This window comes from Lycium barbarum, chromosome 10 (assembly GCF_019175385.1).
Source record: "Lycium barbarum isolate Lr01 chromosome 10, ASM1917538v2, whole genome shotgun sequence".
In the NCBI taxonomy this organism is placed as follows: domain Eukaryota; kingdom Viridiplantae; phylum Streptophyta; class Magnoliopsida; order Solanales; family Solanaceae; genus Lycium; species Lycium barbarum.
In genome coordinates this window covers 6822969-7111326 of record NC_083346.1, presented here as the reverse complement: position 1 = coordinate 7111326, position 288358 = coordinate 6822969, and the positions used below count along the sequence as shown (strand labels likewise).

The 288358-nt window shown below is 34.3% G+C and overlaps 16 protein-coding genes and 2 long non-coding RNA genes across 55 annotated transcripts; 10 read left to right on the top strand and 8 right to left on the bottom strand.

The window, feature by feature from the left end:
* Positions 1-17137: 17137 nt before the first annotated feature.
* On the bottom strand, positions 17138-18585 carry LOC132614751 (uncharacterized). Of its 2 annotated transcripts, XR_009572434.1 has the most exons (4): positions 18424-18585; positions 17816-17881; positions 17619-17728; positions 17138-17534 (listed from the first exon to the last, which is right to left on the bottom strand). It is a non-coding gene; the product is annotated as an uncharacterized LOC132614751 (long non-coding RNA). The 2 variants fall into 2 exon arrangements; XR_009572433.1 differs by lacking the exons at positions 17619-17728; positions 17816-17881.
* A 16162-nt stretch (positions 18586-34747) lies between these two features.
* LOC132615667 (protein VERNALIZATION 3-like) lies at positions 34748-38645 on the bottom strand. The gene is made up of 4 exons (XM_060330279.1): positions 38320-38645; positions 37505-37566; positions 37024-37064; positions 34748-35225 (listed from the first exon to the last, which is right to left on the bottom strand). The coding sequence occupies exons 1-4, from the start codon at positions 38515-38517 to the stop codon at positions 35002-35004; spliced, it is 525 nt and encodes a 174-aa protein (XP_060186262.1). The 5' UTR covers positions 38518-38645; the 3' UTR covers positions 34748-35001.
* A 23558-nt stretch (positions 38646-62203) lies between these two features.
* On the top strand, positions 62204-71443 carry LOC132614020 (chromatin assembly factor 1 subunit FAS1). Its single transcript, XM_060328353.1, has 12 exons — positions 62204-62948; positions 64550-64649; positions 65987-66134; positions 66222-66345; positions 66580-66944; positions 67033-67347; positions 67940-68021; positions 68089-68220; positions 69201-69614; positions 69732-69869; positions 70669-70714; positions 70910-71443. Exons 1-12 carry the CDS (start codon positions 62469-62471, stop codon positions 71062-71064), a joined length of 2499 nt encoding a protein of 832 aa, XP_060184336.1. The 5' UTR covers positions 62204-62468; the 3' UTR covers positions 71065-71443.
* A 5146-nt stretch (positions 71444-76589) lies between these two features.
* LOC132614118 (stearoyl-[acyl-carrier-protein] 9-desaturase, chloroplastic) lies at positions 76590-81900 on the top strand. 3 transcript variants are annotated; one of them, XM_060328483.1, is made up of 3 exons: positions 76590-76788; positions 79716-80220; positions 81137-81900. In XM_060328483.1, the coding sequence occupies exons 1-3, from the start codon at positions 76667-76669 to the stop codon at positions 81695-81697; spliced, it is 1188 nt and encodes a 395-aa protein (XP_060184466.1). In that variant the 5' UTR covers positions 76590-76666; the 3' UTR covers positions 81698-81900. The 3 variants fall into 3 exon arrangements, with proteins under 3 accessions (XP_060184466.1, XP_060184468.1, XP_060184467.1); XM_060328485.1 differs by lacking the exon at positions 76590-76788 and adding an exon at positions 78129-78403; XM_060328484.1 differs by lacking the exon at positions 76590-76788 and adding an exon at positions 78998-79272.
* A 687-nt stretch (positions 81901-82587) lies between these two features.
* On the bottom strand, positions 82588-83491 carry LOC132614148 (uncharacterized). Its single transcript, XM_060328522.1, has one exon. It carries the CDS (start codon positions 83399-83401, stop codon positions 82832-82834), a length of 570 nt encoding a protein of 189 aa, XP_060184505.1. The 5' UTR covers positions 83402-83491; the 3' UTR covers positions 82588-82831.
* Positions 83492-84701: 1210 nt separating this feature from the next.
* On the bottom strand, positions 84702-95111 carry LOC132613656 (splicing factor U2AF-associated protein 2). Of its 5 annotated transcripts, none has more exons than XM_060327780.1 (14): positions 94874-95105; positions 93353-93466; positions 92869-93009; positions 92585-92775; positions 92057-92275; positions 91711-91803; positions 91542-91580; positions 90596-90685; positions 90374-90476; positions 90138-90218; positions 87900-87976; positions 87435-87515; positions 86156-86247; positions 84702-85293 (listed from the first exon to the last, which is right to left on the bottom strand). In XM_060327780.1, the coding sequence occupies exons 1-14, from the start codon at positions 94935-94937 to the stop codon at positions 85167-85169; spliced, it is 1512 nt and encodes a 503-aa protein (XP_060183763.1). In that variant the 5' UTR covers positions 94938-95105; the 3' UTR covers positions 84702-85166. The 5 variants fall into 5 exon arrangements, 3 of the variants coding, with proteins under 3 accessions (XP_060183763.1, XP_060183764.1, XP_060183765.1); XM_060327781.1 differs by having other exon boundaries at positions 92875-93009; XM_060327782.1 differs by having other exon boundaries at positions 92887-93009.
* A 1913-nt stretch (positions 95112-97024) lies between these two features.
* LOC132613856 (uncharacterized) lies at positions 97025-105069 on the top strand. Of its 2 annotated transcripts, none has more exons than XM_060328138.1 (9): positions 97025-97630; positions 101007-101530; positions 103236-103286; positions 103376-103483; positions 103653-103748; positions 104106-104204; positions 104296-104355; positions 104443-104562; positions 104816-105069. In XM_060328138.1, the coding sequence occupies exons 1-8, from the start codon at positions 97138-97140 to the stop codon at positions 104506-104508; spliced, it is 1497 nt and encodes a 498-aa protein (XP_060184121.1). In that variant the 5' UTR covers positions 97025-97137; the 3' UTR covers positions 104509-104562; positions 104816-105069. The 2 variants fall into 2 exon arrangements, with proteins under 2 accessions (XP_060184121.1, XP_060184122.1); XM_060328139.1 differs by lacking the exon at positions 97025-97630 and adding an exon at positions 97848-98055.
* Positions 105070-108226: 3157 nt separating this feature from the next.
* On the top strand, positions 108227-108673 carry LOC132612664 (extensin-like). Its single transcript, XM_060326779.1, has one exon. The coding sequence runs from the start codon at positions 108227-108229 to the stop codon at positions 108671-108673; it is 447 nt and encodes a 148-aa protein (XP_060182762.1).
* Positions 108674-120220: 11547 nt separating this feature from the next.
* Positions 120221-120865, bottom strand: LOC132612663 (E3 ubiquitin-protein ligase RING1-like). Its single transcript, XM_060326777.1, has one exon. It carries the CDS (start codon positions 120863-120865, stop codon positions 120221-120223), a length of 645 nt encoding a protein of 214 aa, XP_060182760.1.
* Positions 120866-125558: 4693 nt separating this feature from the next.
* Positions 125559-125906, bottom strand: LOC132612662 (E3 ubiquitin-protein ligase SGR9, amyloplastic-like). The gene has a single exon (XM_060326776.1). The coding sequence runs from the start codon at positions 125904-125906 to the stop codon at positions 125559-125561; it is 348 nt and encodes a 115-aa protein (XP_060182759.1).
* Positions 125907-141734: 15828 nt separating this feature from the next.
* Positions 141735-151538, top strand: LOC132614564 (beta-glucosidase 42). 2 transcript variants are annotated; one of them, XM_060329030.1, is made up of 13 exons: positions 141735-141996; positions 142691-142757; positions 142806-142879; positions 143555-143630; positions 145609-145683; positions 145876-145963; positions 146629-146854; positions 147599-147714; positions 148558-148772; positions 148878-148912; positions 148994-149096; positions 150382-150490; positions 151124-151538. In XM_060329030.1, the coding sequence occupies exons 1-13, from the start codon at positions 141832-141834 to the stop codon at positions 151317-151319; spliced, it is 1545 nt and encodes a 514-aa protein (XP_060185013.1). In that variant the 5' UTR covers positions 141735-141831; the 3' UTR covers positions 151320-151538. The 2 variants fall into 2 exon arrangements, with proteins under 2 accessions (XP_060185013.1, XP_060185014.1); XM_060329031.1 differs by having other exon boundaries at positions 141737-141996; positions 142821-142879.
* Positions 151539-159489: 7951 nt separating this feature from the next.
* Positions 159490-167673, top strand: LOC132614136 (U11/U12 small nuclear ribonucleoprotein 25 kDa protein). 7 transcript variants are annotated; one of them, XM_060328507.1, is made up of 9 exons: positions 159490-159658; positions 161019-161301; positions 161913-161941; positions 163366-163432; positions 163627-163684; positions 164792-165004; positions 165105-165210; positions 166078-166177; positions 167112-167673. In XM_060328507.1, exons 2-9 carry the CDS (start codon positions 161056-161058, stop codon positions 167217-167219), a joined length of 927 nt encoding a protein of 308 aa, XP_060184490.1. In that variant the 5' UTR covers positions 159490-159658; positions 161019-161055; the 3' UTR covers positions 167220-167673. The 7 variants fall into 7 exon arrangements, with proteins under 7 accessions (XP_060184490.1, XP_060184486.1, XP_060184487.1 ...); XM_060328503.1 differs by having other exon boundaries at positions 159496-159658; positions 164789-165004; XM_060328504.1 differs by having other exon boundaries at positions 159497-159658; positions 161022-161301; positions 164789-165004.
* Positions 167674-169069: 1396 nt separating this feature from the next.
* Positions 169070-189378, bottom strand: LOC132613815 (sister chromatid cohesion 1 protein 4). 4 transcript variants are annotated; one of them, XM_060328071.1, is made up of 16 exons: positions 189122-189378; positions 188565-188824; positions 182853-183114; positions 182444-182541; positions 182320-182363; positions 180595-180641; positions 179632-179719; positions 178440-179499; positions 177908-178333; positions 177458-177602; positions 176011-176147; positions 173747-174909; positions 173006-173039; positions 172297-172408; positions 169528-169657; positions 169070-169424 (listed from the first exon to the last, which is right to left on the bottom strand). In XM_060328071.1, exons 2-16 carry the CDS (start codon positions 188686-188688, stop codon positions 169326-169328), a joined length of 3969 nt encoding a protein of 1322 aa, XP_060184054.1. In that variant the 5' UTR covers positions 188689-188824; positions 189122-189378; the 3' UTR covers positions 169070-169325. The 4 variants fall into 4 exon arrangements, with proteins under 4 accessions (XP_060184054.1, XP_060184053.1, XP_060184055.1 ...); XM_060328070.1 differs by having other exon boundaries at positions 188565-189378; XM_060328072.1 differs by having other exon boundaries at positions 177908-178330; positions 188565-189378.
* An 11636-nt stretch (positions 189379-201014) lies between these two features.
* LOC132615929 (anaphase-promoting complex subunit 11) lies at positions 201015-201816 on the top strand. The gene has a single exon (XM_060330525.1). The coding sequence runs from the start codon at positions 201218-201220 to the stop codon at positions 201470-201472; it is 255 nt and encodes an 84-aa protein (XP_060186508.1). The 5' UTR covers positions 201015-201217; the 3' UTR covers positions 201473-201816.
* A 7518-nt stretch (positions 201817-209334) lies between these two features.
* LOC132613718 (pentatricopeptide repeat-containing protein At4g01570) lies at positions 209335-214124 on the bottom strand. Its single transcript, XM_060327913.1, has 3 exons — positions 213758-214124; positions 210899-213101; positions 209335-210262 (listed from the first exon to the last, which is right to left on the bottom strand). Exons 1-2 carry the CDS (start codon positions 214027-214029, stop codon positions 210941-210943), a joined length of 2433 nt encoding a protein of 810 aa, XP_060183896.1. The 5' UTR covers positions 214030-214124; the 3' UTR covers positions 209335-210262; positions 210899-210940.
* A 31779-nt stretch (positions 214125-245903) lies between these two features.
* LOC132616128 (uncharacterized) lies at positions 245904-258071 on the top strand. 18 transcript variants are annotated; one of them, XR_009573005.1, is made up of 15 exons: positions 245904-246638; positions 251747-251889; positions 251997-252181; positions 252625-252702; positions 252842-253833; positions 253926-254045; positions 254153-254325; positions 254469-254675; positions 255535-255604; positions 255802-255880; positions 256093-256127; positions 256259-256423; positions 256538-256663; positions 256747-256859; positions 257355-257748. It is a non-coding gene; the product is annotated as an uncharacterized LOC132616128 (long non-coding RNA). The 18 variants fall into 18 exon arrangements; XR_009573006.1 differs by lacking the exon at positions 245904-246638 and adding an exon at positions 246670-247434; XR_009573009.1 differs by lacking the exon at positions 245904-246638 and having other exon boundaries at positions 250622-251889; positions 252842-252915; positions 253590-253833; positions 257355-257723.
* Positions 258072-276443: 18372 nt separating this feature from the next.
* LOC132612661 (uncharacterized) lies at positions 276444-280365 on the top strand. Its single transcript, XM_060326775.1, has 4 exons — positions 276444-276789; positions 276998-277312; positions 277743-279072; positions 279423-280365. The coding sequence occupies exons 1-4, from the start codon at positions 276444-276446 to the stop codon at positions 280363-280365; spliced, it is 2934 nt and encodes a 977-aa protein (XP_060182758.1).
* Positions 280366-283152: 2787 nt separating this feature from the next.
* LOC132616188 (F-box/kelch-repeat protein At1g30090) lies at positions 283153-285996 on the top strand. Of its 3 annotated transcripts, none has more exons than XM_060330800.1 (2): positions 283153-283251; positions 284357-285996. In XM_060330800.1, exon 2 carries the CDS (start codon positions 284416-284418, stop codon positions 285601-285603), a length of 1188 nt encoding a protein of 395 aa, XP_060186783.1. In that variant the 5' UTR covers positions 283153-283251; positions 284357-284415; the 3' UTR covers positions 285604-285996. The 3 variants fall into 3 exon arrangements, with proteins under 3 accessions (XP_060186783.1, XP_060186782.1, XP_060186784.1); XM_060330799.1 differs by lacking the exon at positions 283153-283251 and adding an exon at positions 283334-283519; XM_060330801.1 differs by lacking the exon at positions 283153-283251 and adding an exon at positions 283582-283733.
* Positions 285997-288358: the final 2362 nt, after the last annotated feature.

Sequence of the window (288358 nt, the reverse complement as noted above, 5' to 3'; positions counted from 1 at the left end):
GTAACAGGTGGAACTACAATATTAGATATGAGTTCGAACAAATTAAGTAACTTTTGTTTAGATCTTGTATTTTATTAGAGCTCTCTCTCTCTCTCTCTCTCTCTCTCTCTCTCTCTCTCATATATATATATATATATATATATATATATATATATATATGTATGTATAAATTTTGAGGACGAAGAAAGGAGAGTACAATATGTTGTAAGTGCTTAGGACACCATTGTAATGTAGGTTCGATTCTATGGAAAGTGGAAAAAAGTTTATAATGGTCCTATGGAACATGACTTAGAAAAAGAAAATGACAAGAGAGAGAGAACATAAAGATGCTGGAAGTAAAGATAGTAAAGGGTGGAACTATAATATTAGATATGAGTTCGAACAACTCTATATATATATATATAATTGTGAACCCAATAACTGAAAGGGGTTATTAATTCAATGGCAAATTTTAAACATTTTAAATTTCAAATTTTGGCTCCGACTCTGAAGACAGTGAATTGGTGATGTTAAAATCACACTCATTTTTCAAGATTCCTTCACTAATTATACAATTAAGATTCCTTCACTAATTTAAGGGAGAAAGAGGTTCGTCCTAAACCCATAGATGGGTTAATTAAGGGGCCTTCTTGCCAATTACCAAATGATCAAAAAATTAAAGTTTGAACCTAGAGAAGGGTGTGTCATTTGCACTTTGTCCCTATTTTGGGTTGTTCTTTATTTTTTACCCCTCAAATGGAACTTAGGATAGTGGGACATAAATTCTTGAAGTTGTTGTCGGATCCCTTTAAGAACATATGTCGCGCTGGCATAAGTTACATTTGAGGGGTAAAATTAAAGACCAGCCCATTTGAAGGACAAACCGTGCAATCCTTCTTGGTCCTCTGGAACATATTTCACTCACTTGGAATTCTCTCAATTCTCCATTTTCAATCCTTAGGCAGAAGGCCCAAATTGTAATCCAATTCTCTTGAGTTGGGTCACTTCTAACATGTTTGTTTTTTGGTAAAATTAACAAAATGACTACCTTTGGTAGTTTCCTATCATTTATAGCTACCTTTTAAAAATTACCATTTGTAGCTATGTTTTTCCAAATTAAGGTATTTTTTCGGATGTATTTGATGCTTATAAATATATAGTAGCACAGTAAAATATAAAACATATCCCTTGATTTAAGGCCATAACGGTGGGATCAACTAATTAGCTATTAATTGGTATTTTTTACCATACCCTTCCACAAAATCAGATGTTAGATTACCTTTCCATAACCATTTTCTATTCCTCCATCCAATCTTCAACATTCAAACATAAAAATCAAAATTCAAAATTTGAAAACATTCAACAGTCAATATATTTGAAGTTTTCAATATTGATTTCGTTCTTGATTTACCCATGTATTTGATAGCATAACCAATGTATTTGAAGTTTCCAATCAAACCCCATGTATTTTATATTAAATCTCATGTATTTGTGTGAGTAACAATTTGCATCACCAATGTATTTTAGCGGTAATGTATTTGAAGTTTTCAATATTGATTTCGTTTTGATTTACACATGTATTGATAGCATAACCAATGTATTTGAAGTTACCAATCAAACCCCATGTATTTTTATATTAAATCTCATGTATTTGTGTGAGTAACAATTTGCATCACACATGTATTTGATGGATTAATTTGAACAAAATACACAAATATATAGAAAACTTACAATGTATTTTCGTCACTCATGTATTTGAAACTAGATGAACTGATGGAATTAATTTGAACAAAATACACAAAAACATAGAAAAACTTACATAAATACACCACCAACCACAATAATTGGTAGCTATATCATAGAACATACACAAATACATATATTTCATCTTCTCAAAACCCTAAAAAATCCTAGACCACCAAAAAAACCCTAGCCACAGATCAAATGCAACTCGGTCTAAATTTATGGGCACTGGTCCACAGCCCAAAAGTCTTAGCATTTACAGCTACAACTTGCCCACAATGGGAGATAAGCCCACAAACATAATGAATGATCATTCTAGTTAGAACATCATTCGCATAACAAAGAAAATGGAAAGGTTAATTGTCTTCTAAATCATAAATTATGATACATAATAATCTATAAAATGGCATTTACTAGCCACTTTTTGACCTTGTCTTTAAAAAACGCTATTGTTATGGAGTTTCAAACTCCACAAGTAAAATACATTGGCCGAAAAGTGACTATTTGTGAATTTCACCCTAATAATCATGTATAGTCTTGCAACTAGTTATATTGCTCTATAGTTTCTTGTCTCTTGATTTCTGTGAGTATCTGTTGGTTTATAATGGCTTATTTACTTTCATTGTTTTCATTTTCATAACTACTTTGATTTGTTTGTCCGTATCTGACCTTTCTTATGCTTTTTCTTGAGCCGAGGGTCTTCCGGAAACAGTCTCCCTATCTAAGGTGGGGGTAAGGTCTGCGTACACTCTGCCCTCCCCAGACCCCACGTTGTGGGATTCATTGGGTATGTTGTTGTAGTCTTGCAACTAGTTCTAACTAAATGTTAGGTTATACTTCCACTTTTCAATTAAAAAAAATTGAGTGTTTGGGGTGTGTTTAGGGTTTGATTTACATAAATGTCCCCTTTTTAGGTCACTATTTTGATATTATCTCTATTTTTAAAAGTTGTGCAAATATAACCCTTGAAAATTAATCCGGAAAACGTTAGACTCGGGTCTGATGTTTGCTCATATATTTTTCAACTTTATAGATAAAACATTAGACTGTTGTCTAACGTTTGTAAAGATTTTACAAAATTTTAAACCGTGGTCTAACTTTTTCTTATAAGATTTTTCAGTTTGCTGAAAATGAATCTTTAGACCATGATCTAAAAGATCCATAAAATGCAAGAAAAAATAAAAAGAGGGTCATTTACTAAATAACTATCCCAAAAAGGACAATTGGTGAAAATTTATGATGTTTAGGAGATGGCATAAGGACGGTAAAAAGGGTCTTGGCACTATAACATAGGCACGTCTACAACTTGCAAGACTTGTGAACAATTTAAAAAAATAGGAAAATGAAGTTGTACTAAAGTTATGGCTCGTCCAACATAACTTTTGAAAAATGAATCCAGGCAAGTTATGTCAATCCGACAAAACTTGTGAATACTTTTAACAAAAATAGGAAATGAAGGATATTGCACGAAAATTACGACAAACCCATATAAATTGTGAACAATTAAACACATGCTAAGTTCTACCAATCTAGCAAGATTTGTGAATAATTTGACAAAATAGGAGAATGGAGATGGAGATTGTACTAATGCGCGAGGGAGACTGTACTAATGCGCATGTCATAACTTGTTGAATCGTGATTATTTTGGCACAAATTCCTCAAACGAAGATAAAAGTTAAATAATGAATATTAAATGAACCAAATTCCGCAAATCACCTGTCTAGGCGTAATGACGACAACATTGACAACACAAATAAATTAGTAAGTTCCATTGAAACCATTTAATTTTTTGGTTTTGAGAAATAATATCATTCACCATTTTAAATGAGATAGAGAACCATTGAACTTTAAAATTATGGCTAAAATAATACTTATTTGAACAAGTGAATCCTTAGATGAATTTAAATACAAAAACATGATCGTCAATTAGGATTCACGATTCCAACTTGTTTGATTGAAATGTGATTATTATCGTAGATATCTTTTTTTATATATAAGAAAGATATAAATTTTCGAACAACTTCTAAATCTCTTTGCAAGTTCATAACTTATTGAATCGTGATTGTTTCGCACAAATTCCTTAAACGAAGATAAAAGTTAAATAGTGAATATTAAATGAACCTATTTCCACAAATCACCCCTTCTAGGCGTAATGATGACAACGTTGACAACGCAAACAAATTTGTAAGTTCCACTGCAAGCATTTAACTTTTTGATTTTAACAAATAATATCATTCAACATTTTAAATGAGATAGAGAACCACTGAACTTTAAAACGACGGCTGAAATAATACTTATTTGGACAAGTGGATCCTGAGATTAATTTCTACTATTAAGAAGAGCGGTTGGGCTCACTTTCACGTTGATCGTTCCAATTTAATTAAAAAAAAATTGTGGGCCTCCATATATATTAAACATCAATTAATATTAAAAAAAAAATTGTGAGCCCCATGATTCTAATATATATATATATATATATCTGTTCCAATTTAATAAAAAAAAATAGTGCAAATTAATAACAACAACAACAACCCAGTGAAATCCCACATCGTGGGGTCTGGGAGGGTAGAGTGTACGCAGAACTTACTCCTACCAAGGTAGGACGGCTGTTTCCGAAAGACCCTCGGCTCAATAAAAGCATAAAAAGAAGTCAGATAAGGTTAAGAGATTCAAAGCGATATGAAATGAAATAATGCAAGTGACACAAATAACACAGGATAATCAAAGCGCAGGAAATAACAGATAATAGCAGAAATCTGAGCACAAGAAATTATATTGCGATAATGCGACTACTAATAAGAACGGAAAACGAGACTATCTACTAGCCTTCTAACCTAATTTGGGTCCTCCAAACCCTCCTATCTAAGGTCATGTCCTCGGTAAGCTGTAATTGCGCCATGTCGTGTCTAATTACCTCTCCCCAATACTTTTTCGGCCTACCCCTACCTCGTCTGAAACCATCCATGGCCAACCTCTCACACCTCCGCACTGGGGCATCTGTGTCTCTCCTCTTCACATGCCCAAACCATCTCAATCTCGCTTCTCGCATCTTGTCTTCCACCGAGGCCACCCCCACCTTATCCCGAATATGCTCATTCCCAATCCTGTCACTCCTGGTGTGGTCACACATCCATCTCAACATTCTCATCTAGGCAACTTTCATCTTTTGGACGTGAGAGATCTTAACTGGCCAACACTCCGCCCCATACAACATAGTCGGTCTAACCACCACTTTGTAGAACTTGCCCTTAAGTTTTGGTGGCACCTTCTTGTCACACAGCACTCCGGAAGCAAGCCTCCATTTCATCCACCCTGCCCCAATACGATGTGTGATATCATCGTCAATCTCCCCGCTGCCTTGCACAATAGACCCAAGGTACTTGAAACTACTTTTCTTCTGGATGGCCTGGGTACCAAGCCTCACTTCCAAGCCAGCCTCCTAAGGTGCTTTACTGAACTTACACTCCAAGTACTCTGTCTTGGTCCTACTCAGCTTAAACCCTTTAGACTCCAGAGTATGTCTCCAACCCTCCAGCTTAGCGTTAACTCCGCTACGAGTCTCGTCGATCAGGACTATGTCGCCCGCGAAAAGCATACACCATGGCACCTCACCTTGAATTTGCCGTGTCAGTCCATCCATCACCAAGGCAAATAAAAACGGACTAAGAACTGATCCTTGATGCAACCCCATCACAACTGGAAAGTGCTCTGAGTCTCCTCCTACTGTCCTTACCCTGGTTTTGGCTCCCTCATACATGTCCTTGATCACCCTAATGTACGCCACAGGTAAACTTTTAGCCTCCAAGCATTTCCATAGGATCTGTCTTGGAACTTTGTCATAAGCCTTTTCTAGGTCGATGAATACCATGTGTAAGTCCCTCTCCTCACCCTAATAATGTCTAAAAAAAAAGTGCACCCCATATTAAAAAATCAAACAATATTCATGTAATTTTCAAAGTATCTCATTGAGTCAATAATAATGAATTTATTGCCACGTGCGTATTCGTAGCAAACACTAATATAATAAAGTTTTAAATACGGAGCACAAACTACAATGTTATATTAATCGTGTTTTGAACATAGTATAAAAAAATTGTGGGCCCCATATATATTAAACATCAACTAATATTAAAAAAAATTGCGGGCCCCATAATTCTAATATATATATATATATATTCGTTCCAATTTAATAAAAATAAAATTATGGGCCCCATATATATTAAACAACAACTAATATTAAAAAAATAGTGCAAATTAATAATGTCTAAAAAAAAGTGCACCCCATATTAAAAAATCAAACAATATTCATGTAATTTCCAAAGTATCTCATTAAGTCAATAATAATGAATTTATGGCCACGTGCGTATTCGTAGCAAACACTAATATAATAAAGTTTTAAATACGAAGCACAAACTACAATGTTATATTAACCGTGTTTTGAACATAGTATCCCGTATTGACAAAATCAAGCAATATATAAAAAATAAAAAAGTGAATCCCATATTAAAAAAACAAATAATGTCAAAAAAAAAGGTGCAAAAAAAATTGTGGTCCCCATAATTCTAATATATATATATATATAGTGCAAATTAATAATGTCCAAATAAAAAAGTGCACCCCGTATTAAAAAAATCAAACAATATTTATGTAATTTCTAAAGTATCTCATTAAGTCAATAATGATGGATTCATTGCCACGTGAGTATTCGTAACAAACACTAATATAATAAAATTTTAAATACAGAGCACAAACTACAATATTATATTAATCGTGTTTTGAACATAGTATCCCATATTGACAAAATCAAGCAATATATATATAAAAAAAAAAAAAGTGAATCCCATATTAAAAAAATAAACAATGTCAAAAAAAAAAAAGTGCAGACTTTGTATTTGTAGCAAACACTAATATAATAAAGTTTTAGATACGGAGCACAAATTACAATGTTATATGAATCGTGTTTTGAACATAGTATATATATATATATATATATATATATATATATATATATATATATATATATATATATATATATATATATATATATATATATATATTATGCATAAAAATAGTGCAAACTAATAATGTCCAAAAGGGTGGACCCATGCTAAACAACACCAACCAATATAAAAAACGTCGTCCGTTAAGCATTAAAAAAAAGTGTGGTCCCCATATTAAACACCAACCAATATTAAAAAATAAAAAAAAACACCAACCAATATTAAAAAAAAAATGTAAAAAAAGTGGAACCCACCATCTCCAAACTCACGGGAAAAAAAAGTGGACCCCATATTAACAAAATCAAGCAATATGAAAAAAAAAGTGAAACCCATATTAAAAAAACAAACAATGTCAAAGAAAAAGTGCAGACTTTGTATTAGTAGCAAACACTAATATAATAAAGTTTTAAATACGGAGCACAAACTACAATGTTATATTAATCGTGTTTTGAACATAGTATCCCATATTGACAAAATCAAGCAATATATATATATAAAAAAGTGAATCCCATATTAAAAAAACAAACAATGTCAAAAAAAAAAAAAGTGCAGACTTTGTATTCGTAGCAAACACTAATATAATAAAGTTTTAGATACGGAGCACAAACTACAATATTATATTCATTATGTTTCGAACATAATGTATATATATTATATGCATAAAAATAGTGCAAACTAATAATGTCCAAAAGGGTGTGCCCCATACTAAACAACACCAAGCAATATAAAAAAAAAAAACTATATAAAGCATGGGTTCAGACCCATGCTTCGTCGTCCGTTGTCCCTTAAAAAATAAAAATAAAAGGGGTGGGCCCCATACTAAATAACACCGAGCAATAAAAAAAAAGGAAGAAAAAAAAGTGGAACTCACTATCTCCAAACTCATGGGAAACAAAAAAGTGGACCCCATATTATCAAAATCAAGCAATATAAAAAAAAAGTAAACCCCATATTAAAAAAAATATAATGTTAAAAAAAAAAGTGCTGACTTTGTATTCGTAGCAAACACTAATATAATAAAGTTTTAGATACGGAGCACAAATTATAATGTTATATTAATCGTGTTTTGAACATAATATATGTATATATATTATATGCATAAAAATAGTACAGCTAATAATGTCCAAAAAAACCAAAAAAAAAAAAGTGCACCTCATAAAGGGTGGACCTCATACTAAACAACATCAAGCAATATAAAAAAAAAACAAAAAAAGGTGGAACCCACCATCTCCAAACTCACGGTAAAAAAAGTGGACCCCATATTGACAAAATCAAGCAATATAAAAAAAAAAAAAAGTGAACCCCATATTAAAAAAAATAATGTAAAAAAAAAAGTGCAGACTTTATATTCGTAGTAAACACAAATATAATAAAGTTTTAGATACGGAGTACAAACTACAATGTTATATTAATCGTGTTTTGAACATAGTATATATATATATAATATATATATATATATATATATATATATATATATATATATGCGAAAAAATAGTGCAAATTAATAATGTCAAAAAAAAAGTGCACTCCATATTAAAAAATCAAACAATATTCATGTAATTTCTAAAGTATCTCATTAAGTCAATAATGATGGATTCATTGCCACGTGCGTATCAATCCATTAGTGGGAGCAAATGAAATTGTTTTTCTTCAAAATGTTAAGTAGTCAAACCATACAATTTTCTTTCTTTTTTTATATTAGCCTGAGATCTAATCTAGTTATTACACTGTTGTATTTGCTATTCCGCCCTGTCATTTATTTGTTATGTTTACTAAAATAAATATACTTAAAATATTTATATTTTAAAATAAGATAGAATTTAATTACTTTTTTATTTTTATTCTTACTCGAATAAATGTGAAAAGAGATTAATGTCGTAAAAAAAATATATCAAATGGAGATCAAATAATGAATAAGGTAAATTAGTCAAATTATAATTCTAATCGATGTTTTCTTAAAAAAACCATGCAAAAGACAACATGACAAGTAAAATGAGCTAAACCGAGAATATTTACTAAAAATTAAAAAATAGTATTTCTTCGTTTAAATAGAAAATCAATTTCTACTTTGTTTCGTTTTAAACATGTAAAATTAATTTAATAATTTGAATTAGAATTATCCAAATCAAAATTTGATAAAAAATAATAAGTATTTTACACCTTTAAATTAATTGAATTAAAATTGAAAGTATCAACTGATGCTTAAATATTGCTATTGTTTTATCTCAAAGAGAGGAAAACAGTTTCCTTTTAAACAAGTCTTCTCTTTTAAAAAATATTAATAAATTTGCTGACTTTGTATTCGTAGTAAACACTAATATAATAAAGTTTTAGATACGGAGAACAAACTACAATGTTATATTAATCGTGTTTTGAAATATATATATATAATCACTATTCAAAGATAATTACATACACATAGATGCACTATAATCTAAAGTGTTGGGCCTGGCGCAGCACGGGCATAGGCCGTCTAGGCATTAGATAAAACCAATTTAAAAGAACAACGAAAGGCATAATGCAGGAGGAGAATAAAAGCAAGAAGTGGCCGTGTTAAACAAAGAGAACATTGGAAAGCTATATGATAGCTACTATACCAAAAGGGATAACCAAAATATAAGAGGAAAAAAAGAATTTTCATTCTTTGGCTAAAAGAAGAAAGAAAAAGATAAAAGAAGAGAATCTAAACAGTTGGATGAGAGAATAGAACTATAAAAACATAGAGAGGTACAACCATAGTTGCAAGTTGTATAATTATTGGTACTCAACGAATATATAACAAGTCATAGAGACCAGATGCAGCATATAATAAAAATAGTTCATAAAGGAAAAACAAATTGACCTAACTTTTTAATTAGAAAATTAGTTTAAATATTGTTGATTACTAGAGATAAAGGAAGGAATCGTCTAACTGGTTCCAATTAATTAAAGAAAATTTGGTTTGAGATATGAGGTTTAGTCTCAAGATACTCGAATCCACAACAATTGATCATTAAGACGATTGGTATAACATTATATGCTTCGAGTTTGATGTTTTTTGGGAATTAGTGAAGTGGGGACTACCGAGGGCATGTTTGGACAGGTTTCAAATCATATTTTGAAATCAGATTGATGTGAAGTTGAAATTTTATTTGGACATGCAATTTAGATTTCTTGAGTTATATTTTTTTTTCATAAACATGAAAATCCCACAATTTGTGAAAAATATCAAAACTTCCCCAACTCTTATATAATCTTACCAAATGAACAAATCATAGTTCATAAATAAGGTATCTGGATATCCTAAGGCGCTACATTAATAAATTACATATCTCCATATTCTTTTTATAAATAAATGTTCGCGATTACATTCTATTATCAAACTTTCAAATACACATGATTTTACAAAGATCCACTGGTTCAAAAACTCAACAGTAGTAGTAACTAGCTTAGCATTTTTTAATATAGTCCTTCCACGTGATACAAACAATCTCTTCACGTCAAACATGATTTTTTATTTTTTTGTTGCAAAATCTTAAATAATGGGTCATTTTTTTTTTTAACAAAATATGAACTTTTGAGTCAAGTTTTTACATCTTTAAAAATTGAAATCACAAACAAATGTTGATTTAAAATGAACTTTAGTGCACATTTCATAAAGAAATGTTTATTTAAAATTAAAATATGAAATCAGACTCCTAGATCACGTGGGCTATGCTGAATTAATGTCCTTGTTTATATTAGGCTGTACTGGATGTTGCTAAAATGTTGATAGACAGAGACGACTCCACTAATCTGAAGCTCAAACAAGTGACTGGAAGTACCATAAAGATTATTGAACAAACCAAGCAATATCACTATCACTCACTATTTCACGGAAGCTATCAACTGGCTGACTGACAGAATATGATTCTCTACACATTTCAGTAGCTGCCCAGAAATGCTAAGGGACCATATCGACTAGACAAAACGCAAATGACTACTATTAGAATAAGGTATCACAAAGTTAACTATTTTGTTAGTTAAGATTGGTTTACCATAGGAGTAGAGATAGAAGGTATCTTACGGTTCCGCTGAACCCAGTATTTCGGTAGATTTATCTTAAATTTTGTATTTGTGTTATGAAATTCAACAAATACGTTTAAATTTCAAATTTAGAACTTAATTATTAACACGTGAAACAATTATTGTAGAATTCAAAACTCATAAATTTCAAATCGTGGATCCGCTTCAGTGTTGTAACTTGAGGTAAGGTATATATAGTCCCCTCTTTGTGCCGTAATGTTAAAACAATACCACCCAGAAACTACTTCTGGATAACTTTACTATTTAATAAAATTAAATTAAAAAGGAAGCAGCATTTATGTAATTTTGGCTATTTATGGCTTATATATATCCGTTCCAATTTAATAAAAAAAAATTGTGGACCCCATATATATTAAACAACAACTAATATTAAAAAAAATAGTGCAAATTAATAATGTCTAAAAAAAAGTGCACCCCATATTAAAAAATCAAACAATATTCATGTAATTTCCAAAGTATCTCATTAAGTCAATAATGATGGATTCATTGCCACGTGCGTATTCGTAGCAAACACTAATATAATAAAGTTTTAAATACGGAGCACAAACTACAATGTTATATTAACCGTGTTTTGAACATAGTATCTCATATTGACAAAATCAAGCAATATATATAAAAAATAAAAAAAAGTGAATCCCATATTAAAAAAACAAACAATGTGGAAAAAAAAAGTGCAAAAAAAAAATTGTGGGCCCCATAATTCTAATATATATATATATATATATGCATAAAAATAGTGCAAATTAATAATGTAAAAAAAAAAGTGCACCCCATATATATATATATATATATATATATATATATATATATATATATATATATATATATATATATATAGTGCAAATTAATAATGTCCAAATAAAAAAGTGCATCCCGTATTAAAAAATCAAACAATATTCATGTAATTTTCAAAGTATCTCATTAAGTCAATAATGATGGATTCATTGCCACGTGCGTATTCGTAGCAAACACTAATATAATAAAGTTTTAAATACAGAGCACAAACTACAATATTATATTAATCGTGTTTTGAACATAGTATCCCATATTGACAAAATCAAGCAATATATATATATATATATATATATATATATATAAAAAGTGAATCCCATATTAAAAAAATAAAAAATGTCAAAAAAAAAGTGCAGACTTTGTATTCGTAGCAAACACTAATATAATAAAGTTTTAGATACGGAGCACAAATTACAATGTTATATCAATCGTGTTTTGAACATAGTATATATATATATATATATATATATATATTATATGCATAAAAATAGTGCAAACTAGTAATGTCCAAAAGGGTTGGCCCCATACTAAACAACACCAAGCAATATAAAAATAAAAATAATAAAAAAAAATAATAAAAAAAAAAAAAACTATATAAAGCATGGGTTTAGACCACCAAAAAAAAATATCACTTTGGCTTTATACGGTTTAACACTTAATTTCCATCTTATCATCATTTAAAGTTGTGACATAAATTGATACAACATCCAACTTACCTTGGATAGACTTACTAAAGCTTACTCCTGTGGTTGCTGGGATATCAGTGACCAACCTAGTAAAGTTAATTAAAGCAGCATGTTAAATTTGTGTTATTTTATATTTCAATAATTTTAGAAGTTACATAATTTCTTGTTAAAGCTGTATAAAAAGATGCTGCAAATTAAATGAATCTAAAAAGATTCCCGGACATTTTGAAAGGATATATTTAAGTTATATATAATAATGTAAAAGATTTTACTATCAATGGATTTTAATCGTGATAGCGTGTTAGTTACTATTTTTTAAGATTAACAATTAATGTTTATCTAGAAATTTATTGATAAGTACATAAAGAGTGTAAAAACAAGTCTTAAGTTTTGATGTCTTTCGCCTATAGGTTTTTTATTTCCCGTCTAGATATGATAGACTTTAAAGAAAGAGTTTAATTTCTTTATATTAAAAATATATTATTGTTTATACCATCATGTTAAAAAAAACATACGAGTACTAAGTTTTAAAAAAAAAACATAATAAACCAACGGATTAAAATAAATTTAATAATAAATGACTAACCAATGTAGATACTCCCTCAAGTTTGGGTTGCTCGGACTAGGAGCATCAGGATCCACCATAATCTTCAAAATAAAAAAGACAGAAAAATCACACGTTTTAAAGAACATTCCAAGGTTAAGAAACTTAAACTAAAAGGCAAAATCCTCTTTATCAAATCTTCTATATATAGTGACTCTCATACTACATGTAAGAAATGTATCTATGATCGTAGAAGAGATTTTAAGAATTAAGATACAATAAAAACATGAATATAATCTTGAATTAAAATTAAACGACTGTAATGTTTAAGTACTACACTTTTTAAATGTGTAAGCATAATCAGCGATTAAGCCTGCGATCAACTTTTACAATCACTAGTTACCATGTTTTCTCAATGACGGGAAAACTTACAGAGATGGATCGTCAATAACCTTTTTTCTCATGTATTCAGGGAAACCACTAGAGGTATTCTTATGATCGATAACTAGAAAAAGGGGGTTAACGTGTATATATCTATAGAGAGGTCTACCCATGAGGCATGAGTCCATCACAGGTCGATATCAGGGCCGGCTTTAGCTTAAAGCGGCTAAAGCACAGGCGTTAGGCCCCTCAATTGTGAAGGCCTCTACTTTTAGTAGCAATGAATTACTCTTTTTCTAAAAAAAATACTTCGAATGGAAAAGTACTACAAAACTACTATATAAACAATATTGTCTTAATGATGATTTCAACAATTGACTATTATTTTTGGAAATCGGATCCTATTAATAGTCTTTTGGATGCAAAAAAAAAAAAGTAGGTTTTAAAAATCGAATATGAAGAAAAAAATTCAAGGAGTACAAAAAAAACTACTCGATATAAACCCTAGATTATTTTACACATTATATGGTTGTCTTAATTTGAATTTGATACATTGTGACATGAGTAATTCTTGTACGAAAGTTATGTCATTCTTTGGAGTGGTACTATGTATATATTCATTGTTTTCTTCTTCTACTAAGCGTCGTAGAGTTTTAAAAGAAAGCATATCTAGTTTATCTCTTAAATAATCGTCATAATTATAAGCACGTCCGAAAGATCGTATTTAAAGTATTAAAATAATTAATTAATTGTATAAGCTTCAAAAAATATATCTGCAATTTTTTTAAGAAAATATCTCTTAAGGCTTCTTTTTAAAGTTTGGCTTTAGGCCACAAAGATCCTTGAGCCGCCCCTGATCGATATAGTTAATAGATCTTACATATCTCATACATAATCAGAGTAATATCTTTATTTATCCTCAAATAATCATATTAGGATATATATAAGGCGAATTCAGGATTTCAAGAGGATGGGTTCACCATTATTGCTTTTAAGATAAGATATAGAATTTTATAGTAACATCAACTTGGCAAGCAAAAGATAGTAAATTATTTTATAATCACAACGGCATCAAAGAAATGCATAATTAAAAGCTGCTTTAAAAAAAATTAAAAAATGCAAAAGTGCAGCAAGTAGATTTCGACCCCTCAACCTTGAAGATTTAGACTTGGCACTTAACCAGTGCTCCACTCAATCTCAACTGACCATGGGTTCCTTCAGTTAATATTAGATATATTTTAAAAATTATACACATAATATACCAAGTTTAGTCGGAGGACCATGTGTTCACGTGACCCATTTTTTCAACCTAAATTCGCCACTATATATATAGATAGATAGATAGATATCCTTTATATTTTATTTATAACTCGGATCAAACCACTGTTTTTTTTTTCAAGCTATAAACCAATTACACAAGTCCAAATTCCAACATAAGCCACTTTATGTTGTGATGGGATGGTTGTGATCGATTCGTCCACCTTTAATCAAAGGTGTAAGTTTGAGCTTTGGGAATGGCGGACCTTCTGGCAGAAAGTGCATTACTTTGATCTCCTAGTACTGTATCGTACGAATTCAAATTAATCGGACCGAAAGAATTCGAATACTATACCAAATGCATAATCCAAAGGAAAATTAAAAAAAAAATGATGGAGAGTATAGTATGCGATTTAACAGAGTGTAAAAAGTGGAAAGATCATCTCCACCAATATCAACCCTAGGTTGGTTGGTAACTTGAGAAGGCTTCAAATTACAGCCACTTAAAACCTCCCTATTGTTGTAAACAACACTTAGGCTAATAGACCTTGTGAATGGATCCAACACATCACTTATCACTCCACCAAGTTCTAAAGTGTTTCTTTCTCTTGACATGAGGAGATAGAAACTATATATTATATTCAGCTCAATTCACAAGTCACAACACTAGTGAGCTATGGCTATGTGTACGACAATTGTTGTCGTGTTATTGGGTATTCATTCTTTTTTGCCTTTTTGTGACTTCCATCCCAAGAATCTAAACAACACGTTTTTTGCTCCAATTAGAAAACATTCTATTCGTAGTTAAATGCTATAGTTGTCACACCCATCTTTTTAACCCCGTGAAGAACGCACAAGTTTTTATTGTTAAGAGTTTTTCCATTTGAAATGATGATTTTGAAAAGGGATTACTTTATTTACAGAGTCGTCACTTATAATTGAATTTTGGTGCTCCAAGTCACCTTATGAATTTCTAATCAAACAGAAATGACTCTTTTATTATTGGGTCGGGAAAATAAAAGATTGGGTAAGGAATTCTATTGACCGGGGAGAAGGTAGTAGACATTCTCCGAATCCCGTGGTTCTAGCACAGTCGCTTTATCGACTTATACTTAACTTAAACTATTTCTTGGATAAATTGTGTTGCAAGCCTTGATTTGCTCGTGCTTTTTATTATTGAACTTTTACTAATCTTAACCCAGATACGTAACCGCATTCTGGATCTTGACATACATGGGCTTAGAAGCGTAACCGCTTTCTTCGCTCGTATGTATCGCACCTAAATTGTCTCTGTCTACACGTCTTGATTTGAATTAATGAAATTTAATTATTAGAATACTGCATCCTTGAATTTTTTTTAAGCGTCTCAAGATAAGATGCACAAATTCTTGATCGAAACAAAATTAATTATTCAAAAAAAATGAATTGGCTAAGTTGTGTAACCGCATCCTTGAATTGTTTAAGCGTCTCAAAATAAGATGCGTAACCGCATTTTTAATCGAGATGGACATTTTAAAACGTTCCTAAAGCTCGCCTAACGTTAAAAGCATTTATTTGTCTCTAAAATCCAAGACTTATTATTATTTGGTTAATTTTCATTCTTTTGACAACGAGTTTTGAAACGCGTTTGCAACCCATCTCACACTAGTAACTAGTTAAATGGGCCTTAAATATTGGTCTAGGCCCAAAGTCCATTTTCCCCGAAGAGTTCATTTAAAATCATAACTCAAACCAGCGTTTCTTTTAACCCCAACTCACATCGACAAGTTTTCAGAATCTGAGAGACGCGCCGTCTCATGGGGACTCCAGATAACCCGAAACCGGCGCGTCTCACAGAGAAAACAACTCTTCTCAAAGACCCAACCTCATCTGGGGTAGAAATTCCACAAACTATCAATTATGCTAAGGCAATTCAAACAGTTGTAACTCCGAACACCAATACTAAGAATCGATTAGGGAATCCATCTGTGGAATCTCGAATTGCTTCACATAAAAATCACTTTCACTACTAAAAAAAACAGAGATTTTCGACCAAAAATTTCGACCACATCAGGTTGAAAAAGCCTTTATTTCGACCAATTTTTCGATCACACGCGTAGGTCGATAACAGCTTGGTCGAAAAAAAATTTCGACCACGTGTGGTCGAAATCACATTCTGCCGAAATTAAGGGAAAATTTGTTTTCGTCGAAAAAATTATTTTTATATTAAATTATATTTAACTTTTTCGACTACGTGTGGTCGAAAACATTATTTATATTTAAATATAAAAGAAAATAAAAATTCAATTCCGACCACATGATGTCGAAATTGTATTTTTCTGGGTACAATTTCGACCTCATGTGGTCGAAATTGTGAAATATCTGGGCTGATTTTCGACCACAATCTGGAATATTTTTTCCAGCATTTGCCTGCTTTTGACAGCCCACCTGCCAATTTCCAAATAGTCAAATTCATCAACCAAAACAGCCATCCAATTCATTAACAATGCAACACAACAACCATAAACAATGTTCAAACACTTGAACACTTAAACATTGTCCATTCAAACATTTATAAACAATCAAATTCAACCTCAAAGTACTTAAAATTAAAACTACATTCAAACACTTAAACATCATAAACTACATTCAAACACTTAAACATCATAAACATCATTCAAACACTCAAAACATTATAAACTTAAAAGTACTTCTAATTCGAACTAAAACTACATTCAAACCCTTAAAGATAATATACATATCCATTTAAACATATCCATCATAAACTATTAATTTGGGCTTGCATACCCAACATCCTAGCCTCCGAGGAATTAAGTGTTCTTGTTAGCTGAGCAACTTGATGCTTCATAGCTTCATACTCCTTAGGATCAACTGCGCCATCATCATTGATCAAGAATGAAAATAATCTATTAACGGGAAAAAAGAAAGGATGTGATAAGTGACTACAAGATGAATATGGAATTTCTTTTCCAGATACTTATTATAAATTATCCAAAGAAGAAGGCGTCTAATTTGAAGTCTCTTAATGCCAGTAATCTTCTGAGACACTATATCACTGACCGCTGACAAAAATGCAACTGTTATCGCCTGCAATTATAAATAGTAAAATTTAGAAACTACAAAATTAAAACCGTTGTACCAATCAAGCTAAAAGCTTTAAACACAACACACCCGCATCAACTTGGATCAACTACTTCTCAGTCCCCAACTAGTTAAAGTCAACTAAAGAAATTGATTCTCCACGAAGATGCGGAGTATCAATAAATAGCCAATAAAACTCCCTGGAATTAAATTATAAAAAAGAAAAAGTAAATTTGCAGCTATAGTGAACTTTAATGAGCAAATTGACGGTTTAGAGACAACTTTACCCATCTTCAATCATAGAAGGCATCTTCAACAGGGATATGAAGATTTCTTCACTCATCCACTTGCAACTTGCAAGGAAAATTAGAACTTTAAATTCATTTTTTCTTTTTCCACCTTTACATTAACATCAAGAATATAAGAAATACAACATAAATAAATAATCAAACAAACAAATTAAACCAGATAAAAAACAGAGGAGAATCTTGATGTAATCATCATTGCTATTCCAAAATATTACAATTGTGATTGATGGAGTGGCTGGTCTGCACCAATATTGTTTTTTTGCACAGAAAATCAACCTCTATGTTTTTTTTTTCTTTTTAAAAAAAATAAAATTAATCCTACTACATCCAACAATGCCTTAAAAATACATTATTACAGCCCAACTTTCATAGATCTACACTTGCCCTTTCCACCCTTCTCTGATTTTCTTATTTTTAAATATAAAATTATATTCCTATACTAAAAATAACATAAAATAAACCCTAAAACAAATATTAAACACTAAATAAAGTTATCAAATCTACTAAATATAGAAGGTAATGTAGCTAATAACATGAGATTATTATGCATTGGTAAGTGTTCATGACATTAAAAAAAAAAAAAGTACCTGCGTTGCCGACGGTGGATTGGCGGTGGTCGTAAGGTGGTGGGTTAAGGGTCTGGGCTGGTGGGGCGGTGGGCTGGTGGTGTGGGTAGAGAGAGGAGAGGGAGAGAGGTGGTGTGTGTGGGTAGAGAGAGGAAAGAGAGAGAAATAAAAAATACAAATGTGGTCAAGTGTGGAGTGTGCGTGAACAGATCTGTTCCAAATGTGTATATACAAATGTGGTCCAATTTCGACCACATGTGATCGAAAATTGGTTTTTTTTTTAATTTAAACGTTTTCCATTTATTATTTATACAAAATTTAATTTCGACCACACGTGATCGAAATTATATTTTCATTTTAAAAAATCGACTCCGTGTGGTCGAAATCCTACTGAAAATTAAAAAAAAAAATTGACCAAAAATGTGATTGAAATTTTTTGGTCGAAAACGCCCTTTTTTTTTTTTTTTTAGTAGTGTTTGGCCAGATGTATAAAAATCCCACTTAAAAATCCATCCTACTTTGCGCCGGTTATCACAAAAATCACTTTGGCCAGATGTTATAAAAATCCCACTTAAAAAGTGATGTGACATCCTTAATTAGTGCATTTGCTTAATTTGATAGGTTAATGTATTAAACCTTTTTATCCGGATTAAAATGTATGAGTTCTATTATCGTTATTAACTTAATTCGCCAAAACCAAAAAAAAAAAAAAAAAACTTAATTCTCTGATTCTTTTCCTTCTTAGTTCCTATTGTACTCATTCTTCTATTTAACCTTTAATTTTCTTCCTTTTATTTGTCTCAATACCAAATAAACTGCCTCTCAAGCCTATGATTATATATAATGCTAAATATTGAAGAGCTCAGGTCGAATACCAGAAGTCTTCTTACTCTCAAATCTCAAGAGACGTATGGAATATTTTTAAAGAAAGGTATTGTTATGAAATAATAATAATAATAATAATAATAATAATAATAATAATAATAAAAATAAAAGTACAAGACAATAAGAGATATAGTCAAAGAAATTGGGGGCCGAGGGGGGGAGGGGGGAGATAGATATTTAATTTCTGTTCAATCTGATGTACAAAAGAACTAAACTGACTTCTTATTTATAGAAGAACTGAATTTGCTTTGTACGCTATTTCAAATAAGTTGTTGTGTAAGCTACTTGAAATCAAGCTTATCCTATTGCAAGCTTATCCAATTGCAAGCTTATCCAATAAATAGTTTATGTAAATAGACATCTACAATATGGTGTATTTATAACACTCTCCCTTGAATATTCATTAATAGATAATGTGACTCGTTAAAATCTTAATAGTGAAAAAAATCCAAGTGAAGGAAAAAGAATAAACGTATCTAGTAATACGCATTACAAGTTGCCTCAGTAAAAATCTTATCAGGAAAACCCAAAGGAACAAAATCTATTAAGGGAAAAAGAGTACAACGCGTATTTTACTCCCCCTTATTAAAGCATCACTTAATTCTTGAAGATCATGTATTCCAATCTTGTATACAACTTATCATACGTGGAGGTTGGCAGTACCTTTGTGATCAGATTGAGGGGTGGGCATGGTATGGTAGATACCGATTACCATACCGAAATCAAAAAAAAATTATACCGCAGTTTCGGTATTATAGTATTTGGTACGGTATTTGGTATGCATTTTTAAAAGGCTTGATATTCGGTACGGTATTCGATATTCATAAAGAAAATACTGAATACCATACTGAAGTATATAATTACGTATACAATTCATATATCTTAGTATAATAATACTAGCAAATATATAAACTAGTATTATTAGAAAACTAGTTGTTTAAATGTTGGAACTTTGACTACTCTATCTTGATTTAAATGTCTTTTTTGTGTAATTGATTTACGAAGGGGATTGCTTGTACTTTCTTTTGAATATTTTTACGTGTGTAAGGTGTTTAGTCCATAATAATTGAAACGTTTCTTGAGTAGCGGAAGTCATAATTCTCCACGATATGAGTATATGTAAGTCGAAGTTGGACAAACTATGGTACCTATTTACCGTACCGTAAAATACCGAACCATACCGAATTAATTTGGTACGGTAATGGTATAGTATTTTTAGAAACCGAAAATCAAAATTATCATACCGAAGTTTCAAATACCATACCATGTTCACCCCTAAATTCAGATCTGTCAAATTATCATTTGATGAAATGGTTAATCATCGGTGCTCCATTTCTTCTATGATTTGACTATCATGTAAAAAAAAAAAAGGTAGAACAGTAATCCCTCATGGAAATAGATAACACATCTGGATCGAACACTTATGTCGATCAGATGAATGTCCTATTTATTCAAAAAAATTGACAATATCTGTTAAGATAAACACATTTATATGAAAGCTTTCATTTGCAATATGCAATTTATCTTATTTCAATATGTCAGGAGAGAAATTATACTATGCATTTGCAGTATGCAGCTGATCTTATTCAATATCTCTTTGTTGGAAAGAAATTATATCATGCTTATAGTTATAGCAAGATAAATAAATGCATCATTTGCACAAATATATGATACTTCAGGATGAATCTAATTTTGCAAGTTTCGCATTTACATTTTGTCAAGTAAGCCATATAGGATGTGAGAACATCCATCGGTATAAATGGTGTGACATTTTCTGATGTTTGGACTGCAGGTTCGACAAACTTTACCCTTACTAAGATGCATCATTTTACTTGGTAATTATTTCTACGTCAGCATGCTTTAAGAGACGTAGAATTCATATCCTCACATTCTTATACAACATTGTGTGCTATATTGTATTGAAGATATCGTCGATGAGATATCATTTTATATCGGTTCGCAATTCGACATAACTTACTGAGATCTTATCACCTCATTGTTTTCAGGTACCTAAACCTCTCGTAAGGTTTCATGAAGTGTTATGTCGTAGGCTCTTCAAGAGCACATTGCCTCCTTATTATAATCATTTTAATCACTTGCTCCCCTCTTTTTTCAAGAATTATTACATATGGAACTGATTCGTCAACCAAGCTTCATGCATATTGTACACTTTGTCCTTCAAGAACATTCAATAGGAGCATTTTGCAGCTAAATTTTGAGACTAGTTGGTCAGCAAATGCTTCCAACATTTGGCTTGAATTATCTTTTGAATGAGGATCATACTGGCGATAATTCACAAAATATTTCTTAGCTGCTTATTCTCTCCCTCTTATGCTAGAAACAATAACATATATCCTGATCTTCTTTAGGGAATCAATATGTGTGCATCGTGGTAGATCCATTAATCGTATTCCGCAAATCAAAAGCTATTAGATGGAAATATGTGGTTCTTAATCCTGAACCAATTCTGATACGAGAATTTATCGATTATCATAATTTATTAGTCTGAAGCATACAAGTATTGTTTTATGCAATACATCATATCTCAGACCAGCACTCGTAGCTTTATTCTCTCAAGCATTGGTTTAGCTATATACGGGAGGCATTCAACGCCAAACCAACTTTGATATAAACCAGCATTATCAAGATAAATTAGCTTGAGTACATAATCTGAAAATTGTGCTCGCAACTCAATTATTTTGAGCAAGCAACTTTGTAAATGTCAAATTGCGGGTTGACAATAAACACACATATGGCCGTCTTATAGATGCATCTGTTTAAGACACTAAATCATAGGTGAACGGGCCTATATCCACCTTTTATATTTTTCAGAATTTAGAAAATTCATCTCAACATTAGCTAGTATAATCAACTTTTCATAAGAATAAGCAACAAAAAATAAATCTGGAAGAATCTTCTAGGTCTTCAATATATTTCTGAATACTCAATTAGAACAACATATTTATATCAGAATAATATAGAAAATTTTACTCCATATCTTTCAGAGTATATCTGATTTCAAAGCAATTGATGCTTGCAATTGATGCTTTAGGAGCTAATATGAAGCAGCGTAAAATTTAACCACTTTTTTGTAATTGATGTTCGGCCTAAAATACATATATTTACTCATTGTTTGCCTCACATTTTAGTAATTTTTAATCGTCTTTTGAGTATTAATTATAATGAATTGTGCTTAATATTATATTTTTACTATCTAAGAATAAAGCAGTGTGAAGATAAAAAAATTTGAAGCAAAATTGAATAAAAAGTGTAAGAGAAAAGTAAAAGAGGACAAGGACGTGAATTTGAAAATTAAAAGGAGAAAAAGAATGGAGACAAGTGGCAGACATCATGATTGCCTAATCATTATCTATTTATGGTGCAATGTTGGCAAATTTTTTCTTCACCGCAAAAGTGATTGCGGGAAGTTACGCACTGAACAAATTTCGGACCGAAAAAACTCTCCCAAAGTTATGAAATATATTATGAATGTCCAATACACAAATATAATGCTTCTCCTTTATCATCTTAATTGTTCCTCCATTTTCTTTCACCATCTTAATGGTTCCTCCATTTTCTCATATATTGAATGCATATGTAGCACTATAAATAGAGGCATAAGTTTTCATATGAAATACACTTGTAACACATTTTGGAAGAATAGTAAAAATCTCTCCTCTTTTGCCATTCTATTTCTATGGTTTTCATCCTTTAATATTATGACTCTTTTAGCTTCATTTTATAACACGTTATCAGCACGAGACTCTGCCGTTCCGAGCAAATACTTTAAAGCCTCGAAGGTATTGATTTTCTATTTTTCTTTACTAATGGCAAATCTTACCAAATGTGAATTTGTAGCTTTAAATATATCCGGCAATACCTATATGTCTTGGATTCTTGACGCCGAAATTCACCTTAATGCGATGGGTCTGGCAGACACCATCAAAGATAAAAATGAGGCATCAAACCAAGACTGTGCCAAGGCTATGATATTCCTCCGCCATCACCTTGATGAGGACTTGAAAATGGAATATCTCACTGTTAAAGATCCTCTTACTCTGTGGAATAATTTAAAAGATAGATATGACCACCTCAAGATGATCATACTTCCACAAGCACGTTTTGATTGGCTCCATTTAAGGCTACAAGATTTTAAATCTATTAAGGCATATAATTCCACCATGTTTAAAATTATTTCTCAGTTAAAATTATGTGGTGAAAATATTACTGATCATGATATGCTGGAGAAAACATTCTCCACTTTTCCTGCCTCGAGTATGCTCCTGCAGCAGCAATACCGAGAGATGAAATTCAAGAAATATTCTGATTTAATATCACATCTTTTAGTGGCTGAACAACATAATGAATTATTAATAAAAAATCATGAAAGCCGACCCACTGGTACTGCCCCATTCCCTGAAGTGAATGAGGAAAATTTTCGTCATTCTAGGCGTGAAAGAGGTTGTGGCCCCAGTCGTGGTCATGATCGTGGTCGAGGAAGGAATTTTAATCATGATTTTCGTCTTGCACCAAATAATATCCTTCACCACCAGCAGTGTAAAAGGAAGGATGAAAAGCATAAAGCTGTGCAAAAGAAAAATTCAGAAAATAAATGCTTCCGATGTGGAGAAAAGGGGCACTGGTCACGTACCTGTCGTACGCCAAAGCACCTAGTTGATTTGTATCAAGCCTCTCTCAAAAGGGCAGAAAAGGATGCCGAAGCAAATTTTATTTCTGAAGATAATGTTGAGCCCATGCATCTAGATGTGACAGATTTCTTTGAACTCCCTGAAGGGAAAATAGATCATTTGATCGGCGATGGATCTGTAAAAACTTAGATATTTCATACGTGTCGTTTGTATGTGATTATGTTTCCATGTTTATATAATAAAATGTGTGTAATGCTTTGTCTAATCATAATATCTACTTCGATATTCACTTATCTATTATTTCATTTTGAAGAATCTATGGAAATTCCTCAAATTTTATTTGGATCAATGACCAATCATGAAGATATTTGTGTGATTGATAGTGGAACAACGCATGCCATATTCAAAGATGAGAAATACTTTTCTCACTTGCGTAGAAAAAGGGGAAATATTAATACAATTTCTGGCAATTCGAAATTGATTGAAGGCTCCGGAAGAGCTACTATATTTCTGACTAAGGGGACGAAACTTGTTATAGAAGATGCATTATTCTCTTCTAAATCCCCAAGAAACTTGTTAAGTTTCAAAGATATCCGTCGTAATGGATATCACGGTGAGACATTAAACGAAATAAATGATGAATATCTTGCCCTTACAAAGAATGTCTCCGGCCAGAAATATGTTTTAGAGAAATTGCCAACTTTGTCTTCTGGTCTGTATTATGCAAAAATTAGTACAATTGAAGCACACTCGATCGTAAACCAGAAGTTTAATGATTCAAGTACTTTTATGCTTTGGCATGACCGAATAGGTCACCCTGGATCAATAATGATGAGACGAATTATTGAAAATTCAAATGGGCATCCACTTAAGAACCTGAAGATTCTTGAAAGTGGTGAATTTTCATGTGCTGCTTGTTATCAAGGTAAATTGATAGCTAAGTCATCACCAATGAAAGTTGACATTGAATCTCCTACTTTTCTAGAACGTATACATGGGGATATATGTTGACCTATTCATTCACCTTGTGGGTCATTCAGATATTTTATGGTCCTAATAGACGCATCTTCAAGATGGTCTCATGTGTGCCTCTTATCTTCTCGCAACCTGGCGTTTGCAAAATTATTGGCACAAATAATACGCTTAAGGGCACAGTGTCCAGATTATCCCATTAAGGTTATACGCCTCGATAATGCTGGAGAATTTACATCTCAATCTTTTGATGATTATTGTTTATCAGTTGGGATAAAAGTTGAACATCCTGTAGCACATGTTCATACCCAAAATGGCCTTGCTGAGTCATTTATTAAACGACTACAATTGATAGCAAGACCACTGCTTATGAAAACACGGTTGCCCACTACCGTCTGGGATATGCTATCTTACATGCAGCATCTCTTATTCGTCTCAGGCCGACTCATTATAATAAATACTCCCCGTCACAATTAGTATTTGGTCATGAACCAAATATTGCTCATCTCCGAATCTTTGGCTGTGTTGTATATGTGCCTGTAGCACCACCACAGCGTACTAAGATGGGCCCCCAAAGAAGGTTAGGGATATATGTTGGGTTTGAATCACCCTCTATTATTCGCTATCTTGAGCCATTGACGGGAGATTTATTCACTGCCCGATTTGCAGATTGTCGATTTGATGAAACAAATTTCCCACAATTAGGGGGAGAGAAAAAAGAAATCAAAAGAGAAATTGCGTGGAAAGTTCCATCGCTATCTCATTTTGATCCACGTGCCCCCATATGTGAACAGGAAATCCAGAAGATCGTTCACTTGCAAAAAATAGCAAATCAAATGCCAGACGCATTTACTGATTTGAAAAGGATAACTAAATCACATATCCCTGCAGAGAATGTGCCTATCCGAATTGATGTCCCAAAGGGACAATCTACTAGTGTCATAGCCTCTGAATCTCATACACGCCTGAAGCGTGGTAGGCCATTGGGTTCTAAGGATAAAAATCCTAAAAAAAGAAACACGAAAAATGATCAAAATGACACTACGAAAGAATATCATGAAGATATTCAAGGTCTGACTAATCCTGATACTCCTGAAGATATTAGGGAACTCGAGACTCAAGGAAATAAAGAACTATCATTGAGTTCTTCTGGTGATGAGATAAATTTGAATCGATCGAAGATTATGGTGGATAATGTTTTTGCATATAATGTTGCCCTAAATATTATGAAAGACATTGACGATGAGGAACCCCAATCTGTCGAAGAATGTCAACGAAGATATGATTGGCCAAAATGGCAAGAGGCAGTTCAATCAGAATTGAATTCACTTGCCAAACGTGAGGTTTTTGGACCTGTAGTCCAAACGCCTAATGGTGTAAAACCAATTGGCCATAAATGGGTTTTTGTGCGAAAAAGGAATGAGAGAAATGAAATTGTGAGATACAAGGCACGCCTTGTTGCACAAGGATTCTCTCAACGACCCGGTATCGACTATGAAGAAACATATTCACCAGTTATGGATGGCATAACATTTCGATATCTCATCAGTTTAGCTGTACATGAAAACCTTGAAATACATCTGATGGATGTGGTTACAGCTTACCTTTATGGCTCACTTGATAATGAAGTCTATATGAAAATTCCTGAAGGATTTAAAATGCCTGAAGCAATTAACTCAAAGTCTCGGGAGATGTATTCAATCAGATTACAAAGATCGTTGTATGGTCTAAAACAATCAGGGCGCATGTGGTACAATCGCCTCAGTGAGTACTTGGTAAAAGAAGGTTATATAAATGATGCCATTTGTCCATGTGTTTTTATTAAGAAAGCAAAATCAGAGTTCGTTATAATCGTTGTTTATGTTGATGACATAAACCTAATTGGAACTCCAGAAGAGCTCCAAAAGGCGATTGAATATTTAAAGAAAGAATTTGAGATGAAAGATCTGGGAAAAGCAAAACTTTGTCTTGGTTTGCAGATTGAACATTTGACAAATGGGATCCTTATCCATCAATCTGCTTATACCGAAAAGGTTTTAAAAAGATTTTACATGGACAATGTGCATCCTTTAAGTACTCCAATGGTTGTTCGCTCACTTGAAGTGAGTAAAGATCCGTTCCGACCTCAAGAAGAAAATGAAGAGCTTCTTGGTCCTGAAGTACAATATCTTAGTGCAATTGGTGCACTTATGTATCTTGCTAACGCTACAAGACCTGACATAGCGTTCTCTGTTAATTTGCTAGCAAGATATAGCTCTTCTCCTACACGAAGACATTGGAACGGAGTTAAGCATATATTGCGATATCTGAAGGGAACTAGCGATATGGGTCTGTTTAATACTAACAAAGGTAGTACAGATCTTGTTGGTTATGCAGATGCAGGTTATTTATCTGATCCACATAAAACTCGATCTCAAACAGGCTATATGTTTACATGCGGAAGTACTGCTATATCATGGCGATCCACAAAGCAATCCATTGTTGCTACTTCTTCGAATCATGCTGAGATAATAGCTATTCATGAAGCAAGTAGAGAATGTGTGTGGTTGAGATCAGTGATACATTTCATCAGAGAAAGATGTGGCTTGAAGTGTGATATAAAAATACCCACAGTATTATATGAAGATAATGTTGCATGCATAGCTCAATTAAAAGGAGGATTTATAAAAGGAGATAGAACGAAGCACATTTCACCAAAGTTATTTTTCACACATGATCTCCAGAAGAAAGGTGATATTGATGTGCAACAAATTCGTTCATATGACAATCCTGCAGATTTGTTCACCAAATCTTTGCCAACTTCAACTCTTGAGAAGATGATATTCAAGATTGGAATGCGAAGACTCCGACATCTGAATATTGGTCTTCGTCAGGGGGAGTGAAATACGCGTTGTACTCTTTTTTCCTTAACCAAGTTTTGTCCCATTGGGTTTTCTTGGTAAGGTTTTTAATAAGGCAACTCTCAAAGCGTATTACTAGATATGTGTACTCTTTTTCCTTCATTGAGGCTTTTTCCCACAGGGTTTTTCCCAATAAGGTTTTTAACGATGCACATCATCTATGCACATCCAAGGGGGAGTGTTATGAAATATATTATGAATGTCCAATACACAAATATAATACTTCTCCTCCACCATCTTAATGGTTCCTCCATTTTCCTCCACCATCTTAATGGTTCCTCCATTTTCTTCCACCATCTTAATGGTTCCTCCATTTTCTCATATATTGAATGCATATGTAGCACTATAAATAGAGGCATAAGTTTTCATATGAAATACACTTGTAACACATTTTGGAAGAATAGTAAAAATCTCTCCTCTTTTGTCATTCTATTTCTATGGTTTTCATCCTTTAATATTGTGACTCTTTTAGCTTCATTTTATAACACCCAATTCTTTTTTGACTCAATTATTTTATCCGGCTTTTTTTCTATACCTATAAATATTTCATAAGTCATAATTTTTACACAATTTTGGATAATTTGAAATCCGAAGTTTAGAACTTTGGATCTAGAGAGAGCTTGAATCCGTCGTGGAGGCCGTAGTTACAAGATTTTACCTTCTCTTCTCTGCAGTACTAGTTTGTACGTTTTTGTATTCGGATAATTTGTTATTTTTCCTCCATATCTATGTGGAGCTAAACTATTTAGTTCTAGAATTTTGACCACTAACAATCCAGTTGAGTCTTCCAATTGCTATACCTATTTTATTTCAAGGTTATTGATGCATAGGCTTGCCCATTATGTACATTTCCACTAATTAAGCGTGCTCGAATAGAATCAAATAGGACTTTAACGGGTTGTATTGTTGGCTAGGGGATGGGTGGGAAAACTATATAATAGTGACTTACACTTCCCTAAGCACTTGCACTTTTAGACTTCATCACCCATAATTTTCATCTTCTTCACTTTATTTTTCTGCCCTCTCTTCATCAATTATTTCACAAGTATTTCCCTTATATCAAGAACGTTTTGAATTTTTTTTTCAAGCACAGATTTTTTTTTTCATTTTTTTTTCATGTCACATTCTTTCTAAGAGGGCCTTTTCATCACTTTGCAGCTATCATTGGTCACCATTTTTCACTTGACCATCCCTTTTCTTTAGATTTAACAATTATATCACAGTCTATGTTACAGTGCTTAAGGAAGCAGGGTGCAAAAACTAGGGATTCAATAAAAAGGATCAAGGCAAAATACGGCTAACAACGAAAGGCTACATGCTCAAAGGTCTAACCAGTGGTACAATAACTGACGAGGTTAAAATACACGAGACATATCAAAGAAAGCCTATAATCATCTCTGAAATAGAGCAACACTTTTTATTTCACTTCAATAACATGCAGGGCAAGTTCTAGTTTAAGATGCAAAAAATGGAATAAATATACAAAATCTTCACCACACATGACACAAGTATCAATCAAGATGGATCAATTCTACTCTAGGATAGATAGCGTCATGACGAACTACAAAAATAAGAATAAGCTATATAGAGAGTCACAACCCTGAGTGTAGATGTCAGAAAGTCCGCTATTTTTTTCATTACTTAAGCATTCTCAGGAAAGTATTACTCAAGCTCAGGCCCAAATATGCTAGTATCAAACAAATCAAAAGAGTCTTTCTTCTCTCTCCTTTACTACTCCTAAAAAAAATTAATCCTAAAAACACAAAATTACCCAGTTCAAAGGCCCCCCTCGGGAAAAACCGAGGCCACAAGAAAACTGAAGGGGTGGATGATCTATGCCCCTAATGAGGGAAAAAAGAAGCTATAAAAAAATAAAAGAAGAACAAAGTAAAATCTTTTTGTGAATTTTTATTTTTTTTTATATCTGTTTTTTTTTTTAATATATATAAGGCTAAGAACTTTAAAAAATAAATCCTATGGCATAATCATCCTTGACCTAAAAGTATCGGAAGTAACCCATGCCACACTTAAAAATATGTGTTGTCCTCAATGCATACATAATAGAGAAAAAATTAAAGTAAGGGTAAGAAATACTCCCTGAGACCCTCGAGGGTCTAACTAGCAGCATAATCCTCAACATTGGATTGGTACGATCTTACACTTCATTCCAAACATGCTCCTCAACTTTCAACTTCAGGTACTCAGACTTCCCCTAATCTGCAAAATAAGAACAAAATAAAACGTAACACTATAAAAATAAAAATCTAAAACTATTACACATTGGGTTGCCTCTCAATAATCGCCTTAGTTAACGTCGCGGCACGACGTGAATCAACTTTTTCCTTCACCTAGAACTTATGAATTGTACCCCCAATTTTGCATCAAATTTACTATCACGCTTCTGGGCCGGTGGTGTGAAAATAAAGGTTCCAAGCAATAGGTGCCGCACGTTGTACTTCTTGGACCTTAAGTGATGGATATCATTTTGTCTTTTTGGTGTGGCAAATTTCAAGTTGTAAGGCTCTTGTTCCTCATCTATACACTTCTTCATCGGCGTGGAGGGCTCGATTTCCATGTTGCCAACCAAACATAATGTCGAAAAATGTTTAGAATGAGGACCAACATACCCCAACTCTAAAACTGCATTATTTTTTACATCATCACTAATGTATACTTCCTCAACCTCGGCATCATCAATAAAGATCTGATCGAATGGTTGAAATTTCTTTATCTACTCCACATGCTGGCTACTATCCAAGATAATATGTAATTGGGCAATATGTAATTGAGCATCAGACGCCTCAACCTTTTTATTCAATTGAGCCTGCAGGTCATGGATATTTGAGACAAATTGGTCTATCTCTTGTCTGAGCTCAGTTCTACCTTCTATCAGTTGTGTTGCCATGTTTATAAGTCCATCACAGAGAAACCCATGAACTTTCATTTGTTGAGCTTGTTCCGTTAGCCAAGGTTGACTCACTATCTCTGCTTCTTCAAAGCTATCTCCTTGCAGGAAGTCACTCTCTTCTTATGTTGAGGTTCGTCTTAGGTATTGACTAAGCCTGTAACTTGCAGATCATTACAAGTTTCAGAATCGACCTGCATCTCTGTGAGTTTGGCATGAATCCTTTCTATGGCCTTCCCTAGTTCTTCGGTTTGCTCTCTTATTAATGTGTTGTGCTCCAAAATTTGTTTCATCATATCTCTAACCCAAGCAAGACTTTCGGCATCCTCCACTTCATTACTCCTGTCAACATTACAAACAACAAGAGAATTATAATAGGGGCTCGGGGATTGGGAATAAGACTTAGGACAACCATTCCAATGGCCATCTTGACCACCACATATACTACAAACATTCCACTCAAATGATTGGATAGGTGCGCACAACTTATTCCCGAAAATATTATGACAGTGTTTCCACAGGTGGGGTCCTCCACAAATCAGACAAGAATCACCAAAATAGGAACAACAACGAATATTCGACCAATTTTTATTCCAAGATTCCATGTCAAGAAAGATAACCAAAATATTAAATTAAAAATAAAAATAAAATAAAATAACTTGAATAGACAAAAGAAAAGTCTAATCTAGATAAACGGTTAATTTTTAAGTCCCGGCAACAGCACCAAAAACTTATTGCTCCCAAACGCACACGCAAGTATACGCAGCCGTACAAGTAATATAGGAATAAAGTCCAGATATCATACCCACTGGGACTTATGATTAACTATTTACTAAACTAAACTAATGCTAATTATCCAAACAAGAAATAAAATTCAAAGTTATATTTATAAACTAACTAAAAATAAAAGAAATCAAATAATGAACTTCAACCAAGAAAGATCAGATTTTTTATCGGAGAAAAAATAGATCTAGGGTTATGACTACTAACAATCCAGTTGAGTCTTCCAATTGTTATACCTATTTTATTTCCTGGGTAACTAGTTGACGGGTTAATGTTAACTTTACGATATTCTTTCGAACCACTCACAAGCCTATTGATGCTACTCTTAACGCCTATATTTCTTTGATCACAAGAAGTAACAAGACGCATTTATATCTCCATATTCAACTAAGTAGGGCTAAAGGGTATATTTCTATCCTCAGTAGCGAAACAATTAAATCGAACAAACTCTATTTATTCTTATTATGCACATGAATTTCCTTTTCAAGTCCAACTCACGCACCACAGATAGTGTCTAATTAGTGATCAAGTAATCAAACAATTAAGTACAAGAATAAATAAGCAACCCAAAAGATGGAAATTCAATAGATAATATACAATAATCAAAAGTCAACTTTCATATTTGTGTCAAAACCCTAGAACTAAATAGTTTATCTCCACATAGACATGGAGGAAAACCAACAAATGATCTGAATAACAAAACGTAAAAATTAATACTACAGAGAAGAGAAGGTAAAACCCTGTAACTAGTGATTATAGACGTAAATGAATTTAATCAACGAGATTTATGAAATATAACGAGTGTAAATTCATACTTGGATTTGGTGAAGCTACGCAACAGGAAAGCTTTGGATCATCGGTTAGCAAACATATGCTATTTATTACTACTATCCATGCTCCGTCGTCAGTCATCATTAAAAAAAAAATCAGGTGGGCCCCATACTAAAAACACCAAGAATATTAAAAAAAAAGTGAACCCCATCATCTCCAAACTCATGTAAAAAAAACAGACCCTATATTAAAAGAATAAGCAATATTTAAAAAAAAAAAAAAGTGGACCCCATATTAAAATAACAAGCAATGTCAAAAAAAAAAGTGCACCCCATATTAAAAAATCAAACAATATTCATGTAATTCCCAGAGTATCCCCATTAAGTCAATAATGGTGGATTCATTGCCACATGCGTATCAACCCATTAGTGGGAGCAAATGAAATTATTATACAGCAAAGCATATGGACTCCATATTATTGCTTTTCTTCAAAAGGTTAAGCAGCCAAACCATACAATTTCTTTCTTTTCTTATATTAGCCTGAGATCTAATCTAGATATTTAACTGTTGTATTTGCTATTTCGCCATGTCATTTATTTGTTATGTTTACTAAATAAATATACTTACTCTAATAAATGTGAAAAGAGTTAGTGTCATAAAAGAAAAAATAATATTAAATGGAGATCAAATAATTAATAAGGTAAATTAGTCAAATTATAATTCTAATTGACGTTTCCTTAAAAAAACCATGCAAAAGACAACATGACAAGTAAAATGAGCTAAATCAAGAATATTACCAAAAATTAAAAAATAGTAGTTCTTCATTTAAATAGAAAATCAAATTTCTACTTTGTTTCGTTTTAAACATGTAAAATTAATTTAATAATTTGAATTAGAATTATCCAAATCAAAATTTGATAAAAAATAATAAGTATTGTTTAGGTCCAATCTACATACATTAACAATAGAATATTTTACATCTTTAAATTAATCGAATTAAAATTCAAAGTATCAACTAATGCTTAAATATTGTTATTATTTTATCTCAAAGAGAGGAAAATAGTTTCCTTCTAAACAAGTCTTCTCTTTTAAAAAGTATTAATAAATTTTTGCCAACTTTGTATTCGTAGCAAACACTAATATAATAAAGTTTTGGATACGAAGCACAGACTACAATGTTATATTAATCGTGTTTTGAACATAGTGTGTGTATATATATATATATGCATAAAAACAGTGCAAACTTATGTATGTTTATTAGCAATATAATATATATATATATATTATCACTATCCAAATACAACTACATACACATAGATACATTATAATTCAAAGTGTTGCGCCCGTGCTGCCGTCTAGTATATAAACAAAATTGACATAGAATCCTGAATTTTATGTAAAATGGTACGGTATAGCAGTAAAGCAACATACGCTTGTGGCTTCAACCTTATATGTAATATACTCTCCTCGTTCTAATTTAATTGTCTTAGTTTGATTGGACACAAAGTTTAAGGAATAAAAATGAGACTTTTGAATTTTGTGGTCCTAAATTAAAGATGTGCGTAATGTACTAAAATATCTTTGAATCTTGTGATTTTAAATTTGTCACGTAAGATATTTAAAATATCAATTTACTAAATATGAAAAGAGACATTTTTCTTGCGATAGACCAAAAAAAAAAGTAAGATAATTAAATTGGGACGGAGAAAGTAATATACATGGTTGTATAGATTATAGACAAGGACATTAGACGAGAAAAATTCCACTCAACCTCCCCTTCACTAAGATCGAGATAAGCATAGCCTTTTACACAACAAATATAATACTAACCATTTTTATTTTTTTGTTCAAATCAAAATTGTTCCTTCAAGTCCTTGGAGGTGTAAATGTAATCGGTTAACCGAAAGCTCATAGACAGATCTTTAAAGTACTTATCTAAAATGGTTGAATCTCGTGCTGATAACGTATTATGAAATAAAAGTAAAAGTACAAGACAATAAGAAATATAGCCAAATAAATCCGGAGGATAGCTCTTCAAATTGATATACAAATGAATTGAATTAATTTAATATTTATAGAAAAACGAAGCTGCTCTATAAGTTGTAAGCTACTTGCAATTAAGCTTATCCAAGAAATTGTATATTCAAAATGGACATTGACAGTACGGTGTATTTATAATAGGTATTTTATGTTGCAGAATATTCAGCAGCTATTCTCATCACCTGCACTTGATATTTCTTAATTCAACATCCTTTGTTTATTCTTTTTATTTCTTCTCTTTCTTTTTAATCTTAGTAAACGGTATCCATATAAAATCCAGATAAGCATAGTAATTGTATAAGTCACCCGTTTTTATCTTTTGTTTCAAATCAGGATAGCATACAATGTTTTAATTTCATTCATCAGCCTGTACTCGGCAATGTATAAATATATTAAAAAAAAAAAAAAAAAAGCTTAAGTCGCACTTTAAAGATAAAATATCTACTTAACTGGATCGTGTATTTACTGTGGGTCAAGACATAGGTTCATATATTAACCTTAATCAACACCAAGCATTAATTAAGGCTGCCACAGACACTCCTGCCAAAGTGATTATTGTGATAACCGAAGCAAAATAGTTTTATTTAATAAATGAAAGAAAGAAAAAGTGATTTTTGTGTAATAAAATCAAAACTGGATGAGCACCATGAAATTTACTCCACATTTGCATCCTATGGCAATTGTACATGCCATATTATACGCGACGGCCACCAGTACCATTTTCCCTATGGCAATTGAAGTAAATAGCAGCAACAGGTAAGCCAAGATTGTAGAGTTCTGCAAATTCTCTTGTATTGAAATTTTGCCGCCAGTTTGGTGCATAAACAGTTTCTCTGCCCAATTGACGAAACAGGGAGAAAACAATGCGATGTATTCCCATTGAAGGCATTGGCCTCTCATAGCATATAACTTCTTTGCCTATAATACAATGAACAGTCAAATAAAGAAAAACATAAATAGTACGAAATAATCATGTATAGTTTTGCAACCAGTTTTAACTAAGAATGTGTTTGCCATGAAGAAAAATATTTTTCAGAAAATAGGTAGTTTTCTTAATTATGTTCTAGTGTTTGGTAACTAAGCAAAAAATATTATCGTAAAATCATTTATTTATTATTTCGCCATACGCTAGGAGGCGGGGGCTATAGGGGGTGAGGGCAGGGGCTATGGGAGTGGGGTGGAATGGGGCTATGGGAGTGAGGATGGAATGGGGTGTGCTGGAGGATGGAGAGAAGTACAATGATACTCATGAAACTTGTTTTTCGTATTTTAAGCAGAGAAGTCGTTTTCTTCATTTCTAAAACATTTGTTTTGCTAAAAGTTTAAAAACCAATCAAATTTCAAAAAAAAAAAAAAAAACTTTTTTCTCTCCATACCGAACACTCCCTAAATGTTAGATTATCATTTTTCACTTCTGGCCTTTGAAGAAAAAAATTTGAGTTAAAGAAAAGAATTTGAGTATTTGGGGGGTGCTTAGGAGCCAATAGATGGCATATGGCTAGTAGGCCCATTGGCCGAAGATTTGCACAAATTTGATCCACTCTCGTGGGACGTTATTTAACTTTTGTGCCCATTTATAAATTTGGGAAAAGATGATCTTGACGCTGCAACACATCACATCTTGTTAACCTGCTAGATTTCAAAATAAGAAAATTGAGATTGGACTAATTTTGCCAATTCAGCAAGACTTGTTACGTGGTCGTTTGGTAGGTAGCTAAAATTATCTCAGGATTATAATTCTGAGACTAATTTATTCCATCTCTTGGGATTATTTTATCTCATCTATTAGAAGATGGGATAAAATAATCCCAAGATTATTGGGATAAGAAGGGTTATCCCATCTTTTAAGTTGGAATGCATTTTGTACCATATTTGGTACAAGGTATAAATTTATCCCAGAATAAATTTATACCTTCTACCAAACATGATACAAAAAATTAGTGCTGGGATATCTCAGCTTATACCATGCACTAAAGTTATGGCTTGTTCGACATAACTTATAGTAGTAAACAATTGAATACAATTAAGTTCGTCAATCCGGCAAGATTTGTGCAACATTTAACAAAATATAAGAATGAAGATTGTACTAGAGTTATGGCGCGCCCGTCATGACCAATAAAATCTATAATAATTGAGGGTTCTTTTTTATTTTTTAAAAATTCCGTTGATGACTAGTTTACTTTGGTTGTGATTTTAAGAAGAATTTTATATACTCCGCTCAAAAGGTGGAAGAGGTATTATTTCCAAACCTAAAAAAACAACAAAGTTAATTGAAAGTTACCTAACATGAGTAACAAGTAAGTAGGTCGAGAATCCTAAGATAAATTTAAACATAAAAACATGACTATTATTAAAGATAATCGACTTCAATTTATTTACTTGACATGAGTTGAGTTGGGTTATTTATAATCATTTGGTAGCAGAAATCTTATTAGCCTTGACTTTTTTGGGGCCATGCTGCGTAAGACTCAGAGAGTATAACATTCCCCTTAGAAGTCTTTCTATTTCAGAGCTCGAACTCGAGACCTAAAATTTGTGATGAAGGAATTGATCTCCATCACACCCCTTAGCGGTGACGGGGAAGTATTTCATTGTATTTTAAAGTTGAATCACATTTACGGCAACAAACATTGTTAGTGCAACTTAACATACTCTAATTTTTACGAGACGAAATATATAAATATTGCATGATTATAAATATGAATAATAGACTTACCAAAGCTTACTCCTGTTGTTGCTGGGATATCAGTGACGATCCTAGCAAAATTAATCAGAGCACCATGTTAAATTTGTGTTAATTTTTACTTCTTTAATTTTGGAATTTACATAAAGCTATAGAAAAAAGATTCTGCAACTTATCAAAAAATGTATATAATTACCTAAAAAGTGATCTGATAGTGTAAAAGCAAGTGTAAATTTTAAATGGTTTTCTTCAATAGGATTTTTCTAATCTCCCTTCTGAGTACAACAAACTTCAAAGAAAGAGTTTAACTTCTCCACATGGAAAATATACTGTCTTTTATATTATCAGGTTTATATAATGACATATGACGTAGTACTATGGTGAAAATAACATACTACCCCAGCTAACTCTCTATAATAGTCCTAATTCGATAATTTAAAATGCAGTGGAATGCCTGTTTTAACTAATTAAAATACATTGATAATGTAAAAGAAAAATCTAATGAATGACTGACCAGTGTAGGTACTCCCTCAAATTTGGATTGCTCGGACTCGGAGCATCAGGATCCACCATAATCTTCACGATTAAAAACAGAAAAGTCAAACGTCTTGAAGAACATTCCAAGGTTAAGAAAATTAAACAATTAGCAAAAGCTAAAAAAAGGCATAAAATTTGGGACACATGTTTATCAGACGATCTTCTATATATTGTGAGTCTGGGTTAGGATTAAACAAACATACTGTTTAAGTACTACATGATTCAATTGGTGACAATTAAGCCTGAGACCAATTTTCACAACCCCTAGCAGACATAGTTACCACGTTTTCTTATAGATAAATTAGCAATATATAAGCCTTTTCCCACGTATTCAAGGAAACAAATTAATTATTCTAGGACTATTCTTATGATTTATAACTAGAGACCGCTTCTGCTTCTATGTATTTATTTATAGAGAAGTTCACCTATCACATGTCACTAGTTAATGGATAGTACTTATCCCACCCATAATCAAAGTAAGATCTTTATTTGTCCTGCATAAAATCATATTAGGATATCCTTTATATTTTATTCATAACTTGGGTCAATAAGCCACTATGCATGAGTCCAAAATTCAACATAAACCACTTAATGGTGTGATAATGGTTGGGCGATTCATCCATCCCTATCAGAAGTTAATGTTGTGTAATGGAGAACCTCTTGATAGGGAGCTCATTACTCTCCTGGCTAGTACGTCTATTCAACACAAATTTGAATTAGTCAGACCATAAATTACCGCATAATTAATGCAAAGAAAAAAGATGATGATGGAGAATATAGTATAAGAGTTACCAGAGTGTAAAAAGTGGAAAGATCATTCCCTCCAATTTCAACCCTAGGTTGGTTGGTAACTTGAGATGGCTTCAAATTACAGCCACTGATAACCTCCCTAGTGTTGTAAACAACACTTAGGCTAGTAGAGCTTGTGAATGGGTCCAATACATCACTTATCACTCCACCAAGTTCTAGAGTGTTTCTTCCTCTTGACATGAGGAGATAGAAAATATATACTATTAAATTAAGCTCACAACTCACAACACTGGTGAGCTTCCCATATCTTCCTACTAAATAGCTTCTAGCATGGTATGTCTATTTGTACGAGAATTGTTGATTCGTCATACTCCCTCTACCTCTGTTCCAATTTATTTGATTCTTCTCGCTTTTTTATAATAAAATTTCTTAATTTTGACCATGTGTTTGAACATAGAATTTTTAAATTTTTTCAAATAAAATTTACATATTTGGAAATTACGTAAAAAGTACTATAAGTCACCATAATTGATAATTTAAAATATTTGAAAGACATATGAAAAAATTAGGATAAAAAAATAACTCGTTTGACTCTCGAAAAACGAAATGTGTCAAACAAATTGGGACGGAGGAAGTATGTGTTATTGAGTATATCATCCACAATTTTGAGCTTTTATTTCGATTTTTTATTCTGTATGCGGTATTCATATTAATCTTTGAACCCGATCGAGACCTCTTATTAAGCATTGTTTTAGTGAAAATACATATGAAATTCAATTTATTAATATTATCAAACAACTTTGACAAATGTTTCTTTTTCCAAAATAATATTCTCCAATAATCAAAAGCCACATCATGGGCTGATTTATTTTGTTGTAGGGGCCATCCTACCAAGACATGCCAACTCCTATCATGTCTCAAATCATATATTCTGTAAATAGAAAGGAGAAGATTATTCATCTATCACATCTCTTTCGGCAACAAAAGCTGTTACGTAGGGGCCTCCTCAAGGTCATCCAGAACCACTCTTGTTTCTTTTTTTCTTTTTGATTCTTCGTCTCGTTCGGTATCCATATCGGGGTCCAACCAAATTCGAATTTTCTCCGTATTGGGGTCCAATTGAATTCGAATTCGCGTCGGGAGGTCCCACATTGGGGTAACGCGCTCTCTGACCTTTGCGACTCCGTACCCAGAGGATTTGAATCCAAAAATTCTGATTAAGGAAGAAGGATTATTTACCACTCTACCACATTCACGCGAAGAACTACTTTTGTTTCAAGTGAAAGAAGAGAGCAGTGGCCTCACAACTTTCACCTATTCCTATGAGTTCACGTGCTAAGGCTTCACTACAAAAGAATGCTCTTAACTCTTATGGAAACTGTCGCGGGGGTGGGGGGTCCCTTTTTTTTTTTCCTTGTTCGCACAAGTGCAGGGTGTGGTTTTAGCTTGATGCATTTTTTAGTCAGTTTCACTTTTCAATTCCAGTTTTAGGACTGGCGAATATGTATGAAACGGACACTTCGAATAAGTTAGTAGGCGTTTGGCCAAGAAAATAAAATATTTTTCACTTTATTTGAAATTTGGAAATTGGAATTGGACTTAAAGATGGAATTGTGTTGGTTATAGTTTTTGCAAATAATATTTAATTGTTTGAGTGTACCAAAAGTAAAAAATGTGGGAAAAAAAAGTGAAAACCAATTTTAGGTGTTTTCTAAATTCCAGTTGTATTTGGAATTTTAATAGCCAAATGCTAATATTCAAATAAAGCGAAAATATTTTCCGGAAAAAAGTGAAAAATTCTCATGGTCAAACGGGTCCTTGGTATGCTAAAAGAAGACAAAGAAAAAGTGAGTATGCTGATTTAGTCCAATTATCTGCTAAAGTTTTGGCACCTTTGACAGTCTCTTGTCCACGAAGAGTTTTTTATATATTTACATGTAAAAATATTTATATAATCATATTACTTATTAGGTAGAAAAAATGTTGGAGCAATATAGGGATAGGAAAGTTTGGGAAAGGGTGATGGACATGAAAATGAGAAGGGGTGTGTATATCTCTGAGAACCAATTTGAATTCATGCCTTGTAGAGGAGATTGTTGGAATAGTATAGAGATAGAAAAAGAGGCTTCCTATGGTGTTCACTAACTTAGAAAAGGCATATGACAAATTCCCAATGGAAGTTTTGTGAAGATGCTTGAAGCCTAAAGGTGTACCTCTAGCATATGTTAGAACGATAAAGGACGTGTACAATGAAGTCAAAACCCAAGTAAGAGCGGTGGGAGGAGATCGGAATACTTTCCAGGTGTGATGGGGTTGCACCAGGATCTGCTCTTAGCCTATTTTTATTTGACTTAGTGATGAATGAATTGACGTGACATATTTTAAGAGGAGGTGTCGTGGTGTATGTTATATGCAGACGACATAATTTTAATGAACGAGATACGCAGCGGAGTTAATGATAGCTTGGAAGTCTGGAGACAGACCCTAAACTCTAAAGGCTTCAGGTTGAGTAGGACTAAAACAGAGTGCATGGAGTGCATGCTCAATGACACATCACAAGAGGGGGATGTGAAGTGAGGATTGATACACAAGTCATCCCTAAGAAAGGAAGCTTCAAGTATCTCGAGTCTATAATCCAAGGAAATAGGGAGATTGCTAGGGTAACGCACATCATATTAGAGCCGGGTGGATGAAATGGACATGGAGGCTCGTATCCGATGTCCTGTGTGATAAGAATGTGTCACCAAGATTTAAAGGTAATTTCTATTGAGTGGTTTTAGACCGACTATGTTATAGCAGTTTGAGTGTTGGCTAGTCAAGAAGTCTCACGTTTATAAGATGAAGGTAGTCGAAATGAGGGTGGTTAGATGGATGTGTGGACAAACTCAAAGAGATAAGATTAGGAACGAAGACATGCGGCAAAAGTGGGAATGATCTCTATAGTGGACAAGATGCGAGAAAAAAGGATAAAATGGTTCAGACATGTGAAGAGGAGGAGACAGATTTGCCAGTGAGGAGGTCCAAGAGGTTGATTGTGATAGTGTAACACCTCGTACTTTAACGTAAGCTTTAACCATGATCCTAGACTTATAAATCAGATAAAGAATGTGAAAATTGGAATTTCCCTGTTCCGTTGTAGGATGGGAGTTTACACCCATGAACAGTGACCGTATTTCAGTTTACGAGCCGTAAATCAAATCGAAAACTAGTACCAAGGATTTCTGAGCATTCTGGAATTTGGCAATTGAATGTCATATGGTTAAATACGGACCGTATTTCACAATACGGCCCGTATTTCAAATCGTAAACTGAAATCAAGGATTTCTGAGCATTCTGGAATTTGGCAATTTGATGTTAAATGGTTAAATACGGATCATATTTCAAAATACGGCCCGTATTTCAAAATTTATTTGGAATTGGGGAAAACCTCCTTCATGAAAGTTGTAGAACTTTGCAATACCTTTCCAGTGGTATATTATGGGGGTCAAACGGACATCTGTGCAAAGAGTTATGGTCATTTTACTGAAGCGAGGCAATGCTGTCCGTATTTCAAAATACAGCCCGTATTTTGAAATACGGACAGTATTTAACTAGACCGAAAAATTAATTTTTCCAAAATAGTATATATTCGTCCATATCAGTTCAAATCATTATTTTTCATTCCTTCAAGCCCTAGAACGACTTCCTACCCTCTTCCATCATCAAGAACACCAAGGTAAGCCTACTCTAATTATTTCAACTCAATTCTAACACCTATATATCCTTGTAATCTAAACAAGAAATTATCATTCTAAAACTAGGGTTTTCAAGAAAACCCATCTCAAGGTTCAAGAATTCAAGATTTTGGAAATATTCTTCAAAGCTCAAGTCTTTAATTCAAGTTTTGGAGCGACTAAGGTATGTAGAGTTACTATCTACGTGTGGGAACATCATTGTTCTTCCCCACGCCTCATAATCTATAAAATTATGATTCTCTACTAAAACTAGGGTTTCAATACCATGCTCATGATAACCCTAGGTCCATGTCCATGATTATATTATGTATGAATTGTTATAATTCCATCATTGAGTTCTTAATATTTCTTTATGATTATTGAGAATCCGTCTGTAATCTATGAAAACCCATATCTTGTATTCCATGGGTTCTTGCATGCATGTTTTTGACTAAGAATGATTGTTTCATGAATATCCTACATGTCTACAAGTTTTCATGCAACTGTATTATATAATTACTTTCATGCTATGATACAAGATACATACATACTAAATACAAGTTATTTCATGAAACCATATTACAAGTTATTTCATGAAACCATGCTAACACGTTATTTCATGAAACCATGTTTACAAGTTATTTCGTGAAATCATTATTACAAGACAAGTACAAGTAATTCACGAAAATCGTGGGCTTCTTAGCCAATTATATTATGTTCATGTTTTTGGGAGTTGCACGAATTACCGAGAAGGCTCAGATAGCCTGAAACTACGTAGCCACCGTAGGACAAGGATCGCTCCGCCCAGTTAGGACGATACCTTAATTTTACACTGAATGGATCCATCAGGCACGTTACCACCTTATACCGTGGCAAGGTATAGGGGCTTTGCTGGTCCAGCGAGGTACCAGACTCCACGTATCCACGTGGTGATATCATGTGTCGGTTTATGAAATGCTCTCCCTACTTATCATGTTTTACTTATGTTATATATATATATATATATATATATGTGTGTGTGTGTGTGTGTGTACTCATGCTCATGTTCATGTCCAGGTTTTCAGTTTCAGCTCTTATCATGTTATTCCATGTCCCATGTTGTTTCTTTCAGTTGCTTTACATACTAGTACATTCAATGTGCTGACGTCCCCTTTTATTGCCCAGGGGGCCTGCATTTCACGATGCAAGTACGGATTTACAGGACGACGCTTCTGCTCATTAGGATTTGCACGTACCAGCTTTTTGGTGAGCCCCATCTCATTCGGGGTTTAGGCATTATCTTTCTTTATCTAGTTTTGCATCTAAAGGTATGCTGGGGGCCTTGTCCCAGCAAGTATGTTACGTGTTTTTCAGACTCATGTTAGAGGTTTCATTGACAAGACAAGTGTCATGTTAGATTTCTAGAGTTGGTTAGCCGGTTTGGCTCATTTATGATATTGTCCGCATTCATGACTTAATCAAGTATTTATGTTTAATATTACGACTTACTATGTCTTATAAAATCTCATCATGCACTTCACGTTATGTTTCCGTTCATGTATGCCTCATGATGGTTCAGCAAGCCATATGGTTCGCTCGGTCACATGCAGTCAGGCACCGAGTGTCGTGTTACGTCCAGGCCATGGTTCGGGGCGTGACAGATAGGTCTAAGGAGAGATAGATGGTATACTGAGGAAGAATTGGGGAGAGGCGATTGGACATAACATGACACATTTTCAGCGCATGGTTTTAGCTTGGAGCTAGCACTTATCTGCTCTCTTACCAATATTATTATTACTATTATGCCAGCATTTTTTTATTCTTCAATTTTATTACTAGTGTTGTTTCATACATTGGTTATCTTTACTATTCTTGTTGTTGTTTCTTACTTTGGTTATCTTTACTATTTTTATTGTTAATTCTTTTCTGTCTTCAATACTTTTATCGTAGTTTTTTTTTTCTTTTTTAACTCTTGCATTCTTTGCAAATCTGTTCTGGAAGTCGTTTTTCTTGAGTTTATGGTCTACCTGAAACAACCTCTCTACCCCACAAAGGTAAGGGTAAGGTTTGCGTATCTGATCCTTTTCAGACCCATTTGTAAGTCTGCACTAGATATGTGTTGTTGTTTTATTGTATTTACTTATTAGTTAATTATAGATAATTTTTTAATTAATAATCTGATAAATATAATAACTAACCTTTTATTATAGGTTATAATTCACTGCTCACTGGTAGTATAAAGTATTTTGTACACCGTAAATGTATATAGCTTAAATCCATTCTCCAATAGGCGTAAATAAAGTTAAGTTTTTGAGAAATTACAGGATTTGCAAAATGCGAAATATGAACGAATTGTTTTTTTTTTCCCAACGTCAGATTTGCTTAAATTGACAACTGTTTCGATTTTCCTTTTGTAGATAACTGTTCTAAAACTTAAAGAGTTGAGCGGCTTGAAATGGAAAGAGACGTGAAGTCAACGGGTAAATAAATTTAATCAAACAAACAATATGCGAAAATTGAGCATTTTTTTTCTAAATTATTTAATGGGAAAATTTCAGAAACCTCCCCTCACGTTTTGCTTCATTTCACTGACCGCCCTTCACGTTTACAATATTACGGCTACCTCCTCTATTTTAACTTTTTTGTAACAACTATTTTATTCTATTTATTACTAATAAAAAAAAATAAAAAACTGGACTGATTGGCCTCCCTAAGATCATGCTCTTTTATTTAATTCTTATTTTGTCAATATCTCCTTTCCGATAAATTGAAAATAAAATACGTCAAAGTGTATTTCAGTCTTTTCAGCAGCCAAGGTTCTCTTTTCCTATTCCTCTTTAACCGTCTCCATTGTTCACAACCACGTTTGCCAATTCTTGGCCACTGCTGAACCTGTGGAACAAGTTAAAAAAGTTGGTTATGTAAAATCTTGAGCAATAAAGCAAAAAGCTTTGAACTTTATTGACTAAAAGCAATTAAAAACAAAAATAATAGAATTGCCACTCACTAGGAGAACTGGGCATCTTCTTGGCCTTTGGAGAACTTGAGAAATCTCTGAAGGCCTAGCAATATCTAATATATGCATAGTAATAGAAGAATATGGAGAAAAAGTTAACATACAAGGTTGACAAATGAAAAAGGAATATGGAAAGTAAAGGAATGTGGAAAGTAGATGTAAAGGAGGAGAAGAAAATACCCAAAAATGAAAGGAACGATGCAGAATTTAGTAAAGTAGCTACTGGGAAAGAGCATTCATTCAGTTAGCTAAGACAACACTCAAAATTTTATCTCACCCATATTGTTGGCTTTGCTTGGTCATTTATATTTTTTAATATATAAAATTTAGTTTTAAAGTTTTTCTATATTTTTTTATCCTCTTTTTAATCAACTACAAGTTAATGGGCAAGATACTTTCTCCAAAAAAGTTAAAACATGATTGATGTAGAGGCAAAAAAAATATAAACGTTGGGGTGAACTGCACATGATATTCCTTTTTAATATTCCTAAGAAATAACTTTTTAAAGGAGATATTGATAAGATAAGAATTAATTAAAAGAACATGATCTTAGGGAGGGCAAAACAGTTCAGATATTTTTTTTTATTAGTAATAAATAGAATAAAATAGTTGTTACAAAAAAAGTTAAAATAGGGGAGGTAGCTGTAATATTGTAAACGTGAGGGAAAGTCAGTGAAACGAAGCAAAACATGAGGGTAGGGTCTTTGAAATTTTCCCTTATTTAATTGATATGCATGCTCTCCTGGTTAATTGGCATACTTGTCTTATCTTTTAATCTTATTCAATTAAATTCGAATAGAGAGTGAAAAATTGAATTGAACCAAACCAGTTTCGATTCGTTAATTGATATGCCTATTTATAAATCAAAGCGGAATAAATCCAATTGAATTAACTCAAAATTAATTTTAATTAATAAATCAACCCCTTATACTTCAACATGTGGTATAAAAGTAATCGTACTCTCGTGATCAATTAATCTTGTGTCCACCACACGAAGAATGAAAAAGTAAAGAATAATTGACATTTTTATGGCTATCTCCTAATATCGAATATTTTAGTTTTAGGATTTTGGCAAAGATGGCAATTTTACAGGATGCCATGGCTTTTCTTTTGTGGCCATAACATAAATGCAGATGTCAAGCCAATGTGGTGGACCTGAGTCACATGTCATATACTTTAGAATAAAAAATTTGGGATCTTAGCATGACGTTGGAACGTTGGTTCCATTTCTTTACTATCTCATCAATCACTAGAGTTTGATCATATTGTGGCCCACTTGCTTATAATTAGTTTTTAAATTTTTTGGAACTCCCAGAAAACTTCCAGCCGCAATCCTTCATATGGGTAACCTACTCGCTGTGTGTACTGCATAACCTGCACACTGTGTACTAGCTCACAAACTATACAGGAAATATAAATCACACTAGGCAAGTTTGGTGCGATGAACTCTAACTGAGAAAGTTGCTGATGAAAAGAATCGATTTCAGGTCTCTCACGTGGAAAACCACTCAGCCAGCCCTTTGTGGTAAATGGTAATTAGCTTTTATTTATATGTACTAGTCTTGGAAAGCCCGTGCTGAGCCTGGGCCCACGATCCAGGCAGGAAACTCCACGATAGTGTAAATTAGAAAAGAGATAATTTTGGTATATTGTAAATAATATAGTTGGAAGTATTTAAAATAATTTCAAACTGGCTATAAGAGTAGTCGTCGTCCATTCAATTTTGCTTTTCTTCACAATTATTTAGAAAAAAATTCTACTCCCTCCGTTCCAATTTAAGTGTCTTAGTTTGACTGTGCACGAGGTTTAAGAAATAAAATGAAACTTTTAAATTTTGTGGTATTAAATTAAAGATGTGTGTAGTCATTTATACCTTGTGGTCTTAAACTTGACATGTAAAATTTTGGAATTGAAAAACTTATTAAATATAAAAAGATGTACTCTTTTTGAGACGGAACAAAGAGGAAAGAAAAATACTTGAATTAGGAAAAAGGGAATATTATATTGCAGCTAAAATTTTGATATATAGAAGGATCCTTTTATTTCTTCATCACTGATTATTGCTTTATTTTCTTAAATAGATATCATATTACCGTAAAAGCCTATATGTATCTAAACTAAAATGGTTTAACATTTTTTTTTTTTTTTGAAGGATGAATGGTCTAAGAGTTAGAAGAAATAAATAACAAAATTAACCTTCAAAGTTAACAAAATTGTTAAAAGTTGTAAAAATAAATGTAAAGGTGGGATTAAGGAGCTGCCCACTTAGTAGGCACAATCAGTGTTTTAAAAGGCAGTTTCAGGATTCGCCCTGGGGTTCACATGCGGGGCTTAGTTCCTGTGAGACTTACGCCCTAAGCGCCCGACTGTACGCCCTAAACACACCTAACGCCCAATGCTCAGGGCTCGCCTGACAGTTTTTACACAAATTATGTGTAAAAATTTCCTTAATTAAAATTGTTGACCTCATAATTCTCTAACCAATGAATAATACTTAATAGTTTTTCATCTATAGAAATAAGAAGATTGGGTGTAACTCAAATAACAAGTCGTAGTAGTGCATATTTAGTATTTGAGACCATCATGATGGTGAATATCACTTAATATTTCTTTTTAAAATACATAGCCGAATTATACATTTTCACTTGTCATTTGTCTTTTTCCTATGTATCAAAATTATCATACTCTCTCCGTTTCAATTTATGGGAACCTTTTCGGAGTACGAGGGTCAAATTTTATAACTTTGACCTTAAATTTTGACATGAATTTTTCAAGTTTGTAAAAATAAAATTTATATATTTAGAAACTACATTAAAATTACTATAAGTCATGATAATTTATAATTCAAATAATTTAGAAAAAATGTAAGAAAAATATGGTCAAAGAACCACCTCGTAGACTCCCCAAATAGTAAAGGGTTCATATAAATTGAAACAGAGGAAGTATTTTATTATTTCGCTATTTGAAAGTAAAAAAAAAAATTATTCCTGAAGGAGTTACTTTTTAATTATAATATTATTTATTGATTATTTGCTAATAGGGAGATAAAACGAATAGTATGATAGTAATATTGTTTTAAGAAATTGTCATTTTTCATTGTTTGAAAGTTAAGAGTTAGAGTTGATTTGCATTTCATAATAGCCTTTATTTCACTGCATTGTTTAGACTTGGAAAATTATGTTATATATAATTACATGTTGTAAGTGGTGTATAATGGATTGCTTTAATTAGTTTTTTTTTTTTTGTGAGGATCAAGCACGTGTGTGTGTGTATATATATATATATATATATATATATATATATAGAGATAAATTATTGTTTTATTTTATTTTTATGTAATTTTACATATTTAAAAATATTTATTGTAATTATATTATTTTATGAAATACTATAAATTAAATACCTATAAGGCTTATGCCCCGTGCCGCGGGCTTACGCCTCGCCCAGGCAAATGGAAAATGCCCGCCCCCGCCTTTTAAAACACTGGCACAATTACATCCCTTTCCCTTTTATTCTCCTCCACCCCTAACTTACTTAAGCAAATTGAATAAAATTTAAAAGTTCCTTTTCTTTTATTTTCAAAGATCTTAATATAATAATTATTGAAAAGTTTTGACACCGTGATATACTAAAAGCTATTACATTTGTAAAAACTGAGATTCATTGCAAAATATTAAAAAAAAAAAATTGCTAGAAGGACTTGTAGTTTATACTGATATTAGTATATGTTATTTTTGATTAAATCATATATATATATATATACACACATATATATATACACACACTTATATTAGTATATATTATTTCTGATTAAATCATATATATCTAGAATGCGAAAAGTATCTACTTTTTTTAATTTAAACTTTCTTTTTCCTTTCGAAAATGCATGTGAAAAAATGAAAATTAACAAAAAGAACATGACAGTGGAACGTTGGTTCCATTTCTTCACTATCTTATTTGCTAAAGTTTAATCATATTGTGGCCCACATCCTTATAATTAGTTTTTTATTTTTTGGAACTCTCGGAAAATCTGCAGCCGCTATTCTTCATGTGCGCATTGGGCAACCTGCTTACTGTGTATTAGCTCACAAACTACACAAAAAATGTAAATCGCACCAGGCTGACTAAGAAAGTTGTTGGTGAGGGGAATCGATTCAGGTCTCGCACGTGAGAAACCACTCAGCCAACCCTTGTGGGTAATTAGCTTTTATGTGTATATTAGATGATAAAATTACCAATAAAATGGCTGTGAGGTGATATATTTTTGTAATTTCAGTGTATTATTACGGTCGGATATTACAATTACTTATTTGCCGACATAAACAACGAGCCTCTGATCAATTGATGGGGTTTTAAGACTGGACTATTTAGCTAGATTGGTGTTTCTTTCCAATCAAACACATAAAGAATCCAAGAGATCAAATCAAATTGATGAAACAATCGTGATTCATTTTAATTTGAGTTAGATGTTCAATTTTTAGAATTGATAATTCGATATTAAGCAAAAAATAAAGTCAAGCAAACTGATAATACGCACACATACACACCCCATTTTATAAATACATTTGAACAATATTGATACAAAAATAGTAAACAAGCAAACAACTTATCAATTCACGGTTGTGGCCTTGAAAGCGATTTCGGACTGACTGTACACTCCCTAAGGTTCCACGTCACTTTCAAACCTCTGAACCTCTTTTTATAGGTAGATTTGGATAATTTCTGGTAAGGATGTATTTGGACAATTTCGGATAAGTCCAAAATAAATCGACTTGTTTTGCCTACGAAGCTCAATTCTCATTTGCAGGTCACTCTCTTATTCTAACCTATTTACTAACTCAATAAAGGACTTCTCCTTATTAAGTAGAAATTATAAAGTGGAAAGAAAGACTTTCCACCACATATGAGGGACATTTTACATTCATGAGGACAAAAGAGAAGTGAGTGAAAAAGAACCCACAAAAAAACTTTGCCTTTGCATTACCAATCAAGACTTAATATATACATAATTCTCAAACCTCTAAAATAAAAAGTAATAATCTATCACAAAAAAAAAAAATTATTTTTCTCGGGCAATTTGCAGGATTGCCCTTCGCTGGGGGTGGTCTTTAAGTTTTACCTCTCAAATTGGTGGTCTTTAACTTTTGCCCTTAAGACTCAAATTCTGCCTCTACCCATGCAAATTCTGCCTTAAGGCTTAAATTCTGCCTTTGCATGGACAGATACAGAATTTGCATAGGTAAAAATTCTGCCTTGCGATTTTTTTTTATTTTTTTTACTGAGTTGGGGTTCAAACCCACAATCTCGAGGGATTAGGCGATGGACAAAACTTAAAGACCACCAATTTGAAGGACAAAAATTAAAGACCATCCCAAATGAAGGACAATCCGCGCAAACAAAAAAAAATAAAAAATTCTCATCAAATGGGCCTTAGATTCATATTTATTTGAGCAGCACAGGCTCACTTGTGTTCTTCAACTTTTTGATTGTTGCTGCCACTAACTTAAAATTTTCACTTGTAGTATTCTAATTTTAATTTAAGTCACTAGCTTGAAGTTTCTTCTTCGACTTCTTTGGCCACTTGAGTCAATAGCCTGAAGTATCAAGTCACGGGGTAATTAATTCAAACATATAAGGGCAAAGGTGTAAATATATCCCTCAACTTTGCGATTTAGAGCAGATATACCCCTCGTTATAAAAGTGGTGTATATATACCCCTGCCGTTACAAAATGGTGCAAATATACCCCTGGTGAAAATATACCCTTTTCGCTGACGGTTTTTTAAAAAAAAATCATTTAGGTTATTTTTTAATTAAAAAAAAATGCCACGTTACTTTAAAAAAAAGTCTACCCATTTTTTTTTAGTAGACATACTTTTATAAAGCCACATAGTAATTTTTTTTCTGATGGATCGGGTCTGGTTCGTTTAAAAATGGGTAGACTTATTTTTTTTAAAGTCACGGAGATATTTTTTTAAGTGAACCATACCCGACACACCAAAAAAAAAACTTACCATGGCTTTAGAAAATATGTCTATTAAAAAAAATAGGTAGACTTTATTTTAAGTCACGTGGCATTTTTTTAATTAAAAAATAACTTAAATAATTTTAAAAAAAAAATCCCGTCAGCGAAAAAGGTATATTTGCACAATTTTGTAATGGCAGGGGTATATTTACACCATTATGTAATGGCAGGGGTATATATACACCACTTTCGTAACGAGAGGTATATTTGCTCTAAATCGTAGAATTGAGGGGTATATTTACACCTTCGCCCAACATATAATGCCACTGGTGACTAGTCTAAAGTTTTGAACAAATCTATTTTGTTTTGCATGAAATCAGAACTAATATATTAATGAAAGATTTTCCACTTATATTGTGTTATAAACTATCAATCCTCGTTAACTAATTAGTTGTTTGGCCTAATTAAAAATAAAATACCAACTCTTAATTGTTGTCTAACATTATATCATTGACCACACAAAAGAAAAAAAGGAGGAAGAGGGGAAGGTGAATAAAGCAAGGAGATAATTGGCTAATTTTAATGCTGAATATTTTCTTAAACAACTGTCCTATAAAGTGATAATTACCGGTGCAAATCACCCATTAGTAATTCTTTTAAACAATTGTTCTATAACTTTTTAGTTAAATATAACTTTGAATTATAAGAAGGAGAAGGAAAATGAAAAGGAGAAAAAGAAGAAGCAATATTTGTGCGGTGAACCTTATGTTTACTCGGGCCATATGATTTTTTTTTTATATATATATTTTCTTAAATTTCAAGTATTTAGCAAACGTTATATCTCTTTTAACAACAACCCTAAAAATAATTATTGGTGTAAATCACTCATTATTATTTTCAATGATCTTAGGCCAATGTACATTTTCAAAGGAGGATGATGAAGATGAAGAGGAGGAGGAGGAAAAGGAAGAAGAAGGCACAATGTACTTTTTAGCAATTCCGCTTATCCCATTATTACTTTTCTATAAACTTTTAGGGGTCGTTTGGTAGGAGGGATAATTTATCCTATATAGATGGAATTAGGTGGGATAGTATGTGATAACTTATCCCACCCTCTATATGGGATAACTTATCCCACCTTTTATATTAAAATAACGAAGTTAAAATACTAGGATTACTGTGAAAGAAAAATAGGCACAATAGCGAAGAAGAAACAACACCGTCTTCCGCCTATGTTATCGTTAGAGCCTGTTTGGTGTAGCTGGCAAAAACTACTTATTTTGAGTAGCTCTTTTGTTAAAACAATTTTTCATAAAAATACTTTTGGAGAATAACAGTTTGTGTTTGGCCAATTCATTTGAGAAGTGTTTTTTTCCCAGTAAGTGATAAACAAATTGTCTTTGATCAATCTTTTTAAAAAGTGCTTTTGAGTGTCAAAGTACGAAAAACACATGTATAATGTTGGTACGTCTTACTATTAGAATTGTTTAAACGAAGAAATTATTTTAAATATTTATTATCGAGGCACCAAGATTGATATCAAGAGTGAGGGTGTGGGCTATCTTGGATATAGATACTTTCAATCACCCACAAAGAGCTTAAGGTGTCACGAAAGATTTATTAAAGAACTTTTAAAGTTCATAATATGCTCAAATGGATTTATGAGGGATGTAGTGACAACCAGGGATTTCAAGGGCTTTGGACCATTATTCCAATCATCATGAGCTTGGAGAATTCAAAGAAAGTATGGAAGCTTAGACTTCAAGGCGACCAATATGTTCAAGTGACCAGTTTTATAATTTGTTCATTCTTGTAATGTGGTTATTTTAAGACAATTATAAATAGTCTTTAAGAGTCTGTTTGGATGGGCTTATGCCTATAAGCTTCAAATAGCTTATAAGCTAAAAACAATAAGTTGGAGTAGTCTAACTTATATGTTTTGGCTTATAAGCTGTTTTCAACTTATAAGCTGCTTTAGATAAGCTAAATCAAATGGGCCCAATTATTTTTTTGAGCTTATTTTAAGCACAAAATGACTTTAAGCTGGCTAGTCAAACACTCAAAAAAGCTGAAAACAGCTTATAAGCAACTTATAAGCCAATCCAAACGGGCTCTAAGTCTTCATATTAGGGTTAGCTAACTTTGAAGATAGAAAAGATACTTGGTATGTTTGAACATAGAAACAATACTTGGTATGCTTGAACCAAGCGGGATTTATCCTCCACTCATTGCAACCTGTTAGGTGACTGGTTATATAAAACTTGTGATGATGATATTGTCTCATGATGTGTTGAGGACCAGGTTCTTTAGCTCAAAGCATATATATCTTTCCCTTCCAACCTTATCTCTCCATAATCTTTAATATAATTCCTCCTCTTTTCCGCCTTTCTTATCACTCTATAATCCATTAACGGTGCTTTGGAAGCCATTAATATAATTCATCTCTAATAGAATACTCTAACCCCGTAACAATGAGTCATAAGCTATCGACACAATTCATCCTAACTCTGAAGTATAATCCACCGATGAGAATCTAAAACTATTGATATAATTCACCTTACGCAACTTACTATAACCCCATATCGTTAATCTGGGATGATTCCCTTACATCTCTTCAATGAACCTCATGGATACTTTAAGTAAAGATTTTCAAGTATGAGTTCATTTGTCTTCCCACTTGGATTGAATCTAATCGATTAGTGCATTTTAATTGTTAGATTATCCCTTATTTTCTTCTAAAGTCTATTTCCCTTCATTCTATTTCTTAATCACATTGATGTATCTTGCTTGTTTAGTTGTGGTTCAATTTATCGCTCTTGCATCTTGAATCGCCTTTGGAATTATTTGAAAAAATATTAAAATTTGTATTTTCTAGCAATACTTTGTTATTCCAGAGAAGGAGAGGAGAAATAGAGGAAAAGGACGGTAGAAAAAAGCGAGAAGTAACACGAATTTATAGTTGATGGACTATTCTAAAGAGGAAACGGAAAAGAGGTTATTTTTTTTCAAAAGACATGGTGAAAAGCAAAAGAAAAAAAGAGTTTGTATTTAACTGAAAGATATACGTTAACTTAATGAGGGATAATTTGATAAATTTATGATAAAGGTATTTTTGTCTTGTTAATTAACTTTTTGCTTCTGCTTCGGGAAAAAAAACTGAAATTTATAGCTTCTTCTCAATTAAAAAAAAAGGTTTTTTGCTGCTCCTCAAAAGCATTTTCTTTTGTTGACCAAACCTCAAATCCAAAAAAAGAAAGCGTTGTAAGCTTAGCCAAAGTGGCTCTAGGTATTTTGCTTTCCTAATAACCTTAAGCAATCAACATTTATACAGAGAACCTCGTGTCTACTCAAGTGCTATGACTCTTTTTATTTGTATAAAAATTGATTAGTTTATAACAAACTGAAAAATGGCTGCGGGGCAAATCACTCATTACTATTTCCAATTCTGCCGCCCATGCAATTGTAATATTTTGTACTCGTGTAACCTCAGGTCTTTTGGTAGCGGATTTTGCGGTGAGTTATACATGTATTAAACTATGTATAAATAATAACACGTTTGATCGCTAGTTAGAGAATAAGTTATTCATGTATAAAATTAATATGGTGTTTAGTTTGTCAATAAAAGAGTATTATTTTATGCACCCTTTGGTTTTGTCCTTATCTTCTCAAGTTTGTTGGACAAATATAGAGAATATGAAGTAGTCATATATCAACAATAATAGGGGTGTGCAAAAACCGGTTTAACCGACAAACCGAACCCAAAAAAATGTTATTGATTTACCGCTATCAGGTTATTAGGTTAATTGTTCTAAACGGTTTTGTAATTTTTTTTATTGGGCAATAGGTTCGGTTTCCGGTTTTAATTAATGGTTAAACCGGTAACCTAATAAGATTATATTAAAATTACATTTTTTATCCCTAATTATAAGATAGTAAAGTTAGATTTTAAGTACAAACCTTATTTACTTAATTCTTACTCTAGTTCAGCTCTCTCTCAAACTGAAGTGATGCTAAAATGGGTTTATGGTTGATATACGCACAATATACACTATTAGCTATTAGCTCTATTGACCAGAACACAAGTCAGTATCTGCTAAACACCACTACACAATTTATTACTCAGCTTCTACAATCTAATCCTTGGTCAAGTACAATAGTTACATGGTGCCGTTATGCTGATAAGCTATAATAGTTAAGTGATATAGAGTGTTTTAGGTTTTCAACAAACATATGCTTTTAAAACTTAAATAGACTATTACACTTCAAATTTTCTTGCGGAAGACCCTATGAGATAAGCTACGGTCTCAAGATAAAGCCAGAGAATTTATACGAGTTCGGCCAATTACTTACAGAAAGAAAATAAGTTTGTTTTAGCAATATCGTCTTTGAATTAGCTTTTTTTTATAATTTGTGTAGACTTTTATGCATGAAAGCAGTGCATATATGAACAGATGAAAACAAGCGAAAGAAAAAAAAAATAGAGGAGCATTTTCTTATCGGTGAAAGTCAAACCGTTAAGGACCAAAAACCGATAATGAATATTTTTTTGATTTGGTTATTGGTTTAGCGTGTTTACAAATCGAAAACCGATAAACCAAACCGATAATACACAAGCTGAAGTGTTCAAAATGGCTCTAGCTGCTGGAGTATACTATGTTTGGCAGGAAAGGAATCATAGGATTTTTCTAGCATAGACAAGAGAGCCAAAATAAGTCGCTCGAGTGATTATACAGAATATCCATGCAAAGGTGTATTACTGTTGTTTTACCTAAGGGATAGTTGAGATTAGCTCTGTTTTTGGAGCAAGACGGGGGCTGTCCAGATCTTGTTTTTTCTGCTATGTAACGTTCACTTGGTTAATAAATAAACTTGTTTATTAACCCCAAAAAAAAAAAATATATGCAGTGAACCTTATGTCTACTCAAGTGATATGATTCTTTATATTTGAATAAAATTTGATTACTTTATAAATATTAAATATTATATCAAACTAAAAAATGGTTGCGGGGCAAATCACTCATGACTATTTCCAATTCTGCCGCTTATGCAATTGTAATATTTTGTACTCAGGTAACCTCAGGGGTCGTTTGGTAGCGGATTTGGAGGTGAGTTATGCAGACATTAAATTCTGCATAAATATAACACGTTTGATCGCTGATTAGGAGGTAAGTTATTCATATATAAAATTAATACGATGTTTGGTTTGTCAATAAAAGAGTATAATTTTATGTATCCTTTGGTTTTGTCCTTATCTTCTCGAGTTTGTTGGATAAATATTACATAGAGAATATGAAGTAGCCATATCTCAATAAGAAGCGCATAAATTGAAAGGCAATGAACAACAACAATATTAATAAAATTATTATGTAGAAATTACCAATTTTATAACACCGAACTACAAAATTCAAAATTTTGATAACTTAATAAATATATTTACCAAAACTATTTAAAGTTAAATCAATAGTTTTTCACATCTTTTAAACGTAAATTTCTTATCAAAACATAATTTGAACCTTCAAACACTCTTTTTTGCTTACATTTTTTATCTCGTGAACATTAATTTTACTTTCAATTTTAGTCAAATGAGTACCTTCTTTTCTTAGTTAAATCATACTACTAACTTGAGTCCACAACTTAAATGACCCAAAATGTGAGGTCGGGTACCAAAATAACGCAGTTAAAAAAAAAACAGTAAACAAATTACCCTTTGCGCACTAGATTAGTGCGCAAAGGGACTAAACTGCAAAGTTACAGTTAAGTCCTATTGTGCACAAATTTAGTGCCCAATAGGGGTTATATTTTTTTTGTACAATTTTAAAGTTCTCAAATTCACGTTTTTTCCATACTTTGATCAAAGATTAGTGATGTTTCAAACGCCGGAATATCAATAGTTTATATAGAACCTGATATCTTTTTCTGCGAACAACAATGTAGGCTCAATACATCAAGTATACGTAAACGTTTAGAGCGTCATTTTAGGGGTTGTAAAGTGCCCCGAAGTAAGTTTTGTTTGTTTGGAAACTTGTTATTTGTTTGTTTGGAAACTTGTTACCTTTAGGCTTAAGTGTTTTATTTTATAGCATTAATGACGTCATTAAAAAAAATTGTTTGAATAACGCAGTAAATTAATGTGCTATGCATGCAAGTCCCATAAATTTTTTATCCAGTAGACTTAAGTAGTTATAAGATAAAATCATCAAATAATGAGTATAGGGAGAAAAAGTAGTTGCAAATTGGTGAAAGTTTAAACGGTCATAACTTTGCGCTCGGACGTCCGATTTATGCTATTTTTTTTTTTATTTGGCGTATTTTTCCGAGATCTAGCCGCGCCAGTTTTTAGAAAAACGTCCTTTATCCCATTCAATTTGAATTTTGCCCCAAATTGGTGCACAATTTTTATCATCTTTAGTAAAAATCTAATGATAAAAAATATATTTCAAGATGGTAATCCCGTGATAATGATGTTTTGAATGTCAATTTCAAGACTCGAAATTCAATTTATGAAAACAAGTTAGATAGCATTAGTGAACATTATAAAAAAAAAAAAGTGTTACTTTGTAGCTTTCACTAACTTGCCTTGGTGGTTTACTTCTTTTTTATGCCAACCATCAGGGATCAAATCTAGGTGGGAGCCTAGAGAAGGCATTGAGAAAACAACTTGGTCGCATGATGCATGATTTAAGTAAAAATTAAGTATATTTTTTGCGTATCTATTTCTTAATGAGAAATATTATTTTACTCTTTGTTATCATTTATAACTAACTCGCGTGACATCCTAAACTAATTATAAATAAAACACTTAAACCTTTAGATAATAAGATTCAAACAAACAAAACTTACTTTGGGGCAATTTACTGTTACACCTCGTAAATTTTCCCGTGAACGTACAATGAATAGACTAATGAAGAATACGAGTATACGATGTTTTAATGAGAAGGGAACGACGTTTGACCACCTTAAGTAAGATTTCAAAGGCAATGGGAACAAGAGATAAGTTATGATCCACAATGACTAATTATCGGTTCTGAAGACGTGAAAGTTGCAGATTTGCACTTTGGCCCAGTTAGTCGTAAAGTGAAATATGGACCGTAAAGTGGTATACGGCCCGTAAACCACCATGTCGTATTCCAACTTATCAAACTTCAACTTTCTGTCAAATGTTTAAATGGTTAAATACGACTTAGAATACGGACCGTAAATTGAAATATGGCTCGTAAACTGCGATTGTAAATCACCATGATCCTCAGCATACCTTTCTGGTTTTGATATGCTTAAAGACGACCACGATATACGGCCCGTAAACTGGAATACGGACCGTAAACTGGGTTTACGACCACTGTACACTTCGACTACTGTTCATTCTGGATTAGATTTTAAGTCATTAAAAGGAGACCTAACCTCATTCAATTCATTTCATCTTCACGATATTTCTCTCTAGAAACCTCTAGAATACTCTCTACTCTTCATCACAAGAAAACCAAAGGAAATCCATAATCAATAACACCAAATCAATGAAATAAAGTGTGTGAAACCTAGCTAAAGTTCATCTCTCTCAAGAAAATCCAAAGGAAGTGAAGTAGGGTTTTGGGTGCTAGAGGAGTCATCCCATTCAAAGTTTGTTCAACCATCATCTAAGGTAAGTTTCATGACTAAAGCATGTTGTTTAAGGTATTGGAAGGTTAAGATACTTGAATTATCGAAAGACATGAGAAATGGGTCATTAATGAGTGAATAGTGTCATGTTTGGATGGTAGTTGGATTGGATCATAAATGTTGGGGTGTTGTGATTGTGAATACGTTATAAATGATATTTAGGCCATGGAATAAGTGTGATACATGAGAAAACGCGATAGTAAGCTATAACCATAAATGTGGAGAAATTGAAGAGAAATGGTGGATTGTGGTCAATGTATATGAATGATGATTATTGATTGCAATATTGTGAATGTTGTTGTGAGTGTTTGGGAGTTGATATAGCATATGGGAAAAGTAGTATAAACCAAGGAAGTGCCATCCTTTCGTCCAATTTACATCGTTAAGCTTCTATTTTATTAGATTATTAATTGTATTTTTTTATCACAACTTGTAGTCAAATTTCTTGATGATCTCTATTACTATTATTACAACTACAACTACTACTACTACTACTACTATTATTATTATTATTATTATTATTATTATTATTATTATTAATCTTGAACTTGGACGATTTTTTCAAACAAATTCGGGTCCAAACTTCTGTCATTTTTTTTCTTGGCATATTAGATGAAAAGAGGAAAGTTTCGATTTTGCAATTAAGGCGGATATTAAGCTATGATTTTTATGATTACTAGTAAGAAATTAAGGTGAATGAATTAAGGAAATAAAGTGGAATGGAAAAGAGAAGAGAAAATCAAATTAGAATAAATGAAAGAATATAAAAGGCACAAAGAAAGGGATTTTGTAGCCGTGGAATTTCGACGAGAATTCGGGAATGTTTGATTTTAACGAAATTTAGAGATGACGGGGTCTTAGGAATTTTGAGTAAATAACAATGAGTTATGTATATTTGGTTTTGGGGGTAACCTGATGCCTTTAGGGATTTTTAGTTGGAAAGGAATTATGGGCTGGATAGAAACTTTAGGAAATGGGTGAAAAAATCTGTTTGGTTTATTTGCGGAATATAGTAATTTCAAATAGATTTTCTCGATTTTCATAATGATAATAAAAGTAGAGGGACAAAATATTTTGGTAAATAATTTTATCACTTGTAATAGTAAAGTAATCATAGAAACATAACAACAACTATAAGTGTGACGCTAATATAAAAAATATGTTTAAATAAATATTTATAGAGATACGAATAGGATTAACACTGCAATTAAGCCAGAAGGAGAATAAATGCATGAGTGATTTTTTTTTCTAGTAAAACGAAAAGGTAGTAGTAGTAATAATAATAATAATAATAATAATAATAATAATAATAATAATAATAATAATAATAATAGTAATAGTACTAGTAATAGTACTAATAATAATACTAATACTAATACTAATAATAATAATAATAATAATCAAGAAATTTAACGAAATGTTGTGATAAAAAAATATAATTAATATTCTAATAAAATAGAAGCTCAACAATGTAAATTGGACGAAAGGATGAACAAAATTGGGCATCAACATGGAACTGTTAGAAATAAGGGTATATTAGACCCCATAGGTGGATGTCAGGGGTATTTGGGGGCTCAAAGGTGGATGAAGTGTATTTTTGCATCAATTCTAATAGTTCGAGGGTATTTTAGGCCCCTTTTCGTTTTTTTTAATATGGGGTTCACTTTTTTTTATTGATATTACTTGATTTTGTTAATATGGGGTCCACTTTTTTTTATTTTTTATATTGCTTGATGTCGTTTAGTATGGGGTGCACTTTTTTTTTGGACATTATTAGTTTGTACTATTTTTATGCATATAATATATATACATATACTATGTTCAAAACACGATTAATATAACATTGTAGTTTGTGTTCCGTATCTAAAACTTTATTATATTAGTGTTTGCTACGAATATAAAGTCTGCACTTTGTTTCTTTAACATTATATTTTTTTTAATACGGGGTTCACTTTTTTTTTTGGATATTGCTTGATTTTGATAATATGGGGTTCACTTTTTTTCCCATGAGTTTGGAGGTGGTGAGTTTCATTTTTTTTCTTCCTTTTTTTTTTAAATTGCTCGGTGTTATTTAGTATGACCCCCCCCCCCTTTTTTTTAAGGGACAATGGACGACGAAGCATGGGTCTAAACCCATGCTTTATATAGTTTCTTTTTTTATTATTTTTTTTATTGCTTGATGTTGTTTAGTATGGGGTCACCCTTTTGGACATTATTAGTTTGCACTATTTTTATGCATATAATATATATATATATATATATATATATATATATATACACACACACTATGTTCAAAACACGATTAATATAACAATATAGTTTGTGCTCCGTATCTAAAACTTTATTATATTAGTGTTTGCTATGAATACAAAGTTTGCACTTTTTTTTGATATTGTTTGTTTTTTAATATGGGATTCACTTTTTTTTTTTTTTATATTACTTGATTTTGTCAATATGGGATACTATGTTCAAAACACGATTAATATAACATTGTAGTTTGTGCTCCGTATCTAAAACTTTATTATATTAGTGTTTGCTACGAATACAAAGTCTGCACTTTTTTTTTTGACATTGTTTGTTTTTTTAATATGGGATTCACCTTTTTTTTTTTTACATTACTTGATTTTGTTAGTACGGAATCCACCTTTTTTTTTCCCGTGAGTTTGGAGATAGTGGGTTCCACTTTATTTACTTCTTTTTATTGCTCGGTGTTATCTAGTATGGGGCCCATCCCCTTTTTTTTAAGGGACAACGGACGACGAAGCATGGGTCTAAACCCATGCTTTATATAGTTTCTTCTTCCCATGCTTTATATAGTTTCTTCTTCTTTTTTATTTTTTATATTGCTTGGTGTTGTTTAGTATGAGGCCAACCCTTTTGGACATTATTAGTTTTCACTATTTTTATGCGTATAATATATATATATATATATATACACACACTATGTTCAAAACACGATTAATATAACATTGTAATTTGTGCTCCGTATCTAAAATTTCATTATATTAGTGTTTGCTACGAATACAAAGTCTGCATTTTTATTTTGACATTGTTTGTTTTTTTTTTAATATGGGATTCACTTTTTATTTTTTATTTTTTATATTGCTTGATTTTGTCAATATGAGATACTATGTTCAAAACACGATTAATATAACATTGTAGTTGTGCTCCGTATTTAAAACTTTATTATATTAGTGTTTGCTACGAATACAAAGTCTATATTAGTGTTTGCTACGAATACAAAGTCTGCACTTTTTTTTTTAACATTATTTATTTTTTTAATATGAGATTCAATTTTTTTTTATTATATTGCTTGATTTTGTTAATACGGTATCCACTTTTTTTTTCTCGTGAGTTTGGAGATGGTGAGTTTCACTTTTTTACTTTTTTTTTTTTAAATATTAGTTGGTGTTTTTTTATTATTAATTGATGTTTAATATGAAAGCTACACTTTTTTTTTTTTAATACTTAACGGACGACGAAGCATGAGTTGAGACCCATGCTTGTGTATAGCAGTAAAGTAAAGTAAAGTTGCCAGGTCACAAAGCACTGTTTGGATGTTTGAAACAACGATTCATTTTTATTTTTCTCCCAACAGGCGCGAAAACCAAAAAGTACCCGCAAATTATTCCCACCAATAGGCGGGAAACAAAACTAAACCTCAAATCTTTTCACAAATTTTAAAAAATTCTACCAAAAACACTAAACACAAACACGCGGCACTTCCTTTCATTAATTCCCCCTCCACTATTTCTTGTCTCTTCATTTCTCTCATTTCTAGGGTTTGTGATTCAATCTTCCTCTACAAGTTTCTCGAAACTGTTCTAGAGTCTTCTAGAAGGTTCATTTTCAGTTGAATCGAAGCAATGTCGGAGCCGATGATGATTGATGAAGTGAAAACGGACGGTTCAGATCGAACGGTGAAGAAAACGATGAAGAGAAAGAGATCTAGTTTAGTGATAGTGGAAACTCCTGAAGTGAAAATGGCGAAAATCGAAGCGTTAAAAGAGGAAATGAAGGGATTAGTTGAGTATTATAAGGAATTAATGGAGAAAAAAGTGATGGAAATGGAAATGGAAATGGAGAATATGAAAGGGTTAGGGTTAGGGTTGAATGGTGTGATTGCTTGTATGTTGGAGGAAAGTAAGCTTTCGTTATCGAAATTAGTGGATATGATTTATGAGAAGATTAGTAGTGATAATGATAGTGAGTTTAGTGGTAATTGTAGTAAGGTTAGTGTGAAAAGTGCTGTGATTTTGATTGGGCAGAGGATGTTTTACGGAATGCCGGATGTTGATGCTGATGTATTGGAAGATGAATCTGAGAATGCTCTTTGGTGTTGGGAGGTAATTTTTTTTTTTTTTTTTTGAAATTATAGATTTTGTTATGTAATGTGTTTTAGATATATATACATTTTGAGATAATGGTATAAACTACACTTAAAGTATCACTTTTTTTTTTTTTTGATATATACATTTGATGATTAGTTCAGTGAGGAAAGACAAACACTTGATATTTCAGGTAAGAAATTCGCAAAAAAGTGATAATGTTTTTTGGGTTTTCTAACTTATTGCAATTCTTAATAACTTGTAGCAACTCTTCGGCGGGGAAAAAAAGTTATAGAAACTCTTGATGTTGGATTGGCACTACAAATCTAATCCAAATTTTTATGAATATTGAAAGTGGCAATTAAATCTTCTATCGATATTACTATGTGACTTACATTTATGTGTTTAGTCGAGAAACTTTTGGTTACCGAATTTTTCGATTTTCTAAAAACTATTTTTTGGCATGTGGGTGTTTCGTTGTGCAACTTTTTGTAAATAGATGGTATAACTCTTGAATCATCAGATTTTTGGGTATTGGGAGGTGGAAATTTTCAAAACTATAATTTATGTTCTCTAGTGGTTTTTAGATCTTTATTTATGTTTTTTTTTGGGTGTTCTAACTTATAGCAACTACATCCTCCGGTTCATAATAAGTGTCTACTTAGTCCTTTTATTTTGGTTCAAAATAAGTGTCCACTTGCATAATCAAAAGCATATTGATTGGCGATTTGCTCTGCTTGGAGAACTTGCTTGATTGGAAGAGTTTTCCCGTTGAACAACTATTATGAATAAATGTATTGCCCTCAAGAAGGAATGGACTTTATTTTTCCAGATTTGCCTTGGTTAAGTGCTAAGTGTAGATCCTAGTGTGTCAAGTCAAAATACCTATTCTTTTTTAGGAGTTTGTATTTTCATAAGGGGTGTGCTAAAGGCTAAGTGGTTCACTTAATTTGAACCGAAGGGAGTATTGAAACTTCAGATTTTTGGGCCTTTTTTAATGTTTCCATTGAATTTGCCAATTGAATCTTCTACCGATACTACTATTTGACTTACATTTATGTCTTTACCAGAAAAACTTTTGTTTCCTAATTTATTGATTTTCAAATTTTTGTTTTGGGAGTGAGCGTTTCATTATGGGAGCTTTTTGTTGGTAGATGGTACGAGTGATCGTTTTAGATTATTAATTCGGCTTATTTATGTTGATTATTGCTTCTAATGTTTAGATTGCATCCACTTTGCTGCTTAATGTGTTAAATGAGTGTCTTGTTTCAATAGTATATCTGCTTGGCATTAATGTACTATTCGTTGATTAATTTCAAGTTGATGCGGAAATTTCTGATTAAATTTAATGTTGAAATGGAAATTTCTTGTAATCTTGCATATTTATGCTAGTTACTCAATATGGTACGCGTGTCAACCTTTCAATTGGGTGATTGAACTTTTGCATACCAATTCAGTGAATGCATTTTATTCTAGAAAGTGGATACCCATATACGACAACTCAGCCTGCAATTTATTCCATTTACGTGTTAATGATACATTTGTCTCATCTGTTTCAACCGACAAGGTAGTGTAATATAACATGCTAATGCTTAAGCAATTCTTCTCTTATTTTATAGACAAGAGACCTTAAATTGTTGCCAAAATCTGTCCGGGCTACTCTGAAGATTCGCCGGACTTGTCGGAAAAAAATCCATGAGAGAATTACTGCTGTCTCAGGTGAGTGAATACTGAAAACTGTACATGTCAATCCATCTGTGTGAAAAAGACATTCTATTAAGTTTGATATATTTTTTGTACTTCATATATCCATGTCTCATGTGATAAGGTGGCATCAGGACATGTTTGGGGATTTGTTATTTGTGTCAAGCCTGTGAAGCTGATGATTTTTAGAGATTCCCAAGTTTTTACTGGTTTCTTTGTCTTCTGGTTGGGTTTGTGACTAGATCTCCCAGTTATGTTTCTAGTATTTATATTTATAGGAACCAGATCTTGTTCTTTTATTGGTTAACAGGTAATATTGTACACTTGTAGTGGTCGGCTAATAAATGATTGAAATTTATTATTGATCATTTTTAGTTTGTTCAAATTGGTGATACGACAATGAATACCCACATACAATGAATACACATAGTGAATGTTGAAGTGATGTTCGCCAAGCTTCAGGCTTTTAGCTTCATATATCCCCTCTCAAATATATGTTTTAAAACACTTTGGTATCTTTTGTTTTGAGAAGAAAAAAGAAAAACCTTCTAAAGAAAATTTTGCTATATCTCAAAAGATCTAAAAAGATGGCGCCTTTAGAGATGGAAGTTGAGCGCTCTGAAAAGCTTGCATTTTCTTGTTGGGTGGTTACTCTAGAGTTAGAGTTTTCTTGTTACAAGAAAGCATAATAACTAAGAAAATGAGAAAGAAGATCCAGTATTAGCTTCAAAACTGTATGAACCTGTCATAATTTATCAAGTTAGTCTAAGCATGTCAAGAATGACTGCTTATACCCATGCTATCCCTAATACTTCTATCAGCCCCTACAGCTAGAAGAGTGAGGTAGTTTGAGTACCAATGTGATGCTCTGCTTTTGGTAATTGTACTATCTATAGTGTCAAAATATTCATTTATGGCATAATCTGTAGTACTGCTGCTTCTAAGCATTGGCTTATTTGATTTGCTTGTATTCTGGATATACTCGGTCAGGTTTTCAGCGAGGATGACTATTTCTAGTTGTATAGCCACAAAAATATAAACTGAATATGAATGATACAGAAACTTGATCAGATATTTGGACCAGTTTCTATTGGTAGACTCTATGATTCTTATCCATTTGATATCATGTGCCAGAGCACACACCATTGTTCCTTTAATTCATTCAAGGCAGTTCCTTTAGGATTTCTTTTGGTCTAATGATTTCTGTTCATTTTGTTTCCTCTATGGAAACATTTGTTGGTTGGTTTGCTTTAAATTTGAAAATCATGAAACACCGATGATCTATTCGGTTGTCTCTCAATGAGCTCAGAATCTTGATAGGCTGAAGTATTTGTGTTTGTCATTTATGACAGCTTTGTTGACTGCACTAGAAAAGGTAGAAACTGATCCAAACTGCACCCAAGAACAGCTGAAAGCTTCTGAAAAGCTTGCCAAAGTATTAAATGAGGCAGATATCCGCTTGTTAGTTGCAAGCATGGAACAGAAAAATGGTGCTGAAACGTATGTGATATCTATTTCTTCTCTAGTATTGTTTTTCTATATCTCTCCTCTTTCCAATTGTTAACTTAAATCTCTTGATTGGTGAAGGGCTGAGAAGTCAGTAAAACGAGAGGAGAAACTTTTGATCAAGCAGTTAGAGAGAAACAAGCGAGAAGCTGAAAAAGAGAAGAAAAAGATGGAGCGTGAAGTTCAGAAGGAAAAGTTGAAAAGTGTGAGTCATTCTGTTCGACCTGTTAATTAAATACTTGTTGCTGTTGGCATATGCTTAGAAGTGTTCTATTGGTGGTTTGATACTGTTCACGAAACTATTAGTGCTGTACTGTTAAATAGAAGAAGCATATCAAGCCTTACTGGTTTGTGGTACCCTTGTTTTGTGATACTGGGTACGCCTTCAAAATAAGTTCCTGATTGATCCTTTTTGATGGCCAAATCTCTCTCTGTGCAGGAAAAAGAGCTAAAACGGCTACAAAGTGAAGCAGAGAAAGAGGGAAAGCGGTTTGAGAAAGAAGAATCTAAACTGAAAAAGCAGATGATGAGGGAGCAAGAAGAAGCTGAGAAAGATCGACGCCGCAGGGAAAAGGAGGAAGCTGAAGTTAAAAGGCAACTTACTTTACAAAAGCAAGCTTCAATGATGGAGCGCTTTCTTAAAAGAAGCAAAACTAATTCTCCTTCTCAGAATAGCCTGACCGTAGAAGAGCAAGCTTCTGATTTTGCCTCCAGCAAATGTGAAAAGATGGCTGAATCTGTTACTCTCTCAATGGACTCAGTCCTTACACAAAATGATGACTTTAATGCTGATGATTTGTGGAAGTTAGTTTCTATTTTTTTTTCTTCATTTTAATGTGGTATGTTTTGTTTTTTGGTATCTACATAAATGTTGCTTGGATTTTCTTTGCAGGTCACACTTAACTTCATGGCATTGCTTAGGTCGTTCAATTCATTCAAAAGGAAAAGTTCATTGGGGAATCCGTCGAAAGCCCAAGACAAATGTAGTGAAGGAAATTAAGCTAACAGCCAGTAGAGGACAAGACGATGAGGATAATTCAGAGAAACTAGTTGATGGATGGGCTGAGCCTAACAGCAATACCAGATCATGTAATGCTGGTGAGGTCAATGCTATTCCTTGTCCCCAGAAGGGATTAATGAGGAGACAATTGTTGCAGTTTGATAAGTGCCACAGGCCTGCATTTTATGGTGTTTGGCTGAAGAAAAGGTGAGCTATGTTGTGATTCATGTATTATGCAATTTTATCCTTGACTATGTTAAAATCTTTTTACTTCAGAAGCAATATTTTGTTGAAAATCCAAATACTAGTCATGCTTATAGCGTGTTGGGACAATTGATCTATTATCAACTAAAGTACTTTGGTCCATGATTTAGTTGATTGTTAGGATTCTTTCTTCATTAAAGTTTCCAGTAGTGAAGTTATCTTCAGTGCAAGAGAAGAAAAGTTAACCTACAGCCCTTGCCTGTATGTGTTTCTGGCAAATATTAGAGTATTATAGCATCTTCTTTTTAAGTGTTCAACCTACTATCATAAGTTTATTTTTCTAGTGTTTGTAATGAAACATTTTCCAGATTAACTTTTTCGTTCTGATTTAGTGAGTATTTTCCTTTTGGAGATGGCATTTGCTTCAGCTATTAATGTGATATACATATATTCAAGCTCCATATTAAGTTTTGTCCGGTGTACTATTCATTTATCAATATCTTGAGTGTTACCATGTTCGCATGGGTGTCACCGGATGTGTTTTCTTCCACTATCTCCTTTCTTCTTTTACTGATATTGTGACTTTTCTCATCAGCCAAGTTGTTGGAGCACGTCACCCCTTTGCAACGGATCCAGACTTAGATTATGAGGTTGATAGTGATGAGGAATGGGAAGAGGTATTTCTCTGATTATTTCTAATAATGTCTGTGAATTATGACGATTGCTAACTATTGATTAAAATAGGAGGAACCCGGTGAAAGTCTGTCAGATTGTGATAAAGATGATAATGAATGTTTGGAGGAAGAATGTTCAAGAGATGAAGATGAAAGTGAAGATGGGTTTTTTGTGCCAGATGGGTATCTCTCAGATGAAGAGGTATGTCAGTCTTCAATACTCACATTTCTTATGGAAACTACTGAATTCATGGCGCCCACACATTATGTTAATACATTGTGCAACACACTGTTCTATTTCCTTGGTTGATGAGTTTGTGCTTTGCATGATTTGCCGATATTGTGTTATAACAATAACTGAGAACCCCCGCTGATGATGTGATGCATCTTCCTTTGAATTGGACATTCCTGCATAGCTTGCATCTTCTGTAGTTACTGGAATTAGTGAATTATGATATCTATAAACCTTCTATCATTTTCTATGAGTACTCGAACATTTTCCATCTTACTAAATGACCCTGGCATAGGTGGTTGTTTACTTAATATGTGATGTTTTCTTAACATACTGGTGGTATGTCAAACCTACAAAATTGTGATACTCCTTTGTTCCATTTTATCTGTTCGTAGTTTAAATGTGCTTATAGTTTTACTAGGTATATGTGACTTGTATTTTAAATGAATTTTGAATTTTTGAAAGAAACAAGAGTTGTGTAAAATATAGTTATTTAAAGAATCACAGTAAGCCTTTGGGATGTCACAAATGGAGAATACATTTTAATATATTGGGACTGAGTGTTCTCTTTTGGTATTTGAGAGAACTTTATTACACTACTACATATCAGTGGAAGCAGGCCAACCACTGAAACCTTCAACTGCAGCAGGTGTATCTCTATGGTATTAACACTAGTAATGAATATAACCTACTTTCTGTATGTCAATGCTACTATACCAAAAGCTACTCGGTTGAAAGAAGCTGAGAGCAATGGTGATTTTGAGTGTTGCACCTGCAGTTACTAGTAGCCCATTTCCTTTGAGATGAAGAGCCTTTCATGGATAAATTTCATATTAATCCATGCTTAAGGAAAAAAACAAAAAGTCTAACGTTTCTTTATGCGGCTTCTTTGAACTTGTTCACATTTCATCATGCGGCTCCTTTGAACTTGTTCACATTTCATCATGCAGGGTGTACAAGTTGACAAAGTGGAATCTCATGATGCAGAAGGGTCTAAAATTTTGTCTAGTTCCGCACAGGAAGTACCGGGTGAAGAGTTTGCTAAGCTGCTTCGGCAGCAGAAATATCTTCACAACTTGACTGAACAGGCTCTTAGGAAAAACAAGCCACTTATTATATTGAATCTTATGCATGAGAAAGCTCCCCTGATATCTGCTGACGAACTGACTGGAAATGAGAAAGTCGAACAAATGTGCCTGGGGGCATTGGCCATCTGTTCATTTCCTGGTCATTCATCTATACCGATATCCACTTGTAATGATGAGGTTGAGGGAGATTCTGAGGCTTGCCCGTCAGGTAGCAAGTCAAGTTCCCCACAAATGGCATCTTCAGCTGCTCTAATGGACTCAGATTTACATCAAGTTGTAGGTTTTACCTTTCTTTTATCAATATTTTCCCCTCTTTTGGGAATTGGGTTCTGTCACAAACCCAGAGCAGATTTCCGACTTAAAAAAGTTTTAACTTTTTTTTTTTCCCTTCAGGTATCTGTTATTCAGTCATGCTCACATGGTATAAACAAGGTAGTGGAGTCTTTACAACTTAAATTCCCAAGTATTGCGAAGTCCCAACTGAAAAACAAGGTGCGGGAGATAGCAGAGTTTTTTGATGGTAGATGGCAGGTAATTTCCGACATATATCTCTTTTCTCAGTCTGGGTTACCGTCGTATTTTCAGAGTGAAGTTTCATTTACATAAAAGAGACCTCTGCAATCTGAAGGAGGTAAGATTTGGCAAAAGATGTCCAATTTTAGGATAGTCCATAAAGAATCACATCCAATATCATGTACCAGATGATAATATTTCTTGCTGATAAAGATACACTGCAGAAGCAGTATGATCCATGAAAGTTTACCTCAAATCTAATAAACATTCTAGATTCATTGCCAAGTTAAAATGTAAACAGGAAAATGCATGGGCCTAACCCTTTTACCCTTTGCTGGGAAGTGAAGGTAAAGCTTAATTCTGTCTTTTCAGCTTCTGTTCTTTAGTATTCTATCAGTTTTGTTAGAATTTTATAAAGGGGTTCCATCAGTGGTGGATCCAGCATTTTCACTCAGGGGGTTCGGAAAAAATAATAAAAGCTAAATATTAAAAATAATGCTGTCCTTGGAATCGAACCTAGGATGCTAGAGACAATTTTGAACACCCTGGACCGCTTGAATCTCTCTTGTGTAAATCGCTGTATGTTTTCATCCTATTCTAGTTTGCTTTGTGTCATGCCTCTTTCCACATTAGTAGATTGTTTTTGTATGCAACAGATTCATGTTACTTTCTTATGACATTATTGCCATCAGTTTTACTTGTTGGTCGTGGATTATTGCCTGATCAAGGAAGATTTTGATCCTTGCAATCTGAAATCTGGTTTATTTGCTGAAGAACACTGCAGTTGACTGATGCTGCATTCCTCTGGCTTTTGCAGGTTAGGAAGGATGTTCTTGTAAAGCTTGGGCTATCCGTATCACCTGGTATGCACCTCTCATGTGCTATTGCACTTGTTTTTTCCCTTAGGGACGGTGGGGTTATCCTATTTTTTCTTCCCTTTGGACTAAACATTTGCAGTGTTTCAACAACATAAAAATTCTGCTTCTATATTTTGTATGTTATAGCATCTATTATTAGCTTTTTCTTATTGTGAAGTTGTAACTTTTGATTATTGACAGAAAAAGGTGGCAGGACAAAGAGCATTGCTGCATTCTTTTCCAAGAGATGTTTGCCGCCTTCTGGAAAGACCATCAATCTGCATGAAACTTCCCCACAAGCATGCCAGAAAACTGCACATACAAACATGAATAAGAATCTAGACTCCTCTGTTTAATCTTTTTGGCTCCTTAGTTAAGTCTTCTCTTATTTTCGGTAACCCTTTTCCTATATAATAGATGCCTGCTTATGTACACCGGGTTTTGTAACATTTTGTATCTGGTCTTGTAAGTTGAAAGCTGTGCATCAGTTAACTGTCAGTAATTCCCCTTAATATCGCACAGTGCTGAATGTCCCTTGTATTTCTAATGTTGGGATGGTGCAAAGTTTTTGAACTTTAGAAAATCAAATATCCTTAACAAAGGAAAATAACTAGAATGTGTCCAGGTGTAGAGTGCATCTGCATGTTCTATATGTTTTCTTAATTGAATTTGCTGTGTATATAACATGGTTATGGTTTTCTATTAGTAAACTTACATTACATGGTTGTGATTTTTTGTTCTTGTGTATTCTCTTTGATTGTTCTTGATTTCAATTTACTAGTTCCAGTTTTATTGCTTTATTACTTGATCAAAAAAAAGATTTTAGCTTTTGTTGCTAAAGTTTGACCTAGGTTTCTTATTAACTTCATTAACCTACAACATTTTTATTTGGAAATCTTTATGTTAATTTGGTCTTTAGGTTGTTGAGAAATATCTAGCTCCTACATATTTCAGGCGTGTAAACAATCATTTATCCTTTCGTCTCAATTTCTCATTTTTTAATTGTCAAGGGTCGATTCTATTTGTGTAGAAACAAAATTATATTATAACAATAACAATTTGGTTTCAGTTCCAAACAAAATTAGGGAGGGCGAGCAGTGCAAACAGGTTATTAGTGTGATTAAGAAGTGAAGTCTACTAAGGATGAACAAGAAAAATCTAAAACCTTGATTTATGGTTATTAATATGAATCCAAAGGATGAACGATGGATATTTATTGTCCATCCGTTATTTTAGTACCCCCTCCCCCAAAAGGAAAAACTAGTTAACTTGGAATTTTCGTGTTGATTCCTACCTGAGATACTTGAAAGATTGAAATAAATGATCATAAGTTTAGGTATTCTCATAAGTTTAGGTATTCACTTAATAGTATAAATTAAGTGTTTTTCTTCTAGTACTTAATGCTCTTTATTTTGAGGGTGTATATGATATTTGGCTTCGAGAAGGGAAGATGTAAGAAAAAATACGAATTTGACCCTTAACCTGAGCAGCGGTGTAATTTTCTTTATTTTGCTAATTAGGTGCTTAATTTTAAAATTGTGATCAGCGGTGTAATTTTCTCTAGTTAGGGACATTGTAACTATTTTGTTGGCCCAGTCAAAATAGTTTGCTCTTTCAAATTGCCCTTGAATTTACTATTTATTATTTCATGTACTCGAGTATGTTTCCAATAAATCAAGATACTTTTAAACCCTTTTTGATAGCACATCTTTTTTCTATGTCTTATTTTTTCCCCTATTTTATTTAATTTTTACTTAGATTGACATAATCAATGTGGTAAATATAATCAATTTTGAGCCCTTTAAAAATGCTTAAAAGTTGTGAATAGTGATGATGTCATCGGATAAAAATAACTATTCACAAAAATGATCTAAAATAGTGATTATAATAACTTTGAAGAACTCATTTGGTATTGGAAGAGTATTCTGTCAATTAAATTTTCTTTAGTGATTCTTAATTGCAATTGCATTTTTCTTGATCTTATTTTTAATAAAAAAATTATTTTGAAAATATAAAGTTAGATTTAATGATTTAATACAATTATACAATAGAAAATAAGTTTTAAAACTTTTTAACAATTAATAGATTAAAATCTTGGAAAATAAAAGAAAAGGAACCTTTAAATTTTATTTAATTTGCTTAATTAAGAGGGATAGAAAAGAGGAAAAGATGCCACCAAGCATTCAACTCCTCAATTCCATAATTATTAAATATTGATAATGGCTCCTTTTCTTACAAACAATTTAATTTGTCAGAAATCATGTAATCCTTAAATGGTTGAGTAAGGGAATTTTCTTTTAAAAATAAAGCATCAGTGAGTTAATGACAAATTAAATTTAAGCTTTGTATTAATGAATTCAGCTCTTTTTTTAATTTCATCTAAACCTAGACTTTAATCATGTTTTAGCTTAAACCATTGTCACGTGAAATTATGAGTAGTTAATCAATAAATACCAAAGCATGCTATTCCTACCTCTAACTAGAAATTATATGCTCACAAATTCATAAAATATTAAAATGTCCTTTTCAATTTACGATTATAGGTAAGTTGAAGTGTTTATTGCCTAGCAAACTTACTTAAATTATCTTTGCCTCATTGATATATGTTTATTGCTTAGCAAACTTGCTTTCTTAAAACAATTCTTTTAGTAAATTATCTAATTACGTGATCAATAATACATGATTAAAAAACGATCATCTTAAAAGAGTTGTGCCTGAGAAACGTACATAATTTTTTTTTTTTTCAATTAAATCATTATGAAGTGCATTATTATCTTGATCTTGGGTCCGGACTCAGCACGGGCTTCACTGAACTAGTTATCAAAGAAGCTGGAAATCATCATGTCATACTAATTTAAAAGCGGAAAACCTCTAAATTAGAAATTAAGTTAATAAAATACTCATAAAAAATTGATGGACTTTCGTATCCTTTACGAATCAAATTATTCATTTGATATTTAATGTATAAAAATGTAAACTGTAAAGTCTTGGGGTTTAAAAGTATGTCTTAAAATTTTAAAGAAGCTGTTAGATGCATGTATCGAATTATTTACATTTTCTAGAATAACTCTTTAAATGCTAATTCATGTATCACTTTTTTAGATTCTTTTTTGACACATTTTATATTTATGATTTAATATAACTTATGAATACAAGTGATTTCACTTTGACAAAGAAAGATTTATCAAAATTTTCACAATTTTAAAATAGTTTGATGTGAATTTTTTTGTAAATCCTATATTTTAATTGATCTCACAGTCTTGATTATATACTTAATCAGCCAATTATAGAGTTAAATATTGTGTATATATTCTTAATATATGATAATAATAATAACTAATTCAAGTTGGTATTGTAAATCATTTTATGCAAAAACTACATTTCTTAGAACAAAATTCAAAAACAAAAACAAAACAAAAAAAAGATGCAATTTTATTTGCGAATCCAATTTATAAAATCTCTTTCGATTTGACATTTCTTATTGAAAGCATCGCTTTCAAGATTGAAAGTTGTACTTTTCAGTATATTAATGAGATAAAAACATCCATTAACATGATGTGGTGGGATGGGTAGGAGTTTTTCTACCCTCAATCAGGATTTCTAATTTGAGTCCTGAAAATGAAAATTTTTTGCTGAGAGTGCTGAACTTTCATAGCTCTTATTTTGGTAGTTAAATATACAAATTAAAGTGAAAACAATTCAGAGTAGACTTTAGGAAAGAAGGATAGTTCACTTTTGTGATTTTATTTCATTTTTTGCATGGATTGTCCTTAAAGGCACTGGTTTTTAATTTTTGTTCTTCGTTTAAAAAGGTGGCCGAAAATATCTCTAGGTTTTGGGTTCGAACTCCCGTTTAATTTTAAAAAAAAAATAGCAAGGCAAGGCTTCGTGAAAAGTCCGCAGTAGACTTTTAGTCATGCCTTAAGGCAAAGTCTACTGCGTAAGGCGGACTTCTCGCGAAGCCTTGCCTTGCATTTTTTTTTTGACTGAGCAGTAGTTCAAACCCAGAACCTCGAGATATTTTAGGTGAAAGACAAAAACAAAAGACCAACAATTTGAGGGACAAAAATTAAAGAACACCTCCAAAAGGCCAATCGTACAAATTGCCCATTAAATATAATAATTTTTTTGTGCAGATTGCGCTTCAAAAGCACTGGTCTGACAAGTGAGGGATGGCTCAGTGGTTAAGCACCTCCACTCACGACCGGTAGGTCCTGGGTTCGAGTCACACTGGAGGGGAAGTGTGAAAACACTATAAATCCTCCTAAATTAATTAAAATTTTTTTTTTAAAAAAAAAGCACTGGTCTTTAAGTTGTACCCCTTAAATTGGTAGTCTTTAAGTTTTGCCTTTCGCTAGAAGCCCCTTGGTTCCAGGTTCGAACCCTCGCTCAGTCAAAAATTAAAAATAAATTCGCAAGGCATAAGTTGGATTCGCAAGACAGAGTTTTGCATGCCTCAAACAGAATTTTGAATGCAAACTCTACCTGCAGGCATACAAAACTCTACCTGCAGGCAGAGTTTCGCCTAACTTTGGCCCGAATAGGCCTAACTTGCTACAAATTATACCTTGCAAATTTTTTTTTGACTGAGCAGGGATTTGAATCTCAAATTTCATGGTATTAAGCGAAGGGCAAATATTAAAGACCACCTCAAAATAAGGGCATTCTTGCGAATTGCCCAAATATATTACGTCCATTCACATGTTTCTATTTTGCTGATTGTATTATGTGTTAGATTGTTTTTAATTTAGTTATATACTAATAGAAATACTGAACAGCAATTAGGAAACTAGAAATAAAAAATTGAAGTGGGCTTGTGGAGTAAAATGTGATTATACCCAAAAACGAATTCACGATTTAAATTATTTTATGAGTTTAACATTTAAAGTTTTTAGTATTGAATTCATAATTACACCCAAAGAGATTTTTAACTTCTTTTTTTTCGGTTAGACAAACTCACTAGTTGCTCAATAATAATACAAAATTAACGAGAGTCTCTCCACCAATGCCACCTAAATTCTGAAGTAGAATTTTACATACCCACGGTTTATATACCCAACGGATTACAAAACTGGGGTTAGTTAAGAATCCCGGTTTTGTCCAAAGGAAAAAAAACATAAAGTAAAAAATTATAAAGACTAACAAAAAGCAAAAATACGCACTCTCTCACGTGTATACAATAATTATTAAAAATGGTAGTGAGATGATCAAGATCCCTTTACACTTAATTAGAACTTTTGGCTTCAAAGTTTTAGGTATTAAAAATTTCTATTAATGAGTGATTTTCTCTTAATTAGATTTTAAGCAACGCGAAATTAATTGATCAAGGCTTCTATATGATATGACATTAGGAAAATCACACTCCAAAAGCTAGCTAATGAAGTGGGAGAGTCCAGGACTATATAAACGCCACTCAACTCCCCATTTAACCATGTAGGACTCAAGTACCATTCCTTCCAATAATATCATAACACAATACATGATCAAATATCAGACAGAAAACAAAAAAAGAAGCCAAAAAGAACACTTCCCCTTAATTATGTCTTACACGATGAGAATCAGAATTAGTCGGAGTTCTAATGCAAGTATCAAAAACAGGACAACAACAATAACAACATACCTAGTATAATTTCACAAGTGAGATCTAAAGAGACTAGAGTGTACGCAGACATAACCTCTACCTTAACAGGTAGAGAGGCTGGAGACTGTTTATGATAAACCCTCGGCTCAAATAAGGCAGAAATACAACAATTATGAAAGTATTAAAAAAAATAAAGGACCAAAATGTCATTTGACGTAGTTTTGGTCAACTACAAGTTCAATTAATTTAATATCCAGTTGGCTTTTGTTGACTTGTAGCCTTTATATAAGTCCATTTGTACATGCAAAGTGTGTTAAGAGTGATCACAACTCAGGCGAAATAGTCGAGGTGAAATTAAAAACAGAGCATCATCAAGAATGGCACTCAACCTTAATGTCACACAAACCTTAAATTCCCACAAGAAAATGTTACCATTTCCTTCTTCAAAAATCAGATCTCCTCGAGTTTTCATGGCTTCAACACTTCATTCACCTTCTCTGTAAGTACTACTAGTACTACTTTTTTTTTTTAATTAATTTTAAGCATATGGGCATCTCTAAATGTGGTTTATTTTCCATTCTTTTGATCAAATGGGAAGTGGGTCGTTTTTGTTTTGTTTCTTTTATGTTTTCTTGTTTCAAGAATTGATTTTTAGCTACAATGGGGGTGCATTTTCATTTGAAGAAATAATGTTTCTACATATCATGGAAAATGATTTTATTATGAAAAATGTTTTGTACTGTACCACATGCACTGCATTTTGTGGTGTGTGTTTGTGATTGTAATTTTTTATGACACATCTAGTTGAGTGCTTTTTATTAATTTTTTTTTTTCAATTTTAAGCAAATGGTATCTCCCATTGTGTTTGTTTCGCCTTGTTTTGATCAGATGAGAAGTGAGTCATTTTTGTTTTGTTTCATTTATGTTGTTCTTGTTTCAAGAATTGATTTTTAGCTACACTAGGTGCAATTTCATATGATGGAAAAATGTTTGTATCATATGTTACTACATTTATTTTGTACATTTTGCTATTTTGCTGTCCCTGTTTTCTTTCATACCTTTCTGCATCGATTACATTTCTTTTGAGCCGAGGGTCTATTGGAAACAGCCTCTCTATCTCATAAAGGTAGAGGTAAGGTCTGCGTACATCTTACCCTCCCCAAACCCCACTTGTGGGATTACACTGGGAATGTTGTTGTTGTTGGAAAAATGTTTGTATCATGTAAAATGGGTATCTCTCAATGTAGTTTGTTTTCCTTTATTTTGATTCACTGGGAAGTGGGTCGGTTTTGTTTTGGCTTAATACTATTACTGGGTGCGGTGCATTTTCATATGAAGGAAAAATGTCTGTATCATGGAACATTTTTTGGTTACCCAAATACTGGAAAATGATTTTATAAAGAAAAATATTTTTGCTGTGTACCAAACGAAACTGCACGTTTCTGGTGTGTGTTAGTAATTTTGGTTTCTTGTATCTATTAATTGGATTGGTGAATGGTGGTGGTTGGTGTCAAGGAAGCTACTTTTTGTAAATTGGGAAATAGTGTCCTGTTTTGCTTTATGTGTTACTTAGTTTGTTGCATGGTGTCAATCTTGCTGACTTTAAATATGTCTTTTTCCTATTTATAGTAATGCATGTGCTATAAATATGACTTCTTTTTATGCTTCATTGAGCCGAGCGTCTTTCGGAAACAGCCGTCCTACCTGGGTAGGAGTAAGGTCTGCGTACACTCTACCCTCCCCAGACCCCACGATGTGGGATTTTCACTGGGTTGTTGTTTGTAGTAATGCATGTGCTAATAAGAACGAAATCGATGTGTTTTTGATTGTTACGTATATGGATCTGTGAATTTTTTCGTCTATTCGATGTTTGCTTCAAGTATCTCTCCAATGATTCTATTTTCTGTAAATTCTTCTTTAAACTTAGTTATATGCTTTAGATCTTGTTTATTTTGACTAGCTGTGTTTATGCATGCAGTGCCTGTGCTAGCCTTTTTTCTTTTGTCTAGACGATATCTATTCAGAAAGGTCCTAAGGAAATCTTAATTGGAGTTTTTTTTTTCCTGTGGGGGTCCAAGAGTTGTAAATTTCACCAACTGTGGTTGAGAAATTAGGTCTGACAGTGGTGTTCTATGCTTAATTCTCAATTTTTTGCTTATAGTAAATGTTTCCAATTACAGTTATGTGCATTATTCTTTTCTTGTTTGCAAGTAGTTGGCTTCTTCTACAAAAAGTTGTTTGGTACAGCTCAGCTTCTTTGATAGTTATGAATTGGCTGGCACTTATATCTCCTAGTATATTATTTCAGTAGTTAAAAGCTAACTTAAATTTCTGCATATTTACATTGCTTTAGTTTCTGTAAACTTATATACACAAAGTACAATTTATAGGTGACTGTGCTTAGGTTTATTGTTTGAGGGATGATTAATCTTGTTTGGGGATATAGGATTGCATACAATGTCATTGAGCATTCTTCAAATCTCTATATCTTTCTTTCTACAAATATATGAGATAAAGGTTTTAGGGTAAGAATAAGTGTAACGAACCGTATGCGCGGCCAGTTTAGCCCCTATGAAAAATACAAGTTAACTGAGATTAGACGAAATCGTAGTGCCTACTTGGAGATAATTCAGACTCATATCCTTATCAAAAAAAAAAAAAAAAAAAAAAGGTCTTCCGACTCATATTTTTCTCTCTTTTTACAAATATATCTTATTATTAATCTTGGAAAAGAAATTTTATAATAAATTCCTGGTCCTGTCATCCATCATTTTCGTGACAAAATCTGCAGACTGCAGTATTATGACACTATCTCTGTTAGATTTTTCTTTGTGAGGAAAAACTTGAATTCAAGGAATCCTTTCTATATGAATGGAACTTTGATGACACCTGGCTCTTTAGTTAGCATCACATCATAAATATATGAATAAGGGAGAGGGATTACGGTTGGGAAATTGTCATGTCAGGGACACCTTCTTATGCTGTAAGTTTGGCTTCTTCTGTTACTGTATTTTAGGGATAATAGCATGTTTGGTTCCTCGATATCACTTCTTATGATACCTTGCTTAGCACAATTACTCTTCAATTAGTTAAAATGTGCACTTTTGATCCCTTTGCTTGTGAGTCTTATAAATTACCAGAATTATTAATTGTCTGCCATTTAACTACTCATATGTTATGTTAAACTTGTATTGTTACTCCACATTTGAAGGTAATATAGTTCTAAAAACAGTCAAAAGTATAACATATTTCTTACATATAGGAACAAAAAATACACTACATTTTAATTAATTAAAGATCAAATGTGGCAAGATATCAGAATTTACCAATAATTGAGGGACTAAAGTGTTATTATCCCTGTATTTTATGGTCTTCAAAGTGAACAGTTTTGAACCTAAATCTGCTTCTGGTTTCCGCTAATTGCAGGGAATTCGGAAATGTGAAAAAGCTGTTCACTCCTCCACGAGAGGTGCATGTTCAAGTAACCCATTCCATGCCACCCGAAAAGATTGAAATTTTCGATTCTCTGCGTGGTTGGGCTGAAAACAATATCTTGGTGCACCTAAAGCCTGTCGAGAAATGTTGGCAGCCTACTGATTTTCTTCCCGATCCTGCGTCTGAGGGATTCGATGAGCAGGTCAGGGAGCTAAGGGAAAGGTGTAAGGAGATTCCCGACGACTACTTTGTTGTATTAATTGGGGATATGATCACGGAAGAGGCGCTTCCGACTTATCAGACCATGATAAACACTCTGGACGCCGTTCGTGATGAAACTGGTGCCAGCCTCACTCCCTGGGCTATTTGGACTAGGGCGTGGACAGCTGAGGAAAATAGGCACGGTGATCTTCTCAACAAATATCTTTATCTTTCTGGAAGAGTTGATATGAAGCAAATTGAAAAGACAATCCAGTACCTGATTGGTTCTGGGATGGTAAGATTTTTAATGGATCTTATGTTATCATATAAAACAATTAAGTATGAAAATGAGGATGAAGATATTATTAACTTCCAAAGTTTTCATGTGGAGTCTAATAATTTACATGCTAAAAATAGGTTAGCTGAGGCATATCCCATGCTGTCATAAGCTTTCTGATTTTTCTCCGTAGATGGTTATATGGTAGTTCAGATGTCAAATTACGAAAAGATTCTGATCGTATATTTTGCATGCACACACCCCTGATTATCAAGCTTTTTTCATTTTCCTGGGAGAGTGGATTTTCGTAAACAAACGCTGCTAAGTTATTTCTTCATATTCTTGTATATGATACAATACTTGGCCTTTTTTCCCTCTCTATTCCCTTCAACCCCATCTACTAGTAACTGCACATGATCATTGACTTAATACTTGCCAGCAAACTAAATACAGTGACACTTTTGGTATTTTAAGAAGCAATTTGTTTGCTAAGTTGTAGTTTGACACTTTGACTACCTAACCCATTGTATCCCTTGTCTATATAGTTTGCTAAGTTGTAGTTTGACACTTTGACTACCTAACCCATTGTATCCCTTGTCTATAGGCTTAAAATGCCAGTACTGCACTATCTTGCATTAGCTTTGGTGCCAGATTTTTTGGATACATTAGCTACATGTTTATAACTGTTCATTCTATGTAAACAACAAACATAGATTGTTAAATATTTGAAGGAGACTAAAAGTGTTAAACTTTTGCAAACTTAAAGGACCAAAATTATTCAGTCCATACTTAAGGGACTATTTTGAACCTGCACTGAAACATAATGGACCATTTTTGTCATTTTCTCTAAAAAGAAATCTTGAGATTGAACATGTTATATAACCATGTTTGCTCAATTTGGTTTGCACTTCACCACACTCTAATATATTTCCAGGATCCTCGCACGGAAAACAACCCCTATCTAGGTTTTATCTACACTTCTTTCCAAGAAAGGGCTACCTTCATTTCACATGGCAACACAGCTAGGCTCGCCAAGGAGCACGGGGATATGAAACTAGCACAAATATGTGGTACTATTGCTGCAGACGAGAAGCGCCATGAAACTGCATATACAAAGATCGTCGAGAAGCTACTTGAGGTTGACCCTGATGGCGCCGTAATGGCTATTGGTGACATGATGAAGAAAAAAATCTCAATGCCAGCTCATCTGATGTATGACGGGAGGGATGACAACCTTTTCGAACACTTCTCTGCTGTAGCTCAACGGCTTGGTGTATACACTGCCAAGGACTATGCAGATATTCTGGAATTCCTTGTGGCGAGATGGGAAGTGGAAAAGTTGACCGGTCTCTCTAGTGAAGGACGCAGAGCACAAGATTATGTATGTGGACTGGCTCCGCGAATTAGAAAATTGGAGGAGAGAGCACAAGCAAGGGCCAAGCAGCGAAGTTCCGTTCCTTTCAGCTGGATTTTTGGTAAAGAGATTAAGATATGAATGCAGTGTTGGAGGGCAATGTCATTACTTTCTTATCAGTATATTTGCCATAGATTTATGTTATGAAAAAACTTTGCTAGTATGGTATGAAGTCTGTGCAGTGGAGTTAAAGTTAGTCTTTGTTTTTCTTTTTGCAATTGTGTTTAGGCCATAGGGTTTTTACATAGTTATTATTAGCAATAAAGATGAACCTTTTGGTGCCCTTTTTATCTCTCCCTTTCAGGTCTTTTTTTTTTTTTGTATGACTTACTATGGATGATGATGAATCTAGGATATAAACTCTTAATCCTACTATATTTCCACTAGGCAGGGCCTATTTGCAACTAGCAAATGGTAACATAGCCGTTTACAATTTGAATAAAGAGAATGACCCCGCAAAGATAATCTTCAGATTTCTCAGGTACAAATGAGGATGAAGACGAAGAAAAGGAGTGTCATATAAATTGGGAGGAGGAAGCAATAGTTTCTACTTTCATAAATTTGAAATTTTGTTTTTGTAACTGAAAATTCATTTGATTTTTCAAGGATGAATCAAACCCAATCAAAAGGGAAGAAAGATTAGATTGTTTTTTGACTTCTAGGAAAAGATTAAGGAAAATAAAATTCAAAGTTTACAATAAAAAAGGCAATTCAGTAATTTCATCTATTTTGTATTTGTAGAACCTTCAAAATCGAAGCACAATGATTAATTTGGGGCCTTCTTTTTTTTTATTTTTCGAAAACAGTTGGATTTCTGTGGGAACAAAAACAACATTTCACACACAAAAAATTTGTGTGCTCTATGGAAATACTGACAATGAACAATTCAAGACTACTATATCATTTTCTTAGGTATGATTTCACCAGTGAAATATTGAATGCCAAATCAAACCACAAAGTAAAACTGAAGATAGTAGCAAAACACATTGCATTTTCAATTTCCTCATACAGAATATAGTATATATGATGAACCACAATAAGGACACACAACTCACACTACTCCCACACCCCAAACAAAACATAAGAACAAACCCAAGATTAACAAATGAATGAACAAATCATTGAAGCTATGATATATATAGCTTTAACTCCCCACCCCACCCCACCACCCCACACCCCCAAAACATCTCCAAGAAAAGACCAAAAATATACTACTTAGACTTGGAATGGCCATGGCCAATTCTTCATATCTTCTTCATCTTGAACTTTAGCACTTCTCTTCATAGAAATTGATCCACCAACAGCATTACCATCACCTTCAACATAAGAATAATATTTCAAGAAAAAAGCAAGTGTAAGCACAACCCATTCAAGACAAAATATCAATGCACACAATCCACCAGCCAATCTCAATATCATTTCACCATCTTCCTCCCTAACATAACTCTTCAACTTCCCAAGAAAATCACCTGTCCGCGTAAATATCAGCACGAAAACAGACCCTTGCAAAATGGCAGTTAAAACAGTTGCAACCATGTGTGGTCCATACCATTTTCCAATATTTGATGAAGTGGATACCGCGGAGCAACCAAAAACCGCACCACCAATGGTGAGAATGTGGAGGAGGATGAGGAAAAAACCGCTAAGCGATGGAATAAGGCGAAGAGAAAGAGTCAAGAAAATGCAGCTAGAAGATGCACCAAGAAGAATGTAGTTAACTAAAAGGAAGAATTTTCGAGTACGGTGAAGAGATTGAGAAATTTCTGCATAACTAGTGAACCCCATATTTTTGTTTTGATGATATTTTAAGAGAACTATGTTTTTTTTTGGATTTGTTGATGAAAGATTGTAAGTGAAGTGAGTATAAAGATTGAGGAAGTTTTGGTTATATAAGGTGAGAGAGTGGAGGGTTGAAGAGGGGGTGTAACGGCCATATTTGTGAGTTTGAGTGGAATATGACCGTTATGTGGGAAAGGGAATATAAAAACAAAAATGTTGGAGGTGTTTACAGCTAATAAGTTGTTTTTTTGCCCTCCCCCCCCCCCCCCCCCCCCCAAAAGCAACTAATAAGCTGTTGAGTAACAAAAAAGAGCTCTTTTCTCTTTTTGAAATTTTCATTTAAGTCAATTTTGATTTATCTGTTGTTGGTAAATTCTGTTTTTGATCCTTGTAATATTTAACTAAACATGGTTAACCTTCAATGAACTAAAATGCGTGTTGGGTCCCTTTAGCTAGAAAGATGTGATATTTAACTATATATGGAGTTATAGTACAAATTTAACATAATCAATCGATAATTGAATCATTTAGAACTTAAAAATTCATCAAATTTATGAAGATTCGTTCGTAGTTATAAGTGACAAAAGTGCACATATCTGAAGGTTAAATGTGCTTGACTAAAATTTATACGGACTATTAAAATTATCAATATTTAACAGATAAAAGTATTAATTTTGCTTTAAAAATTACGGACGGGGGTGGGGGTAGCGAGGGAAGAGGGATGGGGACTTAGGACTTGGGTTCAAAATTCAACTTGTGTTACTTTCTCCTTTTCATTTTTATATGAAAGTGTTTGGATGGATATGAAATTAGAAAAAAGAGAACTTTTGGTACAAATAAGATATACCAGCAAAACTTATGATCTTAAAAGCAGAATAAAGAGGTTAATGTTAGATTTTCCGTAAGAAGATATTCATTCTCCTTTTAACAAATTAAACATAAAAAATCTCAAATTATAAAATTTAAGAGATGGAGCAGTTTTCAATTTTGAGTAGGTAGTGGGGAATTTTTTGACTGACACCCTAATACATACAAGAGTGGTAGTAAAGTGAATGAAAATACTTTCATTCGAGTAAAATACAAGAACGGTAAAATGAATGAAATTGTGTTTATCCTTAGCCAGAAGTCACGAGTTCAAACGTGGGAATTAATAAAATCTTTGCCAGAAGCATTTTTGCCATTTAGTCTTTGCGGCACGAATCCAAATTAAACAAGACAGTCAATTTCAGATAGATTACCAAAAAATAATAATAAGCTCCACAGGACTCTTGCAGCCCACACATTTATCTAAGCATAACTTCAAGTATCCTGCAGGAATTTCGATATTTTTTAAACATAAAAGTACATTTCATAGCAAAGTACACCATACAAGTCAACTTTTGATACCCTGGTTTGGAATGGGAGCGAACAGACAGTAATAATCGAACCAATATGGCAGCTACATTAATTACAGAGCATATCACGTTCAGTCTAAGAGCAGAAGTCAAGCACTAGTGAAAATTCTACTCCACCACTTCACCAGGCAAAAATAGATTACTTCCTCATTCCAGTTGATCATGTCACATGTTACTCCAAAGAAAACTAGGAGATTGCCCATTACTTGCAATTACAAGTCTAGCTGGAGTGCGACGAGCTCAGAACCCATCACATCTACAGACCCACTTTTTGCAAGATCTCGGAGCCAACGGGTTCCTATTCAAAGAGCGCGTACACATGGATTGTATAGCAAACAAAAATAAGTGTTGCTACTATTTCCACATAGAGAACACATCTATGAATCAGCTTCAAGTTCTTCTCCAAACTTCTCCAATCTATCAGTTTCTTCATCTATATCTCGGACTAAAGCATGGTTAACAGATCCATCATCCTCACTAGCATGGATTTGCCTACCAGCAAACCTGTTGCAATGAATAAATATAAATTAGATAACATAAACAAAAACAAGGGCAATAATGGAACAAAGATCAAACTCTCACAGGTGCTGATTTACTCTGCCGTCTATACAGAAAAGCAACTTCACGAAATAAACACTACATGCTTGGTTATATGTACTCCATCCTTTCTAGTATTTTTATGGTTGTGTTTGACAGTATGGAGTTTGAGAGAGAGATTTTAGCTACACAACAAAAGTACGATTGGAACGTGTGGTCTTAAAAACATGACATAACATTTATTTTTTTATATAACCATGGTGTTTGGGGGCCAGCTTCCGCACACCTTGACTAATATCACGGGCTACCTTCCACCTCCCACTAGCAACACGTACCAGGTAACTCTATCCCTCACTGTGGTTTAGAGACCGTACGTCTGCTTTCTGGTTAACTCCCTGAGGTTTAGAGACCGTATGTTTGCTTTCTGGTTAACTCCCTGATTTAGAAGAGGAAGTTTTTGTTCTCAGGAGTCAATCATGATTCTTTTGTGTATTTACTTTGCATCCCCTTGATGCCTTCCTAATATAACATCTTACTTAATCAAAAAGTATGGAAAGAAATCACTTAGAGTTTAACATATGCCATGGCATTTTTATGGCTGTAAGAGCATATTTTTTGGCAATAAAATGTAAATATATAAGAGCATATTATTAAGAGTAAAAAGTTTAAAATTAAAGAGTTCCCAAAAATAGAAAGGTCATGTTTGGGAACAGACTAAAAAGGAAGTGTCATACAAAATGGAAGAGAAGAAATAATAAGTGCCAGTAGAGAACCTCAATGCAGTCTGCACGAGATAACAAAAGTTTCAGATGCAGAAGCAATCACTTACCAGCGTCCATTCATCGCCTCAATACACTTATGTGCATCCCTTCTATCCTTAAATTTGACTAAAATAACCCCTTGTGGATGATTCTCGCATACCTGCAAAAGCAAGCCAATGAATGAGCTAAAACCACCGGAAGCCTACTGTGACATCTTTCTCAATCCATTAGTTAGATATTTCCTTTTTCTCTGTCCTGATCTTTTGACTCCTTTCCCAAATCACAAACTTTTCAAGGATACAAACCAATACAAACTTTTACTAGTTTTTATTATCTTAATCTTTGTGGTAAACTAACCATATAATTTTGATATTTCAAATGATTATTTGAACATTTGTTTGTCCAACTCTGGTATAATAATCTATTTGAACTTTCTACTCCTGCTCTTTGGAACAGGAGAGTATGAAAGCAGGAATAACAACTCCGCATAAAATGCCTCAACTCCTTGAGCCCCACCTCCACATGCCACAAACGGGGAAGAAGTCCCAGTCGCCGGCAGACTGGCAATAAAAAAGAACTACATGCGCAAGTATACAGCCACTGTTTGTACCCATTAGAAAAGAAGTGTCAAAAATAACCCCTCAAAATAGTCACCAGTATAAATGGAGCAACATGACATTAGAAGAAGTCCCAGACATCAGAAGAAAAAGAATGGATGCACAAGCACACGATTTATTGATTTGTACCCACTCACATGAAAGGACATTGTGTAACTGCTTAAAATAATCAGTTGTGTTTATTTGTGTAGTATTCAAAGAGCTGAAGCATAAGCTGGCTTTATAACGCATATATACATTGAAAAGATTCCAATTTAACAAGGCAAGGCACTGTAACTCTTCCTTTCGATAGTTGCTTATGTAGGGGTACTAGATTGAAGGAGCATCAAGGCACAACATCAATCAACAGCACAAATATAGAAGTGCAACAAGACGTAAGCAACCAAAGCCGGTAAATTTATGGAACAGCCGTTCTTATTGCCCGCATTTCATCTTGCGTCTACCAGCTGATCTTTTCAGCCAATTGCTGTTCAGAGACTATAAAAGGTATCTTGAAGACCCAGAATTCCTACTTTACTGACAGGTGAAAAGAGCAAAATAACTTCACACAAAACCACATAACTTAGACATTTAGCAAACCCAGAAGGCGCACATATCACCCTATATTGGTTGACAAAATTACATTAGTAACTCATCTCTACTAGGAGCATAGCATATATATCAAAACATAAATAAGCAATATTATAAAATCCACGCCGTGGGTAATGGATTTTATGAGAAATGGAAATACCTTTACTAAGTCCACCGGACCAAACTTTGAGCACTCCTCTTGGACATCTTGTTGTAGCTCAGAACACAAATTCTCTTCCATCTATTGACAACATTGGAAGTACATTAGCTCAAACGCCGCTCGGAAACAATAACTAAAAGGTAATCTCACATTTTAGGATTCAACTAGTAGAAAAATTACAAAGAACTAAATGTTGGTAAAGACTATAGTAAGACAGCTGCCTGGACAAAAATAGCTGGAACTTATGAGGAACTGCCTCCACTTCATAATGATTAATATAGGCTACAGCTGCTTATTAGTTATTACTATGTTATGTTTGCCAATATCAGTATTGCCACCAGTTTACAAAAGTATGGTGGTTTTGCAACAGCAATTCATTTGTTAACACCTTGAGTACAAATTACTGTTCCAGTGAGGCTGAAATTGAAAGGTTACAAAACCGAGTATCAGACATATAAACGTTACCCGTAATTCAGCTGGTACGAACATGTAGCGAAGCAAAACAGTAGCTGGAACCGATATCTTTGAGTCATCCCGACCACCTGATACCGCCAGTAATAAAGAGAATTAGAGGGGCCAATGAAAAAAGGAAAACATATGTTGTAGTCATTCACGGCATTGAACAGATAAGATGCTACCGTAAGCAGAGTTCAATAAAAATCAATAATAACTGAGAAGCAACAAAGAAGATTAGTAAATGTTAAGTGCTACACATTGGCGGAGGAAATATAGTGTCTCCTTATACAGTGTTGGGCAATCCTCACCTCTTGAGCTAGCTTTTGGGATTAAATTAGACCTCGATCCATTTCTTCAGATGTTATCGGAGTCGGATCCATTCCTAACGTTGGGGCTCCATGTTATGTTGCCCATGCTCCAGATGTCCAGTCCTGAGCATGAGGAAAGGTGTTAAAAGTATCCCACATTTGTGGAGGAAATGGGCTGTTGTCTAATTATACGATCTCGGGCAATTCTCACCACTTGAGCTAGCTTCCAACGTTGGGTCTGGACCACGGTTCGTTTCTACAGTAAAATTGCTTTTTGAATTCACTATGCTTTTTAACAACTTCATTATGGAAACACTCCAATACCTCTCAAGAATCAACTTATAATCTTCCCTACTCAAAACACTTCTAGGTACAAATAAAAAGCGGACTTGAAAGCTGAATGATCTGAAAACTAGCCAGTGTCTTCCATTTTGAAAGAGCTGAAAAAGCACCATCTCCTTGAAAGGTTTTATACATCTGTCCTTTCTCAACGCAATTCTTTAGACATATAACCCCCATCCCTACCCCCACCCACCCTCCAAAGAACATTACTGCGTAAGCTGATAGAAGATGATCTATACCTATCTTTTGATACACAAATACAGACGTAATGGCAGGTGAACTGATCCTTCTCTCTTTAAGTTTTTGTTCTTTTACCTTTAAGCTTGGATTAGCTCAGAAACATAAGACTGTGATTCATGACTATTCAGTCTCTTGAATGCAGCAAGGTCCGGCAGACAGTGCACCCTCACAAGGATGAAGGAGAGAAGAAGGAATAGGAAGGTTCCTCTAGCAGATCGCCTTTTCTTTTCCTTTCCTGGGCTAGGTAATTATTAATGGAATATTCGAGGCATTTTCTGCTTTGTGGCAACTCGTCCAACTAAAACCACTAGCGGGTCTCTCGTCTATGGAATGGACAGCATCTATATCCGATTCGTAAGCTCCACCTCCTGCTCATGAAAGTGAAGATTTTGACGTCCACACGGCCGAAGGATCCAATAATTGGCAAGTAAAGTTATGAACTGGATTCTCACTCTAACCCAGTACCAGTAATTTGAAAAGAAAAAAAGAAAAAAAAACAATAGACGCATTCACTCATTTTTTCTTTCAGATAGGCCAACTCAAAGAAGGAAAGCAAGTGGCATTAGCTGTCTGGATTTGAAGACAGATGAATAATTAATGGTTGCTTGATGGTGCAGAGTGACTGTCTCTTCGTGTAAAGACAGCCATGAATGATACAGCTCGGTGGCTGGAAATTTCAGGCTAAGGGTGGATAGATAGGAGGAGACGATGACCTAGAATGAGACCACAAGGGTGCTGATTATGTAAGTCTATCATGCAATTTCCAGAGGCTAATTGAGCAACCAGTGGCAAGTTAAGATGCAACAGAGAAATAGAACTGGATGCTACTGCAGCATAACTGTTAAAAACATGTTGGCTATCCAAGAAGAGCCACAACATAATACAAATAAGATGGCTTATGAACTGAGTAAGGACTATAACCAAACAGGTTTATAATGGAAGCTCTGAATAACATTATGTTTCAACCAATTAAGAAGTGATTATGACAGTTCACCTGCTCCAAAACTGAAATGCTGGTTCCAGTCACTAACTTATTCCAAAATTCACACAGAGCAAAGATTCATTTACGCAGTTATAAAAAGTACACCAACAGTAATGCAAACATGTACGTCTTAGACAATAGTACTAAATAAGCTTCAGGATGTTGAACAAAAACAAAACAGCGTTTCAACTTTCAGGAACTCTGTTAGCAAACCACTCTTAATACCAAAAGTAACATATACATCTTAGACAACAGTACTCAATAAGCTTCAGAATGTCGAAAAACAATGAAACAGGATGGAAAGGTGCACCATCCAAAAGTAACATGGAAAGGTGATATTGTGGCATAAAACCAGCTTATAAGTAAACAACATACCCCAGCCAAGCATCTTCTGCTCAACTTTTTGGAGTTTCTTCTTCTTGCGGTTGTCCGATTTCTTGGGTATGAACCTTTCCCCTGCGAAGTCAGTAAAGGTTTGTCTATAGGAAACAATTAGGCATTCAAGTGACTATAAATACAAATCTAACCCATGCTTTATTTGGGAAATATAATAGCAAGACTAATCAACAAGTACAATTTGACAATGCACCAAAGAACATCAGACTGTTTACCTTTTTGCTCAAACTTTGCTGGCGTAACTGTCATAGGAATTTTGTCACCTGGCCGAAAAGGTGCACCATCCAAAATCTTAATGGCTAGATCAACTGAAGGCTCCTAATGTACAAAGATTCCCCAATAAAACACATGGATAACAATTACAACAAATAACCAAAACCTTATAAATAAATAAGAACTCCATACGTCATTGTTGTACTTTAAAAAGGAACCATTACCTTTAGATATGTAACAAGTGCATCACCCTTCTTCCTTCCAGTTGCTTTATCAAAATAAATCTTCACTCGAGGCTTTTGTGTTTCTGGATCCTGCAATTTTTATAATAGCTCACCATAACAATACTATACTGGTTTCTAAATGCCAAAATAAAACATTTCAATGACCTATAAGCCATGTCAAAAGATCACAACTTAACAAGCTAAAATGTTTAAGATCCTTAATAAACTTATAGAAGAAAATTACTGTTCCACTTAAAGCATGCGGTGCAACTATCACCATAGTGGTGCTTATAAGAAGAATTTAGATTCATTTAATTTATAAAATGCGTCAGTAACTAAAATCAGTCCATGGAGAAAAAAAGCAGTCAAGCGATCCAAGCAAAACTAACTAATCAGGGTTCAGGGAAGATAAATAAGTTTAAAAGGAATTCAACATAAAACAGTCAGGTTTATCAGTTTCTGTTCTTATGACCGTGGTGCTCAGGCCAAACAAGGCTTGGGAAGATGGGAAGAAACCAAATAGTAATTTTTGCCTCCGTCGGGAATTGAACCTAAGACCTCATGGTTGTCAACCCACTTCATTGACCACTATGCCACACCCTTGGGTGCAACAATCAGGGTTATCAGTTGCGAATGTATTAAGTTACTCTATGATGTTTCTAGGCCTTGAGAGTGTAACTCTAAGTTATTTAATAAGATATGTTGGATCACCAATCGTAAGACAATATTCATTTGCATATTCATAATGTCTGGGGGCTAATGAAAGTAAAGCCCAGAGTAACAAAAAGAAAACAACCTGCAAGGCATCTTTTGCCAAAATACTGGTAATCATAAGCAGAAAATAAATTAAAATAACCTCAATAGACTAGATACGGTCATAACAATCTTCAAAAATTTCTAGGAATATATAAGGTTAAAAAAAAAAAAAGAAGAAGAAGTTCCGCACCTCCTTTATGATCCCACACTTCGAAAAGACTTCAACCACCTACAATGATCTCCACATTAGTGTAGCACAAAAAAGAAGTCAAAAGAATATAGCACTGCTCACAGATGTATAGAACAAACAATAAAATGACTCCTACAGTTAGGTGATAGGTAACAAAATTGCTAACTACCTCATCAACAGTGACATCTTCTGGCAACCCTGTAACATAGACATGAGTATTGACTTTTAATTCGAACCAGCTATCTGGAGGTTTATTCGCTTCCTGCACAGGCAATAGAAAAGAAAGGCGTGAAGGATATGCATTAGGAAAAAGAAGAGGCACGTGGACTAATGCCTGCTCATCTCAGGGGAAAATGGAAACATGCACATAATAACAGATGAAAAGCAACCAATTAGTTTACAATCTTTTTATCCAAAAAGAAGACAACAAATGAGACCTGAATCCAGACAACCAACAGACAAAAGCCAAAAGTAACCATTGACCTGGAGAACAATAAAAGTTAAGAGTGAGTAACCTTCTTTTCAGCGTCTTTTTCAGGCAGTTTTCTCTTGGCGTTATTTGTTGCTGCTGTGGTTTCAGTTGAATCTCTAGCAGTGTTATCAGTTCCAATGTTATCCATGCTCTTGTTCTCATTTCCAGAAGTATCATCAGCAGGCAATGTAGGGAAAAGCTCCTCCTCTTCAGCATAAGTCATATCTTCTAGACGATAGTCAGTTTTCTCGGTGGGTTCTTCCTATAAAACTTCATTTGATCAGGACAGTTTTCAAAACAAATAAAGAAAGGACAGAAGTACAAGTCACAAGATGTTCTCTTTCTTCTTCTTCTTCTTCTTCTTCTTCCTTCTTTTTTTTTTTTTTTTTTTTTTTTTTGAATAATTGATAAAGAACAATGCAACATCAAGCAATAATTATCAGATTAACAAAGAAATGCTTTTGTCCTTTTTTTTTCCTGTTTTAAATGACTCACATACATCTTTTACGTTACAAAGTTAAACTTCTGAGAGACAAAGGAACAAAGAAGACAGCTAGAGGTAATATATTACCTGAGGTACCCAAGCTTTAAGAGCTTTATCCCATTTGTACCTAGTTCCATCATCATCGGTGAACTCATCTTCACCATCTGGAGGAGTTGAAGGCCTTTGATCCTCCTCGGCTGCTTGCTCATCCTCTGCCTCTTTCACTTCCTTCTGAAACTTTTCATACTCATCCAAAGGGTCATTTGAAGTCAAAGGAACTGCAGAAAACAAATAACAGGTGTCTCAGCCAAATGCGATATAGTGTTAGAAGTTATTATGTTTCTGCAGGTTCATTTCTTAAGCGACCAAACCCGCACCTGAATTTGTACCACCAGTGCTCTGCTCAGGTACATCAGTCAGCAATCCAGGAATCGAGCACAGTGGTTCCCATTCACTCCTTCCTTGGGACCATACAAGTGTATTCTCCAGTAAGTATCCAGCAGAGTAGTGCTCTGTCCATGTCAAGTAAACAAGCTTAAAAATCTCCTAATACCATCTGAACATCATACAGCTGAATACAATTGTTCAAGATAAAGGCTGATAATTACAGGTGCAACTGAAACTTTTGTTTAATTTTAAAATAAAAGGAAAGTAAGACAGCAAAAAGGAGAGTCAGAATGCATTCCGAACTCAAACGAACACCTAAATAAAAGAAGAAAGCTATCAAAGACGAATTCCTCCAATTTAAACAAATAAATCACTAGTATCAGTTCATCTCTATAAGAAATCATTCAATAAGAGGACGGTAAAATCTTATATATCTACTCATTGAACAGTGGAAGTTTATAAACTCACCACGCAACTCAGATATCGTATACGGGCCTAGTTGCTGTTGGTCTTGAGCGAGCACATACCAACCCAATCCAGTGCTCATTCCAAAAGTTGTATACAAACTACTGTTGCCTTCACCTACAACAGAAATCCAAGTATGAAATTTCTTTTCTTCACCCTACAAAGTACGCAGCATGCTTATTTGCAGAATCCCAACATAATGCATCCCCACCACCAAGAACACCCCAACCCCCAAAGGAGAGGCAACATCAAAAGCAGCACATAGTGAAAACTCAGATACTAGATTCTAAATATTTGAAATATTTGGAAATTTGAGTTCAGAAGTCTTAAAAAAAGTTAACTTCTGATGCAAAATCAGCCAAAAAAGAACATCCCAAAAATTCAAAAATGTATTCGCAAACTCAGTAGTTGAAAAACTTTAAACAAACATCACACAAGATTGTAAAACCAAAAAAGCCCCAGGGTTTTGGCCTAGTGGTAGTAGGCACACAACCTTGCTGCAGTAAAAGTGGTAGAGGGGTGAGCCTATTATCCACCGAGTTTCTAACTATGTGTCACACAGCGATTTCTCGGTTACCAGAAAACTGTAAAACCTAAAAGGGATGCTTATACTTGATCCTATTTGCCGTGATGACATATTAATCTTAAACATAATGTTGACCAAAATTTCCAACTGCATTCTTCTTCTTCTTCTTCTTCCTTTTTTTTTTTTTTGGGAAGGTAACAGTTATTTCCAACTGCATTCTTACTTCCAATATTTGTGGATTTTCCTTCATAACCCTTCGGACAAAAAAGCAAATAATTTTCGATAAGCTGATGTATTTAAACATAAAAATCCTACTAACTATCAATAGACAGAAGAACAGTATCTGCAATCGCAATTTATAATCCAAGTATTAGCTCCAAAATAAATGAGAAACCCATTCGACCAATTTGAAAATAAAATATGTTACTTAAAACCCCATCTTCTAAAATACAGAAATAACACAAATACACAACTAACACAAGCATATAGGCTGCAAAAACATAGTTACACATACTGGTATGTAAAAATGAAATCAATTTGTACATATAGAGATTAACCGTTCGACTAATTTAAAAAGAAAAATATGTCACTCAAAACCCCATCTTCTAAAATACAGAAATAACACAAATAGACAAGCATACAGCTGTAAAAAAAACAAAGGTACACATACATACTGCATATGTAAAAAGGAAATCAATTTGCACATATAGAGATTAACTGTTCGACCCATATTCTAAAATAGTAAAATAACACAAATACAACAAGCATATAGCTGTAAAAACAAAGGTAAACATAATGAGTATGTAAAAAATAAATCAATTTGGACATATAGAGATTAACTGTTCAACCAATTTGAAAAGAAAATACGTTACTCGAAACTCCATGTTCTAAAATACAGAAATAACACAACTTTACAAGCATATAAAGCAGTCAAAACATAAGTACACATGGGTATTAAAAAAAATAAAAAAATGCAGATATAGAGATTATTAAGTGACCCGTATTATATTGTTGCATTAATTGTTGTTGTTGATGAAGATAATCTTCATTCATTGATGCCATTGAATTGAGTTTCTAGTAGCTTCTTCTTTGTAGGAATTGCAATAAAGAAATTGACGGACAAGATCGGGTCGGGTCTTTGAAATCGGTGCGAATAGTCCAGAACGGGGTTTTAGCAAAGGGAAAAATGACAAAAAGGATCCCTTATGTTTGGGGTAGGTTCATAATAGCCTTTTCTTGCGCGGATTGTCATTCATTTGATTTTGAGGTGGTCTTTAATTTTTGTCCTTCAAATTGGTGGTCTTTAATTTTTGTCCTTCAAATTGGTGGTCTTTAATTTTTGTAAAATTTGCATGGATAGTTTTGTAAATTCTGCTTGAAGGCAGGTAGAATTTGCAAAGGTAAAGGATAAAAATTAAAGATCGTCAATTTGAGGGACAAGAATTAAAGACCACCCCAGCGAAGGGTTATCCTGCAAATTCCTATGCTCTGAATAGTTTTGGTCCTTTTAATTTTTTTCAAAAGTGAGCACCTTTCGTCTATGTCAAATATTAAATAAATTCTATTTGCTAGGTTTGACGGGAACACTGGATTAAAAAGGAAGATTTAGGAGGAACTCACATTTGATAGTTTTTGTAAAAAAAAAATTCCAGAGTCTAGTACCATTTTTTATGTCTAATTTATGTTATACGTGGTCTATGTTGTGTCTGGTACAGTTTTGCTTTTCACTTTCTAGAATTCTATGAGACTTTTCTAGTGTTTATGGCCTATTTTTTTTTTTTTTTTCTCACAGTTCCTATTTAATCTAACAGAATTTGTTTTGTTAAAAGGGTATTTGATAGAGATTAAAAGTGTTCATTTTTTACAAACTTAAAGGACTAAAACCATTGAAAGCGTGTGTTAATCATATTGCTATTCATTCTTTCACTTTCTTCCAAAAATTTGTCAGTCATGCATTCCAACTTTCTTAACAGCAACTAGAAGTGCAAGAGTTTTCTGAAACTTCTATTTGTATGCACATTAAAAAAATAATTAGCGATCTGTTAATTATGGTGTTACCATCTCTAATATTCATCAGGGAGTTATCACTTCATATTCTACTGTTCTTTGATTGCTCATCAAATGTTTTTTCATAGTGTTACCAAATGTCACTTGTACTTACTTCCGAAGTCATTTTTCTCATTTTTAAGGTTTTTTTTTTAAAGAAAACATTTTCCAAAATTTTTGACCGAAAATTGGAAAACATTATTCAAAAAATGTTTTCCTCCACACCAAATACACCCTAAGTCATCGATTACTCATATATATTTTTAGTTTAATATTAACTTTTTTTTAAAAAAAAAATATTCTTGAGTCGAGGGGTCTATCGGAAACAGCCTTCCTACCTCCCAAGGCAGGAGTAAGGTCTGCGTATACTCTACTCTCCCCAGACCCCACCATGTGGGAATACACTGGGTATGTTGTTATTGTTGTTGTATTAACTTTTAAAATTAAATTGTGAAAATTAATATAAACGTCAAATGCGAATAAGCATTTTCCAGACCGTAACTTCTACGCCTTAAAAATCAAACTTAGAACAAAAACATTCCAATGGTGACATTTTTTCTATTTTTCCAACAATTCGATGTCCGTTTTGAGGCCTTAACTAACTCGAACTGATGCCGTGTAAGACCCATTTAAAGACGAAACTCTGCCTACAAAATTTTATTTTTACTACTCCCTCCATATCATAATAAGTGATTTTTTAGCTTATGCACACCTTTTAAGAAAGTATTTTTACAAACTTACCCTTAATTAAATGCCTAGAAAAAAAAACTACTTACTAATTCTTAATTATGTAAATACGGATAATATTGAAAGAGTAGAATCAATTTCTTATTGAAATCCTTAAGCATCACTTATTTTCAAATAAAATAAAATGCCTAAAAGACCATTAATTTATAAACGGAGGAGTATTTGAACTTAAAATATCGAATTTTTGATGCTTATCAATCACACCGCAACATTGCATAATCACCTGGTCGGTAACTTGGTATTGGTAAAATGGTAATACATGCGTTATTAGAAAAACACAAGGGATAAAAATTTAAAGAAAAATTATCAAACAAATGCATACCCATAATTGCGACCCGACCCGACCCGACCCGACAAGGTAATACCCTAAACCCTTCATCCCACTTCGCTGTAATGGCTTCTTCTTCTTCTTCTTCTTCTTCTTCATCACTTGCCTCTTTTCACACCATTTGAGAAAAACGGATCAAAAATGAGCATCAGAACGACAACGTTTTGGACTCGAATCCTCCGTTTTAGGGCAACACCACCACCTCCCACCGCCGCCGCTGCCGGAATACCACTTTTCCGGCAACCACCGCTGCCGCATTCCGCCGTACGTTTCTTCTCCTCGGCGTTCTACAACAACCGTAAACCATCAGCTGAGAGAGTAATACAAGAGCTGTTATTCGAAGTTGAAAGGGATAAGCAAAGGGAAAAAGAAGAGAGAAAGAAGAAAGGATTAGATACAAGTGATATTGATGCTGAGGAAAATGAGGATTCAATGGGTGTTGGTCCATTAATTGAGAAACTTGAGAAGAAGAAAGTTAAAGATGAGAAATTTAGTTATTTTGATGAACCTACGGATTCAGATAGTGAAGATGATGATGAGAGATGGACACCTGAGGCTGTTAATAAACGATGGGAAGTATTTGATAAGAAATTTAAACGACACGAAGAGTTACTTGTTAACTTTACTGATGCAGGTACTTTTTTGAGACATTAGCTTTGTTTGGATGATTGTTACATATCGTTTCGTAATGTATTATGTTATGTTGTATTGTATTGTATCGTATTGTTTATAGTGTTTAGGGTTTAGGGTAATTCAAGAGCTGTTATTTGAGTTAGAAAGGGATAAGATAAGGGAAAAAGAAGAGAGAAAGAAGAAAGGATTAGTTAGATACAAGTGATATTGATGCTGAAGAAAATGAGGATTCAATGGGTGTTGGTCTATTAATTGAGAAGAAGAAAGTTAAAGAAGAGAAATTTAGTTATTTTGATGAACCTACGGATTCGGATAGTGAAGATGATGATGAGAGATGGACACCTGATGCTGTTAATAAACGATGGGAAGTATTTGATAAGAAATTTAAACGACACGAAGAGTTACTTGTTAACTTCACTGATGCAGGTACTTTTTTGAGACATTAACTTTGTTTGGATGACTGTTACATATCGTTTCATAATGTATTATGTTATGTTGTATTGTATTGTATCGTATTGTTTATAGTGTTTAGCGTTTAGGATTTATGATTTAGTGTTTAGGGTTTAGGGGTTTGGGGTAATTCAAGAGCTGTTATTTGAGGTAGAAAGGGATAAGCAAAGGGAAGAGGAAGAGAGAAAGAAGAAAGGATTAGATACAAGTGATATGGACGCTGAAGAAAATGAGGATTCAATGGGTGTTGGTCCATTAATTGAGAAACTTGAGAAGAAGAAATTGAAAGAAGAAAAATTTAGTTAATTTGATGAGCCTACGGATTTGGATAGTGATGATTTTGACGAAAGGTGGACTCCTGAGGCTGTTAATAAATGATGGGAAGTTTTTCATAAGAAGTTTAAACGACACGAAGAGTTACTTGCTAACTTCACTGATGCAGGTATAATGTTTGGATGATTGTTACATATCGTATTGTAAATTGTATTGTTTTGTTTAGGTTTCAGGATTTAGGGTTTAGGGTAATACAAGAGCTATTATTGGAGGTAGAAAGGGATAAGCAAAGAGAAAAAAAAGAAGAGAGAGAGAGAGAAGAAAGGATTAGATACAAGTGATATTGATGTTGAAGAAAATGAGGATTCAATGGGTGTGGGTCCACTAATTGAGAAACTTGAGAAGAAGAAATTGAAAGAAGAAAAATTTAGTTATGTTGATGAGCCTACTGATTCGGATAGTGAAGATGATGATGAAAGGTGGGCAGCTGATGCTGTTAATAAGAGATGGGAAATATTTGATAAGAAATTTAAACGACATTAAGAGCTTCTTGTTAACTTTACTGATGCAGGTATAATTATCTCCTTTTTGAGACATTAAGGGGTCGTTTGGTAGAGTGTATAAGAATAGTAGCGAATAAAGTGTATAGTAATGCTGGGATTATTTCTTATCCACTGTTTGATTTGGTGTCTTAAGGGCTGTTCTGTCTTTAACCATGCCACATATTAGTTATACATATGTTGAAAAACACTACCAAACAAGGGATAATAGTTAAAGTAGGATGCAAAGATGGGAAGTTTTTGATAAGAAGTTTAAAAGACATGATGAGCTTCTTGTCAATTTCACTGATGCAGGTATAATGATTTCATTTAAATCATATCCCTTTTTGAGATATCAATAGTTAACGTAGAATGCGAAGATTTGGATTTTGGGTACAAAACAATGATCTTTTGCTGCAGTAAAATGACATTTTTATTACCCAATATGTTCTTTTCTAAATTCAGACTGGCATTTCATATCATTGGTAATAATAGAAGGATACATGTTTTGAAGTTTGGCATACCAAACTTGTATTTGGTGCTTGATAAGCACATAGCAAAAGAGTGAGCCTATACAAAAGCCAGTGTGGGACTGCTGACTATCTAAGGGGGTTCTAAAATTAGGATGGCATCTTTTGGTCTTTTTTGCTCTAACGGTGGCCAATTCCATTTTGTCAAGATTTACAAGGCCTCTAACTTGTCTAGGTAGGTTAGTAAGGAAGTTGAATATGTGGTTCACATCTGTTGTGTGACTTAATGAAGCAAGTTTGTCAGCACACTGATTTGCTTCTCTGAGGCAGTGTTTGATGATAAAACCATGCTCTTCAACTATCTTCTGAATTTCTTTACTGGGATATACATTTTCCATGGGATGTTCCAATTATCAGTGATGGCTTTAGCTAGGAGCATGGAGTCAGTTTCTCCAATAACTTGATTGATTCCTCTTTGGATGCAGAGCTCTAAACCTCGGAGCATAGCCATTACCCAATATGTTAAAATGGCAGAAGAGAGAAGGAAAAAATCAGTGTTTAATCTAATAACACATCGAAAGCTTGATAAATGATGGGATTGGAAAGTTAGATTCAGGTTTTTGTACTGTTTATATGATGGATGTAAGCAGTATTGCTATAATGTTAGTTACATTTTAGCAAGGACTACATTTTACATTACTCGGTATTTTATTTGGACATTGTTATTTGATTCATACTTATGTTTATCATCAAATCCCTTTTGAGACATTTATAGCTAAAGTAGGATGCAAACACTTCTATATTGAGTAAAGGCAACAAATATGATCTTTCTTGCAGTAAGATGACATATTTTTAGTTCCCAATTAAATAACATTGGGTTAGAACTTTGCATGATCCTACTATATCATATGTAATGTGCTTGTTTAAGAGCCCGTTTGGATTGGCTTATAAGTTACTTATAAGTTGTTTTTAGTTTTTTTGAGTGTTTGGCTGGCCAGCTTAAAGCCATTTTGTGCTAAAATAAGCCCAAAAAAATAATTGGATCCGTTTGATTTAGCTTATCTAAAGCAGCTTATAAGCTGAAAACATCTTATAAGCCAAAAAAATAAGTTAGCCTACCCCAACTTATTTTTTTTTTTTGGCTTATAAGCTGCTTATTTTAAGCCCATCCAAACAGGCTCTAAGGTCCTACAGGTGCATCCATAGTTAGTTTGCGCATTGAAGGCACAACATTCGTTTGAAGCTGATGTTATTAGGTTATACGATATATGTTGTTGTTGTAAATGCTTATTGGCTTATTTATGTCCTAAGAAAATGGTAGAAGATAGAAGGCAAAAATTAGTGTTTAGTTTATTAACACAGAGAAAGCTTGATAAATGATGGGATTGGTAAGTTAGCCTCAGGTTTTACTGTTCATGGATGTCAGCAGTATTGCTATAATGTTTGTTACTTTTAATTAATGTAAATGTGATGCTGGAAAATTCTTGGTTGTGTTTATTAGATTGGTAGGAATATGTATGAAAAAGAATCACATACTGTTAGAATTATGCATGTGAAGTTAAACTATGTGAACTGACTTGAAAAACCAATTGAAAGCATTTTGTTGTCTAATTTGCAATTGACAAGTTATGGAAGTTTTGACCAGAGACACTTGATGATGCATTCAAATGGATGAATAGAATTGACAAATTCGAGCAAAAGCATTTCCGGCTGAGACCAGAGTATCGGGTGATTGGTGAACTGATGAACCGCCTTAAAGTGTCTGAGGGTAAGGAAAAATTTCTTCTGCAGCAGAAGATAAATAGGGCCATGCGAATGGTGCAGTGGAAGGAAGCTTATGATCCCAATGACCCAGAGAATTATGGAATCATTCAGCATGAGCAGGTGGGACCCTCTGTAGATCTTTTAGAACATGCTGGGTTTGAAAAGGAAAAGGGGATGATTCAAGGAGGAGATGACGACGATGACATAGAGTTTGATGACATGAAAGAGAAGGATGATATATTGTTAGAGAAGCTCAACGCCATTGACAGGAAACTTGAAGAAAAACTGGCGGAATTGGACCACACCTTTGGGAAAAAGGGTAAGCTTTTAGAAGAGGAAATCAGAGATCTTGCTGAAGAGAGGAACTCGTTGACGGAGAAGAAAAGAAGACCTCAGTACAGAAAAGTAAGCACCAAGTCTTAACCTGGACACTAGACCTAGATAAGTTTTTCACAAATTTTCTTGTTTCTGAATTCTGATCATTAAGCATTCTTTTCATGGCATGCATTGTTTTGTCATCATCTTGAAAATGTCCTAAGTGCTGCAAACATGCTGAATTAGATTTAAAATTTTGATTTGTCTTCTTTCATTGTGTTGGAGAATTTTCTTGCAGTACGAAACTTTCCACCCCATTCATTTTCCGGAAATTTCAGCCTCAGGTTGGGTATTAAAAAGCAATGGGCTGATGGATTTCTCTGGAAAGTGCAGTAAAGAAAAAAGTTATTTTCTTGCTTGTGTTTCTTTCAATAGAAAAAGACAATTCAAAACAAAATGAAAGCGTTGGTTTTACTTTCTTGCAAAATAGGACTAACTTTTGAGAAAGCTGTTTTTGGTGGAAGATTTTCTAACCGTTTATCCTGCAAATTTTCTGCCAGTGAAATGAGTACAGTTAAAAGATGCATGTTCATGGTACCAAATACTTTGAGGCCAGACTCATATATACCATGTTCATGTGTCTGATATTTTGCTTCATAGCATATAGAAGGAATAAATATTGCTTCTAACAATTGACTTTTCTTAAAGACTTCAGCTTCTTTGTGTAATTTCCCTGGATGGCTTCCTTGAAATGATTGCGGCGTTTGTTTCTCAGAAAATTTGGCAGTAATGGTTATCAAAAAGATTTTCGCTGTGTTGGTCATTCTGTAGAGGAACAGTTTAATATTAATAATCAATTTTATTTTGATAGGAAGTTATTGGAGATCTGGCAAGTAATGAAATTTTCCTGAGCTGTATGGCAAGAATGCGAATCTTGTTAGTTAATGGTTAGATTCCAATCTGCTGGCGGGAAAGTAGAAGCATGCTATGTCTTGCTTTTTGCCACTGCAGTGGACAAAAACTCGTAGTCTCTTGTAGATAGGTCTGTAGCCAAAAAATCTCCGCTGTTTTTGGTTGAGGAAATAAGGTGCATGTCTTCCCTCTTCCAGTGTTAGCACTCGGTAGAAGACCTTTTCGTTGAAATGCTCTTAATTAGCACATCTTGACATTCTTTTTCTGATAAACCGAATAGTGCATTTGACATGCCTCTAATAAAAAATTAAATATGGAAGATAGAGTGGAAGTTGACACGAAATGTACTAATCAATTCTCATTCTTTGCTAGTGATCCCGAAATGTTTCATTTTGAGAAAGGAAAACTGCGTGCTTCCGAAATGCTTCATATTGTTTGCTTGCCTTTGGAGCTCTCTGACCAAAAAGAGCAATATACATTTATTGTCTTATAAGAGGGACCATCCGATAAGCCTCCAGGAAATTGCAAGTTTCAATAAGTAATTGCTATTGACATAGCTCATCTGAGAGTTCGAATCATTGTTAAGTCGAAGTAGTGAGAGCTTGTAAAATTTGCTAATATTTTTGAGCATTCCCGAATCCTAAGACCCTCAAGTAAAGTGGGAACATTGTTTCCTCATTTGCGTACACCATTTGTTTCTGTGTTGAGGATTCTTATGACTGCCTCAACTCAAGAATGTTTACATAAATAATATCACTCTATGAGGACGTGTTTATGATTATTAAGGCTATATACTTTTTAAGTTATTTTGTAGTATCTATGTTTCTCTGAATTGGGTGTCCTCATTCCTTCGTTTTCACTTATTGTTTCTTCACGATGGCAGGGTTTTGATGTGAAACTCATTGATGTCAATAGGACATGTAAGGTTACTAAGGTAATGCTGCCATTGCAATGGATTTTTCATTCTTCTTTAGTGGAACTTGAATGAACCATTTCACAAATTTTGGCTGAAATGTGATACAGGGAGGACAAGTTGTCAAGTACACTGCTTTGTTGGCTTGTGGGAACTATCACGGAGTTGTTGGTTTTGCAAAAGCCAAAGGTCCAGCTATTCCCATTGCCCTGCAAAAGGTACAGGAGTCTGTTTATTATTTGACCATGGCATCTAACGCATGTGCTTTCATTTTTTGTCAAAAGACAGCCTTTTTTGCCTCATCTCCCTCCAGAGGAGACTTTTTTAGTCTTTCAGCAAGTCTGCTAAAACAAGACTCTGTTTTGTTTAAAAATTAAATTTCTGCAGGCATATGAGAAATGCTTCCAGAACCTACATTATGTTGAACGGCATGAGGAGCATACAATTTCACATGCAGTTCAAACAAACTACAAAAAGACCAAGGTACCAACTATCCTGATAACGAATTGTAGTTTTTCTTTTTTTGATACTTTTTCCTTTGCTCATACATGTAGAAAATCCATTGTGACTTTCTATTTACACCTACTGATAGCTGTTAGATGGTTTAGTTAACTGATGTTCTGGTGTTTAATTGCCTGGAGGCTGTTGGGGCATGAAGTCCAACAATCCTCATCCTTTTTGTACTGTTACGTTGTTCACTTTGGTAATGAAATCAGTTTAGTTACCCAAAGAAAAAAAATTGAGGAATCTTGTTTTTTCTGTTTATAGAGGATAAAGTTCCATTTTTCATTTTTTTGACTCTTTGGTCTCGAACTTTTGCTTACTTGCACCTCTATTCAGGTATATCTGTGGCCTGCTCCTACTCAAACAGGGATGAAAGCAGGTAGAACTGTCCAAACAATTTTGCATTTAGCCGGTTTCAGGAATGTGAAATCGAAGGTACTGTATTATTCTTCTGATCAAGCAGTTCATCTGATACTGAAATCGGTATTTATTCAGTGCCCATCATTGTAACATCATGCTCTTGCAGGTTGTTGGCTCAAGGAACCCACATAACACAGTTAAGGCTCTTTTCAAAGCTCTAAATGCGGTAAGTCAATGTTTTGGTGCTACTCTCCACTCTGCCCCCGTCTTTGTTCTCTAAAATTTGTCGTATTCCTGATTATTTTTGTATCAGATTGAGACACCCAAGGATGTTGAAGAAAAGTTCGGGCGAACTGTTGTCGAGTCATACTTACTTTAATAGGCATTCTCAACGTTTCTGTGGTGTTACTTGGCACCTTTTTCGTTATAGCAGGTAAGAACTCGAAGTTTGGTTAGTCTCCTGTGGTTGTCATATTTTCCGATTTTTTCTTTGTCCTCTTGGTAGTTGGTACCACCATCCACACACTGAGAGTCTTCTGAGATTCATCGTAGTAATAGTGGAAAATATTTATGTATATCTATACATTTGTTCGATGACTAAGTGTATCTAATCTTGATATATTCAGTAATCTGTCATTTCAAGGTTGAAACTTTGGGCTAATTAGCTGTTTCTCTTGTTTTGGCAGAGCATAAACAAAAGAGAGGTCGAAGGCCATGGGGGCATGCATCAATGGATTGCCTGTCTTTTTCATAAGCTAGTTACCTTATTTCTTTTGCCCTTCCTTTTGGTGATTTTATTCTTGGTTTGGTTGTTGGTGTAGTTACAAATTAGATGATGATTGCTAGGAGGCATGGTAGGATCTGTTTTTCCAATTTTAGCCTAGATTACTCCATAAGATTGATTGGCCAATTCTCATCTGATATGATTGTTCTCCACGAATGTTGAGCCGGGTATATAGGTAGCGAAGTAACAGTTCCAAGATATTTCTACTATATAGAAACATGAGTTTCTATATAGAATCGTCGTACGCCCCAAGGGACTCACTTCCTATATAGAAAACGCATGTATCTATATAGTAGAATTTTTTTTTTTAAATAATACTTAAAGGCTCACTCTTCTATAATAAAAAAAATGAAGGGCCCATTATTCTATAATAGTAGAAAAAAATAAGGTGGAGTTCACGTGATGAATTAGGAGATAATTGCAAAAAAAAAAATAATAAGATGGGTTTCATGAGACAATTGCAATAAAAAAAAGGACATTTAAATAATGATAATAAGTTCAGAAAATGGTAAAGGTGCACTTTGAGAAAATTTAAAGAAGAGAAATTCAGGAAAAAAAAATAACGATTTAAATTTAAACACAAAAACCGTTAAAGAAGTCATAAAATCAAAACATTTAAAACTTATACCTTCGGGTATAAGTTTAGACACATACGTCTCATACAAATAATGAAGAATAACATCAAGAAGACGAAATATAAATGGTCTTCTATAATAGTATAGTAAATTATAAAATTAAATTAAATTAAAGTGGAGCCCATTCTTCTATAATAGTAGAAAATTAAAAAACAAAATTAAGGTGGGGTTCACTTTTCTATGATAGTAGAAGTTAAAAAAAAAATTAAGGTGGGGTCCACGTGAAGAATTAGGAGACAATTGAAAAAAAAAAAAAGGTGGGGCTCACGTGAAGATGTAGAAGACAATTGCCACAAAAAAAAAAATACAGTAGGGTCCACGTGAAGAAGTAGGAGAAAATTAAGGTGGGGTCTACGTGAAAAATTAGGAGAAAATTAAGGTGGGGTCTACGTGAAGAATTAGGAGACAATTGCAAAAAAAAAGGTGGGGCCCACGTGAAGATGTAGATGACAATTGCAAAAAAAAAGGGTGAGGTCCACGTGAATAAGTAGGAGAAAATTGCAAAAAAAAAAAACATTTAAATAATGATAATAAGTTCAGAAAATGGTAAAGGTACGCTTAGAGAAAATTTAAAGAAGAAAAATTCAGGAAAAAAAAATAACAATTTAAATTGAACACATAAACCGCTAAAGAAGTCATAAAATCAAAAGATTTAAAACTTATACCTTTGGGTATAAGTTTAGACACATATGTCTTACACAAATAATGAGAAATAACATCAAGAAGGCGAAATATAAACGGTCAAGAAACGTATACACATATTTTCTTAAAATAATGAAGTTAGTCTATACTTAAAAATATAAGACTACAGCAGATGCTGACACATGAAAGCGCTTTTCAGTGTTGTTGAGTAGAAATGGATGATGGCATGAAACTCGGTAGGAGAAGATGTATTTCAAATCTTTCAATTGGAGAACCAAATCAGAAAAGTCATATATGAGAGAAGCGGACTAAATAAAATAATTTATTGATATTTTCAGTTAATTGAATTATATTACTTTTTATAATAAAAATTTCATAATTATATTACTAAAAGGTACTCTCTCTGTCATAATTTATGTGACATAGTTTGACTAGACGCGAAGTTTAAAAAAGAAAGGAAACATCTTTGAAACTTGTGGTCTAAAATAAGTTATAAGTATTTATGTGAATTTAAATCATTTCATTAAAGGTAAAGGGGGAAGTTTGAAGTTAAATGATTTCTAAATATAAAAATATATCATTCTCTTTTAGACAGATTAAAAAAAATATGATACTATTTTTTATGTTGAGCCCATGCTAGCACGGACTTTCATCATCTAGTACTACATATATACAGCTCATCTTATTGTCGAGTTCATTTACGGAGGGATCATGCTTGTGTTATGTACTTGATGAATTAAGTTTGAAAATGAAATAAAACCATTTCCGAATGATTTCCTGTATTTGACTGGAATACTCGTGATCCCATGACGCCATAGTGGGTTTTCCCTTTTTTCAAATATAGCCTCGTTATTACTCCTCGTCCGTGTTAAATTCTCAAATTAGTGCCATGTTACACTGCAATTGATAAATACAACTAGATGGGATAATGGGCGTTTTTTGAAAAATCGACTTGGCTATGGCGGTTTGCCAGGCTAGATCCTGAAAAAAATACCCTAGGTAAAAAATAAAAAATAAAAAGTCGTAAATTGGATATCCGAACGCAAAGTTATGACAATTTAAAGTTTTAACAATTTACAACTAATTTTCTACCTATGCTCTTGTCCTTAGTTTTTATTTACGTGATGTAACGAGCCGATATTATTGTACACTAAAAAAATATTAAGTTCTATATAAAATATTTATATTCCGGCGTCGTGAAACATGACTAATCTTCGGTCAAAGTACGAAAAGAAAACTTAAAGATAATAAGTTTCCAAACTTATTTCGAGGCACTTTACAACCCCTAAAACGATGATCCAAACATATATGTACAATTGATGTAATAAGCCGATATTATTTTATACTAAAAAATATGAAGTTCTATATAAAATATTTATATTTTGGTGTTTTGAAACATAACTAATCTTCGGTCAAAGTACGGAGAAAAGCTTAATTTTGAGTTTGATTTTCAAAGAACAAAGATGACAAGTTTTCAAGCAAACAAAACTTATGACAAGTTTCCAAGTAAACAAAACTTACTTCGGGGGCACTTTACAACCCCTAAAACGACGATCCAAATGTTTAGGTATACTTGATGTAATGAGCCGACGTTATTGTACGCAAAAAAATATACTAAGTTATTTATAAAATATTAATATTTTAGGATTTTGAAACATGACTAATCTTTACCCAAAGTATTAAAAAAAATTGATTTTGATAGCTTAATAAAAGAAAAGAAAAAGTATCCTCTTTCACGCACAGAGTCTGTGCATGAAAGTACGTGTTGAAACTTAGTTTGATTTTTTTTTTTAAGGGTTAGTTTAATCCTAAAAGTTATTTTTCATGTTAAAAAAGTTTCGGGCTCTTTAATTAGATTATTTATTTTTATCTAGAAATTAATATTTTTTTAAGGAATATGTAAATGGCTAAATTTTTTGTTTGTTTGTTTTTTCGGAATCCGGAGAGTTTTTTCATTAGAGCACCACTAGAGGAGAACTAGGAGTGATTGACGTCTTCATATAAATACGAGTTCACCAAAATAAAATTATTGCGCAATGACGTCGTCAAAAAAGAGAAAGTTACTCCGTCCGTCCTTCGAAACTAAGGATGATTCGGTTTTCCGTCCACAACCACCAACCACCGCTCCGCCGCCACCTATTTTCACTCCGGCCGCTAAACCTAGTGTTTCTTCCACTGCTCTGCCTCCGCCGCCTCCTATTTTCACTCCGGCCGCTAAACCTAGTGCTTCTTCCACTGCTATGCCTCCGCCTATTTCCACTCCGGCCGCTAAACCTAGTGCTTCTGCCACCGCCCTGCCTCCGCCACCGCCTAATTCCACTCTGACCGCTAAACCTAGTGCTTCTTCCACTGCTCTGCCTCTGCCGCCGCCTATTACCACTGCTGCTGTCCAAGTAGTCCACCGCATTGAAGAAAACGTAAGAACTGTGAGTATTGAAGTTTCCTGCCCTTGTGGAAGGAAATATTTTCATGAGGAAAAATGAAGTTGTTCAGAAGGATGATTCATTTGAATGTTGAGTATGTCAATGTTTTAGACCTGGATTTGTCATTTTGTTGATATCGTTTGACGTGAATTGTTTCTGAATACGTCATTTTGGAGATGGAGAACTGTTTGTCGTACTATATATTATGAATAGCTACATTTGATATATGAAGTTGTTTAGAAGGATGAATCATTTTAGCAGAAAATTTAATAGTGAATGTTGAGTATGTCAATGTTTTAGACATGGATCTGTCATTTTGTTGATATCGTTTGACGTGAATTGTTTCTGAATACTGTCTTTTTAAAGTTTTAAAGTTTTAATAGGAAGATGATGTATATGAATCCTCATGGACAAGTGTACAAATGAGTTTTCATGGTTATGATTTAAAAGATGACCTAAAAGTTCCATGTGGTGCTTAATCGTCGAGGGCGTCTTCAAGGAACTTACATATATATAATCATATTGTAGTTTAGTCACTTTTATCGGATCCGAATGGGAAAAAGACTCCTCCTCTGAATATGTTAACAAAAGAAATATCTTTGTTGGAAGTAAACGTTGGTGTAAGGCAAGTACTTTGGCGTGGATACATGATTTTGTGTTCCTTTTGTTAGTTTAATATATGTCTATGCTGTAGAACTAAGAGCTTTTATGGTTCTTCATCATCTACATATGGAAACTTTTGCGTGTGCGGCTTAGTTTGGACAGTGTTTATTTGCATACTGATAGTTCGATCTAATAAATGGTATGGAATTATTTAGGTTTCGTTCCCAGTTAATTTGGTTAATGATCAGTTAAGCATGTACAATCACTTGTTGCTCACAGTTGTTTATGTTTGTTTAATTGAATTAAACCTAATCCAGTATGACCTTTGTCCCATTTTATGTATGGTATGTATATTGTGGATCCCATTCTAATAGGTGGGCTAGTCAGATCATTGCGTAGATGTGTTTTCCCCTCTGTTTTGCTAATAAATCAGATCTTTGCTATGTGAAATTTGCTGGTTATAGTGTCAAAATCATGTGTAGACAGCGTTGGATTTGTATGAAGGATATTTGATGTGAACTGTGTTGCATATGTATAATTGGTGTGTTTACCTCTGAGAGTCCAAACAAGACCTTAATGGAATTTTCAACCCCCTTAGATTTAGTTTCTTTCTCTGAAATGTCGAAGATAGGAATAGGTGTTTGTGTTCTCTTTCTCCCTCTTCCTTTGCTTGAGGTTTGTTTGTGGCTTTTAAGAGTGTGTTATAAATCTCATATGAACAAGATCTGATTCCCATAACTTAGGGATTAATAACATAGTGCTATTGGAAATGGAAATGATAGAAAGATACCCTCAATTTGTGCAAGATAATCATGTGCTAACACAAATGCCTGAGCTGTTTTTTTTTTGTTTTAATCAACAATATGTAGTATTTAGCTTTGGTGACTGGAAACAGTTTCACAGAAATAGTGTGACCATGTTGTTATTATGTGCTCAAGTGTTTGGAAGTCCTCTTAGTATACAAGAAAACATGTCTTTATCAAACCTGTTAGATAAGGCTAACTGAAATTGTGATCAGATATTAGAGGGGCTCGAATTCAGCCTCAAATTATCACCTTGGATAATCTTAAATGATTGTATTACTGCCCAGGAAGGGTGATGTTTGCTTATGTGCCTGGAAATAATTTTTTGATGACTATGTCTCAACCCTTATATGTTTCTGCTTTGATGTACTCTGGCTGTTTGGCTTGGCTTATTGATTGTGACACTTTAAAAAATAATGTTTTTGGTTAACTCTGAAGTCAAATATTATCACTCCTTAAAAGCATACTGTTATCGAGTCGTATCATCTGATACTGTGTTTAGAGCTGATTTTCCTGCTATAAACCAGTTGCTGGTTCAAAGGGTTCTGTTCTTGGCTGCAATTTTGTTATTCATGGCTGCATTATTGGTTGATTCGTTATTATGGTTTTGAGTGTAACAACTGCTGTTTCTCCAGGAACTAAAGCCTGTTTAAAGAACACTTAGTTTGTTATTTGATAGGCATAATCATTCGTAGAAAAGATATGGGGTTTTGTTTGACTCCTACCTTGAAGAAGACCCAATTGGTTGTTTGCTGGAGTTATGAATGTCTGTTAATCCTGTATGAGGGATCTCATATGTATGACTGCTTCCTGTTGGCTTATAGGTTCTGAATATGGTGTGCGTCTTTTGTGTCTGTCTTTTGATTTGCTTCCACGAGCTTCCTAATGTGTCATCTGTCTTGACCAAGTGTTTCTCTTAGAATGTATGTTTTCCCTGAATATATTTCCTTCTTCTTTTGTTCCCTAATGACCAGTTGGACTCCCTTTCCCTTTTCTTTCAACATTTCTGTCCACGAAAACATGGTAATGAAGTCAGTTTAAACTCATAAACATAGGCTAGCTTATCGACTTAACCTGTGCATTAATTACTTGGTTGAACGAGTTTATATCAAAAGTATATGTTGAAAGTTATCTGATATAACCAATCTGAGCATTCAGTTATGATCAATTAATATTGACATTGAATTCTGTGTATATACTCATATACACAGAATCTATGCAACTCTGTATATTTATCTTAACAGGTATATGACGGTATATCTATCGTATATTGAACGTATCATCCTAGACAGTTGATTCTACTATTAAGTGTTGATAATTTTGGGGAATTCTTTTCTTTATTCACTAAGCCTCTGTTCAAAATATTGAGTATGACCCTACTTGGCCTACGTTTATCCAATATGACCACATAGGTTTCATTTTGTTTTCATATCAATATCTTACCTAGGATGAACGATTTTCTCTAAGTGCTCTACTGTTGTGTTATATACCATTCAATCTATATGCTTAGTTTTCTTTATTTAGGCCGTAGTATTTTATTACATACTAATCCTTTTCCTTTCATTTTATGCGTGACCACCGAATACGAGTCCGAGAGACTCGTCCTCCTCCGCACTCGGTGTTGGGCCAAAAGTCCAACGCAATCCCTCTCCCGTGTCGATCCATCCACAGCAAAATAAAAGGGAATTTCTGGGCTAAGCCCAATACACAGGAACAGCAGCAGCAGCCCAACAGAAAATGGGTCCAGCAGTCCCTAAACGGGCTGGCCCATTTGATACTTATTACCCTCTTATTTTATTTTTGTGCATATAAATTTGTATTATGCAAACTAATTCTTTGTTTGTTTTTGTTTTCTTAGTTTAGATAAATCTTAAATAATTGTTAGGCTTAGTTTTAGTAATGGGTAGTTAGTTTGAACTAAACCAATAATTAATCCCGTAAGTTTCATTTTCTTCTCTTCACATTAAGTTATTCATAGAATATATGATATTTGCTTCTAGAATAATTGATGGCATAAATTCATATTTTTGATTTTCAAAACACCGCTATTACATAAATGTAAACTCAAGCATATTTTCGCAAATAACTCTTCAAATTTGGAATCAATCACACATCATTTTAGCTAAGTGTAATTAATAAAACTAATGAAAAGAAGGGAAATTTATGTCCTTTTTTTTAAAGAAAATAAGTCTAAGCATTTCTATATCACCATATTGATACAATATAAGTTTATTTAAATTCACATTAGCTATTTTGTATTTTTTGTTTACATTCTTAAATCGCGAAAAAGAATTATTAATATCTCGCCATTGAGTTATTTCAAATATTTTTTAAAACATTGCACAAAATTCGTGTTTTCTTCTATTCATATATTCTGTGCCAAATCTTATTTTTCAAAAGCATTATTGCTTAGAGATTTAGCGATTTTTATAAGTTTTATTCGAAAATGGCATTTAAAATCTTCTTTCATGCAAATCATTATCTTTTCTCTAAAGCATATTTTAATATATTCTTTAAGACTTTAGCAGTATCTATAAGCTATTTTCGTTAATTTTAAATATTATATTTGCATCTTTAGGCCTAATTAATTAACCTAAGTTTGGTCGGATAACCGTAAGTTAACGGATTCTAAAGGATGCCTAACCCCTTCCCTTTAGGATAATATAGAGCCCTTACCTAGAATCACATTGGTTAAGCAGACTATTAATTGAGGTTTAGTTTTTAACTTTGCCTTAATTAACCTCTAGGTGTCCTAATTCACCATTAAACTAATTAGGTGGCGACTCCTTAAAACACAAATAAACAGGAATCACCAATACGTCATACCCCTAAATCAACCCGGTTAAAATGGGGTGTGACACATAAAACTAAATAGTAATTAATATATTAATGAAATCACGAAAATAACCATCTTTATTATAATTATAGCCTGCATTAAACTAAATTACAAATATAAACTTACCTTTGTTATTATACTTTAATATTTTAGAAAATACTTAACAGAAAATGAAGTAAAGAAGGTATTGGCCATATATATTTGGCTAATTGGATCCTATTTGATGAAATCCAATAGGGCCTCCATTTGTTTTAAATTCAAAATGTGAACGAAAATGCTTTAGTGGCGGATCGAACCCGCGAGATGAGACCGAACTTGAACATTCTTTGCCACTGAGCTGCGCCGTTCAGTTGTGCAGAGGGTGTTCAATATATAGTATATATTCATAAAATACATAACCTATACACTTGATATAATTTTTCGGCGAAGGGTGTTCATCTGACCACCCTTGTTATAGGGTGGCTCCGCCCCTGTTTTCTACTACTGAAAACATTTGTATTTATTTTCTGGAAATGTTTCTTTGAATTTATGCCTAAAATTGTCTTTTTCGCGGGATATTACTGTTACCCAAGTCTGTGTTTAGTACTGAGATGAGATACAGTTTTTATGACCAATTGGGCTAGCATTTAGTTGGGTCTCTCCACTTGGCTGACTAATATAGACATACAAAAAGTACGATCCAAGCTGAAAATCAAGGAGCCTTGTTGCAGCAGTTTTGTCCTCTAAATTATCTGATAAAGGCTCAGGCCATTCACAATCCACCACGAGGCCAATTTCCCCTCCTTGCTCATCCTGTAAATGTAGTTCTCTTGCGGGGTAGGCTTGGTGGGTAGATCGTATTAGCATTATTCTCGTGGTTTCTGTCCTTAGACTTCTGTTACTTCAGGTGTCGCTTTACTTTACTCTCAAAGCTATGTTACGCTTTCTCTATAATTTGAATGTCTTATTTACTATGCCTTTTAACATCTCTATTGTCCTTCACAAACTACTATGTCATGCGTCATTTGCCGGGGGTCTTTCTGAAACAGGATCTCTACCCCAATCGAATCGCGAGAAAAGCTCGACACTGCTAGCGAAGCTAAGGTCGGCATACACTCTGTCCTCCCCAGACCCCACTTCAGGAAATACACTGGGTATGTTATTGTTGTTGATATACGTTACCTACTCCCAAAAAAAAAAGTATAAATCCATTCCAAACAGAGATTTGGCGCTTTGTCCAGTAGTGAGCTCTGCGGCAGCAGCACAAAGAACAGCCATCACAAAAAGATACATATGCAACCACCAAAATCATGTCGGAGCAAAATCACCAGACTGTGAATGAAACTTGACATACAAGGCCTATTAAGTCTTCAATATAAACAAATAAAAGCCTACAAACACATATGAAATGACAATGAACATAAAACTCTTAAACTAATACCAGGCCTTTGAAGGCTTCAATATAAATAGATAGATCAGGTTTTTACATCAAATAGAAGAGTTTGTAATTCGGTAACATGGATAATTATAGCATAAAATATATCAAAAAAAATAAAATAATAATAATAATAATAATAATGTTGGTGATATTGCAATGAAATTACAATTACAATTGAAAAATAGAAATAAAAATTTCTTCGGCTAAGGCGCGGATATCTCGCTCTCTTTAAGGAGATTCAAGCCCACTGCAGCAAATTTACCGGTCCAGCAGTAATCTTTCTGACTTGTCCCCTCCAGGATACAACAGCCCGAACACGTCGTATAACTCAACAAACTCTGGACAAGATGTTGAGTCCAAAGCTCCACCAAAAGAAGAACACCTTCCTTCAACTAATAAACTCTTTTATTTTTACTTTCCTCACTTTTCCTCTCTACACCTACAAGTTAAGGATGAACTTATTTTTTTCTTGAATATATTTGAATGTATGAATTGGTGAATCATAATTCATCCTTTTATAATGGATGAAAATGTGGAAAACTTGTTCAACAAAAAATGTGAAAAACATTGTCACATTTTTTTATACAAAGCAATGTGAAACTAAGACCAAATATGTTCATATGGTGGCTACCATGGTCTTCACATTTTTTTTCACAAAAAATGTGAAAGATATGGTCAATTTTTGTGGCTACCCAAATGAAAATAAAATTACATGGCAAGGCACAAAACATGTGAGGAATTTGGACAAAAATGTGAAAGATATTTGCAATATTAAAATGCTCAAAAACCTAACAATCCCCCACTCATTTTAATATTAACATAAGAGAGTTTATCAGCTGAAGGTAGATTAATATGCATAATGAAGGTGTGCTCTGCATTGAACCTCCACTTAGTAAAACAATAATCTTTACTCCAGAGCCGTAGTGGTCTCAGACTTGAACTATGGCTGCTTTAGGGAAATAAAGAATTACTGCTTACACATAATAATCAAGATGTTGACATGAGCTTTAATAGCCAGCACATTACGGCCTTGTGCTATCCCAGTTTTCATGAGTGCTTTTGAGAACGAGCCCAATTCTCATAGGAAACGGCCTTACTTCCACACTCACATAGGTGAAATCTGTCAAGAGTGCTTCTGTAACATAACACCCCACTCATACGAGCTACAGAGTTTCATTAAGAGTTTATAAACTCAACCTCCACAAATTGTTACAGAATAATGCACTTACACCATAGGGAGGGAATAAATAAAATAGTGCATTTTTCTCAACAAGTCATCATATGATTCGTTTTTCCCATTGAACCTGGTTATAGGATCTCTAGTCCCCAGGTTGGGTTTCCTCATATACGACTCATGAATTTATGGGCTTCAATCCCATCCCCCTCGATGTGCTCCAGACCTTTTCTCTTGCCAAGGCCTTGGTTAGTGGATCTGCAAGATTATCACAAGATTTGACATAATCAACGTTAATGGTACCACTTGTCAAATATGATCTCACAGTACTGTGTTTTCTCCTTATAGATCTGGATTTACCGTTATAATAACGGTTTTGAACTCTACCAATTGCAGCGGTGCTATCACAATGAATTAAAATAGGAGGAATTGGTTTTTCAAAATAAGGAATTTGAAATAATAAATCTCTTAACCAATTCGCTTCTTCACTAGCTGAAGCTAAAGCAATTAGTTCAGCCTCCATGGTAGAGTTATCAATTATAGTTTGCTTTTTTGATTTCCAACAAATAGCACCACCTACCAACGTAAAGATATAACCAGTGGTAGAACAGGAATCACCAGATAAAGTGTTCCAATCTGCATCAGTAAAGCCTTCAAGTACAACAGGATATTTTTTTGTAAAACAAGCCATAGGTTTTTGTACCAACTAAATATTTCATAACTCTCGTTATGGCATGCCAATGTTCATTACCTGGCTTGCTTGTAAACCTGCTAAGTACTCCAACTGCATACGCAATATCAGGCCTAGTGCAATCAGTCACATATCTCAAACTTCCAATTAAGCTAGCATATTCCTTTTAATTTATCACATCATTGTCACTTTGAACAGGAAACAAGTGAACACTTGAATCAAAAGGAGTTATAACATGCTTGCAATCAAGAAAGTTATATTTTTTCAATATTTTCTCAACATAATGTGACTGGTCAAGGAATATTCCATCACATGTTTTAGTAATTTTTATTCCAAGAATTAAATTTGCCTCGCCAAGATCTTTCATGTCAAAATGGCTTCTAAGAATATTTTTTGTTTCACCAATACTATTCATGTTAGAGCCAAAGATCAATAAATCATCAGCATAGAGGCAAACAATAACATGTGAATTATTCCAATACTTGTGATAGATGCACTTATCACATTCGTTTGTTTTAAAACCATTTTCAATCATGCAGGAATCAAATTTCTCATGCCATTGCTTTGGTGCCTGTTTCAAGCCATATAGGGATTTAGTAAGTTTACACACTTTGCTTTCTTGGCCTGCTTCAATAAAACCTTCGGGTTGTTCCATATAAATTTCCTCATTTAGGTCCCCATTTAAAAAAGCAGTTTTTACATCCATTTGGTGAATGTGCAAATCAAAAATTGCAGCAATAGCAATTAAAAGCCTTATGGATGTAATTCTAGTTACCGGAGAAAAAGTATCAAAAAATTCTAGGCCTTCTAGTTGTTTAAAACCTTTAGCAACTAGTCTAGCCTTATATTTATCAACAGAGCCATCCGGTTTTAACTTTTTTTCTAAGGACCCATTTACACCCAATTGTTTTACAACCCGGTGGTAAATCAACTAACTTCCAAGTTTTATTGGAAATAAGTGATTCCATTTCATCATTTACAACCTCTTTCCAAAAAATAACATCATGTGAAGATAAAGCTTCTTGTAAATTGAGAGGGTCATCACCAACATTAAAAACATAAAAATCAGGACCAAAATCTTTTTCTACTCTAGCTCTTTTGCTTCTTCTTAACTCAAAATCATCACTTTCTTTATTTTTCAAAACAGGAGTAGAAGAGCTAGGTAGTGACAAAATATTTTCGTTAGTCCTATGACCCCCACTATTTTTAGAATCAAATGGAAATTTATTTTCGTGAAAAATAGCATCTCCTGATTCTATTATTATATTTTCTTCAAGACTAAAAAATCTATAGGCTGTACTATTTGAAGCATAACCAAGAAAAGCACAAGTAGTAACTTTTTTACCCAATTTACTTATTTTGGGATCCATTAGCCTTACATAAGCTAAACAACCCCAAACTCGTAGATATCCCAAATTTGGCTTGTGGCCTCTCCACAACTCAAATGGTGTTAATTTAGTCTTTTTATGAGGCACTCGATTCAATACATAACAAGCAGTTAAAATAGCTTCACCCCAAAAATTTAAAGGTGCACTAGACTCAATAAGCATGGCATTTGTCAACTCAACCAAAGTTCTATTTTTTCTCTCAGCTACACCATTAGATGCAGGAGAGTAAGGTGGAGTAGTTTCATGAATTATTCCCAACGATCTAACAAAATAATTAAACTCGTTAGACTCATATTCACGGCCTCTATCACTTCTAATTCTTTTTATTTTTTTACCAAACTGATTTTCAACTTCATGGAGATAAATTTTAAAATTTTCAAAAGCATCACTTTTATTTTTCATCAAGAAAACATATGTATACTTAGAAAAGTCATCAATAAAAGTGATAAAATATCTATTTCCTCCACGAGTTAAAATTCCTCCAAGTTCACAAATATCAGTATGAATTAACTCTAATAATTCAGTTTTTCTTTCAACTTGAAAATGAGGCCTTTTTGTGATTTTGGCTTTACTACAAGCTTCACATTTTTCAAAATCCTTTTTAATCATTGGGATTAATCCTAAACTACTCATGATTCCCACATAACGATTATTAATATGACACAAACGAGCATGCCAAAAATTAGTGGAAGAAAGCATGTAAATAGAATTAGTAACTTTATTCATCTCAACATTCAACTTGAACATCTCATCACAAGCATACCCCTTTCCCACAAAAATACCTTTTTTCACTATTGCATATTGATTAGACTCAATAATCTGTTTGAAGCCTGCTTTATTAAGAAGAAAACTAGACATCAAATTTTTTCTCATGGAAGGAGTAAAAAGCACATCTTTTAGAGTTAACACCCTTCCTGAGGTAAAGCTCAACTCGACATCTCCCTTTCCAAGCACTTGAGTAGTGTGAGAATCACCAAGCATGATGGTTTTGGGCTCCTCAAATGGAGTATACACTTTGAACCAATCTTTGTCATAGCAGACATGACGGTTCGCACCAGAATCAGCCCACCATCCATCAACATTTTCAACCATATTTATGTCTGTTATCATCGCCACAAGTGGCTCTTCGGTAACGTTTGCCTGAGGTGTAGGACCACGTTTCCGAAACTTGCAAAATCGAGCAATATGCCCACTCTTGCCACAGACAAAGCATGGTCCTCCATTTTGTGTTTGTTGATTTTGTGCTTGGTTGATACTACCATTATTTTTCTTGGGAGGTCTACCATTATTTTCCTTGAATATTTTCTTCTTAAGCTTCATAGAGGTATTTTTGTTCGTATTAGGAGCAGCATTATTTGAAGTAATTAAATTTACCTTATTTGTAACAGGTTGTAAGTTGATCTCTTCCGTTTGCAAAAGTGCATCTTGGCCCCTTGCTTCTTCCTCCATGCGGATCATTATAAAATCTTGGGTTTGGTCTACCACTGATTTGCTGTCCACCATTTGGAAACGAAAAAATCTACTAGCAGCATATTTTTTCGCTCCAGCCTCCTCGTTATCATATTTACTCTGCAACGCTTTCCAAATTTTCTTTGCAGTAGAGTAAGTTCTAACATAATAATCATAAAAATTATCTGATAGACAATTAAGTAAATAATACCGACACTTGTATGAATCTTCATTATACTTTTCAGTTTTTTCTTGAAGAGAAATAAGTTCTTCATCATTCATGGAAGAGTTGTCTACTTTATTTGGATTCTTCTCATTTAACACATAAAAAACATTGAGAAGACTTAAGTAGAAAAGTACTTTACCCTTCCATCTCTTAAAGTGAGTACTGTTGAACCGAAATGGCTTGTTAAGATCTCCTACTTTGACATCCGCCGATTTTTCAATTGTAGCCATTTGAATCTCCTTAAAATTGTTGGTGATATTGCAATGAAATTACAATTACAATTGAAAAATAGAAATAAAAATTTCTTCGGCTGAGGCGCGGATATCTCGCTCTCTTTAAGGAGATTCAAGCCCACTGCAGCAAATTTACCGGTCCAGCAGTAATCTTCCTGACTTGTCCCCTCCAGGATACAACAGCCCGAACACGTCGTATAACTCAACAAACTCTGGACAAGATGTTGAGTCCAAAGCTCCACCAAAAGAAGAACACCTTCCTTCAACTAATAAACTCTTTTATTTTTACTTTCCTCACTTTTCCTCTCTACACCCACAAGTTAAGGATAAACTTATTTTTTTCTTGAATATATTTGAATGTATGAATTGGTGAATCATAATTCATCCTTTTATAATGGATGAAAATGTGGAAAACTTGTTCAACAAAAAATGTGAAAAACATTGTCACATTTTTTTATACAAAGCAATGTGAAACTAAGACCAAATATGTTCATATGGTGGCTACCATGTTCATATGGTGGCTACCATGGTCTTCACATTTTTTTCCACAAAAAATGTGAAAGATATGGTCAATTTTTGTGGCTACCCAAATGAAAATAAAATTACATGGCAAGGCACAAAACATGTGACGAATTTGGACAAAAATGTGAAAGATATTTGCAATATTAAAATGCTCAAAAACCTAACAAATAATAATAATAATAATAATAATAATAATAATAATAATAATAATAGACGACGCAACTAATGCTTCTTCCTAGGTTTTATATTTTTGGAAAAACAGAAGCTAGGTAGCTATGATATCATAACGGCAAAGGGGGCAAGAATGGCCAATCTCTAGCCAAGTTGTAATGCAATCTCCATGAAACACATGTGAGCAAGGCATGCCCATCAACTCCCTCTCCTTTCCAAGCTCTTCAAAGCAAATCACACATTCATCATTATTCGTAGCATTTTCACCGGACAAAGAATGGTTAATGACTAAAACTCCACGAACGAACACAATCAAGTCTTGGCAACCCTTGTTATTCTCATCATCCATAATTTCACGGACTTTGCCAGTCATATTATGAATGACAACATTACGATAATTCTTATCAAACTCCTCACCCCAGTTCTTGGTATTATCTCGCATGACACCGTAGAAGAAGGTTTCAAATGACCTGTATGTAGAAGGGAAAAATCTGAGACGGAGCAATTTGGTATTATCTCGCTCGTATTCAAATCGATCAGTATTAAACCAATATCGGTCATGAGTAATAAGTTCAAATGTAATGGTTAATGAGGTGGGCAAAGAATTAGAAGGATAATCGCTATTAGGGTTCTTGATACTTAATTCTTGTTGTGATGACGTTTGCCAAATATTCAAGGCTGCATCCGAGGAGGGATGATGATATTCCAAAGTAGACACCAATTTCCAAGAGTTCGACATGGGAAACACAGGAACCTAGTAATCTTAACCTACAAGTCTTATAATTGAGACACAAATCCTAGACCAACTCAACCTAGGAACCTGAATCTAATACAAAATAAGGTAAATATATATATAAATATATATAATTTTAGGGTAAACAACAATAGTTATAATAAAATCAAAATGAAATTGAAAAAAAAAAAAAACAAATCCGACCAAACCTAGTACTAACAATTCTCAATTTAGGTACCTGAATCTAACAAAACAAAAGGGTCGGGGTTAATTGAAAATATATATAACCAACAATAGAAAAATTAAAAAAGCAAATCCGAATAAACCTAGTACTAACAATTCTCAAAATCAATCAAGTAAACACTAGGTAACAGCATACAGTCATAAAGGAAACATAAAGCTCTTAGCTAATACCAATCGTGAAATTGAATACTTGCAGAGTCAAAAAAATAAAAACTGAATTGACTGGAACAAACTTTAAGCAGCAAAAATCGAAACCCAAAACTTTAAAAAAGTTTTTTTTTTTTTGCTTCGAGAAAAAAGAGGAAGAAGAAGATGAAGGAAACCTATTGATTTTACAAAAGGATAATCCCCACAGGAATGAAGTTAAAAACCAATATTTCGTGGGTTAACCATGATGATGAACTTTGAGTTTACAAGTTGGGTATTGGGTTTTTAAGGGAGACCAGACGCTAAAGTTTACAAATTTATGGCCTGACGTTACATATGTCTAGAAAATATTTATCCGAAAGGGAAAGGGTAAAATATACTCCTCTACTTTAATATCCAATTTTCGAGAATATATTTAAAAAAAAGGGGTTTTATTAATACAAAAAAGTTTCAGATTTTTAATAAAAGTCATTTTTTTTTTCAGATTTGGTTTAAAAAAAATCAATTTTCTAGATTATTTTTAAAAAATCACCACGTATGCACCACATAGAATAAGTTAAATGTCATGTGGCGTCCATGCCACTCAATTCCAATGACTAGACTTGCTTATGTGGGAATATGTTAGAAATGAGGAATATTTTTGAAACTTTGCTAACGGTGGTGGTATATTTGATCCTAACTTGTAACGGGAGGGGTATATTTGACCATTTTGGCTAACGGAGAGCAAAGTTAGCCAATAAACTAAAGTAGAGGGGTATATTTGACCCTTTTCCCTATCTGAAGTGACCCATATTTCTAATAATTACCTAAAATAACCTTTTTATATATATTACTTCTTCCGGATCAAAAGGAGTTTTCACTTAGTCATTTGCACACTTCTTAATAAAATACTACTAACTCCTAGGTAAAAATGAGTAATTTGACTAAAATGTCCATAATTAAATAGGTATTGGAATTTTATCACTTAACAATTATAAGGACAAATCTAGAAAGGTAAGATAATTCTTTCTTGATTTGATAAGTGGACACTTTTTTTTAATAAAAAATAAACACTAAGTGAACATTCTTTTTTCCGGAGGGAGTTATTCATTTTTACACGAGGTTTATATATTGTTTATAGTAAGTGTATAATATTGTATAAACACTGTTGTAAAAAAAATTGATTATGCAGATGTAATTTTAAAATATGACTAAGTGAATGTAATATTTTGTGCTCAATTATATATTAGTGAAATTAACCCTACATAAATGGCTCGGATATATCATTTTCGTCTTATAGAAGGGAAAAAATTGATGCAAAAATTTATTTTTAATTAAAATAAAAGCCATGTAAGGGTTTACTTTCCTTCTCGTAAAAATTACTGTGTGTTTAAATTTATACACAGAGAAATCAATTTTCTTGATTCTTTTCTTTCTTTACATGTTCTTTTTATTTGAATATATTTTAATTTTGAAATATAATAGTATTTGGCTATTAACAAGAAAGCCTGCAAAGCGCGAATAAGTTACCTAGTTTAAAAGTAAACAGGTAGTAAACACAAAATACAAATGGAAGCTAATTTAAACTCAAGAAAATAAAATATGCTTTACCGACCAAGAATCCAAATGGAAGCTAATTCGAGTGTAAACTCATGAAAATATAATATGCTTCCCCCGTCTGTTTCATTTCTGGCAGGTCTGAAAATAAAATTTGCTTCAACTCCAATGAAGCATATTTTATTTTCAAACCTGCCGGAGTTGAAGCGGCGTTAGTCCTTCGAGAGTCAAAGGCTCCCCAAAACTCCATTATTATTATATAACTAGTCATTAGTAAGTGTATATAGTTTATAAATTTGTATGCAAAAAATATGTATCCAATTTTTAATATATACTTGGTATAGGGTCTTTCAGATTAACAAATTATTAGCCATTTGTTGTTATATAATATATTGATTCTTGTTTTCAAAATCTTACTGGTAGATATGAAAATTTAATTAGTTTATTCAAAGTTCTAAAATATTAGATAAAGTTCATGACTATATAAGGAATAATGAATTTTTCTAAATATTAATTGTGACTTTGTGATATCTGCAGTAATATTTAGTGGTTATAAGAAAACTTTTTGCTAAGAATTAAAAATAATTGTAACTTGAAATATTGAAATAAAAATTTGATAATATGAAAAGAATATTTAATGCATTAATACGTCACTATACAAGAAAATTATAAATTTATATTAAAAAGACTTGGAAATGATGTTTAATTATATACAATATATAATTTTTCTAATTATCATATTTAAAAAAAAAAAATTGAGTTATTCAAATGAGTGAGTAAATTAAGTAAAGTTTTTATTTCTAACAAATTAGCATACATATATCCATCTTGTTGGTTGTGATTGTTCCTTCTTCCCAAACATCTGTTACCTTTTTTTCCTGTTTATAATGGTTTTATATTTCGTTTTATACTTGACTTTTTTGAATGAATTATCTTTATTTATCCATTAAAACATTTTTTTGAATGAAATTAGAATAAAGTTATAACATTGCATCTAAAAAGTTAAAAAAGTAAATTTCAAAAAATACATAAATTTGGTTTAAAATATTTATGAAATCTCATAATTTTTTGGCTTTAGGCCGTTGATTGTACAACTTTTAACAAAAAGAACGTAGATTAATTTCATGGACTAACGTATGAGGATCTTTATAAACTTTCTACTAGGAAAAAAATTGTTTATTTATAAAAGGCCCATGATCATGAAAACTTTGGAACTTCTCTCAAAAACACGAGAAGAAAAGGAAAATCAAAGAGACGGGGTTGTGTATACATCGTAAATATAGCTTGACATGCGGCATGAGGAAAGAGGAACACGTGAAAAATAGATTCAATCAATGATATGATGTGTGATTTAACCGGTTGTAGTGATTTCGTGTGAGCCCGGATCAAATGTTACTGAGCAATTGTTACGGGTCATTTATGAACAACAAAACGTTACGTAACTAGCCCGGATTCGGAGCTGAACGTTACACTTCTGTATTAAAAGTAGCATTCATTGGTTATTATTGCTCATTATTAGGCTAGATTCACAGCTCAAATCTGACATTTTTCAACTATAAAAGGAGCTTAAACTCATTAACTGTAATAGGTATCGAAAAATATACTACTTGCGCACAATTATACGATCAGCCCTGATTATAAGCAAAAAAATTTCTTTTGTTATTCTTCTTGTTCCAAGTTAATATAAGTTCGTCGAGGCTAAGTGCTTCATCGGAGTGATATTCAACAAAAAATTTCATCCGAGGCTCATTCGGCCCAGGTTTACTTATTGCTTTTTTACTTTATATTTACTTGATTTCATTATTCAACTGCTATTACTTTTTACTTGCTTATTACAAATCAATTCACGTATCCTTCAAACCACTAACAAATATTTTTTGTACCTTTTATGGGGTAAACAAAGGTTCAATTGTTCAACAAAAGCTACGATGAAGTAGTAAATTTTTATCAAAGATTTCAGATTTAAGTTTTGAATGTGAAAGTTTCTTTATTAAAAGTCATTTATTTTAAAATTAGACTTTTCAAGTTGTCTCTCAATGTCATAAAGATGAGATAAGATTTGTGTACATTCTACCCTACTCAGATCCAACTTTTGAGATTTGTTGTTGTATAACTTCAAATTTAATAAATGTTGGTTCTCAACATGGACAAGATACAAAAGAAGAAAAATGTTCAATTGAATGGAGACATACTCCACCAATTTGCACTTTTTCCCTTAAGATAATTTTTTTTTTTGCCCGGATTGTCCTTCATTTGGGGTGGTCTTTAATTTTTGCCCTTCAAATTGGTGGTTTTTAAGCTTTGCCCCTCAAATTGGTAGTCTTTAATTTTTGTCCTCTGCTTTTGCAAATTCTGCCTTACCCCCAGCAAAGGGCAATCCTGCAAATTACCCAATAATTTTTTCAGGGGAGATAAGTTTATATTTTTAGTAACATTGGAGTATCCTATAAATTATATGGCACAATCTTAAAAATTTATGGCCACTTGACATAAATTCGTTTTTGAAGGACAAACTTGCAATTTGTTTCGTACTCTGGACCTTTGTTTATGGACCCCTTAGGCCACCGCATTCTCTCACTTTCACTTTATGTAATACACAGAGTTCACACTTCCATTTTTTCCATAGTTCAAATAGAAGCGTTTGTGATTCAGTAACAATGATAATTATAACATAAAATATATTAATAATAATAACAATAACAACAACAACAACAACAACAGACAACGCAACTAATGCTTCTTCCTCGGTTTTATATTTTTGAAAAAACAGAAGCTAGGTAGCTAGAATATCATATCGGCAAAGGGGGCAAGAATGGCCAATCTCTAGCCAAGTTGTAATGCAATCTCCATGAAACACATGTGAGCAAGGCATGCCCATCAACTCCCTTTCCTTTCCAAGCTCTTCAAAGCAAATCACACATTCATCATTATTCGTAGCATTTTCACAGGACAAAGAATGGTTAACGACTAAAACTCCACGAACGAACACAATCAAGTCTTGGCAACCCTTGTTATTCTCATCATCCATAATTTCACGGACTTTTCCAATCATATCATGAATGACAACGTTACGATAATTCTTATCAAACTCCTCACCCCAGTTCTTGGTATTTTCTCGCATGACATCGTAGAAGAAGGTTTCAAATGACCTGTAGGTAGAAGGGAAAAATCTGAGGAGTAATTTGGTATGATCTTGCTCATGTTCAAATCGATCAGTATTAAACCAATATGGGTCATGAGTAATAAGTTCAAATTTAATGGTTAATGAGGTGGGTAAAGAATTAGAAGGATAATCGCTATTAGGGTTCTTGATACTTAATTCTTATTGCGATAACATTTGCCAAATATTCAAGGCTGCATCCGAGGAAGGATGATGATATTCCAAAGTAGACACCAGTTTCAAAGTGTTCGACATGGGAAACACAGGAACCTAGTAATCTTAACCTACAAGTCTTATAGTTGAGACACAAATCCTAGACCAACTCAACTTAGGAACCTGATATATATATATATTATAAATATAGGGTAAATAACAATAGTTATAATAAATTCACAATGAAATTAAAAAAAAAAAAAAACACAAATCCGAACAAACCTAGTACTAACAATTCTCAACTTAGGTACCTGAATCTAATAAAACCAAAGTGTCGGGGTTAATTGAATATATATATATATATATAAACAACAATAGTAATATTGAAAAAGCAAATCCGAACAAGCCTAGTACTAACAATTCTCAAAATCAATCAAGCAAACACTAGGTAAAAGCACACAGTCATAAATGAAACATAAAGCTCTTAGCTAATACCAATCGTGAAATTGAATACTTGCAGAGTCAACAAAATGAAAAGAAAAAATAAAAACTGAATTGACTGGAACAAACTTTGAGCAGCAAAAATCGAAACCCAAAACTTTAAAAAAGATATATATATATATATATATATATATATATATATATATATATATATATATATTTCGCTTCGAGTTAAAAACGGAAGAAAAAGATGAAGGAAATGTTAGAAAAATATTATTTTCTATTTAATATCTCAAAAATAAAAAGAATATTTTTAATGTTCTTGTTGACTTTAATGCAAAAGACTTGATTCTATTTTATTAGCCTTAATGGCCGAATTCATGTTGAATAAATTTGCCATTGCCAAAGGGTATTATTGTATTTAATTTGGTCACTTGATGACACTTTATGATATCTAACTGTATGTTGAATTCTATCATAACGTTGCAATGGCAACAGACCATTATGAATTGCCATTATTGGCTTTTACTATATTATATTCAGAATATTGATTGTATTGTAGAAAACGTATTTTGACCATTTGAATGGCCTTCAGTCATCTTTATTCTATCCATAATATCAGGTCCCTATTTCAATCTATATATACTAAAAGTTGTTTTCATTAGTAAAAAAGAAAAAAACATAGGGAAAACTACTTCTTCTCATTTTGTATTGTTGGGTTTTTATGAGATAAACCTTTGTTAGATTTTGGCTCCTAGTTTGGTACTAGAAGAGCTTGTTGAATCCTGGGGGATACACCCATACCGGGTGAAATATCCTTAAGGACAGTGCCATTGGCATGCCTCAAGCTACGAAGAATTCTCTACAATTGTTCGTGATCAAGCATTTTCCTCAAGTGTAAAAGAAGTTCCTACAAGTGTTCGTGATGAAGAGAAGTCCTTACACTTTTCATGATGAAATATTTTCCGTAAGAATTGCAACAGGAAAATCCAGAGGCTAAATTGTAACAAAATGGAAGAAAAAGTTTATGGCCTGACGTTACATATGTCTATTTAGAGAAAATATTTATAGTAAGTGTATAATATTGTATAATGTTGTATATTGTGTGTATAAACATTGTTGCAAAAAAAAAAATTGATTATGCGGATATAAATTTAAAATATGACTATGTGAATGTAATATTTTATGCTCAATTGTATATTATTGAAATTATCCCTACATAAATGGCTCGGATATATCATTTTCGTCTTATAGAAGTGAAAAAATTGATGTAAAATTTGTTTTTAATTAAAAAAAAAAAGCCATGTAAGGGTTTACTTTCCTTCTCGTAAAAACTAATGTGTTTAAATTTATACTCAGAGAAATCAATTTTCTTGATTCTTTTCTTTCTTTACATGTTCTTTTAAGAAAATAAAAAAAATATTAGTTTTGCATTTCTTCACCGACCCAGAAACCAAATGAAAGCTAATTCGAGTATAAACTCAAGAAAATATAATATGCTTCCCCGTCTGTTTCATTGCTAGCGGGTCTGAAAATAAAATTTGCTTCAAATCTATGCCGATAATTTAACTCCTGCAGGTCTGAAAACAAAAAAAAAAAATTGCTTCAACTCCAGTGAAGCATAATTTATTTTTAGACCTGCCGGAGTTGAATTATCGGCGTTAATCCTTTGAGAGTCAAAGGCTCCCAAAAACTCCATTATTATTATATAACTACGCATTAGCACGTACATATAGTTTATAAATTTGTATGCAAAAAATATGTCTCATATTTCTTAATATATACTTGGGATAGGTTCTTTCAAATTAACAAAATATAAGCCATTTGTTGCTATATAATATATTGAAAATATAAAATATGAAAATCTATTTCTATATAAAATTGAATTTTCATAATTTCTAGAACAACCATGATATTAGTAATCGAATAATAATATATTCATTTATTAATTTTAGCCACAAAGATACTATCTCCAAATCTTGTAATAGATGTTAGCACAAAAATTAGCGAATTTTTGTCTCAAATCTGCCACTATTTTCATATAATTATTTATTTATTTATTGAAGATTATATTTTTCATTCAATATTTGTTAATTAATTCTTTAATGTTTACAAAATTACTATTTTTCCTATATTTTAGGAAAAATCTATTTTTACATAAAATTGAATTTTCATAATTTCAAGAACAATCATATCATGACGTTGGTAATTGAAGAAATATTTATTCATCTATGAATTTTCTCACGATCCAATTTATTCAGTTCGTGATTAATGTCATTATGATTGTCTGGACATAAAAACCTAAGCACAACATTCGTTTTTCTGAATGTCCATGGAGTTTTATTTACATCTCCGGCTTACGAGTTTGTGTCTTGCCTAAACACTTGAAGTTAGCTAGTCACTCTTTTAAATGTTTAGATTTCCTTTTGAAGAAGACCGACTTTTTTTTCCTTTTTCATTTAAGCTGCTATTAAAGATTGTTTATCCACGTTCCTTGTGGAGTAATTTGTTGATAATCACCTATTAACAATCAACCTGGCTTTTTGTGGCAAATATTTAGAAAATATTTTGCCATCTATGCAGAGACTTTCTTTTCTACGTTATTCTATCCTGACATTAAGCTCCCTAAGAAGTTGGGATGGCACTTTTCTGCTTTGTCTATTCGCGATAATATTGGGAGTGCTAGATTTACAGGATAAGCAAGGAGGGGAAATAGGCCTGGTGGTGGATTGTGAATGGCCTGAGCCTTTATCAGATAATTTAGAAGACAAAGCTGCTGCAACAAGACGCCTTGATTTTCAGCTTGGATGGTACTTATTATTAGATCTGTGTTTAGTCTGCCAAGAGTTCATGTTAGAAAGGATAGCTTAAAGTGGAGAGATCCAACAGCATGATAGTCCAATCGGTCATAAATATTTCTAACTTTCTATGTATCTATCTGAAAATCTGGTACTATACTATCTTTTAAGGCATGTATATAATCAATATTAGGTATCAGCAGTACACTTTCTCTTTTATGTTTGGGAAATCATTGGGAGGTATATATCTACATAAGAAAAGAAGGTTGCAAGTGTGTTGTTGATAGGGGGGATTTGTAACAAATAAAAGGGATTTTTCTTTATTATTTTTTGTAATTTCTAAACAAACATTCTAACAGGTACCTGGATCCAATATTTTTTGGAGATTATCCTGAAAGCATGCGTGAAAGACTTGGAGATGGGCTTCCAAAATTTTCACAGCGATACAGCGAATTACTTAAAACATTCATTGGACTTCATTGGTCTGAACCACTACAGTTCAAGATTTGTTGGTCATGCAGCAAATAATCCTAAAGAGAATGACTTCTATAAAATACAGGAGGTAGATATAATTGGTATGTGAGATCTTAACAACTTTTGCCCCGTGTTAGTTTTTTCCTAGTTTATAAACATGAGCATTTTCCTAAGTTGACTCATTTTCTTTGTTCTTTTTTGGTTTCTTTCCCTGTTTTGTCATAGCTGAATGGGGAGGAGGAGAGGTGATCGGAGAGAAAGTAGGGGCGATCTCTCTTTTCCAATTCCTTGGATGTATATATTGGACATCATATACTGAAAATGTGAAACTTCATGCAGGCGCATGGCTGTACATAGTTCCTTGGGGAATTCGGAAAGTTCTAAATTATATTGCAGAAAGATATGGCAATCCACCAGTTTATATCACTCAGAATGGTAATGCCTGGTGTAATACATAGGTTTCCTTTGGTCTCTTTGCTTGGAACTCAGAGGTGTCATCCAACTTGTCTAGCTTAATACAACTACTACTCTCTCTCTATAAATATATATAATGTGTCTGTGTGTGTTTTAAGCTTTCCCAATACAATATTAAAAAAACAAAAATATTACCTTTTTATACTACTATTGTCTTTATGTAATAAAAATGTCTTACCATGAAATTTCCATTCGCTTAAAATTAAAAGTTTCTTTTGAAGAAAAAGGATTTATTTGAGAATATGACAATTTATCTGTAAATGTAACAATTTTCTGACATCCCAAATTGGAAAGAGTGAAAAATAATGTAATGGAGGGAGTAATTATATCTTTGTCTGACCATCCTTCATGGAGGGAAGGGGGTCAGTTCAAATTCTTTTGTTTTTCAAAAGAAAAGAAAGTCCTGTAACACCTCGGGTCCTTAGACTAAGGTACGACTCATATTAAGAAAGTAAAACAAAATTTAAAAGGTTTCTGGTTTTTCCAAAAGCGGCCGAGGGGCCTACTTGAGACAACCATAACCTTTTGATTAGTTAAGAATTTGAAAAAGTGCCCTTAATGAAAGTTGTAGTACATGGAAATGTATTTCCATCCGTATAAAGATCAGGTCAAACGTAGATTGGAGCAAGAAGTTATGAGCGTCACAAAAACACTCAGAGCAGCAGGCCATGCGCGTTGGCCATGCGTCATTGTAACACCCGTAAATTCAGAATAGGTGTGAATGTGTTAAATGAGTGTTAACGTGACATTTTATCCATGTAAAGTCCCATCGGTATGAATTTGGGTGGAAATAGTTGGTTTGGAATCAAGACGGATAGTGAGGTGCTTAAGATTCGATAGAATCGGCTAAGTTTACGGCAGGTTTGCTTACCAGCCCGATTTTGTGAAAATACATTGAGAGTTTGAGAAAACTTAATACATGAAAGTTGTAGTCCTTTGAAATACCTTTTCAACGGTATGTTGTGGAGCCTGAACGGAGCTATGTACAAAAAGTTATGCCCATTTTACTGAAGACAGTGCAGCGGCACCCTTGCGTCGGAAGGGTGGCGCGAGCAGAAGCAGTTTCTGACCAATTTTTTGCCTTGTGCGGCACCCTTGAGATGCAAGGGTGGCGTAGGTGTTGTATTTTTCCAAGTTACGTATTTTACTATATATTTAAGGTCAGGGTTTATTTTCCCAACTTCCCCAAACACGGAAAACGACCTAGAATGAGATAGAACTCGTCCCAAGCCTCAAGAACGCTTCAAGGTAAGTATTAGTGATGATTCTAAGTTGATTTCAATTCCCAATACCTTATTAACATGATTAAACTTTTCAAATCCGTAGATAATCAATTGGGACTTGGTTTTGGACGAAAGAATCCTAGAATCCGAATTTAAAGAAATCGAACGTCAAAAAGGTAGTATCTTCATCCTTTAATCGATTATAGTTTTGTATTGATCATTATAGACTCTAAGTTCATGAGATATGAGTCGATGGGTTTGATAGAAAAGCATGAGCGGTTATAGGGTTGGGTTGTTGATTGTTGATTATTGATTAAGGGTGATGTTTATGTTTTAGGCGATGAAGAATGATATTGATTATAACAATATGAGATTTTAGAATCATCTAAGAGCAAGAGAATGGGTTGTTGGGTGTAGAAACACCAGCAATGGAGGTTGTGGAGCTTTATGCCCACCAAGTGTTTGATAAAATGTCTAGATGGTCAAAGCATGAGTATTATTGCGAATATTGAATCCCTTTGACTTGTATTGTATAGATTAAGGTTGAAAGGGTTGATGAATGTTGTATTACGCTCAAAGGCTGGAATTAAGGTATGTGAGGCTAGCTCTCTATGTTTGGGAATGTTAATGATTCTCCCTATGCTACATTACTTTTACAACGTTATGAATTGCCTCAGAAATATAGTTCAGCTTAGTCTCCTTGAATAGTTGCAGAATTTCTATTCCCTAGTTTTGTAATTTGTTCCTGACTTTCATTCCGAACATTGTGAACCCATAACGTAATCTAATTAGACTCGTGTTTTATACCTATGAGTCTCAGTCTAGAAACTCAGCATGTTTATAAAGTAGTTAAAAGCTTCAGCTCTCATAATCAGTTCATAAATTCATGTCTCAGCTAGTATAGTAATAGTCAATACTGCATATCAGCACCTCGGTATGCTTTCATGTCTCAGTATGATTTCATGTTTAGTATCTCATATCAGTATTTCAGTATGACTCTCAAAGCCATATTAATATGATTTCATGTTTTAGGATAGTAATGCTCAGATTGCTTACAAACAGTTAATGCTTTAAACTCCATAATCAGTTCATGAATACATGTTTCAGTCTAGTTCTATTTAGTATTCCACTATTATGTAGTCTAACATGATTCAGTATTTCAGTATTATGCATTACAGTGTGACTTTCAACTCCTTCATATTCCATGAGTCCCAGCCATGAAAACTCAGTATGTTTACACTCCATATCAGTTTAGAAATTCATGTCTCAGTTCAGCGCTGACCAGTAGTTCAGCATCATGTATTACAGTATGATTCTCAGTTCCTGATTTTAAATTCCTGAATGTTGAACACCTGTAGTGGGGCCTGAGGCCGCAGTTATGTATACGTATACTTGGGCCCGAGACCGTAGTTTGTGCACATATATATTGAGCCTGAGGCCACAGACTATTTACTCAGATAAACAGGTGGTTTCTTATTCAGAACATGAAGTATTCATATCTTTACTTCCTTGTTCAGTTCAGTTAACAATTATCAGTTTTAGTTCCAGAGTGTATATATATATATACACATGTTTATTGATTTGGGATGCCCTTTCAACGAGCACCCATTTACAATTCTTTCTTTCAGTTGCTTTACATACCAGTGCAATTCAAATGTACTGAAGTCTCCTTTTATTGCCTAGGGGCCTGCATTTCATGATGCAAGTATTGATTTACAGGACGATGGATTTGTACTCTAGGACTTCCAGTATCAGCTGATTGGTGAGCCTTAGTCTTTCGGGGCGTTGTCACACTTTACATTCTTTTCAGTATTTGCAGACAGTCAGATATGTCGGGGGCCTTTTCCCGACAACAACCAGTGTTTTCAGTACTTCATTAGAGGCTTCATAGACTAGAGTAATAGTTAGACAAAGTCGCAGGCTTTTCATGTTAAGTCATGTCGGCTACAGTTATGCTTCAGACTTATGTTAGCGTTTCCGCATATTATTCAAACTTTCAGTATATCAGCATGTGTTAGTTATTTTTTGAATTCAGTATGTTATGATACCACATGTTGATTCAGTCAGTCAGTTGGTTTGCTCGGGGTTCTCTTAGGCACATGTAGTCAGGCACAGAGTGTCGTGTACGTCCAGGCCCAGGTTAGGAGCGTGACAAGTCCGTCGAGGATTTTGAGCATATAGCTGACTCGATGTCAAAACTTAAAAGGCTCGTGCTTTCCTTGTTCGTTCTAGTGGTTTTGTTACTCTGCAAAATCCATGATGAACTTGAGCATGATATATATTCTGCTGAATGCGACACCTCAGTTTATGCTCAGAGCACTTCCGTTGTCATTCTTGTTTGGGTGAAAAAATGATACCTGGCTGGACAATCAAATGTCTCAAGAACGAAGGCCTAAGGGCACCTTGTAAACAGGAAGAGCTGCTATTTGAGCTTTCTGGATAAACTAGTTTTCCAACTCTGATCTCCCTTTTCCTGTTCATAGTGGTTTTATATTCCGTTTTATGCTTAACTATTCTGAATGAATTATTTTTATTTATCCATTAAAACAATTGTTTGAATGAATTAATCCTTAAAGAATAAAATTATAGCTTTTCATCTAAAAAAGTTAAAAGAGTGAATTTTGAAAACATAAATGAATTTTGTTTAAAATATTTATGAAATCTTATAAATTTTTGACTTAGAGCATGTTTGGATGGGCTTAAAAAAAGAAGCTTATAAGTTGGCAGCTTATAAGCTGGAAACAGCTTATAAGCCAAAAAAAAATAAGTTGGGTAGCCTAACTTATTTTTTTTTGGCTTATAAGCTGCTTTAGATAAGCTAAGCCAAACAGACCTAATTATTTTTTTGGGCTTATTTTAAGCACAAAATGACTTTAAGCTGGCCAGTCAAACACTCAAAAAAGCTGAAAACAGCTTATTCATTTTTTTGCGCGGATTTCCCTTCTTTTGGGGTGGTCTTTAAATTTTGCCCTTCAAATTTGTGGTCTTTAAATTTTGCCCCTCATATTTGTGGTCTTTAAGTTTTGCCCTTTGCTTGGAAAGGTGGGCGAATACATGAAGTTCTGGGTTCGAACCCCCGCTCAAGAATAAAATAAAAAAATAATTTCACAAGGCAGGACTGGGGAGTGTATGCCGGATCCAGCATACAATCTTTAAGGAAAAGCTAAAGTTATGCCGGATCCGGCATAACTAAAAGTCTGCCCCATAAGACAGAATTTTTCCTAAGACATAGTTTAGTTATGCCTTATGGGGCAGAATTTTAGTTAAGGCATAACAAAATTATGCCCCATAAGGCAAGAACTTTTCTTAAGGCATAGACTTTGCCTTATAAGGCAAAGTTTAAGTTATGCCTTAAGGAAAAGTTCCGCCTTATGGGCATACTTTTAGTTATGTCTTTGGGGCACACTTTTTAGTTAAGGCATAACTAAAAGTTTACCTTGAAAAGTATAATATATATATATATATATATGCTTCAAGGCAAAGTCTGCCGGAGCCGGCAGACTTCTAGTTAAACACAACTAAAAGTCTGCCCCCTTCGGTAGACTTCTAGTTAAACACAACTAAAAGTCTGCCGGAGGGAGCATAGCAAAATTTAAACTTTGCCTTATAAGGCAAACTTTTAGTTATGCCTTAAGGAAAACTTACGCCTTATGGGGCATACTTTTAGTTATGTTTTATGGGGCACACTTTTAGTTAAGGCATTAGTAAAAGTTTACCTTGAAAAGTTAAAAAAAAAATACATATATATGCTTCAAGGCAAAGTCTGCCCCCTCCGGCAGACTTTTAGTTAAACATGACTAAAAGTCTGTCGGAGAGGGCATAGCGAAATTTAAACTCTGCTTTGCAATTTTTTTTTAAATTTTTGACTGAGCGGGGGTTCGAACCCGGAACCTATGGGTTTTAGCCGAAGGATAAAATTTAAACACCATAAATATGAGGGGCAAAATTTAAATACCACCCCAAAAAAAAGGCAATTCTGCGAATTGCCCTAGCTTATAAGCAACTTATAAGCCAATCCAAACAGGCTCTTAGGCCAGTGGTTGTACAACTTTTAACAAAAAGAAAGTACATTCTGTTATAAAATGAAGCTAAAAGAGTAATAATATTAAAGGATGAAAACTATAAACATAGAGTGACAAAGAGGAGAGATTTTATTATTCTTCCAAAATGTGTTTTAAGTACATTACATATGAAAACTTATGCCTCTATTTATAGTGCTACATATGCATTCAATATATGAGATAATGGAAGAACCATTAATATGGTGGAAGATAATGGAAGAACCATTAATATGGTGGAAGATAATGGAAGAGGCATTATATTTGTGTAGTGGACATCCATTCTATATTTCATAACACTCCCCCTTGGATGTCCATAGATGATGTGTATCGTTAAAAACCTTATTAGGAAAAACCCTGTGGGAAAAAGCCTCAATGAAGGAAAAAGAGTACACATATCTGAAATACGCTTTGAGAGCTGCCTCATTAAAAACCTTACCAAGAAAACCCAATGGGACAAAACTTGGTTAAGGAAAAAAGAGTACAACGCGTATTTCACTCCCCCTGATGAAGACCAATATTCAGATGTCGGAGTCTTCGCATTCCAATCTTGAATATCATCTTCTCAAGAGTTGAAGTTGGCAAAGATTTGGTGAACAAATCTGCAGGATTGTCACATGAACGAATTTGTTGCACATCAATATCACCTTTCTTCTGGAGATCATGTGTGAAAAATAACTTTGGTGAAATGTGCTTCGTTGTATCTCCTTTTATAAATCCTCCTTTTAATTGAGCTATGCATGCAGCATTATCTTCATATAATATTGTGGGTAATTTTGTATCACACTTCAAGTCACATCTTTCTCTGATGAAATGTATCACTGATCTCAACCACACACATTCTCTACTTGCTTCATGAATAGCTATTATCTCAGCATGATTCGAAGAAGTAGCAACAATGGACTGCTTTGTGGATCGCCATGATATAGCAGTACCTCCGCATGTAAACAGATAGCCTGTTTGAGATCGAGCTTTATGTGGATCAGATTAATAACCTGCATCTGCATAACCAACAAGATCTGTACTACCTTTGTTAGTATAAAACAGACCCATATCGCTAGTTCCCTTCAGATATCGCAATATATGCTTAACTCCGTTCCAATGTCTTCGTGTAGGAGAGGAGCTATATCTTGCTAGCAAATTAACAGAGAACGCTATGTCAGGTCTTGTAGCGTTAGCAAGATACATAAGTGCACCAATTGCACTAAGATATGGTACTTCAGGACCAAGAAGCTTCATTTTCTTCTTGAGGTCGGAACGGATCTTTACTCACTTCAAGTGAGCGAACAACCATTAGAGTACTTAAAGGATGTGCATTGTCCATGTAAAATCGTTTTAAAACCTTTTCGGTATAAGCAGATTGATGGATAAAGATCCCATCTGTCAAATGTTCAATCAGCAAACCAAGACAAAGTTTTGCTTTTCCCAGATCTTTCATCTCAAATTCTTTCTTTAAATATTCAATCGCCTTTTGGAGCTCTTCTGGAGTTCCAATTAAGTTTATGTCATCAACATAAACAACGATTATAACGAACTCTGATTTTGTTTTCTTAATAAAAACACATGGACAAATGGCATCATTTATATAACCTTCTTTTACCAAGTATTCACTGAGGCGATTGTACCACATGCGCCCTGATTGTTTTAGACCATACAACGATCTTTGTAATCTGATTGAATACATCTCCCGAGACTTTGAGTTAATTGCTTCAGACATTTTAAAACCTTCAGGAATTTTCATATAGACTTCATTATCAAGTGAGCCATAAAGGTAAGCTGTAACCACATCCATCAGATGTATTTCAAGGTTTTCATGTACAGCTAAACTGATGAGATATTGAAATGTTATGCCATCCATAACGGGTGAATATGTTTCTTCATAGTCGATACCGGGTCGTTGAGAGAATCCTTGTGCAACAAGGCGTGCCTTGTATCTCATAATTTCATTTCTCTCATTCCTTTTTCGCACAAAAACCCATTTATGGCCAATTGGTTTCACACCATTAGGCGTTTGGACTACAGGTCCAAAAACCTCACGTTTGGCAAGTGAATTCAATTCTGATTGAACTGCCTCTTGCCATTTTGGCCAATCATATCTTCGTCGACATTCTTTGACAGATTGGGGTTCCTGATCGTCAATGTCTTTCATAATATTTAGTGCAACATTACATGCAAAAACATTATCCACCATAATCTTCGATCGATTCAAATTTATCCCATTACCAGAAGAACTCAATGATAGTTCTTTATTTACTTGAGTCTCGGGTTCCCTAATATTTTCAGGAGTATTAGGATTAGTCAGATCTTGAATATCTTCATGATATTCTTTCATAGTGTCATTTTGATCATTTTTGGTGTTTCTTTTTCTAGGATTTTTATCCTTAGAACCCAATGGCCTACCACGCTTCAAGCGTGCATGAGATTCAGAGGCTATGACACTAGTAGATTTTCCCTTTGGGACATCAATTCGGATAGGCACATTCTCTGCAGGGATATGTGACTTAGTTATCCTTTTCAAATCAGTAAATGCGCTGGCATTTGATTTGCTATCTTTTGCAAGTGAATGATCTTCTGGATCTTCTGTTCACATATGGGGGCACGTGGATCAAAATGAGATAGTGATGGAACTTTCCACACAATTTCTCTTTTGATTTCTTTTCTCTCTCCCCCTAATTGTGAAAAATTTGTTTCATCAAATCGACAATCTGCAAATCGGGCAGTGAATAAATCTCCCGTCAATGGCTCAAGATAGCGAATAATAGAGGGTGATTCAAACCCAACATATATACCTAACCTTCTTTGGGGGCCCATCTTAGTATGCTGTGGTGGTGCTACAGGCACATATACAGCACAACCAAAGATTCGGAGATGAGCAATATTTGGTTCATGACCAAATACTAATTGTGACGGGGAATATTTATTATAATGAGTCGGTCTGAGACGAATAAGAGATGCTGCATGTAAGATAGCATGTCCCCAGACGATAGTGGGCAACCGTGTTTTCATAAGTAGTGGTCTTGCTATCAATTGTAGTCGTTTAATAAATGACTCAGCAAGGCCATTTTGGGTATGAACATGTGCTACAAAATGTTCAACTTTTATCTCAACTGATAAACAATAATCATCAAAAGATTGAGACGTAAATTCTCCGGCATTATCGAGGCGTATAGCCTTAATGGGATAATCCAGACACTGTGCCCTTAAGCGTATTATTTGTGCCAATAATTTCGCAAACGCCAGGTTTCGAGACGATAGGAGGCACACATGAGACCATCTTGAAGATGCGTCTATTAGGACCATAAAATATCTGAATGACCCGCAAGGTGGATGAATAGGTCCACATATATCCCTATGTATACGTTCTAGAAAAGCAGGGGATTCAATGTCAACTTTCATTGGCGATGGCTTAGCTATCAACTTACCCTGATAACAAGCAGCACATGAAAATTCACCACTTTCAAGAATCTTCAGGTTCTTAAGTGGATGCCTATTTGAATTTTCAATAATTCGTCTCATCATTATTGATCCAGGGTGACCTATTCGGTCATGCCAAAGCACAAAAGTACTTGAATCATTAAACTTCTGGTTTACGATCAAGTGTGCTTCAATTGTACTAATTTTTGCATAATACATACCAGAAGACAAAGTTGACAATTTCTCCAAAACATATTTCTGGCCGAAGTCATTCTTTGTAATGGCAAGATATTCATCATTTATTTCGTTTAATGTCTCAGCGTGATATGCATTACGGCGGATATCTTTGAAACTTAACAAGTTTTTTGGGGATTTAGAAGAGAATAATGCATCTTCTATAACAAGTTTCGTCCCCTTAGTCAGAAATATAGTAGCTCTTCCGGAGCATTCAATCAATTTCGAATTGCCAGAAATTGTATTAATATTTCCCCTTTTTCTACGCAAGTGAGAAAAGTATTTCTCATCTTTGAATATGGCATGTGTTGTTCCACTATCAATCACACAAATATCTTCATGATTGGTCATTGATCCAAATAAAATTTGAGGAATTTCCATAGATTCTTCAAAATGAAATAATAGATAAAGTGAATATCGAAGTAGATATTATGATTAGGCAAAGCATTACACACATTTTATTACATATATTACTATTTAAACAAAGCATTACACACACTTCATTTACATAAACATGGAAACATAACCACATACAAACGACACGTATGAAATATCTATGTTTTTACAGATCCATCACCGATCAAATGATCTATTTTTCCTTCAGGGAGTTCAAAGAAATCTGCCACATCTAGATGCATGGGCTCAACATTATCTTCAGAAATAAAATTTGCTTCGGCATCCTTTTCTGCCCTTTTGAGAGAGGCTTGATACATCATAATTAGGTGCTTTGGCGTACGACAGGTACGTGACCAGTGCCCCTTTCCTCCACATCGGAAGCATTTATTTTCTGAATTTTTCTTTTGCCCAGTTTCATACTTTTCATCCTTCCTTTTACACTGCTGGTGGTGAAGGGTATTATTTGGTGCAAGACGAGAATCATGATTAAAATTTCTTCCTTGACCACGGCCATGACCACGACTGGGGCCACGACCTCTTCCACGCCTAGAATGGCGAAAATGTGCCTCATTCACTTCAGGGAATGGGGCAGTACCAGTGGGTCGGCTTTCATGATTTTTCATTAATAATTCATTATGTTGTTTAGTCACTAGAAGATGTGCGATTAGATCAGAATATTTCTTGAACTTCATTTCTCGGTATTGCTGCTGCAGGAGCATACTCGAGGCAGGAAAAGTGGAGAATGTTTTCTCCAGCATAGCATGATCAGTGATATTTTCACCACATAATTTCAACTGAGAAATAATTTTAAACATGGCAGAATTATATGCTTTAATAGATTTAAAATCTTGTAGCCTTAAATGGAGCCAATCAAAACGTGCTTGTGGAAGTATGACCATCTTCAGGTAGTCATGTCTATCTTTTAAATTATTCCACAGAGTAAGAGGATCTTTAACAGTGAGATATTCCATTTTCAAGTCCTCATCAAGGTGATGGTGAAGGAATATCATTGCCTTGGCACGGTCTTGGTTTGATGCCTCATTTTTATCTTTGATGGTGTCTGCCAGACCCATCGCATTAAGGTGAATTTCGGCATCAAGAATCCAAGACATATAGCTATTGTCGGATATATCTAAGGCTACAAATTCACGTTTAGTAAGATTTGCCATTAGTAAAGGGAAATAGAAAATCAATACCTTCGAGGCTTTTAAAGTATTTGCTCGGAACGGCAGAGTCTCGTGCTGATAACGTGTTATAAAATGAAGCTAAAAGAGTAATAATATTAAAGGATGAAAACTATAAACATAGAGTGACAAAGATGAGAGATTTTATTATTCTTCCAAATGTGTTTTAAGTACATTACATATGAAAACTTATGCCTCTATTTATAGTGCTACATATGCATTCAATATATGAGATAATGGAAGAACCATTAATATGGTGGAAGATAATGGAAGAACCATTAATATGGTGGAAGATAATGAAAGAGGTATTATATTTATGTAGTGGACATCCATTCTATATTTCATAACACATTCCACGTACTACTATTTTTTGAGGATCTTTATAAACTTCACTATTATAAAATGTTTTTATTTATAAAAAGTCCATAATCACGAAAACTTTGAAACTTCTATCAAAGACATGACAAGAAACGCAAAAACAAAGAGAAAAGGTTCAATTGATCAAAATAAAATTATGATGACGTAGTAAATGTTTAATTAGATATTTCAGATCTAAATTTTGAGTATAATTGTCTTTATTAAAAGTCATTTATTTTAATATCAGACTTTTTGAATTTAATTTGGTTTCAGTTTTGGTATAAATTCAAATTTAATAAAGGGCAAACTATCAAAAATACCTCTATTTTGAAAAAAGAGCTAAAAATATTCTTCGAACTTATTTTGGATAAAAAATATCTCTCTCATCCTTAAAGTTTTCAAATATACCCCTATCCTGACGGAAATTATTTCCCAAAATAACAAAAAATTATTTTTTAAATCCATTTCATCATTTAAATCCGATCCAACTAAATAATAACCTATAAATTTCCCTTATTTCCCCCAGTTGCTTCATACTGTGGACATTTGTCTATGGACCCCTTAGACCACTCACTTTCACTCATGAGTCATGACTAGATAGATTTCACACTTCACTTCCATTTTTCTATAGTTCAATTTTGTTGCAAATCATTTGTTCCATTTAGAAACATATAACATAAATGGAAACAAATTCAAGTGTAAAATCAAGAAAGCTAATAATGGGTTTAGAGAAAAAGAAAGCAATAGAGAAAGAATGGAACAATATTTATAGCTCTAAGCACCAACTCTCTTGTGCTGACTTCCCTTCTCACTTTGTCTTTGGTGTTGCCACTTCTGCTTATCAGGTTTCTTCCATTTGGCTATATAGCTTCGAGTTTATCTGAAGTCAGTACTTTCAACACATAGTTTTATTAGAAAAATAACACTCTATCTCTATTGGAGAAAATATTTACCCGAAATGGCCCCTTTATACATTATTATAGTATACTGTTGTATATCGTGTGTATAAACACTGCTGCAAAAAAAGCTGGTTATGCAGATGTAAATTAAAAATATGAATACGTGAGATGTAATATTTTATGCTGGACTATATATTTTTGAAACTATCCGTAATTTTATTCATTAAAATAGTTGTACTACTTATTTAATATTTGCTAGTACTTAGTTTATTGAATTCATGTCTTGTTAAAATTTGCAGTGGTGACTTTTTTAGTTTCTAATCAAAATAGGTTTTGTGCTATTATAAATAAGCGTGTTACTGGCTATTTTCATGTGTAGTAGAGGACAATTTGGAGATCATTCAAAGATTTATGAGATTCTGAATAAAATATTTTCTTTCAAAAACAAGAAATAATAGATTTGAACCCATACTTTTAAAAATACGATAGGTTCAATGTTAAAATTTTAAAGGTTGAACCCATGAAACTTAAATCCTGGATTCGCCTATGCTCCTCCTATCAATTTTTTTTGGGGCAGTGTTTTATTTTATCTCCCATTTTGTAATATTTTTTCTTTTTGAATTTTGGTATATGGAAAAAGGTTGAAGGTGGAAGCAAAGAGGGAGGAAGGGGTCCTAGCATATGGGATTCTTTTTCACATACTCAAGGTAAAAATGGTCAATTCTCTGCTTGTACTTTTTCTTTTTTCATTGAAGTTTTGTTTTTGTTAGGCAAAATATGTGATGGAAGCACCGGGAATGTGGCTGTTGATCAGTATCATCGCTACAAGGTAGCCGTTTCTCTTTTTAATTTATATATTTTTTTTGTCAGTTTTAGTATTAAAAACTTATTTGGATGGTTGTTACATATTGTATTGTATCGTATTCTTACTTTAAATACAATGTTTGTTTTGATTGTTACTTAAATATTTATTGAATCGCATGGTTAAATCCATCATAAAAGTCTCATTTTATGTAACGACCGATTTGGTGTGATCGCATCGTTACCTTATTTTTTTCTTCTCATTTTTCCTTTGCTTATTATTTAATAATTTTATATTATCCTTTGCCCTACGCTTTCATAATCCCGTACTCTACTTTTCTTTATAATATTGTAAGTTTATTCTTCAGATTGTTGATGTGTGGTATTATGTAACGGCGGGAACGATATAATCTATCCAAATGTTGCATTCATCAAACCAAGACAGTGCCATACAATACAATACAATACAAAATGTTATGAAACGATATGCAACAACCATCCAAACAAGCTAACAAAACAATATAATTTGGAATTGGGATCGGAAAAGTTTACTTTCTTTTGAACCTTAAGTTTGCCTTGTGGGTGGTGTCGAAAAAGATAAATACTTTGTGTTTTGCTATTGCTTTTGTTGATATACTTTGTTCTTATTCATGGCAGTGATTTTTTGCTTTTTTGTGTTTAATTTTGTTCTTTTAAAATACAGGAAGATATTGAGCTCATATCCAAGATGGGATTTAAGGCTTATCGTTTTTCAATATCGTGGAGTCGCATCTTTCCTGGTATTAAGTTTTTCATTTTTTTATAACCGTGGTGTCGAGGCTAGCTGTGCAAAGTTTCAATTATTGATTGCAAGTTTGAGAAAACTTGTTTCCTTTCTTAAATTTTATATCCAGTCAAACAGTGCAAACATTCTAGCTTTTTCATTTTGGTTGTGAGCAATCTCTGTTGATATCAACTGCTCTCCCAGGTAAAGACAACTTTCTTTGTGGTATAGATTAAGAAAAAAAAAAAAAAAACATTAGCGCTAGGAGACTACCTTCTCCATTTCCAATTTAAGTTCAAAATGGAGGTAGTCTATGTGAATTTTGTAAGAAGAAACTTGTCATTTTCAAAAGTTAAAAGAATATGAAATGATCTAAAAAGGAAATGGTGATGGTTAAATCTGAAAGTTTTCGTGGAATAAGCTGGTCCTAAATGGTGTAGGAAATGCACATTTATAACAAAGATCAATGCATAAGGTGCTTTTCGTTTGGTGATGTCGATGGAGTAACAATGTCTAAATAATCAAACCCTAAATGTCTTCAGTATATATCGAGTTTAGAGACTTAGATATGCATTAACATAAGAAGGATAAGAAAGAAAAGGCAAAGAATCTACTGTCAAAAAAATACATTTTTTTTCTTATCTGTCAAAAAAGAAGGCAAGGAATATGAAGGATTCACTTCCAGTGTACCACAGGAATTATGATCATATTAGGCTGCAGGTATTTTTATTTTCTGGATAAGAAAAACATCACCAAGGACGTGCTGATGTATGCAAAAATAATTTAATAATGTACGGGGCTTCTGAAATCCCTAAAGACTAGAGGAGTTGTTGTGGCCTAAAAGGAGTTCGTTGACAACTTAACAATACTAAAAGGAAGGTGCGTTTTTCACTTGGTTAGCAATGAGAGAGGTGATCTTGATGGCTGAGAATTTGAGGAAGAGGAAGATTACTTGCGTCAGCTGGTGCTTCATGTGTAAGTGCTTGGGGAAAGATGTGGATCACCTCCTTCTACATTGTCGAGCAGTTTTGATATGTTTTGGTATACATTGGGTGATATGTTTTGTTATACATTGGGTGAGGCTGGACACTGTGAAAGAATTGTTGTTCAGCTGGAGCAGTGGAAGATGGAGGAAACACAAGGCATAGAAGGTTTCTCTACTTGCACGTATGTGGGTCGTGTGAAGGGAGAGAAATAGGAGAGCTTTCGAAGGGGTGTAGATTGTGATTTTACACTGTTGAGGAATAGCCTTTCTTCCCTTATTTCTTTTTGGTACATCCATGAAGTTCCTTTATGCGTAGAAAAGTGGGTGTTGTTTGTAGAAATATCTCTTTAAAGCTTTTTTACTTTTTTGTATACTGCTTGTATACGTAAATTTCATGCCCAAACATTCAATTAAACTTTTTTATTTTATCAAAAAGACAACTTAGCAGGACAGCTCAAAAAGCATAGATTTCCGTATGAAGATGTCGTTGATCTATTGTTCATTCCCTAAAGACTATTTTTATTCTCCTCAAACTAAGATTTTTCCATTTTGAAAGAGGATTGAAAAGTGTGCTAAAAATTTCTTGAGTTTTTTCAGTAACTTACAGTTATATATCTTGTGAGGTGCAACTAGAGAGAGCAAACTAGTTCTTTGTTCTCTCAAGTCATAAATTATAAGGTCCTGACCTTGTTATTTTCTAATTAAACCATTTCTTGGGGAATTATGTAGTAAAATATCCGTGTTATAGGCTGACAGATTCAACCTACACTTATTATAGCTTGGGGCTTCAGTTATGCTGGATATCGTGCAACTTGGAGCACGTCAATTTCTTGCTTAATCTGTGTTATTCCATCTTTTAATGAATAAGAAATTCTACAGCCATTTACCATACCTACATTAGGTCACTACACGAGTTTTATGCCTGGTGGCAACTCTGATCTGAATTTTTGTGATATTAGTCACTGTAATATCTTGTAGTTTTTTTATAAGGTCTTCTCCACTTGTGTAGACGGCTTGTGGACCAAAATCAACCATGAAGGCATAAAGTACTACGATAACATTATTGATGCTCTTCTTGAAAGGGGTAAGATGTTATCCATAATATCAAGAATGCTTTTCTTCATTAAAGCAAATAATATGTAGCCTTTGGTTTTATGTATACAAATCTACCGGCTGTTTCTACTCTGTAAATATAACAACGAAGTGAAGGTTTTATACTGATTAAAATATTTCCTGTTTTGTCCTTTAATGATGAATTTTTGCCATGTTTTTCCAGGCATTGAGCCTTATATAACATTGTACCATTGGGATCTCCCTTTGAATCTTCAGGAATCTTGTGGAGGCTGGTTAGATGAACAAACTGTGTAAGCTCCAGTCCTTCAATTTTCCTCTGGTAATTAACCATTACAATCTTTTTATGCTTATAACAGAGTGGGTGGTGCATATGGAATTCTAATTCTGTATCATAAACTTTACTTTTTCGACATGATTTTTGGTATTATTAGATCTGATGGAACACTAATGTCTCGGTTTGCTGAAAATGCTGTAAAGTGAATGTACGGTATTGTGATCTTAGACCGAATTCCATATAAAGTGTAGCATTTATGATTCTCTGAATCTGATTGAGCCTTTTGTTTAATTAATATATGTTAGTCATAGGTTTCTGAAGGAATATTATATGAGGATCTTCCGCTTCCAAGTAGTTCCTGATTGATGTGATTATGATTGTAATGTTCCTCTCCGTGAATGCCTATGAACTTGTGTGGGCATAAAAAACCAAGCACCTCATTATTTTTTCAGAATATCCGTGGAGTTTTAGTTATATCTCCTGCTTATGAACTTTTGCCTTACCTAAACGCTTGAGTTAGCTAGTCATTCTTTTAAATGTTTAGATTTCCTTTTGAAGAAGGCAGGCTTTTTCTTATTCAATTAAACTGCTAGTCAAGTTTGTTTATCCACGTTCCTTGTGGAATACTTTGTTGATAATAACCTCCTAACAACAACTTGGCTTTTTGCGGCAAATATTTAGAAAATATTTTGCCATCTATGCAGAGACTTGCTTTGCTAGCTTTGGCAATAGAGTGAAGAAGTGGATTACAATTAATGAACCTCTTCAGACAGCTGTGAATGGATATTGGACTGGTATACATGCACCTGGAAAAAGTGAAAGTTCTTCTACTGAACCATTCTTGGTAGCACACAATCAGCTGTTGGCACATGCAGAAGCTGTTTCCATCTACAGAAATAAATTTAAGGTAGCCTTACAGTTCGAGAGTTACTCTTACTTCTCAGAAAATGTTATTTGAAATTCTTCCATTCAGAGTTCTCTATCTCACTGATATATTGACTTAACTGTTGTAGCTAAAGTTTCTGTGATTACTTTCTTTTCTACGTTATTCTATCCCGACTTAACCTCCGTAGAGAAAATGACAAAAATGATCCCTTATGTTTGAGGATAGGTTAAAAAATAGTCCTTAAGTATGTACTAAACACTTTTGGTCCCTTAAGTTTGCCCAAAGTTAACACCTTTAGTCAGTCAAATATTTAACAATTTATGTTCGTTAGATTTGATGGAAACAATGGAAAAAAAGATTTAACCATAAACACCAACAAAGTCTCATCAAATCCTAAAATATTCAGCACTAAAAAGATTTAACCATATCAAATAGCTTCACCAGGCTCTAGAAATAAATCAAAAATAGCAGAAACTACAAATATTGTACCTCTAAATCTGAATTCATACTAATTTCATTCTTTTTCATAGTTCCTGCCAAATCTAATAGGCAGAGTTCGGTAAATATTTGATGGAGACTAAAAGTGTTATCTTTTAGCAAAGTTGAAGGACCAAAACTTATTAAGTGCATACTTAAGGGACTATTTTGAACCTACCCTCAAACATAAGGGACTCTTTTGTCATTTCTCACCTCCGTAAGAAGTTGGGGATGTCACTTTTCTACTCTGTCGATTGGTGATGATATTGGCGGGTTTTATAATTACAGGATGAGCAAGGAGGGGAAATAGGCCTGGTGGTGGATTGTGAATGGCCTGAACCTTTATCAGATAATTTAGAGGACAAAGCTGCTGCAACAAGGCACCTTGATTTTCAGCTTGGATGGTACTTTTTGTTATGTCTGTCTTAGTCAGCCAAGAGTTATTGTTAGAAAGGATAGCTTAATGTGGAGAGACCCAACAAAATGCTAGCCCAGTCGGTTATAAGAACTGTATCTCAGAGATGGTCCAGATATCTGTTAGAATAGGTATTATCTGTTGCATGAGGTACTAAACACTGTGACTTGGGTAACAGTAATGATTTCGTAAAGAAGACAATTTGAATAGTGAATTTTGATTCATTGCTAAAGAGAGAATGTATTTTAAGTATTCATCTTTCATCTCAGGTCGAGCAGCTGAAAGCCTAACATATTTCAGTTACTTACCAAGAAAATTACCCAAAAAAGGGACTAAAATATTTTCACTTAAACTGAAAAATTTGATCATGAGCTACATTAATCTGTTTATCATCATTTTTGTGAATCAATTAGTGGGAGAAATAAATGTCTTGCTTAAAATCCATGAAATTGTGGACTCTTTCGTCAAGGCGTTCGGAGGAAAGGTCACACTCACCCTCTTTATTGTGAGTTACTACTAAGTTTGATTCAGCTCCTTGAAACAACTTTATGCAATGATATGAAACTTAATCTTCTTGAGGCTCTAGGCCTTGTTACTTCTAACTTTCTATGTATCGATCTGAAAATCTGGTACATATTATCTTTTAAACTATGTATATAGTCAATATAAGGTATCAACCGTCCACTTGCTCTTTTATGTTTGGGAGGCATATATCAAACACAGGAAAAGAAGGTTGCAAGTGTAAAGTTGATTAAGCGCGATTTGTACCAGATAAAAGGGATTTTTCTTAATAATTTTAGTTTTCTGTAATTTCTAACCAAAATTCTAACAGGTACCTGGATCCAATATTTTTCGGAGATTATCCTGAAAGCATGCGTGAAAGACTTGGAGACAGGCTTCCAAAATTTTCACAGCGAGACAAGGAGTTGCTTAAACGTTCGTTGGACTTCATTGGTCTGAATCACTATACTTCAAGATTTGTTGGTCATGCAGCAAATAGTCGTGAAGAGAATGACTTCTATAAATTACAGGATGTAGAGATAATTGGTATGTGAGACCTAAACAACTTTTGTCGTATGTTAGATTTTTCTAGTCCATAAACATGTGAGTACTTTCCTAAGTTAACTTATGTTTTTTTCTCTCTTTGTTTAGCTGAATGGGAAGGAGGAGAGGTGATCGGTGAGAAAGTATGGGTGATCTCTATTTTCCAGTTCCTTGGATGTATATATTGGACATCTCATATACTGAAAATGTGAAACTTCATGCAGGCGGCATCTTCATGGCTTTATATAGTTCCTTGGGGAATTCGGAAAGTTCTTAATTATATTGCAGAGAGATATGGCAATCCACCAGTCTACATCACTGAGAATGGTAATGCACAGGTTTATATCACCAGTTCTTAATTATATTGCAGAAAGATATAACTTTTCACCCATCAAGAGGAGGTTCTTGTAAGGGTGTAGTACATAGGTTTTCGTTGCTCTCTTTGCTCGGAATTCAGAGGTGTCGTCCAACTTGTCTAGCTTAATACAACTACTACTCTATACATGTATGTGTGTATGTTACTCGATCCCATAAATATTACTCCCTCCGTCCCAATTTATTTGAAGGTGTTTGACTGTGCACGGAGTTTAAGAATGAAAGAAAGACTTTTAAAACTTGTGGTCCAAATATGTCCGAGATGTTCGTGTGGCTATAAATCACCTCATTAAGGGTAAAATGAGAAGTTTAAAGTTAATTGTTACTAAATATAGAAAGGTGTCATTCTTTTTGCGACCGACAACAAAGGTTAGAGTGTCACATAAATTGGGATGGAAGGAGTACTATCATTTAAGCTTTTTCAATACAATTTTAGATTGACGAAATTTTTCCATGCCTTTATGTAAAAAAAAATATCTTACTAAGAAACTTCCCGTTACTTAAAATTGGAAGGATCTTTTGAAGCAAAAGATTTATTAAAAAATATGACAATGTATCTGTAAACGAGACAATTTTGGGACATCCCATATTGGAAAGAGTGAATTTTCTTTAATGGAGGGAGTAATTATTTCTTTGTCTAACCATCCTTCATGGAGGGAAGGGGGTCAGTTTAATTTATTTATTTTTTTCTGAAAAAAAGAAGAAGAAAAGAAAGTCAGTCGAGAGGCTTTTGAGTGTATCGCTCACCCGGTGTCAAAAGGCATGCGCTAAACTTGTCTGTTCTGGTGGTTTTGGCACTCTGCAAAATCCATGCTTGCTGGTTTACATGATGAAATCGAGCATGATTTTCCACTGAATGCAGTACTTCAGTTTATGGTCAGAGCACTTTCGTTGTCATTCTTGTTTGGGGGAAGCAATGGTTCCTGGCTGGACAATCAAATGACTATGGCCTACCCTGCAATAACAATGTGCTATGAGGTCAAAACAGTGTAGTGAAAACAAATAAATTGTTGTTCTCTTGATAGGTTTTGACATGTCAGCTGCTATTTGAGCTTGCCTAATGGACAATACTTCCAACTGTTTAAATAACCGTGTGGCATGCCACATGAATTATGTTAAAGAATATTTTCATTTTCAAACTTACTACTAACACTTTGATGAATGCTTGTGATAATTCAAACCAGATGATTACCCAATTCAGTTTTTTTTCTCTTGTAATTTCACTTTTCATGTTCAGGAATGGATGATGAAGACGAAGACACATCTCCTCTCCATGAGATGTTGGATGACGAATTGAGAATTTCTTACTTCAAGGCGTACCTTGCTGCTATTCATCAGGCAATCTTGTGCGTACTCTCACAAATCTGTGTTTAACAGGCCTCGTGTTATAAACATGTATTGACATCAACGTGCAATAATGATTATTGGTTGATTCCTGCCTATCTTAGTAGCTCATTGTTCAGAATATTCTCTTGGCTGCATTCTTTCAAACTTCTATTTGTCAATCATCCAAATTATAGGAATTACTTGCCTCTCGAAATATTCTGCTTCATTCAGTTTTAGCATTTTAGCCATCGATAGGAAAGCTTCAGCAAATATGAGATCTCCTACTCGTCTCATCTTAAACTCTTCTTTCCAGAAACAGTTGGCATCCGCTGTTGTTCCCGGTGCCAAAAGGAAAAAGTAGTTTAAGTTCTTGATAATGGTCCCTGCCAAAGTTTGGTTGGATATACTTTACCTAGTCCAACTTCTTAGCACAACAAATGACTGGTATAATACAAGGAGAGCACAAGTTTTGATGCATGATATTTTTGCATTCACATCATAAATACTTGAACATTTGTGAATGGCTTCTGGATGCATAATTCTTATATTACGGGATCAATCAAATTTTGTTTTATATTTATCATTTGTCTGGATGGCTGCGCCTTTGCCTACATTCTATACATATTAACAAAGACCTACATTTGTCTCGACAGGGATGGTGCTAATGTGAGAGGTTATTTTGCGTGGTCATTGCTAGATAACTTCGAGTGGAATCTGGGTTATACAAAACGCTTTGGTTTGATATATGTGGACTTCAAGAATGGGCTAACACGGCATCTAAAATCTTCTGCTTACTGGTTCATGAGATTCTTGAAAGGTGGACAAGTAAAACATGGGAAAGAAGACTAGCTAACTTCTGGTGTTATGTAGTTAGCTTATGTATTTTCTCACTTATTCCTTTTCTGGTTTTCTAGTGACTATCACTGTACTCAGCTTGTAAGGCTTTTATATGGAAAACATTTTTTCTTTCTTGTATTATAGGTGTAATAATAACTCTCCTTGTTTGGCTCAAGGTGCCTGATAAAGGAGTCTGTGAACTCACTGTCTAATGGATTTATCTTATATGTATTGACAGTCCTAGGAAATGTCTGATACTGTATTTGTAGCAGTTGTTGCTTATTAGAATTCCTTATGATGTGCAACTGAAACAGGTTCTTGCGAATGGTAAAAGGGTGGTTGGATGTGGAGTCTGTTTTTATTTTACCGGAGGGGTTTGTCGTATTTCTCCCAAGATGAAAGAAAATATTGACAGTGTCTTTTCCCAGCTATCGCCCTACTAAACATGTCAAAAATATAGTGACCTCTCTTATTCTACAGTCCAGGTTTTTTTTTTTTTTTTGTTTTTTGAATTCCCAAAAAAAGGGTTGTTTTATGTGCTTTATTAAATACTCTTTCCATCTCATAATAAGTGTCACCTTAGCCAAAAATACGCATATTAACAAACCAATAATGCAATGTAAAGTTTATTAAACTACCCCTTTATAATAAAAATAAATTATTTTTCCCTTTTGATTAGAGCATGCATAAAAAGTAAGCCTTTTAACATTGAGAATCCAACAATACCAAGTTTTTATGTGTTTTTTGTCTTAAATACATAAATTTGTCAGTTTTTGTCTAAGGGCAAAGTAGGAAAAACTTGTCAATATATGCATTGATTTCCTAAGATGACACTTATTATGAAATAAAAAAATTTAACTAAAGTGACACTTATTATGGGACGGAGGGAGTACTTCCTAATGATAAAGAAGTGAATATTGCCAAGATAATGTGGAAGCGACAACCTGATTTCACAGCATTGATGTATATTATTACTTTATTACTATTTTACTTTACTTTACGTTACTACTATTTTATTTTATATTTATATATATATATATATATATATATATATATATATAATTCTATTTATATATATATAGTATATATATATTATATATATTATATATATATATTTATTATTATTATTTTTTTTTTTTTTTTTTTTTTTTTTTTTTACTATATAGAAAAGGGACTTGGGGGTACGAACACCACTTTAAGCAATTGCACCAGAAGCAGTACAAATTGTACTGTCCACTTGGCCCATCTTTTTCCCTATCATACTTGGGCAGTTGGGCTTATCTCATTAGTGATTTCATTTGTTTGCTCTTCTCCTGTTAAGAAGTGTACTTCAATGTCCCTCCTTCTGCAACACGTGTTCCAGTGGTGATTCAGGATTTCCACTTACGGTGTTCGGAAAATAACTGAACTACTTGAGCTAGCCTTTTACATTTGTTCAGAGTGTTCAAAAATTAATATATGTACATGAACACAAAAAAATTATCCTAAATATACACTGTAATTTTTTGTCCAGGGTGTTCGGGTGAACACCCTAGGCTAGGAGTACATCCGCCCCTGACGTGTTCCCCTTCTTAATAATTTATATTTCTATTCTATTATATATAGTGTGGTGAGATGACTAACACAACTTTGAAATTTTGTACCAAAAGACATATACCGGAATACTCTTATCATGTATACACATATACACTTATTTATTTTTTTCGTGCATTTTTACTTATTCACTTTTGACTTTTCACATTCTCTTTAAGAATTAATAAATGAAGTACTCTCTTCGTCCCATATTAAGTGTGGTAGGAGGACTAACACAACTTTGAAATTTTGTACCAAAAGCTTTATAAATTGTACATGCAATGAATGCTTATACTAAAAGCTACTCCCTCTGTTTCAATTTATGTGAACCTATTTCCTTTTTAGTCCTTGCCAAAATGAATGACCTCTTTCCTAATTTGGAAACAAATTCACTTTATGAAGTGATTTACAGCCACACAAATATTCAAGACTTATTTTGAACCACAAGTTTCAAAAGTCTTCACTCTTTCTTAAATGTCGTGCCTAGTCAAATCCGTTCACATAAATTGAAACGGAGGGAGTATATAACTTGTACACTTTAACCAACTACTTTTTAATCCCACGTGGACATATGTCATAGTACTTAATATTTATTCTCTTCTCATGTATACACATATACTGTTACATCCGGCATTTTTGTATATTCGGAAAAATTCGAAATAAATTTGGCTTGTAAGAAATGAGGCCATATTTTGGTTCTAGCCAACATGTGTGCGTTACTCATGAAAAATATTGGTGCGGGAATTCGAAGGAAGGCCAAGGGCAAAAATTGGGATTTCGGAAATTAGTTTCGGGAATTACAAAAAAATAAAAAAAATAATAAGATTTCTATGGAATTGGGCTCAAAGAATTACAAGAAAACTTAGGCCAATTTAGGAGGCCCAACCGGCCATGGCCCAACAAAAAGACCCAAGCCCATGAATCATTAAATTCATGAGATAAATATGGGTAAGGGGTCAAAGTCTTCATTTGGAAGAACTTTCAAGAACACACACAAAAAAAAAAAAAAAAAAAAAAGGAGGGCAAGAGCTATAGGGGTTTCGGCCCCCCTTCATGAAAAAAAAAGAAATTTTTTTTCCAAGCCTCAACCTTGATGCAAGAAGTATAATTTTCTTGAATTTTTAACAAGTGTAAGACCCTCTCCAACTTGGTACAATTATCTTGGCAAGAGGACAACTCTAGTGGCAAGTGGGAATTTTGGTAAGAAGGTAAGAATTTCATGTCTTTATCATGTTATGGAAGGTGTATGCATGTTGTAGAGTGTGGAATTGAGTAAAGAGTATGAAACTTGTATGTTATGTGTGTGAATATGTGTTGGCCGTGAGTGTGTGTCAATGTATAGATAATATGAGTTGAATTTTTATGTTGTATTCTAGTTGTGGATATGGTGTAATTCACATTGGAAATGAAAGTTGAATGAATTTAATGGAACTTGGAGAAAGTAGGTGTTGGCCGTGTGGTATGGAGTTGAGATGAAAGTGAATTGATTTTGTTTGATATGTTAATTGTGTTGTTATGGCTTTGTGAAGTAGATGGAAGAATAATGGGTTAAGCTAACATGAAGAATTTGTTGTTAAGTTGTTGTCGGAAAGTATGTCGTTTTAGTATGATCTTATGAAATTAAGAAAATGAAGTGGTTAAGGTGCAAATTATGATTAATGTTGATGAACTTGGAAGATGGAAATGTGTTATGAACTTGTATGTTAAAGATTAGGAGAATTGGATAAATTATGGCTTTGATGGAAAGTTTGCATGTTTTGTATATCTTGTGTATATCTTGTGTATATATTGTAGAAATGTTGTGATATACTTCCGAATGGTATTGTAATGACCTTGATTAATAATGAAGGTGAAAATATTGAGATGGAGTTGGAAATGCGAAGTTCGAAATGAGAGTTATTGTACTATGTTGGAAGGAGGACTAATTAGTCTATATTGTGTTTTGTAGTTGTTGTTGGTATTGTTGTTGGGTTGGTTGTTGCTATTCTGAGCCGAGTTGTATTCTCGGGGTGTCGCATTTATAGGGGAAGTGCTGCCGAAATTTCGGTAGGCAAGCATTGGTTAAGATTGAAATTTTAAGTCTCATGAATAGTAACTGGTAAATGTGACCATTTGCAGTTTTGGACGAAACGGGAATTGAGATTGGACGAGCGTAAGGCACGACTAAGGTATGTAAAGTCTTTCCCTTCATTCTTAGGCATGTTCTAAGCATAATAGGCTCGGACGCGAGCCTTAGATTCGACCCTGTTCCTAGAAACTCGAGATTTAAATTTGTTCCATTCCATTCAATAAGATTGAATTAGTTCCTTGTAAATTGTTGTCAAAGTGGGTTATATGTATGTAACCTGCATAAATGGGGTCGGATTGTCCCAAAACTCACATGAATGACTCCATAAGGTCTATGATCCGTAATTTGACTTCACCACCTCGATTGACCCGAGGTGGGCCCACAGATTCCGAGACCTCTTATTATGGCCTTGTTGGACTTATTACTACCCGGTTCCTAAAGGAAATTTCTGATCAGTACTCCATTTGCCGAATGATGAATGTGATTAGTCTATAATATGTTTTTGATATGTGTTATGATCCTAGCAACATGAACTGATATAAACAATCGTGCCATCCCCAAAAAGAGCATGTATGTACATTATGATCGACGTCCGGTTTCCTTGAAACGATTTGTCATTTGAGTTGTTCTATTTGTTAAAGAACGATCATCCTGACTACTCCGTTGAACCTCATGATATATTGGTTATGCATGAACAAGCTCAGAAATCCTGTTTGACATAATCCGTCACAACCTACGAAAGGTACGTCCTATGACATATTGTTCGGTTTGTCTATCGAGTCTGGATTTATATGCATATGTTTCTGCACTACTCTGTTCGTGCAAGTTATAGTATGTCTTTTCACTGAGCCCGGGCCAGGACATGATCTCGTGCGCACTCCTCTGCATTACTCACCGAGTCCCTCGTACTTGCGGGCCGGGACACGTTATTTATATATGTTTATGATATGATGATATGGGGATGGCGGCCAGGATGGCACATGATGATTATTCACCGAGACCCGCAGTAGAGGGCCGGGACACGTTATGTATACACAGTACATGATTCTGACATGCATGATTTCACCACTGAGTCCCTTAACAAAGGGTCGGGACACGCTATTTGCATATATGGTATATGATTTTGTTATACATGATTTCATCCACCGAGTCCCTTATCAGAGGGTCGGGACACGTTATATGTGTTTATATGATGTTATATGATTTGGCATGCATCATCTATGCTTTGACATTACTTTTCTGAGGTCTCGGATAAGGTACTCACCTTTTGTACTTCGGACTCTAACTATAGCTCTGTCTGTTTTATTTCTGGATCTTCGACTCCGAGTATGATTCTGCTACCTATATCTTTGTACCTCCGGCTCTGACTGTGGTTTTGACAGTTATAATTCTGTACTCCTGTTCTTGACTATGATTTTATTTGTTACATTTCCGCTTTACATACTCGGTACATTTTCCGTACTGACCCCCTGTTCTTCGGGGGCTGCGCTACATGCCCGCAGGTACAGACGCTCCTTTTGATACGCCACCAGCTTAGGACACCTGTTCCGCTACTTGGGAGTGCTCCTGTTGATCCGGAGCTTATATTTTGGTATATATATCTTCTGTTGTTTTCATCTTCGGTACATATGGTCATTTGGGGTACGGCGGGGCCCTGTCCCGTCATATGATTCCGTTATGTCTGTTAGAGGCCTGTAGACATGTTTGTGGGTTGTCACTGTTCTGGTAGGTACGTGTGAGATTGCGACTTAAGTGACCCTGCTTACTATGATGGCCTTAGCGGCTTATGTACAAATTTATGCATATATATATATTGGTGCAATGCATTCTATATCAGTATGAATCTGTGTATGTCAAATCTTGATTAGTTGGGTGGTACGCCAGCTCTGTCAGGCAGGTACGTATAGGTGCCCAGTTAGAACACCAGTCGCGGCCCACGGGGTTGGGTCGTGACATATACACTTATTTATTTCCTCCGTGCACTTTTACTTATTTATTTTTGACTTTTTACATTTTTTAAGAATTAATAAATCTCACATAGACATATATTATAGTATTGAATATTTGTTCTCTTCTCATGTATAGACGTATGCACTTCAATTCTAATTCTTCAACACATATTTATTTTCTCTGTACACTTTTACTTGTTCACTTTTGACTGCGTTCTTGCTGAATATTTATTTTCTTCTCATGTATACATGTATGCACCTCAATTTTAATTCTCCGACACATATTTATTTCCTCCATGCACTATTACATGTTCACTTTAGACTTTTCACGGTCTTTAAGAATTAATAAATGAAGTACTCCCTCCTTCTCATATTACTTGACCACATTACTTACTATTCACGTTCTTTAAGAATTAATAAATAAAGTACTCCCTTCGTCCCATATTACTTGGCCACATTACTATACTTGACTTTTCACATTCTTTAAGAATTAATTAATAAATAAAGTATTCCTTTCGTCTCATATTACTTGGCCACATTACTATACTCGACTTTTCACATTCTTCAAGAATTAATAAATAAAGTGCTCCCTTCGTCCCATATTACTTGGCTACATTACTAAAAATTTATCTATTTTTCTATTCTATATTTTTCTTTATTATATATAAAGGCTCAAGTTGGATGAACACAACAATAATAAGTTGTACAAAAAGCAACTGAAATTGTACTCTAAACAAGAACTAACATGAGTACATTTCAGAAGGTGAACATTAATTTTACCTCTTATGTGTTTACTTTTTATGTCCCCACGGATCCGCAGTGTCTTAATTGTCCTTTCATTTCCTTCATTTGGCATATACTCCCTCTGTCTCAATTAAAGTGTCTACGTTTGGCTAGACACGGAGTTTAAGTAATAAAGATAGACTTTCAAATCTTGTGGTTCTAAATTAAAAATGTGTATAACATAATAAAATATCTTTTGAATCTTGCGATTATAAACTTGACATGTAGGATATTTAAATTGTCAACTTACTAAATATAAAAACAAGCGGACATAACCAAAATAAGATAATTTTTTTTATTTAACAACAAATGCCCAAGGTGGACGAACACAACAACAATAAGTTGTATAAAAATCAACTGAAATTGTACTCAAGGCCAAGACTAACATGTGTACATTTTAGAAGTTTAACATTAATACTACATCTTGTGTGTTTACTTTTTAAGTCTCCATGTTTACTTTTTAAGTCCGCACGTGTTGTCCGCAGTGTCTCAATTGTCTTTTCATTTCCTTCATTTGTCATATACTCCTCTGTCTCAATTTAAGTATCTACATTTGACTAGACACGGAGTTTAAGAAATAAAGATAAACTCTTGAATCTTGTGGTTCTAAATTAAAAATGTGTATAATATAATAAAATATCCTTTGAATTTTGTGATTATAAACTTGACATGTAGGATATTTGAATTGTCAACTTACTAAATATAAAAAGAGGCGCACATAACCAAAATAAGATAAATTTTACCAACAATTGAGAAATTAAGGGGAAAAATAAGAGGAAAAGAAAAAAAAATATAGAGACTCAATAAGGAGAACCGCAGTATTATTTGCAAAATATACAAACCATATAGACTAACTAAAGTGAGTAACCAAATTAATCGTGTTGGGCCCCGTGCATCGCACATGCATAATTTGCTAGTCCTGCAATAAAATATAAAGTTATGATACACCAACAACACAATAAATATTTTATAATTTAACTTACTATAATACGCTACTAAACATTTATCATAGCCTAATCTTTTAAGTAATATGATTGTATAAATAATTTTTACATCATCAATATAGGACTCAAAATAATTTATAGCTCCACCACTAAAAATACCTACCAAAAATGCCCTTAAAGTATGCAAAACTTATCAAACTTGTCCTTCTTTAATGTTTAGTCCAAAAATACTCTTATTTGGCATAAAACTTAATAGGAGACTGATAAGGACGTATTTGGACATAAACACATACTTTAAGGTCATAATTGATTCAATTTAGTTTCTAACAACAATTAAGTGACAACTTGTTAATTTACATTTATGAAGCAATTTGGTTAAACTACAGTAAATTTTCTCACAATTTAAGGCATCACATAGGCACTAATTTCAAAATTTTTGTACGGCCACTTTTAAAACTAAAAATCCGTTAATACATAAACGGACTCTCAAACTTAGCCTCAACTGGTAAGTATACCCTCCAACTTTAGGAGTATACAAGTAGGCAACTCAATTTATATAAAGTTAAACTTGTAAACACAAATGGTGACGTTACACATAATTTTTCGAGGTGTACTTTATATAAGTTGAGGTATTTAGGTGATCATTTTGTAAGTTAGAGTGCCTAACTGATAAAGTAGAGATAATTTAAGTGGAAACAAGTTGAGATATCTATTTGCGTACATCTAAAATTAAAAAACATACTTGTCAGCTGAGGTCAATTTTAAGTGTCGTTTATGCCTTTTGAATAATACCCAACATGGGTGTGTTTGCCATGAATTCTGAAAAATGAACCACAAAAAAAAAAAAAAAAAAAAAAAAAAAAAAAGCTTATGTTAATTTTGAAAAACATTTTTTTATAAAGTATAAATCATTTTGTGGAAAATATTTTACACTTGAACAGCGACACCATCCTAATAAATCAACCATAACTGTTTTCTTCTCCTGAGTTTATCGAAGCCAGTGAATTTTAATTCAAGAAAATTTTAATTAAGCCAGTAAGTATATATATCTATCCATTCATTAGCAAATGTTTAAGCAAATAGTTTATATGCAGGTTTCAACTTTGATAATCTGATAAATTTGTTTAGTTTTGTTTAATAATTGGCTACTTTTTTGTGCTTTTTTGCTGGTGTATTTGATGTGCGCAATCACTGATTTATAACTGTTGCTATTGCTGCTTTTACTTTTCCCATTTTCTCTTCCTCCAATTATAGAAGCCAATGATTTTCAGTGTGTGTTTGGAACGAAGGAAAATGTTTTCTTGAAAAATATTTTTCAGGTAAAGAACTAGGTTTCTTACTTATTATCTTGTGTTCGGTACCTAAAGCAAAAATATTATCCTAAAAGCATTTGTATATAATTTAGACAACCATGGCTGGTTTTGGAGTTGGGGTGGAGGGCGGGGATGTGGGTGGTGGGGGTTGGGCTGGAATGGGAGTGGTGGGTGGGGTGGTGGGGGTCGGGGTGGAATGGGTGGTGGGGGTGTGAGGATTTGTTGTTGAAGATGAGGTGCTTCGAGGGTGGGGAGGCTTTGTTTCGCTACTTCCATTAGGGAAGTTATTTTTCTCATTTTTAAGGAACTTATTTTCCTAGAGAAAATGTTTTCCAAAATTTTTGACTAACCGAACATGAAAGAATTGAAGAACATTTTCCAGAAAATGTTTTCCTCCATACTGAACCACCCTGAACTACAGAAAATTTTCATCAAGCCAATAAGCATAATTATAATTCTCTTATTGTTATTCATTACCTGATTGTTGATAGAGACAGAGCCAGAATTTGAAGCATATGGGTTTCGGGATTCTAGTTCTTTTAAGTTAATGGGTTCTACATTACCCCCGTCGTGACGTCGTCCCAATGTATGTGACACGGTTTGGATTTTGAGAGTCAAACTTCTTTATTTTGATTGTGAATTCGGATATGCAATCTTTTAAGTTTTTTGCAAAACAATTTACGAAACTATATAAAAAGCACTATAAGTCACAATAATTAACAATTTAAAATATTTAAAGGGCATACGAATAGATCACGGTCGAAGAAAATTTTGTTCGATTCTCGAAAAGCGAAGAGTGTTACATAAGTTGGGACAGAGGGAGTAATAATTTGTACATATTCTATAGATTTTTAAGACAAAAGCAGGGTTTGTACCAAAGCTAATGGGTTCAGCCGAACCTATGAGGTGATTGAGATTAGTGCTTATTCCTACCATATTGTGGCATTACTAAAATCCCCCTAAGATGAAATCTTTTTAGCAGATTGTTTATGTGCAAGTTTCAACTTTCAATACTCTGATAAATCTGTCTACTTGTTTAATATTCGGCAAATTTTTCCTTTTCTGATGTATTTGATTCGCAGCAGATAAATACATTGGTTGTGTAATTGTGAGATTCTGATGGGGCATCATGAGGTGAACTCTTCCAATAGTAGGGACAGGTCTCCCTCACAACAGAGGCACAGGCATAGGCGTAAAGACAGGGATTTGGATAGAGAATTGTCATCTGATAAAAGAAAACGAAGGTCAGGAAGAGATGTAGTTGAACATAGGTCCCCCAGGCCGAGACATGATTACTCCTATTCGGCTTCAGATCATCAAATATCCAGTTCAAATTTTAATGTTGACACAGAAAGGCAAAATGAGGTGCTTTATTATGAACACCCTTTTTACATTGGAGTATTTCACTTTCTTTTTTGGACTTGCTGTTTGCTATAATGCTATTGTACATGGCTAGAAGAGTTGTATACGATTGCTTAAACTAAATTCTGGCATAGGTTGCCAAATCGTGGAGTTTGAGAATTTAAATATTTGTGTGTTTAGTAATTTAATGGAAGTCGCAAATTATAAGAAACAGAATACTAAGAAAATTAAGTAGAGCATTGAAAGAAGATAACAGCGCAAATCCCATTTATATCTCTTAAGACAACCTAATTGAACTTGGACTCAGACACACACCCGAAAAGAAGAGGGTCTCTGAGGATGACATCTGCAAATAGGTAACTAGCATTACGAAGGAATTGATGGATGTTGGAGCTTGTGTTGCCTTGAAATTGCTACCTTGAAAACGAGCAAATAGAGGAAACTAATGTTGTTTGGTGTGAGTGCTAGAAGAAAGTAAAAACTCGATGTCAGAATCCCTAGCTTACTCTTCTTTCAATTTTAGCTGGAAAGTTTTCTACTTCCAAATGCATTTTGCATATTTGTCCTCTCACACTGGAAAAAATAATCTAATTGCTATTCCATCTTCTTCTCAGGTCTTCAACTCAACTGGTTCCGAAAACTGGTAAGCTTCTGATGGAGCTTTGGTTCTTTAACTCTTCTTGTCAGTACATGTCATAAACTTCCTTGCCATTTTTATACATAGCCAGGCTGAGAATCAGGAAATCTTCTTGTCAAGAATAAATGAAGCATGACCATACTAATATGGCATGAAGTTAAGGTTTTTTGTTCTCAAGTATCCTTGTACTTTTCTGGGGTGTTGGTTGCGGTGATAAGGTGTGAGGTAAAGAGCAATAAAGAGCTGAAAGGGATATCTTTTGTGATGAAATCAATATCTCATTGATTTGATGAAAATTTCATGTACAAGGTTTATACAGAAGTAGAAGGTCATGTATGAACTTTCATAAACAAGGTTTATACAGAAGTAGAAGGTCATGTATGAAAAATGGATCATCTAAAGTACCTCAATCATCAGTGGTAACAAAAAGATCGTGAGTGTTTCTACAGTATACAGACAGATAAAGAAGGTCCAACAATTTTTTTTTTTATAACGTAAGTATTTTATTAACAAATGGGGAAGTCCCGTATACAAGCTTTATACCAAAGGTCCAACAATATTGTGTTTTCAACTCCTTCGAACGGTTTACAGTTCCTCTATTCCCTATTGTCCACATGAGCATCAACAGAGTTATTTCCAATGCTTTCCTTCTCCGCCTCTTCTAAACTCCCTAGCATCTCTCAATTGTTCTTAGCATCACCGAATCAACTCCTTAAGTTAAGCCCTGTTTTGCATGAGCTGCAGCGTCAGGCTCTCAGTTCTCTCTACACTTCTTACTGTTCACAATCTTGAATGATGAAATCAAAACACTGATTGACCAAATTGCTTATCTTCAAATCAAAAATAAAAAAGAAGGGATAGCTTCTCTCACCCTCCAATAGCTGAAAGCAGTACCTTAATTTCATTGACTGCCGAATCTTATGATAGGTTGCTTTTCCATCTTCTTTCAGATATTTGCCTTTTATCGAATAACCACCTATTCTTTTTAACATGAGAAGAAGGCGAAGAAAACTTGTAACTACTCCATTGCAGTAATTGTCTCAAGGAAGTGTATTTGTCGAGTATCTGTTGTTACTATTCCTAATGCATAGATTCTTCCGTTATTGCTGATCCTCTACCGTATCATAATTTTATAACAAATAAAGGAGTACCTGTCCTTCAAATAAGAAAAGGAACATGCTACTGACTCAGCAAATAGTCAGGTTTTATCTTTCTATGTGATGTCCATAACCATAAGTGGTGACATCTCTGGAGACTGCTTACTGTTTTCTGGATGCGTGAGTGACATCATCAATTGCTTTCACACTTATTCAGTGTGTGTGAGAATGGCTACTTCTGCCTTTTGAATGTGCAATCACTAGTCCTTCTTGATCAGCATATATGACTTACCTTTACCTATATTTTAAATCAATCATTACTTGCCTGAGCAGGAAGGACAGAGATGTTAGCATGGCTAAAACGAAAGCTGATGAAAAGGACCTGGAAGCTAAAGAGGAGGTGTACTGATTTTGCCATTGTTATGGTGCTATTTTTAATTTAAAAAATTACCCTTCAGTTGGGCCTAGAAAGTTGCAGCACAGTTTGATTTGCTTTTCCATTTCAGCTATTGAAAATTTGGATTTTGCGAAGTGGATTATATGCCCTACATTGTCCATAAACTTCATCTACTAAGTAGCTTCACTGTTATGCAGCAAATGGCATTGCTAGAGATTTCCGGAGATCTTACTACAGAATCAAAACAAGTCAAAGGTAGTAACTGCGTTTCTTTTTAGCTTCATATCCCAAAGAAATCTTCTCTCTTTTAGTCCCAGATTCTGATACGCATTGTCCTTAAACATTGAGGTTAAACATATAGCTTTCTTCAGGGTCTCCTCTGTTATCCTCCAGTACAGTCTCTTTCTTAAATAATAAAATTACGTGGTGTCTATATACACATTATATATTTATGCACACAGACACACACACACACACTATATATTTATTATTTATTTATTCATTTCTTTTGGAGGGCTGGGAAGAAGAAACCGACTTGCAAAATCATGCAAAGTCCAAGAATCTATCATTGACAAATAATTAGAAATTACTATTCACTTCACAGAAACATTCTGAAATGCTTGATTTCTCAAATACTGGGCCCTAAGATCAGGTAGATCCATTTTGAAAATAGATTTTATGTTTTGGGTATTGCCTCATAGGTTTATGTTTGTTCTAATGATCAGACTGATTTTGCTAAGAAATAAGGGCTTTCGTTATGGCCTTGCCCCATCACTTCTTTAGATCATCATACTGTACTTTCTTTTATGTTCTTAACAAGTTCCAACTATAAGAAAGGAAATCAATTTTGATGAAGAAAAGATGTAATAAGATGCAGTTTTAGTGAGCAATCTATGTTTGGCCGCACATACCTGCTTGGTTAATAGCTTGCTTAACCGAAGTTTGAACCAAAGTCAATAATTCTTTCTGTTTTGTTTCTTTTCTTCTTTTTTTGTTCAGAGGTGCCCGAGATGGATTATTAAGCTTCCTTGGTTCATCATGAAATGAATTCGCATGAAAAAATTCTTTTTTTTCTCTTCAATATATAAATATGAAGTAACACCTGTCTCTTCCACACGAACATACGTGTGCATGCACAGAACCAAATGGTTTCTCTGTACTTGCATTGGCATAATCCGAGCCATATGACAAAAATACTCAGCCTATGTTAGGTGTATGGACTATTTCTGCTTTCTCTTAGCTCCTAAAGTTGCTTATAGAAGTTTCTTGATAGACTTGCATTATCTAGGTTTACTGGCTGTGTGTGTATGCCTATTGATTCTTATAGGGTATTGGCTGATTTAAAGATATCTTTACCAGCAGAGGGAAGAAAGGAGGAAGCCAACATTTCAGTGGAATACAACAGCGACATGAAGAAGGCACGACTCCATTCAACACTGGTTGCTCTCCTCAACGATCCTGTGCTTGCTGATGTACCAAAAAAACCAACTCTGACAGATGTGGACACCCTTATCAGCTTGGAACTTGGGAGTGCCATGCGTATCTCTATCCTCAAATTGGATGGCAGCTCCTTTGGTACTTACATCTCACTGTTCGTAGCTGCAAACTTTTTTCCTGGTTGTATTGAACAAGAATAAGCAATTACAAGCATTAATTTTCTTCCTTTTCAATGAAGATGTGACAGTGATGAATTCTGCAACAGTTAAAGACTTGAAACAAGCTGTTCGGAAAAGGATTGATGACACCGAGCAATCTAAGATGGGCCATCGGCACATTTCTTGGTACGTTGCTTGAAATGTTATAGGGCTATTGTGACTTTGTGCTCTTAGAGTTGGCTCATGCTTTCCTTTCATCATAGCCTTCTTTTGGATATGTGAGATTTCTAACTCTTCGTTACGGGAATGAAAGTGGAATTTTGAAACTCAAAGCCAAAATATAATTGTTGGCACATACTGTAAGAGGATAAATACGTTTTGGTTCTCAGAATCAAAAAGATGAGTGTAAAAGTTGAAACAGGAAAAGATTAAGGGAGACGTTGAAGTTTGCTAAATTGGCAATCTGTCAGGAGGAACTAAATTTGAAGATAGTCTCAGAATGATGATATGGTGCTGGACCTGCTGGTACCTATTTATCGTGGATTCATGGCTGTCCTTCTGGGATAACCTTGAAAAGTGAGTGACCAGCATTTTCATCAAGCTGAGTGGCTGCCAGCCAATGTGTGTGTTGTAACATAAGTCCCAACAAATTTGACAAACTACAATTGATTGATTGATTAGATGGTGCTTTCTACTTTATTGGAGAATATTTGATTACATAGATCTTTTGAGAAACCCTGGCTCGAGTAAGTGCATTGTGCAAGTACTTTCATTTCCATGCTCAAAAAATGAATTTGTTGGCACACGAATTTGTCATTGCATCACTTTAGCTCACTTGACATTCAAGTATCTGCTAGCCAAAACTTTAATTAAACATTTAGTCTGTATAGATTACTATAGTTTTAACATTAATTACCTTGATCTTAAAAAGGGTCAAGCATGGATCACTTGAACTGTAGCCTGATGATACTAGTATTGAGCTACTTGTAAAAATGCTACCTTTATTTCTTCCCCCTTTTATTAGCCTGAACATGTATTGCTGGTGATATGCAGGAGGCATGTCTGGTCAAATTTTTGCCTTTTATTCCACAATGAGAAGTTACTAGATGATACCGCTAAACTTCAGGACTACGGCATTAGGAACAATGCGCAGGTATTTTACTTTAATGCTAACATTCATATCGCAATTGCATTACCGTATGTTGGTGTTTGTTCTCGATTGAAGAAAAGTACCAATAATGATCTCCAGAAGTAGTAAATAACCCGACCACTGGGGTTAGCTACAGCCCTCTGAGTGACCACTTCCATGATTAGGAAAATATCCTTAGGAGCTCAGAATGAATTAGATCATCAGGAGATCCATTTTTGCAATTTCCAAATATTAGTAGTCTGTTGCACCCAGCCCCCAGGATTTGTCTAGTGGTAAGAGTGCAGCGTGCGATGTATGTGGTAGGCGCACATCAAAGGTTTGAACCTTGTTGTAGATCAGTGCCTCGTATTTAAGTGGAGAAGGGTAGAGGGACATGGCCATTATCTACTGAGTGTCAAATGATGCGCCACTGGATTCTCAGTGAGAAGGAATATATATATATATATTACTAGTCTGATCATAAATTCCAGTTAATATTCTTAAATGATCAAGTTGAAGAAAGAACTCTTTATTGAAAATTACAGTTCAGTATTAAACCTAACAGAGGAACTAGATTACTCATTGTGTTAGGGAGATATTGAATTTCAAGGGTTTTATTTGCTTGCCCAGCAGACCATTGTGATTTCTTGTCCTGTATTTTGATTGTGGCAATTGGCCTTTTGTTGTTTAACGTACTGACTTTATATTTGGGCTTCGTAATTCCTGATATATTCTATTCTTCAAGGGTCTTCGTTTTCTGTCTTCAAAAGTAGTACGAGATCGTATCAAATAGCTAGAATGGAGATGTGGATCTTCCTCCAAAAGAGCATTAAATTTGACATTCTGAATATTGGCTCTCTTAATTAGTTGGAAGTTCGAAGTCCGTTTTATGTTGGGCTCTTGTAAGATGTCATTTGATTCTTGATTTGTTCTTTGTCTAACTGGAGAAGTTTGGCAGGTTCAATTCATTCCCTATGTCATCTCGAGGGCCTCGAAGAGGCATACAAAGAGGAGAAAACACAGATTCTTTCACGGCCTAAGCAAAAAGGGACAAACAACTGATTGAATCAGTGGTTAGATCGCTGCATATAGAAGCTGCAGAGTGCTTGTATCTAGCTTTTGAGATGAAATCATGGATGTTATAGCAATGCTGTTGTAAATCTGAGGAAAAGAAAACCAAGCCTAGGCTAGGCGCCTTCCTCTATCCCTCATCATAATATGCTAAATACTCAACTGCCTAGCTTCGAGATGAGCTTAAATGGAGTGAAATGGCTAACGAATATTCACATAGCGAATCTCTACTTGTTGGGATTGAGGTGTAGTTGTTGCTTTTGTTCAACTGTCTAGCTTTATAGAATATAGTTAGGAGAAGTACCAAAGAATCGCGGTTGAGTTCCCCTTCGGTAGAAAAGGCTTGGGAGTTAATGTATCTAACATAGCCTAACTGTTATAAACAATATCTGTGTACGAATCATTAGATCTAGATATATACCTAGTGACAAGAGTCTATTTGATCTTCAGTTGGTGCTACAAGCACGAAACTCATCCGGAAAGAGTCAGCATGTGCTAACTTCTGCCCGAAGGTCTGATTTTTAATTGCATTTGAAGTTATAACATTCAAAATTTTGAAGTATTAGCTTTAGTCATTCAAACTTCAAGACCAGATGGTAACTTCAGGCTTGCGATTGAAATTGGGTCATTTGCTCGATTATCCTTCAAAGGCACTCGTCTTTAATTTTTGTCCCTCAAATTGGTGGTTTTTAATTTTTGCCCTTCGAGCTAATATCATGAGGTTTGGAGTTCGAATCCAACTCAATCAAAATAAAAATAAAAATCACAAGGCTTGAGTTTTGTAGCAAAGTTAGGCCTCAGGCAAAGTTTTGCATTCAAAATTCTGCCTGCGGTACTACCTTGCGCAATTCCTCTTTTTTTTTTTTTTTTTCAAAAAAAAATCCACACAAAAAAATGATTGAAATTTCAGAGCAAAGGTCGTGACTCTGTTGCAGCTAAAATTGAAAAAACAAATTGTAGACTTGAATACTTGTCCTAAAAAGGGCTATTTGTGCACTTTGCCCTAAGAATGATGTTCTTAATGAGCTGATTATGCATCTCCTCTGTCTAAGTTGGTTCGGCTAAGTTTTCAGGCCAGCCCAACCCACTACTCTTAAATGGGAGAAGTGCACTATATGCAGCCCATTTTGAGACCATTATTTAAGCCATAGCTGAAGTTTCTAAAATTTTGTTATAGGTTATCTAGTTCCGAAACAAAGACAAGCATATGAAATTGAAGTTGCAAAAGTTCGTGCCTGAAGTATGACAAAGTTTGACTTCCCGAGGCCAAACTTCTGACAATCCCGGATAAATGTTGGCTTCAACGCTAAACTTCTAACACATACGCTCAAGTTTCAAACATATAATATGTTCAAAACTAAAAGAACGTTCACCTTATACTAGACGCACCTCTTCAAAATTTTGTACTTCAATTGCTATAGATTCGAAAAACACTTATGGTACAACTAAGAAAAAGATGATAACAACAACAACATACCCATTGAATCCCACAACGTGAGGTCTAGGGAGGGTGGAGTGTACGCAGACCTTACCCCTACCTTAGGTAAGGATGCTGTTTCTGGGAGACCCTCGGCTCAAGAAAAGGCATATGAAAGGTCAGATACGAAAAAGAAGATATCAGTCTTACTGAAATTGCCTCAAAGGATACAAAACTTTAAAAGGTATAAACTGATAGATACACAAGTTAGACAAGTACGCAGGGGTCATGGTTCTGAGACCTCTTAAGGGATCTGAAGAAAACGATTTACCAAGTCCTATCCAAACTTGCAAGTCTCTGCGTATCGCAAGCCGAAATAAATATAAAAGCATATATTTTTCTTTATTACGACAATAAAGGACTGGAAATTAGAACAGAACCATGGCCACATATTATACAGGATATTTACATATAAATAAGATCTACATTGTACAACAGAGTGCAACATACACCTGTGTCAAATGATCTACTCTGCCAGCCAAGTAAAAACCTAACTACATGACCATCAAAACATGACTGTAAAGAATGAACTATAGCACGAGTAGACCATAAACTGACCCAATTGACTAACTACTGGAAATACATATCAAACTTTTATGTTATACCCTACCAAACATTTCAAATTCAAAAGTCTGATTTCATAAGCTTCATTCGAGGCTTTATTGTGACATCGTCAAAGGGTATCACTTGCTCTACATGGAGGTAATCTCGTGTTTTAAGAACCTGCAATAGACAGGCATAGCAGCTGATTTAAACCCCGCTTGCACAAAAGAGACAAAGAAAGGTAGCAACAACAATGTAGCAAAATGATATAGGCGTTACATACCAAAGCTTCAAAAAACATCCTTGACGCCTCCTTTCGTGTTTTACCAACTAATAGACTGTCCATGGAGAGAGATGTTCTCCCGCGCTCAGATTCCTTAATAAACACGGTTTGGAGGTACTTGGAAACAGCCCTATGTAAACAAACATCAATGTGAAACTCGGGCCGAAATTTTTGTTCATAAACAATAATAGCATGCTACAAACATGTCATAGGAAAGATCAGACAACAGTAAAATAAATAGCACACCCTGTCTAGAGGGGTAAAGGAAAGGAGGCCAAAGCCTTCAGACTAATATCCCTGTTGTCAACTTCGAGCAAGCATGCATCCAATTTCCATCAGGTAAGGTTCCACCCAAAAAAAAAAATCACGGAGCTTTCTTTATAAATTCCAAGCTTCGAAGCATTTATTCATAAATTAGTGAGAGGTGGATTTTTTTTTGTGGGGGGGTTGTTTTTGGGGGGGATGGGGGTGAGTGGGGAGTGTATTAGTGTAATACCCCATTTCTTGAGGATCGGCAACATTATATATCCTAAATCACAAGTCCCTCCAGCATCTTTTACAGCTATCAAACCTGGAGGGTAAGCTATCCACCAAAATCCCTATGAACATCATCTACCAACACTCTTATACCATTCAGTCTCCAGGTAGAGGAAGATAAATCTCTTTAGAAAGCCTTATCTTTTTCCAGCCACAAACTACTTTCTTGGACAAGATTCTTGGGATTTATGTTCGTGTGCAGTGGTAAGTTGCTATATTTTTTTTGAAACTGGTAACTGTGGTAAGTTGCTATATTCAGCCTTTCAAAATGGACCGATTTTCTTCGCTTCTCTATCCTGCAGTTAACTCCTCCTTTCAGTCTAAAGCATCAAGGGATGCATTTTACACCAGTGACGTTTCTTTTACGCTTTTGTTAACCTGTATCGCGTCTTCATCTTCTTCAATTTTTTTATTAAAAATGAATTCCAGCAGTTCAAATATGATAAAAGTTGACTTTTAAAATGTAATAATTGTATTTATAAACAGCACAAAGTTAGTACTGGAGTTATGGTACAGTGAGCAAAACACCAAAAGTACGGTCCTCTTCTAATCCTAGAGAGCTTCTATGATTTCTAGCTAAGCTTCTGCCTCAATAATAAAAATTGACTATAGAAGTCCCTACATGACAGAGCAATGTTTGTTGTAGACAAAGGGTTGGCGTGACTGTAAAAGGCGATAGACCATTTCGGACTATTCGAAGTACTTTATACCTCGAAAGTAACAACAACATACTTAGTGTAATCCCACAAGTGGGGTCTGGGGAAGGTAGTGTGAACACACAGACCTTATCCCTACCTTGGGAGGTAGAGAGGCTGTTTCCGATAGACCCTCGGCTCAAAGGAGTATCTCGAAAGTAAGAACTGGAGAAATGAATTAGCTTGACTAGACAAGAAATGGTTGCTCAAGTGGTAAGTACCCTCCACCTCCAACCTTGTGGTTGTGGGTTCAAGTCACCAAGGGAGCAAGGTGGGTAGTTCCTGGGAGGAAGAAAAGAAAATTAGCTCGACTAGAGGAGATCCCTCCCTGCTCTTAATTTGCTTTGAAGGCACCATTTTCGTGGGTTAAAAACATATGGTTAACAGGATGTGACACTACTGCTGCAGTTCCTAGATACGGCATTAAATCAGACTCCCTCTTTCTGCTACTTGACTACTTGTCACTCCAACAAAGACCAGGACTTGGTTTTGAACTGATGGGATTCAAATGGTAATGAAGCTTGCTATTCTGTTTAGTCGGCTGAATCTGACTCTGGGCCTGCCCTTTTACTAGCTTTTTCATTATGATGGTTCAACCACTACTTATGAGACCACACTTTATCAACGGACTATCTTAATATACCACAGCTGTTAGTCTATAGAAAAGACTAACTGAACCTCTCTGCATGCACTAAAAGAAGGGGGTAGCTGAATCAGAGCAGAAAGGCAAGGAAGAAAGATAGGTAGCTCATCCGGTAGATGTGAATTACTTCATCTTTCTCAAAAAAAAAGAAGAAGAAGAAGAAGAAGAAGATGAGAATTACTTCCTTCAATGTCTGTACTTATCAGGGAAGCAAAGGAAAGCGAAAAGACGAGATGCGCCATTTAAACATAAATGAACAATCACAAATTTGGTCAGAGTATATAGTGAGACCCGCAAGGATGATCAAAGGTGGCAAAGCAAGCAAGAAGCAGAATCTGAAGAGTTCCTTCCCGAAAAAACCCCTCTCCTTACAATCAAGTGGCTGAACGCCCCTCTCCCTTCTTTTGAGTCTACGCGCTTCTGCTTAGTATGTCGTTTATATGCTTCTTAATAAGCCAGAGGCCCCTCTTTTTTGTTCTTCTTTTGCTTGCGCCACCAATCCCCTGTTATTTTTGTCTCTTTTTTGAAATTCAGAAATAGTAAGGGATTTCTGAAGTAAGTTATTTATCTTATTATGTTATTATTAATCAAGGATTTCTTATATAGCTAGCACGACCCTCACCAATTGCGAATACTAATTTGTTAAGAATTAATCGGATTGAGTTCCTTCTCGAAACGTATTTCTGTTGTGAAAATATTGAGCTTAGTGTGTTTCTACTTTTACCCTCGTTACATTAATGAGAAACCAATGTATGAACCACCACGTATATAACACTGAAACATAGGAAAACGAAGTCAGGCAAGGAGGGTAAACTTGTCTAAAATGTTACTCAGTTTGCGCTGCCCTGGAATTAAAATAGTAGAATAACAGGAAACAAAGGACAAGCCGCACACCTAGTACGAGAAGACCATCCGATGTTTTCAGTGATACGGGTGACATCAGCATCAGGTACATAATCATCTGCTGCTTCAGCTTCTTCATCATCATCATCGAAGTTCAGAAACCCTAGATACCAACGAACATTGTTACACCAAAGCTAAGTACACGGAATCACAAGACCTTTGAGAAAAATTACAAAAACACTCAAAGAAACACTGATCATTTTGTTAGATAAGTAATACTAATCTTAGATGAAATATAGCAATAAGTCTCTCATCTCCCACAAATACAATATACAACTGTGAATTGCTCTAATAAAAAGATTCCGGGCCAAGATGTCTCCACACATTTTCTCAAACTCCTCTACTTGTGTCTCTTATTTCTCCACATGTCAAATCAGACAGGGACAAATAGAAGTGTCACAACATTCATCCATTTTATCTTCAGGAGAGACCTTGCCAAACCATTTTACAACAATAACACCAAATTGAATGCAGATTTGGCAAGCCATCATCGAATTTACATTTAACATCGGAAAATTCAGATACAAGGTTCTGAAACAAGCAAGGACAGATAAATCCATCTTAATCAAACATGCCTACTGTTACTGCAAATTCGAAAATATTCTCATCCTATTCCATTTTGAAATTGTTTATTTTTCTTTCTTTAAGGCAATCGGGAGTTTTCAAGTCTTACAAAGGTTGCAGATGAGGGAAAACAAACCTGTATCATTTCCAGCAGCTGAATAATCTAGATCCTGCCAAAAATACAACCAATGAGGAAAGCACAAATCAGCAGAGCACATATCAAAGTAAATCTCTCATCAAAGAAAAGAAAAGCATCATCATTTCAAGCCCATTTCAACAAAAGCAATCAGCTGACAAAGAATCTAGCAGCTTGGAAAAACAAAACAGCGCAAGACAGAAGGTAACATCCAGTGTACATGCTCATTTACATTAAGTCAAGATTTGCACTTGTACATATTGCTACTTTCTAGAATTTTTTAGATAAAAATTACCCAAAAAGGTTACCCAACCACTTGTAGCCAAGATTGTCCATTATCCAATCAGGTCTTACTACGTTGAGACCTGACACTATCAGTAACGATCTAGAGGTAAACCTTTCTTTTCTTTCTTCCCCTTTTTCTGATGACACTATCAGTAACTATCTAGAGGTAATCCTTTCTTTTCTTTCTTATCTTTTTCTGAGTTCCAGAGAACCACCCATACTGAACAAAGAGCAACATAGAGGTCAAGAAGCAACCTTGTCAAGACCTGGAGAGATATAGGTATTCAGCTTGGATAAAAGAGAGAGGTACTTAATTATTGCCGAAGCAATTGTCTGCAATTTCTATCCAACACATCATAAACATAAAAATAAATTTGTCATGTATATAGATGAGAGAGGAGAGAGTACAGGAACTCCAGTAGACGAGAGCATTCAAAACTTAGCTCGCACACTTACATTAAGGTCCCCCAGACTGGCATCAGTGAGATCTGTGCCCATCATATTGTAGGAGAAATCTTCTTGTTTACATGGATATTCTCCAGCTCCTATGGAATGATCCAGCATATGCTTATTCATTTCATCATATGAAGCATCTGTGCTAGGTTGTTCAGTGCCTATAACCTTATCAGCAAAGCTCTGGTTGGCATTCTCTGCCAGTATATTTTCTACATTAGTTGCAATTCCAACTGTAGCACTGTCTTGGGAAGCTTCCAACACTACTGCATCTCCTACCATATTTTCAGTTCCACCTTCAGCTTCAGAAGTAAAGTAGCTGCTTTCTGGCCACGCACTACTAACTATAAGGTTTTCATTGTTCAAATTTTCCAGAGCCTTATCAACTTCAGCAGCCGGTGCACGATTAGGAGATCCACATGATATTTCCGCTAAAATAAAAGCATCTTCCCTTCCGGACTCATTAAATGGATCTGTCAGAGGTAGACCTGCTATAATATCACCATCGCCACCTAATCCACCATTTCTAGGACATGACAATAATTCTTCAGCGGCAGAGGCAATATCTGTTGCTTCAGCTGCCTCGGCACCTGAAAGGCAAGTTCCCTGAGGTCCTATTTCTGCTGCATTATCTGAAGGTTCAAGATGAAAGCCGTTGGCCATTGCTACATCAGTGGCAGTGTATGGCCGCAATTGAGAGGCATCACTATTTAAACGTTGGTCAGGCTCATCAACTTCCCGATTCTCAGTTGGAACAGTAGCCCCAACAGCTCCTAATATGCTATCATCTCTAGCTACACACCGTTCATCGCTTCCTTCCTTTCCACTTTCTTTTTCAGCATGTGGTTCAATGAACACCGTCGCTTGTTTTTCCTCCAAATGTGTGATGGGGTTTACAGCATACTCAGCAGTTAGCTGCTGACGTTGTTCCTCCAAATTTGAGAAGGGGTTTTCCTCCAAATTTGCGATGGGTTTTTCAGAATACTCAACACTTAGCTGTTGACATTGTTCCTGAAAATTTGAGGTGGAATTTTCAGCATGCTCAGCAGCTAGCAGTGGGTCGACCGCCATCTCAGCATGAGAACGACTAACATCACTAGAAGAGACCTTGACTGTACTCAAGTCAAACGTTTGCTTATGTAAAGAAGCCAATTCCACTGACATACCTGAATCAGAATCAAATTCAGTCAATATGATGAGCTAGTAAAGGCCATTGTTGTTATGCAGCACCAAAAACAAAGTTAGCAGGCAATAAATGTGTCTTCGCCTAACATGAAACACTTAGCAAAAGAGCTTAAAAATATGTGTTTGTAATTTTAGGTGTCTTTGGAAAAAAACTCTAAAAAACTATCTGACAGCACTAGGCATAGAGTTTTTTTCTTCTTTTTTTTTTTTTTTTTTTTTTCAGGTAAAGGTATTTCATTTATAAACATGGCCACAAAACAGACCGTATACAAGGGGTATACCAGAAGGTGAAGAATCTACAAAATATGATTCTCTACAAAATCCACCCATTTTTCTATACAACTAGGAACTTTATGGGTACACCAAAAGAAAACAAGAGACCGAAGGCTACTCCTCAACTGACAAAAACTCGACTCGACCCCCTCGAAAGCTCTCCTATTTCTCTCTCCAAACCACCCACATCATCGCAAGAGGAACCACGTTCCATGCCTTACGTCTTCTCCTCCTCCCACTCCTCCAACAAAACATTAAATCTGTCACAGTTCTGTTCTGAACCACTGAAGCATATCCCACCATAAGCTCATTGTAATAACATAATATAGAAGAAGATGATTCACTTCCTCGCCTGTCTCCTTGCACATGTATCACCAGCCGACACAAACAACCTTCCGATTCCTAAGATTTTCCGATGCCAAGATCACCCATCTAGCAGCTAGCCAAGATGAAAAAAAAACACCTTCCTCGGCACCTGTGGTATCATATTGCATCACATGGAAATGCATCCTCCTCCCTAACCAAAAGTTTCTCATAGAAAGATTTAACAGAGAAAACTATACTTATTTCCAAACATCAGCTTAACAGTTCCACAGTGTACATCCAAGTAGAGAAATGTTAAATTTGAAACAAATATCCAAGGAAGTAAGGAACTTGGAGTGTAGCTAGCTCATATCAGTGCTTATGAATTATGATGCATCAAAAATAGACTATATCATCCTTTATAAAATTCAAAATCAAAAAAATTGCATGATTTAACAAAGATGATAATCAAATAGCAAAAATGTAGATTTGCATGTTGAACCCACCAGTTAATACTGCTTCTCTGAAAATTTCATTCTCCAACAACTGTTTCTGGATAGCTGAGATTTCAGCATGTGTGCAAGGAGCTTTCTTCCTTAAGCGACGTATGTCCTCGGCATGCATCAACTGTTGTCTTATCATACTATCACAAATGCAAATATGATTTGTCAGTTGGTTAAAGTGTGAGGTGAGAGGAGCTATTTAAACACAAAAACCGATTTTTCAGGTTATCGGAAATAACTTATCAGGAAAAAGCATTTCACAGGGAGATAAGGAAGAAATGATAAAACAAAAACTAAATATTTGGAGTGACATCAACTGAAAGGGAACCTAACTGAATTGGCCATTATTCACATCCCACATCAATTCACTACTAGATAGCAAACATTGGAAAAGCCACTAGAATGGCCAGCTATTGGCATGCCAACACGAACCAGACACGAACAAAAGACAGTCAGTTCTTCTCTCTTTTTTCAGGGAAAATGTAAAAGACAATCAATTCTCTTTCCTCTTATGTTTTTGGGACAACCGTGGCATTCGATTTGCAAGCCTCAACTATTCCACAGTGCACCTACATCCTCCCACTACTAGAGGCATCGGATAACTCTGCCCACCAGTACGTAAGCATAGATGGGAAGAGATCACTTAGCTTTTTTGTCTCTGCTGGGATTCGAACCCTGGTCTCCCATGGTCTTTATTCCAGCTTCATCGACCGCTAAGCCACAACCTTGGTTGCACAAATGGAAATGATGGAAAAATGAGTTATTTGCGATCCAACCAAGAACCAACTTATTCATTTAGAGGATCTGTTCAGGATCATTAGGAAGTATTAGATTGTTCTATCTGTCACCGATATCATATATTCCAATACCTCTGAATCTGATCAAGTATAACGCGAGAACCAGAGTGGCTAGACTAGAAGTCATGATAACAGTTGTCAGATTGCTGAAGAATTAAGAAATAAAGTTATTCATAACAAGGGTTCTGTATTGGAAGTGGACTGGGAAAAATACAAAGCAATAAGACAAGGCACAACAAATTTGCAACATCGAAACAAGCCTATAAAGAGACCTGCCTTTGACCATTGGATTAGAGTAAGACCAGCACCTAAACTCTGGCACACAATAAAGAATTCAGTAGTGAAAGAGCAGCTAATCCAAGAGTATAGTGGCAAATCTTATTCAATAATAAGACTGAAAAAGCAGTGCCAAGAAAATGCTAGTTTCTATTCTCAGTCCGCTTGTTGATGTGGATGCATTTGAAATTTTATACTCTGCAATAAATTGTTTAAAGCCCAAGATACATTTTTAATACCTTTCGTATGGTTTAATCTGCTATATTTTGGCAACAGGAAAGAAAATACAAATCATCTGGCTTATTGATCTAAACTGGTAAAAGTAGAAGACGTATTTGCATGAACAGAAACAAAAGTATACAAATGACGGAACATACTCTCCGTGCAAGACCATGATATCATCCATAAGAACCTTCCTTTTACTGCCACTCATCCGAGCAGTAGATCGAGCACGCTTGCTTGATGTAATCTCAGAAGGTGGAGGAGTAGCCTTAAGCTTCAGCGCTGAAGATCTTCTTCCAACTGAAATGATAATGAATATTGTTACAACCAATAAGGTCTAAACTCAAGAAAAATGTTAATTTCCTCCCACACCTTTTATGTAATACTTTACTGAGTTTAAAGCTTACAAGGTTACTTTGACAGGCATATTATAACATTATACTTTCCAGAATTGTGGCGAATAATTTGGAAGGTGGGAATGTTCCACATAAATCAGAAAAGAGAATATATGCCATATTCTAAAGAAGAATAAAGAAACTTTCATTAAGGTGAAAACAGTCACCCTTCCCCCTTCTATGAAGTGCAAGAGGAGAATTCCAACATACCTAGTATAGAAGAAAGCAAATCATCATCATCAGGAATAAATCCTCCTGACTTTTTGGAACGGACCATCCTTGAAGAATCAGCTGAGTTGAGACTCTGCTCTGTTAGTGTGCTCTCAGTGTAACTGCGCTTCTTTCCTGAAATGAATTTACTACCAGCATCAGCCTCATTGAACCCCGCCAAGTAATCCGGTGTAGCCTCTGGAAAAATACTCCGAGGTAAATCAACAAGCCCTCCTGGCATTGATAGAATCTTTTCAGGAGCTGGCAAGGCAGAAGCAGCTGAACTGCTCATAATTTCCATGTGGCGATCTTCTAGAACGACATTATCCGCTTGATGAGTTGATTTATCAGAATCTTTCCGACTGTCTTCGCACGGAACAGGTTCTTTGACGAGATTTTCTTTTGAGATTTGTTCTGAATCACCTGCTGTATGACATGTTTCAACCGGAAGTGTGAGATTATATTCACAAACAATATTACAATATAGCACACAGATTTATCCCCAACAAACCTAGAACTCTAGCAGAAGTACCTGAAGCGTGTAATTCCCCCTCTTTAGTTTCTGGCAGGTGGAAACCAGAAAAATTAGATGGTGGCTCGTGATTAACAACATGCTCGCAACTAGACTTCAATGCATCAAGTTGATCAGCATTACATCGACTCAGAACATGAACCTGCGCACCAGTGGCCCCTTCATCAAAAACACTTTGTTCCAGACAATCCACGGTCTTTGGTGTTTCTAGGAAAGTTATATCTTGGGATTCACCAGCTTCCAAGTTTCCTGAAATTGCAATGTTATTTGAGATTACATCAGGTGATTTCTGAGTGCTCGGTGAAATATCTTCAGGAACTGGCTGGCCGATGCTACATAAGGCAGAAATATCATGGTCGACACTTGTGGAATTAACTCCATTTGGAAGTGGAGGCTCGTCATTGAAGCCACCAGCACTAGATACGTCAACCTTGTCCATGCCAGAAAGCATGCACTGCAAGTTCCTGTCATTTGTTTCACCATCAGATGCAGCAACAATCTCATCTGCACATTCTAGTGCAGATGATTCTGCATTAACCTGATGAACAGCAGCAGAATGTGGTCCAGATCCTACAGCGGGATCACTTGACGACAAAGGATCAATTGCAACTCCACTTGGAGGCAGCTGACCATCTGGCACCAGTTGTTTGTCACACATGATGCCTAAATGGTAACCATTCTCCTCAGTAGCCACAGAATGAACAGTGTCAGCATTCGAGCTATCAGTTAATGCCTGCTTTTGTAGAAGTCCACTCCCGTTATTCACGTTATTTTCACAAGAGAGATTCTCTGAATTTCCTTTTACAGGCTGTCCAGCGTTCGAGCCATCAGTTAACGCCTGATTTTCTAGAAGTTCACACCCGTTATTCGCGTTATTTTGACAAGAGAGATTCTCTGAATTCCCTTTTAAAGCATATTCCGTCAAATGCCGATCTTCCAGTCCTATATGGTCCTCACATGCTGATATTTCCTGAATGTTAGACAAGTTTGGTTCTTCCGCCAACCCAGGAGTACAAGGAGCATGATCCATGAAATCAGCATCTCCATCAACTCCATCAATCTGCATGAAAGAAAAGGCCTTGAATCATTCTAGCATAAGTATGTTAAGGTACATAAAATGAGATGTTTGACACAACAATAGATAGTCGATAACCAGCTATTGTAGGGAATAAAGGACAGATCGACTAGTTACCATGCTCTCAGAATTTGCAGCCATCCCTTCATGGTGTTCTTCTTGTTTTATTGGTGTCATTGGTTCAACAGATGCTTGAGGATCAGCACTAGAATCAGCAAAGTTTTGTGTCAGATATTCATACCATTAAACTGTGCAATAGTATAGAATTGCAGTCTGATGGATTGACAATCAAAAGTCAAAACACTTATTATAGATGCTTGACCAGCCCCAACACAACCCAAGATCAAGAAAGTCAGAAAAGCAATTCAAAAGAAAAAAAGAACATCAAACCGCAATTCGCTTGACTCATTTCATGCCATGAATCCAACCTGACCTATTAGTCCTGGCATTCACTAGTCATTTAGCACTAGAATACTAGATGTATTCCCCAACATAACTTAGTAAACCACACATACAAAGCATAAAGCATGACACTAACAGAAGTCACAAATTTAAAAAACCATAACTTAAATGAACATGTGTCTATAAGTTTTTGGCAAAATTCATCTTCGCAGTAGGGTACTCAAAAATTTGAAAGAATCTTAACTGCAAAGAAAAATGATCCTAATAAAGTGTAGCTACAGTGAGCATCTAGCAGATAAGATTACAGGGTGTTTTAAACAGGTTTGGACTTTAGACAAGTTCCACCCGAAGTAATATCTACAAATCACATTTCTTCTCCCCACTTTCCGGTAAATTCAGGGGGGGTTACAAACTTAACTAGATAAACAGAATGCAGTTAAAATCAGGTATGAAATGGCTGAAATCTGTTACACAGAATGAGGGCCTTACGGGAGGTAGCGTTAACAGAAAATCAGGAAAAGAAGAAAACCACATCGTCACTTTAAATTTAGATGTAGCTCATAAGAACTTATGACTGAGTACATTCTGCAATTACATATCCAGCAGTGAACAGAAGTTTTCTTTTGGACAGGGGATAGGGGAATATTGTAAGAGGCAGTGTGTAATTTGAGGTCAAACCTCCCACTAGCGTCTCCAGCAGCAGCAACCTTGTCCAGAAACAATTCCTGTTTGCAATTAGAAGGTCCAACAATCAGAATAGAAGATAGATAAACCACATAACACTATAATACGCATTTCTTTATCAAAGAAAGACTATAATACACATTCATGCAGACACGCATATAACCAGCAGTATCTAGCCATATGAAATAGGTTTTCTGCATCAATGGACATAATTCATGCAGAAATTATTAGCAACCATGAAGCACGAACATGAATATTTTAGTTAGGAAGTTTCTCATGACAGGATAGATTGTAGATCATGACCGATTATTCTTCTCTTGAGATCCTAGAAAGAATTATGTATATCCTCATACAGAAATGCTCCTTTTAGTTGTCTATTTCTGTCCTGTAAGGCGAAGTGCTCAAGACCAAAAATGATTCTTCACACGAGAAAATTAATATAAAAGGCTGAACCAATAAAAAGAAAAGGAAGGGGAAAGAATTAGAAAAGGAATAGAAAAAACATTGAGACACATGCACATGCATGGAGAAAAAAACTAAATTGAAGAAGCTGCACTTAATCTATCCAATATTGCACAAAACTCACATGTTCGAGCACCATAGAAAATAAATAAACACTTGAGGAAGTTTCTTTTAGAAGTAATAAACACTTGAGAAACTTAGGAGGGCTTCACCTGTTTAAAACTTGTAAAGCAGATAACGCCCCAATCATCTATACTAATAGAAACCTCATGGGTGTACCAAACATTAAACGAAAGACCGGTTTTTATGTTTACAAAAGTTATTTCCCACAAGAAACAACCATGTTCATTTCCCCGAATGGTACCCACAAGATAGCCAAAGGGGTGACTTTCCGTGTGAAACCTTTTTGGTTACCGTCAGTGTTTGGGTGTCTTGTAACTATGTTCCTGTTTTCCTCAGCACAGCCATTGAGCTGAGGTCTAGTTCTTATATATGAGATCTGTTACCTTTCCCCAAAACAAAAACAAAAAAACAAAACAAAACAAAAAAAAGTGACATTCCGTGCCCTGTAAAAATTATTTTCCACACCTTCAATTGCTCTGCTCCTTATCCCTTTGGGGCTTGGGGCTTGTAGGTCCTCCATTTCCTAGAATGCACCTTCTACTTCCTATAGATTTCGTTTCACAATAATACCATTTTATCTCTAGCACTAGACTCTAAAACAGAAATTCAAGGAACTCAAAAAATTACAAAACAAGATAGAGAGGTTGCTGCAGAGCATATGTAGTTTCAGCTAAGACAAACATGCAGGTAAAAATTAAATTAAAAAAAAAAAAAAAAAAAAGCAGCAACACTTGGAAGCATTCCATTTTCAAACGACTGCATAGGGAAAAAAGACTATATCTGTATATCATGTTCAGTAAAGAGGCGCTTCCAATTGTAAAACTGGATAAAGTCTTGTCCTAGTTCACCTAAATCAATTACCTTCCTACTTCCCGCTCGTATCTAGGACTACATAATTCGGTCTCTTTTGGAGATTACTCAAATCTAAGCAGCTTCGATAGTAATGTTGCCGAAAAGTTATGATCTCAATTCAGTCCAGCAACCCCCCCCCCCCCCAAAAAAAACAACCACCACCACACAACACAAAAAAAGGAAAAAAAAAAAAAAAGAGAGAGAGAGAGAGAGGTATATAGAATCTAAAGGGTAAATGAGACAAACACGAAGCAAAAGGGCCAAATAATAATATGATCTTACCTCATCAAGGTCTAAACCAGAAGTGTCACCATCCCCAAATCTCTCTGAGCAAAAATAACCATGCAACATGTGAGTATCCGTGTCATAACAAATCTAGCAAACAGATATCTGAAGTAAAAATTACCATCCAATCCAAACTTAGAAGTTGAGTAAACCACGCCCTCCATGTTATCTTGTAGTGTGATCTGCTCCCTTGAACTAATATGATGGTCCACATAGTTACTGCAGAATTGACATTGGCTTTAGTAGGAAAACTTGAGGAATAGTGAGCCCCAAGTGGGACTATAACGACACAACCTTACCAGAAAATAAGACTAATTGATGTTACGGGACGAGTAGAAAAGAAAGATAAGTACTTCAGACATCCCTGCTATTTACTCCACGAGGAATTATTCCACCCCTATATTCTCATTTAGAAAAGATTTGAGCAACACCCTCAGCCAGCAACCATATTATGTTGTATTCTCGTAAAAGCAATAATATGCAGCAAGCAAACATCGTAGTAAAGAGAAAAAAGATAGATTGGAACCGACCCCTGAAAAATGTCATTGTCTGGCAATTCAAAGTCATCAAGTTCAAAAGTCTCTGGCAAGGTGATTGAGTGATATGGAGCCTTAGATTCTTCAGGTGGTAAATCCACAGCAGTGGAGCGAAAAGCTTGCTTGACTTTTAGCAAAGCCTCACTGCAATCATCGAATAGGTAACCCACCTTTCGAGAATATATTCTCACAACTCCAAGCAGAAGATGGCTAGATAACCGCAATGCAATTGGCACGTCAGGAAAAAGGATTGAGTCTGTTGATGAAGAAAAAGACAAGTCAACAAAAAAGAAAAGGAAGATAATATGCGTCCTTGATTGACCAACAAAAAGAAATTTTGTATATAAACGAGAAAGGAGTAGACATAAGATGTCTGCAAAGACACCCAGGAAGAACCAGAAGTATTCAATGCACAACCAGACAACTATAAAAAATTTAATTGAAAGACCGCATACTTGGTTCAATAATCTAAACCAAAAGAGCCACTGCTACTACAATTTTGAGCTTAAAACATAATTTAGCAAATAAGTTATTACAGAATTCTACCAATTAAAGTATCTGGTAGTGCTTTATCTTTTTTAGGTGAACTTTGCCACATCTTAAAGGTAATTAACTTATTACAAAGAAAATCCAGGGGGCATGCAAGCCCAAAACAAAGACCCAGAAGGATTCAAGCTCTTGTTTTCACTCCTCAGTTGAATCTTGTTAGTTGTATTTTTACTCAAACCCAAATTACTCCCTCGGTCCAAAGCTTGACTGATATTCTTAAATGACACATTTACCTCCCTCCAAGATTCAAAAAATATAAACTAGTACTAATTCATATTGTTCAAACTTTATGCAACATCTAACTAGGTAACTATTCCATTTTTTCATTTCTAATCATTATTACTCGAAATAGCTCTCTAATTGTCTAAACAGTCTACTCGTAATCTCCGAAAAATCAATGTGAGCTGTGCATCTCCAGAACAGAAAAGTATAAAACTCAAGTTGGGTCATGTATTTTTGGAACAGAAAGGGTATAATTCAAGCTTTCCTCTTAATTACAGCTGAAATAATTTAGAACTTCATACATTTGTAAAGTTAAAATACTCATATTTCTCAGATATAGACTAACATATTGAAGTCTCTTTTTTTAAAATCAGATAAATACTGAAGCCACTAAAAGTTGTACGCAGATAAGTTTGGTTCGCTTGACACGTTCATATGTAGGTTGCACCTTCAGAAAATGGAAACCACTAATAGACCCATTTCTGATGCTTAATATCCCTCTTCGTTACTTACTTTTAAAAAGAAACTCTTCATTTCCTTCTCGGATTTCCCTTCTCCGCCTTTAATTGCCTCTTCTCTTTTTCTTTTTTTATAAGTCCATTAACTCACTCTTATAAGTTAAACATGTGTTTTCCAAGTGAAAGACGAAACGTGAAAATTATAATTAGGGACCGGAGAAAGTATCCCCGACAACCAAAAGGCAACAGTAAAATTCAAAGTTCGAAACACCCTTTAACCAATCGAGGATAATCTACAACAACAACAACATCATCATCATACCCAGTGGGATCCCACAATGTGGGGTCTGGGGAGGGTAAAGGGTATGCAGACCTTACCCCCACCTTGGAAGGTAGGGAGGCTGTCTCCGAAAGACCCTCGGCTCACAAGAAAATAAGGGAAAACAATGCAAAAGGGTCAGATAAACAAGCATATCAAAGCAATGCGAAAATGAGAAATAACAAGAGCGAAGAAGTCATGATAAAACAGCCTGGAAAGACAAGACCCAACAAATATAAGCAGAAATCAAAGGGCAATAAACGACAGAGCAAAACTACGACTACTAGTGCGAAAGAAAAAGCAAGACTACCTACTAGCCTTCTATCCGAACAAACTCTTGCACTTAGTTCTACCATAAAGAATCCCCAAACTTAGCTCCAAGAGGATCATGAGAAGATCATTTTGGAAGACATTATATGCTAGTTATTCAATAAGCTATGAGATTTTGAGAGCGTTGATGCAAGGATGACTATCTTTTTCTTTTTTAGAAGTGAGACACATTGCTCCTGTGTATCTCTACTTTCTGGAAAACTGCTTGTATACTGAAAATTTTCCCGTTATTACCAAAATTATTTACCTTATGAAAAAACATTGCTCCTTTACATAAACTTAGATGATAAAGTAAACTTCCTCATCATTCATATTACAGAAGAGGGCCAAAAATACCCCTAACGTATGGAAAATGGCTCATTAATACCCTCCCTCCACCTATTAGTCTAAAATACCCCCAGCCTATTTTTTTGGCTCAAGAATACCCCTCAAACTAACACCCTAAACCTGATGGGTTTTTTTTATAGAAAGGGTCAAATATACCCCTCTAATTTGTTTTATTGTTGAACTTTGTCCCCCGGTATACTTTTTGGTCATTTATACCCCTGCCGTCCATCAAAGTTCTAAATATACCCCTCATTCTAACGGACTCTACCCGTCAAAAGGTTGAGGTAAGCTCTCCGTACACTCTACCCTCCCCAGACCCCACCTGGTGGGATTATACTGGGCTTGTTGTTGTTGTTGTTGTATTCTAACGGACTGGACACGTGGCAGTCTTTAATTAAAAAACCCAACCCACTACTTAAGAAAACCCATAACCCGTTCCAACCCATTCCAAAGTAAACCCTTAGTTTCATTCTCATTTCAATAAGTTCATAGCTTTATTCCAATTCAATAAGTTCAAATTTCCAATATTCACCTAAACAGACCCAAAATATCAGCTCTTGCTAAAATGGAAAACTTGAAGGTTCCCACTTCAACTTCAAATTTATTCTGCCGGAAATCGGGTTAACAGAACAAAGATTTAGCTCACTAAGTGTGATGAATTGGAGTTGAATAAACACAGCGAAGTAAATTGGCTGACCTTATTGAGCTTCCTGAAACTGATTCAAAGTTCAGATTCAGAAAAAGAAATGTTTTTTTACCACTCTTATTTGTTCATTGGAACCCATGTAGTTTCTTCTTCCATTGCTGTACAACATTGTTTGCTTGTTATTTTTATTTTTTTATTTTTTCTCTGTGTTGTAAATCCAGCTCCCAATTCTGTTCTTCTCTGCTAATTTCATTCATTTCCATTCGTATTTTACAAAAACAAAAGCTAGATTTGTGGTGCGTAAAAAATTAAGGGGAGAGGATGAGCTAGAAGAAGAAGGTAAAGGAGTGTGTGGTTAAGAGGAGAAATGGGTCAGCTGGATCTTGGCCTTTGTTTGGATATGGTGTTTTTAGTTTGTGGGTTGGGTGTTTTGATTAAAGGCTGCCACGTGTCCAGTCCATTAGAATGAGGGGTATATTTAGAACTTTGGTGGGCGGCAGAGCTATAAATAACAAAAAAGTATAAGGGTGGACAAATTTCAACAATAAAACAAAGTAGAGGGGTATATTTGACCCTTTTCCCTTTTTTATTTGAAAAAGCCACGTGTCTTATTATGATTGGCCTTCATATATTAATTAATTTAAAATTTACTTTCATTTTGGCATTTTAATTCTTGTGGATTCTGATTTTCTTTATTTGCGTATCAAGTTGATGTCCACAGAGAAAGGTTTTAGGCTAACGAATACTCCCTCCGTCCCAAAATGTTTGCCTTGTTTTGACTTGGTGTGGAGTTTAAGAAAGTAAAGAAGATTTTTTAATCTTGTGGTCTTAAATTAAAGACATGTGGAATGTACCAAAATGTCCTTTAATCTTGTGGTCTTAAACATGCCACGTGGAAACTTGAAATTGAAGAAATGTCAAAAACGGAAAGAGGCATTCTTTTTGAAGCGGACTAAAACGGGAAGTAAGACAAACATTTTGAAACGGAGGGAGTATGTGTTATGTTCTTATTCTCCTTTTCTATTTTTTCTTTCCACATTTCTTTCTTACTTTTTTGTATATCTACAGTTCTATGCATTTTAGCATGTTAGTTCTACATTTTGTACATTTATATCATAACATTTTATTTTCTTGACAAAAATAATTACTCCTTTTGTCTCAATTTATGTGAAGGGATTCCACGACAAAACACTTACAGTTAACTTTGACTTAAGGTATAGATTCTTTAATTTTTTTAAAATAGAATTATATATTTGAAATTACACGAAAAATACCACAAGGTTAATATAGCTAATGATTCAAAATAAGTAATAAAAAGTTTGAATTGTACTCAAAAGACAAAAATGTTTGACTTACCAAACATTAATACCTTCATATAGAATGAAATAGGGGAGAATTGTAGACTAAATGAGTGGATTAATATCTATACTTCTATTTTACTATCTACATCAAATTTAATTTTTTTTTATTTTTTTATTTTTCATTTTTCTTCCATTAAGTCTATGGTTTTGTATTGGTAAGAGAATTATTTTTTACGACCGTGCAAAGGGCGGGGAAGTATACTAGTGGAGGCATATATGATACCTGGGCTCCAGGAGGGGGAGATGTAAAAAAAAAAATTACCAACTTAACCATTAGCCCGAGTATCAAATTTGGTTATTCACTAAAATCCCATTTTGGAGGGGAAGGATTGGAATATTTTTCATTTTATTTTGTCAATTTTTCATTTCGAGCCGTGGAAACAGCCTCTTGCAGAAATGCAAGGTAAGGCTGCGTACAATAGACCCTTGTGGTTCGGCCCTTCCCCGGACTCCGCACATAGCTGGAGCTTAGTGCACCGGGCTGCCCTTTTTTTTTGGTCAATTTTGGCTAGGAACTCAGAATTCAAGTTTCATTCAAATTAGTTAATAAATAATGAGTAGACAGAAGATGAAGTTGTTGACACGTCTTCCCCCCTCCCCCCTCCCTCCTTCCTTTTTTTGGCTACAGCCTGTCAACCTACATATCATTTTTGCGCTCTTAGTGCCAATTCTTCTTTAGATAACTATAACTCAACAGGTATACGAGAACTATGACCTGGAACCCTCAGGGGTTGGCCTGGTGGTAATTGGCTTGAGCCTTGGGGTGCTCCCTTTCAAGGTCTCAAGTTCGAAACCCACTAGGTGCAAACAATTTCTGAGGGCCATCGGACTGGGGTAAAACCCTGAATTACCCGTGGTGCACTTGCGGGAAACTCCTTGCCGAGGGCCTATGCACCCCTGGGATTAGTCGGGGCTCAAAGAGACCCGGACACCCGGTGCTTAATCAAAAAAAAAACTATGACCTGGTCTCCAATCCTCTAGGGGAGGTAGCCATAACTTACATAAAACAAAGCACTCTCTAGAGATACTAAAGGCCTACTATCATATTCAGCCTAAGGAAACAACAAACTTTGGGATATATGTGCCGAACTTCTTTCCCCTTTGTTTTCTTCCTTAAATCAAATGGACCTTGTTTCAGTCTGTTACATGTATCTCATACTTCTGATATAGTTGATCACTAATAAACAAACTTTTGCCTGCTTTCTACGGATTCTATAACAGTGTCTAGGATTAAAGACAGTTTCAGAAACTAAATATGAATAACTTGATGTGAACACCAAACAATGCTTCCTCACTTGGCATATTTCATCGACAGGTTGAAGCTGTAAATTGATCATATCCTTTCTTATTCCAATTGCATACTCTCTTATTACTTTTGCTACATATGTACTTTAACCATGAAAATCATCTAGCAAGCAAGTATTCTAAAATACAGTAAATCATTAGGCAGCTTGTCACAGTAAACAATCGAATAATCACAGACGGATAACTTACCTACAGAGACGCCAATATCGGTATCAGCAACTTGATTTTTCCTTAGTTTCCTCTCCAAATGTGCTGCAATCCATATAGTTCCTAAAGGCCCCTTTTTGGCCAATATGAACTGTGAATAAAACATGTCTCTATACCCTCTATTCTTCAAAAGAAAACTTCAAATACTTCTTCTACACAATCTACAAACACCCAATTACAAAACCCTAATTCCAAATCCAAAACCCTAATTTTTCCCCCAATTTCTCAATCAGGACCTGAACCTACAACCAAAGATACCAAAAACCCCATCTTTACTATAAATAACATAACAATACTTCAAATAACACACAAAATTCAACTTCAATCTTCAAGAAACCATCAAATTTCCCATACCAACAACTCAAAATTACTAACTCAAACTAAAAAAACTAGCACTTACCCAACAAAATTCACCAAATCCAAACTTCAAAAAACCCAAAATTTCCTTCTTTTTTTTAACACACAAAAATCAACTTCAATTTTCAAGAAACCATCAAATTCCCCATAAACACAACTCTAATTAAAAAACTAGCACTTACCCAACAAAATTCACCAAATTCAAACTAAAAAAAACCTAACTTTCTTTGTTTTTTCCTTACTTGGAAAAAACAAGAATTTAGCTCAACCAACAAGGAAATTGCAAGTTTGGAACCCCTAAAACTGAGATCCAACAGTAAATCAGGATATAAGTGTAAGAAATCTAGCAAATAATTGTTATAATTAAACTTATAATTATTTTTTTTGCGGGGTGATTTAAACTGAAGTGGGAAAACTGAAAATTTTCATCAATTTTTGAACTAACTTTGTAATTTTAGGACCAAAGGGACTTCGAACTGAGACTTATTGTCGTGTTACTCATGTGTACATCTGACGGCTTGATTGAACCGTTGGATAAAAAATGGACGGTTAAGATTGAGTTGAAAGTCAGCGTTACGTAAGTGAGACTAGATGGCTTATGCCAACATTTCGGATTATAGTGTATTTATGTATATGTAGTTGTGTTTAGATAGTGATAATATATATATATTATGTTTAAAATACGATTAATATAACATTGTAGTTTGTACTCCATATCTAAAACTTTATTTTATTCGTGTTAAAAGAGAAGACTTGTTTAAAAGAAAACTATTTTTCTCTCTTTGAGATAAAATAATAGCAATATTTAAGTAATCAGTTGATACTTTCAATTTTAATTCGATTAATTTAAAAGTGTAAAATACTTATTATTTTTTATCAAATTTTTATTTGAATAATTGTAATTCAAATTATTAAATTAATTTTACATGTTTGAAACGAAACAAAGTAGAAATTAATTTTCTATTTAAACGAAGAAATGCTATTTTTTAATTTTTGGTAAATATTCTCGGTTTAATTCTTTTTACTTGTCATGTTGTCTTTTGCATGATTTTTTAAGGAAACGTGAATTATAATTTAACTAATTTACCTTATTCATTATTTGATCTTCATTTGATATTAATCTCTTTTCACATTTATTAGAGTACGAATAAAAATAAAAAAGTAATTAAATTGTATCTTATTTTTTAAATATATATATTTTAAGTATATTTATTTTAGTAAACATAACAAATAAATGACATGACGGAATAGCAAATACAGCAATTAAATATTTTGAAGAAAAGTAATAATATGAGGTCCATATTTTTTGCTGTGCAATAATTTCATTTGCTCTCACTAATGGGTAAATATGCATGTGGCAATGAATCCACTATTATTGACTTGATGAGGATACTTTGGAAATTACATGAATATTGTTTGATTTTTTAGTACATGAGGTGCACTTTTTTTTTTACGTTGCCTTTTTTCTGTTCTTTTTTTAATATTGGGTCCATCTTTTTTTTCATGCGTTTGGGGAGGGTGGGGTCAAGGTTTTTTTTTTTTTAAGAGTGACTGTCGACGAAGCATGGGTAAACCGATGCTTCTATATAGTAGAAAAATAGAAATATAATAAAGTACTTCTATCTACTTTTTAGAAGAGTTGGTAATATAAAGTATAAAACGACATTTTTTTGCCCTTAAATAAAAAAGTGGGTGGGACCACAAAGGATTTTTTTACTCTTGAATAAAAAAGTAGGACCGAACACGGACGACGATCTTGCCTCTATAAACCGGCTCTTCTATATAGTAGTAATAGTGAAGTAATACATATAATTTTTTTATTAAATTTTGATTTCGATAATTCTAATTCAAATTATTATATTAATTTTACATGTTTAAGATGAAACAAAGTAGAAATTTGATTTTTTATCTAAATGAAGAACTTCTATTTTTTAATTTTTAGTAAATATTTTTTAGTTAACTCATTTTACTTGTCATGATATTTTTTACACGGTTTTTTAAGGAAACATCAATTAGAATTATAATTTCACTAATTTACCTTTTTAATTATTTGATCTACATTTAATATTATTTTTTCTTTTATGACATTAATCTTTGTTCACATTTATTAGAGTAAGGAAAAAATGAAAAAGTAATTAAATTCTATCTTATTTTAATATATAAGTATTTTAAGTATGTTGCTGTACAATAATTTCATTTGCTCCCACTAATAGGTTGATACGCATGTGGCAATGAATCCATCATTATTGATTTAATTGTTTGATTTTCTAAGCATTTTTTTTTAACATTGTTTGTTTTTTTAATATGGGATTCCTTTTTTTTTTTTAATATTGTTTGCTTTTGTTAATATGGGGTCCACTTTTTTTCCCGTGAGTTTGAAGGTGGTGGGTTCCACATTTTTTTCTTCTCTCTTTTTTTTAATACTGGTTGGTGTTTAATATGGGGCCATGAAGAACTTCTATTTTTTAATTTTTAATAAATATTCTTTGTTTAACCCATTTTACTTGTCATGTTGTTTTTTACACGGTTTTTTAAGGAAACGTTAATTAGAATTAGAATTTCACTAATTTAGCTTATTAATTATTTGATCTCCATTTAATATTATTTTTTATTTTATGACATTAATCTCTTTCACATTTATTTGAGTAAGGAAAAAATGAAAAAGTAATTAATTTCTATCTTATTTTAATATATAGGTATTTTAAGTATGTTGTTGTACAATAATTTCATTTGCTCCCACTAATGGGTTGATACACATGTGGCAATGAGTCCGTCATTATTGATTTAATTGTTTGATTTTCTAAGCATTTGTTTTTTAACATTGTTTGTTTTATTAATATAGGATTCACTTTTTTTTTTTAATACTGCTTGCTTCTGTTAATATGGGTCCACTTTTTTGTTTTCCCGTGAGTTTGGATGTGGTGGGTTCCACTTTTTTTTTCTTCTCTTTTTTTTTTTAATACTGGTTGGTGTTTAATATGGGGCCCACAATTTTTTTTCAACATTATTTGTTTTTTTAATATGGGATTCACTTTTTTTTTTAATATTGCTTGATTTTGTTAATATGGGGTCCACTTTTTTTTTCCCGTGAGTTTGGATGTGGTAGATTCCACTTTTTTTTTCCTTTTTTTTTTAATACTGGTTGGTGTTTAATATAGAGCCCATAATTTTTTTTTAAATATTAGTTGTTGTTTAATATATATATATGGCCCACAATTTTTTTTTTGCTTGATTCTGTTAATATGGGGTGCAGTTTTTTTTTTCCCGTGAGTTTGGATGTGGTGGGTTCCACTTTTATTTCTTCTCCTTTTTTAAAAAAAAATACTGATTCAATTTTTTTTTAACATTGCTTTTTTTTAATATGGGATTCACTTTTTTTTAATATTGCTTGATTTTGTTAATATGGGGTCCACTTTTTTTTTATATTAGTTGTTGTTTAATATATATATGAGACCCACACTTTTTTTTTTATATTTTTTTTTTGTTATGAGCCTGTTTAATATGGGGCCTAATTTTTTATTTTTTATTTTTAATATGGGACGACGACTGGCGACTAAGAGTGACTAACAACTCAGTAACAACTCACTCTTCTAAATAGTAGAAAAGAAAAGTGGACCACGTACGCTTTTTCGTAGTTTCGTCAGTGAATTAAAGATTCAATCCTTTTTCTTATTTATTTTGATTTTGATAGTCCTTATGTTTCAATTTGTTTGAACTTATTTCCTTTTTAGTCCGTGCCAAAATGAATGATCTCTTTTCTAATAAATTTACTTTATGAATGATTTACAGCCACACAAATTTTTAAGGCTTATTTTGAACTACAAGTTTCAAAAATCTTCCCTCTTTCTTAAATGTCGTGCCCTATCAAATGGATTCATATAAATTGAAATGGAGGGAGTATTATTTTTGCTACTTTCCTCCTCCTCCTTTTTTTTCCTTTGTGTTTTTTTATCTTGATAATTTTTTGCTACTTTCCTTTTTTTCTTTTTTTTACTTTGTGCTTTGACCATATTTTTTTTTTTGTTATACAAGGTCTCTTAGTTATTACTCCAATATGAGTTAGGATTTGGATACTACCTCGAGCGCCAATACGAGGTGAATCTCTCGTGAGCCAGATATTAGGTGTCAGTTGGCAAATAGCAAGCTTCCCAATGAACATTCGTTGTTAATCAAATAAGTGGCAGTTGACATCATAAAGTATTTTCCAAAATTATCTACATCTTGTCGCTTTCATATCTAAGCAGCACGTGTATATAAGTTATATAAGATTAATTGAGACTCGTACACACAACACCACTCATAAGGATCTCAAGTGCCAGTACGAGGTGAATCTCTCGTCAGCCAAATATTAGGTGTCAATTGGCAAATGCAAGCTTCCCAACGATCATTTGTAGTTAAGCAAATAAGTGGTGGTTGACGTCATAAGTACTTTCCGAAATTCTGTAGATTTTGTCGCTTATATATACAATCAACACGTGTATATAAGTTATACAAGATTAATTGAAAAAAAAAAAAAACGAAACATCATAATTGTCATGTAGCATAAAAGGCTAACAGTCTCATGACATCCGTTAATGCATTAAGTATGACCAAATCAATACAATTGAACAATTTAAATAGAAAAGTGAGGCACGAGCATAACAAGGGACTACCGTTCGAGAATTAAGTAATTATAATAACTTTGTTGAACATGAATTCAATATTTGTTATATGAATCATTTATTGTGAAAACCGCTTAGCAATAGCATTATTTGTGTCCCGCGTCGCAAATTGTTTCATTAACTTTCACCAACAACTCATTGCGAACATAATGATTGGTGCTTGGAACCAAGATTCATAAAAAGGGTAACCGTTGACACAAATTCAAATGAATGCCCAAAGAAATTCAATCTAAAAAATTATAGTCAAGCAAAGAATGGAAAGTAGAGTCATTTAATGGAAGAAGATCGTGTGAAATGAGGTACCATCCTCTTTATATACCACAATTTTATTTGTACTCTGCCATTGATTATGAAACACTAGCCTCTTAATTAGTAGTTTTATACACTAATGTTTTTTGTTGTTGTCAAGATGACAAAATTATAGTATATACACATGAGTTTTAGTAGACTCATACACACAACACCCCCTAAGAACTTCAAACGACAATACGAAGTGAATCTCTCGTGAACCAAATATTAGATGCCAATTGACAAATGGTAAGCTTCACGACGAACATTTGTCGTTAAGCAAATAAGTGGTAGTTGAAGTCATAACGTACTTTCCACAATTATATACATCTTGTCACTCTCATATCTAATTAACACGTGTATATAAGTTATACAAGAGTTTTTTTTTTTTTTTTTAAAATAGACGAAATATCATAATGGTTATGTAGCATAAAAGGCTAACCTTTACAAGTTGACACATTGAGTATGACCAAATCAATCGGCAGTGGAACAATTTAAATGGAAAAGTGAGACACGAGCATAACAAGGGACTAAAGTTTGACAATCAAGTAATTATGATAACCTTTTTTAACATGAATTCGATACTTGTTACAGGAACCATTTATTGTGAACGCCACTTAACAATAGCATCTGTGTCATACATTGCAATTTTTTTCATTAACTTGCACCAACAACTCATTGTGAACATAATGATTGATTGCTTCGAATCAGGGTTCATAAGAAGAGTAACCATTGATACATAATTTCGAATGATTTCCCAAAAAAGTTCAATCTAAAAATTTATAGTCATAATTTCAAGCAAATAATGGAAAGTAGAGTCATTCACTCGAAGAAGATCATGTAAAATAAGGTGCCAACATCTTTATATACCATAATTTTATTTGTACTTTGTCTTTATTTAAGAATCACTAGCCTTTTATTTTATAACTTTTCGCTATAGTCCTCAAATATTATGTATTGGTTGTTAACCCAATTATGCAATCCTAGAATTTATTTGTCAAACCAATACCTTCCACCAGGGGCGTATGTAGCACATTGGGTGAGGGTTCAATTGAACCCCAAACTTTCGACACGCAGTATAAATTTATGTGTAAAAATCTATCAAAATTACAATAATAGTAGACATGAACCCCATAACTTTTAAATAAATGATTTATACGCTAAGAATGTTAAAAAGTTGAACCCCTAAAGTTTAAATTCTGGATCCGCCTCTGCCTTCCACCATTAGTATCATCAATCTTATCATAACATTTTCTTATAAAGTTTGATTTCCTATTGATAATTGAACATGTACACGCACACTTGCTTACATGCATCTACACAAAGAGATACATATCACATCATCATGACAAAATCAAGAGTGATTGTGGTTTAAATTAGCTAGTCTTGGTTAAAAAAAGGTATACCATCGATAAGCTAAAATGTCACTGGGGATAAAAAAAAAAAAAAACTCTCAAATAAAAAATTCACTTAGGTTTGAAAAATCATATGAATTTTCACTAAAGGAATAAAAGATTAATTATAAACTTGTTTGATCAGCTTAATCTTATCAACATCGACCGTTTTTACGCCTTTGTGAATGGAGCGGTGAATAAACAAACATATCATATCAATCAAATAATTTTTAAAATGTTCAGCATGAGAAAACTAATATATATAGAAGCATAATTTAGTCTTATAAAAAAATTAAAATTTTGATCATCAACTTAGAAGTTAGAAGAGTGGATTACACCCGCTATACTTCGTTAATTATAAACTATTAATTTATGTAACATTTTGTATATAAAAACGTTAATTACAATAATGACACTTAAATATGTGGTTCTCTTTTGTAGAAAATGCAGTTTCAACTATTGAATATATACATCAGACATAACTCTTAAAAGATTTTTTTTAAATTACAATAATGGGACCTTTTGAAGAACTACTCTTAATAAGTGGTTTGAGTTTGGCTAAAGGAATCAAGTATATACAAACATGTCAATAATCCTCAACGTGTCCTTTTAAGTTGTATGTCTCGAACTCTTAACGATTAAGGGACATTTTTTGTCTAAATGCTAATGTTATCATATACATACGAATATTCAAACGGCGAGCACATATGAATAGATATAATAGTAAAGAGGAAAATATGAACCTTTTAGGAAAAAACATTTGTGTTTTCATCATTTTCATGTCATTTAGATTTTGGGTCATCTAATTTAGTGAAGAAAAACATCCTCTGGGGGTTTTCCTATTTTTTAGATGACACATACTTTTTTAATGACATGTCTTTATTTTATCGATCATTTAATATAGGTAAAATATATCAAAACACCCTTGAATTATACCCGAAAAGTCGATATCACACTCAAACTATACGAGCGACCTATTATACACCTTAACATCTAAAAACTGAAATTATTTACCCCTGCAAACTGATGACCACTTGCACAATGGGAAGTGTAACCCACTCTCTTGCCATATCAGCGCCACACCAGCACCACATCAGCGCCACCTTGAAATTTCCTAAATTTTAATTTTATATTTATTTCCTTTTCTTTACTCATTTAATTTTTTATTAATTATATTTACACTAATTAATCCCTAATTAACAATTAAAATCCTTCAATAATTATATCTTCTTCATCACCACCACCTCATTTCACTGGAACCACCAATGTGCTACCACCATCGCAATCAATTTCACCACCACCAATCTGCCACCAATTTCACCACAACCAATCCTCCAATAATTATGGACAAATGAATTTGAACAGAGGGAGTATTAGTAATTTTACTACTACTGCTCTATTACATCAGCAGTAGTAGTGCCAGCCCGCTTTCACTCACCCCATTTCTTCTTCATTCCCATTTCACCCCATTTCTTCTTTATTCTCATCCTCCAAATTCATATTTTTTCAATCTCATCCCCACCCCCACTGCTACCTTTCCCCCGCCCTTTCTCCCCCTGCTAATTTCATTATTAAAAAAATAAAAATCCACAATCCAATAGAGTTTGCAGAGATTTAGTAGTAATCCACTTGCTTCTTTTTACTTGATAGATTATGATTTTGATTTGGTATTGGTATTTTGATTTTGGTGGTGGTGGATTTAATGGTAGCTATTGAAATTAGTGGAGGTGGTGGCTATTGAAATCTAGTGTTGTTGATATATATGGTGAAGAAGGTGGAGGGGAAAGGGGGCGGCGTGAGGATGGAGGGGGGGGGGGGGGGGGGGAGGGGGCAGCACGTTGAATGAAAAAGAAAAAGATGAAGAAGAAAGGAAGGAGAAAGGGAGGGTTGGGGTGGGGATTAGAAAACAATATTTTTTTTAATTTAAAAAAGAAAATAATAAATAAATTTTAACTAAAACACGCTCTTCTTTTTTAATTGTTTTTATAATTTATGTCACATCAGCTTGTAGGGTGGTAATAAATTCAGTTTTTAGATGTTCAGGTGTGTAATAGGTCGTCTGTATAGTTTGAGTGTGATATCAACTTTTCGGATATAGTTTAGGAGTGTTTTGATGTATTTTGCCTTTAATATAATATTCGCACTTGAAATCACGTGTTTGATTTATTTATTTTTTGTGTTCATGAGATACATATTACTGTCAAGATGAAGTGTAATTTATCCCTAGCAAAGTAGAAATGTTGAATTGGCGTTTGAGGGTCTATCTATCAACTTGACCTTTTTCTGTATTAGTGTATATATTGACAAATCATGATTTTTATACCGACGTTTTTATGCTTCAAACATTGGATCATAACATTACACCACAATCTATTTGTTTAGTTTAATTCCCTCTTCCTACTTTACCGTCTCTTCATGTGTGTTCAATTTAGGCTTTGAGTGACTATCTTTTTTTTTGATTTTTTATGTGGTGTTTGGTACCCGCATTGAACCCTAACTAATTCGAATTCGCACTGTGTAAGATCTATTAAGGAGAAAAATGTTTTCTAACAGGATTTTTGTCATATCCAATGCTCGAATCCAAAATCTCTAATTAAGAATGGAGGAATCTTGTAGTCTTACCACAACTATTGTTGTTGGTGGCTTAGAATGAGGCTCTGATTTGTTTGCTTTCTTTTCTTTTGACTAAAAATGTTCACTTTTTTCAAACAAAAAGGTCCTATTATGTTCAAAGTAATACATATAGGACCAAAATATGTTGCTGCCATTTTGATTTTTTTTTTTTTGTCTTGATTTCAATTCAATACTAAACAAGTCCGAGCTAATGAAGGCATCATTCATATTTTAAGGTTATATTTTGGTTTGAAAAACTTATGCTTATATCATTTTCACTGAAAATAGAAAAAATGCGTGTTTCTGGCAATTGGAGTCGTAATAGATTGAATATCCTTGCTTTAACTTTTATCTTATGTATAAAGGGACAATCATAGCCAAATAACAGTCGACCATCTAGTTTACAAAATATGTACTCTGTGTACCGGCAGTGTACGGTTTATACTAAATATACATATACTATACATACCTAGACATATAATATACATACCTATACACTACCTGTATAGCCTAAGGGCTTGCTTGGTACAAGGGATAAGAATAAATAATCACGGGATTAAAATTGAGATGAGTTTATCCCAAGTTTGGTTGAGATAAAAACATCGTATAACTAATCTAGGGATTAGTTATCCCGGGATTATAGTGTTATTTTATCTCTGTGGAAGGGTCGAATAACTAATCCGGAATAATTAATTCTAGGATAAGTAATGTTGTGATAACTTGTTTCCTAACCAAACGACCCCCAAGTGTATACAGAGTGTATACTTCGGCCATGTATGGTAAACTAGATGGCCGAAGGTTATATTTATGTAAGTTTCTCCATTTTTTAGCTTTAAATAGATAAAGAAAAGACTCATAAGAAGAACAGACGATTTCATTTAGCCGGTGAAATTGAGTTTCTACTTTTATAAACCTTACTTAATTGATATTCTTAGTGTACTTAGTCAAAATCTCTAGGTGGAGTAGTTTCTAGATGTTACGAGGGGTTTATCTTTGATTTTCATTATTATCTTACATGTTCTTTTTGGAGTTAAACTTTCGAGGTAGTAATTTTTGTCATAGTAGGTCAACATTTCAATGCACCCATAGGGATGTTTGGTTTGAAGATAAGTTATGTTGGGATGAGATTAGTTATTCTGGTATTAATTATTTTTTATTGTTTGGTTTGTTGAATTAAAAATGCATTGCATAATTTCTAAAAAAAAGTTTATTTACAAAATATCTTCCACCTTATTTAGTACAAAGGGTTTGAGGGACTTTAGGGGTATTTTTATCATTTTTATTGTTTTATCCGTGATTAACTAATCCTAATACTATCTTTCCACCATCTGGCGGGGATAACTTATCCCATTATTATTTCTAATCCTGGTATAACTTATCCCAAGGCTAGTAACCAAACAAGGATCAGTAGTAACTATTTTATACTTGTCCAGCATACCAAACCACCCCTTAAGGCTCTAGATTATTAATTCAGTAGTGTTAAAATTCTTTGTGAATATTTTCCTTTGCAGTTTCATGAGGTTTGTTTCTTTTTCTTTTCTTATAAGTGTGTGTGTATCTATATGTTATATATAAACAGACGTGTTTGTGGATTTATAAAACTTGGTGAGTGCATTAGAACCAGTAATAGTGCTCATTGATGCCGGATCCCTTCGCTTTTGTTTCTTCTGTAAACCTGCAAATAGTCAGCTGTTTCATGGCTGAAGTTTTTTTATTTTTTTGTAAGAATACAGATTACTTCTCTTAATTTGATACTAAGAAGAAAATGTAACTGTGGCTTTGTGTTTACGTTGAGATGTAAGGGTAAATGTGTCTTAGTATTGTGACATTTGTCAGCAACACCCAAGAGTGTGACCTAATGGTCAATGAAGTGAGTTAAGAACCGTGAGGTCTCAGGTTCAAATCTTAGCAGAGACAAAAACACTAGGTGATTTATTCATATTTGCCACTCTTTGTACTTTTACAAGTAACATTGTTCTTATCTGTATAAGTTTCAAGACTTGTCGATGTGATCTTCTTTTACTAGTACAGGAGGGGTGGGAGCCATGTTTTTCCTTCGGCCCGCTCTTTGAATCTTTTTATTTTTTTTTCTCTTGGGATAAAGATAGCGTATTCAGAATAAGTACGTTTTTATACACATATATTGACATACATAATACAATTATGGTCCGCAACAAAGTCCGCCTATGATTAGGAAAACTCAAATCTCATGTGCTATTTTATGACATCTTATTTTCTCTTTGTCAAAAATTGCAATAGTAGTGCAGTAATCTAGTTACGTTTACCTCACAAAAAATAAATAAAAAAATAGTAGTCCAGTAATCTATCCTAGAATTTATAGAACAGAGAAAAAGACGTGCCTTCGTAATGGCAGGCTCATGGAGATCCAATTGTACTCATGTAGTATACTTAGTTGTAGAACATCTCATTGAAGATTTCACTGCAATTGCTGTCATTCTAAGTTATTCTTAAGTCTGCCTAAGGCAACACTATAATCATGTTGCAAAGCTGGCCCCAACATTACGGTTATTGAAAAACAGAACACTATGATCATGTTGTAATATCATAAATTCTTTTCTTCATTGGGTACACATAAGAGTAAATGGATTCAAAGGTGAAACATGTAATCGTTAAGGCTCTAAAGGTCGGAGAAATTATCGGGCGAAAGCGACAGTGGTGCTCATACCTGTTAGGCTTGACAATATTATCACCCTTCTTGAGTTTGCAAGAGAATATAGAAGCCCTGCTGAATCAACAACAACAACAACATACGCAGTGTAATTCCACAAGTTGGATCTAGGGAGGGTAAAGTGTACGCAGACCTTACCCCTATCATGCATGGGAGGTAGAGAGGTTGTCCCTCAATCCCTCAAGGCCCCGCTGAATCATTATTATTAATCCATTTCAATGGATGCTAAGCATTTTATAAAGTTGTACGGCTTTACGAAAAGTAAAAGAGGGAGAGGAAAAAAAAAAAAAAACTCAACCTTGTTGATTTAGGTATTCTGGATAAGGTAGAAGTTCTTATGAAAGATGTTGAATTAGTGAACTTTGTTTTAAAGTGATAACAAGAAATTCGTCTTCCGACTTGTTGTTTTTTGTCAATCAGTTTGATATATTTACAATTGCATCAGAGTTCTCACTGAAACCTTGTTTATAGTGGCTTGCACATTTTCTTTTATTGTTGACAATGGAACCCACAACCGCTACCCTTCAGGCAGGTGTTACATTAGGCGTTCAGATTTCAAAGTGAAGAATCCGAATTCTTCTCCCAATCCGAACTAGTTCTTCATGTCATGCGAAGTCGATTGGGGACGTGGCAATGAAAGTGAAGATATTGCAATGGCATGCTGTTTCTTCATGGACATGGGATGCTCAAGACGAAACTTGTGGGATATGTAGGATGGCATTTGATGGTTGTTGTCCTGATGGTAAACTCCCTGGGAATGATTGCCCACTAATCTGGGGTGCTTGTAACTATGCATTTCATCTTCATTGCATCCTAAAGTGGGTAAACTCACAAACGTCTCAACCTCATTGTCCCATATGTCGTCGAGAATGGCAGTTTAAAGAATGAATGAGCTAAAATTAGCTGCACCTTTGTGGCCATTTCGTTGTATTATTCCCAAAAATAGTGAAGAATTCTAGTTTTCTTCTGTTCTGTTTAGGTATTATGTATTGATATATGTGATGCTGCAACATTTTAGAAAGTATAGCTATGCTTATTTGCACAAAAAAAAAAAAAAAAAAAACGCTACCCTTCGGGAGTGCATAGGGTAAACCCCGCTCCAGTGTAATAGCCCACAAACCACACAAGAGAACTGAACCGCATTAGACAAACCTCATGCGACGAGCTAGACTAAGAAAGCTTGCAGGGGTTGCACAGATGTTTTTCAATTCAAATTGTATGCACATTTGGGTCTGGAGATGTGGCTGGCTTTAATTCTTGAGCTGTGCAATTCTAGGGCTTTTCTTCTCATTCCAAATTGATGTTTTCTTGTATGTTTTTTGAGTTGTGTAACCCCATTGTGTATGTATCAGCCTAATTTCTTTATGCTGGTACTGGTAGTGTAACAGGATTTTTACACTTTCAAGTTGCCAACAAGTATATCATACATAGAAAGTAAGAATTGTAATATGGAAACTAAAGCAACTTACCTGATACAACAGGTTAATTTATCCCGATTTCAAGAGCAAGAACGTTTGACAAGCTAGAGATATTGAAATATGTCGTGGAAAGGGACCCAAGAAGGGCCAAGGAAAACATGCTAAAAAGCGCAACAAATAGAGAGAATATTTTCACTGGCGTGCAAGTGGTATCAGCAGCTTTGTGCTGTTTTTATGGGTTACTGTTTGCAATTTGATTGCCTTCTTGTTTATGTTCTTGTAGGATTTCTTTCTGCAATTCAAGCATCTGATTTCAATAGATATAGTCTTTGTTTTCATGCCCTGTTCTGAAGTGTAATATTCCTAATACACATTTCTTAGTATCACGAAAGTGAAACGAGAGGTTGATTGGTTTTGTAGGAACTCTTGGGGGTCGATTGGTTAAAAATTAAAATGAACAAAAGGGCACTGAGAATTATCAATCTTCTTAAGGCTTTGCATCCTTGTGTGCTAGTAATAACTGTTTTTTCTTAATCTCCCTTTTTTTTTTGGAGGATCTATAGCGTTTCCAAACTTTTTCTCCAGCGTGGCTCGAACCTTGGATCTACCAATCGTGGGTGGAGGTGCTTTACCAACTAATGAGTGTAATTTTTATACATTAAAAATGTAAAATAATGTTTAATTTAACTACTAAGTTATCTAAACAGTAAACATATATAAATAACCGTCCACCAAAAGTGTGACTAATAATATGAAAATAAGACAATTTATCTGCTATAACAGGTAAAACTAAATTGATAGTATAAAAAATATTACGTAAACTATTACTAGTATATCTAGTGAAATTTCTCTCTGATAACTCTGTTCAGACTCTTTTTATTTTTTATTTTTTTTATAGCGAAATGCTATAATATAACATAATATGAAAAATCGGTTTCAAAGAAAACTTGACAGCTATATTAAAATGTCATTATAAGGAATGATTGTTATGGAGATCTCCGATTGTATATGTTAAATCTGAAACTAACATACACTTTTTATTTTGAAAAGAATGTTTTGTCGAAAGTATTTTTCAAAAAAGTACTTTTAAAGAGTAGCAATTTGGATAAATACTTAATCGTGCCGAATAATTACACCTAACTAAACAATTAACCTTAAGAATCAACAAATTTAAGTGAAACATATGTTTTACGTACATTCATTGGCTTAGTGCAAAAACACCTGGTGTAGTTAAAAACTTTTATCAATATTACATCATCGATTTGTACTTGGCTTCCGGAGAAATTAGTTTTTTCAACATCTAAAACCACAGCTTAAGCCATTACTTAAAAAACACTTTTTTCCCTTAAAATCTGGTCGAACACATCAGCTCTCTAAGATGACTAATTTTTGCTTCTCAGAAGCTTGACGAAAAGGGCTATTACCAAAGTCACTCCCTAATCTCCATTTTTCTTTCTTTTGGTTAATCTCTTTCGTTATATGATTTGAAGTAAAAGCTGGTGAAATGGGCAGTCAAGATGGAATAGAGACAGTATTAACAAATTTCCAAAGATTATATCAAGTTCTGCAATTGTTAAACATATATAATTATATAGTTTGTCACGTCTAGAACAAAAAATTGCGCGGATTGTCATTCTAAGAGACTAGTAACATTAGTAGATTGAGGTAGCACCGCAAATTTTGTTTTGTTCTGCTTTATTTTTAGTTTTTTTAGTTACTTAATACGCGTTATTATTGAAAAACCAGTACCTAATTTATACTAATATAGAATTATGACAATCAAACTCCAACTCTAATCTCTTTATTTTATTGTTACCTAAACCACGGCTTTAATGAACACGTTCCACGAGGCTCCTTGATTGATATTATGCCGTTAAAATTGGTTCTATCTACCATTCAAAAGATTAAAATTCGCTAGGAAATTCATTGTTAAATGTTAAATTGCTCGTAGCTAGCATTTTTTAAATAATTTATTGCTAATTCATTAATTATTGACGGACTTTAACATTTAGTTGCTGTTAAAATTGATTTATCAACCACTACAAAAACTGAAACCAGTAATGAACTTTATCGCGAATCTGTTGCTCAAACAACTCGTAAATAATATAATTTTTTTAATTAATATATAGCTATTCCGTTGTTCAACGATGCAACAACTGAATATATCCGTCGCTAGTTCCTACTTTTTTTTAATAGTGAACATTAATTGATCAAAGACGCTGTTAAATATGGTTCATCAACTACTAAAAAAAAAAAAAAATGGAACTAGCTAGTTATGAACTATCGGTAAAATAATTTGTCCTTAATATATATATATATACATTTTTTTTTGTGAACATTAATTGATTATGATCAGTGACTTTGGCTTTTTCTAGGAAGCATCTTCTAGACGTTAAAATTAATAGCATATCTTCTAGACAACAACGATATTGGCCAATCTTAGTACTTCATCCATTTCCACAATTCCCACCGTTGCTGCCTTCCTCCACATTACTCTTCTGACCTCTTTCGTTAATTCCCCTCAGTCTTCTTCTAGTAACCCTATCTCAGTTTCTAGTTTCAACCTTCTAGGTCATGTGATGACTGGGGATGAGGTATTGAAAAAATAAATATGAAAAATATTGCTTTGTTTTGTACAGTATTTGGGTGGCTATATAAGAAAAAGTAATCTCTGCATAATAAGTTACATAGGAGAATTTAATTTATATATATATATATATATATATATATATATATATATATTAGTTTATGCAGGATAGAATGTGAAACTATATAAATTAGTATCAAGACAAAAATAAAAAAGCATTAAAGAAAAAATGCTCTTGCACTCGAGGATGTGACCTAGTAATCACTGAAATGGATTAAGAGCCACAGAGTTTTCACAATTCAAATTCTGATGGAGAAAAAGACCACTCGGTCGAAGTTGAGACACTGAGTGCAGCTCTAATGGACATAGTTACTTGATACTTGTGCTAATGAGGATAGCAAGTACCACATCAGATTAGTCGAGATGTGCGTAAACTGAGCAACACAATTATAAAAAGAGAATACTTTTAAAACAAGTTCCCACATAATATTAATCATGTTAGTATTCACCCACTACAAGAGAATATAGAAATGACAATAAAAAATTTAATATTTGGCAATAACTTAGTTTTATTATTGACAAATGAACTTTTTTGTTGTCAAAGAATTTAATTTTATTGCCATAATATTGATTATTGTTACAAAAAATACTTTTGGCAAAAAAAAAAAATTGTTGCACATTGTTGCAATTACAGCCGTTGGGAAAGTCTATGTAATAATTTTTTTTATTTTGTTGCCAAAAGTATTTTTTACAACAATAATCAATTTATGACAAAAAAAAAAAAAATGTTGCCAAATATATTTTTTCTTGTAGTGACCATATAACAATTCCTACATTAATAATTAGGCGTAACGATCTCGTTATTATATTATTGCAAACAATCCCTACTACTGTCGTAACTAGCATGTGAACCCCTTATATTTTCTACTGGAAAAAAAAAATCCTTATTTTCTTCCCTTCTAGTGTTTCTTTCTATCTAGAAGCCGTTCCACCTAAGTTACATTCTTTAAGATAAAAATGACCAGACACCCTATTTTTGAGATTGTATATATACTACTATTGCAGTAACATCACTTCTCCACATCATATTATCCTTTATATTATATTTATTTCATTTGAAAGCTTACTGATTATGGAGAAAAAAGAAACCAAGTTTTTCAAACACAAGAACAAAACTCAAAAACAAAGAGTAGTAGAAGAAGAAGAAGAAGAAGAAGAAATAGAAAATTTAGAAACAATTTCTTTAGCTGACCTTCAAATGATAGAGGGAAATGAGAGCCCCAGAGTTTCCTCTTCACCACAAGAATTTTTCGAGTTCTTCAATGAATCTTCTGATTCTGAAAATTATAGTAATACATTTTCAAATATAATTTTCTGCGGAAAAACCATCAGCCATGATAATGATATCGACGAGAGGGAATTACAAGAAGAGCAGTTGCATGAGAACATGTTATTTCGTTTCAATTCGTTTCACCGGCCCGCTATAGGCCCGATGAACCAAAAGCGGGCCAACTCAGCCCGCTTCTATAGTTCGCCAAATTTGACGAGTGTTAATATTACTGGACTTACATCCATGTCAGCGAAGTCTCGAAACAAAATGTTCATGTTTGGGCCTGTGAAGTTCAAGCCCGAAATGGAGCTAAGCGCAATTAAACAAAGACAGGGTCGTCTTTCCAACTCATTTAACCGGCCCCTTATAGGGCCGATGAGCCAAAAGCGGGCCAACTCGGCCCGATATCACAGTTCACCAATGAACTTCACAGGCCCGATTGTTACTGGACTTACATCCATGTCAGCCAGGTCTCGAAAAAGAATGTCCATGCTCGAGCCTGTGAAATTCAAGCCCGAAATGGAGCTAAGTGCAATCAAGCAAAGACAGGGCCGTTGTTGTACTAGGTTGCCGGCGGTGGTTCACGGCGGAGACACGACAGCGATTGTGAAGAGCGGTCAGAAGAAGAATAAGGGTGGGCCCACTGGGAAATTCACTGAGTTGAGGTGGAGGCCCCACTTCGTTAACGTGTTAGCCAAGTCATTGAGTTGTTTTTCCATGCGCAAACATTGCATGGCGGCGTTGCCATAACATTTGACAATTAGAGCAACTTTGTACATAAAAGAAAGAATCTTCCTTTGGATAGTATGTTGTTATAATTGGAAAAATGAGTACTGAAATCTTTAATTTCTTAATTTATTATGTTCAATGCTATGTAATCATCTGTATCTGTTGAGTTAGAATTTTGAGTTTACGGATTCTAAAGTCTAGAAAAGACAGTTTATTGAATTTTGGATTAATTATTTATACATACAATATAAGCTTTTTAGCCCAAATACAATATTTGGACCAAAACTATTATCCGCCCCCAGCGTAGAATAACATTGAATGTACAAAACTGGCGAATAGTTTCTCTTTGGATTTGCTCTCCTACCGACAGTTTAATAAATAAGAGACTTGGGAGCGAGTCGGTTATTCAATTGCTTCAATTTGAATTATCCAAAAAATACAATGATTTGATCCCTTTGAATTTTATATTCGAAGTAGTGATAAAAATGTAAATCTATAGCTGCAGAAGTAAGAACAATAATGACGTCGGAACACATATTGTTGATTGAACTCCAAATGACATTTGAAAGTCAAAACTAATTGAATATAAATTTCTCTTATAAAAGAATTAAAGTTTAGTAATAAGATCATTATTTCACTTGAGATACCTCATCAAACCAATTATTTTGGCTTCAAATTTTCTATTTGGAATAATGGGCAACGCTATAAAACAATCATTGATATTCGAAAAGGTTTTGCGTTTGATACATATCCCGCCAATGCGACCTATAGCCTGTTTGGCCAAACTTCTAAAATCGGTTTATTTTAATTTTTTTTTTTTAAAAGTACTTTTCAAAAAAACACTTTTAGCGAAAAACAATTGGTGTTTGGCCAATTCATTAAAAAAGTACTTTTGAGCAGCAATTAGTGTTTGACCAAACTTTTAAAAAGTGCTTCTATTTGTATTTTTCTCAAAAGTACTTTTCAAAAAAGTACTTTTTGGCAAAAGCTGTTTTTTTAGCTTCTGAAAAACTGCTTCTGTTATTTCCCAGAAGCACTTATTTTCTCCCAAAAGCTTGGCCAAACACCTCACTTTTTTTCAAATAAGCACTTATTGAAAAAATAAGTACTTTTGGGGGAAAAATAAGATTGGCCAAACAGGCTATACTAGCTTGATCTTCAACATCATGATCTAAAATAATTCTTTGACCCCCTTAATTATATAACTAATAACTCGTTAACACCCAAATAATTAACCAGGTTCTAATGTTGCATTATTGAATGTCATCTTGCCCTGAATATTACTAAAGAAGAAACATGAAATACTTCGGGGTGTGTGTTTTGTATGGAAGAAAACTTTTAGCTTGTGTTCGCCCATGTTTTGAAGAATATTTTTTGGTGGAATTTTTTAAATTAAAAATAAGAAAATATTTTTTATGGTGGAAAAAACAGTGAAAACAAATTCCATAATTAATTGTCATTCCATGCTGATTGATCATGCTTGGATCTAATATATACAGTTTCACAATAATATTTTCTATTTACTAATTATCAAACACCAGAAAATAAATAACAAACCTGCTTATTTTTTAAAAAAAACATTTTCCTTCGTATCAAACAACCCTTAAAACCTAAAACTGTCAGCTGAGAACCATAAGTCCCCGTAATAACAATCTGTTTTATATCACTATAATAGTAGCTTTTGGGTAGGATTTAGAATAATCTTTCAATCCAATGGCGATTAGCCTAATTCTTCCACCATTGCCATTTCACTTTTCACACACACACACAAAAAACAAAAGTAGAGGTAATCGCTAGAGAATTAGAGGAGTTTGGTTCTTTTGTTACTTGACTTTTGATTCTATGCTATTTTTAGATTGACCAATCTCCTTTAGGGGCATGCCAATTTGGAAAATACTCGAGTTAAACGCATCAAAACCCTTCTAGAATCAGTGAAGTTGACCAAGTGGTTTCATTTAAATCTCTAACAAAGATGACAAAGCAGTCTAGTTTAACAGCGTGATCGGGAGGACGAAAATTACTTCCATGAAAAATGTTTTGCTTAAATAGAAAAATATTTTTCCTAGAAATGTTTCAACCTGCCAATAGGTGAAAAATATTTTTGCTAGAAATGTTTTTAACCTGCCAATCGAAAAATGTATTTTCTTGAAGGGATGAAAATGTCTTCCTTCACCAGCAAGGATTGTAGTGGAGTGGCAAGTACTCTTCATCCTTAACCAAATGTCTCGGGTTCGAGCTCCCCTGGTACGGAGTCGCCCTTGTTAGGGAGAGCTTTGCCCCCTGGCGCGGGACTTCCCGGCGCGAATCCGATTTAGTCAGGCCTTAATGCGGGTACCGGACACCGGGTGAAAAATAAAAAAAAATAAAATGTCTTCCTTCACCTTAAATTTTTTTTTTTTAATTCTATTACATAGGGGTTAGGGAAGGGGATTACAACGTGGAGACTCGAACCTTCACCAACAAGGTGAAAGTTAGATAGTCAACCAACTGAGCTACAAGATCCCTACATGCATGTCTTCCTTCACCTAAATCTGCCACTACAAACAAGAGGGGTGAGGGGACCCTCGGAGGTTGCATTACAGCTAAAAATGGCAAGGGAAATGGCATACTCAAGAACTAGAATAGGAAATGTTCTATCATAAAGCACAAGTAGCTCAATTGAAAAGAATGAATAATATAATCCAACTCTCAGGAAAACCGCAAGTAGCTCAATTGAAAAGAATGAATAATATAATCCAACTCTCAGGAAAACCGCAAGTAGCTCAATTGAAAAGAATGAATAATATAATCCAACTCTCAGGAAAACTATGGTAGAAATAGGACGCAATTCAATACATGCGTTGTATGGTACAACAAATTAAAACATTCAACCAATTGTTCATATCAGGCGGCGATCAACCAGCTGATATATACCTCCATAATTTTGTACTTCCACTTCCTCGCGCTTTGATATATGCACATCTGCTTCGCCTTTGCTTTGACCTTCTTCAATTTCACATCTTCATTGAATGCCTTATCTCTTCGAGAAGAGCCATACCTACTTCTGCATGAGAGTACCAATGTTCTCCCCACAAGTCCCACCAACACAGTAACCATATAACTTTGATCACCGGCATATATGCAGAAGTCACTAACTACTTCAGAAAAATAGTCAATTAATTAGCGCTTCTCAAAACAAAGTCACTTAGCGTTAGTTGCCACCGTTAGGAATTGAACCCTGGCCTCCTATGATTTTCATCCCACTTATTGACAGCTAGGTGTCTTGACCTTCTTATTCTTTGTAGTATATAATACTCCATATGAGGGTCAATCCACACGTATTTGCTGCCAACAGACGTAGTTTTCTATTATGTTGTGACATCTCAAACTTAGCCAGTCAGCAGCTCATTGTCCATGAGCACCAAACATACACTTCCGTTTCAAAGCCATCCAACGAAGATGAGAAACAGCCACTGTGAGAGCTCAGTTCTGTGCCATCAGCAAGTTTCTTCAGATGATGTTCTTCTGCTTCTTTGTGGCTTCAATTTAATGGTTTTGGACAACCCTCTGAATTAACTTTTGCTATGAATTCTAGACACTCCAAGTTCTATGAATTCAACGTCTTCTTGAGCCTCCTAAAACACAAGAATTTGTTCAAATGAAAATGTCAAGACATAGAGCTTAAAGAACGTAAGAGGCATAAATTTTGAAATGCAGAATATGGACAATATCAGGCAGAGCTCATCCATTAGAGAACAATGATATTTTCAGTTTCTTGAATATAAACCATAGGTTATGCAAGTCTATCTAACTAATCCAGCAAAATGAGAATTATATCTCTGACATAATTTGTATTCAACTTAGAAATATATACTCTAGTGTTAGAAGGTCAGAATGCGCTACCAATGAGCATTTAAATACTCAACTTCTTCAAAAGTGGCCGTGATGTATCAGAAACATGTGTGCCTGTACAAAGCCATAGATAAAACATAAAATAACAAGATCATTGGCAAACAGTGATTCAAACTTCGAATCTCCAGTCTGTGCATTAAAAGAAAATCAAACCAGATCTTGTTGTTTGTTGAAAATCTATCCGCTTTTACATTCATTAAGAGAGAAAAAAAAACACTGTATTCAGAATACCAGCCATATGAATTTCCCACTACTTTTTCTTAAAAGATTGCCCAGTGTAAACTCTTTAAACAACTCTTTAAACAATGTTGAATAACATGCAAATGCTGAATTGCACTATTTTATGGAAGACATCATACCTGGACGGCTGGACTCACTCCTCTGAAGTTTAAAGCTCCTTCTCATAAAGGGTTATCTACTTTTGGGCGTTTTATGGATGCCTTCTCGTATCTCAGCTTTTCAATCTCTTTCTCCAGAAAGTCCAAAGTTGTGTCAGTGACATGGTTCGGGGCACACCCTGCTTCCAACATCATCCTTAAAAACTTGTAAGATTGCTTAAGCTGACCTGCCTTGGTATGAACTTCGATTAATGTATTGTAAGTGACAACATCTGGATTTATTCCACTATCTTTCATCTGCTGGAAAAGCTTGTTTACTTCCTCAATTCTGCCAGCCTTACCGAGGGCATTAATCAAGGTGTTATACATTACAATGTCAAGGTAACCCCCCTGCTTCATCAGTTTGTCCAGTACGGCACCAGCAAGATCAGCCCTTCCCATCTTTCCCAAGCCTTGGATTATGACATTGTACGTTGCTACATCAGAAGGGCAAACCTTCTCACCCATTTCCTGTAAAATTCCCCATGCCTCATTGAAATATCCCTTCTTGACGAATGAACTCATCATAGAATTGTAAGTGTAACTAACAGGGTCAGCGCCCATGTCGGTGAAAATTTCAAATAATTTACAAGCCATGCTCAATTTTCCTTTGGCCAAAAATATCGACAAGAAGGTATTCACCATGTCAATATCAAAAGAATTTGCACCTTTAGTGTCTACTCTTTTTCCTCCGGTAAGAGAGAATGTCCTTTTAGCATTACTTTGGGAGCTAACTTTATTAGCCAGCATGTCCATATATGGCGATGATGACCACAGATCACTTTCCTGAGAGTCCATCTCAGCATCCTCTGCTCCAAAGGCAGTATCAGTCTCAGCGTCTGTTAAATTTTCTAGGCTTAGAATATCACCAAAGTTCCCGTTGGATGGGAAAATGGGTGTAAAATCCTTTTCTCTGCTCTGTGGAGCTTTCATTGTTGCCTCCATGCTGTCTTTCCACCTGATAATAATTGGAACTAAATTGCTATCCCTAATGTGCTTCATAAGCCTCTCTGTATAATCCCAATGTCCCTCCCTGTAGATTGCAATCAAAAGAGAAGTTATGGTAACCAAATCAACCGTAAACCCTCTAGCTTCCATCTCTTCCACCAACTTCAGTGCTTCGTCAAGCCTACCTTCCCGACAAAGATGCAAAATGACAATGCTATAAGTAACCCCATCCACAAAATTATTACTTTTCTTCTTCAAATCACAAAATAGGGTATAAGCAGCCAAAGCCCTGCCATTCTTGAACAATCCATCAATAAGAATATTATAGGTCCAACAACTGGCTCGGACACCATCATCTTCAATCATTTTCTGGAATAAATTGCATGCATCTGTCAACTTTCTTGCCTTGAGCAATCCATCTAAGAGGGAGTTATAAACAATGGTATCCGGACGTATGCCATTGTACTGCATCTCACTGAACACTTTTATCGCATCGTTTATCAGGTAAGCCTTAGAGCAACCTTGTATAACAATTCGGTAAGTATAAGCATCAGGTTCCAACCCTGAAGATCCCTTTAATTCCTCCCACACAACAAAAGCATCCTTAACCTTCCCGAGCAAGCAAAGCACATGAATCAAGCTATTATAAGTGCACAAGTCGGGACTAAACCAACCTTCCCTTTCCTTCATTTCTTTAAAAAGACTCAAAGAACTAGACAAATCGCCCCAACATCCGAACGTGTGAATGCATATGTTATATCCCCATCTATCCAACGGAAATACACCCTTTCCCCTAAGCTTATCAAAAACTAGTTTAAATTCAGCTCTCATATTAGCCCTCTTAAGACCAACAAGCAACTCATTACACGCAACAGCACTACTAATCCCAATGCTATTCTCATCATTAGTTTCCAGCAGTTTAAGGAAAATTGACAAAGCTAAATTAACTTGATCTTTTTGTACAAGAGCAATAAGTACAGAATTATACACATCAGGACTTAAACAGCTAGAATTATCCAAATCTCTCTCCACAAATTCCAAAATCTCTAGGGCGCAATCGAAATTACCGGTTCGAGTAAACGAATCGAGTAGTAATTTAAATGTGGACGAATTAAGCAACACTTCGTCATCCTTCATGGAGTTTAGCAGTAGAAAAATATCGTCGCGGTGATTATGACTATAGCAAATGGATCTGAATATCTGAGAATAAGTTTCAGCTGAGTGTTTGAAATTGGACCTGAGAGAACACCAAGGGTTGAACTATTTTAGTGTTTCACATATACCACCTAATTGAAATAGTCCTTAATGTATGGGAAAAAAAATGATTAATCTAGTCCTTCATATGCACTACCACATAATCGAAATAGTCCTTAATGCATGAAAAAAGTGATCATTTATTCCTAAACCTTAACGGGTCATTTGGTATGCTGGACAAGCATAAATAGCCCTGGGATAACAAATTAGTATTGCTTTATCCTCCCGGGATAACTTATACCAAGATTATAAATAGTACCGGACAAATGGTAGAATAATAGTACCAGGATTAGTTATCGCCGGATAAAACAATGAAAATGACAAAAGTACCCATGAGGTCCCTCACACATTATTCTACTCTGTCGGTCCCAATTGAAGTGTCTTACTTTCCTTTTTCGTCCTTCATTCTATATTTAGTAAGTTGACAATTCAAAGATCCTCAGATTTAAAAGACATTTTAGTACATTATACACATCTTTAATTTATGACCCAAGATTAAAAAGCCTCCGTGCCTGGTCAAAACAACACCCTCTAACATGTTATTTTTAATACAACAGACCAAATAATCAATAAGAGACAATATCAGGATAACTAATCCCAGCATAACCAAACGACTCTCAAAAGTATTTGAAATAGGACCTGAGAGAACACCATTTGAAGAAGTCCAATTTGGTAGCAGCGTCCAAATTGTTGCGACGGAGAATTTGAAGGACTAGGTTTTCCGATAAAGGAATTGAATCATCTAGGTTACGTGTTCCACCTGGCTCTATTAATGCTTTTGTAATCGAAGCTAAGACCAGTAAGTTTCCGACCTTATTTGCCGGTGAGTTCTTGCCGATGACGGAGCTTTCTTTGTGCTTTTGCCGCCATAGTAACCGTAACGGAAAACAAGGTTTTCGATTAAATTGCATTTCGCCGGAAAAACCAAACTTACATTTTTATGTTTTTAGGGGTCATTTGTTTGAAGATTAGTTATTATACTAGTGTAAGATTCCGCGCTTTGCGCGGTGCAGAACGAAAGTTGAATATTAAAGTCATAAATATTTAACTCAATCTTTACTAATAGAACATCTTTTTAGAATTCTATATAGAACATCTTTTTAGAATTCTATCATTTTTTTCATGATTCTTTAATTTCCTATATATAGTTTATTTGATAAAAATTACACGTTAAATATGAAAACGCATTTAAATCAGTAAGTATGAACCTGAATAAGGAAAAAAGGAAATAAAAAGAATAATGAGAAGGAGAAAAAATGGTACTTTCTCCATTTCAATTTGTTTGACTCAATACAAAGTTTTAAAAGAAACGAATCTTTTTAAAATTTGTGATCTTAAATATACTATACTATTTGTGTGTCTATAAGACTTTTGATGCTTGTGATCTTAAAATGTAATATTTATATGATTATAAAAGTTTTTCAGTAATAATAGAATGGACTAAAAGTAAAATAGTACCAACAAAAATGAAACAGAGAGAATAAGCAGTTCCTGCTTTTTTCTTCTTCCTCTAAAGCCTTATTCATAGTACTACGAATTGTGACACTTATGCTTTATTAAGATTAAGGAAAATTGTATTTCTTTCAAATAAAACTTACAGAAAAAATACATGATAGATGAAAATTAATAGACAAAGAAAACAAATGAAAATAAGAGAGTACGACGAAATTGTCTTGCAAACTCTCTGATTAATTGATTATAGAGAAGCTATGTGAAATTATGAGAACAGAGGAGGCATAAATGTTTGAAACTCATACTATATGTAATAAGTAGACTAATATAATTTGTTAAGACTAATTGTTTTAAATTATATTGCTCCAATTATTTAATTAAATTGTTGAAGTATATATATGAATAATTAAATTTTTCCATAACATCACATTTGTTTTAGTTATTCTTTAATATGTGTCTAAACGGCACAATCCACAGCACAAAGAGAAAGCATCAAATATCAAATAACATTAGAACTTACACAACCTATACAAAATCAATTGTCAAATAAATATAGAAAAGGAAATTTAAACAAATTAGTCATAATAAAGAAGAAATCAACCCTTTAAAAAAGCAAAAGGGAATTAGGGCTAAGGAAGCTTTAGCGTTTGTAGTATTAGAGAAACTATCAAATGTCACATACTATTCAGTTTATAAAACAAACATGTGCAAAATCTATTAAAAAAAAATATGAGAATACAATAGGCTAAGAAAGTTTTTGTGTTCGTAGTATTAGAGAAAACATCAAATATCACATCCTATCACATTTACAAAATAAGCCTGTGCAAAATCATATATGGAAGGACTATTACAACAAAAGAAATTAAAAATACCTGAAAAGCGATTGGGAGAAAAACAAATTATTATTAGCCATAAAGACACTTAACCGTAGCAGAGAGTACGTAAAAGAGAACATGTGAATGGAAGAGACATGAGTTCTAAATAGTATTCGACTCTTAAGGAACACGTCTCTAAACCATAAAAAAAAGGAAGCAATATATTCGCTATATATCAATCAAGTGAATAACCCAGACTACCCGAGTTACAGAAGAACTTTAAATATACTAATTTCACATTTTGTTTGCATTCTCAAGCTTTTAACCGTAAACTATTAAAAGAAAGGAAGATGAACAAAATTTGAGTAGATGCTAGAACTAAGAAAAAAAAAAAAGGGAAAATAACTCGTGTAAAGAAGGAACCTAAAGAAGAGAAAAACGAACGGCTAGGCAACATAAAAGTTTGATTATGTGAGCACGAATTTAAAGGGAAGCTAGAGTGCTTCTTAGGAGAGTTAACAGGCATTATAAATGTGCTAGGCGTTACCATTTCTCACATCTTGAAAATATTGAATATCATTTATCACAAAGGCTTATTTCATCGACATAAATATCAATTATAGGGTGCAATGAAGTGCATAATTACCACCTGCAAGACGAAAGGTTGGGGCAAGAGGAGGAGATTCTTAGAGCCATGCATATTTCTACGTTTGTGTTGTTTTAGTGCATAATAAATGATCACTAAATCACTAAATTAATGATAATGACTTTTGGGCTTCTAAACTGAAAAAGAGATGGGTAATTAGGAGAATGTAATTAAGGAATATTTTTTAGATTTTTTTAATAAATCATATAAATAGGAAAATTAAGAAAATATAAAAAATTTGAGAAAAAAGATAAATGTCATTCTTGGCTTTAGAGGCATGCCACATCACCTCTCTTATGCCTAGCTTTATTATATATATAGATTGGGATTTAATAAAGTGGGATTAATTATCTCGAAATTATTTTTAATATTAAAAATAATAATTTTAAAAAGAAATTATTTATTTATAAAAATACATTTCATCTTATTCGGTAGACAGGGGGTCTGAGGTGGTTTTTTTTTTTTTTTTGTCATTTTCGTTATTTTATTCAAAGATAATTAATCCCTGTGTACTAAATTCTTATTAGCGATTATTTATTTATGATAAAAAAATGAAATTATGAAAATTCTATTATTCCATCATCTGGCAATTATAACTTATATCTATATTATTCTTAATTTTGGTATTATTTTTAATCTTGATATAACTTATTTCAAAATTAGTAAACAAATCAGGATTAGGCAATATTAACTTTTTTTCTCAGAATCTTCTGTGATATATAAGTAGCTAAGGAGGACCAACGCAGCAATACCTACTTGTACTCAATGTTTTACAAATTGTACACTCAATGAATGCTTGTACCAAAAGCTATATAATTTGTACACTTTAATCAACTGCTTTTTTACCCCACGTGAACATATGTCATAATACTCAATATTTTCCCTTCTCATGTATAGACATATACACTTCAATTTTAATTCTCCGACACATTTATTTTCTCCGTGCACTTTTACTTGTTCACTTTTGACTTTTCACGTTCTTGCTGAATATTTATTCTCTTCCCATATATAGACATATGCAGTTTAATTTTAATTCTCCGTGCACTTTTAACTTTTCACGCTCTTTAAGAATTAATAAATCTCATGTGGACATATGTCATAGTACTAAATATTTATTCTATTCTCCTGTACACACGTATTCACTTCAATTTTAATTCTCCAACCCACATTTAATTCCTCCGTGCACTTTTACTTGTTAACTTTTGACTTTTCACGCTCTTGCCGAATATTTATTCTCTTCTCATATATACATGTATGCACTTCAATTATAATTCTCTGGCACATATTTGTTTTCTCCGTGCACTTTTACTTCTTCACTTTTGACTTTTCATGTTCTTTAAGAATTAATAAATAAAGTACTCCCTCCGTCCCATATTACTTGGCCACATTACTTGACTTTTCGCGTTCTTTAAGAATTAATAAATGAAGTACTTCCTTCCTCCCATATTACTTTGCCACATTACTATACTTGACTTTTCACGTTCTTTAAGAATTAATAAATGAAGTACTCCTTTCGTCCCATATTACTTGGTCACATTACTAAAAATATATGTCTATTTTTCTATTCTATATTTTTCTTATATAATATAAACACCCGAGGTGGACTAACACAACAATAATAAGTTGTACAAAAAATAACGAAAATTGCACTCTAAGCAGTGACTAACGTGTGTATATTTCAGAAGTTGAACATTAATTCTACGTCTTATGTGTTTACTTTTTAAGTCTCCACGAGTCCGCAATATCTCAATTGTCCTTTTATTTCCTTCATTTGGCATATACTCCCTCTGTCTCAATTTAAGTGTTTGCGTTTGATTAGACACGGAGTTTAAGAAATAAAGATAGACTTGCAAATCTTGTGGTTCTAAATTAAAATGTGTCTAATATAATAAAATATCTTTTGAATCTTGTGATTATAAACATGACATGTATGATATTTAAATTGTCAGCTTATTAAATATAAAAAGAGGCGAACATAATCAAAATAAGATAAATTTTAAGAACAATTAAGAAATTAAGGGGGAAAATAACAGGAAAAGAAAAAGAATATGGAGACTCACTAAGAAAAATTGCAGTATACTTTGCAAAATATACAAATTATAAAGACTAACCAAATTGAGTAATTAAATTAATCATGTTGAGTCTCGTGAATCGCACGGGCATAGTTTGCTAGTCTATGGTTATAACTTATATCATGTAATATTAGGTGAGTATATTTAATATGATTTAATGCATTTATTACTATTAATTATTGCTATTTTAATGCCAAAGTAGTACGTATACATTTCAATTCTGTACCCTTATTTAAGTTTTTTTTATTAATTATATCATGTTATATTTTATCTTACCATTTAAAGGAGTATTCTTGATTACAAATTAGATCCAAGAATATCAATTAATTATATTTCTCCAATCAAGTTCGCTAAATTAGGTGAGTTCATTTAATAATGTCAATTAATTCCTTTTTAAAATTGATACAAATAGAATTTGTTGCCAAGTGATTTGTTCATATTAAGCCACTTGACTTAATATTAAGCTAGACTACCCTTTTTTTATTTTATTATGATATTATTATTATTATTATTATTATTATTATTATTATTATTATTATTATTATTATTATTATTATTAAGTATCCTAATTGTTGACACCCAATTTTGTCCCGCCTCTCCTCCGAAATACCTATTTGCGCTTCTAATATTTTTGGGAAAATAAAAAATAAATATATTATGTTTTACTATAATTCTTAGCCTCTTGTCAATACCGGCATTACATTATTCTATTACAGTTACTATTATTATTATTATTATTATTATTATTGTTATTATTATTATTATTTATTACTATTATTATAGTCCACAATTTTTATCATTTCAGCATTTTACTAGCTTACGCACACACATCGCATTTATCTTTGCATAATTAAATAATAGTGTTTATTTATTGTGGATTTTCGAAATATTATTGCACGACTATTACAACGCCATTTTTTATCTGCGCACCAATAATTGCATATTTTATATTAAGTAATATTTTAACACAAGTTTATTTAAATAGGTCTTTTATTTAAGTGTAGTAGCTCAGTCAACCCATACTATTTTCGGATCAATTCACAAAACCAGTCCATATTTTAATTTACCAGCCCAATTTAATTCATCCCAGCCCAAATAATTAACCAACACTTCGGACCAACCCACATTTTAATACCCAACCCACATTTTCAACCCAACTAAAATACCTAACGGACCAGCCCACACCACAATACCCGGTCCAGCCCACTATTTACCCGACCCGGTCCGGCCCAATCCCCTTATTTCTAACCTAAAACCCTTCAGCCGCCTCTTTTCTTTCCTTTCCTTTTCCCTCTTTTTCTCCCTCAGCTCACTGTCTCTCTCTTTCTTTTCCCCTCTCCGCCGCTCCTCCTTCACCTCACGCTCCCTCCACTCACTTCTGTTCCCCACCACGTCTGTCTCTCCACTTCCCCGTGTCCCCCCACGCTTCTGTTCCCTCCACCTTCTCCTGTCCCCCCCGCTCCTCTCTCTTCGTCACAAGAAACCCTAAAATTCGCCCTATATATAATCGTTTTCCAAGTCAAAAAAGGGAGGATTTTTTGGATTGGTGAAATCCCCCAAGAATAGAGATTTTTTTTTTATTCATGAAATTACCGGAAGAAAATAGAGGATTCTTGATTTGGAAACCCCCAAGAATCAGTTTTTTTTGTCATGAAATTCCCCAAGAACAAGTTGTATTAACCACAAAAATCCCCTAAAAATCAAAGTTTTTGAATCGCCTCAACTTCTCCAGAAAATAGTCGTCGTAATCAAATTTTTAATATTTCTTAAGATTCAGTCGAAGTACCAAAAATCGTCTTTTTTATTTTGGCTTTTACTATCGTTTCGGGTCAGAGAGGATTCAAGCTCGGATTTTTGATAGTGTTTCGAGCATAGATCGAAAGCCCGTACCCACTTCGCTGCACCCGAAGAAGGTCAGCATACTTCCTTCCTTTAGTATATTTTTAGCATTTTATTTGTTTTGTTTATCCGCACTAAGTTAATTAGTTATGATAAGTGTTAGTATGAATCGGGCAGATGTACGTTAAGTGTTAGTCTTGTTTGGTCATATTGTCCTAATTGCTAACTTTAGTCATGTTAAAGAGTATTTTAATTCCTACTTACATGCTAATATCAGTTTAGGTTTCTTGGGATTTAAGCATGCTAAATGATTAGTTTGATCAGCACTATGCCCGTTTAACTTATGTCTCATATATTAATTAGTTTAAAGTCTCGGTTAGCTGCATTTCTCTATCATTTTGTTTAATGATTCAATCCCCTGTTATGTTGAGAATATGATGTTAGTAGTAATATCTCCCCTGTTAGACTTCATGTGTGTTTTAATCCATTAGTAGTGACTGTTGCTGCATATTTAAGGGTTAATGTTAGGTATGCACATGATTGATAATTCACATAGATTGGATTTGATGTTGCTAAAGAAAATGGAGATAGTTCCATGATAGTTCAAGTAAAAAATGAGTAGGCTATCATTGGTGTAGGTTTGTGTACAACCCGTATGTTTCCAGAGTTACTTTGTTGGCCTGCACTAGGAATTGACTAAGCTGTGTCAAGGTGATTATGTGTTTATCTTGGGCTTCAACAATCCTTAAGCATCCTGGAAGCTAGATAATCCACAGCTATAACTATGCACATGTGTGATGTAAATTGATGAAACAGACTTCCTATGGTCATTAAATATACAATCTGTTTGCTGCCAGTTCCCCCCTACCTTTGCTCATGCTTCCTTATTTTTGTTAACTCACATGTTGCTTTAAATACTCTGTAGGATCCTAGGAGAACACTGTTTTCTTTCTTTTTCTTTAAATCTGGTTTAAATGAGAAGCTTGTATCATAGCTTGAATTAGTAAATGCTGGGTTTGAGGAACTAAAATGAGTTTTAAGTCTCTGGTTATTTCATCATAGGGGATTTATGTCTACTTTGTCTTTCCTACTTATGTCGAGACTTTCATTAAGGCCAAATTACTTAGCTTAAATATTCACCTGTTTACAAATCTGTAATGAGTCAGCCTAAGTTCTTACAAAATCTTCATTGGTGGATGAATAGCTGGACTTATTTAGCAGTCATTTGGCTTGAATTGTTTTGAATACTCCCCTGTAATTGAATGTTGCATTGCGAATATGGATTCTCTGTTAATTTGCTATTTGGAACTTTCATGTAGTTAGAGATAGGTTTTTCAGGAATACTTACACATAAGATCATGCTGCCTGTGTAATGTACAGAAAATGCACAGAGCTGAAGCATAAAAATTGAAATGTGCAAGGTCCAATAACTCTATTGTAGCTAATGTCCTGTTTGAATCATATGTTTCCCTCCAGTTAAAAGATGATATTTTGCTATAGCTCTAGTATTGTAAGCCACTGGCAGTGATGATATTTGCTGTAAATATTAGTGCATTGCCTTGTCAATAATGTAGATTATGAACTAAAAATGGACCTGAATACCATAATATCCCTCTTAAACTCAGTAGGTGTTTTGTATTATCCTAAAGCTGCCTCAAACTATCATCTTAGACTATCTTAAATAATGGCATTACTGTCTAGAAAGAGTGATACTTGTTTGCATGCCTGAAAGCGATTTATCTGATCTTAATATCTCAACCTGCCCATATGCTATCCTCACCCTTTTCTTCCCTTTGCGTATAAGTTGCTAAATAATCACCATGGTAGCTCTTAACCCAGAAAAGGCCTGTTGTGTTACATGTCTGTTTAAGCGCGAATTTGTTGTTATGTGAGAGTCTATGCTGATTCCCTTAAACCAACGATGCTTTGTTTCAAATGTTTTCCCTTGTCAGAACCTTTCTGAAGACTGCACCTTATGGATACTTTCATTTACTAATAAAATGGGTCTAAAACTTGTAACGAACACCTCTGCATCTTCTTGCTTTTTCCTGGATAGGCCAACTCAGTCCTTCTGTGTTTCTGCCTTGATGTATGTGTGGCTGCTTTACTTAGTTTGATTGTTGTGGCATTTTGAAAGTAATGTTTTGACTAGTTGTGAAGCCAAATATTGTCACTCGTTCAAGGCATTGCGGCTGTCGAATTGTACCATCTGTTACTGTGTTCGAAATCTGTTTTCCGCCATAATTAGTGGTTGGTTCAAAGTGTTATATTCTTTGGCTGCAATTTTTGTTACTCATGGCTGTATTATTGGTTGTTCATGGCTGTATTGTTCACAGTTATGGTTATGAGCCTAATAATTGCTGTTTTCTAAGGATTGGACTGTGTGTATCGGAAGCTTCATAATACTTTCTTTTTTCCTTTCCCTCTGTTGACTATGTATAAGAATGTATAGGAGTAGTATATCTTAGTAAACACCTATATAAGAATATTAGCCTTCAATACATCCTTATGAATGTATATATATGAGGTATATATATTAAATATACATACTTTATACATAATCTACTGATCTGTTTTTGAGCTTATATTTTACATGTTGACCTTATTCATCGATTATATACTAATCCTTTTCTTCCGTTTTATGCATGAACATCGCATACGAGTCTGAGGGACTCGTTCTTCTTCCGTATTCGGTGTTGGGCTAAAAGCCCAACGAAATCCGTCCAAGCCCTCTGTCCGCAGCACATGCCCAAAAGGAAAGAAATAAAATTCTGGGCCAAAGCCCAATAGACAGGAATACAGGCAGCAGCCATAGCAGTCTATAAAAAATAGCTGGGCCAAAGCCCAACAGCGGCCTGTTCACAGCAGCTCAAAATGGGTCAAGCCCATCTCATTATATTTTACACCTCTATTTTATGTTGTTGCATTTAACTTGTATTATGTGACTAACTTTTATTTTGTTTTTTTATTTTCTTAATTTAGGTGAACTTTAGTGAATTTAGTGGGTTAGCTTTAGTGAAAGGGTAGTTAAACTTAAGAAAGATCAATTAACTCCATTAGCTTCATTTTCTTTCCCTTTTATGTCAAAACTGTTTGCGACATCTAGTATTTATTTTTTAGAGTAATTGATTTGCAAAATAGCTTGACTATATATTTTCGAGTTAAGAGAATCATATTTTATGCTCACTATCCTAGAAATTTCAACACGTCACTAATATGCAAATATAAGTTCAAATACATTCTATGAATAATTTTTCAAAGTTTATCCAATAATACACTTCTTTTAGCCATGTATAGTTAATATAAAAGAAATTAAACTCATACCCTATCCATCACATTTTAAAGAAAATAAGTTTAGGTATTTTTACATCACCATATTAATATAATACAAAGTTTTTGTCTAAAGTTCACATTTTGCTAAAAGATTATAGGTTTATATCTTTGCAAGTCTTATTTTCAAGAATATTATTACATTTTTCATTCAAGGCTTTAGCGTGTCCAAGTTTTATTTTAAATAGCCTTTAAAATTTTCTTTTATGTAATACATCATATTTTCTACAAGTATTATTTCAAATGACATCATTATTACTTTCATTTAAAGTCTTAGCGATTTATAAGTCCTATTTTAAAAAAATGGCATTTTAAGTTTTCTTTTATATTATATTTTCTATAAATCTTATTTTCACTAATATGATTTTCCTTTTAAAATTTTAACGGCATTTGTGAATTTAAACATTATATTTACTCTCAATTAATTAACCTAAGTTTGGTCGGATAACCGTAAGTTAACGGATTCTAAAGGATGCCTAACCCCTTCCCTTTAGGATAATATAGAGTCCTTACCTAGAATCAGCCTGGTTAAACAGACTATTAATTGAGGTTTAGTTTTAACTTTGCCTTAGTTAACCATCTAGGTGTCCTAATTCACCGTTAAATTAATTAGGTGGCGACTCCTTAAAATAAATAAATAGGAATCACCAATACGTCATACTCCTAAATCGACCCGGTTAAAATGGGGTGTGACACTAATATTTTCTCTTTAAGTTTTTTTTTTTTTTTTTTGAATTCTGTCATGTAATATTATCTCACCATTTAAAGGAGTATTCTCGACTATAATTAGATCCAAAAATATCAATTAATCATATATTTCTCCAATCAAATATATCAAATTAGGTGACTATAAATAAGATGTCATGCATTTATTACCATTAAGTATTGCTATTGTATTGCCAAATTAGTACGCATACACTTTTCAATTCTGGACATTTTTCTTAATTTTTTTTTTAATTATATCATGTAATATTAGGTGAGTATATTTAATATGATTTAATGCATTTATTACTATTAATTATTGCTATTGTATTGCCAAAGTAGTACGTATACATTTCAACTTTGCACCCTTTTTTAAGTTTTTTTTAATTAATTATATCATGTAATATTATATTTTACCATTTAAAGGAGTATTCTTGATTACAAATTAGATCCAAGAATATCAATTAATTATGTTTCTCCAATCAAGTACATTAAATTAGGTGAGTTCATTTAATAATGTCAAATAATTTCTTTTTAAAATTGATACAAATAGAATTTGTTTCCAAGTGGCTTGTTATAGATATTATTATTATTATTATTAAGTATCCTAATATTTTCTATTTAAGTTTTTTTTTTTTTTTTGAATTCTGTCATGTAATATTATCTCACCATTTAAAGGAGTATTCTTGACTATAATTAGATCCAAAAATATCAATTAATTATATATTTCTCCAATCAAATATATCAAATTAGGTGACTATAAATAAGATTTCATGCATTTATTACCATTAAGTATTGCTATTGTATTGCCAAATTAGTACGTATACACTTTTCTATTCTGTACAGTTTTCTTAATTATATCATGTAATATTAGGTGAGTATATTTAATATGATTTAATGCATTTATTGCTATTAATTATTGCTATTGTATTGCCAAAGTAGTACGTATACATTTCAACTTTGCACCCTTTTTAAAGTTTTTTTTTTATTAATTATATCATGTAATATTATATTTTACCATTTAAAGGAGTATTCTTGATTACAAATTAGATTCAAGAATATCAGTTAATTATGTTTCTCCAATCAAGTACATTAAATTAGGTGAGTTCATTTAATAATGTCAATTAATTTCTTTTTAAAATTGATACAAATAAAATTTGTTGCCAAGTGGCTTGTTCATATTACGCCACTTGGCTTAATATTAAGCTAGACTACTCTCCTTTTATATATATAATAATAATAATAATATAGATATAGAATATTATTATTAACAACTACTACTACTATGTGTTGATAATATCATATGAGTATATTACGTGAGTTTATATTATTATTATTAGTAATAGTAGTAGTAGATTATTAAATTAGATAATATTTTGAACTACCCGCTCCTCTTGCCCCACCCATTTGAAGAAATTGCCATTGACACCCATTTAAACAAATTGCCATTTGAAGGACAAACTGTGCAATTTCTTCCTTTCTGGGCTATGTTCAACCATGGACTGGAATTTAACAATAATGAAAATTGTTGTTTGTTAAATTTCATGGAAATTGTCCAGCCCGCTTCCTTTACCATTTGTTAAATTTCATGGAAATTCATGGGGAATGGAATTTAACAACAATGTAGAAATTGCACGAACTGCCCATGATTTCACGAACTGGGCTGTGTTCAATCATGGCGGTGGGGGTGGTTGAGGAGAAAGAAGAAGAAAGAGAAAAGAATGGGTTTTTTTTTTTAAAAAAAAAAAACTAATTTTTATTAAAATATAAAAACTATTTTTACTGTTTTCACTCACTATTGATTTTTTTTTTGCCACGTCAGCCAAAAAAGGTACAAAAATACAGAAAAAAATAAGGCCAGGAGGGTAATAGGTCGGTCGTAAAGGTTGGGTGTGTCATAATTAATCCGAGTATACGTTGGGGTTTTTTTTATGTATTTTCTTTTAATTTTTTATTTAGTTTGAGTCTGCAAATTTTGATTATTAAAGATATTGAGTACTCCATCCATCTCATATTACTTGCCCACTATATCCTTTACACGCTCCTTAAATATTAAATAAAGAGTGAATCTCACTTTATCCCCCTAACATTTAAGGGTTGGGAAACGATACCCCCCTCACATATTGAATGAGAACGATAACCCCCTTATCCAATATTTTCTGGTGAGAATAAGTAATTAATTTCAATAAAATAATAAAAAGCCACTAAACTAGCCATTGAAACGAGATTTAATCTTTGTTAAATCTTACCTATATTTTTCTCCATATGTCCAAGTTTTGAATCTTTCATCTCTCTCTCTCTCTCTCTCTCTCTCTCTCTCTCTCTCTCTCTCTCTCTATATATATATATATATATATATATATATATATATATATATATATATATATATATATATATATATATATATATATATATATATATATATATATATATATATATATATATTGTATATGTATATATATATATATATATTGTATATGTATATATTAACAATTAAAATTAAAACACAAAATTTGTGGACTGGAAACAAAAAAGAAGATAATTCAATTGCTTATGTAAAATAGTGCTAAGTGGTACTTATTAAATTTATCAATATATCTTACGACAAATAACAAGATATATATATTGTATATGTATATATTAACAATTAAAATTAAAACACAAAATTTGTGGACTGGAAACAAAAAAGAAGATAATTCAATTGCTTACGTAAAATGGTGCTAAGTAGTAATTATTAAATTTATCAATATATCTTACGACAAATAACAAGAGAAAGTTTCGTCATATTCCGTAAATACTTCTCTCATATACACATAGTAAGAAAAGTATTTACGGAATATATATATATTGTATATAGATGTGTATGTGTGTGTTAGACCCCGTATTTTATACGTCGAGTTATTCGCGAAGGAATCGACGTGAGGTAGAAACCTCGGATTTTTAATTTCTAAACTAGACCTAATCGGTTATAAATTTTACTTAGTGTAAAAATGTTATTGGAGATTAGGAACTACTTAATTGTGGTGTTAAGTAAAAATTTGTGACAATAATGAGCCAACAAGAGTATCAAACGTCCAAGGTAAAAAGGATGACTCAAAGTCATCTAAAATAAGGCTAATGGAAGACATACAAATGTGCAATTAAATGTTGATTCATCCACTACATTTTCAATATATTGTGGACAATTAAATTGGAAGGAAAATACAAGTTATATTCGGCCATAAAACTGAAATTTGGAGGAGAAAAGTTGGAGCATACAATTGAATATTTGAGCATCTACTACTTTATGAAAGTATACATTATTTTAGGAAGACATCACATGGTGGAGGGATCACTTTACATTAAATATTGCTCATCCATCTTGGCATGATTACAATAGACAAAGGGTGATGTATGAATCATTCACCACACTTACAATTGTCTTGTAAACAATTGAAAAGAATGAAGAAAGGAGAGACAAGGGAAGTAGGCTAGCCGAAAGTGAAGGGAAAGAATTAGAAAAAAATTAAGTGTAAAGTTAATGGAATGACTCATGCCATAAGTGTAGCATGGGGCCAACTTGTAAGCATCAGATTTGAACCAAATAATGACCAAGATAGCAGCCATCACAATTCATTTCTACTACACAACACAAAGAAAGAAAAACCTAATTCTAGAGAGAGAAAGTCTCGGCCAAGGGACTGATTTTTGAGCCCTTTGAGTCTTGATCCATAAATTATTTTCCAAGGTGTTTCAAACCTTTAGAAGGTCCCTAGAATGTGAAGATAGTCTTTGGAGCAACAAGAATCATTTTCATCTCAAATCACAAACTCTAGCCAAGTAGAGAAGTCAAGTTGTCAAGGTAAGATCTAAGGTTTTTTGCTTGTATTAAGGGTGATGTAGATGAGTAAATATAAGTTGTATACATGAAATGATGTGTGTTGATGTTGGAACATGATAGTAGTTAGGGGGTTATATGTGTTGATGTTGAAGTATGGTTGTAACTTGATGAACATGAATCGCATGCATAAAATCATGAAAGTTGGTGTTGGAATGTTAGTTGGCCGTAGGGACTGTTTTGGTGGAATTAATAGACTGATTTTCTTTAGTAAATATGGTTGTTATTATCATAGATCTCATGGTAAAAAAAAAAAATGAAAAGAATTGGAAGGTTAAAGGTGAAGTTATGTTAGTATGAAAATGATTGAATCTATGATTTTATGTGAAGTGATGTTGAAGCATGTTGAAACCGTTTGTGGACTGTTTTGTGAGGAAGTTAGTGAACTGTTTTTACATGATATTTTGATTGTTATTATCATGAATTTTATGATGGAATGAAGGTGTTTCATGATTGGAGTTGAAACTAAAGTCGTTTGTGAGTTGTTACAAGAATTGTAGAAATGACGATGTAGCTTAGTTGCGTATGAATTGATGTTGTACTTGTCGTGTGGATAGCTGGTCATAACCTACTGAAATTATATGAAAAGAAGACATGAAATAATGTATAAGAATCATATGTGGTTTGCTTAGTATGTTCGTAAACGTTTGCAAGAATTTTGGACATGTTGTTGGACTGTTTTGGATATGTTGTGGTAATGGACTGTGTTGGACTTGTTGTTTTCATCAAGTTGGAAAAAATAATTATAGTTAAGAGTATACATCATGTTGTCATAGTGGTTGGGCTGTTATAGAATCGTTTCGACGAAATAATATGACTATAGATTAACAAGAATAAATTGGATGTGTCATAATCGCATGTACACTATTATATAGTGTTGTAAGGTGCGGGCTGTTTTGACACGTTGTTGTTATTGAACTTGGAAGATTAATGATAATTAATATTATGCTTTGTATTGTATGTTGGATGGGCTGTTATAAGTTGTTACATGCAAACGTTAAGGCTACGAACTATTAGAAGTAGCTTGAGAATGTAGTAGCCGTATGTGAATCGTTATTGCATGTTGTGAATGTGGGCTGTTTGGAATATTGTGTGGGCTGTCCGGATTGATATTGAACATATAATTATTGATGTTGGGCTGGCTATATGTACTTGGTTTGGATACAAGAGCAAACGACACCTAAACATCTAGAAAGGAGTTACTAACGTTAGAATACGTTTTGACTCTCCCCGTAACTTAAACGTAGTTGTTGACATCTTAATATAGGTTGAGATATTATTGGGCAGCGTATACATATTGTGAGACTAATAAGCGCTAAAGGTATTGATAACGTCCAAATCCACCCTATTAATTAGAATGGGCACGGTCGTATGCAAATATAATTTACCCAACTATGAGTCGGGGTCGAATCCCACAGAGAACAATATGTAGGCGATTAGGAAAAGTAGGAATTTTCACCAATAATAGCTAAAGCCAAACGATGGATAATATTTTGGTTTTGTTTGAGAGAAAATTATAACTAATGCAAGAATGTAAACTAAACTAGAAAGCAAGTAAAATGATCAATGGCTACAAGCACAGATACAAGGGAAACTACGCTCAAGTAACGATCCAATGTACTTCATGATTTACAAATAATGGTGAGTTTATATTACTTAGCCTCGGATAATGACTCTAAATTAGCTTCTTCTGAAGACTAACTAGACTACCTAATTGAATATCCCTAAAGCAATTAGGAGCATTAAGAACACCCGAATATGGCTACAAGTGGTGTCGCCTATCGCTAGGTCGATTTCCATTAGATGAGGGTTAACGCCCCAAATTCTTATTAATTAATCTTTCCCAATCCCGAGTTTGTCTCTTCCAAGTTTAAACCGAAATAAATGGGCAAGTCTTAGGGTTAGCTACTCCCTTAAGAATCATTCAAAATGAGATTAATTAAAGAAACAATAATTCACTTCATTAGGAATAAAATCATTCAACACATAAGCAAAACAAGAGATTCAATCCAAACTTTAATCAAGAATATTTCCATAAACGAGATTCAAGTATTGAAATGAAATTTCTCATTGGTGTCTCCAAATCTTCTCTTCCAAGGTGTTGGTGATGAAACCCTAGCCTCCAAACTTGTGAAAACTGCCAAAGATGCTAATGTTTTGCCCCAAGCTCTCTTTTTGTAGCTCCTCTAATTCTTCCAAGTTCAAAAGAATGACAAAATATGCCCCAACTTTCAGTTTTTGAAGTTCTGCCCGTTTTTTGCAGTTCTGTCCCGTTTTTGCAAAACTGTCCACTTTTGACAGTTTTGCAAATCTGTCCTGTTTTTGCAAAACTGTCCAGTTTTGACAGTTTTGCAAAAATGTCCAGTTTGGCCTCTTTTTGCCTTTCTTTTCACTTGGTTTCTTCCGATCACTCGTTTCAGCTACTTGGCTTGTTTTGCTCTATTTTGTTCTATTTTGGTCCATTTTGATCCATTTTGCTCTTTTATGCTCTCCGGGCATCTTTTCCTACAAAACAACAAAAATACACAAAAAGTAACAACAAAAGTGCTTAAAGAGTCACAAAAACTTAAGGAATTAGCATCGAATATCGCGTAATTTCACGACTCATCAGGTATGTGAAGCTAACCCTTCTTTCTTTTTGGCATGATCGTTGTGAAATGAATATACGATATATATACGAATCCAAAGGAAACTCCTATTCCTAGAGCCACTAGGATGGCTATTGATTTTTTATTCCCATAAACTTATGCTTTGATTCATATATATTAATGTGTACACATGATTTCAAAGATCCATTTGATATAATCCACAGGGACATCCGAAAGGTATATGAGATGATTATTATTTGAAATTGCGAACGATGGTTCGTGTTGACTATTCCATTGAGTCCTTAAAAATGTTTTGAATTGCATATAGTTTCTCACTACTCTGCTCGTGCATATCTCAATATATCTTTCACCGAGTCCCGGGCCGGGTATGTTATCGTGCACACTTTCACTGTATTATTCGCCTAGTTCCTCATTAAAGGGTCGGGTACAATATATATATATATGTATATTCTGAAGTTATGCTGTGTTATGAAGTTATGCTGTGTTACGGAGATATATATTATATTCTGAAGTTATGCTTTGTTATGGCGCCAGAGACGGGGTGGCGACCATGTTCACCGAGTCCCATAATGGGGCCGGATATGATATATGATGTTGACATGCATGATTTATGTTTCGAAAGCAAGTACTTGGCATTCTGGTTATTGTACTCATTTTCTGTACTTCTTATTTCAATTATGATCCCGTTTTTTGTATTTCATGCTTTACATGCTCGGTACATATTCCGTACTGACCCCCTTTCTTCGGGGGGCTGCGTTTCATGCCCGCAGGTGCAGACATTCGCTTTGGTGATCCGACAGCTTAGGATTTCCCCCTTCTGCTATTTTGGAGAGCTCCATTGTTCCGGAGTCCAGACTTTGGTACAAATCCTTCTCGGATATATATTTATATGCCTATGTGGACTAAGGGTACGACGGGGCCCTGTCCCGTCATATGTTACGTTACTGTTGATACTCTTAGAGGTCTGTGGACATATGTGTGGGTTGTGTATGGGTTCTGTGATATGATATTCGTCCATATGATGGCAGTCTTGCCGGCTTGCATATGATATTGTTATATGATGGCAGCCTTGTCGGCTTGCGTATTGTTTCATGATAAGATCGTTATAAGATCCATATTGAGTTTGCTGTGAAATGAATATGTAACTAAGGAATATGTATACGGGTGTCCATGTCGGGCACCAATCATGGCCTATGGGGTTGGGTCGTGACAGTGTGTGTGTGTGTGTGTGTGTATATTATGAATTAAATCTAAAGATTAAATCAAATAATATTTAAAAAGATTTAATTTGTTAACTTTAATTTCACAGAAATATCATTAATTTGAGTGTATTATATCGAAAATTAGATGATACTTAACATTTTATTATGATACAATGTCCTCAATCAAGTGACATCACAATTTAACATAGATTAGTGTTTTTTAATATCGTCCGCTCGCGTGGGTACTGATACTAGACTGTATTTAGATTATATAATAATTAAGATCTTGGCCTTCTAGTCCAAAAAAAAAAAAAAAAAACCAACGACATCTAGCTTGAAATTTATTAACAGATTTTTTCAAGTAGTTGTTATACATTGTTTTCAGCGGAATAGGTGAATGAGACAATATTAAGAGTTATATATTGTATTTAATTCTAGAAAGAAAAAGAAAAAAAGATCTTTATTAAAAACAAAAGATTCTCACCGGAAAATATTAGATAAGGGGGTTATCGTTCTCATTCAATATGTGAGGGGGTATCCTTTCCCAACCCTTAAATGTTAGGGGGTAAAGTGAGATTCACTCTTTAAATAAATAAGGAGTATAGTTTTACTACCTCACCCTTATCTCTCTCCAATAAATGCACCCTAATCAATATTGATTACTTGAAGAGCACTTAATATTAAGAGTAAGATGAGAACGATTTAATAATTCTATTTTGATTTTATAGTAATTCAGGACATATAAAGGCTCAAAATGCCATCGAACTATCGGAAATTGCTCATTTATGCCACTCGTCAATAGTTTGACTCATGTATGTCATTGCCTCAATAGTTTAGCTCATTTATGCCATTGGCATTACCAAAATGGCTCATCAATGCTATTTTTCATTAACGCCGGTTTACAATATCAGATATGACACTTGACCGCTAGCTAGAGGTCCACGTCGTTTAATTAAACCAGCACAAAATAAATCATTTTATTGTAATTTAGTGTTTAATGAAAAATGTTATGATGAGTCATTTTGATAATAGTTGTCACGACCCAACCCCGTGGGCCGCGACCAGTGCCCTAGCTGGGCACCTATACGTACCCGATACCCAAATTAGCATATTAACAAAATAATATAATAATAATATTAGTGGACGCTACAGAATTTAGCATAAAAAGCAGACTTGGCACACATAGGCCGATAAGGCCATCATAGAACAAAGTATCCCAAACATATGTACAGAACCCACACAGATATATCCACAGACCTCTACAGAACATATCATAATCATAAGACGGGACAGGGCCCCGTCATACCCAGAACAATGTACATATCCAGATAGCAGTGACAGACTGTACCAAAAGTGGGCTCTGAAGAAGAGAGCGCCCCAAAATAGCAGAAGTGGGATCCTAAACAGATGGATCAGCGAACCTGTCGTCTGTACCTGCGCGGCATGAAAACGCAGCCCCCGAAGAAAGGGGGTCAGTACGAAATATGTACTGAATATGTAAAGCGGAATCACAGAAGTCAAATCATAATGATCTCAGAAAATAAGTACAAAATCCAGAGTGTCAAATGCATATTTCCAAAACAGACAGAATGTGTACAGAAACATATGTCATATCATATCCGGCCCCTGCCACGGGACTCGGCAGACAGAACGTGGCCACCCTCCCGACACTGGTGTCACAATACAGAGGAATCAGAAAAGGGGCGTGGCCCCGTATCATAAAATGTCATATCAAAATGGCCATAACAGATCAGATCAGAATAGGCGGACATGGCACATCATACTCCACAGACCCATGTACGCGTATACCTGCCCCCTCACATCGGGACGCGGCGAACAATGCAGAGAATCACGCTTGACAACATATCCTGGCCCGGGCTCAGTGTGGGAAACATTGGGACATCCACGAATGGAGTAGTGAGAAACTAATGCTATTTAAAAATATCATAAATGTTTTCAAAGACTCGATGAAGCGTATCAAAGCCAAACAGATCCAATGGAGTCGGACGGGATCATAATAAATGCATTTCGGATATCATAATAAATTACAGAAGTATAACTTTCCCGAAGTCATTCCGGGTGTCAAAATAATTTATAAGATTTAATAGAATATTTAAAACAATGTTTATTAGGCGATTAGTATGATAGTCAAAACATTTCTTTCAGAAATCGCCTAAAAAGGAAGCTTTAGTACATTAAGGGCAAAACCGGGAATAGTGGGCCCGCCTCGGGACAAATAAGGCGGCGGGCTCAAATTATGCCCTCTAAGCTTATGGTGTCACCTAAAAAGGTTCTACAGATATTCCATCAATTTTCAAGTGATTTAAAGCAAAATTTCATAATTCCAAGAAATAGCGCATCAAAATGGTTCAATTCTACTGAAGGAAAAACTGAAATTTTCTCTTGCGGATTCCGAGGGCCAAGAGGTCCTTCGAGGCCCGGATCCGACCCTAACACACTAAGGGCATGCCAAGGGAAGAATTGGGGTTGCTTTACATACCTTTCACGCTCCTTACGCCTTTCCAAACTCACTTCCCGTTTCGTCGAAAAACTGCAATTGGTCAAGTTTACCAATTGTAAGCTATGAATACCAAAGTTTCAACTTAGTGCATATTTGGCTACCGAAATTTCGGCAGCACTTCCCCTATACATATGGCACCCCGAGAATTCAACTCGGCTTGAAATCATCAACAACAACCCAAACGACAACATCAATATCAACAATGAATCATTAAAAACATAAATATCCTTCAACTAGTCATCTTTTCTAACAAGTTGACATAATCTTCATTTCAACCCAACTTTCAACTAATATCAATAATTTCACATTCATCAACAATCAAGATCATCACCATATAGTTCTAGAAACATTTCATATCGTTTTCCTCAAGTTATACACTCGATATACATAATATACAACTTTCCGTCAAAGCCATAACTTATGCAAAACACCAAATCTTTGGCATACAACTTCATAACATGTTTCCAACTTCCAAATTCATCAATGATCATCACAATTAACAACCAAACAACTTCATTTCCTTAATGTCGGAAAATCATACTAAAACGACATAAGTTTCTACATTCCAATTCAATACAAACTTATATCATTCTAACTTTATTTACATATCAAGCATCACAATAACACTTTAACACACTAAACAACTTAATTCATTTCTATCCCAATTCCAACATACTATACGGCCATATGCTTATTTTGGCAACTTCAACTAAATCATTCAATCTTTCAATCCCAATATGAATTCCACCATACTTACAACTAGAATACAACATAATTTCAATTCTTCATTAGCATATAATGCATGCATATACACGACCATACCTCAAATTTCCAAACCCACTTTGCAAACTTTCATTTTTCCATATAATCAACACATTTCTACATACTACAACACAATCAAAACTTCATAACACAATAAAAAGGTAGAAATTCTTACCTTTTCTTCAAGTCTTCTTCACTTGGAGATGTAATCACTTTGGTGATTCTAATGCTCCCCACTCCAAACCAACTCTACCAAGTTACAAAGGAACCTTAACTTAGTAGGAAATCAACAAGAAATAAATTTTTTGAGCAATATTTTTGCTAGCCAAATTACCAAGGCAAACCCGAAACCTCTTCTTTCTCTTCTTCTATTTTTTTGTTGTTCTTATCTTCTAATTTCTTAAGCCTTCTATGGTATATGTAGTTGAAGTGCTTGGTCACATGACCAAGCACATGACTAACTAAAATGGGCTTGGACCAAGGCCTAAAGTGGCCGGCCATGCACCCCTTTTTGGGCCTCACTTTCAATTCAATTTTTGAGCCCAAAAACTTGTGAATCATATTTTGTAATTCTCGAAACTAATTTTCAAAATTCCAAAATTACCCTTAGCCTTGTCCCACACTTTCATGACTCTATTCTTTCATGCATAACTCTTATGCTCAACAAAATATCAAATTTGACCTCATATCTCAAGAATCCATTATTTATCGAATTTTTCCAAACGTGTGAAAACACGGGTTATAACAATAGTGATGACATGAATGAGCCAAACTATTGAAGCGATGGCACAAATAAGCCATTTGCGATAGTTTGATGGGGGGTATTGAAGGCTTTTTCGTATTTGTAATAATGTGGAGAAGTAAATAGGAAAACATTTTGTTAATTTAGTTGAGTATAGTATTTGAAAAGCTAAATGCACGTGTCAGCATTAATTACTGACTACCTGACTAGCGAATTGTTTTTGTTTCAACCTAAAATGTAGTGAATTTGTCAAATTATTGATTGCTTGCTTATTGAACTCGGTGAATAGCAAGAAAGCAGGATGCTCCAAATTTAGGGGTCAAAGAGTTAAAAAATAAGTTTTAGAAGACCGTCTTAGTGCTAGCACCATTCCAAACGTGTCTGAAGAAGAAGAGCAAAGCAAATGAAGCATGCCATGCCCGAAAGTAAATCAACTCATTGGACTGCTAGATAAACACCACCAGATTTCAAAATATCACGAACAGCAAACGCAATTAGGAGATGTTGTAAATATTGGTTCTTAAGAGCAACATTGAGTAGAATTTATGGGGTAAGTCAAGAAGCTTGCGTCGGAAGAACACATCAATAACAATAACTGCACCTAGGAAACCATCTTTTCTTCAATTTAGGTATTGACATGCTTTTGGTTTCATAGTTGGGGGCTAGGAAGAAAATTAGTAAAGAATAAAACTTTAAATAGGACTTTTATATTGATAAGATTTGTGGGAGCAGATACACTCCATTTTTTTTTAATATGTATAAATTATATTGGAAAATGACAATTTGTATGATATGGAATCCGCTTGATGCTAATGAACACTGTGGATCGAGTAGGCTGAGGCGGATATAGGATTTCTAGGACACATGGGTGCACCACTATAACAAGGAGGAAAAAATGTATTAAATGGTAATTGTTCCCTACTCCTCTAGGTAAATGACTCTACATTCAAACAAGTGCACCATTCAACCTTCTTGGAGCATGGGTACTAGCAGATAATACTATACCAATTCTAGAAATATGTATATAAAATACCTAGTTTTGTGGAGAGACCATGGGTTCGCGCCGGATCATAATTTGCTTGATTACACGTTGTCTTTTAAATTCAGTTTCCTCTGCTTCTGTTAACGATTGTCTCTTTGAATCAATTTATTTATGCACCTATTCTTTCTCTCTCTCTCTCTCTGTTTTTTTTTTAATTTCTAGTGATGGTTTTTTTAATATAAAACGCAGCATAAGTTAACACTGTTACCGTTAACATTCACAATTGATTTCTCTTGTTCTGGTTGTGTCATATCTTATGCCCTTCGCGCATGGTTCCAACTAAATTTTTGGGCCTGTCATCCCTTTGGTTTAATTGGCCCTATACTATACGTGGTAGTTTAAAATGGCGAGGGGGTGGGAGATTAATATATTTAATATGTGGCACTTTTCTTGTCTAAAAAAAAATTATAATTTTTAATAGGGAAAACGGTTTCCATTAGCCAATAAAGGCAAATTTGGGCCATTTGGCTAACAACATGGTTATGAGACACCTGTGAAACAGAGGGTGAAAGTTCTTTGTCAATACGTGAAGGGTTTATTTTACCATTTTTCCCCTTTTTTTTAAAATAAAAATAAAAATAATAATAATGTAATTAAAAAGACCATTTTTGCACAAATATCAAAACTAGGGATAATATTTAAATAGTAGGGCAAAAGTATTCCTTTTGTGAAAATCACCCCTAATGAGTGAGCACAAAAAGAAAACAGAAAAGGGTCAAATATACCCTTGTACTATCAGAAAAGGGTTAAATATACCCTTCGTTAAACTTTGGGTCCAAATATACCCTTTCCGTTATACTCTGGGTTCAAATATACCCTTCTATTATATTTTGGTCCAAATATACCCCTTATCCGTTAAAATTGTCCAAAGTGGACATGAAATGTGACGTGGCACTGACAACTTGGTGAGGTGGACACCATATGGCATGCCATCTCACCACTCGAAAGAGACCGTGCAAATCAAATGTACAATTTTTAAATTGTCCATATTCGAAATTATTTCTTAAAAATTATACTCCAACGGGGTCGTAATATACAGTACTCCTACTCGCGTTGGAAAGTGACGCAAAAGATTTATTCGTTTACTTCTTTCAGTTTTTGTTTCCTTTTGTGGTTGAAAAAACTGTAAAAGATCTGAATATCTGTACTGGAACCGGTAAAATTTGATTCAGGATTTCAATACTGTGAAAATTGGATTCGCATAAAACATAGATCGATGTATGCAAATTGATATAAGCTAGGGTTTAGAGTATACAAAAATTCTTTACCATTTCAAATTAGTGATTTGGGTAGCTGACTTTGTTGCAGTGAAGTTGAACGGAGATGATAACAAAACAGGGGAAAAGCGTATTGAAGAAGAGATCAAACTAATTGAGGCTACAGAAGCACTTTCTACACTGAATCTAATGTGTGAAAATACGTAATTCTGTATGTACACAGATAGATACAAACACATATGGGTGTGTATTAAAAAAACGATGTTAAACTGTGATTGTTGACAAAATAGTTCATAAAAAGGTTCTAAAATTTTTGTAATGGAACCGGTGAATTTCAGTTCAGGATTTCGATACCGTGGAAATGGGTTGGGGTGGTGAGGTGGCATGACATGTGGTGTCCACCTCACCGAGTTGTCAGTGCCACGTCACATTTAATGTTCACCTTGGACAATTTTAACGGAGGAGGGATATATTTGGACCAAAATATAATGGAAGGGTATATTTGAACAAAAAGTATAACGGAAAGGGTATAGTTGAACCCAAAGTATAACGAAGGGTATATTTAACCCTTTTCTAATAGTACAGGGGTATACTTGACCCTTTTCCGAAAAGAAAATAATGAAAATTTGACTGACAATATATCATTTATGTTTGAGATTTAAAGTAATTCTATAAATATACTTTGGACATTTTTATTTAACAATTTCTAATTATTGATTTAACGGGGACCATAAAAAAGATATTTAACCAAAAATCCCAATTTAAAGACGTGTCAGCAAAATACTATGTGATATACTAGAAACAGGCAAAAATAAACAATCATAAAATTTGTATCTCAAAGATTGTAGTACTATACACCAGAAAAGATAAAAAATAGTAGGAGTTGTTAAAACCACAATGTGAGTTCATGTTAATCTTTTTGCCTGGCGAATTTAATAATCGGAAATTCTTAAATATATGGCAGACACCAAGAATTCTCAAGCGACTATAGTAAATTTATCCAAACATAAGGGACCATTTTTGTAATTCTCCTTTTCAAAATTGACCACAAAATGGGAAACGTAGCCTTGACTTGTCTTCATCTGATAGTCTTCAAAGTTAGGGTTTGAATAATCTCTACTTCTCTTCCGTTCTTCCTTCAGCAGAGTGGATTGATCCACTTGGGTATGTCTCGCATTCTTTCTAAATAAAGTTATAAGCACGTTTATGCTTAGATAGGAATTATCTTTTTTTTTATAAGCACGTTTATGCTTAGATAGGCATTATCTTTTTTTTTCTTTCTTTTAATGTGACGTGTCACATTAAAATGTCATTGATGAATTTTATAATGTGATTCCTTGGTAAAAAAGTGTCAAAACTGATTTAATTTTTTTTCCCTTTGGAGAAATGAACTACCATTATTGGAACTAAATTTGTACTTACAAAATTAAATTTCATATTAGGTCTTCATTGATGTTTTTGAAGGCCTTGAGAGACAAGTTGGATGTGCATACACTCTCAAAGATAAAGTCAATGATAACACATTCACATGCACACTCGACTATGAAGGAGAGACAATTGATGTGTCTGTTCAGGTATACGATACCTTTGACAATGCACGTCAATTTATTAGAGACTTGAAGCTTTTGGAAGCAAGGGGTGTTCCCCATGTCGCTAGAGGGTATATGGTGCTACGTTGCGTAGTAGGGGGCAAAGAATATAGACTAGCATTCATTGAACCTGTGTTCGTAGTGAATTTATCTAACTTGGGGGAAGACTTTTGGAGGTATGGGAAACCTATTAGGATTACGGGATATGAAAGAGAGTGCTTCGGCTTCTGCAACGCTGCCCAGGATATCTTCTCGTAAGTTTTTTGCATGGTCTTCAATCTGAATTCCTCTACTCTTGCCATACTTACCATTTTTTTTCCTGAAAAAGTGCAATAGGTCTTGGTTGGAAGGGATTAACAGTGCTTCCATAACCCACGGAAACCTGTGTAATAATGGTGTGATGCTCGGTAAAGATGGCAAAATCCGGCTCTGTAATTTCTCCTACGAAACAAGTGGGTTATCTGTGAACCTTTATATTTTTAATGCTCGTTATACTATTATTCTTGTATATGCAACTGAGATTATTGCTTGTTGTTAAATTTTTATTTTTATATATGTAGGTAAACAAAAAGTAGGTGCCCTAATCTGAGACAAAAGATAAAAGCCCTAATCCGAGACCTCTTAGACTTCAAAGAGATCATAGGAAACTCAGTACTAAGTCATCCCAAATTATACCAGGGAGCTTATGAAGCACTGCGTGCACGCGACCCGAAAGCTTATGGACCACCGGATGACTGGAAGATCTTTAACTTCTTTTATGAGCAAAAATTAGTGTTTTCAAGTGAGCAGTATGTATCTTCTCTTTTTAGTTTCTCTTTTTTTTTTCTAAAAAAAATAAAAAAAAATAGAAGTTTAACTGTTTGATTTTTTTCCACCCGCTTCCTTCTTCATGCTACATGGGTCTATAGAGCACCTTTTTTCTGGAATCCGATAAAGGTGGGCGTGTTCTTTGAGATGTTAAATGAAATTATATTTAATGAATTCCGCTTGTATGACGATAATTTCTCACAAACCGGATTACTCCAAAAGGTTTCTCAAAAACATTTACTCCTGGCTATACTTGTTCAAATCATTATGCTTCTTACTTTTCTTTAAAGAATACGCTAAACAAGAATTCATCTCGGCAATTCCATATAGCTTAGCTTCATCTTGCCAATGCTTCAAGTGGGTACTCATTTTATCTCCCATACCATACAGGCGGAATTCATTAAATATAATTTCATTTAACATCTCAAAGCACACACCCACCTTTGAAGGGGGTCGAGGGTCGGGGCTGGGGGTCGGGGGTTCGGGGGTTCCGGGGTCCGGGGTCCCGGGGTTCCGGGGTCCGGGGTCCCGGGGTTTCGGGGTCACATTACTAAAAAAGTACTCCCTTCGTCCTATATTACTTGGTCACATTACTAAAAATATATGTCTATTTTTCTATTCTATATTTTTCTTATATAATATAAACGCCCAAGGTGGACTAACACAACAATAATAAGTTGTACAAAAAATAACGAAAATTGTAATCTAAGCAGTGACTAATATGTGTATATTTCAGAAGTTGAACATTAATTCTACGTCTTATGTGTTTACTTTTTAAGTCTCCACGAGTCCGCAATATCTCAATTGTCCTTTCATTTCCTTCATTTGGCATATACTCCCTTTGTCTCAATTTAAGTGTCTGCGTTTGACTAGACACAGAGTTTAAGAAATAAAAACAGGCTTTCAAATCTTGTGGTTCTAAATTAAAATGTGTATAATATAATAAAATATCTTTTGAATCTTGTGATTATAAACATGACATGTATGATATTTAAATTGTCAGCTTACTAAATATAAAAAGAGGCGGACATAACCAAAATAAGATAAATTTTAACAACAATTAAGAAATTAAGGGAAAAAATAACAGGAAAAGAAAAAGAATATGGAGACTCACTAAGAAAAATTGCAGTATACTTTGCAAAATATACAAATTATAAAGACTAACTAAATTGAGTAATTAAATTAATCATGTTGAGTCTCGTGCATCGCACGGGCGTAATTTGCTAGTCTATGGTTATAACTTATATCATGTAATATTAGGTGAGTATATTTAATATGATTTAATGCATTTGTTACTATTAATTATTGCTATTTTAATGCCAAAGTAGTACGTATACATTTCAATTCTGTACCCTTATTTACGTTTTTTTTTTAATTAATTATATCATGTAATATTATATCTTACCATTTAAAGGAGTATTCTTGATTACAAATTAGATCCAAGAATATCAATTAATTATATTTCTCCAATCAAGTTCGCTAAATTAGGTGAGTTCATTTAATAATGTCAATTAATTCCTTTTTAAAATTGATACAAATAGAATTTGTTGCCAAGTGATTTGTTCATATTACGCCACTTGGCTTAATATTAAGCTAGACTACCCTCCTTTTACTTTATTATTATGATATAGATATTATTATTATTATTAAGTATCCTAATATTTTCTCTTTAAGTTTTTTTTTTTTTGAATTCTGTCATGTAATATTATCTCACCATTTAAAGAAGTATTCTCGACTATAATTAGATCCAAAAATATCAATTAATTATATATTTCTCCTATCAAATATATCAAATTAGGTGACTATAAATAAGATGTCATGCATTTATTACCATTAAGTATTGCTATTGTATTGCCAAATTAGTACGTATACACTTTTCAATTCTGTACAGTTTTCTTATTTTTTTTTAATTATATCATGTAATATTAGGCGAGTATATTTAATATGATTTAATGTATTTATTACTATTAATTATTGCTACTGAATTGCCAAAGTAGTACGTATACATTTCAACTTTGCACCCTTTTTTAAGTTTTTTTTATTAATTATATCATGTAATATTATATTTTACCATTTAAAGGAGTATTCTTGATTACAAATTAGATCTAAGAATATCAATTAATTATGTTTCTCCAATCAAGTACATTAAATTAGGTGAGTTCATTTAATAATGTCAATTAGTTTCTTTTTAAAATTGATACAAATAGAATTTGTTGCCAAGTGGCTTGTTATAGATATTATTATTATTATTATTATTATTATTATTATTATTATTATTATTATTATTATTATTAAGTATCCTAATATTTTCTCTTTAATTTTTTTTTTTTTGAATTCTGTCATGTAATATTATCTCACCATTTAAAGGAGTATTCTTGACTATAATTAGATCCAAAAATATCAATCAATTATATATTCTCCAATCAAATATATCAAATTAGGTGACTATAAATAAGATGTCATGCATTTATTACCATTAAGTATTGCTATTGTATTGCCAAATTAGTACATATACACTTTTCAATTCTGTACAGTTTTCTTAATTTTTTTTTAATTATATCATGTAATATTTAATATGATTTAATGCATTTATTACTATTAATTATTGCTATTGTATTGCCAAAGTAGTACGTATACATTTCAACTTTGCACCCTTTTTTAAGTTTTTTTTTTATTATTAATTATATCATGTGATATTATATTTTACCATTTAAAGGAGTATTCTTGATTACAAATTAGATCCAAGAATATCAATTAATTATGTTTCTCCAATCAAGTACATTAAATTAGGTGAGTTCATTTAATAATGTCAATTAATTTCTTTTTAAAATTGATGCAAATAGAATTTGTTGCCAAGTGGCTTGTTCATATTACGCCACTTGGCTTAATATTAAGCTAGACTACTCTCCTTTTATATATATAGTAATATAGATATAGAATATTATTATTAACAACTACTACTACTATGTGTTGATAATATTGTATGAGTATATTACGTGAGTTTATATTATTATTATTATTATTATTATTAGTAGTAGTAGATTATTAAATTAGGTAGTATTTTGAACTACCCGCTCCTCTTGCCCCATCCATTTGAAGAAATTGCCATTGACACCCATTTGAAGAAATTTCCATTTGAAGGACAAACTGTGCAATTTCTTCCTTTCTGGGCTATGTTCAATCATGGACTGGAATTTAATAATAATGGAAATTGTTGTTTGTTAAATTTCATGGAAATTGTCCAATCCGCTCCTCTTACCATTTGTTAAATTTTATGGAAATTCATGGGGAATGGAATTTAACAACAATGTAGAAATTGCACGAACTGCCCATGATTTCACGAACTGGGTTGTGTTCAATCATGGCGGCGGCGGTGGGGGTGGTTGAGGAGAAAGAAGAAGAAAGAGAAAAGAATGGTTTTTTTTATTTTTAAAAAACTAATTTTTATTAAAATATAAAAACTATTTTTACTGTTTTCACTCGCTATTAATTTTTTTTTTGCCACGTCAGCCAAAAAAGGTACAAAAATACAGAAAAAAATAAGGCCAAGGGGGTAATAGGTCGCCCGTAAAGGTTGGATGCGTCATAATTAATCCGAGTATACGTTGAGGGGTTTTATGTATTTTCCCTTTAAGATTATATTTTCTTTTAATTTTTTATTTAGTTTGAGTCTGCAAATTTTGATTATTAAAGATATTGAGTACTCCATCCATCTCATATTACTTGCCCACTATATCCTTTACACGCTCCTTAAATATTAAATAAAGAGTGAATCCCACTTTACCCCCTAACATTTAAGGGTTCGGAAACGATACCCCCTCACATATTGAATGAGAATGATAACCCCCTTATCCAATATTTTTTGGTGAGAATAAATAATTAATCTCAATAAAATAATAAAAAGTCACTAAACTAGCCATTGAAACGAGATTTAATCTTTGTTAAATCTTACCTATATTTTTCTCCATATGTCCAAGTTTTGAATCTTTCGTCTCTCTCTCTCTCTCTCTCTCTCTCTCTCTCTCTCTCTCTTTCTCTCTCTCTCTCTCTCTCTCTCTCTCTCTCTCTCTCTATATATATATATATATATATATATATATATATATATATATTGTATATGTATATATTAACAATTAAAATTAAAACACAAAATTTGTGGACTGGAAACAAAAAAGAAGATAATTCAATTGCTTAAGTAAAATAGTGCTAAGTAGTAATTATTAAATTTATCAATATATCTTACGACAAATAACAAGAGAAAGTTTCGTCATATTCAGTAAATACTTTTCTCATATACACATAGTAAGAAAAGTATTTACGGAAGATATATATATTGTATATAGATGTGTATGTGTGTGTGTATATATATTATGAATTAAATCTAAAGATTAAATCAAATAATATTTAAAAAGATTTAATTTGTTTACTTTAATTTCACGGAAATATCGTTTATTTGAGTGTATTATATCGAAAATTAGATGATACTTAACATTTTATTATGATACAATGTCCTCAATCAAGCGACATCACAATTTAACATAGATTAGTGTTTTTTAATATCGTCCGCTCGCGTGGGTACTGATACTAGACTGTATTTAGATTATATAATAATTAAGATCTTGGCCCTCTAGTCCAAAAAAAAAAAAACAACGACATCTAGCTTGAAATTTATTAACAAATTTTTTCAAGTAGTTGTTATACATTGTTTTCAGCGGAATAGGTGAATGAGACAATATTAAGAGTTATATATTGTATTTAATTCTAGAAAGAAAAAGAAAAAAAGATCTTTATTAAAAACAAAAGATTCTCACCGGAAAATATTAGATAAGGGGGTTATCGTTCTCATTCAATATGTGAGGGGGTATCCTTTCCCAACCCTTAAATGTTAGGGGGTAAAGTGAGATTCACTCTTTAAATAAATAAGGAGTATAGTTTTACTACCTCACCCCTATCTCTCTCCAATAAATGCACCCTAATCAATATTGATTACTTGAAGAGCACTTAATATTAAGAGTAAGATGAGAAAGATTTAATAATTCTATTTTGATTTTATAGTAATTCGGGACATACAAAGGCTCAAAATGCCATCGAACTATCGGAAATTGCTCATTTATGCCACTCGTCAATAGTTTGACTCATGTATGTCATTGCCTCAATAGTTTAACTCATTTATGCCATTGACATTACCAAAATGGCTCATCCATGTTATTTTTCATTAACGTCAGTTTACAATATCAGATATGACACTTGACCGCTAGCTAGAGGTCTACGTCGTTTAATTAAACCAACACAAAATAAATCATTTTATTGTAATTTAGTGTTTAATGAAAAATATTATGGATGAGTCATTTTGATAATAGTGATGACATGAATGAGCCAAACTATTGAAGCGATGACACAAATAAGCCATTTGCGATAGTTTGATGGGAGTATTGAAGGCTTTTTCGTATTTGTAATAATGTGGAGAAGTAAAATAGGAAAACATTTTGTTAATTTAGTTGAGTATAGTATTTGAAAAGCTAAATGCACGTGTTAGCGGTCATAATCTTCTAAATCTAAAGCATCTATCTATCTATCAACCTTTGTTCCTCTCTCCTCTAACCTACTATTGTTCTCCCATTTCTCTTCACAAGTCCCAAGTTGAACCGCCTTAATGGATTCTGTTGTTTCCATGGTTGTTCTTAATTTTCAGATTGCATGTGATCGTTTATGTGGAAGTTATGTTCCAATTATCATTTCTATCAATAGTCCATCTCTTAACTTCAATGGAAACAGTGGAACTGGTTGTTTTTGTTGGAGTTTTGGACATAATTCACTATGTTGTGGTTTCAAGCTGTTGTTGCATGTCTAAATTGACATGGGATTTCAATTGACTCTCGATCAATGGAATTGATAATTACGAGCGTTCGGTTTCGAGATGTATGGAATCATTTTTTTTTATTAGTGCCGGGTGTCCGAGTCTCTTTGAGCCCCAACTAATCCCGGGGTGCACAGGCCCTCGACAAGGAGTTTCCCGCAAGTGCACCACGGTTAATTCAGGGTTTCCCAGTCCGATGGCCCTCAAAAATTGTTTGCACCCAACGGGTTTCGAACTTGAGACCTTGAAAGGGAGCGGCCCAGACTCAAGTCAATTGCCACCAAGCCAACCCCTGAGGGTTACGAGATCTATGGAATCATCTTCATATCTATATCAAATCAAGGTTATATGCGGTATTTGTTTTACACCAATTTTGAAGGAATTGAACTGCTTAGATTGACGATGGGATCTGAATTTAGAGCATTACCAAATCAACCAGGTAAAGCAGTTCTCTTTAATTCAATTGATGCAAATCTAGCACTTATTTTCAGTGCATAGCCTATACGTGGATGAATTATTCATTCTCCCAAAATTGATAGTAGTATTTTTTTTTTATATATCTTTTTGGTTAATTACTTCCTTCAAATTTGAATTCAGATATGTGATATCTCTAATAAGTAGTTACTTAAGTTCCAAATTGTAGTCTCTTGTAGCGAATTGTTTTTGTTTCAACCTAAAATGTAGTGAATTTGTCAAATTATCGATTGCTTGCTTATTGAACTCGGTGAATTGCAAGAAAGCAGGATGCTCCAAATTTAGGGGTCAAAGAGTTAAAAAATAAGTTTTAGAAGACCTTCTTAGTGCTAGCACCATTCCAAACGTGTCCAAAGAAGAAGAGCAAAGCAAATGAAGCATGCCATGCCCGAAAGTAAACCAACTCATTGAACTGCTAGATAAACACCACCAGATTTCAAAATATCACGAACAGCAAACGCAATTAGGAGATGTTGTAAATATTGGTTCTTAAGAGCAACATTGAGTAGAATTTATGGGGTAAGTCAAGAAGCTTGCGTAGGAAGAACACATCAATAACAATAGCTACACCTAGGAAACCATCTTTTCTTCAATTTAGGTATTGACATGCTTTTGGTTTCATAGTTGGGGGCTAGGAAGAAAATTAAAAAAAAAAAAAAAACAGAAATTGAAGGAAACTTAAATGATATAACTTATAACAGCGCAGCTAGGGTTTTATGTACGCATACTCTTCTCTCTTCTCCTTCTGGCATCAGCTTCAGGTACGCATACTTCTCTCTTTCTCCTTCTTCTTCTTCTCTCTTCCTCCTCTGTTTTCGGCTTCTGCTTCTTCTTCAGTTCTTCTTCTTTTTTTATCCCCTATTTCCAGCGACTTCTCCTTTGCATTTTTTTTTTTTTGCCTTCTTCTACTCTTTTTATCCTCTGTTTCCGGCACTACTCCTCTGTTTTTTTCTCCTCTGTTTTTTTGTCTCTCTTCTGCAGTGAGGCAGTGACTGTTTTGCTCCTCTTTTTTCTGTTCAATAATTGTTAACTTTTGTTATAAACAGTAGGTTATGAATTAGTATTGCACTATTGCTTGAATTTTAGTATTGCTTGTCTTATCACTGATGAATTATTGAGTCATTCAAGTTCTAGACTTTTAGTATCAACTATCTACTTTTAATTTTTGAATTGAAATATTTGTTAATATGTTATTGCTAGTGAGATTTTGATTATTTATATATGCAATTAAATATTTTAATTTTTTAGTATTTATTGGCGCCGCACTTCAAAAAGGCGAGCGCCTTGCCGCAGGCCCTTGTCGCCTTTTGTCGCCGCGCGCCGTCCAAAACACTGACCCTTCTATTATATTTTGGTCCAAATATACCCATCCTCCGTTAAAATTGTCCAAAGTGGACATGAAATGTGACGTGGCACTGACAACTTGGTGAGGTGGACACCACATGGCATGCCACCTCACCACTCGAAAGTGACCGTGCAAATCAAATGTACAATTTTTAAATTGTCCATATTCGAAATTATTTCTTAAAAATTATACTCCAACGGTGTCGTAATATACAGTACTCCTACTCGCGTTGGAAAGTGACGCAAAAGATTTATTCGTTTACTTCTTTCGGTTTTTGTTTCCTTTTGTGGTTGAAAAAACTGTAAAAGATCTGAATATCTGTACTGGAACCGGTAAAATTTGATTCAGGATTTCAATACTGTGAAAATTGGATTCGCATAAAACATAGATCGATGTATGCAAATTGATATAAGCTAGGGTTTAGAGTATACAGAAATGCTTTACCATTTCAAATTAGTGATTTGGGTAGCTGACTTTGTTGCAGTGAAGTTGAACGGAGTTGATAACAAAATAGGGGAAAAGCGTATTAAAGAAGAGATCAAACTAATTGAGGCTACAGAAGCACTTTCTACACTGAATCTAATGTGTGAAAATATGTAATTCTGTGTGTACACAGATAGATACAAACACATATGGGTGTGTATTAAAAAAACGATGTTAAACTGTGATTGTTGACAAAATAGTTCATAAAAAGGATCTAAAAATTTTGTAATGGAACCGGTGAATTTCATTTCAGGATTTCGATACCGTGGAAATGGGTTGGGGTGGTGAGGTGGCATGACATGTGGTGTCCACCTCACCGAGTTGTCAGTGCCACGTCACATTTAATGTCCACCTTGGATAATTTTAACGGAGGAGGGGTATATTTGGACCAAAATATAATGGAAGGGTATATTTTGACCCAAAGTATAACGGAAAGGGTATATTTGGACCCAAAGTATAATGAAGGGTATATTTAACCCTTTTCTGATAGTACAGGGGTATACTTGACCCTTTTCCGAAAAGAAAATAATGAAAATTTGACTGACAATATATCATTTATGTTTGAGATTTAAAGTAATTCTATAAATATACTTTGGACATTTTTATTTAACAATTTCTGATTATTGATTTAACGGGGACCATACAAAAGATATTTAACCAAAAATCCCAATTTAAAGACGTGTCAGCAAAAGACTATGTGATATACTAGTAACAGGCAAAAATAAACAATCATAAAATTTGTATCTCAAAGATTGTAGTACTATACACCAGAAAAGATAAAAAATAGTAGGAGTTGTTAAAACCACAATGTGAGTTCATGTTAATCTTTTTGCCTGGTGAATTTAATAATCGGAAATTCTTAAATATATGACAGACACCAAGAATGCTCAAGAGACTATAGTAAATTTTACCCAAACATAAGGGACCATTTTTTGTAATTCTTCTTTTCAAAATTGACCACAAAATGGGAAACGTAGCCTTTTCTTGTCTTCATCTGATAGTCTTCAAAGTTAGGGTTTGAATAATCTCTACTTCTCTTCCGTTCTTCCTTCAGCAGAGTGGATTGATCCACTTGGGTATGTCTCGCATTCTTTCTAAATAAAGTTATAAGCATGTTTATGCTTAGATAGGCATTATCTTTTTTTTATAAGCACGTTTATGCTTAGATAGGCATTATTTTTTTTTTCTTTCTTTTAATGAAACTAATTTTATAATGTGATTCCTTGGTGAAAAAGTGTCAAATCTGATTTAATTTTTTTTTTCCGTTGGAGAAATGAGCTACCATTATTGGAACTAAATTTGTACTTACAAAATTAAATTTCATATTAGGTCTTCATGGATGTTTTTGAAGGCCTTGAGAGACAAGTTGGATGTACATACACTCTCAAAGATAAAGTCAATGATAACACATTCACAGGCACACTCGACTATGAAGGAGAGACAATTGATGTGTCTGTTCAGGTATACGATACCTTTGACAATGCACGTCAATTTATTAGAGACTTGAAGCTTTTGGAAGCAAGGAGTGTTCCCCATGTCGCTAGAGGGTATATGGCGCTACATTGCGTCGTAGGGGCAACGAATATGGACTAGCATTCATTGAACCTGTGTTCGTAGTGAATTTATCTAACTTGGGGGAAGACTTTTGGAGGTATGGATTACGGGATATGAAAGAGAGTGCTTCGGCTTCGGCAACGCTGCCCAGGATATCTTCTCGTAAGTTTTTTGCATGGTCTTCAATCTGAATTCCTCTACTCTTGCCATACTTACCATTTTTTTTCCTGAAAAAGTGCAATAGGTCTTGGTATGGAAGGGATTAACAGTGCTTCCATAACCCACAGAAACCTGTGTAATAATGGTGTGATGCTCGGTAAAGATGGCAAAATCCGACTCTGTAATTTCTCCTACGAAACAAGTGGGTTATCTGTGAACCTTTATATTTTTAATGCTTGTTATAATATTATTCTTGTATATGCAACTGAGATTATTGCTTGTTGTTAAATTTTTATTTTTATATATGTAGCTAAGGAAACAACAAGTAGCTGCCCTAATCCGAGACAGAAGATAAAAGCCCTAATCCGAGACACAGACTATGAGCTCTTTGAAGTCTAAGAGGTCTCGGATTAGGGCTTTTATCTTCTGTCTCGGATTAGGGTAGCTACTTTTTGTTTCCTTAGCTACATATATAAAAATTTAATAACAAGCAATAATCTCAGTTGCATATACAAGAATAATATTATAGCAAGCATTAAAAATACAGATAACCCAGGAGAAATTACAGAGCCGGATTTTGCCATTTTTACCGAGCATCACACCATTATTACACAGGTTTCCGTGGGTTATGAAAGCACCGTTAATCCCTTCCATACCAAGACCTATTGCACTTTTTCAGGAAAAAAAATGTAAGTATGGCAAGAGTAGAGGAATTCAGATTGAAGACCATGCAAAAAACTTACGAGAAGATATCCTGGGCAGCGTTGCCGAAGCAATCTCTTTCATATCCCGTAATCCTAATAGGTTTCCCATACCTCCAAAAGTCTTCCCCCAAGTTAGATAAATTCACTACGAACACATGTTCAATGAATGCTAGTCCATATTCTTTTCCCCCTACCACGCAACGTAGCGCCATATACCCTCTAACGACATGGGGAACACCCCTTGCTTCCAAAAGCTTCAAGTCTCTAATAAATTGACGTGCATTGTCAAAGGTATCGTATACCTGAACAGACACATCAATTGTCTCTCCTTCATAGTCGAGTGTGCCTGTGAATGTGTTGTCATTGACCTTATCTTTGAGAGTGTATGTACATCCAACTTGTCTCTCAAGGCCTTCAAAAACATCCATGAAGACCTAATATGAAATTTAATGTTGTAAGTACAAATTTAGTTCCAATAATGGTAGCTCATTTCTCCAAAGGAAAAAAAAAATTAGATCAGTTTTGACACTTTTTCACCAAGGAATCACATTATAAAATTAGTTTCATTAAAAGAATGAAAAAAAAAAGATAATGCCTATCTAAGCATAAACGTGCTTATAAAAAAAAAGATAATGCCTATCTAAGCATAAACATGCTTATTACTTTATTTAGAAAGAATGCGAGACATACCCAAGAGCTGCTTTCTCTTATTCCCTGTTTTCTCTCTATTCTACTGTTGCAACTTCCATTGCTGCTACTGTTCTTGTGCTGTATTACTGTTTTTCTGAATCTGCAACGTTTGGTATTCTAACATCCCCTTCCCAAAAGCCCAAGTTGACATCTGGAGTGGGGAGTAACATAACATGGTTGGTTGGGGATGACTCTAATACCATGTTAGAGAGGACAGTGGTGCTAATCCAAGACTCAGCAGTTTGCTCAAGGTGTATGAATTGTCCAAGACTATATATAAGGTGACTACAACTTATACACTTAATCTGTACGTGATTCTAGCAGCTACAACAGACGTGGCTTTGCTATCTGCTTGTAGTCATTCTCACTTTTTCCTTCCTTTGTATAGGTGAGAGACGGGGCAATGAAAATGATAGTCTGTGTAGATCTGGTTTGATTCCTGCCCTTACCTGTTACTTCGAAGAAATCGGGCAATTATTGGTGGACTGTTTGGACTGAAATAAGTAAATGTTGTTTTGACAATTCTGTGGAGCTCAACAAATGATGTTTGGTTAACTACAAACCTATTCCCATGTATTTACCATGCTAATCCTGATAGTTGCTTGAGATATTTCTGAAGGAATTCTTGTCTCATGTAGCTTTTAAGTTTGTTTTGTAATTCAAGTCTCTGGGAGAGCGTTTTTTCATTTCAAACTTAAATGTCTATTGGAAAATGATGGCAAGTAATAATAAGGAGGAAAGTGGTATATGATCCCCACTTTCTCTTCCAATCTAGTTCGGGGAGCACATTATTCGTCCTGTGATGCTCTAGCATTCTCTCTCCTCCTTGTTCTGTACTGCATATAGTCAAGGGAATATAAATTACTACTGTGTCCTAGTTTCGTTTCTGTAATTCTGACCTTGTTTCTTCCGGATGTTTCTTCGTCACGAGGTTGCCATTTCATTATATTTCAGTAACTGCACCTCTACATATGAAAGTTTCTCCTTCCAGGATCTGAATCGATTTTTATTTGCAGGAATTCGGCTAAGAGCCGTGAAGAAGCACTGTTTGCATTTGAATGCTTCTGTGAGAAGCTTGGGAAGTTTTTTGAACCGTATGTCTGCATGTGTATCAATTTATATTTCCTTTATCCGGAAAATGATACAAATGAAATGCTTATCCTTGTATGTAATTTGAACTTGGATTTGGAATTAATCAGCTTCGTTTCACCTGTCTCCCTGTTTTTCCTTCAGGTATGTAACTCAAAAGTTACCATTCCTCTTGGTTTCATTCTGATCAAGTGGTTGCGGTGCATGCTGCTGCTCGGGTAATGATGTCTCAGCTTAGTGCTCAAGGAGTGAAACTAATTCTTCCATCACTTTTGAAGGTTCTTAATTTAGCTTTCCCCCTTTACCCCTTAGCTCAGTGCAGTTGACTCTATCCGATATTGGTTGAGTGATGTGGTTAGCTGGATGATGGATTAATCTTGCACAATGTTGTTTATTCACACTCAGAGAGTACTCTTACGAAGACATGCTCGAAATTCTTTTCCAGTATACATTTATTCCGACAGGCTCATGTCGTTTAAGGGGAAATTATAGGTCTTGAGAATGCTTTTCTGATGATGAGACATTGTTGCACAGGGGACCACATTGGTCAATCTTTAGGACTGTTTGGCTGCGTAGAAATGGAGAAACTGTAAACTTAATGCATGCCCACTTGCTCTTTGACTTTTGAAGAACAAGTGTAACATTTCATGAATGCGTATATTGTGGGTTAGATTAACTTTTGGCATCTGTGAATTTCATCTGAATTGGATCCTCAGTTCCTTTGTTGAAAAACCTTAATGGGTCTAAGATAACCAGAAAAACTTTGATATTCTGCTGTAGTTGATGAGTCCGCTATTAAATATCTTCCCATGTGTTTCAGATTCGCTAAACTCATTTATTAGTTATCCTTCATTACATGATACCTATATTTACATTACTTTTCTGAATCAAGGCCTTGATGATAAAGCTCGGAGGTGCTATGGCCTACTGTGCTCCACAGCAATTGCCACAATGTCTCCCTATGATTGTGCCCAAGTTAACTGGGGATTGTCCTTTTGCATCCAAACTTAGTACTTACTGTCTCTGACTACAGTGCCGTACTAGTCTCAGTTTCATACCGCTTTGGTAATACTGTACAGGTGCTTACTGATACCCATCCCAAGGTTCAATCAGCTGGACAGACAGCCCTTCAGCAGGTTAAACAATCTCATGCTCAAGTTTCTCTTACTTCTCCGTGTTCTACTTCTTGCCATTAATTGTTTATTTTTATGTCTTTTGTTGAATACAGGTTGGGAGTGTTATAAAGAACTCTGTGTTATCTGCACTTGTCCCTACTCTTCTAATGGGTATTACAGATCCCAATGACTCAAATGAGTATACAAAATACACCCTTGATATTCTTCTCCAGGTAAATATGTTTACTGATAACATGTTATCTGGTTTCTGTGTACCTCTTTCAAAATCTGATTTGTATGTACTTTCTGATAAGCTAATTCCTTGTTCCAATTCTTTCAGACAACCTTTGTGAATTCAATTGATGCTCCTTCTCTCCCACTGCTAGTACCAACTGAGGGCTTCGTGAAAGGAGCGGCCGAGACTAGGAAGAAAGCTGCACAAATGTGTTCATTAGTGCAGAACCTGAGGACATGATACCCTACACAGGACTACTGCTCCCTGAAGTTAAAAACGTACGTCTGAAAATAATTGGAGTAACACATTATGATGAGTGCAAAAGTTCACTCAACGCCGAAGAAATAATCAACATTACTGCAACTATGAATGTTTTTCACTTTTCGACTTGGATCTTAACATTCTTTTCACACGATTTCAGATGCTGATGGATCCAATTCCTGAAGTTCGATCTGTTGCTGCAAGAGCCATTGGTTCTCTTATACGGGGGATGTGAGAAGAAAACTTCAGACCTCAGTTACCAATTCAAAAAAAATAAAAAATAAACTCCCAGACCTGGTGCCTTGGTTGTTGGATACTTTGAAGTCTGATGGCAACAACGTTGAGCGTTCTGGGGCACAAGGACTAGGTGAGGTATAATTATCTCATCCAGTGTTACTTGGTTACATCTCTCTCTCTCCCTCACTCTCCCCCCTCTCTCTCTCTTGTCTTGTTATAAGGAGTTGAAAACCTCCCTTTTGTTAGGATTTTATTTCTAGAAGAACCTGTCGTTGAGGAGGCCAAGCTTAAGCCTTTTCACTTAAAATAAATTTTGGATATCAATTCTAAGTTTGCATTAGCATGGTCTCTTACCTGTGCTCTTTGATCAAGAGGTAACTATAATAGATCTCTTTTGGACTTTAAAGAAGTTCTTTCAATATTGTCGCCAAGATTAAAGTTTTATGCTGTATGTACACTTTGCTTGTCCTCTTGCATTGGTTTAGCGGGGTGGTTTTAACTTTAAAATAAGTTGGGGACGTTTGCATAAACAAGTTGAAATGGATTTTATTTGAGCATCTTTATCGTATTGGCTGTTCTCTCTCTTTTAAACTTGGCTGTCATGGAGTGAGGGCCAAGAAACAATAATTAACAAGCATAGAAAAGGCTCTCCCTTTCGGGTGCAACATCAAGGAGTTTTGAGGGTGGTGGTGGGTGGGTGGGTGGAGCCAGTAATACCGAATGGAGAGACTCTGCTTTTGAGCCGCTTAGGGTTCTCATTTTCACATTCAACTTGCAAGTGTTTTTTCCTCTTTCCCAAGTACTGGCTGCACTAGGAATTGAGTACTTTGAGAACATACTTCCTGATATAATTTGGAATTGTTCTCATCAAAAGGCATCAGTTCGTGATGAGCACTTGGCACTTGAATTTTTTGAAATTTGTGTTCAGATAGATGGATAACTTCTACTTCTGTATATATTCTCATATGACATTATTTGGCTACTTGTAGTATCTGCCAAGATCTTTTGGCGTCCAATTCTTGAACTGTTTGCAGCAAGTTCTGCCAGCGATCTTAGATGGTAAATATCTCTCTCACACACACACACGAGCACACGCACGCGCACACACAAGCACACGTACACTCACATAAAGATAAACAAAAAATTAGCATTCGTTCTTTCTAGTTGGCAGAAACCGTTCAAGTATTATGAGTGGGTGTCTTTTATGTTTACTGGCGTTGAGATATTTCTTGAATTAACAATATATTCTACAATAGGTTTGGCCGATGAGAATGAATTTGTGCGTGAAGCAGCACTCAGCGCTGGCCATGTTCTGGTGGAGCACTCTGTAATTACGTATGCCTCCTTTGTTATCTTTTGTATCTAGTTTTGAGCTAGTCTCCTGAGTTTACGTTTGGGTTCCCGTTAATGGCTTTGGTGCTATAATATTTAATTGGTTTAGATATACACAATGGAAGAGGCTATCTTGAAGTGAATGATAATGCTGCTATGATAACAGTTTGAATGATAATTTATCTGCTGACCATTTTGTTCTTCTTTGGTTCCAGATCTTTGCCTCTGCTTCTTCCGGCTGTGGAATAAGGTATTTTCAAGGATACTGCCTTATCAGGCAGAGTTCTGTAGAGTTGCTGGGTGACCTTTTGGTCAAGGCATGTGTCGCACTTCAGCATCATATTGTAGAAAGCAGGTTTATTAATGTAATATTTCTTCTAGGTTGTTGGAACATCTGGAAAAGCACATCTTGTGGTAGTGATGATGAGGGTGCAGTACTGAGGCTCATGGACAAGATATTATTGAGGTCCTCAGGAGGACAAGCGCAATGAAATCCTTGCTGCATTGTATATGGTCTGAACCGACGTCAGCATAACTCTACGCCAGGTAGTGTTTATTTCAAACACTATGGGATGCTTCAATCATGGTGCTCAACTTGTTTGAAGATGTTGATTATTGTAATTAATGAACTTTAATTACTTTGTATTTTATTTTTTTCAGGCTGCTTTGCATGTTTGGAAGACCATTGTAGCAAATACTCTGAAAACGTTGAAGGAGATAATGCCTGTACTGATGAGCAAATTGATAAGTTTTCTAGCATCTTCATCCTCCTCTGAAAGGAAACAGGTCTGTTGTTACCCTTGTTTACGGTTAACAAGAATGTCTTAAGTCGTTGTGGAGACACAAATTCTTTGGCCTGAAATTTGCAGGTCACTGGATGAGCATTGGGGGAGCTTGTTAGGAAGCTTGGAGATAGAGTCCTTCCTTTGAATTTCCCAATATAATCACGGGTCTAAAAGATCCTAATCCAAGTAGAAGACAAGTGAGTACTTTAGTTCTTCTGTATGCTTCCAGGTGTTTTCTATAATTTCTCCGAGTATTTTCAGGTGGTTGATAGTGTTTTTTTTTTTTTTTGAATTTAATAAAAGGCAACCCCAGGAGTGGGGTTAGTCGGAACTACCAGTTTATTGGTACCAACAACAATTACATAGTTTATAAGCTTCATTCATATGTTAATTGTCAAATATCCCGCAGTAGGTGGGGTTAGGCGGAACTACCAGTTTATTGATACCAACAACAATTACGTAGTTTATAAGCATCATTCATATGTTAATTGCACTGGTTTGATGCGTTTAGTAACTTACCATTATAAGGAATGAATGCTAAGCTGTGTTAGCTACAGTAAATGGCTTTTATTTGCAAACTTCGTCATGGTGACCCTTTAATTGGTGCATATTTTTTGTTCTAATCTTCTTATTTGTTGTTTTTTTCCTCACTGGAATACTTCTGGTATATGGGTTTCTTTTTCTTAATCCAGTGGAGCTGCTGTTATATTTGCCAGATCGCCCTATTGTGGATTAATCGGTGTCGTTCATATGGTTGATGGCTGTTGGAACAATTATTTGTGCAGCTCTTTGGAAAAAGTTTATTCAATCTTAGGGAAATGACGACCATGAACTATCACCCAACCCCAGTACACACACACACAAAAAAAAAAAAAAAAAAAAGATGCTCTCCGACATATTCTTTTGAGTTAGCAATCACATCTATGCCTTGGTGTGTGGCTATTTTGATAGACTTGTCATCACTGAATCTAAAAATTGATCTAGTTATTTTAGATTACCCTGGCTGTTGGATTGTGGGTTACAATTTTTTTTTTCCAACAGAGAGATTGGTAGTTTACAAATTTAGTAAGATTGGTAGTTTACTAATTTAGTAACTTTACCATTGTTTTTTTTTTTTTTATTAAATTGCAACTTTACCACAGTTTTGGTAAAATGCAGGATTATCCAGGAAAGGAACTTTTTCACAAGTTTGCCTGTGGTAGGAATCTAGGAGATTGAGATCTTGAAATGGTTTCTTAAAAAAAAGATGATCTTGAAAGGTTCAGTTGACCTGTTTTGATGATAATTCAGGTTGATCTGAGTTTTAGGGAGACTTGGGAAAGTGGAAATTTAGAAATGAGAATTTGGGGCTCCAGAGTTATTGAAATTGTTGAATGGGGGATGAAGAAGTGTTGGAAAAAGAAGAAAGAGGGGATATAGTGAGTGATTCGTAGTTTGTGTGTATGATTTTGTGGAGTTGATGTGATAGCAATCTTGGAAATTAAGATATTCAAATGATTCAATTAATCTTTCTAGCGAACGATTAAGCCGAACTAGATATTACGTGAAAATGCAAACTTGGTTAGTTGAATATTACAATTGCAAATTTGGGTTTATCTTTAAAAAAAGCAATCTTTGACACACCAACTTCATTCCCTTTGACACACAATCTTTGGGTTACCATTAATTTTATTTTAAAAAATTGTAACTTTACCACATACCGCAAAGTTCTGGCTTAATGCAGGAGTATCAAGGAAAGTAAGTTGCCCGCTAGTTTGTGTATAATTTGTGGAGTTCATATGGACAGGAATCTTGGATATTAAGATATTCAACTGGTGCCATTGATCTTTCTTGCGACCAATTAGGCGGACCTTGATATTACCAAAAAAATCAAAACTTGGCAAGTTAAATATAGGATTCTTGGAAATTAAGAGAACTTTCCCATATTTTACCCAACAACGAAATTATCTGAGAGTAGATGAGCTTTGTTTGTATAAAAAAAAAGATTTTTTGCTTTTCTCACCAAGGATTTTATTTTTCTGTTCTTAAAAAAAAAAAAAGATCTAAGATTTCTAACTAATGGTAGCTGTTTTGGTTGAAAAGTAGAAACTCCTTTCCCATGTGATACTTTTTGCTTTCCGAGAGTCAAACAAGGAGATTTTTTGTCGCGATTTATTAGTATACTTTTTAAATACTTTAAATTATTAATTATTGTGACTTAAATTACTTTTAATGCAATTTCTAAATATATGAATGGTTTTTCAAAAAAAAATTAAAGATTATATGTCCGAATTCAAGGTCAAAATATTGAAGTTTGACTCTCGATAAGCAAAAAATGTCGCATAAATTGAGACGGAATGAGTACCCCTTCTTAACAAGGGGAAAAAAGTTTCCTCCTTTAGTAGTTTTGCAAATTCCTATAGTGGAATGTACGTAAAGGGTTCCTCTCACTGCTATTTCATCACTAAGCGTTTGGCCATGCGGTATGAAATTATGATTTCATATTTTGATTTCAAATCAGTGCTTGTTTGTGTCTTTTCATAAAATTTTAACTTCAGCTTCATATCAAAATTTTAAATCCCAAAATTGTCAAAAAGACTTGATTTGGAATGATTTCAAATTTTTAAATGTAAAAGTTACCCCGTAAATTTATATTTTGTAAAAATAGATCCATAATTATATTAAATAGTGTATATTAAAAAGCTCCCACTTGACCCATGTTTTCCTTATCCATACAATGTGGGAGGATTATATTAAATAATAGTTATGTTACAACTCATGTTCAATTTTTCTTTTTATTGAACCAAAGCTCGATCAGTAGATGTTGTATTTTTTAGAAAGGTCTTCTAGTAGCGTATTAACTTTGTTATATACTATGATTGGCTCATTTGGTAAGATTGTATAAGGATTGAGGAGGTTTTGATGGGTTTCACAACTTTTGGGGTTTTTATGTTTATGAGAATAAAATGCAACTTAAGAAATCTAAATTGCATGTCTAGACAAAACTTCAATCTGGTGATAATCTATACTCTTATTTTTGCCCGGGGGCTGGGGGGGGGGGGGGTAGGGGATGGGGGATGATACACTGCTTACCTCTTCTTAACAAGGGAAACAAAGTTTCCTCCTTTAGTGATTCTACCAGTTCCTATTATGGAATTTCCGTGAAAATTTCCTCTTACTGCTATTTCATTCTATGAGTATTATTGAGAATGTGTGTGTACGTGCGCGCGCGCGTGTGTATATATATATATGTATGTATGTATGTATGTATGTGTATATATATATATATATATGTATGTGTGTGTGTGTGTATATATATATATATATATATATATATATATATATATGTATGTATGTATGTATGCATGTGTATATATTGTACTCCTTCTGTTTTAAATGTTTGTCGTACTTTTCTTTTTAGTCCGTTTAAAAAAGAATGCCTCTTTTATTTTTTGGCAACTGTTTAACTCAACTTTTCACAGGACATGTTTAAGACCACAGGATTAAAGGAAATTTTGGTAAATGCTACACATCTTTCATTTAAGACTACAAGATTCAAAAGTATTATCTACTTTCTTAAACTTCGTGCAAAGTCAAAACTAGACAAACATTTTGAAACGGAGGGAGTAATAGCTTTAGTCTTTTTATGGTACAATTGTAATTAAGGTAAAGTAGGATTGCATATTTGGAGTTCTATTAGAATAGGTTTACCTTATTAGACTAGGAGAAGGAGGACCTTACTTTTATATAAAGAGGTCATTATGATGAATACAAAGAATTCTCCCATTATTCTTGTCTCTCTAAATTCTCGTGCCTGTCTCAATAGTAACATGGTATCCGTGCCACGTTAAAATGAACACAAAAACCTTAAAACAATGGCAGGTGACAGTAAAGAAACCGGTGAATACCAGCAAAGGAACTGTCGGTGATGAAAACAAAACCCAAAGAAAAACAATCTCTTCCTACGACATTACGTCGAATGATAACCTTGGAATTGTGGTGACACAAAGTCCAATTGAAGGGTGAAAATTATGAAGAATGTTATAGCTCATGAGGACAGTCCTAAGAGCAAGAACGAAGTTCGGCTTCGTCTACCGGACGAAGAGTCGCCCGACTTGGAAGATTGGTGAACTATAAACTCACTGTTGGTGTCGTGGATTCTCAACACCATAGAACCGACGCTTCGCTCCATGATCACACATAAAGAGGAAGCAGACGAATTATGTATGAGCATCCGAGGGTGGTTCGTTGTTATTAACGGTCCTCCGATGCAACAACTAAAGGTGGAACTAGCGGAGTGCAATCAAAAGGGAAGGACCATAGTGGATTACTGTGGAAAACTCACCAAGTTGTGGGAGGAATTGACAAATTACAAACAGATCCTAATTTGTACGTGCGGAAAGTGAATGTGCAATCTAGGAACGGTCCTAGAAGCCAAAAGAGAAGAAGAAAAATCCATCTTTTCCTCATGGGATTGGATGAGGGAATGTATGGAACGGTAAGTTGAACATACTGGCCCAGTAACCGTTGCCATCATTGAACAAGGTCTATTCGAAGTTGGTGCAAGAAAAGTGTGTGAGAATCATACGAAAAATGGAGGACCGAAGTGAAACCATGACTTTAGCCTTACAAAGGAGAAATCCTTACCGTGATCGAGGTGAAGAGAAAAACAATGGTGCATTCTGCACATGTTGCAAAGATCTGGACACGTTGTGGAAGGATATTTTTGACTCATTGGTTATCCGAATTGGTGGCTGGGAAATAAAAAATGAGGGGAAAAAATCGACGGAAAAGAACGAGGACAGCAACAACAACAATAGAGGAGTGGACCAAGATCCAATCGTGGTAGAGGAAACCACCGGGCTAACCCCGTGGTTGCCAAAGAAGGAACTCAGGTGGAGACAGGAATAGTGAACACAGGCAGTGCGACTTCACTATTTGAGCAATGCGATTCAGAAGACTGTGATTCACATATTGAATTCTCAAAGAATAAACCCGAATGGAAGATGGATAGTAAGACCGAAAACTCATCCTGAATCATAGATTCCGGAGCTACCAACCAGGTGACAGGTAATCCAGAGAAACTGAGCAATACGCAAGACATTCCTAAGTGTCCAGTTGGTCTTCCGGATGGAAGTAGCTCGGTGGTTACAAAAGAAGGAACAACCAAGATGAATGACAGGATATGGTCGAGTAATGTCATTTTTGTTCCTGATTTGACATGCAATTGGATTTCTGTATCACAACTAGTTGATTATTTAGATTCTGATGTGACATTTAATAGAATTATGTGTGCTATACTAGACTCCACCATGGGGAAGCTGATTGAAAAGGGTGAGCGTTGAGCTGGACTTTACTATTTCCAGAATGTGCCGCTGATACGGGCTATGAAGGCAAAGGCAGTTGATTGGTTCGATCTTTTGCACAAACGGTTGGTCATCCTTCAACACAAGTAACAAAGTTTATTACGACATTAGGCTTAAAGGAGAGTGGTAATAGATTAGATAGAGAACGTGATGTATGCCAACGGGCAAAGACAGAACACAATTCTTTGTTTTGTAATGGATAGTTGCAACTCCGTAAAAAAGAATTAAGTCAAATTTTTCTTAAATTGAACCATTCCTATATTATATATGTGTATGTGTAAATACAGGTACCATCTATATTTTTTATATGGATATATGAATTCATTTGGTTCTTTTTATTATTGCTTAAGCTGGGATGATTAAAAATTATCATGTCCGGTTCCCTCGGGGGATCGATTTATAAGAATTCACCCATCCCAATAACAAAAAAAACCTGACTTGAATGATTCCCTGACTTGAATGATTTTGTACAAGTGTTTTTCCTTTAAGTGATAATATTGCTTCGGATACTTTTGAGATGATTCACTATGATTTATGGGGACCATATAGAACCTCTTCTTCTTGTGGTGCTTCATATTTTTTTACTATTGTGGAAAATCGTTCACGAGCCGTATGGATCTTTATCTTTGTTGATAAGAAAGAAGTGTCCCAAACTTTGAAGAATTTCTTCGCTTTTGTGGAGAGGCAGTTTGGATAAAGGGTGAAGATAGTTAGAAGTGATAACTGAACTAAATTCAGGTGTATGAAGACTTACTTCTTCAAACTTGGTATTCTGTTTCAAACATCTTGCATAGGGACACCCCAGCAGAATGGAAGACTCGAAAGAAAACACCATCACGTCCTTATGTAGCGTGAGCAATAAGATTTCAGGGTTATCTTCCGATCAAATTCTGGGGAGAATGTATTTTAACTGCGGGGTATTTAATCAATATAACATAGTCTTCGGTTTTGAATGAAAAAACCCCCTATGAAATTTTGTACGGGGAGGCGCCCCGATATGATCACTTAAGGCTGATAGGGTCACCATGCTACGCACACACAAAGGGAAAAATGAGGGACAAGTTTGAGAGTCAGAGTCATAGGTGTGTCTTCATGGGATACCCTTACGGAAAGAAGGGTTAGAGGTTGTATGACTTAGAGAACTATGAATATTTGGTCTCAATAGATGTGGATTTATATGAGACTAAGTTTCCCTTAACTGTAAGATCGGGAAACTTGACCGACAGTGTAGAAGTAATACCGAACGGAAGAGAATCTCCAAAATAAAGTTGTGTTAACGTGGACTAAACGGAGGGAGAAATAAACAAATACAACTTCGAAAAAGACATGACTGATAATATAGGTACGAACGAAACTCATATGGACGGAGTACGGACATCGAATATCGAACCTACGGATTAGCCGAATTTAGATCGGACAAAGGCCGGTTTGGATAGAGATAGAATAGAGAAAGTACAGCTGGAAGGTATCCGTACTAATGAAATGCACCCGGACGAACAACTGGGTCGAGGCAAATGTCAAAAACATGAATCGATCTAGCTACGCGCCTAGGTCATTGAACCTTTCCGGAAACAAAGTCCATCAACTCATCCGCTCGATCCTCAGCAATCCTCGAGTGCACCTTATCCTTTAGTAACTATATATCCTGTGATAATTTTTCCTTGCAGCAATTACCACAAGAACCAAACCAAAAACCTTCTCGGAGGCAATGGAAAGGAACATTGAAAAATGGCTATTGTAAAGTTGTCTAAAAATAAGAAAGACATTGAAATAAAGATAAGGAGAAATCCGGAGCCATCCAGAAGCCATGGAGCTCACCCCGAATCTCAACGAACAGCCCTAACGGGGAACCTGGTAGTCGCGGCCTCCACTAGTGCTAGGGATCGAGTCTGCACAAAGAAAGGTGCAGTAAGTGTAGCATGAGTACAATAAACAACAGATGCTCAGCATGCATCTTTGACCGACTCTTTTCGGAACGGAGACGAGGGTTGGTCTAACACGCCATAACCACAATTGTCCGCCATTAGTTCGAGTATAGAATAATCATAATAACAGCTAAACCCACATAATAGATAGATTTCAAGATAAGGCCAAACAAATACTAATAATCACAACAACAGTGTAGAAAATAGATGAATGATATGCAAATGCAATGCAAGGCCTTCCCGATATACACGTGTTCGAATATTAATGAATAGTGACCCATGGGGGGCTTATGAGGCCCATATATCATCGCTCTCGTAGTTTCCTCAGATCATAGCCTCAATCACCTCATATCTCAATAACCTGTCTCTTAGCCGAACCGGCCTCAAGTACCAATAGAACGTGCTAAACATCATCACTCGTCCGGAATAAGATCCCATCGGACTCACAATCACATCCTCAAATCGTATGCATGAATACATGTAAAGCATGAATATGGCATATATCAAGTCAAGAACAAGTATAAAAGCATGAAATCCATTCTCATGTTCATAATACCATAAAAGCTTCACCCTTTTTACTTCTTTTCATTTCAACAAGGATATATGTATGAGTGATATGCACACGAACAGACAAGACAGACAAATAATAATGATAAGAGACATGAAGTACGGGCATTGGACCCCGATCACAGATCCAAAAGATTATACTATCAGCTAGTGCTCAGACATGACATGCAAACCAACTATACAATTGAAATGGCACAAATACCCAAACATAATGACCGGTATCCGATACTAGTGCTCGTCACCTCACAAGTATCGGAACCCCCTTAATTCTCCCAATTACCCCTTATTAGATTTATTTCAACCAACACACACATTCAAGAAAGAGTTCAAGGTTTCAATATGCCTGGTAAGCCGAATTTCGAGTCACAACGTCCCTTGCCACTCCGAGAAGTCCCCGAACAAACAAAGTCTGGTCAAATATGAAATATACGTTAGAACACGAGTCCAACAACATCCATATTGCTACATAATCTAAATGCCCCAAAATAAGCCCTAAAACTAGGATTTCGAATCCAAAAGGGCAAAACAGTAAATTGAGCCTAAAATCATGATCCTTATGCTTCATATAACTTAAATATCAAAAATCATTCATAAACAACTACGAATTCATGCTCAAATGTCCAAATCCTAATTCTCAATTTGGGTTCCCAAAACCCCTCCATAAATCTCTTAATTTCAACATTCTAAGCATGGATTAAGGGTCTAACTCATTGAAATAATCATAAAACCGAGTTAGGATACTTATGATTGCTCTTTGAATTGCCTTCAATTCTCTTCCAATAATGCTTTCAAACTTAGGGTTTTCGAATGGGATTCAAAAGAAGAACACACTAAAGACCACATTCTGTTCAGCGATTTGCGCACCTGCGCACTTAAGTTCACACCGGCGGAACCAACCTCGCCTCGGCAAACTCCTAAAAAATATCTCGGCTCCGCCGCACTTCAGTGCACGCGCTTCTGCGGGAAAACCTTCTCAGAGGCGGACCGTGACCAAGTCCACAGAGTCTAGCTCCTGCGAGCCTCCACTCGCTGGAGCGTATCCATAGGGGCGGGACCCTCTAGCACCTGCGCATACACCAGAAATAAAAAAAATCTGATTTTTGACTCTCAACACCTGAAATCCGGATACTCTCTCGGAACCTCCCCGAGACAAACCAAATATGCAGATACCTATAAAACACGGTATGAACTCGCTTCCGCTTTCGGAATTCCCAAAAGAGGTCTCGTTGACCAAGTCAACCCTGAACTGGTAAAAACCAACTTTCCACCCGAATGACCAAAATGCCCCCAAGACCCCCGGGAACTGAACCAAACACTCAAACAACCTATATTCGACATTCCGAAGCTGATGGAACCAATGGAAATCCTAAAAGACGAAATTACCCCAGAAGATGCCTAAAGTCAACCTAACATTTAAAGATAACCTAACTTAGCAAATTCTGAAAAACAAGCAAAAGGGCGGTTTCACAAGGGCAAAGTAGGCAAAAACACGAAAGCAACCAAAACGACCCTAACAGGTCGTTACATTGAGGACAATTTCTCTTAGGTGATATACATTAAGGACCATGTTGACCACTTTCTCAGATTTGAACATCTCATGTGAATGCTGAATTCACTTAAATTTATATGATTTTTTCATTCAAACACGTAAACTAAGCTCATTTACCCATTGAAAACCTCATATCTATTCGAACATTTTTATTACTTAATCCTACCTCCGATTCATTTTATTCATATCTTTTTGTGCACGCCTCTTAGGAAGTCGATGCTAAAAGAATTCGAAGATACTTCACATTCCACCACGAATGAATTGGATGAAGTACTATTACTAGCAAATATTTCTGGTTCGACGAATGTCGAGGTAATCCCAAATCCCAATATCAAGAAATCCAATATCCTAGATATGTCACATATGGCATCGAAAAAATATCAGCAAACACTAGCTAATTAATAAAAACTAACACATACTACTGTATTAAAATTTTATTCAAAAATTATGAAATACATGGATGCTTCCATACGATTCAGTGATTTAACTGGAATACTTATAATAATGCAATGAATACTCTGTTCTTTCAAAAAGTTTTGCATACTCTCTTCTTTCAAAAAGTACTCATTTCGGAGTTTCTTTTTATAGTCTTATAATGACTGTTTAGCTGAATAATATTCCTTATTTGTGTTTACCCCGGATTTGGATAATCAATTGAATTTGTAAGTGGGTATAGGATATGTGCTTGGATCTCAATATATCGTAGGGAAATGAGGTATATGAACGTTATGTAGCAAAGCAGTTGATGAAGTGTATTAGTGTTGCTAAATGACATGCAATACTTGTTTGAAGAAGCACAATGGAAATGAAAATAATTGTTATGGACCGAGTCCGATATTTGAGAGAGATTACATATATGTTTTTCTATTACAAGTGTTCTTGGAAAATGAAGAAGCCAATCCCCTTAAAGAAGAGGGATGCGCTCTATTTATATTGTTGCCTCTATGGGCTTCATACAATACTAATCATTAAAAAATAAGAGAAAGGACAACTCTGAGTGGGTTAGGTTGGCCGTACGGTCTGACACCCGTACGATTGACAGTTGAGCATGACAGGATGCTATCGACGCGTGGCAACCGCGTAACGGATCTCCCGGACTAACGGCCACGATCGAACGGACTAACGGCCATGATCAAAACGGACCAACGGCCACGATCAATTCGGACCAGCGGCCCCGGTCAAACGGACCAACGGCCACGATCAATTCGGCTATGGAGAAATCGGACCAGATGATGATCTTCCCTCTTTTCCTTCGATCTCTGGTCTTACCGGTTCTAACATATGTCCGATTTTTACCGTATACAGATAACCCCCACACTTTCGGGACCGTAGTTTTATCGGAGTAACGGGAAGTGGATGAATCACGCCTTCATTTCATTCTTCCTTCATTTTATTTTCTTCACTTCACTTTATTTTCTCTTCATTTCGTCACCTCTAATCATCTTCCATCTCAAGTTTGTTGTTGATTTAACCGTTTATCCCCTTTGGTTCGTCGCTTGTATTATGAACGGTGGAAGTCTCGGAGGATCACCCTTGAGCAAGCCGGGCATGGTTTTGCAGATCTTCCGGCCCTGATACTTAAAGCTAAGAAGGTCGAGGAAGAAGCTAAGAGAGCCCTCGAGACTGACTCCCACGACTCCGAGCGGACAATATCCGAACACTCCGGATCCAGCCATACCGGATAGACCAGGGGCTGTACTTAGCCTTTTGTTGTTTGCTTTTGTAGGGGTTTCCGGTGTAAAGACCTTCGTATAAATGGAATACGCATTTTTCTTGATTTTCTTTATTGTTTTGCTTGAATATCTGTTATGACCTTCGCCCGAGTTGTCGGTCCGATTTAAGGACAAGCAGACTCGGAGTCATTATTCCGCGCTGTGCCTAAATATCGGCTTTTCTCTTCATCCGGTATGTTTTGTCCGGGAATTTGATGGAGTTTTTTGCCCGTGGGACTTATCTTATGCTTTGTGAATTCAGACGTCTCCGAATCACGATAGGCATTTTTAGGGCTGGTATTTTTCGGCTATTTTTTAGGGCCGGTATTTTTTCGGACACCTGAATCTCAACCTTAGCTAAATTTCGATGTAACAGTCCCCGTTTGAGGGGTTAACGATTTTGGCCCTGTTCACTATGACCTTGTTGCCTTTGTCGAATTTCGATTGTAGTGCCCGGAATAGGGTATACGAATGAAGTAATGCCGAAATACGGCGACAATCATCGGAGTAGAGTATTTTTACAAGAAGACACCCGAGATATCGTTATCCGAACTTTCGATGATTTTTGTATTGCAAATATTTGTACAAGATACGAGAATTTTGTTTCCTTCTGCTTTTGCCGTAGCTAATACTGCTTGGACACGATTCATTCTGATCGTTTGGTCCTTTCATCGACACCGAATGCAGAAGGTCCGGTTTTGGTTTTGCCGTAGCAAATATTGGGGGGACACGATTCATTTTGATCGTTTGGTCCTTACACCGAAACCTAATACAGAAGGTCCGGTCTTGATTTTGCCGTAGCAAATATTGGGGGGACACGATTCATTTTGATCGTTTGGTCCTTACACCGAAACCTAATGCAGAAGGTCCGGTCTTGATTTTGCCGTAGCAAATATTGGGGGGACACGATTCATTTTGATCGTTTGGTCCTTACACCGAAACCTAATGCAAAAGGTCCGGTCTTGATTTTGCCGTAGCAAATATTGGGGGGACACGATTCATTTTGATCGTTTGGTCCTTACACCGAAACCTAATGCAGAAGGTCCGGTCTTGATTTGTTGAGCTCCTCCGTTTTCCATTAACCGGGGTAAACCTCGATGTGGGTATAAGTCCCTTAGTGCTTATCCGAGCTGCAAGATCAGGCGAACGCTATCAAGCCCCCACTCGTAGGCCGTGACCCTGAGTTCCCGGCCGTTTGTCCTTATTTTTGTTAAGTAACACGTTGTACTTGTTGCCTCATTAAAAACCTAGTCGAAAAACCCATTTTGGGACAAAACCGTACTAAGGAAAAGAGTGCAACACGCGTTTTCAGACCTAGATCCTAACTTTATCTGGTACTTGACTTCTTGCAAAAAGAAAAAGGTTAAACATGAGGTGTCCATACCTTCGCAGTAATATCCCTTCAAATGAGCCAAGTTCCGGTTGTTGTACAATCGCTGCCCGTCCACGGATTCCAGCTGATACGATCCTTTGCCCGTTACCTCGGTTATCTTGTACGGTCTTTCCCAGTTCGGACCCAGTTTTCCTCCGTTGGGATTCTTGGTGCTCAAGGTATCTTTCCGAAGCACGAAGTCCCCAACTTAGAAATGTCAAAAATTGGCTCTCCGATTGTAGTACCTTTCCATTCTCTGCTTCTGGGTTGCAATACGGACCAACGCGTTTTCGCGAAGTTCATCCGTGAGATCGAGTTTCACAGTCGTGGCCTCCTCGTTTGACTCCTCGGTGGTATACCTGAACCGGGGACTCGGCCCGTTTATCACCCTCGCCCGGAGAAATGACTCGGGCCATCCCTTGATTTTTCCGACCTGAAGCTTGGTTTTCGAGAGTATGGCCGATACCTTTCCCTCGATGGTCCGGCCTCCGGTTCGTAATTCTTTCGTGATCTCTCCGAGCTTTTGTTCATTTTTACGGGCCCCGGGGGAAGCTCGAGTTGGTCATTCTCTATCCGAATTTTTGACTCGTATCGGTTATGGACATCCGCCCAGGTCACAGCCTCGTATTCCAGCAAGCTTTCCTTTAATTTGAACAAAGCCGTCGAGCTCTGAACATTGAGCCCCTTTGTGAAAGCTTGTGCGGCCCATTCCTCCGGAACCGGGGGGAGCTCCATTCGTTCCCTTTGGAACCGGTTGACAAATTCACGCAATAGCTCCTCATCTTTTTGGGCTATACGGAAAATATCCGCCTTTCGAGCCTGCACCTTTTTGGCTCCGGCGTGTGCTTTTATGAAGGCATCGGCGAGCATTTCGAAAGGAGTGATTGAATGCTCGGGCAGATGATCGTACCAAGTCAATGCTCCTTTTGACAGAGTTTCCCCGAACTTTTTCAGCAACACGGATTCGATTTCATCATCTTCCATATCATTGCCTTTTATAGCACAGGCGTATGAGGTCACGTGTTCGTGAGGGTCCGTTGTGCCGTCATATTTTTGGATATCCGGCATTTTGAACCTCTTCGGGATCAATTTCGGAGCTGCACTCGGAGAAAAAGGCCTTTGGATGTACCTCTTTGAATCCAGCCCTTTCAAAATAGGCGGAGCTCCCGGGATTTGATCCACCCGAGAGTTGTATGTCTCCACCCTTTTTTCGGTCGAGTCCACCCGCTTCGCCAACGTTTCGAGCATTCTCAGAACCTCGGTGGATGGACCAGCTCCGGAGCCATTGCTTTCAACCATCCGTGCCTCATCTCTTCTGGGTTCAGCAACACTCTTCGCCTTTTCCGGGGTCGTTTTATCTCTTCCGTTTTGCAGCTGGGCTATTGCGATTCCCTGTTCGGCAATCGCCGCTCTCTGTTCCTGCAACATTTCAAAAATTAAACGCAAGTCAATATCATCATTCGGGGTATCCGGTTCTTTCCGGACTTGTGTCCCGGACAAAGTAATTGAATTGTTAGTATTTAAAGGGTCCGTGGGGTTTGGCAATCCTCGTGGCCCGCTGCCTTCATTTTCGGCCATGATCTCGTTGTTGTTGACGTGACCAGATTGCCCACTGTTAGCCATTTGGTCCGTTTTTTCATAGACGGACAGTAGATGTTTCTGATTTTGATGGGTAAGATAGATATCAAGATCAAAGACCACTATTATCCTAGCCCCACGGTGGGCGCCAAACTGTTTACCCCGGATTTGGATAATCAATTGAATTTGTAAGTGGGTATAGGATATGTGTTTGGATCTCAATATATCGTAGGGAAATGAGGTATATGAACGTTATGTAGCAAAGCAGTTGATGAAGTGTATTAGTGTTGCTAAATGACATGCAATACTTGTTTGAAGAAGCACAATGGAAATGAAAATAATTGTTATGGACCGAGTCCGATATTTGAGAGAGATTACATATATGTTTTTCTATTACAAGTGTTCTTGGAAAATGAAGAAGCCAACCCCCTTAAAGGAGAGGGATGAGCTCTATTTATATTGTTGCCTCTATGGGCTTCATACAATACTAATCATTAAAAAATAAGAGAAAGGACAACTCTGAGTGGGTTAGGTTGGCCGTACGGTCTGACACCCGTACGATTGACAGTTGAGCATGGCAGGACGCTATCGACGCGTGGCAACCGCGTAACGGATCTCTCGGACTAACGGCCACGATCGAACGGACTAACGGCCATGACCAAAACGGACCAACGGCCACGATCAATTCGGACCAGCGGCCCCGGTCAAACGGACCAACGGCCACGATCAATTCGGCTATGGAGAAATCGGACCAGATGATGATCTTCCCTCTTTTCCTTCGATCTCTGGTCTTACCGGTTCTAACATATGTCCGATTTTTACCGTATACAATTTGGTTCTCTCCTTTAATTAAGCAATTGTCACTGTCATGAATTTGATTGACTTCATTTGCAATTTTACATAAAGCTTTCAAAACCAGCTCTCATATTTGTTTTATATCTTATTAACATGAATATGAGCGCAATATGTTAAATCTTTTACTCCTCCAAATTGATTATGTAACTTATCAAAATTAATAACTGTCTTCATGATTTGAGGATTTAGACAATAGATTTTTGAAACTAAATACAACAAAAAGAGTATACTCAGTGAAATCCCACAAAGTGGGTCTGCGGAGGGTAGAGTGTACGCAGACTTATTCCTACCGTGGGAGATAGAGAGGATGTTTTCAAGACTATTTTGAAATTAAATACACACATACATATTAGTAGACAAAGTAGGCGTTTTAACATGAATTAGTGATATTGAAAAGAAAAACAGAAGTAATAGTTTAAGTTAAGTTGGATATTTGGAAGTCGAAGTTGTATTTAAATATGCATTCCACTTAAAAAAGATATTGAAGTTTTGTATATATTTTTTTTAATTATTATTTGAAAAGTTGGTTCAGACCAGATTTTCAAGCTTGATTTTGTTTTTAAAAAAAAAGTTTGGAGTGAATTTCACACGATATATAACTAAACAATTTTTTTTTTTAAAAAATGAGCAAAAAAACAAAACAATTTATGTCCAACCGGCCCTAAGTATTAAAATCACTTTCACCTACACACACATGTAAAATTATAACTATATACTAGTGTCATTTGGCCCCTACTAAGCCCAGGCCCAAACCAACGTTACAGTTAAATTTATAATTTTTTATATTTTTTTTGCTCTTACTTTTTTTTTTTCAACATCAGTTGGATCCTTTCTAAAGACTTCTAAAATCTTGATGTACAAAAAGGTATCTAAAAGTTAAAGAGATTATTATTATTTTTAATTTATATATTAGATTTTTTTTAAGAACAAAAATTAAATAAATGCATGCACGAAAGCTCTTATAATTTCCATTTTTACTGATATTTTTGAAATTATAGTCTCTGAAGATCCAAATTGAGCTTTATCATATGTAAAATTAATTTCATTTGTTTCTTTAAATTGTACTCATATTGGCTATAACTTATTTTTAACAAAAGATATAAAATATTCAACTAATGCCAAAAAAAATTAATGCTACATTATTGTTTTATGATGAAATGAAATCAATAAAGTTAACTTGTAAACAATTAAAAGCCTTGATATTGCAAGATACTTTTGTAGATGTTCTTTAAAAAAAAAAAAGTTGAATAGTCAATAAAGATAAATTGTTCTTACATTAAGACATCCTTTTTCCTTCCAAAAGATGCATGTTAAGAAATAACATTTATTCCGCTTAATTTAATGAACCTTTTTATGAAATCGATATTGTAATAACTTTTTAATGTTAAACTTAACTATTTTGTCCTAAATTATATAAAATATTGATTATCCTATATTGTGTAAAATATTTTACTAGTAAAAAAAGTGAGAAATATTCTTTTGCAATTGCTTAGTATTATTACTGTTTGGAGATCAAATTGTATTTTCATTAATAATAGTTTTTTCAAACATTTTCAAAATATATATGAAATAATCTTCAATAGTTCCCTTTTTAATAGAATTTGAAATAAGTTTAATACCATTAATTTCATATAAAAGAAAGACTCTAATAAGTATGATTAGTGTGCTTTGTGGGTCCCACTATCACCTTTTTCATGTCGCTATCACTTCTAGTGGTATGAAAAAAGTCCTTAAAGTTCTTAAAATTTACCAAAATGTGTGAGGAATTTGTAAGTCATTATAATCTTAATTAGGGGCAAAAAGAAACAAAAAAACTCATGCGAGGACTACAAAAAAGGGGTATTTATATATATATATATATATATATATATATATATATATATATATATATATATATTATTTTTAACTATATTAGAAGCATGAGTTTGTGGTATCGTCGTCCACCTCCTACTCATGTAAAAAAAAAAAATAGGTGGGTCCACATCCTACTCATGTAAGAAAAATAAGGTGGGTCCACCTCCTACTCATGTAAAAAAAAAAGTTGGAATATAAATTTATATTTCTGCATCATAATATCTCACAAGTTATGTTCCGCACCATTAAAAATTTATGGCCACTAGGCATAAAATTTAGGAAAAAAATATATAACTACGTGGATGTAATATTTTATGCTGGATTGTACATTATTGAAATTATTCCTAAATTAATTTCTAAAGGCAAAAATTAAATACCAGCCCATTTGAAGGACAATTCGTGCAATTTCTTCCATTTTTTAAGTTTTTAATTTGTAATAGACAAATTCCCTTTTTTAAAACTAAATTCAATAGTGAGCTATAATGAAGAAAATTGTATTACACCCTGTCCAACATCTCAATCATGTTAATGGTAAGAATCTACTCACTAATTTACCAATTTCAAATATTTGCTTATCAAATTTTATTTTAAGGTCAATTTTTTATGTCAATTTGATCAACTTCTAGAGCAAATGAGGAATCAATTTGCTTTTATATAATTTAATAAATGTTTCATTAAAAAAAAATATCCTACAAACCTAATACCTTATAAACGGTACAACAGATTTATTTTGAAAGAAGGAATTTTTTCTTTCAACAATTTATGAAAAATATAATGAATTAGGCCCATAATAGTAATATGAAAAATTAAAATGATTAGTAGTGTGCTTCAATATTTTTACAATGATAGGATCCAAATATTTTATTAGGATAAAGTTTTTAATTTGAAATAGAAAATTCCCTAATAGTTTAAAAGATAGGAGACAATTGCAAAAAAAAAATGATAATAAGTTCAGAAAATTGTAAAGGTACGCTTAGAGAAAATTTAAAGAAGATAAATTTAGGAAAAAAGAAATAATGATTTAAATTGAACACAAAAACCGCTAAAGAAGTCATAAAACCAAAAGATTTAAAACTTATACCTTTGGGTAAGGATAAAAATGCACTAATTTTAGACACATATATCTCACATAAATAATGAGGAATAACATTAAGGAGACGACATATAAAAGGTCAAGAAACGTATACACATATAGTAGAAAGAGATGATGGCATAAAACTCGATAGAAGAAGATGTATTTCAAATCTTTCAATTGGAGAACCAAACCAGGAAAGTCATATATGGAAAAAGCGGACTAAGTAAAATAATTTATTGATATTTTCAATTAATTGAATTATAATACTTTCTATAATAAAAAATTCATAATTATATTACAAAAAAAGTACTCTCTCTGTCCTAATTTATGTGACATAGTGAAGAGTCAAAAGTATAAGTAAAAGTGCACGGAGAAAATAAATATGTGTCGTAGAATTAAAATTGAAGTGCATACGTGTATACATGAGGAGAGAATAAATATTCAGTATTATGACATATATCCATCTGGGATAAAAAAGTAGTTTAGTAATGTAGCCAAGTAATATGGAACGGGGGGAGTACTTCATCTATTAATTCTTAAAGAACTTGAAAAGTAAGAAATTAACAAGTATAAGTACACGGAGGAAATCAATGTGTCGGAGAATTAAAATTGAAGTGCATACGTGAGAAGAGATAAATATTTAGTATTATGACATATGTCCACGTGGGATAAAAAAATAGTTGGTTATGAAATGAAAGATCTTTGAAACTTGTGGTCTAAAACATGTCATAGATATTTGTGTGGATTTAAATCATTTCATTAAAGGTAAAAGGGGAAGTTTCAAGTTAAATGATTTCTAAACATAAAAATATATCATTCTTTTTTGGAAAGACTAAAAAAAAAAGTGTGTTGCTATTTTTTGTGTTGGGCTCGTGCTAACTCGTGCTTTCATCATCTAGTATTATTTTATTTTATTTTAACTATAATGTAAGCATGGGTTTTCTACTAAGGATCGTCGTCCTCATAGGGGCTCAATGGGAATTTCAATGTTTTATGCTTACCCGTGGATGTTGAATTGGCTTTTGGTTGCATTTTTCTCAATTCATTTTGTGAAGAGCACTCCGGGTGGACATTTATTATTGAAATTTTTTATTATGTGTGAGATATGCCATGTAATATTTGTGTGAGGGGTTCATTAAGTGACAAGTGGACTGTGGGCTTCTTATCTACTTTAAGGCTAAGAAGAGAGAGAGATATAAAAGTGACATGATCCCAGCAGATTTGTGTTAAATAAAAATATATTAAATTGGGGGGTCCACTTACTCTTTAATGCTCGTTCATTCCAAAGAGAAAAGAAAATGACTTTTAACGTACGCCGCTGGTGGCTGCCATGGTGAGAGGACGAGGAAAAGGCCCAGGTCGGCCCCGAAAAGAGCCTATCATCGCGTTTGGGAGCTCGGTGGGAGCTCAAGTGCAAGTGGACACTGTGCAGAAGGGTAAACAAACTGCTCAGATGGAGAACAACGATGGGCAAACAGTAGATTTGGCAACCTCCTCTTCGGGACAGAGTGGGATCTCGACGAGGCTAAACCTTACCCCCTCACCAACTTCTACTACTAATATGCCTAGCCATTCTCCTGGGTGTATAAACCCTAGCCTCACTAATATGGTGAATAACCCAGATCCGACTGAAACAAAAATGCAACAAGAAGAGATAATCCAGGAGGGTCACGATGATACTCTGAAGCCAGTAGCTACTTGGAATACTCTATTTGCAAAAAATCGGGCAACAGCTAATGGTATGTCACTTAGTTATATCCCGCCTCAATTAATTGATGGACAACTGGTGGCTCAGCTGGATAAAGGGGAAGTAGATAAAGAAACAAAGAAGTAGAAAAATGCCCTTATTGCATATTTTATTGGGGAAATACCGGGGTACAATGCAATGAGGAGATACATCACCCAGCATTGGAATGGAGTAGGAGAACCAGAGTTATTCTATCATGAGGATGGGTACTATGTCATCAAATTTCACACTGAAGATGATAGAAATGAGGTACTACTCTGGACCCTATACCATTAACAATCGTCTTATAATCCTTAAACCTTGGTCCATGGATTTCGACTTCAATGCTGAATTCCCTACACAAATCCCTTTATGGGTGAAGTTCCCTCACTTACCTATGTCATACTGGGGCAAGGACTCACTTAGCAGAGTAGCTAGCTTGATTGGAGTTCCAATTTATGCGGACGAGTGCACAACAAAACAGACCCGTATCACCTATGCTCGAATGTTGGTTGAAGTGAATATTACTCAAACTCTCCCGGATGAGGTTATAGTCCTGGGACCAGCAGGTGAGAAGTATAAACAAGCAGTGACATAGGACTGGAGGCCAAGTTTTTGTGCATCGTGTCAAGTAGTTGGTCACCAATGCCCTCCTAAGGAGAAACAACAACCTAAAGTGCCTAAAGTGTAGCCTAAACCAAGGCAGGTCCCAATGAAAATCGGGCAGGAGTGGAAGAGTAAAGATATAGTTAAAATGGCTCCTGGTAATTGGAACAGCTCCAATACCAGTTCAGGTGACCAGAACATTGCTAATCAAGGGCAAGCTAATGCAAGCAAGCAGCAACCTAGTGTGGGAACTCAGCAGCCTACTGTCCAGCAGCAAAAAGAGTGTACTAACCAGCAAAAAAAAGTGTATTGTCCAACAGAAGACTCAAGCCCAACCTACTGGGATTAATGACAAAAGGGATCAGCCAGGACCTACACTTGACTTGACAAATTTTCCTGAACTAGGAACAGCTGTTGCCAAGAAGAAAAATGGTGGAGTACAATGCGATTCAAGTGGGAATTCCCAGCCCCCTCCAAGCAAAGGGGGTAACTCTAAATCCAATTAATGTCTTGGCTTGTATGGAATATTAGAGGTTTGAATAAAAGGCACAAGCAAAAGTAGCTTAAGATTTATCTTAGGTCCAAACAAATAAAGCTTGTAGGCCTCGTAGAAACTAGAGTAAAAGAGCACAAAGCAACAAAAGTGGTAGCAAATGTGTTTCCGGGGTGGAACTTCCTAAACAACTACGCCGAAGCACCTAATGGCAGAACTTGGATTGTGTGGGATCCTAATGTCTATAAGGTGTCGTTTATTTGCTCTTCCTCGCAACTAATCCATTGCCACATTGCATATTATAAAGGGAACTGAACTGCTTGATCACTATCATATATGGGTTCAACTCTCTCGATGGAAGAAAACAACTCTGGGAGAAATTGCAAGATATTGGGCAAAGTATAAATCAACCTTGGATCCTAGGAGGTGATTTCAACGCTGTTCTTCATCCATCTGATAGATTATTTGGTGCATCAATTACGGCTACTGAACTGAAGGATTTTAATGACTGTGTTCAACAATTGAACATTACCGAATTGTCGTGGAGAGGGGAATACTACACTTGGTCAAACAAACAGTTGGGTACTGACCGAATATGTAGCAGAATTGATAGGCTTTTTGGTAATGTTGATTGGATGATGAAATGGGGTCATGTAACCACAGATTATGATTTACCCCATGTCTCTGACCATGCTCCAATGCTGCTAAATATACAAGAAGTCCAGTGGAGTATTAAAACTCCATTTAGATTTTTCAATATATGGGCAGGTCATGACTCCTTTCTCCGCATAGTAAAAATAGTATGGGACAAGAAGTTAGACTCGAATAAGATGGGCAATGTATGGAAGAAGCTTAAAACTCTAAGAGGAGAACTGAGGAAGCTGAATGAGCAGGAATTCAAATTTCTCTCTCAAAAAATTGCTCACACCAGAATGGAATTACTATCTACACAAGACCAGATCAATAATCAGTGCAATGATACCCTCCTGGCCAAAGAAAAACAGTATCTACATGATCTAGAACGATGGTCTCTCATCGAAGAGAGTGCAATACAACAAAAAGCTAGAGCCCATTGGATCAGATTGGTAGATGGAAATAATAAATATTTTTCAGCTATGATCAAGGAAATGACTCACAAAAAACAGCTCCTAGAATTAACCTCCTTATCAGGCATCAAATTGACTACACCCGCAGCTATAAAGAAGGAGATAACAGAGTTCTATAAGTCCCTCATGGGCACTGCCAGCCAAGCCCTTCCTGCAGTAAATATAGAGACAATGAGGAAAGGCCCAGTCTTGTCACATGCCCAGGGAATTGAGTTATGTAAAGAGATCACTGAGGTAGAAATCTGGACAGCACTACAATCCATAAATGATGACAAATCTCCAGGAGTAGATGGATACAATGCATTCTTTTTCAAGAAGTCTTGGAATATAATAAAAACAGAAATAGTTGCTCCCATCAGTGATTTTTTTCGCACTGGACAGATGCATAGAGCTATTAATTGTACCCTTCTCACCCTTGTTCCAAAAACTCCTAACCCCGCGAACATCAAGGAATATAGACCTATTGCCTGTTGCTCTGTTCTGTACAAGATTATTGCTAAGATCCTGGATTCTAGGCTGCAGAAGGTCATGACTACAATCATCAATGAAGCCCAATTTGGTTTTATCCCCAGAAGAAAGATAGCTGATAATATTATCCTAGCCAACAAACAGGTAAGAGCTTATTCTAGGAAACCTATCTCAGCAAGGTGCATGATAAAAATTGATTTACAAAAGGCGTATGACTCGGTAGAATGGGGATACTTAAAACAGGTGCTCGAAGCTTTATGTTTCCCTATCAAATTTGTTCAATGGATCATGGAGACACTGTTAACTATTCTATCATGATAAATGGGGAACCCTCAGAACTATGGGATGCTGCTAGAGGAGTACGACAGGGGGATCCAATATCCCCCTACCTATTTGAAATCTCCATGGAGTACTTAAGTCGATGCTTGGGGGAATTGAAGGAATGCAAGAATTTCAAATTTCATCCTAAATGTGCAAGAAATTGAATTACACACTTATGTTTCGCTGATGATCTTTTATTGTTTACAAGGGGGGATCTAGCCTCTGTCTCTGCTATTTTTGACAAATTCCAAAGCTTCTCACTAGCTTCAGGATTACAAGCAAACAGAGGCAAAAGTAGTTTGTATTTTGGAGGGGTAACAGAGGTGGTGAAGAATGCAATCAAACAGCAACTTGGCTTTGGTGTTGGTGAACTACCTTTTAAATATCTCGGTATCCCCTTTTCCACAAAAACATTATCTACACTCCAGTGGTCCCCACTTATCGATAAGATGGTAGCTAGAATCTCTTCATGGACAGCGAAGAAACTTTCTTATGCTGGTCGGGTTCAATTAGTCCAATCAGTATTTTTTGGTATCCAATCTTACTGGTCTCAGATGTTTGTGATTCCTTCAAAGGTCCTTAAAGTCATTGATGCTTTTTGCCGGAGTTACATATGGTCAGGCACTAACACTATCACAAAGCGGGCTTTAATAGCTTGGGACAGGATGTGCTTACCTATCTCTGCTGGTGGCCTCAATCTCATCAATGTACAGATTTGGAATAAGGCATCAATTGCAAAACCCTATTGGGACTTGGCTCGCAAATCTGACAAGCTTTGGATCCGGTGGATTCATAGCTATTACCTCAAGGGAGAACAACTAGCTACTGCCCTCATTCCTAAGCAGACTTCGTGGATGGTACGGAAGATCATAGACTCAAGAAGCATATTGGAGCAGCATCTCGTAATGGATGAACAGAACTTGACCATCAGAAAGTTATATTTAGCTATGGTAGGAGACAGGACAAGAATGGAATGGAAAGACCTGATGTTTAATAATGGTGCTCGACTTAAAGCAAAATTTACCCTCTGGTTGCAACTACAAAACAGGCTACCCACTACAGATAGACTGCAAAAATGGGGACTGGCCGTCGATTGGAAGTGTAAACTCTGCAATGTCTACATGGAAACGCGGGATCATTTATATGTTTAGTGTGATTACTCAAAAACCATATGGATAAAACTTCTCCGGTGGGTTCACATGGACTATTATGCTGCTGCTAACTGGGGAAATCACCTCCAATGGGTCCGAAGCAAGGCAAAAGGTAAATCGCAAGCAGCACAGACCCTCAAGTTGATATATACTGAATTCGTATACGCGGTGTGGATGGAAAGAAACCAAAGAACGTTTGAAGATAAAAGGAGATCATGGCAGGCGGTAGCAAGAGAGATTGCCTATGTGTGTTGTGTGAGAGCTCCTGCGTGCATTAGAACTAGAATGCAGCAGCTGGTTTACTAGACTAATTCATCACTGCTGTACTTCTTTGAGTTTATTTGCTGAGATAACAACCTGCGTTAGGGATGCTATAGGCTTGTAATTATTCACATTGGTGATTAATAAAAAATTAGTTACAAAAAAAAAAAAAGACTTTTCTTCTTCAGCTCAATGTTCCATCTTCTTCGTTCTCAACTAAATAATGGAAATTTTGTTCAAACTAATTTTTTCAAAAATTAAAACTACACGTCTAGCCATGGTAAATTAAACATGCAATTTCTTTGAAGATTGGTGTTCAATTTTGGTTGTCATCCTTGCTGATACTAAAAGAAAAAATTGACATCTGATGCTAAAAAAGAATAAAAAATTAGTTCCAGATCTTAATTTTTTCTGTCTAAATCTAGCTCAATTACTTGGATCTTCTCCTGCCACTTCCATTTTATCCTGGTGGTATATATGTACCAAAATAAAGTTCAGCTCTTCATTTTCTTATTTGAAAATTTGGCAACAGAATGTGATTGTACAAATACAATTTATTTGAAGAGAAAAAAAAAGAAATAAGTTCATAGATTTATACATTTAGAAGAGAGTTTCTTGTAACTTTACTTGACTTTTGGATATCTCTTTGAGAGTGCACCGATCAGCAATGGTGTATTTTTCTTTGAGTGAAATTTACTTTACTTGATTTAAATGTGATATGCAAAGATCCCAAATAAAAGGATGGAAAATTGTGAAAAGTTCCCACCATTTCTATTGTACGTATTATGCAGTGTTTTCTTTTCATTTAGTTTCATTTGTGATTTGTAAAAGTAGAGAAGGGGCCCACAAATAGCACCAATAATGTTTCATGACCACAAGAAAAAAAATAACACCAAGGAGTAAGGATGAAAGGGTTAATAGAAATGAGACCCACAAACTATTATTTTTCAATAAAAAATCACCCTCACATGTCAAGTCATATTTGTGCCTCACCCACCATAAAACTTTTCGTTCCCAAATTTCATATATAATGGCTCTTTTGCATGTCATATGTTACAATGAAATTGTCATTTAAGCCTTATAAAAAGGCATTAAAGATGTCTTATTTACAAAAATATACAAGGCTATGAAAATAATAAGATGAAAAAGCAAGGGCAATAATAGCCTGGAAAAACAGAAATGGACGTGGGACCCACTACATAGAAGAGATCAGTAAAGGATTACACAACACACCAATAATAAAGAAAAGTTTTATGTAGTGGGTCCCACGTCCATTTCTGTTTTTCCAGGCTATTATTGCCCTTGCTTTTTCATCTTATTATTTTCATAGCTTTGTATATTTTTGTAAATAAGACATCTTTAATGCCTTTTTATAAGGCTTAAATGACAATTTCATTGTAACAGATGACATGCAAAAGAGCCACAGTATATATGAAATTTGGGAACTCCTCCTTTTGAGGCCGCCTTTAAAATTGTGCGACTGTAGAAGTAATATAGCAAAGCTTAAATTTCTATTCCTAAAGCATTTTTGTTACAACTGTTAGAGTCACATTTAAAAGCTTAAAAATAACTCCAATATTTTATAAATTTGCTGAAGTTTTACTTTTCATCTACTCACGGATAAGTTTACTTGGAAGTATGTGGAGTTTTTAACGTTTATATATAATCCATAATAAATAACTTTTTACATAATTGAAAAGGTATTAATTATTTTTAAAATTCATCCTTATGCATATAAGTAAAGTTTTAAATAACCACGAACTCAATAAACTGATACTCTATTTAATTAAGAATAATAGAGTATATTTTTAATACTCCTTCTGTCTCATATTACTTGTCCAGTTTCTTCTTTACATGCCCTTTAAGAACTTATAAATAAAAGTATATTTTTTACTACATTACCCTTATCTCTCTTCAATTAATTGCACTATTATAAATATTGGTTAATTAAAATATAATTAATGTTAAGAGTAACGTAGGAAAAACTTAATAATAAATTCTATCTTGATTTCTGTAAATGGATAAATACTTTGTGATGAATATTTATAGTAATGTGAATAACATATGGGGCTGAGTGAGCATGCCCTAAAAAGAGATCTTGCTATATTTAGTAAATTGATAATTAAACATACTACATTACCTTATCTCTCTCCAATTAATTGCACTATCATAAATATTGGTTACTTAAAAAACAATCAATATTAAGGGTAAAGTAAAAAAAAAACTTAATTAACTCTATCTTGATTTTGTAAATGAATAAGTATTTCAGGACGAATATTTATCATAACGTGGACAACTATTATAGGACAAAGGGTGTATGTCCTAAAAGATATATCTTTTCTATATTTAATAACTTGATAATTAAACATAGTACATGATAAATTTATAATTAAAAGATTCAAAAAATATTTTAATACATTATACATATTTTTAATTTAAGGCCATTGATTAAAAAATCGCTCGTTATTTTTTAATTTTCGTGTTTAATTAAATTAAGACATAGAAGTGGACAAATGTGGAACAGATGGAGAAATAAGTGGAGTCCAATATTTAACAGTTGGGAAGTCACCGTTTGCAATCATAACACCTCTGTCCTTTTGCACTTTTAGCTTCTTCTTATCTCAGGTGAGCCTACTTTTACTGTTACTTTTGTGTGCATAGACATAAAATTACTTTAATTAATAAAATATAATAAAACCACAGATTCTGAAATCATAGATTTGCCTCCATTTAAGAAAATTAATTCTAATGATAAAATATTTTTGTTATTCATAACTTGTATGAATACTATAACCAGCTCACCACAAATCTTTTGAATGATTAAAAATGTTCAATTATTGCTAAAGACACCAGCTTTACCCTTCTGTTGATATCAATTGTTCTATTTTAATCTGTAAGTCTTTATTCTTTTCACTCTTATGTACTCCTATAAACAGGATTGATCTGTGAATTAAAAATATATTTATATGTGTAGAGGGGTTCCTTTTAGTTTTTTGGGTAAGGGGAAAAAAAAAAAAAGAACCCCTCTACGCATATATGTTTTGCTTAAATTCAGGGTTCTTGTTTTGATGCTTTTGTATTTCTAAGTGATGAGGTTGTAAAAAAAGGTAGTGACTTTTCCTTAATAAAAAAAGAAAGAAGAGCAAACTCTGCCTATATTCTAATGTACTCCTATTTCTGCTATAAATAGGATTGATCTGTGAATTAATAATATATATATATGAGTAGAGGGGTTCTTAAATTTTTGAGTTTTGCTTAACTTTCAGGGTTCTTGTTTTTTATTCTTTTGCATTTCTAAGTCATGAGGTTGTAAAAAAAAGTAGTGACTTTTCCTCAAAAAAAAAAAAAAAAAAAAAAAAGAAAAGAAAAGAAAAGCAAACTCTGACGATATTCTTATGTACTGCTATTTCTGCTATAAAAAGGATTGATCTGTGAAGTAAAAATATATATAAATATGAGTATAGGGGTTCTTAAACTTATGAGTTTTGCTTAAATTCAGGGTTCTTGTTTTTGATACTTTTGCATTTCTAAGTCATGAGGTTGTAAAAAAGTAGGAGTTTTCCTTTAAAAAAAATAAAAATAAAAAAAATAAAAAAATAAAAAAAAAGAAGAGCAAAGTCTGCCTGTTTCATGTGTCTGAATTTGCTTTTGGGATTTTATGATTATTAGATTCAAAGATTATGTGTTTGGGTTTTGGATTCTGATTTACCTCATTTATGAATGAAACCAGGGCATGTTCTTTTCACAGCTCTGAAAGGAAAGTTGGGTTTGTAAGAGAAAGAAAGAAAGATGCAAAGAGTAAGGGTATCATCACATCAAGCTCCAGTGCAAAGGCTGGGGGGTTCACAAATGACATTGTCCCCAAAGTTTAGGTTAGCTGCAAAGCAATCTGATCCTTCATTTGAGTTAGAACTGCAGTTAAAGGGAGAACCCCTGATTCCTAGACTTCCAGATGATGTTGCTCTCAATTGCCTCCTTAGGATACCCGTCGATAACCACATGGCCTGTAGGACCGTCTGTAAGCGATGGTATTCACTCTTTGCCACTAAAGATAGATTCTTTTGTCGAAGGAAGGAGCTTGGATTTCATGATCCTTGGCTTTTTGTCTTTGCCTTTCATAAAAGTAGTGGCAAAATTCAGTGGAAAGTTTTTGATCTAAACAACTTTGCTTGGCATACTATCCCTGCGATGCCGTGCAAGGAGGAGAAAGTGTGTCCCCATGGATTCAGGTGTATATGCATTCCCCATGAGGGTGTTCTCTATGTTTGTGGTGGAGTAGCCTCTGATGTTGATTGTCCCCTTAATTTGGTGGTTAAATATGAAGTCCGGAAAAACCGTTGGACTGTTATGAAGAAGATGATCACAGCTAGGTCCTTTTTTGCCAGTGGAGTTATTGATGGGATGATTTATGTTGCTGGAGGAAACAGCACAGATCTTGTTGAGTTGGAGTCTGCTGAAGTCTTGGATCCTATTAAAGGGATTTGGTACCCTGTTGCAAATATGGGAACTAACATGGCCTCATACGACTCTGCAGTTGTTAATGGAAAGCTTCTAGTAACAGAAGGTTGGTTTTGGCCTTTTTATGTTGTGCCTAGGGGCCAGATTTATGACCCTAAAACAGATAATTGGGAGAACATGGCTTCTGGACTTCGAGAAGGTTGGACTGGTTCTAGTGTTGTGCTATACGGCAGATTGTTTGTAGTTTCGGAACACGAACGGACAAAACTTAAGGTTTACAATGCAGAAACTGATTCCTGGGACACTGTTGAAGGACTTCCACTGCCAGAGCAGATATGTAAACCTTTCTGTGTAGATTGCTGTGACAACCGGATTGCTGTCGTAGGCCGAAATCTTCATGTTGCTGTAGGACATATCACGAGCCAAGGCTGCTCATTCGCTGTTTACTGGCAAGTGGTAGATGCTCCTGAATCCCTCTCTGACTTCACGCCGTCTAGTGCGCAGGTTCTATTTGCTTAGTTTTCTTTGCAACTACACGGGATTGCCAAAACTGTGCGTGGAATACCTAATATATTATCTTATGTATTTCCAACAAGGTAGGGGTAAGATTCGCGTACATCCTACCCTTCCCAGACCCCACTTGTGGGACTACACTGGGTGTGTTGTTGTTGTATCAAGGTCCATATACTCTTTCTGCTGTATTTAGCTCTAATATAGTAAATCCCTTTACCATTTAGCTTTCCTGATTCTTATCATGTACTTCTTGATCAATGCTATTTCACTGAGGAACGTAACTAGCTGGAAGTAGCCATTAAATGTTATCTAGTTGAGATAAATTGATGAAATTACTGGATTGTGGTAGTGTAATAGTTCATATACTTTAACAAAGCTTTTGTGTACTGCTCTATTTAATTATAGGTATTTTACTACTGTATATTTTCCATCTTGTGGCCAATTGTATTCTCCATTTGGAAGAAAATTCTTTTTCTCACATGCTTGTTACGATTCCCCTAATGACTACTGCTCTCCTTCAAACCTGCATTTGTATTGGTCTACCTTTCTCTTGAATCAGAACCTTCTTTTCGGGGTCCACTATGATTGTCCACATCTAGTTGAATCCTTTCCGTCATACTTCATTCCCAGCTAGTAGCCAGAGTTACCTGTAAATGAAGGGGGAAAATATAGCATAGGGGAAAAACAAAAATGTTTTATGTATTATTTAATTCCCTTGTTATAGGAGAAGCTTCTAGGGTAGTGACGACAGCGGTTCAGAAAATTACTTTAGGTTGCAGTTTCAAAACACTAGGTGGGCATTCTTGTTCTGCCAATGGCTAGTATAGTACATGAGAAATGATGCACTTAAGAAAAGGAAAGAAAGGGTTAACTAGAAAAAGGGCTGTGTATTTTTTGCAATTTGTAATGAATATGTGCAGTGAAAGGATGAATGTTTCGGTTGTTGTTTTCAGCTCGTGGTTCTTCTCTTTTCTAAGTTCTCCTCTGGACCTCTACTACTGTCTAGTTTGTGAGTTCCAACTGGCTAGGTTCTTTTAAATAAAATCCAAGTGGTTGGTGCCAACTATACCTTTTAATTATATTACAATAGATATCAACGTGGCCTATGAGGTTAGGATTGATAGTGAATGGGCATGAAGATGACACTGGTTGTTGCATTCGGGTAGAGTTAGACAAGTTTGGTTGGCAGACTGGTTTTTCTGGATCTTTGTAAGAATTAAATATACGTATTTACACTATGATTGGTATAGCTAGAAGCTATACATAGGACACTTTGCTATGCTAATGCTGTTTAGAGTGCTTGCTTTGGGAGGGAAGAGTTATTCCTTTGTTTGGTCTACAATGATGCTCTTTGTTTTCTTACTTTTTAAAAAAAAATTGTTTTTGGGGTTCCCTGGATCTGGAAAAAGGAAAAAAGAGCACGTATTTGAAACATAAAGTGAATTCAGATCCCGAGCCACCTTTTCTCCTTACTGTAAAGCCTTCTTTCTTTTCAAATTAGATGGCGGCACTTTATGCATTTTCATAAGTGATAGAGGACCCATCATGAAGATAATTCATACAAATCTTTTACAAACACTGCAGAAGTTTTTTGTAAGTGATCTGTAGATTCCAATCCTTGTAGGCTGCACTGCCATCTTCTTTGCAAAAGTTAATATCCTTGAAGATAATCTGGGGAAGTCTTTTTTCACATGAAGCAATCATGGAAAACTAAGGCAGGGCAGGTTGCATGCAGAATAAATTACTTGATAAAGAATTCTGTGTACAGACCAAGAGAGCATGAATTCAAGATGAAGCATGATTTGACATTTTCAAACAGATGATGGGGCAACGAAGAAGGTGCCAGTGATGTTCCAATCAAAGAAGCACATAGTTAGAGTTACACACAGAGAGAGAGAGAGAGAGAGAGAGAGTAGCCCTTCATAAATTCGTCAATCACCCCAACTCCTATGGAACTGGGAACCTTCATTACAAATCAACCCTCAATATAAAATCCTAATACAAGGTTAAGGCTAGAGAAAGCGACCTTTAGGAAATCACCACCTTGGATCATGAAATCCTTAATCGCCCTATGGAACTGACAATTCTTGAAACCTTGTAGTACTCCTGCTTTCCTACAACATCAAAATAGTAGAAGAGTAAGACAACATACGCAAAAGTAAGTAGAAAGTAACATAATCCCGCTAATCCTTTCACAACCCAAGTAACCATAAAACTAGTACGAAATAGGGAATGATACAGGAATACAATTTGACAAACTTGTCTGAGTTCTCCCGTGCACAGTTAACCTGCAATGAAGCATTTAAAAGATCTTTAGATTAGAACTTAGTAGTTAAATAAATTAAGTAACATGATTTCAAAAGGAATAGAATGTTCTTTGAGCACAATGATAAAGACAAACTTTCATCCCAGTGGAAAGTTCTTAAACAGTCTCACTGATGAAAAGGGGATAACATATCATGTGTCTTAAGGATTTCATTTACTTTTTCCTTCTTTAACTACCAAGAAAAAAAAAAATCTTGAACTCTTGCTATTTAGGCATTGCAACTGGCCAAATTACAACGTGAGGGCATTAAGCTTAAACCAATATCACTACCTACCTGAAACCTTCAGGTAATTATCCGTTCGACTGGTTCACCCAGAAGCAGTGGTGGAGTCGGGATTTCCACCAAGGGGATTCAAAATGTAAAGAAGTAAATACACGAAATAGCCAATAGCATTCAAAATCTTACTATATATACATAAAAAATGGTTTTGATCT

What these genes read in the sequence shown, in the direction of transcription:
- LOC132616188 (XM_060330800.1), top strand. Translation starts at nt 284,416, where the DNA reads ATGCAAAGAGTAAGGGTATCATCACATCAAGCTCCAGTGCAAAGGCTG.
- LOC132612661 (XM_060326775.1), top strand. Translation starts at nt 276,444, where the DNA reads ATGGGTACTATGTCATCAAATTTCACACTGAAGATGATAGAAATGAGG. An exon ending in TATAGTCCTGGGACCAGCAG is followed by an intron (nt 276,790 to 276,997) that starts GTGAGAAGTATA and finishes TAATTGGAACAG; the next exon opens with CTCCAATACCAGTTCAGGTG. An exon ending in AGGAAACCTATCTCAGCAAG is followed by an intron (nt 279,073 to 279,422) that starts GTGCATGATAAA and finishes ATTGTTTACAAG; the next exon opens with GGGGGATCTAGCCTCTGTCT.
- LOC132615929 (XM_060330525.1), top strand. Translation starts at nt 201,218, where the DNA reads ATGAAAGTGAAGATATTGCAATGGCATGCTGTTTCTTCATGGACATGG.
- LOC132613656 (XM_060327780.1), bottom strand. Translation starts at nt 94,937, where the DNA reads ATGGCATCAATGAATGAAGATTATCTTCATCAACAACAACAATTAATG. An exon ending in TTAAAGCTTGGGTACCTCAG is followed by an intron (nt 92,276 to 92,584) that starts GTAATATATTAC and finishes GAAGTTTTATAG; the next exon opens with GAAGAACCCACCGAGAAAAC. An exon ending in AGCAAAGTTTGAGCAAAAAG is followed by an intron (nt 90,219 to 90,373) that starts GTAAACAGTCTG and finishes CTGACTTCGCAG; the next exon opens with GGGAAAGGTTCATACCCAAG.
- LOC132615667 (XM_060330279.1), bottom strand. Translation starts at nt 38,517, where the DNA reads ATGTCAAGAGGAAGAAACACTCTAGAACTTGGTGGAGTGATAAGTGAT. An exon ending in TTGAGGGAGTACCTACACTG is followed by an intron (nt 37,065 to 37,504) that starts GTCAGTCATTCA and finishes TAATTTTGCTAG; the next exon opens with GATCGTCACTGATATCCCAG. An exon ending in AACAACAGGAGTAAGCTTTG is followed by an intron (nt 35,226 to 37,023) that starts GTAAGTCTATTA and finishes ATTGTATTATAG; the next exon opens with GCAAAGAAGTTATATGCTAT.
- LOC132614564 (XM_060329030.1), top strand. Translation starts at nt 141,832, where the DNA reads ATGGAAACAAATTCAAGTGTAAAATCAAGAAAGCTAATAATGGGTTTA. An exon ending in TGATGCTCTTCTTGAAAGGG is followed by an intron (nt 145,684 to 145,875) that starts GTAAGATGTTAT and finishes ATGTTTTTCCAG; the next exon opens with GCATTGAGCCTTATATAACA. An exon ending in TCTACAGAAATAAATTTAAG is followed by an intron (nt 146,855 to 147,598) that starts GTAGCCTTACAG and finishes TTATAATTACAG; the next exon opens with GATGAGCAAGGAGGGGAAAT.
- LOC132614148 (XM_060328522.1), bottom strand. Translation starts at nt 83,401, where the DNA reads ATGGGGTTCACTAGTTATGCAGAAATTTCTCAATCTCTTCACCGTACT.
- LOC132612664 (XM_060326779.1), top strand. Translation starts at nt 108,227, where the DNA reads ATGACGTCGTCAAAAAAGAGAAAGTTACTCCGTCCGTCCTTCGAAACT.
- LOC132613718 (XM_060327913.1), bottom strand. Translation starts at nt 214,029, where the DNA reads ATGCAATTTAATCGAAAACCTTGTTTTCCGTTACGGTTACTATGGCGG. An exon ending in TTCAAATGGTGTTCTCTCAG is followed by an intron (nt 213,102 to 213,757) that starts GTCCTATTTCAA and finishes GTGTTCTCTCAG; the next exon opens with GTCCAATTTCAAACACTCAG.
- LOC132614118 (XM_060328483.1), top strand. Translation starts at nt 76,667, where the DNA reads ATGGCACTCAACCTTAATGTCACACAAACCTTAAATTCCCACAAGAAA. An exon ending in ACACTTCATTCACCTTCTCT is followed by an intron (nt 76,789 to 79,715) that starts GTAAGTACTACT and finishes CGCTAATTGCAG; the next exon opens with GGAATTCGGAAATGTGAAAA. An exon ending in ACCTGATTGGTTCTGGGATG is followed by an intron (nt 80,221 to 81,136) that starts GTAAGATTTTTA and finishes ATATATTTCCAG; the next exon opens with GATCCTCGCACGGAAAACAA.
- LOC132614136 (XM_060328503.1), top strand. Translation starts at nt 161,056, where the DNA reads ATGGGGCATCATGAGGTGAACTCTTCCAATAGTAGGGACAGGTCTCCC. An exon ending in TCAACTGGTTCCGAAAACTG is followed by an intron (nt 161,942 to 163,365) that starts GTAAGCTTCTGA and finishes TTGCCTGAGCAG; the next exon opens with GAAGGACAGAGATGTTAGCA. An exon ending in ACCTGGAAGCTAAAGAGGAG is followed by an intron (nt 163,433 to 163,626) that starts GTGTACTGATTT and finishes ACTGTTATGCAG; the next exon opens with CAAATGGCATTGCTAGAGAT.
- LOC132613815 (XM_060328070.1), bottom strand. Translation starts at nt 188,688, where the DNA reads ATGTTTTATTCACAGTTCATATTGGCCAAAAAGGGGCCTTTAGGAACT. An exon ending in GCTGGAGACGCTAGTGGGAG is followed by an intron (nt 179,720 to 180,594) that starts GTTTGACCTCAA and finishes TGCTGATTCTAG; the next exon opens with TGCTGATCCTCAAGCATCTG. An exon ending in GGATGGTCTTCTCGTACTAG is followed by an intron (nt 169,658 to 172,296) that starts GTGTGCGGCTTG and finishes TTGTTTACATAG; the next exon opens with GGCTGTTTCCAAGTACCTCC.
- LOC132613856 (XM_060328138.1), top strand. Translation starts at nt 97,138, where the DNA reads ATGAGCATCAGAACGACAACGTTTTGGACTCGAATCCTCCGTTTTAGG. An exon ending in GAAGACCTCAGTACAGAAAA is followed by an intron (nt 101,531 to 103,235) that starts GTAAGCACCAAG and finishes TCACGATGGCAG; the next exon opens with GGTTTTGATGTGAAACTCAT. An exon ending in TTTTCAAAGCTCTAAATGCG is followed by an intron (nt 104,356 to 104,442) that starts GTAAGTCAATGT and finishes TTTTTGTATCAG; the next exon opens with ATTGAGACACCCAAGGATGT.
- LOC132612663 (XM_060326777.1), bottom strand. Translation starts at nt 120,865, where the DNA reads ATGTCGAACTCTTGGAAATTGGTGTCTACTTTGGAATATCATCATCCC.
- LOC132614020 (XM_060328353.1), top strand. Translation starts at nt 62,469, where the DNA reads ATGTCGGAGCCGATGATGATTGATGAAGTGAAAACGGACGGTTCAGAT. An exon ending in ATGCTCTTTGGTGTTGGGAG is followed by an intron (nt 62,949 to 64,549) that starts GTAATTTTTTTT and finishes CTTATTTTATAG; the next exon opens with ACAAGAGACCTTAAATTGTT. An exon ending in GGTGTTTGGCTGAAGAAAAG is followed by an intron (nt 67,348 to 67,939) that starts GTGAGCTATGTT and finishes TTTTCTCATCAG; the next exon opens with CCAAGTTGTTGGAGCACGTC.
- LOC132612662 (XM_060326776.1), bottom strand. Translation starts at nt 125,906, where the DNA reads ATGCGAGAAAATACCAAGAACTGGGGTGAGGAGTTTGATAAGAATTAT.